At 41.8% G+C, this 288,358-nt stretch overlaps 1 protein-coding gene and 1 pseudogene across 2 annotated transcripts; one reads left to right on the top strand and one right to left on the bottom strand.

Moving 5' to 3' along the window:
- Positions 1 to 36,981: 36,981 nt before the first annotated feature.
- On the top strand, positions 36,982 to 37,797 carry LOC137756230 (transcription initiation factor TFIID subunit 9-like; annotated as a pseudogene).
- A 21,848-nt stretch (positions 37,798 to 59,645) lies between these two features.
- REPS2 (RALBP1 associated Eps domain containing 2) lies at positions 59,646 to 283,874 on the bottom strand. Of its 2 annotated transcripts, none has more exons than XM_068533341.1 (18): positions 283,641 to 283,874; positions 217,484 to 217,607; positions 206,699 to 206,847; positions 203,948 to 204,074; positions 194,177 to 194,274; positions 175,582 to 175,720; positions 170,234 to 170,297; positions 168,083 to 168,225; positions 164,631 to 164,725; positions 159,618 to 159,687; positions 158,104 to 158,157; positions 153,621 to 153,666; positions 150,337 to 150,473; positions 117,709 to 117,770; positions 87,491 to 87,574; positions 86,287 to 86,432; positions 78,080 to 78,185; positions 59,646 to 59,881 (listed from the first exon to the last, which is right to left on the bottom strand). In XM_068533341.1, exons 1-18 carry the CDS (start codon positions 283,872 to 283,874, stop codon positions 59,813 to 59,815), a joined length of 1,947 nt encoding a protein of 648 aa, XP_068389442.1. In that variant the 3' UTR covers positions 59,646 to 59,812. The 2 variants fall into 2 exon arrangements, with proteins under 2 accessions (XP_068389442.1, XP_068389443.1); XM_068533342.1 differs by having other exon boundaries at positions 203,948 to 204,071; positions 283,641 to 283,731.
- Positions 283,875 to 288,358: the final 4,484 nt, after the last annotated feature.

Genomic DNA, 288,358 nt, shown 5'->3' with positions numbered 1-288,358 from the left:
CACTTTGCTGTATAGCAGAAGTTAACACAACATTGTAAATACTTCAATTTAGAAAAAACATTAATAAAGAAATAAATAAAAGGAATCCAAACTGGTAAAAAAGTAAAATTGTCACTGTTTGCAGATGACATGGTACTATACATAGAAAATCCTAAAGATGCTACCAGAATGCTGCTAGAGCTCATCAATGAATTTGGTAAAGTTGTGGAATACAAAATTAATATACAGAAATATGTTGCATTTATATACACAAACAATGAACTAGCAGAAAGGGAAATTAAAGCAATAATCCCATTTATCACTGCATGAAAAAGAATAAAATACCTAGGAATAAACCTACCTAAGGAGGCAAAAGAGCTGTACTCAGAAAACTGTAAGATACTGATGAAAGAAACTGAAGACAACACAAACAGATGGAAAGATACACCATGTTCTTGGATTGGAAGAATTAATATTGTTAAAATGACCATACTACCCAAGGCAATCTACAGATTCAATGAATCTCTATCAAAATACCAAAGGCATTTTTCATAGAACTAGAACAAATAATGTTAAAATATGTATGGAAATACAAAAGACCCTGAATAGCCAAAACAATCCTGAGAAAAAAGAATCCCTGACTTCAGACTATACTACAAAGCTACAGTCGTCAAAACAGTATGGTACTGGCACAAAAATAAACACATACATCAGTGGAACAGGATAGAGAGCCCAGAAATAAACTCATGCACTTATGGTCAATTAATGTACAACAAAGGAGGCAAGAATATACAATGGAGAAAAGGCAGTCTCTTCAACAAGTGGTGCTGGGAAAAGTGGACAGCTACATGTAAAAGAATGAAATTAGAACATTCTCTAACACCATATAAAAAATAAACTCAAAATTGATTCGAGATCTAAATGTAAGACTGGATACTATAAAACTCCTAGAGGAAAATACAGGCAGAACACTCTTTGACATAAATCGCAGCAATACTTTTTTTGGATCCACTTCCTAAAGTAAAGGAAGTAAAAGCAAAAGTAAACAAATTAAACTTATAACCTTTTGCATAGCAAAGGAAACCATAAACATAATGAAAAGACAACCTACTGAATGGGAGAAAACATTTGCTTGCAATCTCTGATGTTCCTTGGCTTGTAGATGCATCACCCTGATTTCTGCCTTCGTGTTCATATGGTTGTTCTCCCTGTGTGTGTGCATGTGTCTGTGCCAAAATTTCCCCTTTTTGTAAGGACACAGTCATATCAGATGAGCACCCACCCTAATGAGCTCATCTTAATTTGATCATCTGCAAAGACCCTATCTCCAAATAAGGTCACATTCACAGGTACTGGGGTTAGGACTTCAACCTATTTGGGGGAGACATAATTCAACACACAACAGATGTCTATGTACTAATCCCTGGAACCCATGAATATGTTACATTACATGGCAAAAGGAACTTTGCAGATGTGATTAAGGTTACTCAAAGGATTTTGAGATGGGAAGATTATCCTGAATTGTCCAAGTGAGCCCTATAGCATCACATGAGTCCTTAAAAGTAGAAAATCTTTTCCAACTATGGAGAGACAGATATGTGAGGATGGAAGAATGGTCAGAGAGATGTGATGCTGAAGGTGACAGAAGAGGGCCCCAAGCCAAGGAATGTGGCAGCCTCTAGAAGCTAAAAAAAAAAAAAAATCAAAGAAATTGATTTTTTCCTAGAGCTTTCAGAAAGGAATGCAGCCCTGCCAACACCTTGATTTTAGCCCATGGAAACTTATGTCAGACTTCTGACCTACAGAACTGTAAGTTACTAAAATTGTCTTGTTTAAGTCACCAAGTTTGTGGTAATTTTTAAGGCAGCAATAGAAAATTGGTCTTAGGTCATGTTCCCTAGAAGTAGAGCCTGAGATGAGGATTTCTGTGCAAGTGATTGGGTGGGGGGAGCAGGACAGGATGGGGAGGAGGGAAGCTAAGCAACGATGTGGTCTCTACTGGAGATGGGCTTCAGCCTGATCCTATGAGGAGCTCTGGATCACAAATAGCACCACCAAGTAGGTCAGAATTCCAGAAGGCTTTTCTACCCCCATGCCAGTCAGTGATTGATCAAGGTCGTGGGGGTTTGGGGGAGAGGTTTAAGTAAGGGAGGGGCAGAGCTTGCAGAGACAGGAGCAGCTATGAGTTATCAGCCAAAGCTCCCAGTAGCTGGGAAATGAGGGTCCTAAAGATAACCTTTATGACCTTCAGCTGCCTCTCGTATAGACCACCAGGACAGTTTTTTTCCCACAATCTTAGGGCACATTTTTTCCTGTGCCTCTTCAAGGACATGACCTTGCCCTGGTCAGGCCAAGGCCTCTATCTACTGGGAGATAGGGTGGGGCAGGGTGAGAGATTATTTTCCTATAGAGGGAATGTGGTGAGAAAGACCAAAGTAATATTTGGCTTTTGACATTCAAAATTGAAATATGCAGCAGGCAAGGGGCTTGCAAGCCAAGAGATGGTCTTCAGGAAGGATTTTCCAGAATCCTTTGTCACCTCTTGGAGCCAGTCAGCAAATGAACTTGGACGACTCCGCTTCTGGGTTTTTACTACGGTGGAAAAGGGGAGACCTTTGTCTGCCATGAAGGCATAGCTGGAGTCAGGAAGAAGGAAACATGACAAAAGGGAAATAAAAGCCCACCCCTTTCCCAGCCTACGAATTTGTGAAAAGTAGAAGAGTGTGAGGTGAGCAGGCAGTCACAGGGGTGTGTCCTGAGCACCCCTTTCCGGAACGTGCAGTAGCCACACTGAGAAACAAGAGGGCCTCAGACAAACCTCAAACAGTCACCTTAAAGTCAACTGGGAGGTAATGGCATTGAGCACAGGGGTCTCTGGTCTCCCCAAGCTGCCTTCGTTCCCGGGAGGGCATGACACCTAAGTTAAGAGCAAGAGGGCCCACCACGAGCCTACCTTGGCAGGACAAGGTCACCCTGCAGGGGGCTGCACAGATGCGTCCACAGGTACCCAGGGGGCTGCAGCCAGCAGGAGCCCCGGGGACGCCTAGTCATCCCGGGAGGGCCACAGGCCTTGACCACCCCCAGAGAATGGTCCGAGCCCAAGCTGCACCAGCAAAAAAGACATCGGTCTAGTGTCCACAAGAGGTCTAGTGTCCACAAGAGGCTAAGGAACCTGCCCAAGTCCCTTTCCTCCTGGAGTTGGGAAAGCGCTCTGAGAAACAAAGTTTTCACCAATTCAAAGTCTGAATATCTCCTCAAAGGCCCACTTACATGATCACAACTGACTACATCAAAACCAGATTGGACATTTCGTGTACGTTCTTCCCCACCAACAAGCAGGTGGGGCCTTAGCAGACTCATTAAGGATCAAATAATAACTTTTCGGCACAGCCCGGCGCAGGTGTTTGATTCTGCCATGCGCACCGTGAGGAGGGTGAGCCAAATGGTCTTCCACGTGCTTCCTAAGCTTAACATTTTGGGATTGTGACCTGACGCAGCGGGAGGCCACGGGAGCGGAGAACAACTGGAGAAGAGGACCACCCTGGCTCTCCACGGCCGGAGGCAGCCCTCTAGCCCGACCCCTCGTCCCGGCTTCTGGGGCGGAGCTGAGGGCCCTCGCTTCCATGCTGCAGCCTCAGGCCCGGGCCCTCCAGCTCGCCCTGCTCCTCTACTATTCGCCCCGCCCCACATCAGGAACCTTGTGCGTTTCAGGGCTCATTAGCACCTCTGTCATCGGAGAGAGGGCAAAGGGCAGAGAGCTAGCCTCTTCTGGTAGTTCTCAGGGAAGGTCTGGTGGAGGGAAGGCGAGGAACCCCGCTGAGGTTACCACGAGGTTCAGAGATGGTGAGTTCCAGCGGCTCAACCGACACCAACTGAACTCGACATTCTAGAACATGCCAGTTCTGCCCCCATGATCATGGCCTCACCTGCTTTTCCTTTCACTTCGACTGCTTTTCTTCAGGTGCATGGTTTCTCCTTCAAGCCCCACTCAAATGCCACCTCCTCAAGGGAGCAATCCCTGACCACCCCAGGAAGAGATGCCTCCCTCCTCTGGGCTACATTTTGCCCTGGCTGCTAATACAGAATTAAGTCCCTTTCGAGGGTTTCTGCCTCCCCATTCATTCATTAATTCATTTATTTACTTACTTATTTATTTTTGGCTGCGTTGGGTCTTCGTTGCTGCGCGCAGGCTTTCTCTAGTTGTGGTGAGTGGGGGCTACTCCTCCTTGCGCCACATGGGCTTCTCATTGCGGTGGCTTCTCTTGTTGTGGAGCACGGGCTCCAGGCGCACAGGCTTCCACGCAGGCTCAGTAGTTGTGGCTCACGGGCCCAGCCGCTCCGGGGCCTGTGGGATCCTCCCGGGTCAGGGCTCGAACCCGTGTCCCCTGCATTGGCAGGCGGATTCCCAACAACTGCGCCACCAGGGAAGCCCCTCTGCCTCCCCTTTTAGACGAAATTTCCAAACTCAGGTGCTGCCTTGGTCTCAGTTCTGTGTCCCCAGGGCCTGGCACATTGAAGACACTCAACAAATGTTTCTGGAATGAAGGAGAGCCAGGAGGTGTGTCCCTGGACCAGGGGCGTCATCATCACCTGGGAGCTTGTTAGAAATGCAGAAGCACAGGCCCCGCCCCCGGGTAATTCCTGTATACGGTAATGCTTGAGCACCGCCGCCTCACACACCGTGGACTCAGGGACCCGCTGCCTGCAATGTGGGCAGTGTTCTTCCTCAACGGCCTGACAGTAAATACTTTCAGCTTTGTGGGCCATGTACGGTCTCTGTGGCAACTACTCAATACTGTCATTGCAGCACGAAAGCAGCCATAGACCATGTGTAAATGGGTGAGTAGGGCTGTGTTTCAATAACACTTTACCTACAGGAACAGGTGGCTGGCAGGACTTGGCCTGCAGGCCAGTTTGCCAACCCATGGTTTACTAGAAGGAAAGGTGAATGTGCTCATGGAAACAATACTGTTCTGTCCCAATCTCCCCTCCCACCCATGCTTCCACACTGAGCTTCTAAAAGGGGAGAAATTCCCAGTAACTCTTAGAGAAATGAGTAGTTTGACTTCTTAGCAGCTGAGCGCTCTTGTAGAATATCCCTTGCTTTTCATGGTGCCATCCGTAATTTGGAAGTGTTTCTTTTTGTGTGAAATTTTTGAGAGGAGAGATGCTTCAGAACTCTCTTTTATTTTTTTTTTAAATAAAATATCAATAAAAATGTACACGTACAAAAGAATGTATAAAACATATGTACAGTCCACAGAGGAGCAATGAACTGATCACCTATGTACCATCACACGGCCTAAGAATTCAAACTTTATCTTCCCCCAGAAGCCCCTGCACCCCCATGTCCATCTATAATTGAACTATCCTGTCCACCCCCACCAGAGGTAACTGTTATCCTTAATTGTGTATTAATCTCCCCCTTGGTTTGCTTTCTATTTTTTTTATCATCTGTGCAGTTATTCTTAATTTTTTCATTTCCCCTTTGTTGAACTTCAGGCAAATGGAATCATTCTGCATGACTCCCTCTGTGACTTACTTCTTCCCAGCAACATCCACTTTTTGAGATTCAGCCATGTTGATGTAGGTAGCTGTAGTTTCCTCATTTTCACTGCTGTATAGTATGCCATTATATGCGCTATGCTATCACAACTCATTCATCCATTCTGTTGTTGACAGACACATGGGTTTTTTCCAGTTTGGAGCTATTATGCGTCCATGAACGTTCTTGCACACACCTCCTAGTGCATGTGTGCAGGAATTTCTCTAGGGCATACGCTGTGGGACGGGACTGCTGCTTTGTACGGTGTGCACATGGGCAGGTCTACTTGGTAATACTAAAGTCTAGATTCAGCCATTCTCCCACAAGCAGTGGGTGAGGCTTCCTATTGTTCCACATCCTGGTCTCATGGATTTACTGATTCCAGTTCTTGCCATCCTTTTGTCTCCCTTTCAGTCATGGTTCTGGCCTCATGACCTTGGCTTTTTCCTTGGGTAACTCTTCAGTTCTCCCACACAATTCATTCATTCAGCACCTACCCTACATCCAGACATCAAGTTGGGGGCTAGAGCTTGGACAAATATAAGATGTGGACTCTGTCCTCAAGGAGCTCAGCCTGATTACGACAGACATGTAAGAGTTGCCATATGATCCAGCAACCCCACTCCTGGGCACATATCTAGACAAAACTATAACTCAAAAAGATACATACACTCTTATGTTCATAGCAGCACTATTTACAATAGCCAAGACGTGGAAACAACCTAAATGTCCATTGACAGATGACTGGATAAAGATGTGGTACATATATACAGTGGAATACTACTCAGCCATAAGTAAAAACGAAATAATACCATCTTCAGCAACATGGATAGACCTAGAGGTTTTCATACCAACCGAAGTAAGTCAGAAAGAGAAAGACAAATACCGTATGGTATCACTTATATGTGGAATCTAAAATATGACACAAATGAACTTATTTACGAAACAGAAACAGTCTTGCAGACAGAGAGGACAGACTTGTGGTTGCCAAGGGGGAGGGGATTGGGGGAGGGATGGAGTGGGAGTTTGGGATTAGCAGATGTAAGCTATTCTATATAAAATAGATAAACAACAAGGTCCTACTGTATACCACAGAGAACTATATTCAATACCCTGTGATAAACCATAATGGAAAAGAATACAAAAGAGAATGTATATATATATATATATATATATATATATACGTATAACTGAATCATTTTGCTGTACTGCAGAAATTAACATGACATTGTAAATCAACTACTCTTCATTTAAAAAAAACACAGACATATAAACAAATCTTTGTAAAATAATGTGGTTCAGGCAATGACAGAAATGCTTGCAAGGCATTACGAGAGTTCTGAGGAGGGACACTGCAGGGCTTGGGTCCAAGAGGCGGCGAATGGCTCTGCAGACGGGGTTGGGTGGAGAGGAGTGCCAGCTCAGACACCCTCAGCGTGGATTACTGATGCGTACGCGTGCGCCCACGCACACATACACACACACAGATTCCCACCCCCAGAGAGCCAGCTCAGCTTAAAAGACTGTGAAGTGTCAGATCTGAGATTCCAGTCCCTTTCCCACAGTGAAAGGAATGTGAATTAAGTTGAAGTTTCCTTTGAAAATGCTTCTAAGTTCCTAATGGCCTGGCTCCACGTGCCGGGCCACTGCCCTATACAGAGAGGGGCTTGGGAAGCCCCACACCTACAACAAAGCATCTCCCCAACCCAGGCCAAACTCACCCTGTGCTCTTAGGCTAAAGTGGCTATTAATGGCTGTTCCACAAGGGAAAAGCAGCCTCCAACTGGGCACAAAGTCGGTGATGTCAGTCATCCACCCACACGCCCTCAGAGCTACTCCCCATTTTGGCACATGGCACCTGGTGCGCTTTCCCACCCAATCACCAGTACCTGTGTCTCGTTTGGCGGGCTGCTCTGATCATCGCCAATGAGCTGCCCAGAGACAGTGTATTGGTGACGTACTGACGGGTATAGTGTGTAAACACCTCTTGCCCCTTCACGCGGACACAAACTCCAGAGCACCGTTGCACGCATGAGTCAGTTACCCCCATGGGCTTTGCCAGTTGCCTCGCCCTTCCCGGGCCCCCTTCCCTCCCCAGCCCCACTTCCCACTCCCCTCCCAGTCTTTAAATACAGCGCCGTCCCATGAAGCCTCAGGCCAGGGTGTGCTTTAGGGAACCCATCCTAAGACAAAAGGCGAGTATGACTGGGGTTGGCTGCCGTTCCCACGGGCTTGATTTCGGTGAGGGGCGGGCAGGGGGAGCTGACTGCTTAAAGCCTCCGACCTTTGTTCGCACCACCTGGTGACAGGCACCCGGCCAACACTGCTCCTTCTCCAGGCTGCAAGCCACAGCGTGACAGGGCCTGGCTCCCCTCACCAACGGCCCTGTCTCTCCACAACCTTGGCGAGGTATTGCGAGCTCACCAAACTTTCTGGGCCAAGACCTTCTCTGCTCAAACGCTAACAGGTCTCCTAGAAGCCATCGAAAGTAGCTTCCTCGGTCAACTTTGCTTGGGCTAGCCCGAGTGGTTCTGCCAGGTGTCAGGGTGACAGCACAAAGGTTTGAGTGCTAAGCACTCATCCTGGGGTTACAGTGGGAAAGGGTGTGGGAGCACTTCTCCCGCGGAGGGGAGACGACCAAAGAACCCTCACTCCACATGGAGCCTTTCCTGCCCATGCTTGTTCTGAAGGAAATTCTGTTAAGAGGCGTCCTTGACCACAGAGGATCATGAACACACTATGGGAGCATTTCTCATCTGAATGGAGCGCCTCTAAATCATGTATCTTGGCTGCACAGATCCTGCTGACTTGGGACGTCAGAACTGGCAGGTGAGAAAAATCCCTACCGTCCATCACTGCAAAACTCATCTTCCCCCTGGGGTCCGAAGCTAGCAGAGCTGAGGAAAAAGAAAACACATCGAGGAGGAGACCCTGCAGGAAAACCAGCCAGGGCTTTCGGATTCAGAGACGCCGACATTCATCATCATTAGACAAATGAAGAGTTAAGCCAAGGGTCGGCAACCTACATTACTGGCTCCCTCCTCGGAAGGGGTGGCAGGAAGGCGAGCCACGTAGCTGGTGAGAGGCCCACGGGCTGTGGCCCAGGTGCCTCGTGAAGACCTTCAGCAAAGCCGTGGCCAGGAACCCTTGATGCTCCGGCCCCAATCTCTGCATCCTAGGCAGAAACTCGGTAGAAGGTCCTTGTCAACCAGAGGAGAGCGGACACAAAGCACAAGATGGGGTTCTGGAGATGGCGTGGGGAGGCTCAAGAGGGAGAGGGCTCAGGGAGGAGAGGTCCCCAGGGGCATGTAGGGCTATGGCCAAGGCTGTGATGTGTTCACTAACTCCCTTTCCTGTCTTCACTGGCACACAGCAGGATACATATCCCAGCCTCCCTTGCATTAGGCACTGACAAGTGACTGAGTTCTGGCTAACGGAATGTGGACAGAAATGTGGACGACTCGTCCTCGTCTGGCCCACAGAACCTCCTCCAGGAGCCCCTGCGCTCCCCTCCCCCGCCTGCCTTCCAAAGGCAGAGGATCTCGCAGGCAACAGCGAAGCCCGGGAGGGCAGAGCCACAGGTGGAATGGATCTGGGGCCCTGCGTGACGCGTGGAGCCGAACTCCCTCCCCACATGGCCAGCTGGGCTTTGTGTGAGCCACACACCAATGTCGCCTGTGTTAAGCCCTTGAGATCGATGGGTTTCTTTGTTACAGCAGCTGACATTACCTCCATTAATTCAGCAGGGAAGCTGAACCATGAGAAAAGCAACCTTTGATGTTTCACAACTGGGCCAAGGATGGGCCCCACGGACAACAATCCTCACAAGAAGCAAACAAACCAACAGAAAACTAGCTACCTGGATCCAAAAGTCCCCTTCCCGGTCTGAGAAATCGTGTACACAGACCAAGTGCTATGCAGGCTGACAAGACAAGGCGTGAATGTGGCTTGGTCACTGGCTAGTTGTGTGACCTCGCAAGGACACTTCACCTGGGCGGCACAATCTCCTCACCTGTAGGCTACAGGGAACCACAGCCCGTTTCTGTGGTGGTTGTAATGCTCAGATTCAATGAGACGACACGCCTACTGTCCACCTCCCTTAAACATGAGTTTCCATTCTCTTGTCTTTCTCTGGAAACTTCTCAACACTACCAAGTGTTGGTGGTGGTGTCTGACCTCGGTGAAATCGCCGAAACACATACCTCTTGCAATTTATCAGGTGCGGGAGAAAGACAGGGCCTGGTACTGGTCTGCTCTGTCACGCTGGGGCAACCGGACCAAGGCTTTCATTCCACTGATGCATCACGTTCATTTCAAGCTGCGTTTGGCTGCTCAGAGAAATTCATCCCCAGTCCTCACAGTGAGCTGGAAGGCTGGCCTGGCCCCAAAGACACCTCAGCAAATCTGCTACCCAGCTCCAGTGGCAGACAGCCAGGCGTCTGGTCCCTCGGCCTCAGTCGGGCAGCTGTGAGTGACAGGCAGCAGGGCGCTGAAGATCTGCTCTGGCTTCTAGAAAAACAGCAGCAGCAGCAGCAAGCTCTACCGGAAAGCAGCCCTGCCAGCACCGCTGATGCAGACGCCCTGCTGCCCAGGGACCCACACCGGAGGGTAAAACAGCAGGTAATTGATGGCTTCCCAAACTAACTTAGCAGACTGAGTTGACTCTGAAGTTTAAGACAGAGGTTTGACTCCAGCCGGACCCTGGCGGGCCATTTCCTGACGGCTCGGAGCAGCGAGCAGGAGCTGACTGTTGCTTCCTCGGCTGCAGACACAAATAACTGCCGTGCAAGTGGCGGCGGCTCCAGTCGCGGGTCTCGGCCCCGGCCGCATAGTGGAATCACCTGGGAGCTTTAAAAAAACGCCCGCTGCCCACGCCGCTGACGTCAGCGTTTCCGGGGCTGGGGCCCAGGCATCGGGGGCTTGTTAAAGCTCCCCAGGTGATTCCACTATGCAGCCAAGGGCGAGAATCACTGGGCTACAGCCTCCAAGTTCTCGCCCAGGCATTAGCTCCCTTGAGGTTGGCCCCATTTGACAGAGCAGACAATAAACTCAGACAGGAAAAATCATTGGCTTAAAGTCATATGCTTGGTAGGTAAGTGAAGGAGCTGGGACACGGCCCAGGCCTTTGGGTATTTAATTCAGTCATCTTTCTCTTCAACCCTTCTGGCCTCATCTTCCTCTTCTATAAAATGAACATATCATTAACCTACCTCACAGGGTTGTTGTGAGGATGAAACAACTCGATTTTCTTTATTTATTTTACTTTATATCTACATATGGCCTTCCGCTGTGCCCAGCACGATTCTAGCACTTTACAAATAATATGAACTCGGCTAAGTTCACTAAAATAGCCTCCTGCACCTTCCTACACCCCTGCGGGAAACTGCTCTGGGGAGCAATTTAGCAGCCCTAGCAATTGCCTTTAAAATGCGTGAACTTTTTGACCAAGCAAAGTCTCATAAGTCATGCAAAGGAAATAATTAAGGATGTCTTTGAAAAAACTCAACCACAAGGGTGATCACTGCAGTTTTTATAATGACAAAATGGAAACACTGATGTTCGAATATAATGGATTCGTTAAATAAATGATAGCACATCAAAAAAACTAAACTCGCATGGCTGTTTTAAATGGTGTGTGGCACGCCCTTCCATGTTATCTGACTCTGATTCCACGGGAGCTATTTTACAACTCTTTAAATTGTATAACTGATAGCGATGGAAAATATCTCTTGCTCAGAGACATGCAAATCCTGCCCTGTCCTGTCCCACAGAGGTTCAACTGGCTGACCTCCCCCACTGTGGAAGAGGCTGGTTTTGTCTCCACTGGCACATTCATGCCAATATTCTTGATCTATAAATGTCTGTTCTTTGGATTTTCTTTTGAACTGGTTATACCATATCCCTGGTTATTCCATATTCACTGATTAATGAGTTAAAAAATCTTTAACAAGGGTAAAATAAAATAAAATTTAACCAAAAAAAGAAAGGTGTGCAGCAAACAGATTCTAGGGTAGTTTCATGTTCACACCCTGCATAATCCCCTCCCCTTGACTGTGGGCAGGACCTGCAAATTCTAACCAACAGAATATGGCAAAGGTAGACTTCCCCGGTGGCGCAGTGGTTGAGAATCCACCTGCCAATGCAGGGGACACGGGTTCGATCCCTGGTCCAGGAAGATCCCACATGCCGCGGAAAAACTAAGCCCGTGCACCACAACTACTGAGCCTGTGCTCTAGAGCCCGTGAGCCACAACTACTGAGCCCGCATGCCACAACTACTGAAGTGTGCACATCCTAGAGCCTGCACGCCACAACTACTGAAGCCCACACGCTCTAGGGCCAGCATGCCACAACTACCGAGCCCACGTGCTGCAACTACTGAAGGCCGCGCGCCTAGAGCCCATGCTCCGCAACAAGAGAAGCCACAGCAATGAGAAGCCCGCGCACTGCAATGAAGAGTTGCCCCCGTTTGCCTCAACTAGAGAAAGCCTGCACGCAGCAAGGAAGACCCAATGCAGCCCAATCAATCAATCAATCAATCAATCAATCAATCAATAAAATGGCAAAGGTGATGAGATGTCACTGGTGTGGTTAGATTATAATAGTGATACAGAGAGAGAGAGATGTAGATGTGGATATAGACATAGATAGAATACTGATCTTGCTAGCACACACTGGAGAGACTCTTGCTGGCCTGGAAGAAACAACCGCCATGTTGTGAGCTGCCTAAGGAGAGAGCCACATGGCGGGGAACCACGGGTGGCCTCTAGGACCTAAGAGCAGCCCCTAGCCAATAGCCAGAAAGAAGCAGGGCCCTCAGACATACAGCCTCAAGAGAATGAAATCTGCCGCCAACCTGAATGAGCTGGGATGTGGATTCTTCCTCATCAAGCCTCCAGATGAGAATACAGCCTGGCCTACACCATGACTGTAGCCTTGTGAGACCTCAAGCAGAGGCTCAAGCTAAGCCAGGCCTGGACTCTTGACCCATGGAAACTGTGAGATAATAAATGTGTGTTATTTTAAGCCACTCAATATGTAGTAATTTGTTACACTGAAATAGAGACTAATAGAGGTGTCATGGAAGAACATTCTCTTACATGAAAGACATCTACAAAATATTACTAAATTATAAACTCAGATTATAAAGCAATATGATCCAATACCCTCCCACACACACACAGAATCTGGGAAGCAAATATAGTAGAACTTGGGGTGACTTTTATTTCCTTCTTTTCGATTCTCTGTTTCTTCTAAAGTTACTTGCATTACTAGTATAACACTAGAATACACTGAAAATAAAAATATTGAATAAAATATTCAAGTGTTAACAGTGGTTATGTCAGGGTGGTAAAACTGTGGTTGAATTTTATATTCCAGAATTCTAGAAAGTTATTTTAATTTTTCTACTTTGAAGAGTTGACATTTCTTGGTGTAATTAAACAAAATATCAATCAATAAATAACTCCCAATTATTTTTTTCAATTATTGAAAAAAAATTCCACCATCATTGCTTCCAGATTGAATGAACAGAGGAAAACTAGCCACATAGAGTCTGTCTGCCACACATAGAGATGCAGGATAACCGAGAGCTAACAGCACTAATTCTAGTACCACATAACCTGGATTCCAAGCCTGACTACCCAATTGCTGTGTTTTCTGAAGTTGGGCAAATTATTTCGCCTCATCTATAAAATGAGAGAATAATAATGTCTACCTCATAAGGTAAGGATATCATGGAGATTCTATAAGACAGTGTATATAATTTATTTTTAAATGAGCCTGGTATATAGTAAGTGCTCAATAAATGTTTGTTAGTGTTTACCATCATCATTATTATTATTAACCAACCTGCCACTGTAGGGGTGGCCAATATTTCAGTCCTCGTGTTGTTCTTAGGTTCAGCTTTTAAAACAAGTGCAAAAGATGAACACAGGAATTATAATGATGGCATATTAATTCAGATATTAAAAGGACTATCACAACCCTTGAAAGACCTAAAGTAGATGCTATGTTGTGGGTTGCTGAAGACACATTTTGCCCACTTCAATGGTAGAAAGAGGTTCTTAAATACAATTAGCGTTACGTTCTGCTGGGTGACATGGGGTGAACTGGCCCTTTAAGAATCTGAGTCAAGCTGGTTTGAGGTTGATTGCATGCTGCATTAAACTGGTTAGTTATGGTGTGAGGTGAGCCAACTCTAGGTCAACGCTCTCTCTCAACATTCCAGGGGCCTCTGGGCGCTGGGTGGGAGGTGGAAGCACTCCAAGGCCACCATGAAGCACAGCTGAAGAGCTACAGCTGCCCTTGGGATAGTGTCAAAATCTGGGTTGGCTGGGGCAGACCAGGCCAAGGAGACTTGACAAACAGGCTGGAGCAGGGGAGGGGCCAACATCACGGACCTACAGGCCAGGTGTCTGGTTGTGCGGCCACAGGCAATAGGCAAATGGCCAGCCAGCCAGGCAGATGGAGTCAGGGATGTCCTACAAAGTCTTCATTGCCTGGGACAGACCTGGCCTTGGGTGTCTGGCAGAGACTGGTGGGCAGAGGCTAGGCCAAGCCACTGACAGCACAAGGGAGCCAAGCTGCTGGTAGCAGTGCCACAGCTAGGAGATGCTAAGGATGGCTTGTGGTCCCAAGGAGCAATTCTAAGGGATGAGTGTCCCTCAGAAGCATGTGGCTCCAAAACACTTCCAGGGACAGGCATGGAACCACTCCCAGGGGGAACAGGGTAAAAAATGAGATCCATCGAAATCTTCCCCAGGAAAACTGCTAAAGGATCCTCACATTTCCTCAGGAGGACCTGTCTCCACACTCACAAGGAACTAAGCAGTGAAACAGTGGCATCCATCTTGTTTAGATCAGGAGCGCAGTAGCACATGGGGAGGAAGGTGCCACTTATCCCCAGGCTTAGAGGAAGAATAGTGCCTCTCTGGTGGGTCAAGCTTTATTATCATCATCATCAACATCATCCTTTAAAAAAAACCTTCAGATGTGTTTACTTTTGAAAAACTGGCCTTTTCAGATTCCAATCCTAAAATACCAGGACCCATTTTCTAATTCACAACCAAACAGGTGGAAACCAATTTAGGCATAAGTATTTTCCTGTGTATGTGGGAATGTCCACGATTTAACTAGTTTCCTCCCCTGGAAGGAAGGTGTCTAACTTGAAAGGACTATCTACTTTGGTGCTATGCTTTTTGCTCTTATGGCTAAGGCCACATCCAGATAATTGTCTCCTTAGACCCAGAATACTGCAGGAGCCTTTTTACCCTGCATTTGGCTGCTAAAGCCAGCATCCCCAAATCACTCCTTTGAGGGTTCCAATACCCCCACTCAAAAGCTTGCAATGGTGCCTACATTAGTCTGGGTGAGTAATGCCAGATGCTGTAACAAACAACCCTCAAATCTCAATGACCTAAAAGTTTAACGTGATAAAGTAAAGTAGAACATGATAAAAGTTTATTTCTTGCTCATGCAAGGTCCACTCTGCTGAGTGGTTCTCCTCTAAGGGGAGACTCAGGAATCCAGGTTGTATCCATCTTGAGGTTCTACCATCCTGTGTGTTCGAGGCTGAGCTGATATCACCAGCTGCCAGGTGGGGCACAGAGAGAGCATGGAGGATCTCATACTTAATACCTAGCCATCTCAGCCTAGAGGTAACACATACCCCTACCACTCACATCCCACTGGAGAGAACTAGTCATGTGAAAAGAGAGCTGGGAAAACATGGTTCCTGGCTGGGCAGTCTGTTCCCAGCGACAACTCTACACTGTGCAATGCGGAACACAAATGTTTGGTCATCAGCCAACCATCTATTCCACAGCACCTCTCTGCCCAGTGAATTACTTTCAAACTCTTTAGGGTGGCATTCAAAGCCTACCCCAGGGACTTCCCTGGTGGCACAGTGGTTGAGAATCTGCCTGCCAATGCAGGGGACACGGGTTCGATCCCCTGGTCCGGGAAGATCCCACATGCCGCGGAGCAACTAAGCCTGCGTGCCACAACTATTGAAGCCCGCACGCCTAGAGCCTGTGCTCTGCAACAAGAGAAGCCACCGCGACGAGAAGCCCGCTCACCGCAATGAAGAGTAGCCCCCGCTAGCCGCAACTAGAGAAAGCCTGCACTCAGCAACAAAGACCCAACGCAGCAAAAACAAGTCAAAAAAAATTTTTTTAAAAGCCTACCCCAACTTGGCTCCAATTCAAGTCATGAAGACCATCTTCTAGCCAATCAGGATAACCCAATTTTCTGCCAGACATACCGGTTAGCTTGTGTTGCAAAGCAAACCGTTCAAAACTTAGTGGCTTAAAACAACCACCATTTATTTAGCTCACAATTCCTCAGACTGGCCATTTGGGTTGAGCTCAGCTGAGAGATTCTTCTGGTCCAGAGATGTTCACTCATGTGTCTGTGGTCAGCTGCCAGGTTGGCTGGGACTTTGGGTCCAGAGGGTTTCTCAGCTGAGCCGGCTTGCTTCATGTGGTCTCTCATCCTCCTGCAGCCTAGTCCAGGCTTGTAGACACAGCAGCGGCGGGCTTGGAAGAATGAGAGCAGACTGGGCAGAGCCAACTAAGGCCCACACTCCCAAGTCACTCACTTTTGCAGCACTTTATTGGACAAAGCCAGTCACAAGGCCAGTGCAGATTCGAAGAGTGGACAATAGATTCCACCTCTTGATCGAAGAAACTTCAAAACGACTCCACCAGATATGTACTGTACTCTCCATGCCTTCCACACAATGTGCCATCTACCTAAAACCTCCCCCTCCTCTTTGTCTTTGCCTGTGGACCATCCCAGCTCAAATGCCTCCTATTCCATGGTGGCTTCTGCCTTAGTTTAGGCTCTCCCCAAAACAGAGTCTGAGACAAGGGCTTGAGTACAGATATTGAGTGAAGAAGTGTGAGGCGTAGAACAGAGATGCGGGAAAAGCCAATACAAGGATGCTTTACTGAGATCACTGCTATGGGCATGGGAGCTGATTCCACAGGGATCCGCTCAGCTACAGAATGCCTCTCAGAACTGTCCATCCTTCAGAGAAGTGGAGGTGGAGCCTTTATCCACCAGCTCCCATTTTTATTGGTTGAGGGTGACCCCCCCCGGACAGTAGTATCTTCTCTGCACTTTCAGGCTGCTCTTGCATGCGGACTGAGCCAGCTCCACAGCAGGAGAGGAAAGACCCGAGGCAGAAAGATACAGGTGCAGGCTCCAAGTGCGATGCTGTCAGCCTGAGCCCCTGAGCTTGCCTGGAACAATCCACTACAGCTGTGTCTGAAATCAGAGACCAGGGAGTGTTCTGTGAGGTACCAAAGAGGTTAGGTATGATTTCTCTAATGTCTGCTTGGAGGGGATTTCTCCCTCCTCAGGGATCCTGTGCTCTGAAATTCCCATCATCCTACGGCACCAATTATACACTGTTGTTTGTTTTTGTTTTTGTTTTTAATTAATTTATTTATTTATTTTTGGCTGTGTTGGGTCTTCGCCTCTGCGCGAGGGCTTTCTCCAACTGTGGCGAGCGGGGGCCACTCTTCATCGCGGTGAGCGGGCCTCTCACCGTCACGGCCTCTCTTGTTGCGGAGCACAGGCTCCAGACGCGCAGGCTCAGCAGCCGTGGCTCGCGGGCCCAGTCGCTCCGCGGCATGTGGGATCCTCCCAGACCAGGGCTCGAACCCGTTTCCCCTGCACCGGCAGGCAGACCCTCAACCACTGTGCCACCAGGGAAGCCCTATACACTGTTTTTAATTGCAGACATTCACATATGTGTATAATCTCTCCTGCTGGACTACAAGCTCCTAACGACAGGGGCCACATTGGATAGAACTTTTTAGACCCCTGTGCTGGCCCCTAGCACAAAGCCCTATCAGTTTTGCTGGCTGAGTAAGAGAAGAAACTTCCTAGATCCAAGACATTGTCATCTTTCACTCAAACACTCCTTCAACAAGTAACCGTAGGTACCTACCACGTGCAGTGCTACAAGGGTTGTAAAAAAAAAACAAAACCCAGCAGAAGACCCACAGTCCCCAATATTGAAAAAACTTTAATTGGGTATATAAACCACACATACACCATAAAGTCTAAAAGTAAGCATGTCTAAGGCAGTGCCATGGGCGTAATCTGGGGAGACGACGGTTATGCAGGGAAGCCTCAGTGGAGGTGGTGTATTGGTCTGGAGGCCATAACGGAGGCTGAGCTGAAGAAGGAGATGACGCAATAAAAGGAGGCGCCATTTTCACCAAATTGTTCAATATCTCTACAACGCCCTTCTGACCATAAATATGATACATGCACATTACAGAAGGGTTAGAAGAGCCAAAAAAAACCCCCCAAAGAATAGAGCTACCACCCCTTCACAATCCTACCACCCAAAGGTATCCGCTAAAAACATTTTGATGTAGTTCCTTCTCACCTTCCTCCTACACGCTCATGTTACATGACTGAAGTCATTCCTGATTTATTTAGCATGAGAGCCAGAAGAGACAAAGAAAATTGAGCTCAACTTCTTCACTATATAAATGAGAAACAGGGGGCTTCCCTGGCGGTCCAGTGGTTAAGACTCCACGCTTCCACTGCAGGGGGCACGGGTTCGATCCCTAGTCAGGGAACTAAGATCCCGTAAAACACACAGCCAAAAAGAAGAAGAAGAAGAAGAAGAAGAAAGAAAGAAATGAGAAACAGGAGGCCCAAAGAAATCAAGGGACGTAGGAAGGCCCTAGAGCTTGAGACCAGAATGGAGGTCCCCCATTCCCAATCCAGGGCTCCTTCTTCATGCTGCTGCCTCTATTTAACTCTTCTTCCTCCCCACACGATTGTGAGTACAGACAAGAAACTTATGCTCGGGGCTTGCGGTTTCCCAAATCAGTATGTGTTCTTAAAATTGTCTGTCTACATATGTAAACATTGCTGGGGAGAGAGATCGCGGCTGCCGACAGAGGCACTGTGAGAGGTTAAGGCGACAACACAAATGAGAAAGCGCCCCGCGTGCAGCAGGGGCCCCGGAAGTGTGGCTGGGTGGACACGTGACTGGGGCGGGGTGGGGCCGGGGGACCCCGTCTTCTTCCACACGTCCTCAGGGACGGGCTCCCAGCGTTCTGCTGCCCGTGCCCCAAGACAAAATAACCAGCTTCTCAGCCAGAAAGGTGGCTCTGCCAGGTCCCCTCCGTGTCTGGGTGGATTCATTTTTCTATAAACTTCATGGTCGTTTGCAAAGAATGACAACAAGGCCTGCAGATGTTGCAGGCTCCTGTGAGCAGATGATCATGCCTGTAAAGATCTCAGGGAAATTATACCTCAGCCTTTTAAGTTAATGAGCTAAAACCCAACAGAACATTCTGGGCTCATTTATTATTTCCCCCCCAGTACAGCAGGCTGTGGATTAGTAGCCAGGAAACAAATACGCTTCCTGGGGAGTAGCCCATGGTCACTGGGGTCACAGAGAAGACCAAGCTCTCTGTGTCTTAGCCACTCTGGTTATCTCTCTTCTGGGCTTTGCTGACGACACAAACCCTCTGGTATCAGAGGAGAAATACATTCAGGGACGCTGTGGGCGGCAAAGAAAACAACACCTCCCCCACCTCTCTTCCCACCAGCCACTTCCAAATCCTCCACTGCCATTATCACCCATGCCAGGGGCGAGAATCAGAGCGGCAACAGAGAGCTTGGCAATTATTTAACCTTCCTCCTGCGCTGGAAGCCGGTGCGGTCTTGGAAAACAACATGTGTAACAATCAGGAAGGCTTAAAGGAATTTTAGAAATAGAGCACTAGATGAAGTCACAGCTTGCTTGCTCTCTGTCTTTCTTTCTTTTAGTAAATGTAAGAACATCTCTTTTGGAGTGGATATATGTATACGTATAACTGAATCACTTTGCTGTACAGCAGGAACTAACACAATATTGTAAAGCAACTATACTTCAGTAAAATTTTTAAAAAATCAAAATGAAAAAAAAGAATCAGTGGAGCATATGGGAGAAAAGAAAAGAACATCTCTTTTGTTCACCTATACCTCAGCGTCTAAACACACTTTTGCAGGGAGGGATCAGGTTACCTGCGTAAAGCAATGCATCATTTCTCTTGGAGAAGAAGGCCAGGGCATAACCTTCTCACCACCATGAGCAAACAAGCACCCAGGCTGCTCTCTTTCCTCCCTTCCACCCAACCTCGCCTCCCTCCATACCGGCCCCCTGCCCAAGCATGGAGGTCAGTGAGTGATGGGTAACAGTCTCCCTAGCATGACGTTCTGACATGAGGCCAGGGCATTGCAAACGGCAGACTCCAAGGAACTTTCCAAAGCAGAGTCTGCTCGAAAACCCACTCCACTCCTCCCTCAGGCAACTCAAAAGGGTGCAGGTTGGGTCACAACCAGAATCCCCTCAGGGGTAGAGAGAGAGCGACATCCCTTGAAACAGAACTTGGGGAGGAAGAGCCACATGAAAATGTTGGGCTCACTTTAAATGCACAAGGGGAGAACAAGATTCCCAGGCGTCGAGAACAATTTCTAACCAGCAAACAAATAGGCACTTCATCGCTGAGCCCGTCCTAAGCGAGGCAGCCGGGATCCAATCTGGTTCTGTTGGTGGCAGTGGGCAAAGGCCCAGGTTCCCTTAGTTTCTCCCACTGGTTTGTCCATCTCTCACTTAAATGTGCAGAGTTTGTTTGTAAAAGGCATTGCCAAAGGCTTCTTCTCTCACAGTCTGACTGACTCACCGGATCTGTCTTCGGGTGGAGTAAATCAGGGCTGTTAGTAAGTTTGGTGGTCAGAAGCTGAGGAAGTTCCCATCTGATGCCTTCTGTTTTCTCTAGGAAAATGATGACAAGTTTATTTCCTGCAAATTCAATGCAGGTGGTGTGTGCGTGTGCGTGTGCGTGTGCGTGTGCGTGTCTTGGTGGAGGGCAGTGCTGAAGAAAATGGAGAAGTTTGAAAATAACTCTGGCAGAAAATGGGAGAGAGATCTAAGGACACAGAGAATGACTATATAACAGTTTTGAGGCCCCAGTTAACTTGGACAATCTAACTTTGTATATGCCATTGTCTGAACTTTTTCCCATGGGCGCAGCTACAGATTGAATGAGTCTGAGCGCCAGTCTGACCCAGGGTGGGGTTCTGTCAGACGAGTACAATTAAAGGACAATGAGGACATGGAGTTGAGGATATTTTCAAGAGAGTGAAGAGTAGCTAGAGGGAAAATCAGGAACAAGAGGACCTAGAACTCATACAAGGCAGGATACAGCACCCATTCCCACCAACCAGAGTGGAAAGTCTCAGAATTCACGGGGCATCAGGTACAGTACTCAGAAGCCTGTTGACTCAAAAGTGGGAAATAATGAGCCTTAAACTAAATGCTGCCCAGTCCTGCCTAGCAAATCTTAAAAGCAAGACCCAAAAGAATCAAACTGTTTCTAAGTAATTTAACCACATCCCAGAAAAAAGGAAAGCAATTTAGAAGAAAGCAAAAAAATATCCAACACCCAACAAGGTAAAATTCACAATGTCTGGAATCTACTTTTAAAAAATACCAGGAAAGCAAAGAAGCAGGAAAATCCATCAATTGAAACTGACCGAGAAGGGAGAAATGATTGAATTAGTAGACAAACTCATTAAAACAGTTATTGTAACTGTATTCCATACGTTCAAGAAGCTAGACGAAAGAGCACAAGTTAACTAGAGACAAAAATGGTAAAAATATAGGCAAATCATAGTTCTTTAAAGCATGCGTGACGGTTGAAAGCAAACTACATAACACTGTATGATGGGGATCTCAATATATGTAGATGTAATACATAAAACTATAGTATAAGGGGGAAGGAGAGAGGGATCCATGTGGTCGTAAGGTTTCTACATTTTCATCGAAGTAGGAAAACACTGATTCTAAATAAACTGTGAAAACTTAAGCATGCATTTTGCAATCCCTAAAGCAACTACTAAAAGATAGTCAACTGTTTAGAACATACATTGCACTGACCCGATGAAGGAAATACTACCTCTGCTGCAACAAAAAAGCTAATAAAATAGCATAAAACTACCATCACCACAATTATTGCTCTAGGACAGGGGGTGAGCAAACTATGGCCCATGGGCCAAATTTTTGTAAATAAAGTTTTATTGGAAAACTGCCATGCTCATTCATTTATGTATTGTATATGCTGGTTTTCATGCTACAATGGCAGAGTTGAATAGTTGCAGCAGAGACCACATGGCCCTCAAAGCCACAAGTATTTACTATCTGGCATTCTATAGAAAAAGTTTATTCAAATATCTTATGATATCGCTTATACGTGGAATGTAAAAAAATGATAAAAACGAACTTATTTACAAAACAGAAACAGACTCACAGATTTAGAAAATATACTTATGGTTACCAAAGGGGAAAGGTGGGGGGGAGGGATAAAACGGGGGTTTGGGATTGACATATACACATTACTGTACTTAGAATAGATGGTCAACGGGCACCCACTATATAGTGTGGGGAACTCTACTCAGTATTCTGTAATAACTTAAATGGGAAAAGAATTTGAAAAAGAATAGATATAGGTACATGTATAACTGAATCACTTTGCTGTACACCTGAAACTAACACAACATTGTAAATCAACTATACTCTAATATAAAATAAAAATTTAAAAAAAGGAAAAAGTTTGTTACCTCCTGCTCAATTACCATACAGCCTCAACAAAACAAAAGCCCCATGATCTGTCCCTCAACACCCATGAAGGGAGGGCTTCATACAGGGACCACTGTAAATGCTGCTGCAGAGAAAAAAACCTCTACAACTGTGTGTGCCATGAGAAGCATGGTGTCCACCTCATTTCCACTTAACAAATCTCTCAGGGAGGTTATCTTCACGGCAAGACCTAGGACACATATGGAATCCAAGCTATAAGAGAAAATGAGAAATGACTTTAGCTTTCAAATCCCCAGCATGCAGTTAGGCACGCTATAGAGGGTTGGAATGGAAGTGAGTGGGCAATTTGTACTATCTGTCAAACCGTCCACCCTGGTGGTCATTCAAAATAAGGAATCCACAATCAAGCCAACAGAAGGGGGACCAGGAGAAGGTTTAAAGCGGAGAATAAAAGGCACGTTACTTTTATTATTTAATTTTTATTGAGATATAACTCACATACCATAAAATTCACCGTTTTAAAGTGTATGATTTAGTGATTTTTAGTAATGTTCACAAAGTTCTGCAACCATCACTACTATCTAATTCCAGAATATTTTATCACCCCAAAGAGAAACCCCATACCCGTTAATAGTCACTCCCTATTTGCCTCTCCTTCCAACCCCTGGCAACCGCTAATCTACATTCTGCCTCTATGGATTTGCCTACTGTGTACCTTTCATATAAAGAGACTCATGCAATATGTGGCATCTTGATTTGCAGCAACATGGATGGACCTAGAGATTATCATACTAAGTGAAGCAAGTCAGACAGAGAAAGACAAATACCATATGATATCACTTACATGTGGAATCTAAAATACGACACAAATGAACTTATCTATGAAACAGAAACAGACTCACAGACATAGAGAACAAACTTATGGTTACCAAAGTGGAAAGGGGGTGGGGAGGGATAAATTAGGAGTTTGGGATTAGTAGATACAAACTATTACATATAAATAGATAAACAACAAGGTCCTACTGTATAGCACAGGGAACTATATTTAATATCCTGTAATAAACCATAATGGAAAAGAATATGAAAAAGGATATATATATTCTTTTTACATATATAACTCAATCACTTTGCTGTATACCAGAAACTAACACAACATTGTAAATCAACTATACTTCAATTTAAAAAAATATGTGGCATTTTGTGTCTGACTCCTTTTACTTAGCATAATGTTGCAAGGTTCATCCATGTTGTAGCCTGTTTGTCAATACTTCATTCCTTTTATGGATATGTATAGACACACCATATTTTGTTTATCTATTCTTTGATTGATGGATATTTGGGGTGGTTCCACTTTGGGGCTACTAGAAATAATGGTGCTATGAACATTTGTGTACAAGTTTTTGCATGGACATATATTTTCAATTCTCTCGGGTGTATGTGTAGAAGTGGAATTGCTAGGTCACATGGTAACTCTCTGTTTAACTTTTTGAGGAACTGCCAAATTGTTTTCCAAAGGAGCTGCACCATTTTACAATCTTAACAGCTTTGTATAAGGGTTCTAATTTCTCCACATTACTGCAAAATTTGTTATTTTTTGCTTTTTCTTTCCTATTACCAACCTAGTGTGTATGAAGTGGTATCTCATTATGGTTTTGACTTGTATTTCCCTGATGACTAATGGTGTCGAACATTTTTTCATGTGTTTGTTGGCCATTTGTATATCTTATTTAGAGAAAAATCTATTCAAAGACTTCACCCATTTAAAAAATTGGGTTATTTGATTTTTATTGTTGAGTTGTAAGAGCTCTTTACATATTCTGGTTACTGGTCCATTATCAGATATATGATTTGTAAATATTTTGCCCTATTTTGTGAGTTGTCTTTTCACTTTCTTGATAGTATCCTTTGAAGCCCAAAAGTTTTTAGTTTGATGAAGTCAAAATTATCTATTTTTTTTCTTTCATCACTTCTATTTTTGCTATCATAGCTAAGAAACTATTGTCTAATTCAAGAATATGAAGATTTATTTATGTGTATACTTTAAGAGTTTTATAGTTTTAGCTTTTGCATTCAGGTTTTTGGTCCATTTTTAGGTTAAATTTGGCATATGATGTGAGGTAGTGGTCCAACTTCATTCTTTTGCATATGGATATCTAGTTGTCCCGTCACCATTTATTAGAAAGGCTATTCATACCTTATCGAATTGTCTTGGCATCCTTGCAGAAAATCAATGGATCATAAATGTAAGGGTTTATTTTTGGAATCTCAGTTCTACTCCATTGATCTATATGTCTATTCTCATACCAGTACCACACCATCTTGATTACTGTTGCTCTGAAGTATTATAAGTTTGCAACTGGAAATTGTGAGTCTTCCAACTTTTTCTTTTTCAACATTGTTTTAGCTGTTCTAGGTATTTTGAGTTTCCATGTGAATTTTAGGAGAAGCTTGTCAATTTTAGCTTTAAAAACAAAGCAGCTAAGATTTTTATAGGGACTGTGCTGAATCTATAGATCAACGTTGTAATCTTAACAACATTAAGTCTTTCAATCAATGAACATGAGATGCCCTTCCATTTATTTAAGTCTTCTTTAACTTCTTTCAGTGATGTTTTGTACTTCCTAGGGTACAAGTCTTACACATCTTTTGTTCAATTTACTCCTAAGCATTTTATTCTTTTTATTTCTTTTGTAAATGGAATTATTTTGTTTTATTTTATTTTATTTTTGGATTCTTCATTGCTAGTGTATAGAAATACAATTGATTTTTTAATATTGATCTTGTGTCCTGCAACTTTGCTGACCTGTTGATTAGCCCTAATTGTGTGCATGTGTGTGTGTGTGTGTGTGTGTGTGTGTGTGTCTGTGAGAATTCCTCAGAATTTTCTATATACAAGATCATGTCATCTGCAAATAGAGATAGTTTTACTTCTTCTTTTCCAATCTAGATACCTTTTATTTCTTTTACTTGCCTGAATGCCCTGGCAATAACGTCCAGTTAAGTGTTGAATAGAAGAAGCAAGAAGGGGACACCCATCTTGTTCCTGTTCTTAGGGAGAAAGCTTTCAGTCACAAGTACGGTGTTAGCTGTGGGCTTCTCATAGATGCCCTATACCAAGTTAAGGAAGTTCCCTTCTATTCCTAGTTTGTTGAGTGTTTTTTTTAATAATGAAAAGGTCTTGGATTTTGTCAAATGCTTTTTCTTTGTCTATTGAAGTAATTATGGGGTTCTTGTTCTTTATTGATATGATGTATTACATTGATTGATTTTCATACACTGACACCATCTTGCATACATGGAATAAATATCACTTGGTCATAGTGTAAAATCCTTTCTATATTTGGATTTGGTTTCCCAGCGTTTTGGAGAGTACTTATGCACCTATAATCATAATGGATATTGGTCTATAGTTTCTTTTCTTGTAATGTCTTTGGTTTTCGTATGAGGGTAATACTGACCACATGGAATGAGTTGTTAAGTATTCCCTCCTTTCTATTTTTTGGAAGAGTTTGCGACAGCTTGGTGTTACCTCCTCCTTAAACACTTAGTAGAATTCATGAGCAAAGTCATCTGGTCACGGGACTTACATTGCAGGAAGTTTTTTGATTACTGATTCAATGTCTTACTTATATTTAGATTTTCTATTTCTGCTTGAAACAGTTTCAGTACTTGTATCTTTCTGGGAATTTACCCATGTCATCTAGGTTATCCAATTTTTGGCATATAATTGTTCATATAATTCCCTTCTAATCCTTCTTATTTTCATAGGGTCAGTAGTAATGTCCTCACATTCATTACTCACTTTAGTAATTTGAGTCTTCTCTTTTTTTCTTGCTCAATCTAGATAAAGGTTGGTCAATTTTGTTGATCTTTTCAAAGACCCAGCTTTTGGTTTCATTGATATTTCTCTATTGTTTTTCTATGTCCTATTTCATTAATTTCCACTCTAATCTTTGTCATTTCCTCCCTTCTGCTTGCTTTGTGTTTAGTTAGTTCTTCTTTTCCTTATTTCTTAAGGTAGAAAATTAGGTTATTTATTTGAGATCATTCTTTTTTTCATATAGGCATTTATACCTATAAAATTCTCTGTAAGCACTGCTTGAGTTGCATTCCAGAAGTTTTGTCTATTTCTCCCTTCAATCCAGTCAGCTTTTGTTTCATGATTTTTGGGAGTCTGTTCTTACATGCACATATATTTATAATTGTTCTATTTTCCTGATGAATTGAATCTTTTATCATTATAAAATATCCTTTTTTGTCTCTAGTACCAATGTTTGCAATAAAGTGTATTTTGTCTGATATTAGTATAGACACTCTAACGCTTTTTGCTTACATTTCATGTTATCTTTTTCTTTTACTTTCAGCCAATTTGTGTCTTTGGATCTAAAGTGTGCCTCTTGAAATAAAAGCAAAAATAAACAAATGGGACCTAATTAAACTTGAAAGCTTTTGCACAATAAAGGAAACTATAAACAAAACAAAAAGACAACCTACTGAATGGGAGAAAATATTTGCAAAGGATATGATCGATAAGCAAAATATATAAGCAGCTCATACAACACAACATCAAAAAAAAAAACAAAAACAAACAACCCGAATAAAAAATGGGCAGAAGACCTGAACAGACATTCTTTGAAGGAAGACATACAGATGGCCAACAGGCACATGAAAAGAGGCTCATCATCGTTCATCATCAGAGAAATGCAAATTAAAACTACAATGAGATATCACCTCACATCTGTCAAAATGGCTACCATCAAAAAGACCACAAATTACAAATGTTGGCAAGGATGTGGAGAAAAGGGAACCCTCCTACACTGTTGGTGGGAATGGAAATTGCTGCATCCACACTGGAAAACAGTATGGAGATTTCTCAAAAAACTAAAAACAGAACTACCATATGACCCAGCAAATCCACTCCTGGGTATTTTTCCAACAAAAAATAATAATAATAATTCAAAAAGATACATGCACCCCAATGTTCACAGCAGTGAGTGTCCATCAAGAGATGAATGAATAGGTGTGTTCCTTCCCCATAAATACAGCCCATCCTGAACTCTCCACAGACTGACCTGTAACCTGCAACAATGAGCCTTCCAGAATTGCAGTTCCTCTGCTATTCCCCAGTAAACTCATGTTCAGAAACCCCATTAAAGGCTCTGGCCTAGAGTTTCCTCTTGCTCCTGTCTTTGCCACCTGACCAAAACCTGGACCTTCCTCTGTAGCCCTACATGGCATGCAGTGACTCCCCTCTGGGATCTCTGTGTGGCTGACAGGGTCTTCCTCTTCCGGCTGGGTGTCACGCGTGAGCCTCTGAGGTGGGAGAGCCAAGTTCAGGACACTGGACCACCAGAGACCTCCTGGCCCCAAGTAATATCAATTGGTGAGAGGTCTCCCAGAGATCTGCGTCTCAATGCTAAGACCCAGCTCCACTCAACGACCAGCAAGCTCCACTGCTGGATGCCCCATGCCAAACAACCAGCAAGACAGGAACACAACCCCACCCACTAGCAGAGAGGCTGCCTAAAATCATAATAAGGTCACAGGCACCCCAAAACACACTACCGGATGTGGTCCTGCCCACCAGAAAGACAAGATGAAGCCTCATCCACCAGAACACAGGCACCAGACCCCTCCACCAGGAAGCCTACACAATCCACTGAACAAACCTTACCCACTGGCGGCAGACACCAAAAACAATGGGAACTATGAACCTGCAGACTGCGAAAAGGAGACCCCAAACACAGTAAGTTAAGCAAAATGAGAAGACAGAGAAACACACAGCAGATGAAAGAGCAAAGTACAAACCCACCACACCAAACAAATGAGGAAAACATAGGCAGTCTACCTGAAAAAGAATTCAGAGTAATGATAGTAAAGATGATGCAAAATCTTGGAAATAAAATGGAGAATATACAAGAAATGTTTAACAAGGACCCAGAAGAACTAAAGAGCAAACAAACAATGATGAACAACACAATAAATGAAATTAAAAATTCTCTAGAAGGAATCAATAGCAGAATAACTGAGGCAGAAGAACGGATAAGTGACCTGGAAGATAAAATAGTGGAAATAACTACCGCAGAGCAGAATAAAGAAAAAAGAATGAAAAGAATTGAGGACAGTCTCAGAGACATCTGGGACAACATTAAACGCACCAACATTCGAATTACAGGGGTCCCAGAAGAAGAAGAGAAAAAAAAGGGACTGAGAAAATATTTGAAGAGATTATAGTTGAAAATTTCCCTAAGATGAGAAAGGAAATAGTCAATCAATTCCAGGAAGCGCAGAGAGTCCCATACAGGATAAACCCAAGGAGAAACACGCCAAGACACATATAAATCAAACTATCAAAAATTAAATACAAAGAAAAAATATTAAAAGCAGCAAGGGAAAAGCAACAAATAACATACAAGGGAATCCCCATAAGGTTAACAGCTGATCTTTCAGCAGAAACTCTGCAAGCCAGAAGGGAGTGCCAGGACATACTTAAAGTGATGAAAGGGGAAAACCTACAACCAAGATTACTCTACCCAGCAAGGATCTCATTCAGATTCGACGGAGAAATTAAAACCTTTACAGATAAGCAAAAGCTAGGAGAATTCAGCACCAACAAACCAGCTTTACAACAAATGCTAAAGGAACTTCTCTAGGCAGGAAACACAAGAGAAGGAAAAGACCTACAATAACAAACCCCAAACAATTAAGAAAATGGTAATAGGAACATACATATCAATAATTACCTTAAATGTAAACGGATTCAATGCTCCAACCAAAAGACATAGACTGGCTGAATGCATACAAAAACAAGACCTGTATATATGCTGTCTACAAGACACCCACTTCAGATCTAGGGACACATACAGACTGAAAGTGAGGGGATGGAAAAAGATATTCCATGCAAATGGAAATCAAAAGAAATCTGGAGTAGCAATACTCATACCAGACAAAACAGACTTTAAAATAAAGACTGTCACAAGAGACAAAGGACACTACATAATGATCAAGGGACCAATCCAAGAAGAAGATACAGCAATTGTAAATATTTATGCACCCAACATAGGAGCACCTCAATACATAAGGCAAATGCTAAAAGCCATAAAAGGGGAAATCGACAGTAACACAATCATAGTAGGGGACTTTAACACCCCACTTTCACCAATGGACAGATCATCCAAAATGAAAATAAATAAGGAAACACAAGCTTTAAATGACACATTAAACAAGATGGACTTAATTGATATTTATAGGACAATCCATCCAAAAACAACAGAATACACTTTCTTCTCAAGTGCTCATGGAACATTCTCCAGGACAGATCATATCTTGGGTCACAAATTAAGCCTTGGTAAATTTAAGAAAATTGAAATCCTATCAAGTATCTTTTCTGACCACAATGCTGTGAGACTAGATATCAATTACAGGAAAAAATCTTTAAAAAATGCAAAGACATGGAGGCTAAACAATACACTGCTAAATAACCAAGAGATCACTGAAGAAATCAAAGAGGAAATCAAAAAATACCTAGAAACAAATGGCAATGAAAACACGACGACGCAAAAACTATGGGATGCAGCATAAGCGGTTCTAAGAGGGAACTTTATAGCAATACAAGCCTACCTCAAGAAACAAGAAACATCTCAAATAAACAACCTAACCTTACACCTAAAGCAATTAGAGAAAGAAGAACAAAAAAACCCCAAAGTTAGCAGAAGGAAAGAAATCATAAAAATCAGATCAGAAATAAATGAAAAAGAAATGAAGGAAACGATAGCAAAGATCAATAAAACTAAAAGCTGGTTCTTTGAGAAGATAAACAAAATTGATAAACCATAAGCCAGACTCATCAAGAAAAAAAGGGAGAAGACTCAAGTCAACAGAATTAGAAATAAAAAAGGAGAAGTATGGGCTTCCCTGGTGGCGCAGTGGTTGAGAATCTGCCTACCAATGCAGGGGACACGGGTTCGACCCCTGGTCCGGGAAGATCCCACATGCCACGGAGCGGCTGGGCCCGTGAGCCACAATTACTGAGCCTGCGCATCTGGAGCCTGTACTCCGCAACAGGAGAGGCCGCGATAGTGAGAGGCCCGTGCACCGCGATGAAGAGCGGCCCCCAGTTGCCACGACTGGAAAAAGCCCTCGCACAGAAACGAAGACCCAACACAGCCATAAATAAAAATAAATAAATAAATAATTTTTTTTAAAAAAGGAGAAGTAACAACTGACACTGCAAAAATACAAAGGATCATGAGAGCTTACTACAACTATATGCCAATAAAATGGAAAACCTGGAAGAAATGGACAAATTCTTAGAAAACCACAATCTTCCGAGACTGAACTAGGAAGAAACAGAAAATATAAACAGACCAATCACAAGCACTGAAGTTGAAACTGTGACTAAAAATCTTCCAACAAACAAAAGCCCAGGACCAGATGGCTTCACAGGCAAATTCTATCAAACATTTAGAGAAGAGCTAACACCTATCCTTCTCAAACTCTTCCAAAATACAGCAGAGGGAGGGACACTCCCAAACTCATTCTATGAGGCCACCATCACCCTGATACCAAAACCAGACAAAGACGCCACAAAGAAAGAAAACTACAGGCCAATATCACTGATGAACATAGATGCAAAAATCCTCAACAAAATACTAGCAAACAGAATCCAACAGCACGTTAAAAGGATCATACACCATGATCAAGTGGGGTTTATCCCAGGAATGCAAGGATTCTTCAATATACGCAAATCAATCAATGTGAAAAACCATATTAACAAATTGAAGGATGAAAACCATATGATCATCTCAATAGATGCAGAAAAAGCTTTTGACAAAATTCAACACCCATTTATGATAAAAACCCTCCCGAAATTAGGCACAGAGGGAACTTACCTCAACATAATAAAGGCCATATATGACAAACCCACAGCCAACAAAATTCTCAATGGTGAGAAACTGAAACCATTTCCACTAAGATCAGGAACAAGACAAGGTTGCCCACTGTCACCACTATTATTCAACATAGTTTTGGAAGTTTTAGCCACAGCCATCAGTGAAGAAAAAGAAATAAAAGGAATGTAAATCAGAAAAGAAGAAGTAAAACTGTCACTGTTTGCAGATGACATGATACTAGACATAGAGAATCCTAAAGATGCTAACAGAAAACTACTAGAGCTAATCAATGAATTTGGTAAAGTCACAGGATACAAAATTAATGCACAGAAATCTCTTGCATTTCTGTACACTAATGATGAAAAATCTGAAAGAGAAATTAAGGAAACACTCCCCTTTACCAGTGCAACAAAAAGAATAAAATACCTAGGAATAAACCTACCTAAGGAGACAAAAGACCTCTATGCAGAAAACTATAAGATACTGATGAAAGACATTAAAGACAATACAAACAGATGGAGAGACATACCATGTTCTCGGATTGGAAGAATCAACATTGTGAAAATGACTATACTACCCAAAGCAATCTACAGATTCAGTGCAGTTCCTATCAAACTACCAGTGGCATTTTTCACAGAACTAGAACAGAAAATTTCACAATTTGTATGGAAACACAAAAGACCCCGAATAGCCAAAGTAATCTTGAGAAAGAAAAACAGAGCTGGAGGAATCAGGCTCCCTGACTTCAGACTATACTACAAAGCTACAGTAATCAAGACAGTATGGTACTGGCACAAAAACAGAAATATAGATCAATGGAACAGGATAGAAAGGCCAGAGATAAACCCACGCACATATGGTCACCTTATTTTTGGTAAAGGAGGCAAGAATATACAATGGAGAAAAGACAGTCTCTTCAGTAAGTGGTGCTGGGAAAACTGGACAACTACATGTAAAAGAATGAAATTAGAACACTCCTTAACACCATCCACAAAAATAAACTCAAAATGGATTAAAGACCTAAATGTAAGGCCAGACACTATCAAACTCTCAGAGGAAAACATAGGAAGAACACTCTATGACATAAATCACAGCAAGATCCTTTTTGACCCACCTCCTAGAGAAATGCAAATAAAAACAAAAATAAACAAATGGGACCTAATGAAACGTAAAAGCTTTTGCACAGCAAAGGAAACCATAAACAAGACCAAAAGACAACCCTCAGGATGGGAGAAAGTATTTGCAAACGAAGCAATTGACAAAGGATTAATCTCCAAAATATACAAGCAGCTCATGCAGCTCAATATCAAAAAAAACAAACAACCCAATCCAAAAATGGGCAGAAGACCTAAATAGACATTTCCCCAAAGAAGATATACAGATTGCCAACAAACACATGAAAGGATGCTCAACATCACTAATCATTAGAGAAATGCAAATCAAAACTACAATGAGGTATCACCTCACACCAGTCAGAAGGGCCATCATCAAAAAATCTACAAACATTAAATGCTGGAGAGGGTGTGAAGAAAAGGGAACCCTCTTGCACTGTTGGTGGGAATGTAAATTGATACAACCACTATGGAGAACAGTATGGAGGTTCCTTAAAAAACTAAAAAATAGAACTACCATACGACCCAGCAATCCCACTACTGGGCATATACCCTGAGAAAACCAAAATTCAAAAAGAATCATGTACCACAATGTTCATTGCAGCACCTTTTACAATAACCAGGACATGGAAGCAACCTAAGTGTCCATCGACAGATGAATGGATAAAGAAGATGTGGCACATATATACAATGGAATATTACTCAGCCATAAAAAGAAATGAAATTGAGTTATCTGTAGTGAGCTGGATGGACCTAGATTCTGTCATACAGAGTGAAGTCAGTCAGAAAGAGAAAATTAAATACCGTATGTTAACACATATATATGGAATCTAAAAACAAAAAACAAAAAACAAAAAAACGTTCTGAAGAACCTAGGGGCAGGACAGGAATAAAGATGCAGACGTAGAGAATGGACTTGAGGACACAGGGATGGGGAAGGGTAAGCTGGGACGAAGTGAGAGAGTGGCATGGACATATATACACTACCAAATGTAAAATAGATAGCTAGTGGGAAGCAGCCACATAGCCCAGGGAGATCAGCTCAGTACTTTGTGACCACAAAGCAAAGGGGTGGGATAGGGAGGGTTGGAGGGAGAAGCAAGAGGGAGGGGATATGGGGATATATGTATATGTATAGCTGACTCACTTTGTTATACAGCAGAAACTAACACACCATTGTAAAGCAATTATACTCCAATAAAGATGTTAAAAAATTTTTTTTTCAAAGTTTAAAAAAAAGAAGAGATGAATGAATAAAGAAGATGTGGTATATATATATATACAATGGAATACTACTCAGCCATAAAAAAGAATGAAATTTTGCCATTTGCAACAACATGGATGGGCTTGGAGGATATTATGCTAAGTGAAATAAGTCAGACAGAGAAAGACAAATACTATATAATATCACTTATATATGGAACCAAAAAAATAAAACAAACTAGTGAACTTAACAAAAAAGAGGCAGACTCACATATATAGAGAACAAATAGTGGTTACCAGTGGGGAGAGGGAAGAGGGGAGGGACAAGATAGAGGTAGGGGATTAATAGGTGTAATCTACTAAGGGGTATAAGATAAATAAGTTACGAGGATATATTGTACAGCACAGGGAATATAGCCAGTATTTTATAATAACTATAAATGGAATATACCCTCTAAAAATTGTGAGCCACTATGTTGTACACCTGAAACTTAAATAATATTGTAAATGAACTATACCTCAATAAAAAAAGAAAAATTACATATGTGAAATGGAAAACCAAGCTTTGCAGATTGATAAGGTGATAGATGGCAATACCAGCTGTTAAATCAACTGAAAGTTGACTCAGATAAACATGACACACACACAAAAATATATTCTGCTCTATTCGAAGTTCTGTTGTCTCCACTAAATAGCTGTGATGTTGCACAAGTTGCTAAAATTGGGAAAAGTAGTGATATCAATTATAGCAGCAGTAAAATTATTATTAGTTTACTAATAATATTAATGTTTAATAAAAATATTTGCCTCAAAAAGATGAAGTGTGCCTGTTGTAGACAGCATATCATGGATCATTTTTCAAATATCCATTCTGCCAGTCTCTGCCTTTTGATTGTTTAATCCACTTACATTTTATAATATAGGATCTACATCTACCATTTTGTTATTTGTTTTCTAAATACATGAATTATGTCATTTTTCTTCCTATATTCCTCCATTACTGCCTTCTCTTGTGTTAAATACATATATTTAGTGTACCACTTTAATTCTCTTTTTATTTCTTTTATTATATTTTTTAGCTATTTTCTTTTTTTTTTTTTTTTAAGACTTCCCAGCTTCTTGTTCTCTCTCACCTCTCTTGCTCTGCATTTTTTTGTTTTTCTCCATGGCATTTGCCATCACATGACATGCTATTTTTTTTTAACATCTTTATTGGAGTATAATTGCTTTACAATGGTGTGTTAGTTTCTGCTATATAACAAAGTGAATCAGCTATACAGATACATATATCCCCATATCTCCTCCCTCTTGCTTCTCCCTCCCATCCTCCCTATCCCACCCCTCCAGGTGGACACAAAGCACCGAGCTGATCTCCCTGTGCTATGTGGCTGCTTCCCACTAGCTATCCATTTTACGCTTGGTAGTGTATATATGTCCATGCCACTCTCTCACTTTGTCCCAGCTTATCCTTCCCCCTCCCCGTGTCCTCAAGTCCATTTTCCACATCTAGCTATTTTCTTAGCAACTGCCCTGGGGATTATAATTAACATCTTAACTTCCAATTGCCAAAGATAAAACAATTTGAACAACAAAGTAACTAATGATAGCATTGGATTTTAACCCAATAAATAATATCCATGAGCCCATACTGAAATAAATAAATGATTGATTTGCATTTCGCTAATAATTAGTGATGTTGAGCATCTTTTCATGTGTTTGCTGGCCATCTGTATGTCTTCTTTGGAGAAATGTCTATTTAGTTCTTCTGCCCATTTTTGCATTGGGTTGTTTGTTTTTTTGATATTGAGCTGCATGAGCTGTTTGTATATTTTGGAGATTAAGCCCTTGTCAGTTGCTTCATTTGCAAATATTTTCTCCCATTCTGAGGGTTGTCTTTTCATCTTGTTTATGGTTTCCTTTGCTGTGCAAAAGCTTTTAAGTTTCATTAGGTCCCATTTGCTTATTTTTGTTTTTATTTTCATTACTCTAGGAGGTGGGTCAAAAAAGATCTTGCTGCGATTTATGTCAAGAAGTGTTCTATGTTTTCCTCTAAGACTTTTATAGTGTCTGGGCTTACATTTAGGTCTTTAATCCATTTTGAGTTTATTTTTGTGCATGGTGTCAGGGAGTGTTCTAATTTTATTCTTTTACATGTAGCTGTCCAGTTTTCCCAGCACCACTTACTGAAGAGACTGTCTTTTCTCCATTGTATATTCTTGCCTCCTTTATCAAAGATAAGGTGACCATATGTGCGTGGGTTTATCTCTGGGCTTTCTGTCCTGTTCCATTGATCTATATTTCTGTTTTTGTGCCAGTACCATACTGTCTTGATTACTTTAGCTTTGTAGTATAGTCTGAAGTCCAGAAGCCTGATTCCTCCAGCTCCGTTTTTCCTTCTCAAGATTGCTTTGACTATTCGGGGTCTTAACACAACATTGTAAAGCAACTATACTCCAATAAAAGTTAATTTTAAAAAATGAATAAAGGGAGAAAAAATGATTGAATAATAAATGGGGATGAAGAAGCAAATATTCCATACAGAAGAATTTCAATTAATTTCATATGCAGAAAGAACAAGAGAAAGAGAAAATCACCCTTAGAACACCACAGCAATACCTGCTCCAGGCAAGATTCATTGATGTGTATGCATATGTCAAATTCATCCAATTGTACACTTTACATATGTGCAGTTTCTTGTATGTCAATTATACCTTAATACCACTGGAAAATGTATTAATCTAATGCATGTTATTCTCCAGTGAAAAGTTAATTTGGTGTTTCACTCAACTAGAGAAGGTAACCTTCTGTAGGCAGAGGAAGTGTTCCAATACCTATAGCTCAGGTACCAGAGCATATCCAGGCTCTGTTGGTCGTCTGCCCTTATACCCACACCCTTACCACTTCCCACTTCCAACAGCCAGCAACTGTGTTTGCCTGATGGATTTCTCTAGCTACTGAAGCCTAGTTTGCCTGCCATATGTCAGGCCAGAAGTGCCAGGAAATTAATGGCCCCAGAGGAACTGCCTTCAACCAGTGACTGCTGGGAACTGATTGGTATAGAAATATCCCAGCTTCCTCATCCCTTGGGTGGAGTAACTGAAATGCGTGTTCCACGCCATTTTCCAGAGTTCCACAACAAGATTATGCTCTCCAATTGCCTACAGAAGTACCTGACTTGATAATGTATCCTTTATTGGCTTCCTTCCCATACTTGTCTCACTTCCTCACTTCCCTACTGGCATTTGCTTTACTTCCAAATAAACTACTTGCACTTGAATCCTTGTCTCAGGACTGGCTTCTGGGGGTACCCAAACTAAGACAAATATGTAGTGGGCACCTTTAGTGAATAATGAGCATCTCTTAGAAATCTTGCTAACGAACATACTCCTCTTGAATAGAAAAGCTACCAAGAACTTCAAGAGCCTAAAATTTGGTCCCTCCCTGTCACGTGCAGGGTGCATGTGCAGAGGCGTCCTGAGCAAGCGCAGTGAGGACCATGTTGCTTCGGAACATCCTGCTCACCGGTACAACAGGGATTGGGAAAACCGCACTAGGCAAAGAACTTCCATCAAGATCAGGACTGAAATATGTTACTGTGGGTGATTTAGTTCGAGAAGTCTGACCACCGTATATCATGGAGTCTGGCAAGATGGCTTCTCCCAAGAGCATGCCAAAAGATACACAGATGATGGCACAAATCCTAAAGGATATGGGGATTACAGAATATGAGCCAAGAGTTATAAATCAGATGTTGGAGTTTGCCTTCCGATATGTAACCACAATTCTATATGATGCAAAAATTTATTCACCTCATGCTAAGAAAGCTACTGTTGATGCAGATGATGTGCGACTGGCAATCCAGTGTCGTGCTGACCAGTCTTTTACCTCTCCTCCCCACGAGAGATTTTTTATTAGATATTGCAAGGCAAAGAAATCAAATCCCTTTGCCATTGATGAAGCTATATTCAGGCCCTAGACTGCCACCTGATAGATATTGTTTGACTGCTCCAAATTATAGATTTAAGTAAGTCTTTACCACAAAAAGTACCTACTTCTGCGGGAAGAATAACAGTTCTGCAGTTAAGTGTTGGTTCAGTTACTAGCAGACCAAGTACTCCCCCACTTGGCCCACCAACCCAACAAACCACATCTGTGTCAACTAAAGTAGGGACTCCAGTGAACCTCAAAGGTTTACAGTACAGATGCCCACTTCAAAATCTCCAGCTGTAAAAGCATCAATTCCTGCAACATCAGTAGTTCAGAATGTTCTAATTACTCCTTCATGAAATTAGGTTCAAAATCATTTTCATTACAACTAACATGGTGTCATCACAAATACTGCCAATGAATCATCAAACACATTGAAAAGAAAATGTGAAGAAGATTATGACATGACTATGATAATTTGCAATCTAGCCTTGATGCATGTAATATGTATAGTTGGTTTTGAATCCATTGCACTGAGATTAAACATGCGTGCTGGCTGTTTCCAAGTTGTGTTTTAAAAAAACAGTATTTAATGAGTAAATATGGTTACCATATTTTTCATCTGAGATGTTGTGTTGGACTTTAATAGGATTAGAAATGGTTTTTCGTCACCTTTAAGTGTAAAAAATAAGTTGTAATTCATCAGTTTGGGGTAAAAAAGAAAAAGAAAAAAGAACCTAAAACTTTTGGGTTTTTAAAATTTATTTACTTATTTTATTTATTTTTATTTTTGGCTGTGTTGTGTCTTCGTTGCTGCGCACGGGCTTTCTCTTGCTGTGGCACGCGGGGATCTACTCTCCATTGCGGTGCACGGGCTTCTCATTGTGGTGGCTTCTCTTGTTGCGGAGCACGGGCTCCAGGCGCGCGGGCTTCAGTAGTTGTGTCACGCGGGCTCAGTAGTTGTGGCTCGCAGGCTCTAGAGCACAGGCTCAGTAGTTGTGGCGCATGGGCTTAGTTGCTCCACGGCATGTGGGATCTTCCCGGACCAGGACTCGAACCTGTGCCCCCTGCATTGGCAGGCAGATTCTTAACCACTGCGCCACCAGGGAAGCCCCAAATTTGTGGTTTTTTTCAGCCTATAATATGTTTATAATTACTGTCTATAAAACCAGTGTGATTAAAAATAAGCAATAATATATGCAGCTGACTTAGAGTTGATTTGCTCCTCACCATTTCTGACGGAGAACTCAGGCAATGTTGGCCATCACTCAGTTTATTCTCAGCCTAACAGTATATATTTGTCTATTTGTCAGCAACTCTTCACCCCTGGAGTTTTTGTTTCTGTGATCCCTTACTCATTTGTTTTCATAAGATACCTGAGAAGAAAAGACGAAAGCAAGCTCATTGCACAAAACTGCAGCTTTTTAAGGTGATTACTTATCCTAATGAGAGGGGGTGCTGAGCTCAAGGCTTGAACACAGTGGTTTTGACAGTGAACAATTTGCATCACGCATTAACATGGCAATTACAAGCCTTGAGAAATCTAGATACTGGAAATGAAATGGTTCTGGAAATGGCAGCAGCTGACATGGTTACTTAACACCTCTGAGGGGAGAATGTTGGTAATTGTGATAGACTGCAAAAATTGCCCCAATTCTTTACCCTTCCCTGTATCAGTATTCTCTTTGCAAAGTAACTTTGCAGTGTTCTGCTGTGCCTTGGGGCTCAGCCATGTGGCTTACTTTAGGACAACCAGATAGAGATGAACAAGACACAAGCAGAGGCTTGAAAAGAGCTTCCATGATTGGACTGGCTCGCTCCTGCATTCTGCCAACACCATGAGAAAATGCGCAGGATGGCCTGCTGGTAGATAAGAGATGTGTGGAGCAGAGCCGAGTAACCTCACTCATTTTAGCCAAGGCCATCATGGACCAGCTGACAGTCAGCCAATCGCCAGATAATGTGAGTGAGCCCAGGCAAGACCAGAGATACTGCCCAGCTGAGCCCAGCTTAAATCACCAACCCTCAGACACATTAAATTTTTAGTTAATATTTTAAGCCACTGAGTTTCACAGTGATTTGTTACACAGCATTTTGATGGAGATAGATAATTAATACAGTAAGGATGGAGACTGAGGAGTATATCCTTTCTTGGGCAATAAACCCCCAAATTCACATAAAATGGATAAATTCAGCACGTCATCTGAATACTCATAAATACCTAGAGAAGTGATGGATGGATTCTAAAACACCCAGATCAGTGGGTGCAAACCAGTGGCCCACCATCCATATCCAATCTAGAGATGCGATCCTATGCCATGATGAAACCACGATTTCTTGTCTTCTTTTAAGCCAGCAAGAATAACTGAGTCTATATTAGAGAGCTTACCTCCATTCGTTTAAACTTCTTTCACTGCTACGAATAGGATGTAAAAGCTAAAGTTAAAACCTGGGATCAGGAAAACTTGGCTCTGTGTATCAGACAGGGTTCAGTCAGAGAAACAGAACCATGAGGAGTGACGCAGAGTAGGAATTTATTATAGGGATTTGACCTTGAGCAATTACGGGAAGAGGTGAAATGGTCTCGATTTGGTTGCTTCTTCTGTGTCTGGTACAGAGCCTGGGGTCAGGTAGGTATGAGGTAGGAGAGAATAGGGGCCACTGGAACTGGCAAGGAACAAACTGGAACTTGCATTGATCTCCAAGCCTCCAGCCACGCTGCTTTGGGTGACGAGCAGGAGAAGCTGGTGCTCTTGCCAGGAAGCCACACTGACATCTGACCCAGGACCTGGAGAAGCTGAGGAAAGAGATCCCGTGGTAACTGAATTGTGAGCCTGACTGCTGCTCTGGAAACCAGAGCAGGAGATCCAGGAAAATGTGCACTCACTGTTAACAGGGCCTGACCCATGCTGAGCTTCTGAAAGCGAACACGGCAACTGCTTCACTTCCCCTTTGCAAACCTCCTGCAAATGTCTCCTGTGACCAACTCTAACTAGAAACATACAAGGAAGGGAACTCTGAGAAATGTAGTACCAGCTTTTAGCCAAGTCGACGCATCACAAAGCCACCACATCTAGACACTTATTTGAACAAGTGAAAACTTGGCTGGAAATCAGGAGGCCAGCTATTATATTCTAAGCTTTCAATTTCTGGATGAAAACTGGAGAGACAAGAGCCATCCAGTTCATACTGTGTGTCTCAGGAAGCTTTTGACTGCGAGTCAAACTAGCTTAAACGTAGGGAGACTTCTTGTCTCACATGAGAAGTTCAAAGGTAGCGTGGTTTCAGAGAAGGCTAATTAATGGCTCAATGATTCCATCAGCATCCTTCCCATCTTCTTGTTCACCGTCCTTAGCATGTTGGGTTTGTCCTCAGGTTTGTCTCTTCATGGTCGCAAGGTGTCTGAAGCAGTTACAACCATCACATCCTCACACACTAACATTCAAAAGTGTCTGTTTTTGACTTGTGAGGAAACCTTTCCAAGAAGTCTCCCTAGCAGACCTGTCTTGACATCCCACTGGACGGACTGGCCGTATGTCCACCCTAAACCAATCATTGGCAAGGGGGATGGGATTATAAAAAGTTCGCTTCTTAGACTATGATTATCTCCATGCCACTTTTTCTCTCATTTTGGTTATCTGCTTATGATATATGCTTCAAAGTACAATTATTAGGTCAAAAGGTATGACAGTACTTTTTTATTTTAAGAATGTAAAGCTAAACCAGCCCTGTTATTGACTTCATTCTTCCTCCCTGAGTTCATCATTGGAGTGTTTATATACTGAGCCAACCAGTGTCTCAATGCTTTAGCCTCCCGTGAATCACATGGCTACCCATTACCTGAACCAAACTGGGCTTCTATCAGGAAAGAATAACAGGAGAGACGGGTGGGCAGTGGCTTTTTGTGTGTCTATCCATTCAGCCGGCATTTACTTTACACCTGCAACCGTGTCAGGGGCACCAGATATGAACGCTCCACAAATAACATACAGGAAAGGGGGAAGAATCTCTTCTTGGCCCAGAGAAATAAAATGTGAGCATCATGTGAGTTCTGGAGGGAAGCTTTAAAATAGGCAAATGAAATGGCCAACAAACCTCTAAAAAAGATGCTCAATATAATTAGTTATTAGGGAGATGTAAATCAAAACCACAATGAGGTACCACTTTATATGCACTAGGCTTTCCCAAAAAACAGGGTAAATAAGTGTTGGTAAGGTTGTGGAGAAACTGAAACCCTCATACACTGCCGGAGGGAATGAAAATGGTACAGTTGCTGTGGAAAACCGTTTGGCAGGCCCTCAAAAAGTGAAACAGAATTATCATGACCTAGCAACTCTACTCCTAAGCATGTACCCCCCTGCCACCAAATACAAATACTTGTCCACACAAAAACTCATTCACAAATAATTCATATCAGCAGTATTGATAATATGCAAAATATGGAAACAACCCAAATGCCCATCAATGAATGACTAGATAAACAAATTGTGGTCTACCCATACAATGGAATATTACTCAGCCATAAAAAAGAACGAAGTCCTGATACATGCTACAGTACAGATGAACCTTGAAAACATTGTGTTAAGTGAAAGAAAGGTCACATACTGTATGATTCCATCTACATGAAATGTCCAGAATAGGCAAATCCACAGAGGCAGAAAGCAGCGTAGTGGTTGCCTGGGGTTGGGGGGAGGGGGAATGGGCTATGACTGCTCAATTAAACCCCATTTAAAGTATGGGGTTTCCTTTTGGGGTGACGAGAATGTTTTGTAACTAGATAAAGGTGGTGGTTGGAGAACACTGTGAACGTACTGCCACTGAATTCTTCACTTTAAAATGGTGAATTTTATGTTATGTGAACTTTATGTCAATTTTTTAAAATCTAAAAAGTAATAGACACATGAGAGAAAATAGCTTTTCCCACCTTATTGTTAAGAATAAAGTGGCTGGGACTGGTAAAGCCACCCTGTGGTCAGGAAGAGACAAGTCTGAGGAATTACAACCTTCTAAAGATGGCAGAGCAAAAAGATGGAAGGAACCTGAGTTCTGGATAGGCTGTCAAGCCATTTAATTGATCTGCCACAAAACCACTCTTGCTTAGGACTTTTTATTTTGTAAGATAATAAATTCCACTATTAAGACGTCCTAGGGATGGGATATTTGCCAAATGCTTTCATTTTTTTCTCTTTTCTTTATATTTGCTGCCTGGAAGCTGTCAGGCTTCTGGAAATTTCCCTGAATGATTCCAGATACTCCCATAATCATTTTCTGGCAACTCAGCTTTTAAAAACACTCCTTTTCTATTTACCTGCAGAAAGCAGACATGTACCATTCCTGCTGTTATAAAAGTCAAGCCCTGTGAACGTAACCACTTACAGAACCTAACCATTCTAGCCCTCCCAGAAAAAGAGACCAAGGTAGGACAGAACACAGGTGCATCACGTCCAGATCATATCTGCAGTCCACAGGCACTTGAGATTCCCCAATCAGGAGGAACCTGACCTTCAACAGAATGGCTCTCTCTCTTTTTAGTCCCAGTCTCACGTCAGTTAATTTCAGTGTTTCCGTATACGCTGTGGGGGCCTCTTCCCAGTCCCACCACTATACGTGTACACGCATGCACAGGTGCAGAGCTCCTCATACCATGCTCCTGGAGAAATGGTTTTTACCTGAAAAATCACTCAGAAATCAAAATGCCACAAATCCCTCAACGTAGTACTACCTCAGCTTCCCCCAGCCCTCCCAAGAAAACCACCTTGGGTGGAAGTGGAAAAGAGGTAGGAGGCAGCTTTCCACTTCCTGCCTCTGTCCCACACTGGAGCCATGAAGAAGGTAGCGATCCTCTGGGATACTGGAGAGACGGCTCTTGGGGGGGTCCCATGTCGGCAGCCACATCTGCCATCAGCAGGAGCCATGGCAGGGTCTCTTTTGTACTCTCCAAGACGTTTTGTATGAAGAACTCAACTGATGTCTGTTGACTTAAGTTTTGTCTCAGTATCACAGTTGTCACAAATCCCAACCGTGACTTATGGGATGCTGTACAGCTGACAAAATGCTTCCACGTGCATCATGTTATTTAATTGGGGCTACAGTTCCTTAAGGTGGGTCTTCTCGTCTCCACTTTATGATAGGAAGCCAAGGAGAAGTTAGGAGAAGTGAATGTCACACAGCCACAGCCCGGAAGTGATCATCGAACCTCCGGCCCAGGCCTTCTGATCCCAGATCTCTTGCTCTTTCTGTTCTGTGTTGTGGACATCTGGGGCCCAGGAGCCAGTACTTGGCCCTAGGGTCCTCCTCTGGAAGACGTGGGAGTCTCCAGGGACTCCTAACTCCCACCCCACACAGTCCAGCTATCTGATGCTCACTTTCCTAACGTCATTGTTAAAGCATCTATTTATAACTGTGCTAAGAAATGCTGCTTTCGTGGCCAGGCTCATGAACTGGAGAGTAAATAATAACCCTGCAGGACTGACGTAGATAGGAACAGAATCTCCTCTAGAAACCCACTAGAAGAACCCACTGTACCTCTATGACCTTTTTTTAAACTTTTCAAGACAGTCTCATAAAAACTATGATTGCTGGGAGAGGTCAGAAAGGGCTTTTTATGTTTTGGCCTCTCCCCTATCCCTTCCTACTCCAAACCCAGGAAATTCTTGGTAGAATAAGGACTTTGTATTAGTTTCCTATCATTGCTGTAACAAATTCTGACAAATTTAGTGTTTTCAAACAACATAAGTTTATTATATTACACTTCTGGAGATCAGACATCTGGGTACAGCATGGCTCAAGTGAGTCCTGCTTAGAGTTTCTCAAAAACAAAATCAAGGTGTTGGCAGGGCTGTATTCCTTTCTGGAGGCTCTGGGGACGAATCTGCTTCCATGCACATTCAAGGTGTTGGCAGAATCAGTTCCCTGTGACTACAGGGCTGAGGTCCTTGTTTCCTTGCTGGCTGTCGGCTAGAAGCCTCTCTCAATTTCTTTGGCCGCCTGCATTCCTCATCACATTGCCCCTTCCACCTGCAAGTCCTTCTCATGCTTCACATCTCTCTGTCCTCCTCTTCTGTTGCATCTCTTCTGCCTTCCTCTTCTGCATTTAAGAGCTTATGTGACCATATTGGGCCTGTTGGATAATTCCCCTACTCTAAAGTCAGCTGATTAGTTGGGGCTTCCCGGGTGGCGCAGTGGTTGAGAATCCGCCTGCCAATGCAGGGGACATGGGTTCAAGCCCTGGTCTGGGAAGATCCCACATGCCGCAGAGCAACTAGGCCCGTGAGCCACAACTACTGAGCCTGCGCGTCTGGAGCCTGTGCTCCGCAACAGGAGAGACCGCGACAGTGAGAGGCCCGCGCACCGCGATGAAGAGTGGCCCCCACTTGCTGCAACTAGAGGAAGCCCTCGCACAGAAACGAAGACCCAACACAGCCATAAATAAATAAACCCCCCCAAAAAAAAAGTTAAAAAAAAAAGTCAGCTGATTAGCAACCATAATTACATCAGCAAAGTCCGCTTTACCATGTAACATAACTACAGGAGTAATACCAGAGGGCTAAGATCCTTGGGGCCAAAATTCTACTCAGCACAATCCGCCCTCTGGTGGCCCCCATGACTCCCATCCATTCCTCATGGCCTCCCAGTCCAGATTTCTACTAAGTTTCTCCATGGTATTTAGGCTTTCTCTAAGGTGATTTAGGATTTCTCTGTAATTGTCCTTAATCCTTCTGAGCCCCCACCAGCACCCTTTAATATCCGTATTTCTACTAACAGTCTGTTCAAGGAAATCTAGGCTTTTCTCTATCGTGCTGCCATGTCCTAAGTAAGTTACTTCACTTCTCAGGGTTAAAAACTTCCTCATCTGCATAATAATTCTAGTTTTAAATTTTAGGAGAGAGAATACTCCACAGAATGACCTTAATCGTCATCTGATTGGCGTTGGATTTCAGCCATTACCAGGCTCCACAAGAAGAATGTCATCAAATGACCCAGTGGTCACATTTTGGCCAGTTTGAAGAAGGGGGGAGCAGTTTGGCCAAGCTGTTTGCCTATCTTGAAACCAGGGCTTTGGGGCTCTGAGATGATCTCTGAGATAGGAGCTCCTGTGTCTTCTACTTCCCAACACTGGACACAATGCCAAGGCCTGACAACCACCAACTGTCAATTTTTAATTTAACAAACACATGTCTAATGCTTACTAGGCACTATTCTAAGTGCTTTATAGTCATATTAACATATAGGCACTATTATTGGTAACTTATGGATGAGGAAGTGAGGCACAGAGAAGCAAGTAACTTACTTAAGATCACACAGTTATTAAGAGACAGAGCCAGACATGAAAAGATGCTCAACACTGCTAATCATTAGAGAAATGCAAATCAAAACTACAATGAGGGCTTCCCTGGTAGCGCAGTGGTTAAGAATCCGCCTGCCAATGCAGGGGACACGGGTTCGAGCCCTGGTACAGGAAGATCCCACATGCCGCGGAGCCACTAACCGAGTGCACCAGAACTACTGAGCCCGTGCTCCAGAACCCACGAGCCACAACTATTGAGCCCAAAGTGCTGCAACTACTGAAGTCTCGCACCTAGAGCCCAGGCTCCGCAACAACAGAAGCCACTGCAATGAGAAGCCTGAGCACCGCAATGAAGAGTAGCCCCCGCTTGCCACAACTAGAGAAAGCCCGCGCGCAGCAACGAAGACCCAGCGCAGCCAAAACTAAATAAATAAATAAATATTTTTTTAAAAAAACAAAAACCTACAATGAGGTACCACCTCACACCAGTCAGAATGGCCATCATTAAAAAGTCTACAATGGTATAGAAACTTGTATTTCTCATCTGGCAAAACTATAAATTATTGGCAGAAAGGTGGAAGTATAGGAATTTTCATGCATTGCAGGTAGGAATATAGACTGGAAATTAATTTGGTACTAATGTAGACAATCAAGTATACATATAGCTTATGATCCAAGATTTCCACTTCTGGGTCTGTGCAACAAAGGTAGTCTCACAAGGTCCATAAGGCAATATGGACAAGGATGTGCACTGCTGGTGTTTTGCCTTGTTGGGAATTGACAGCGACCTGGGTGTCCATTACAGGGAAAGTGCATAGGTAAATTGGTAGATGCACTCAATGGAGTACTATGCAATGATCAGAAACCTGAGTTAGATGTATGTATAGCAATGTGATGAATCTTAAAAATACAAGCTTAGTGAAAATAACAAAAATAATGACATACCTTTTATATAAATTGAAAATACATGACAAACACAGAATACATATTTTGTAAGAACTCTTGTAAGCCAAAAGATATTTACATAACAAGGCCAGTTCCGATGGGAGGACAGGAATGAGGATGGGATATGGGAATGAAATTTTAAAAAGAGAGGCCATGAACCTAGGAGTATACTTAACCAACCCTTGGCAGCTGAAGTTAAAAAAATTTTTTTAACTTTATCTTGGCATAGAAACTGCGTATTAATTCTATTCTTTCACTCTGCTTCTAGAAGGATTTGTTATGACTAGATTGGAGGTTCAAACAGGTACTTTAGGCAGAAACTAGAACACAATGAAAAGCTTGAGAATTCTCTCTTCAAGCTCATTAACTAACGTTTTATGTTTGATCAGTCTGGCTGAGGTCACTTTTTAATTAATGTCACAAAGAAATTTTTATGGTTTCATATTAGAAAGGATGTGCTTCTTGTTTAAAAAAAACATGAAAAATTAAAAAGAAAAAATGTATAATCCCATAATCTTAAAATAATCTGCTAATATTTAATTTTGTTCCAGTCATATAAATACATGTAAATATTATATCTTGCTTTTTACCTCTTAGCATATAATGAAATTTATCCTTGGGTTCCAAGATACTGCTTTTGACTGTTGTTTCTCTCCATATATGTGTGATTGTGAAGAGTGATACGAAATTAGCCTGTTTGATAAAAATGTAAGAAACACTGGTAAGCTAATTAAATATTACTAAAGCTCTCAAAAAAACAAAAGTCTACAAATAACAAATGCTGGAGAGGGTGTGGAGAAAAGGGAACCCTCTTGCCCTGTTGGCGGGAACGTACATTGGTGCAGTCACTGTGGTAAACAGTATGGAAGTTCCTCAGAAAACAAAAAATAGAACTACCATACAATCCAGCAATCCCACTCCTGGGCATATATCCAGACAAACTATAATTCAAAAAGATACATGCACCCCTATGTTCATAGCAGCACTATTCACAATAGCCAAGACATGGAAACAACCTAAATGTCCATTGACAGACGAATGGATAAAGAAGATGTGGTACGTACATACAATGGAATACTATTCAGCCATAAAAAAGAATGAAATAATGCCATTTGCAGCAACATGGATGGACCTAGAGATTATCATACTAAGTGAAGTAAGTCAGAAAGAGAAAGACAAATACCATATGATATCACTTATATGCAGAATCTAAAATATGACACAAATGAACCTATCTATGAAACAGAAACAGACTCACAGACATAGAGGACAGACTTGTGGTTGCCAAGGGGGAGGGGGTTGGGGTTGGAGGAGGGACAGAGTGGGAGGTTGGGGTTAGCAGATGGAAGCTTTTATATACGGAAGGGATAAACAACAAGGGCCTACCATATAGCACAGAGAACTATACTCAGTATCCTATGGTAGGGACTTCCCTGGTGGTTCAGTGGTTAAGAATCCGCCTGCCAGTGCAGGGGACGTGGGTTCAAGCCCTGGTCCGGGAAGATCCCACGTGCCGCGGAGCAACTAAGCCCATGTGCCACAACTACTGAGCCCGTGCTCCAGGGCCTGCAAGCCACAACTACTAAAGCTCGCACACCACAACTACTGAAGCCCACGCGCCTAGAGCCCGTGCTCCACAACAAAAGAGAAGCCACTGCAATGAGAAGCCTGTGCACTGAAACGAAGAGTAGCCCCCGCTCACCACAACTAGAGAAAGCCCGCACGCAGCAATGAAGACCCAATGCAGCCAAAAATAAATAAAATTTTAAAATAAAAGAAAAATTTAAAGCAAATATCCTATGATAAACCATAATGGAAAAGAATATTTTTTTAAAAAGAATGTAAATGAATAAATAAAAGAGATGGAGCCAGGATTTGAGTCCAGGCAAACTCCCGATCTCATGCTTTTAACCACTATGCTATGCTGCCAGAATGCCATCCTTCAGGCTACCTCTTCTTATTCATTCTAACAGTGGGATCAGAAGAGGTGACAATAGGAAATTATCCTCCCACCCGATGCCACTGCCTCCAACTGGACCATCAGAGAATTAAGGAAGAGTGGTGCTTGGGAGAAGAATAAAAAGAGGAGGCTGAAACCAGAGTTAGGGAAGGAGGTCGAAAGTAAGGAAGGTGGACATCAGTGAGCTCAAAATGTTAAAAGTTTAAGCTCTATTTCTCCACGTCTTCTGCCTCACTGCAGCTTGAAGCTGACTTCCAGGGATGCTGAGAAAATTTAGAGTTAGAGAGCAGAGTGAAAAATGGATCAGCTGTGGACTTCACAGAGCCCAGCAGGCTGAACACACAGTGGGGGCCAATTAAAAATACTTGATCAAACTTACAGCTACCAAAGGGAAGGGGAAGGAGGGATAAATTAGACGTTTGAGAATAACAGATACACATTACTATATATAAAATAAACAACAAGATCCTACTGTATAGCACAGGGAACTATGTTCAATACCTCGTAATAATCTATAATGGAAAGGAATCTGAAACAGAAAAAAAAATATATATATATATATATACATATATATATCTGAATCACTTTGCTGTACACCTGAAACTAACACAACATTGTAAGTCAACTATAATTTTTAAAAGAACTTGATCAAATCATATTTTAAATATTTTTTTAAATTATTGTGTCTATCAGAGGGAGGGAAGTGCTACTTAGAAGCTAAATTCATTATCAGCCATTCTGCCATCAAGGGAAAAATTCTTATTATTGAGAAGTAGATCTCTACATTGTTTCTTCCCCTTACAGAGGCTGGCAAGGAAAGAATGAGAAAATACGGAAATGTGAAAGCTTCTATCATTCTCCTATGCCGCTAAAGGTGAGGTTGCAAACTGGCCACGCAGGGGCCGAGCTGGCTCGCAGACATGTTTTGTTTGGCCTGCAGAATGTTAGCCTGCACAGTGGGGTTTTTTTCCCCCTCAGTGTTTTAAATTGGAAATAGTGGCCAACATATTAAAAAAAAAAATAGGCAAGAATCCTTTGACAGATGTATTGCAAATAAGTTCTACTGTTCTGCAGTGTGCCAAAACTCTCTTAGTTGTGAATTTTGATAAACAGAAGTTCCTAATTTCAATGAAATCCAATTTATCAGTCTTTTCCTTCATGGCGACTGCTTTGTATGCCCTGTTTAAAAAAAAAAAAACTCTTTATGAAATTCATGAAGATATTATCCTATGCTTTCTTCTAGCAGCTTTATTGTTTTACCTCTCACATTTAGATCTAAGACCCATACTGAAATAATTTGGGGGCATGGTAGGGATCCAGGTTCATTTTTTGCCACGTGGATATCCAATTGCTCCAGCGCCATTTATTGAAAAGACCATTTCCCCACCACCCCCTACTGGATTATGATGGTGTCTTTATTGTAAATCAAGGGATCATATATGTGTGGATGTTTCTGGCCTCTCTATTCCGTACCATTGATCTATTTGTCTAACATGTGCAACAATGCCACATTCTCAATTACTGTGACTTTCTAGTAAGTCTTGAAATCTAGTACTGTAAGTCTTCCAATCTGTTCTTCTTCAAGATTATCTTGACTATTCATTGAGATGGACACTTAACATTGGTGCATGTATGTATGTATCAATGTTAAGCCTCAATGAAAAATAACACAAAAGGGACTTTCTGGGGGTTAAGGGAGATGAGATATTGAGCCTCTCTCAAGGAATCAGAAATCTAGCAACACAGAAGCCTGTATGGCAGTAGTCTAGAGCTGCCTCTCTAGACACGGTGTGCAAGCTCCAACCTATGACAGGCCCCACCTACCGCTCCCCACCACTGAGGCAGATGGGCCAGTGCCATCTCTCATCTTACTCTGGACTTGCTTCACTCATTTACCTTGCTGCTTGGATCCTGGGCGTATTTGAACGAATGGACTAGTTTAGCAGAGCCTGTTGCCGTAGCTCTGGCCATGTGAAGAGGTGTTCCTGGTGATGGTGAGAAGGCTGCATAGCTCTGGATAATTGAGGGAGACGGAAGGACGGCCGAGGGGCTCCTCCAGAGCAGGTTTCTCAATATGGACACTACTGACACTGCGGGCCAGATCATTCTTGGTGGTGGGGCTGTCCTGGGCACTGAAGGATGTTCAGCAGCATCCCTGGATCCCACTAGATGCTCTCCCAAGTTGTGACAACCAAAAACGTTTCTAGACATCGCCAAACGTTCCCTGGGAGCAAAGGCAGAATCGCACTCAGTTGAGAAGTGCTGGCCTAGACCCAGAGCAGAAACAGGAAAAAGGAAGGGAGATGTGTAGGGGGTACGGGCCCTGGGTTAGGAACACAGGCAGGACCCCCGCAGTTCCCATCTACCCACCTTCCCTCAACAAGCAGAACAAGAGATCTACAGAGAGGGAGAGGAAGACTGACAGAGAAAGAGTGGATGGTGCCACGGGGAGCTGTGAGTGGGGCAGCGGCTTCACAAACTCCAAGGGGCATCTTCTGTGTAAAATATAAGAACAATGTCCCCTAGACTTGTGCAATGTGTGGCCCTAGATATAAACTATTTAAAAGCTCCCATCTCTCTAAATAGTCTATAAATTCTGCCCCTTTCCCATTCCGAGTGACTAGGACAAAAACATCAGCTCCTCCACCATTACCTCTGCCTCTCAGAATCCCCAGAAAGATAAAGATGCAGGCTCTCAGCACACGTGGGTTGAGGTTCAAGCCAATTTCATTTGCATTTCAAAGGTCCTGCATCACAATTCTCTGTATCTGTCTTTAATTTGCTTTGCTGTCCCTTTATTTCATTCCCCAGGCATTATCTTTCTTCCCCTTGGCTTTCCTTCAGCCTCATAGCTTTGATGAAGTCTAATGCAGGGGTGGAGGCCTGTACCCTGTTCCCCAGTGATGTACCAAGGATGAGAGTGGTCCACGCAGGTACAAGAATAAGGGGTACATTTTCGGTAGAAAATTTTAAAACATTAATAAATTTGACTGAAAGTCAGTCTGCTTTTATTAATCAGCGTGCACCAGCACTTCCAAAATTGTTTAGACATTTGTCAGTGATAAAACACCCCTCCCCCGACCCCCGATTCTCTTGGTCTATGTTCTAAATGATTACTGTCGTTATTCTTTTTTAATATACATATTTATATTTATATATCATAAGCATAAGCAACATCAGCAGAGAACATAAATATTTTACACACACACACACACACACACACACACACACACACATACATACAGTACTTATGTCCTCTGCTGATGTTGCTTTTGCTTACAATGCTACAGGATACTCACAGGTGAACCTTGAAAATTTTATACAGCTTCTGTGCCAATTCCTTTTTCCTGCCAAATCTGCTAAGAGGATTTCAGGGCAAATAAAGGAATGTATATCTGGGTTACAATCTTATTCTCAAAGATACTTTTTATTCAGTGTTTGAAAGAAAAATGCAGGGAGGGGAAAACCACTCCAATACCCGCAAACACTAAAGTTGGCTCTTCCAGGACACCTTATAATTACAAAACAATATGGCAGGGCTCTCTGAAGTTGCATTTTGCCATTGAGATGCTAAACTTGGAGCATTTCCCCCTCAGGCTCAGGGATTTTTCAAAATTGTTAAATAAACTCAACTCAGAATTCTTATTCAAATGGAATTGGATATTTCAGCTTCATTTTCAAACTCTTCATTTCTGTACTTTGATAAGCCTTCTTGCCAAAGAAAAGGGGCAGAGGGGGACCTTGCACCTCTCGGTCACCTCAGAGCCCCTGATATCTCCCCCTGCCCCCAAAGAAAGAGTTGAGGATGGATACAGTCTCATGTCATCCGGGAGGACTCCTGCCTACCAGGGCTGAGGCCCTTGTGTTCTGGGCTTTGGCCCTTTGTCCAAACACATGCCAGAAATGTAACAAATCAAACTAGCGGGCTTGGTTCATGCCAGAAACACTAGTCTACAATCTTCCAGTGAAGCATTTCAGGAGGAGGTTGGGGGAAAAAAATTGGGAGAACACAAACCACTCCTTGAATATCAGTGAAGTGACTTCATTCACTGTGCTTAAATCTGAAAGGGGGCTGCAATGGCTGGGTGCTTTATGCCTTCCTGGGACGTGCAAGGCCTTCTCTTCTGGCCTTGTGCCTGACTCTGGCCACTTCCTCCCCTCATTCCATCCAGAGGAGACTCTTTTGCAGTTCCCAGAAGGTGGCATGCTCTTTTCCAGCCTTGCCTTAGCACACACAGCTCCCTCTTCCTGGAACACCCTCTTTTTCTTGCTTAACGCTCCCTCTTTTAAGACTTCCGTGAAGCCTTCCTGGATCGCCACAGTCTGAATTAGATGCCCCTCCTGTGTGTTCTCAGAGCCACCTGGCTTTGTGCCTTCTGGCGGATGCTGTGTTCACCGCAACTTACTCCTCCTGAGCTCACAGCTAGACTACATGTCCCAGTCACCCTTGCAGTTAACTCTTGTCACATGACCGAGTTCCAGGAAATGAAATATGCATAGAAGTGATGTGTGAAGAGAAACTGTATCCTCTCTACAGTTCTTTCTTCCACACACTGGCTAAAAGGAGAAAACTCTCTAGCCCTAGAGGAAGATGGAAGCACACATAGAAGGGGTCTGGGTTCCTACATAACCACAAAGAAAAATGGCACAACTATGAACATCCACTCTGGACTATACATTGAGTGAGAAACTTTCATTGCGTCAAGCCACTGAACTCTCAGGGCTCTTCGTTATAGATAGCAGTTAGCTGGCACTGACTAATACATCATAGCGCCTACCCCACACTGCCTTGCAAGTCATCTGGTCTCTGTGAGTTCCTTGAGGGAAGGGATTCTGTCCTATAGGTCTCATCTCGAGCTCTTAACATAGTGTTTGATACAGAGTAGGGCCACAGTTAAGTATCTGTGGAAGGAAGGTCAGGAGAGGGAACAAACTTATGAATGGACACTGTAGCACAGCAGAAAGCCGGCCCCTGGGAACATTTTTACCCTTTGCTCAGAATTAGCTGAGACCCTAGATGAGTCACTTTTGCCTCTCTGCACCAGTGTCCCTGACTGTAAAATGTGGTTAGCAAGATCAGGAGTTCAATTTTAGTGAGCAATCACTGTCCCCTAGAGGGCTTGTTAACAGGAAGATTGCCGGGCTCATTCCCAGGGTTCCTAATTCAGTTGGTCTGGGGTGGGTACCAAGAATTTGCATTTCGAGTAAGTTCCCTGATGATGGTCTGGGGACCAGACTTGGGAACCACTTGCCTAGATGATCTCAGATCCCTGGGAACGGTCAGGGCCTGGTGGTCTCCAGTGGCCAAGCTTATGAGCCAAATCATGGACGATTCTTCCAGAGTTAGTTTGGCATTTGAAACTACCAGATTGGAAATATCCTATGTGTGGCCAATTTGCATTCACAGTACGGAATAAAACTCCCACCTGATAGGAGACTGGTGGCTCCTAAAATTACCCAAGTTTTAAAGATAAGAAACTGCAACTGGGGTGCCAGGTTACTTGGTTGGGATTTAAAGCCAACCCTTCCTGATCCCTCCCCTTCCCTTGCATGCTAGGTAAGGACATTATGATGGAAACATTTCTGAACACAAAGAATGCCAAGAAGATGAGGCAAAAAACTTGACCCTAGATTAATCCAAGTTTTCAGTTCGGTGGATCTTTAAAATGCACTGTGAGCTGGCCATGATACCCCATGAAGGCCGACTGTCAACTGTGCACAGATATTTAAGGACCCAGCTCAGATCACTAGGAGGTGAAAATAACCAGGTCTCAGACTTTGATTTAACTGGGAAGACCTCCAACTCCTTTTCACGTCACTTGCATTAAATGCACGAGACCAAATGCGGACCACAATATACTGACTGACACCAAGGCTCCACCAGAGCCACACTTCGTTATCAGACATTTATTTTTTCACATAGCACCCCAGTTTCACAGCATGTATATTTTCCAGAGTTGGAGATTCTTAACCTACTATGTTCTCCACAGACTTTCCAACAAGTGTGAAAGAGAGGCAGTAAGGTTAGCTTGAGTCGACAAGTCACAATCCAAATATAGGACACCCTGTATTTATTTATGTTTAAGATCAATATACATACAGTTCCCAATGCTTAGCACATGAATGAGACTCTGGCTGAGTAAAATACTAACACAACTTGTTAGCACATTATCATGAAAAGACAGAAGGCATCAAATACATACTTTGCTGTTCCTCATTCTACTGTTCAATGTAACTGTAGTGAAAAAATATACATTTTTACTTTCGAGGTTAAAATAGACCATCAGCTCATTATCTCTCCAGGCCCACAGCTACAAGGAGTAAAATGGCTCTTCCCACCTCTGGCTCACTTGAACATCGGATTTGTGCTGAAGACAAAAAGAATGGCTAAAGGTAAGGGTACACCCCAGCTCCCAGGGTGGCTGCAGCTGAAGCCCTCACACAAGTTACCTTAAAACAAAATAAAACCCACACAACTCAGCTGATCCAATCTCCATACAAGGGGGTCCCTGCGTCACCTGCTCCATTCCCAGGTCAGGGCTCCCTGAAGGAGCTTTAGGATCCAGTCCTGACATCCGACATAGTGCTTTATGACAGAACTGGGACCAGAAGTTTCCCTACTGCAGCCCTCAAATTCCAGTTCTGGCCTGCTTAAGTTCCAGTCTCCTCTGGTCTTCAGAATCGTAAACCACTTTCTCCAACCTCCCACAGTCATGAACATAGCTTAGAGCAGGACAGTAGAACCCCCAAAACACAAAAACTAAACACTCCTCAAGTGCTGAGAGCAGAGCAAGACTTCTGTCACTAGAACAAATCCTGTCGTCGATTGAACCGCTGGCTGTAATGCCTTTCGGAAAAGGTTCCTTTATCAATCACATGTAGAAAATAACGAGACAAGCCTGAACGTGACCGTGCACCTGGGATGTCTCCCCACATTCACAGACTGGCTGTTTCAGGGAACACTTAGTAAGGCAACCTCTGAAAGTCTATTTTGGGGAGAATCGGTTTGTGTTGCTCTTCATGTCTGGCCCTCTTGGTCTGCTGTTCTTACAGTTGCTCTTGGGAGGGTCACATAACCAGCTACATTTCTCACTGCAAACAGCAAAGTGGGGAGGCTCCTAGAGTAAGACTCTCATAAATTGCCGTCGATGACTAATCTGTGGGCATCGGTGGGCCGCCTCCCTTAGCCTGGGCTGAAGGGGAAGCAGAATATGCCACTTCAGGACTGCAAAAGCCCACATCCCCCCACTTCTCACTAGGAATTTGAACTACACTGAGTCAAAAAACTATAACAAAGCACCCATAACTAAAGTGTAAATTCAAGTGATCCTTTGAAATCAGTTTCAAAAGAGTACACTTGAAACAGAGTAAACCAGTCGGAAAGAGAAACCAAAGTTACTAGAATGTTCTCTTTAACTAGAGGAGAAAAAGACCTCTCAACAGAGATTTCATTTTGTTCACATTCATAATGTTCAAACCACAACCTACTGAGTCCTACTTCTCAACAATATGGGAAGATCTGGGTGCTATGATATCTGTAATTCTTTTTTTTAATATTTTAAAAATCAAATTCCCTTAGTGATATCTTGTCAGGAGGTGTGATTCTAGCCTGTGCTGAACAAATGTTTTTAGCTCTAAGGTGTTATAATGAAACTGAAATCTTTCCAACTACTACATCTGCAAATGTCTGTCTTAATTTCAAGAAAAACATCCATTCCAGATTATTTTCTTATTGATCTTCTAAGAGCACATCTGTCATTACCATGGTTGTGAGCTCATCTAAGAAATGGACAAATATCATTTAGAAACAGATTAGAATCAAGTCACATATGAAGAGAAGAATGCTTTACGATAGTTCAGACATTACTAGGAAATCAAAGAAAAATCCATGTTTTTGATTACTCACCCTAAACTGTGCTGAAACTGAACATTTGCAACCCAAGTAACCCAAGATATATTGAAGAAAACTATAACTTACTACATATTGAGTTCATTTCAATCACAGTAGTCTATTTTAAAAACAAACTCCCATAAGGAATACAGGAATGGAATCCATTCAAAGCAACAGCTGTCAAAAGTTCTGCCAAGAAACTCAGGGTAATTTACTGCATCATGAAAGACGAGGTGTTCTGAAGAACAGATACTTCAATCATATTCTTTCTCTTCAGATTTTATCTTTTGCTTCAATCCAAGAGAATTATCTAGACCTAAAACTCACTAAGACATGTTTTCATATTTTAAGACTGATTAGTTAAGTAAATAAGATTCAACATGGTACATAGAAAAAACCCTTCTAATCTATTTTTAGTAATGTTAGTGGCGAGAGGACTCAACTGAGAATCCATAAAATCCCAACTCTGCCACCAGCTCCCTCCTCCTATGGATTCTTGGACTAGGAACTGTGGTTTCTTAGGGCCTTGGTCTCCCCACAAGCAAATGCAGGATATGGGAAGGGGTCCTCTCATCTCTGACATCCTACTGTGCAATGAGAAGAAAATGGGCACAGCTCCCAACTAAGCTGCCTCTTTCTCCCAACCAGACCCAAAGCACTCCTCTAATATTTATAAAGCAGTCAGATCCCTCCAACTAAGGCAAATGTCTGCCTTGATTCCAACACACTCCTGCATTCCAGAAATCTACCTTTTGGGTTTGCTTCATGGCTGCTGGATAGGGAGGTGGCCAAAGCAATAAGCCACATACCAGAGACACTGAGGTACCCAATAAGCTGGTGATCTACTCCCACCGTGTTTTCACCCTTGGGACTATGGGACTCCCATGGAGGAAGACCACTTAACAATAAGGTTACTAAACCCCCGGGGATGGGGGCAACATCAACATTCTGCCCAGAGACTTCTGCCCAACAAGGTCTTATGCTTGAGTAGTTTTATAGAAGAGGTATAATGGTGATATCAATAACCCAGCCTCCCTATAAATCATATCAAAGGCTCACAGAGACATTATCAGGAGTTATAATCCTAAATTAAATAAAAGTATACATCCTATGAAAACAGAGAAACAGAGGATGAGCATTAGTTAGGTAATATCACGTTCTGTGTGTGTGTGGGGGTGGGGGGCGTAATTGTTTTTTTAAAAATCCACTTCTAGGCAACTAAGAAACTGTGGTCACTCTTAAGTCCAGTCAAGAAGGTGGGGTGGAGATATTATTGGTGTGGGCTTTAATGATGCCTATGTTAAATTACTGGTTAGACTGTGCAACGCATGAGGCTTTGATTGTCCAATGCAAGTATTTTCCTTCAATGAAAACCAAGCTAACTAAACAAAACCCCAACCTCCTAATTTGGCTCACTCTGGCCTTGGCTTGATGGGAGAAAAACATGTCAATATTTTAAAAATGCATAACATAGACTAACATTCTTTAGTTTATTTGTCTTTTTAATGGATATGAAGTGCTATCTGGAGTGTGTGCATATGTCCTGGAAGATTATGAGATAAAGTGCATATGCTAGTCTTTCCTGGATTGAATGGAACAAAAGGCAAACATGATATGAAACGTCTGTGACAAGGACACTGTTGATAAAATGTGTTGCAGCCCCCAGATCTCAGAACAAGTGAAAAGAGGTTACCTAAAAAATGTGCACTCACCCATTCATAATCTTAGGAAGGGTTTAAACTGACTCTGAACCCCTCCCACGGGGACAAAAAAGGCAGCCAAAAGGGAAGGAAAGGGGGACTAGAGAAATAGTTCAAGTCCTGTGATTTTCAAAATCCAAGCAATTCAGAATCCTTTAATATGCGCAGAACAGAATCAACAATTTGGGTTTTTTTGGAAAAACATCATCTGTTTGAGCGTTTCTCTTCTGCCATTAAGCTATTGATGCAGCTTAATGGAGTAAGAAAGCATTAAAAATAAAAGCCTACTTCTTCCAAAAGCAGTCAACTCGATTGAAATCAAAGGCTTAGTCCCGCGTACCGCAAACCTATCCTAAACCACTTCAGAAAGAACCCTAGCACACCCCACCCCGCTATCCTAAGAATCAGTAAATTAGCAAAATGCACAAGAGACCGCATGTCTTGCCATCCGTCTCCTGAAGTGATGTTAAAGCTGGCGAGGCCGCATACCTGGGAGGGTCGATCAATTCCCACTTTCAACTTGAGCTCACAGGAGAAGCAGAGGCTATGTAAATGTCTATAGAGTACTGGCTTCTGCAATTTGAGCTTACTGTTGTACATCACTTACACTGGAGTCGGTTGGGCGCCTCTGAACTGCACATAAACCAATCCCTTCCCAAGGGTACACTTCACAGAGAACAAAATAGTCATATATCCAGTGTGAGGATCGGCTTTCTTTCATTATTTCTTCATACCCAATACACTCACGATCCGGGTTAAAATAACAAAGACAAAAATAACTACCAGAGATTGCTGGATTACTGGTAACAACCATTGCCCCTTCTTCCCTAGTTTGAATACCTGCGTTCAAACAACAAATACTTATCAGTCCAAACAGTCTCGTCAGCCGTTCACATTTGATGGGTGGTTTCCAAATTCATGCATTTACAGATATGTTAACCCATGCAGGATAAAAGTAGAGATCTGGCAACTATTTATTTAATTTGATCGGGCAAGGCAGTTCAGGCAGATTGCTCTTGCCCAAAAATCGACATGAAAGGGCTGAGTTGTCTGGGTTGACGGCTTAGCTGGGCCAAGTTAAATAGATCATGGACAAAACTACTACTTTACAGAGGTGTAAAGACTGAATAAGTCTTTGCCATTCAATAGAAAACAATAGTCATGTATTATTTATAGCTAGATATAATATCAAGATGGCACTAGAGAAGCAATTTTTGGCATATAGTGGTGGAGGGCACAGCGCCAGTCTAAAGCTAATGCTTTTGCTTTCTTCTACTTTTTGTTTTTATTATCATCATGCCAAAGACTATCCAGTTGGAATCACAATTATTCAGGAAACCAATCTACTGTATGTGATATACATACGAAAATAAAACCTGAAGGTACTGGATTACAAGGATTACAAGGTTTTGTACAAGTCATAAATTCTTTAAGTACGTAATGCTCTAAATTGTTTTTATTTGCTAGAAGATTGGTTTTGGGTAAGGAGCAACATCTAACACCTTGAGGAAGTACTTAAGAATGGGAGGTAAATTCCACTGATAGTTACAATTTCAAGTGTGATAATCAGTTGTATTTTTTCCACCACAGTAAAACGTACACGTGAAGCACAAGAGAAAAGGTGATATGGATTATATTCCGCCGCTAAGAGCTTTTGACACAGTCTCAGACATCTATGACAAGTAGTTGCGTTGAAACATTCAAAGGAAAGATCTTGGCAGGAAAGGTCACCCACTGTTACTTGAATCTTGGGGGTCACAACACAGTGACTGGACGAAGTTGTTCCAGTTGGTTTTCCAACGCAATCCGTTCTTGATGAACCTCCTGAGTTGTACAAAACAAAGAGAAGAGAGGGGTCATTTCCTGGGTTCATCCCTACTTCATCAGATACTGAAAAGAAACTTATGACTGGACCCACAAGCATTTAGGTGCCATATGACTCAAGGACAAGTGGACTGGGAGGCATCACATTTAAAGCTGGTGACCGGACACAGGAGGCTTCACAATTTGCAGTCTCTCGACTCCTTTCTTAAGATGATGAAAGGAAACTGATTGACCAACCCTCCCCACCCCCCACGCCTAAATCTCACCCTCAGTTTTAACAGTGGCTGGCACAGAATGATGTTAAAAATAAAAAAACGGATTGGAAGGGAGCAGAAAAGCAAAAGCAGACTCCTAATACTGAGAGGCGAGCCATCAGGACTACATCTCTAGTTGCAATCTCTTGTTTCCACTCCAGCGCCATACTGGATCAGGACTGAGGGATGAGAAAGGGCACTGGTCGTCCTTCCACCAAAGTGTCATCCAGGTTCCTGCACAAAATATGGCTGAAGGTGTGACTTCTCGGCTAAAGGTAGAAAACAGGATCTACAATCTGCTATTTGGGAATTCAAACTTTGAGCCCTAAAACAGACCTACTGGCAGGGAGAGACGGGGATACGTAAAGGCATTCTGAAGTTGAATCAGTCAAGGTGGGAAAGAATTCTGTATAAAGGCTCAATTCTGAGACGTCCCAGAAGAAACAACATACTAATAGTAGCGTGGAACTCAACCAACGTTTATTCACCCACCCTCCTACCTACCATCCAACAGTCTTTGAGTATCTATCTACTATGGGCCCGATTCTGCTCTGGGTGTGATGATACCACCAAGGAACAAGATAGATCAAACCAATGCCCTCACAGGGCTCATACTCAAATGGCTAGAGAAAGACAAGAAAGTCAGAAGAAAAAAAAAAAAAAAACAACCAAGATACTTTCAGAAGGAAATAAATAAGATGATGTAATAGAGAGTAATGGGGGATCTGGGAGAAAGGTGGAGAGGGTGGCCCGGGAAGGCTTCTCAAAGCGGATGCTACTGAGCAGAGACTTGAATGAAGTGAGAGGTGAGCCACATGAAAATACAGGCGAAGGATATTCAGGGGGATAAAATGGCAACCGCTAAGGCCCCAAAGGAGGGAACAAGCTTGGTGTGTTTGATGAACCAAAAGGCCTGTGTGACCAGAGCAGAGGGGACAATGAAGACCTTGGCAGGAGCTAAAGTCAAAGAGTTAGGCAGGCACCTTGTGGACAGAATAAGGAGTGTGGATGCCACTCAAAGTGTACAGCAACGAGGACTTTGAATCAGGAAAGGCATTCGGCCTAACTTAGAATTCAGAATTTTCACTCTGGCTACTGCGTAGACAATGGATTGTAGCAGGACAAGAGTGGAAGCAGGGAGCAGTTGGGAGGTTACTGCATGGAACCAGGTGAGAAATGAAAATGGCTTAGATGAGGTAGCAGCCATAAAGATAGAGAGAAGGAGATGGATTCTGGACATAATTTAAATCTAGAACTAATAGGAGATGTTGATGAAGGTGATATAGGAAAGAAGGAAAGGGATTTGGGATTGAGCAAGTGGGCGGCTGATAGTGTGGTATTAATTGAGAACAAGAAGATTGGATGAGAAATGGGAATTTCAAGGAGAGGGTTGGGAATGAAGCATCTGAGATGTGTATCAGATATATTAGGAGAAAAGTTGAATAAGCAGTTGTAAATACATGTGTAGAGCTTAGAAGAAAGAGAAGTAGGGCTTGAGGCATAAATTTATGAGATTGGATGGCCTTCAAAGCCATAAGATTAGGTAACATCACCCAGCAAAATAATATATTGGGTTGGCCAAAAAGTTCGTTCTATTTTTTTCCACAGCATCTTTCAGAAAAACCCGAACTTTTTGGCCAACCCAATAGATGGAGGCTGCAGGTAAAGACAGAACTGAACATATGTACCAAACTCATTCCCTACTGCAACTCTACTAAAACAATTTTTTTAACTGGGGGGGGGGGGTGCACATGGTCATAGACACACAAGGACAGGGAAGACAAAAGGGAAGAGGTGATAGCAATACAATTGGTAAGCTGGAAGGCAAACTGATGAATGCTGAATGAATTAGCAAATCCAAGAAAAATAAATGTGGGGATTCTCCTAGCTGCTGAATACGTCTCTTCCAATTACGCATCATGGAACTGGAGAAAATAACCACAGGGTGGATTCGGGGATAAACTGAACCCACTGTGACATGGACCTGAGCTACAACTCCACTGATCACCTGACCTCCATAAGCTCCTACTCTAACTGGTGGATCACAGTGATGTTTTGGGTCTCCTGGAATAAGTATCAGTTCAGAGCCTGTGTCCAGTAATCCCCCCTAAATCTGATGAGTCCCTTTTCCCCAGTGCACAGTCACACACTTTGGGAAAGGCTGGGAGAAAGATTAACAATATAAACTTTTGGCTGCCGAGTAGGGTCCTTCCTCAAGGTGACTCAGAGGCCCCTTTATTCAAGGGTTCTGTATCCGTACTGACTTAGTCTGGGAACTGACTGAGAAGCCATGACTAGAGCTCTGCTTGATGATTCTTCAGACTTCTGTTCACTAGACCTAGAACTTTTTCACTTCTACAGATCAAGTAAAGAAAAGTGAACTGCAAGCCAAGCATGGGGATAAAACAAGAACCAATCTGATTTTACAAAGATGAATCCCTGAAAGACTCAAATTGGCAGCACCAGATACCTATGAAAGTGGGAGTGAAAGAGGGGAGGACGATTGGCTTAAATAAGTTTTGCCTGAAAGTCTGCTTCAGAAGTAATTAGATCCCCGAATCCTTCCTGCCACTATGGTAGAACACTGAGGATTTATTCCTTTGAAAGGTAAAACAGATGGCCTCTGGATTAGCAATACAGAGATACAATTAAGGACTAGAAATTGGACTGGAAATAGGGAGATTAAATGAATGCCCTGAATGCTGAGAACCAGAGCCCTCTCCTCCACTGAACCAGGTCTTCCCTCCACGCAGGAGACCACAAGAGTCTCCTCCCTGAGGACTCCAACCAGACCAAGAGGAAACAGCAAATGACACTGTCTTTGGGGGTTCCCCAACTCTACAGCTCAGCCAAACTGGGGGAGAATGAAGCTCAAAGTTGACAAGCCCCACAACAGGCTATGAACTTGCAATATGCATTCTCATCCTCCTCCTAAATATAAGCAGAGAAGGACCATCAGCTACTGAAGGAAAGTATCTAATTAGAAGTATATACAACAACAAAAAAAGCAAGTATTGAGAAAGAAGAAAAACTACCATTAAGAGAAGATATTACAACAATGAAACAAGAATAGGATGCCACTGAAAAGAATCAGAGAACAACAAAAAAAATGAACTCTTGGTTATTAAACACAGGAGATTTAGAGTTTAAAAATAAGTATGTCTCCACATATAGACGAAAGAAAGAAGAAAAAGAAAGAAGAGAAAAGAGAGAAACTAGAAAAGAAAAATTAGAAAACCAAACTAAGAAGTCCAGTGTCTGAAAAATATCAGGAAGGGAGAACAGAGAAAATGGGGGGAGGGAGGTCAACAAAAATCAAGAAAACTCCAGGAATTGAGAAATATGGGCTTCCCAATTAAAAGGGCCTACCAAATATAGAGACCAATGGATAACAGTGACCTACGCCAAAGCAAAGGTGGGGGCAGGGGGAGGCAAAAGCAAAATGCAAAACAAAAACGAGATCACATACAAGGATCCATAAAACAGAAAGAAGTGTGACATTTTACAAAATTTTATTTTTTATTATCATATGGTAAAATTGACTTTTTTTCTTTTATTGTACAGTTCTACAAATGTTAACACATATAGATTTGTGAAACTACCACCACAAAGAGGGTACAGTACAGTTCCAACAACCAAAAAGCTCCCTGGTACTACTCATTGATATACAAACCTTCACCTCATGCATAACCCTTGACAACCAGTGGTCTGTTTTCCAGCACTATAGTTTTGCCTTTTCAAGAATGTCAAATAAAAGGAATCATGCAGTACATAACCTTTTGACACTGGCTTGTCTCACACAGCATAACACCTTTGAGTTTCATTCCAATTGCTGCGTGTATCATTCCTTTTGCCTGATGAGTACTATTTCATCGTACTCCGTTTATCCATTCATCCTTGGAAGGACATTTGAGTTTTTTCCACGTTTCCACTATCATATAAAACTGCTATGAACATTTGTGTACAGGTTTTTGAGTGAACATAAATTTTTCATTTCACTAAGGTGGAGTGGAACTGCTGGGTCACAAGGTTAAATGTATATATAACTTCATAAGAAAATGCCAAACAGTTTCTCAGAGTTGGGTATCATTCAGCATTCTCACCACCAATTCACGAGGGTTCCAGTTGCCAGCACTTGATGCTGTCACGATTTTCTGTTTTAGCAATTCTGTCACTGTGTATACTGGTCTGTGATCATGGTTTCAATTTGCATTTGCCTAACGGCTAACAATGCTGAATATCTTCTCACATGTTTACTTGCCATCCTTATATCCTCTTTGGTGAAGTGTCTGTTCACGTCCTTTGCCCATTTTTAAATTGAGTTGGTTGAGCTTTGAGAGTTCTTATTGCTGAGTTTTGAGTTCTTTATATAATCTGGACACTAGTCCTTTGTCAAATACGTGGGTTGCAAATATTTTCTCCTAGTCTGTAGCTTGTCTCTTAATTCTCTTGACAGTGTTTTTGGCAGAGTAAAAGTTTTAATTTTGATGAAGTCCAATTTATTGATTTTTTTTGTTATAGATTGTGCTTTTGGCATCATTTCTAACCCCAGGTCACAATAACTTTTTCCTATGTTTTCTTCTACAGGTTTTATACCTTTATGTTTTACATTTGCATCTATGATCCATTTCAAGTTAATCTTTGTATCAGGAGTGAGGTGTTCGATCAAGGTTCATTTTTTTACAGATGGATGACCAACTGTTACAAAACAATTTCTTGAAAAGACCATCCTTTCCTCAATGAATTGATTTTGTACCTTTGTCAAAGATCAAATGCCTATATTCATGTGGTCTACTTCAGGACTCCCGATCCCTCTCCACTGATCTATCATCGATCCCACACTATCTTGATTACTGAAGCTTGATACTAAAAGTGATTCCTCTACCTTTGTTCTTCTTTTGCAAATTTGTTTTAGCTATTCTAGTTCCTTGGCCCTTACATATAAATTACAGGATAGGCTGGTCTATATCTACAAAACATCCTGTTGGGATTTTGATCGGTTGCAATGAATCTATAGATCACTTTGGAGAAAAATAGTATCACTACTATGTGGAGTCTTTCAATCCACAAACAGCATATGTCTCTCCCTTTATTTAGGTCTTCTTGGATTTCTTTTAGCACCATTTTGTAGTTTTCAGTATACAGATCCTGTGTTTTATGATGAATTTATACTTAGGTATTTCATTTGGGGGAGGGGGTGAGCTATTATGAATGGTATTGTTTTTCAAATTTCTGTGATCAGTTGTTCATTGCTTGTATATAGGAATATAATTGCTTTCTGTATGACCTTATATTCTGTGGCCTTCATAAACTCAATTAGAAAATGAAATTTTAAGAAACAGTTCAATTTGCAATAGTGTCACCAAAACAATGGGAACAAATTTAACAAAAGACACATAGCACTTACACACTCAGAACCACTGAGAGGAGTGTTTTCTAAAACCTAACCAATTAGACAGAGAATCTTGAAAAATTTGTACTACCTGATTTCAAGACTTACAGAAATCAAGACCGTGTAGTACCAATATAAAGATCAACAAATAGGGGTCAGACTGAAGCTGAACTGGGCCCAGCGTGAGGCGTCAGGTGAATAAATTTTGTTTTAAGACGGAACAAGCGGGTTAACCTTACGCAAGATAACCGTGAATTACAGCAGCCACAGCAAGAACTTTTAACCCGGATAAGCTTTTCCATTTACAAGGTGCCCTAGAAAAAAAACGGTTCTCGGCCAAGCACTCACTAAAAAAAGAAGAGGGCAAACTATTTTTCCACCTCTTCATGAGCTTCTGGTGGCCAGGATAAGACCAGCTGGGACATCCCACTCGATCCAGAGCCTACAGAATCCTGGGGAAAACTGGCAGAATAAAGCAAAGGCTGTGTGGCTGACAGGGTCCTGGTGCTCCGGCCGAGTGTCAGGCCTGTGCCTCTGAGGTCGGAGAGCCGAGTTCAGGACACTGGTCCACCAGAGACCTCCTGGCTCCACGTAATATCAAACAGCAAAAGCTCTCCCAGAGAGCTCCATCTCAACGCTAAGACCCAGCTCCACTCAACGACGAGCAAGCTGCAGTGTTGGACACCCTATGCCAAACAACTAGCAAGACAGGAACACAAACCCACCCATTAGCAGAGTGGCTGCCCAAAATCATAATAAGGTCACAGACGCCCCAAAACACACCACCAATGCAGTCCTGCCCACCAGAAAGACAAGATCCAGCCTCATCCACCAGAACACAGGCACTAGTCCCCTCCACCAGGAAGCCTACACAACCCACTGAACCAACCTGAGCTACAGGGGGCAGACACCAAAAACAACAGGAACTACAAGCCTACAGCCTGCGAAAAGGAGACCCCAAACACAGTAACTTAATCAAAATGAGAAGACAGAGAAACACACAGCAGATGAAGGAGCAAGGTAAAAACCCAGCAGACCAAACGAATGAAGAGGAAATAGGCAGTCTACCTGAAAAAGAATTCAGAGTAATGATAGTAAAGATGATCCAAAATCTTGGAAATAGAGTGGAGAAAATACAAGAAACGTTTAACAAGGACCCAGAAGAACTAAAGAGCAAACAAACAATGATGACCAACACAATAAATGAAATTAAAAATTCTCTAGAAGGAATCAACAGCAGAATAACTGAGGCAGAAGAACAGAGAAGTGACCTAGAAGATAAAATAGTGGAAATAACTACCGCAGAGCAGAATAAAGAAAAAAGAATGAAAAGAATTGAGGACAGTCTCAGAGACCTCTGGGACAACATTAAACGCACCAACATTCGAATTACAGGTGTCCCAGAAGACGAAGAGAAAAAGAAAGGGACTGAGAAAATATTTGAAGAGATTATAGTTGAAAACTTCCCTAATATGGGAAAGGAAATAGTCAATCAAGTCCAGGAAACACAGAGACTCCCATACAGGATAAACCCAAGGAGAAACACGCCAAGACACAGAATAATCAAACTATCAAAAATTAAATACATAGAAAAAATAATAAAAGCAGCAAGGGAAAAACAACAAATAACATACAAGGGAATCCCCATAAGGTACACAGCTGATCTTTCAGCAGAAACTCTGCAAGCCAGAAGGGACTGGCAGGACATATTTAAAGTGATGAAAGGAAAAAACCTACAACCAAGATTACTCTACCCAGCAAGGATCTCATTCAGATTCGATGGAGAAATTAAAACCTTTACAGACAAGCAAGAGCTAAGAGAATTCAGCACCAACAAACCAGCTTTACAACAAATGCTAAAGGAACTTCTCTAGGCAGGAAACACAAGAGAAGGAAAAGACCTACAATAACTAACCAAAAACAATTAAGAAAATGGTAATAGGAACACACATACCAATAATTACCTTAAGTGTAAATGGATTAAATGCTCCAACCAAAAGACATAGACTGGCTGAATGGATACAAAAACAAGACCTGTATATATGCTGTCTACAAGACACCCACTTCAGACCTAGGGACACATACAGACTGAAAGTGAGGGGATGGAAAAAGATATTCCATGCAAACAGAAATCAAAAGAAAACTGGAGTAGCAATACTCATATCAGACAAAACAGACTTTAAAATAAAGACTATTACAAGAGACAAAGAAGGACACTACATAATGACCAAGGGATCAATCCAAGAAGAAGATATAACAATTGTAAATATTTATGCACCCAACATAGGAGCACCTCAATATATAAGGCAAACGTTAACAGCCATAAAAGGGGAAACCAACAATAACACAATCACAGTAGGGGACTTTAACACCCCACTTCCACCAATGGGCAGATCATCCAAAATGAAAATAAACATGGCAACAACACAAGCTTTAAATGATACATTAAACAAGATGGACTTAACTGATATTTATAGGACATTCCATCCAAAAACAACAGAATACACTTTCTTCTCAAGTGCTCATGGAACATTCTCCAGGATAGATCATATCTTGGGTCACAAATCAAGCCCTGGTAAATTTAAGAAAATTGAAATCCTATCAAGTATCTTTTCTGACCACAACACTATGAGACTAGATATCAATTACAGGAAAAAATCTGTAAAAAATACAAACACATGGAGGCTAAACAATACACTGCTAAATAACCAAGAGATCACAGAAGAAATCAAAGAGGAAATCAAAAAATACCTAGAGACCAATGACAATGAAAACACGACGATCCAAAACCTATGGGATGCAGCAAAAGCAGTTCTAAGAGGGAAGTTTAGAGCAATACAATCCTACCTCAAGAAACAATGAACATCTCAAATAAACAATCTAACTTTACACCTAAAAGAACTAGAAAAAGAAGAACAAACAAAACCCGAAGTTAGTAGAAGGAAAGAAATCATAAAGATCAGAGCAGAAATAAATGAATCAGAAACAAAGAAAACAATAGCAAAGATCAATAAAAGTAAAAGCTGGTTCGTTGAGAAGATAAACAAAATTGATAAACCATTAGCCAGACTCATCAAGAAAAAGAGGGAGAGGACTCAGATCAATAGAATTAGAAATGAAAAAGGAGAAGTTACAACAGACACCGCAGAAATACAAAGCATCCTAAGAGACTACTACAAGCAACTCTATGCCAATAAAATGGACAACCTGGAAGAAATGGACAAATTCTTAGAAAAGCACAACCTTCGGAGACTGAACCAGGAAGAAATAGAAAATATAAAAAGACCAATCACAAGCACTTAAGTTGAAACTGTGATTAAAAATCTTCCAGCAAACAAAAGCCCAGGACCAGATGGCTTCACAGGCGAATTCTATCAAACATTTAGAGAAGAGCTCACACCTATCCTTCTCAAACTCTTCCAAAATATAGCAGAGGGAGGAACACTCCCAAACTCACTCTACGAGGCCACCATCACCCTGATACCAAAACCAGACAAAGATGTCACAAAGAAAGAAAACTACAGGCCAATATCACTGATGAACATAGATGCAAAAATCCTCAACAAACTACTAGCAAACAGAATCCAACAGCACATTAAAGGGATCATACACCATGATCAAGTGGGGTTTATCCCAGGAAGGCAAGGAGTCTTCAATATACACAAATCAATCAATGTGATACACCATATTAACAAACTGAAGGATAAAAACCACATGATAATCTGAATAGATGCCGAAAAAACTTCTGACAAAATTCAACACCCATTTATGATAAAAACCCTCCAGAAAGTAGGCATAGAGGGAACTTACCTCAACATAATAAAGGCCATATATGACAAACCCACAGCCAACATCATTGTCAATGGTGAGAAACTGAAACCATTTCCACTAAGATCAGGAACAAGACAAGGTTGCCCACTGTCACCACTATTATTCAACGTAGTTTTGGAATTTTTAGCTAAAGCAATCAGAGAAGAAAAAGAAATAAAAGGAATCTAAATTGGAAAAGAAGAAGTAAAACTGTCACTGTTTGCAGATGGCATGACACTTATACATAAAGAATCCTAAAGATGCTACCAGAAAACTACTAGAGCTAATCAATGAATTTGGTAAAGTCACAGGATACAAAATTAATACACAGAAATCTCTTTCATTCCTATACACTAATGATGAAAAATCTGAAAGAGAAATTAAGGAAACACTCCCCTTTACCAGTGCAACAAAAAGAATAAAATACCTAGGAATAAACCTACCTAAGGAGACAAAAGACCTCTATGCAGAAAACTATAACACACTGATGAAAAGACATTAAAGACAATACAAACAGATGGAGAGATATACCATGTTCTCAGATTTGAAGAATCAACATTGTGCAAATGACTATACTACCCAAAGCAATCTATAGATTCAATGCAGTCCCTATCAAACTACCAGTGGCATTTTTCACAGAACGAGAACAAAAAATTTCACGATTTGTATGGAAACACAAAAGACCCCGAATAGCCAAAGCAGTCTTGAGAAAGAAAAACGGAGCTGGAGGAATCAGGCTCCCGGACTTCAGACTATACGACAAAGCTACAGTAATCAAGACAGTATGGTACTGGCACAAAAACAGAAGTACAGATCAGTGGAACAGGATAGAAAGCCCAGAAATAAACCCACGCACATATGGTCACCTTATCTTTGATAAAGGAGGCAAGAATATACAATGGAGAAAAGACAGCCTCTTCAATAAGTGGTGCTGGGAAAACTGAACAGCTACATGTAAAAGAATGAAATTAGAACACTTCCTAAAACCATATACAAAAATAAACTCGAAGTGGATTAAAGACCTAAATGTAAGGCCAGACACTCTAAAACTCTCAGAGGAAAACATAGGCAGAACACTCTATGACATAAATCACAGCAAGGTTCTTTTTGACCCACCTCCTAGAGAAATGGAAATAAAAACAAAAATAAACAATGGCACCTAATGAAACTTAAAAGCTTTTATACAGCCAAGGAAACCATAAACAAGACGAAAAGACAACACTCAGAATGGGAGAAAATATTTGCAAATGAAGCAACTGACAAAGGATTAATCTCCAAAATATACAAGCAGCTCATGCAGCTCAATATCAAAAAAACAAACAACCCAATCCAAAAATGGGCAGAAGACCTAAAGAGACATTTCCCCAAAGAAGATATACAGATTGCCAACAAACACATGAAAGGATGCTCAACATCACTACTCATTAGAGAAATGCAAATCAAAACTACAATGAGGTATCACCTCACACCAGTCAGAATGGCCATCATCAACAAATCTACAAACAATAAATGCTGGAGAGGGTGTGGAGAAAAGGGAACCCTCTTGCACTGTTGGTGGCAATGTAAAATGATACAGTCACTACGGAGAAGAGTATGGAGGTTCCTTATAAAACTAAAAATATAACTACCATACGACCCAGGAATCCCACTACTGGGCATATATCCTGAGAAAAGCATAATTCAAAAAGAGTCACGTACCACAATGTTCATTGCAGCTCTATTTACAATAGCCAGGACATGGAAGCAACCTAAGTGCCCATCGACAGATGAATGGATAAAGAAGATGTGGCACGTGTATACAATGGAATATTACTCAGCCATAAAAAGAAACGAAATTGAGTTAGTTGTAGTGAAGTGGATGGATGGAGAGACTGTCATACAGAGTGAAGTAAGTCAGAAAGAGGAAAATAAATACCGTATGCTAACACATATATATAAAATCTAAAAAAAAAAAATGGTTCTGAAGAACCTAGGGGCAGGACAGGAATAAAGACGCAGACATAGAGAATGGACGTGAGGACACAGGGAGGGGGAAGGGTAAGCTGGGACGAAGTGAGAGAGTGGCATGGACTTATACATACTACCAAATGTAAAATAGATAACTAGTGGGAAGCAGCTGCATAGCACAGGGAGATCAGCTCAGTGCTTTGTGACCACCTAGAGGGGTGGGACAGGGAGGGTGGGAGGGAGACGCAAGAGGGAGGAGATATGGGGATATATGTAAATGTATAGCTGATTCGCTTTGTTATAAAGCAGAAACTGACACACCATTGTAAAACAATTATACTCCAATAAAGACGTTTTAAAAAAAAGATCAACAAATAGGTTAATAGAATGGAATAAGAACCCATAAATAAATCACACTTATATAGTCATTAGATTTTTGACAAAGGCACCAGAGTAATCCAAGGAGGAAAAGAAACTCTTTTCTTCTAATGGTTCTAGATTAATGAGATACTGGTATGGAAAAAAATGAACCTTGACCCTAATCTCACAGCATATATAAAACGTAATTCAAAATGTATCATAGATATTGGTGCAGCCACTATGGAAAACAGTATGGAAGTTCATTTAAAAAATTAAAAATAGAACTACCAGGAGTGATGTCATCAGCACGGCTGAGTAAGACATCCTTCGTCCATATCCCCCTGCCAATAACAATTTGGCCTCTATTCACAGACAAAGGGCCTTTTTGGGAGCTTTGGGATCCAGCACCATACACCAAGGGACCCAGGAGGAGTCTCGTCCAGCCATGCATCAGGTAATAGGCACACAGACCTCAGTTCCAGCTCTGGACCAAGCAGGGGCCCATGAAGCAGCTCTAGCCCCTCTCAGCCACAGTCCAGGAGACCCTCGAAAACACTGTTTTAGACAATCACCCACAGATGAAACAGCCTTTGTGGAAGTTCAAGTTTCAAGCAGAGAAGTTCCAGCACAATGCTAAAGAAAAATAATACAAGTCTAGATGCACTGCGGAGGGCAAGAAGAACTGTTTGACTACTCACATCACCTTCTCACAAAGCAGCACAGCTTAGGACTAAAAAAGATCTTGGCCTATGATTTCTCCCATAGGGGAAGGAAGAGCGCATACGTGAGCACCCAGTTTCCCTGGGTGTGTGGGACACTGTCAAAGAGGCTCATTCCTGTCTCGCCCCATCCAGAGCACTGAACTGTGAACTGCATGACTTGGGGGTGGGGAGGGGGAAGAGGCTGGAGAGTGGCGAACAGGACTCTCAAAAGAGGATTAAAGGAACATGGATCCTACTAAATGTGTCCAGGGACTCCATCAAGAAGCCCACCCATAAGCCCCTGGGGATCTTCCAACTGGCCATGGGGCACTCTCAGCATTCCATGGGACTTACACACACCACCAACTTGTGGCAAGCTTCCTGTTCACATTCTTGATGACAGCAGCATGAATGACTGAGCACATACAGAAAGCCTTGCTGGCCCAAATCTGTGGACCATGAGAGACCACAAATTTGAGCTGTAGTGCCATCTTTGGGAAGCAAAAGGGAGGCTGTTAGCAGTTGGCCTGGTGTTGTGCAGGATCAGAATAAGGCATACAAGCTTAAGAATTCTGCCACAAGAAGGAACAAGAAATGCTGAGCAAGTGTACCCATAGAAGATCTGAGAAATTCTCAGAATCTCTAATGGGCTGATAGAAAGTATTTCTCTCCTGAAGGCAGCTAGTAAAGACTGGAGGAGGTGACTGCTACTTCAAATGTGAAGACAGCAACACAAAACTTCAAGGAAACGTGACACCACCAAAGAATTACAATAATCTTCCAGTAACCAATCCCAAAGACATGGAGATCTATGATTTTCCCAATAAAGAATTTTAAATGGCTATTTTAAGGAAACTCAATGTGCTGCAAGAAAACACAGAAAGAGAAGTCAATTAAATCAGGAAAACTACACTACACGAATAAAATGAGAAGTTTAACAAAGAGATAGAAATCATAAAAAAGAACTACACAGAAATTCTGGAGCTGAAGAATGCAATGAATGTAATTAAAAATATAATACAGAACATCGACATCTAAATGGATCAAGCAGAAGAAAGAATCTGAGATAGAAGACAGGGATTTTGAAACTATCCAGTCAGAGAAGAACAAAGAAAAAAGAATTTAAAAGAATGAAGAAAGGTACGTGATCTATGGGATGTCATCAAAAGAAATAGTTTGTGAATTATGAGAGTTCCTGAAGTTGAAGAGAGAGAGAAGAGGGCAGAAAGCTTATTTGAAGAAATAATGGCTGAGAACTTCCCAAATCTCGGGAGACGTATGGATATCCAAGTTCATGAAGCTCACAGATCATTAAACAAACTCACCTTAAGAGCTCCTCTTGGGCTTCCCTGGTGGCGCAGCGGCTGAGAATCCGCCTGCCAATGCAGGGGACATGGGTTCGAGCCCTAGTCCAGGAAGATCCCACATGCCGCGGAGCAGCTAAGCTCATGAGCCACAACTACTGAGCCTGTGCTCTAGAGCCCGTGCCCCACAACAAGAGAAGCCACCGCAATGAGAAGCCCGTGGGCACTGCAACGAAGAGTAGCCTCTGATCGCCGAAACTAGAGAAAGCCCGTGCACAGTAACGAAGACTCAATGCAGCCAAAAATAAATAAATAAAATAATAAATAAATTTATTTTTTTAAAAAAGAGTTCCTCTTTAAGACTCATTATAATAAACTTGTCAAAAATCAAAGACAAAGAGAAAAATCTTAAAAGTAGCAAGAGAAAAGAAGCTTGTAACTTAAAAGGGAACTCTCATAAGGCTATCAGTGGATTTCTCAGCAGGCACCTTTTGAGCGAGTGGGATGATAATCCAAAGTGCTAAAAGAAAAAGAAAAAAACTGCCAACCAAGAATATGCTATTCAGCCAAGTTATCCTTCAGAAATGAAGGAGAGATAAAGACTTTCCCAGGCAAACAGAAGCTGAGGGAGTTCATCACCACTAGACCTGCCTTACAAGAAATGTAGAAAGGAGTTCTTCAAGCTAAATGAAAGGACACTAATTAGTAACATGAAAACATACAATATACTGGGGTAAAGTTAAGTATATAGTCAAATTCAGAATACTCTATTACTGTAATATGGTAGTGTGTTAACCACTTAAATGTAGTATAAAGGTTAAAGGAGAAGAATATTAAAAATAACTATAGCTACAATAAATTGTTAATGAATACAAAATATGAAAAGAAGTAAATGGTGACATCAAAAACAAAAAGGGGGAAGTAAAAGGGTAGTTTTTATACACAGTCCAAGTTAAGTTGTTATCAGAATATAATAGACTGTTATATCTACAAGATATTTTATGTAAGCCTCATGATAACAACAAAGCAAATACAAAAACCTAGAGTAGATTCACAAAAGATAAAGAGAAGACAACAAAAGAGAAGACAACAAAAAAGGAAGCAGACGCACAGATATAAAGAACAAACTAATGGTTACCAGTGGGGAGAGAAAAGGGGAAAGGGGCATTATAGGGGTAGGAGATTAAGAGGTACAAATTAATAGGTATAAAATAAGCTACAAGGATATATTGTACAACACAGGGAATACAGCCAATATTTTATAATGACTATGAATGGAGTACAACCTTTAAAAATCATGAATCACTATATTGTACACCTATAACTTACATAACATTGTACAGCAACTATAGGAACAACACTTCAATAAAAATAAATAATAATAATGAGGGTGAGAGGGAATTTTTAGAGGTGATGGGCAGTTTTATGGCATAAACTGTGACAGACTCATGGATGTATAATTATCTCCAAACTCATCATGTTGCATACATTAAATATGTACAGCTTTACTGAGGTATGTACAATCATATCTCAATAAAGTAGTTTAAAAAAACCAAATGTTATCATAGATCTAAATGTAAAAGTTATAACAATAAAGGCTTTAGAAGAAAACATAGGAGAATATCTTCATAATTTAGATGTAGGCAAAGTTTCCCTATATAGGAAGAAAGTTAATAAACCATAAGAGGAAAAAATGATAAATCAGACTTTATCAAAATTAAAAAGTTCTGTTCATGAAAAGATTCAGTTAAAAAAATTAATAGGCAAAACAAAGACTAGAAGAAAACATTCATAAAATATATACCTTGACAAAGGACTGGTAACCAAGATATATAAAAAGCATCTACCTACAACTCCACAAAAAAGGCTGAAAATGATTTTTAAATGGCCAAATATTTGGAAAAGACACTTCATAAAGTAAAATATATGAAAAGTAAATAATCACATAGAAAAGTGCTAAGGACATGTAAAATAAAAACTATCTCACCACAGGACTAGCTAAAAATTACAACAATAACACCAAGTGTTGGCGAGGATGAGGAACAACCAGAACTCTCACACAGTAGTGGTGGGAGTACTAAACGCTACAACCACTTTGGGAAAAGCTCTATCAGTTTCTATTAAAACTAATCACACACAGTCACCATATTACCTACTAATCCTAATCCTAGAAATTTACCCAAGAGAAATGAGAACATATTCCCACACAAAGACTTATCCCAGAATGTAGAATGTAGTTTTATTCAAAATAGCAAAAACTAGAACCATCCCAGGTGTCCACTAATAGGAAAATTGATAACCAAATTGCAGCATATTCACTCAATAGAATACCACTCAGCAATAAAAAGGAACAGATTACTGAGACATACAACAATGAAAATGAATCTCAAAAACATAATACTAAGTGAAAGAAGCTTTCCATAAAAGTACATGTCAGAGGACACCATTTACATAAAGTTACAGAATAGGCAACAGTATGGCCTAAGAAGTTTAGAATAGTGGTTACCTCTATGTGAGTGGGGCAGAAATTAACTGGGAAGGAGCATGAGGGAGCTTTCCGGGGAGATGGTAATGTGCTATATCTTGATAGGGGGTTGAGATCCATAAGTAGATGCATTTGTTAAAAAGTCAGCAAGTGTACACTTAAGATTTGTACACTCATTGTATGTAAAATTTACAACATGAGAAAAACTTGTAAAAATATTGAACTCTAGTTAATGATATGCATGTTAAAATATTTAGGGGATGCATACAGATGTCTGCAATTTACTTGAAAACATGTTAAAAATAAGATGGACTGAAGGATAGATAAGAGGGATAGAAAAACATGTGATAAAACAAGTACAACGAGATGTGAATGGCAGAACCAAAGTTGTGGCTATGAAAATATTCACTGTATGATTCTTTCAACTTTCTTGTATGCTTGAAAATGTTCATAATAAAATATTAGGGGGAGCTCCCTGGTGGCCTAGTGGTTAGGATTCCGGGCTTTGACTGTCATGGCCTGGGTTCAATCCCTGATTGGGGAACTGAGATCCCACAAGCCACATGGCTCAGCCAAAAAAAATAAAACAACAAAAAAAATTAGGGCAAAGTGGGGTAGTAACGAAACAGAAAATAAAAAAGGAAGGGACAGCAGAGATTGCTAAAGAGGAATCACCAGTGAAGTAGAAGGACAACAAGGAAAGTATGATATTCCAAAAACCAGTTAGAAAAGACATTTCAGAAGAAGGAATGGTCAACGGTCAATGGCATAGATTTTTCTGAAAATCCAAATAATGTTAAAACAGGCCCACTGAATTTGGCTGGAAGAGGGGTGTAAGTGGAGGAGAATGAAAGCCACAACGAAGTGGAGGGAGAGAAAACTGCTGGTGAGGAATGAGAGACAGTAAATGAAAACAACTCTTAAGAAACCTGGCTGTGAAAAGGAGACCAGAGAGACGGGGCGGCAGCAGCAGGAGGATGTGGCGTCAGTACACTGGACAACAGCAGAGAATCAGGGGCTGTCGTGGGTGCCCCGAAAATACATGTTTAACTCCCAACCCCCCGTACCTGTAAATGTGACCTTCTATGGAAACAGGGTCTTTGTGGATATAATCTAGTTAGAAATGAGACTGTGCTAGATTAGGGTGAGCCCTAACCCAATGACTGGTATCCTTATAAAAAGAGGGCATGATAAAAAGAGGAATTTGGACACAGACACAGAGAGACACAGACAAAACACCATGTGACAGCAGAGGCAGAAACTGGAGTGATGCATCTACCAGCCAAGGACTGCCAGCCACCACCAGAAACCAGAAGAAGAAAGGAAGAATTCCCCCCTAGAGCCTTCAGAGATAGCATAGCTCTGCTGACACCGTGATTCAGACTTCTAGCCTCCAAAGCTGGGAGAGAATAAGTTGCTACTATTTTAAGCCACCAAGTTTGTAGCACTTTGTTAGGACAGCCCTGGGAAACTAATACAGGGGAGATTAATGGTGAAGAGAAACAGGCGATGAGGAGGGGGTGATGTCCTTGAGAAGCTGATATGGAACCATTTCCAAGATCCCAGGGCAGGAGTTAGCCTTCAAGAGGATCAGGGCTACCCTCTTCCATTGAAATAAGTATAGCATCATTCATGGAGGATCTAAACAAATGAAGGGTTTACCCAGAAGGCTTCGACAATAAAGAATGCTTCAAAGAGCCTTTGTAATAGCTTCTGTGTCTTTTTAACTAGCACACAATATGCAGCCTGCATATTAAAGCTACGAGTCATCCTCTAAGCATACAAGAACCAAACTTAAATACAGCAACTCTGCCTTCCAAAAGGAGTTTGAGAACAAAGAGCAAGTCCTACCAACAGGAATGGAACCAGATGCTCAGCCCATGTTGGTCAAAACAAAACACAACAGACACAAAGCCTGGTAATCCAAATCCAGGAAGCTGCTTACCTTGAGCTGCTGCTGGAGTTCACTGTTCAGCCGGGCCAGCACTGCATTGGCCTCTTTATTTTTGCGGATAGCAGTTTGAATAGCCTTCTTCTGTTTGGAAGACTGTCTACAAAAAAGTACAAACAGTTCACTGAAACAGAACTTAGAGGTCTGGATCCTTGTGGGTCAGAACTCTCCGATTCACAGTAAGTGCTAAACTAACAAGGGGCTAATGTCACAGGGCTCCAAAAATAAAATCAGATATTCACACAGGCAGGCAGGCAGGCACACACCAAAGGAAACAAATTTGTTGGGATGAATTATTTACACCTGAAGTAATTTCCATTTTATAACTTGAAGAAAAGCTGTGAATTAATTGGGCCTTTTCAAACACTCTTCGTTCCATTTATCCAAAGACATTTTTTTTTTTTAAAGAAATTCACGTTCTTTTATTTATTTATTTATTTATTTATGACTGTGTTGAGTCTTCGTTTCTGTGCGAGGGCTTTCTCTAGTTGCGGCAAGTGGGGACCACTCTTCATCGCGGTGCGCGGGCCTCTCACCATCGCGGCCTCTCTTGTTGCGGAGCACAGGCTCCAGACGCGCAGGCTCAGTAATTGTGGCTCACGGGCCCAGTTGCTCCGTGCCATGTGGGATCTTCCCAGACCAGGGCCCGAACCCGTGTCCCCTGCATTGGCAGGCAGACTCTCAACCACTGCGCCACCAGGGAAGCCCAATCCAAAGACATTTTAATAACTATTTCTTCCTGACAAACGACATTAACTGGAATGCCCTTTTTGCGCAATCATTAATGGTGTTTAAAAGAACTGCAAGTGGCCCCGTGGACAAGTGTGAGGAAAAAGAATAGAAGAATATTCCCTTTAGCAAAAAATCCTACATTAACTTAGCCAGCCTACATACCTCTCTTTTATTTATTATTTGGCATGAATGCCTGAGTGTGTATGTGTGTGAGTGCGTGTGTGCATGTGCATACACCAACATACATTCTGTGGCACTTGAGAAAAACACAAAAATGTTTTAATACCAGTCTTCCCAAATTAAGTCAAGAGTAAATTCACAGTACAGGTATAACTAAAGGGACCACACATCCCACCCGGCCCATTACTGTCTCTGCTTACACTGCCTGTCTGGCCCTAATTTTTCTTAGCACCCTCTTTCCCCCTCAAAACTGTCAATGTGGTTGTAGAACCTACATCCTTATATCCCACAGCAAGAAATTCTGAATTCTCAGAGCAAAAGGGCAATCTAAGTTCCCCTAGAAAAACAAACATATTTGTAATCACTGGGAGAAGGGTTCTAGGCCAGAGCGACTGAACTAGAATGCATTGTGACCACTAGAGAGATCTGGTGACTGATCACTACTAATATACACTATGTTAGCCACTCTGCTCACCTGTAGAAGGCATGTCCCCTCCCCAACAAGTTGAAAGATTAATTTTTTTTTACCCATAAATAGGAAGGGAAGAAGCTTCAAAATCTATTCTTTACAAGATACAGATTGGATTTCTGGTTTCAGGATGAGACGGAGTAGGCACACTTCTCTCTATTCCTTCCACTAAATACAGTTAAAACCCTGGACATAATATATAGAATAATATAAGATGACTCTGCAAAGTGGAGTGAAGAAGGCAAACCAGCTAGGGAACTCAGTATCCAGGGAAAGAATAGCCATGAATTCCCTAGGTTTTCTTTTTCATTTCATGCATCCCATAAATGCCAATGAGAGCAGACAATATAAAGCCTCCCCATAATTCTGCTCTCTCTAGCCAAAGGACTTGGAAAGGGGCAGCCTAACAAGACAGAAAATTAGACACAATATCCCTCCTGAATATAGATGTAAAATCTTTAATAAAATATTAGCAAATAGAATTCAGCAATATAAAAAAGAATTATATATCATGACCAAGAGGAGTTTATTCCAGGGATACAAGACTGATTCAATATTCAAAAAACAATCAATATAATTCACCATCTTAACAGGTGAAAGAAAAAATCACATGATCATATCAACTAATGTAGAAAAAGCACCTGATAAAATGCAACACCAATTTATAATAAAAACTCTCAGAAAGCTATTAATAGAGGTGAACTTCCTCAACTTGATAAAGAACCTCTACCAAAAAAACTATAGCTAACATCATACTTAATGAAAAACTGAATGGTTCCCCCTAAGCTTAGGAACAAGGCAAAAATTTCTACTCTCATCACTATTTTCAACATAGTGCTGGAAGTCCTAGCCAGCCCAATTATACAAGAAAAGGAAACAAAAGGTACACATATTGAAAAGAAAGAAACGAAACTGTCCCTATTTGTAGATGACACGACGGTCCATGTAGAAAATTCCAAGGAATCTATAAAAGCCTCCTAGAACTAACAAGTGATTTCAGTAAGGACAGAAGTGAATTTGAAAGATAGATTAATCTACAAAAATCAATAGTATTTTGATATACGAACAAACAATGAACACCTGAAAATCAAAATCAAAACTACAACTTCATTTATAAAGACTCAAGCTGAAATTCTTAGATATATCACAACATATACGTAATTTACATGCTCAGAACTATACAACACTGATGAAAAAAATAACATAGGATCTAAATAAATAGAGAAATAAATGTTCATGGATTGGAAAACTCAACATAGTAAAAGATGTCAACTCTCCCCAGATTGACATGAAGGTTTAACATAATTCCTATAGAAATCCCAGTAGGATTTTTGTAGCTCAAGACAAAATTATTCTAAAATCAAATGGAAAGTCAAAGGAATCAGAATAGCTAAACAATTTTGAAAAATAATTATAAGTGGGAAAAACAGAAGACTTATATAGCTATAGTATCAAGTGGTGAAGTAATGAAGATACTAATCTTCGTTACTATCTTGTGTGGTATTGGCAGAGGGAAAGACACATAGATCAATGGAACAGAATAAAGAACCCAGAAATAGACTCACACTAGTACAACCAACTTATTTTTGACAGACGTGCAAAAGCAAGTCAATGGAGAAAGAACAGCCTTATCAACAAAAGTGCTGAAGCAATTCAATATCCATAGGCCAAAGAATGAACCTTGACCCAAATCTCACACCTTATATAAAAATTAACACAAAACGGATCACCAACTTAAATGTAAAGTGTAAAATTATAAAACTTTTAGAAGAAAACGTAAGAGAAAAAATCTTCAGGACCTAGAGCTTAGTGAAGAGATTTTAGAGGTGACAAGAAAAGCACAATCCATAAAAGGAAAAGAAATAAGTAAGTTGGACTTCCTTAAAATTTTTAAACTTTTGCTCTGCAAAAGACTCTTTTAAGAGGATGAAAAAACAAGCATTGAGAGAAAACATTGCAAACCACATTGATTTGTATTTAGAATATATAAAGAACTCTCAAAACTCAACATTAAAAAACAACTCAATTAGAAAATGGGCAAAGGAGATGAAGAGACATGTCACCAAAGAGGACACATGATGGCAAATACGCACATGAAAAGATGTTCTAGCCATTAGGGAAATGCAAATTAATACCACAGTGGGATACCACTACACATGTATTAGAACAGCTAAATTTAAAAAACAGTCACAATACCAAATGCTGGTGAGGATGTGGAGACACTGAACCTCATACAGTGCTGGTGGGAAGATAAAATGGTACAGCCATTTTGGAAAACAACTTGGCAGTTTCTTTAAAAACTAAATATACACTTAGCACACAACCCAACAATCACACTCTTGGACATTTAGCCCAGAGAAATGAAAACTTAGGTATACACAAGAACCCGTACACAGATGCTCACAGCAGCTTTATCTGTAATACTCGACAACTAGACACAAACAAAATGTCTCTCAATAGGTGAATGGCTAAACAAACTGCGGTACACCCATAGCATAGAATACTGCTTAGTAGTATTGATTTATACAACAACTTGGACAGATGTCAAGGGCATTATGCTGAGTGAAAACAAGCCAAACTCAGGTCACATGCTGTGTGATTCTATGAATATGACATTCAGAAAATGACAAAGTTATAGAGATGGGAAACTGATCAATGGTTACCACGGGTAAGGAGTAAAGAAGAAGATGGGGGAAGGGTGACTCCTGTACCTTGATTACAGTGGTGGTTACAAGACACACACATGTGATAAAATGGCAAAGAACTATACATATACACTGTCCCAACGTCAATTTCCTGGTTTTGATATTATACTAGTTAGGTAAAATGCAATCGTTGAGAGAAACTAGGTGAAAGATACACAGGACTTCTTTGTACTATTTTTGAATTTCCTATGAATCTATAATTATTACAAAACAAAAAGGTTTTTTTTAAATAAATTTATTTATTTATATTTTATTTTTGGCTGCGTTGGGTCTTCATTGCTGCACGCGGGCCTTCTCTAGTTGCGGCGAGCGGGGGCTACTCTTCGTTGTGGCGTGCGGGCTTCTCATTGCAGTGGCTTCTCTTGTTGTGGAGCACGGGCTCTAGGAGCCCGGGCTTCAGTAGTTGCGGCACGTGGGCTCAGAAGTTGTGGCACACGGCCTTAGTTGCTCCGAGGCATGTGGGATCTTCCCAGACCAGGTCTCGAACCTGTATCCCCTGCAGTGGCAGGCGGATTCTTAACCACTGCACCACCAGGGAAGTCCAAAAGTTTTATGAAAATACATGTTGATCAGAACTGGATGCCCCTACTTAAACGAATACCACGCTAAGTGTGTCAGCTTATAACAGTTTCCCCTTCTCTGGGAACTGTCTCCATCCCCTTCCCCCTCCCTCCACAGGGATGGGCCCCAGGCAGACAGTCCTATTTGTCTTAAGAAACGCTCAGCTCTGTTTTCACACTTGAACGGATGCTGGCCTGTGCTAAGCTGACCAGATTCTCTCTCCCAGGGATGTATGGGTCCTGGTTAAGAGTTTGGTTTAGCCTGGGCCCTGCACAGTGAGAATGTAACATCTGGAGCTGAAGGTGGTTGAGAAGTCTTCACAGATAAAAATGACAGAAAATAGAGAAGAATCAGGAGGAGAGCCAACAGGTATACAGTCCTCTCTCCCAATCCATCCCTGCCCCTGGTTTCCATGAGTCACCCCTGTATTCTTATAATAATGAACAGGGTTTTGCTAGCTCAAGTTGCTCTTTTATGTTTTACAACCAAATGAGCCCTAAGTAACACAAAGACAGGATCCGGCCCCAAAAACCTCTCAAGGGTTCAGTAAAGGTGTCTAACTTGCCTCACCTCTTAAGACTTGCTTCTAGAGTTTGTCTCTCCAGGTTCTCCTAACTTTGTTACTCACTGTTCCAAGGTGGGCTCTAAGTGGCCTGGTTTCCAAGGAGGAAGATAAGGGAGTAACAGCAAGGTGTTTATTTCGCCTACCGCTGTTGTGCATCAGGCGATCTCTCAGTTTAGAACTGCGTACTGTGAGGCTCATCCACTGAAAGTTCTGTGGCAGACTGTCCTCCAATCCTATTCTCATGCCTTCCTGTTTTCAGTAGCATCTCCTCAGGTTGAGCTAGGCACATGGCCATGCAACTAGAAACTAGTTGCATTCCCATGTCTCCCTTGCAAGTAGATGAGGCCACATGACTAAGTCTGGGTGAAAGGGATCCGAGAGAAGTGATGTATGCCGCTTCTGAGTCATCTCCTTAAAAGTAATCTGTTTTCTCTCCATTTGTTCCTTCCCCCTTCCTGGGACCTGGAACACGAACATGTTAGAGGTGAGCCACCTCCGACCCTATGGATAAAGGCAACCCTCACAGGGATCTAAAACAAGACGACAGAAGGTACCTGGGTTCTGGGCAGGTACTCTTCTGGACCACTCACCAACTCAGACTTTTACATAAGAAATTAGTTAATTTCTATGTTACGTGAGTGACTGTTACCTGGTTTATGTTCAAGCAGCTGAACCAATGTTTGAAGGAATATAAACTGGGGTCTCTAGATGAGAAAAATCTTCTTAGCCTTCACCCTGGGCCCTGATTTCTCCCACGGAATTCTCAGTACAGCTTTTAAGAAGTGAGTTTATACTGCCTTTTCTCTTCTTGGAAATGGTAGGTTTTCATTAGAGATGCCAATCATCAACCCCACAGATATTCCAGTGTTGCCAAACATGAGGAGGGAAGGGAAATAGAATCCCAACCACACTGAGAACGTCATACAGACAAGCAGACACTGCCACGCAAGCTCCTTGGAATGCCCTGGGGCGGCCCAGGACAATTCCTGGGGTTCCAGAGAAGAGCAAAGGCCACAGAGGCTGGCACAGGTTCAGTCACAGTACTGCCACACAACATCTCTAGTTCTAAACTGTTCAAACAATTCTATTTTCCCAAAATCCATCCTTAGCAGATACATTAGATATGGGGAAAAAAAATCAAGCTAAATTATTTCTAAGAAAAACCCACTTCTGTCCTTACGGGTAGCTCATTAATGATGACACAATTGGAGAGCTGTTTATTACTTATAACCTGGACTCAGCAGCTCATTTGGAGAGAATATTTTATTAGTTCCTCTCCCCTAAATGGAGCAGATTTGTTATTTTTAAACTACCAATAGGACATATCATGTTAGTTTAAGGTCTGCAAATGAAAGATTGCAATATCTTGATAATATTTGTGTGTATAGTACTTTTTTTTCTCTGAAGTGTGCACTCAAGATGTAATTTTAATGCTTAGGAAATCATTTTGCTTGAGAACTTTAAAAATAATGAACTCAGATTTCCCTGGTGGCGCAGTGGTTAAGAATCCGCCTGCCAATGCAGGGGACATGGGCTCGAGCCCTGGTCGGGGAAGATCCCACATGCCGCGGAGCAACTAAGCCCACGCGCCACAACTACTAAGCCCGCGTGCCACAACTACTGAAGCCCACACGCCTAGAGCCCGTGCTCCGCAACAAGAGAAGCCACTGCAATGAGAAGCCCGCGCACCACAACGGAGAGTAGCCCCCGCTCGCCGCAACTAGAGAAAGCCCGCGTGCAGCAACGAAGACCCAATGCAGCCAAAACTGAATAGATAAATTTATATATTTAAAAATAAAAGATGAAAAAAAAGATCTCTGCGTGAACTCCACCAGCGGCCCTGCCATCCACTTTGGAGGATGTCGTAGCCACCACTGAGTGACTAGCGTTGATGTGAAGTGCAGATTACAGTGGAAAGCTGGGGAGAACATGGAAGCAAGTTTAGCTGTCTGTGTCCCTGATAGAGATCCATCCTCTAGGCTGGAAGGTGGCTGGAAGATGGCCAAAGCTCTCAGTGACTATTAAGGACAAAATATACTTCCTTTATGCACTAATACTACCAGGGAACTGTCTATTTGGAAAAAACAAAAGCCATTACCTGAAGAAGAGTGCTGCACAGATTCAGAATGGGGATTGGCTTCAAAGGCAAGCTGCACCCACAGAACCTGTTGCTTTTCTTCCCATAACAGTGTAAGCAGGAGTAACTCCGAAGCAGCCCCTGAGACCCACAAGGCCCCTGGAGTGGTGCCATGACATATCCCAAGCATTTGTGTTAGTGACTAGTGAGGCTCACTTGAAGTAACACGCAGCAGCAGTTTTCTGCCCTGGACACCTGGCTCAATTTCACTGAGGCAAGGGATGGCTCTTCTTAAAGCCAAAGCCTGGAGAAGGATGGTCTTCTCGGTCCCGGGCCATGTCCACAGGTGTCTCCACCCTCCATCCAGCTGATCATACAGACAGATATCTTAGCAGCTCTGCATGTGACCGTTCTGTGCTGAGATGCTCAACAACAGAACCTCTTCATGGGGATGAAAAGGAATCACACACCACATCTACTCAAAGTCGGGTCTGAGGGTCTTGAAGCTGGCCACGTGCACCGGGGAACATGAGATAAGACAGGCAAAGAGGGAAACTGCCATTTATATTACTGTCTTCTTCCCAGGAAAACACAGGCCAGAACAAAGAAGAGGGGTAGGAAGGAAAGGCAGAGGAGGGGAGGAGGGGAAGGAAATCAAACCAACCGAAAGCACATCCCAGCCTGGGACTTGCTCGTCCCTGGGGTCAAGTTAAGCCCTATCACTTAGAAAGCCTCTTTCTATGTGACCGGGAGACTGTAATCCCATCATAGAAATGAGTAAGGTAAGACTATAACCATTAAAATCACACCTGTCCACGGGGATGAGTGTAAATGTAAGTTTACATTTACATATGTATATGCAGATTTAAAATGAAGTTTCCGACCTTTCGCTCATTTATCTGTTCTACTTACTTTTGGACTGTTGGATGGGGTTTCATGGTTGCTACAGAAGCTGGCCCGCCTACAGCAGTAGTAGGCTCTTGATTTTCTGTAGCTTGATTTTCAGGTCGGAATTTTCTACGGATGGGCTTTGATGGGGGCTGAGAATACGGTACGTCCTGTGGATTTAAAAAAAAAAAAAACCCAAAAGTTAAACAATTAAATGCCACCCATCATGTCAATGCCCCATGTTCCTCTCGGCCCAGCCCCAAGGTCAGTCGTGTGCTCTATTCAAACTCCACACCTCAGGACAAGTGGCTGATTCGTGGCTTGGCAGGACCTGGAGAGACCTGGGCATCAGATTCCAGGGGCCTTTCCTTCTTTCTTTTGCTTGTTTTTTTCATGCTTGCAGCCTATTACCTCTTTTGTCACCTGGAAGGACACAGGACTCAGATGCCCTCTCTCCCTCCCCTTCTTTCTTGTTTAAATGCTGTGTGCATCTCACACCACGGGGCCTTTCCTTACTGAAGACAAAATTCACTCTTGCCTCACTTTGGGGCTTTTGGGAATATGTTCTGAATCTGTTCTAAGTTTTAAAGTTTGTAGAGGTCTTCGTCATATGCTCATCATTCTCCTACCCCCAGCTCCTACATCAAGCCAAGCTGACGAGCCACTGTGTCTTCTGGAAGGAGACAGTTGGCCTGCTTCCTTGGAGGCCCTGCCTCACCTGTGCTCCCGAGCCCAGGCCCCCGTGCTCTGTGATGGGAGGAGGGCCTGAGAAAATGGGGAAGGAGAAAGGAGGGGGAGAAGACGACTGGGAGAGCACGGTGAGTGAGCGAGCAAATGGCCCAGGACTTGGTGACATGGGTGGGCAAGGGGAGACCGTGGCAAAAAGACTAGGAAGGGGAGACCACCCCAGCCCCCAGGGTGCTCCTCAAGGCTTAGCAGGGTGCAGGGCTCCCCACTGCACCTCTTGGTCTTGCTAAAAGCAAGGCCACCATATTTAGCTGGGAGGTTGAAGAGGGAAGTACAAACTGTCAGAAACATCAAGGTGGAGCCCAGGAATCATCAGGACCCTAATCTTCACAAAGAACCCAGATTCTAGGAAATCTGGATCGTAAACATTCATGTCAGGGCATGAAAACTTTAAAACGGTATGTCTGCTAACAGAGGCAAGCAGCCCAGGGGAGGGAGGGGTCACAAGGCCATCACAGTAACACCCTCACGCTGGCCTTACCTTCTTTGTTGGACTACTTTCCGCAGCTTGGGAGGGGGCTCTGTTCAGCTGAGGGTGTAACTCGGCCTCAGATCCTTGTTCAGACTGTAGCAAAAGATCACAGAAAGGAAAAAAATGCAAAAACATAACCACCTAAATATGTAATGAAGAGAGCTTAGGAAAAGAGTTACTAAGGAGAAAGAGCCAAGGATGGTCGGGTCTGCCGATCCTTGAGAAAAGCTTCTGTAGACCCTGCTGTTCCCTCCCATCCCTCCTCCCAGCATTGTTCAATCTTAGGAAAAGAAGTCACAGGAATGTCTTCTATAATTGGATGTATATATTGCTAAAAACTAATGCTTCAAAAGCACAAACTAAGAATAACAAAGCTTATCAGAAAAATAGGGTGGGGAAAGAAGTTAAAATTTCAACCCGAGCACTAACAAAAACAATAATTATAACAAAATGCACTGAAAGTTTTTTAAATATTAAATTTCTCATAAACACTGTAGTAGATATGACTCTTTACCTTAAAAAAAGGTGAGGGGTAAGCATGATGGAAGGGGTAAACAGAGGGATTCTGGCTGCTGAGTGGTATGGAGTCCGTGAATAAAAGCACAAAGACGGGGGAGGAACGGCCCCAAAGGCCTGCAAGACAGCGGGGCCACACAGCCCGGCGCAGAGCCCAGGGAGCGCGGGTGTCCTGCTCAGCTCCCTAACTCCCGGGCTTGCTACATTCAGCGCTGCTAGAGTCCTTGGCTTTCAGCCACTATTAGCCAGTGATGCAAAATGTTAACATGTGAACCAACAGTGACCTCCACATTATCAGTCCTCTATTGACCGACAAACTAATCTGCATCACAGAAACACACACTGCAGCGTACAACCTACGGGCCTGAGGGCACCTACTTCGTTGCTAGCTAAGCAGCCCTCTGCAAACACTTGCGGGGCCTGGCTTCTTCCTTACTCTGACCCTACTCCTCCCCGCCCACCGCCCCACCCATCACGTTCCAGCTGCCTCTGGTCTTCAGAGACCAGCAGCCCAGCTCGGCACCCTCAGCTATGTTTGTAAAGCTCCTGTCCCTGGCATCTGATGAGTCGCAGTCTCCTACTTGGAATCATTCTCTCTTCCTGTTCTGGCTCCTCTTAGCCCTCACGTGTGGGGTTTTTCAAGGTTCTCTTCTGGGTTCTCCTGCTCCACGTTCCCCTCCCTGCCCACTCTTTCCCACAGGAAGCCCGTGTGCTCCTACACTTCCACTGCCCGCGCTGGAGTCCTTGGTGCCCAACCAACTCCCCGCCTCTTTGAAACCCACGCTGCAGGCACTCAACACGCGCGGATTTCTAGTTCCAAGTTTTTCTTATAGCCTTCTCCTTTCCATTAAGGGCAACTGTATTATTATTGTTGTTGTTGTTAGTGTTATTAAGAGATGTGTACTATGAACCACCGAACACTTGCTATGTGTCACATGTTGCTCTAGGTGTTTTGCATGGATTATTGCATTTCATCATCACAGTCCTAGGCAGTAGGGAAGAAACTAAGGACCCAGAAGGTAAGGGACTCACCCAAGATCACACAAATAGCAGAGTCCAAACCCAGGCCTCAGGTTCCAAAGCTGGGCTGTGACCACTATGCTATACAGCCTCCAGCACTCTTGGGCCTGAGTGTTATTCACTCAAGAAATATCTATCCAACAGCCACGACAGGCAGCCCCTGTACCAGCACCAGTGTTCAAGGATGAACAAGCCCTGGACCTTGCAGTCTAGCGGGAAAGGCAGAGAATGAGCAGGCAAACAGGCTTCAGGGGAATAAGGACTACGGCGAGGGTGTGCGGGGGCTACAACAGCAGCCGGCCTTGTGGGTCGCCAAGACTCAGGCAAAGGTGACATCCCGTCTGCGAGCTGGGTGCAGAGGGGCCCTGCACAGGGGTGGCGAGAAAGGAGGATCGAGGGGCCTCCCAGGCTCTGACACCCGGGAGGGCATGCTGGGGTACCACGAGAGCACGGAGGCCAATCCCCGCAACAGGAACCGAGGGAGAAGCAGGTGGGAAGGGGAGCCCGCTCTGGGATACACTGAGTTTGAAGTACCCGGAACCATCCAAATGAAGTCGGTCAAGAGCCATTCACGGTCAGGCTCCCCCGCCTTCTCGGGGGTTCGGACAGATGGCATCACACTCCAAGATGCGTGAGTCCAATGTCAGCTTTCTGCATGGCTGAGCAAGGACCTGACAAGCACCTAGTGCAGGGCTGCCCGTGACCTGTGCTGATGAACAGGACCTGGACCTGAGGCCCGCACTCGCCTTCCACTGCCAATCCACTGCCTGCCCTGCTACGGCCCGCCCGGTCTCCACAGGGACCACAGGTGTGCGCCCACATGGCCCAGCGGCCGGGCAGAGAGGAAAGAAGTGATGGACCAGTCACCCCACCTTTCAGTTGGTCAGTTCCCCTCCATATCATCAGGCAGGTGGAGAGAGGTGTCCATCCTAACGCTCCCTTTCCTGGGGAGATGAGTGAAGTCTCCTTCTTGTGGAAATATTGAGGGAAATGATAAAATTTCATCCTCTTTTCAACAAAAATGAGGATTCTGAGCACAGCAAAAGCAGTAGAGTGTCTTTATCACTGACTTCCTTTTCTTGTAAACATCTCTAAATCACCAACAACAATGGGGTGGGGCTTGGGAAGGATGAGGAGCAGTTGTGAAGCCTGAAAACTGTTTTCCATTTTAAAATTTACCTTCCTGAAATTGTATTCAAGGGCCTGGGTTTTCTAGCTCTATGACTAATAACAAACAACTCCACAGTGTTAAGTCAGGCTGATCTAACCATCAGTCTCCTTAGGAGGAAACTCAAGACCTCCCCACCACTTTCTACTGCTCCAGGATCCATTCTAAATGGGTCCACCTATTAACATTCAAAAGAGCAAATCTCAGGAGGGGCCTAGAACACAAGAATTAGGAAGGACCTGGAAAGGCAGAGCCTCACCCCAGCCAGAACTTACCCCAGGAAAAGAGATGGAAAAAGAAAACTAGCTTTGTGTTTAAAAAAAAAAAGAAATTTAAAAAACCTAAAGATGAGACATAGACATGCAAAAGCCCCTCTTCCCAATAAACTATTTCACTTCCCTTCATGAAAATAGTATGAAGCTTACATAAGACTTAGCAGCTGGCAAGCAGAACAAACTGGGAGATTTCGTTGCTATTTCTTCAGACTTTTCTAAGTTAACAACTCTGGGAGAATGAAAACCCATGAAAACAGGGGGACCTCAGTGGCTCCCTTTCTTCACTGTGTATTAGAGAAATGGGGGAACAACTCTGCTATCAATATGGACAATACGTCCTTGTCCAAAAGTTCTGGTTGTCTGAAGCGAAATCCAATGCCTGAACTTTATGAAAGAAATAAATATGTGGATTACAATTAATATTGGAATATCAGTCCTACCCTCATGGCTCCATGTGTAACAACACATACCTAGCCGGGATGTGACAAGCCAGGAAAAAGCACTTTTAGCCAAGAGCTCATTGAAACTTGAGCTAAGGTCCCTTTTAAAAATATAACTGTCATTTTAATATTAATACTCTCCTATCCAGAAATGAGAAACATATTTTCATTCTAATTTTGCAACGAAAAACCTGGACAGGTCACATGGACTTGGAAGGTGCTGCCACTCAGGATGCTGAGAACTGCTGTGGGGTTTTGATGGGACAACATGGGCTCTGCTCAGTTGGCTCCCCAGAAAGGGACATAGGCCCAGGGAGGCTAAGCATCTGGATTCTCCACCAGAAGAAGGGATCATTCAGTTATTCAATTATACAGATAATTATATTATACATCTGATGTGCCACTTTCCAAGAATCCTCAGCTCAGGTTCTGCTTCTAGGCAACCGGACCCGAGACACCAGATAATGTGCTCCCAGAAGAGGGGAGTTAAAGCACTCTAGTATGTTTCTCCTTGGGCTGTCTCTTGAATCACTTGTTCTGGGGGAAGCCAGCTGCCATGTCCTGAAGCCACTCAGACAGCCTTGTGGAGAGGCCTACACAAGAAGGAACTGAGGCCTCCTGCCAACAGCCATGTGAACGCACCATCTTAGAGGTGGATCCTTCAGCCCCCGTCCAGCCTTCAGATGACACGGGTCCCAGCTGATGTCTTGACTGTGGCCTAATGAGAGACCCTGAGCCAGAACCACCCAGATTAGTTGCTCCTGAATCTCTAACTCACAGAAATTATGAGATAATAAATGTTTGTAGTTTTAGGCCTCTTAAAAAATACACTCTAGTAAGTCTGGAACTCGGGGTCTAGTAGGGTGGAATAAGTGTGAACAGTGGAGAACAATGGGAGAGCTGAAGTTGGAGAAGGGCAGTGGATTGGACCACACATGGTCTTACAGATGGTCGTCCTGGACTATTTATCAGCCACTCAGTACCATTCCCCAAGTCTATGCTCTTCCCTACACTGCAGTGGGTCAGAACCTGGGAACTACATTTATAGAATCTCCTTTCAACACAGTTCCTTACTGCCACTGAGAGTCACTCACATGAAACCAAGGAGGTGAGAGAAAACAAGCTATATTACTGCTCCTCTGGCAGCGGTGGGCAGAAAAGCATGGGCTTCAGCAGTCAGAAGATCTTGCTGTGGCCTTGGACATTTCCCTGCAAATCATGACTTCCATGCTGCAGGCAGCCTGAGCATCTCCAGCTGTTTCCTTTAGTTCTTGGAATATCTGCACTTCCAGTAAGTTGTGGTAAACCTGCTAGCGGTGGCCTTCACTCACCTCTGCTCCTCTAGCACATCTAACTCTTTCTGTAAGCACCTAATTCCACGAATGAAATCTCTTCTAGTGTGAAACACCTAGAGCAGTTTCTGTTTTCCTGACTACAGTTCGGTTGGTACATCCATACTGAGGATTTGGAGCTTATCCCGAGGGCCACAGGGGCCAGTGAAGGATTTCAGGTAGGGAAGTGAGCTGACTAGATTTGTGTTTTAGAAGGATCATTCTGGATCCAATGAGTAAAACAAATCGGAAGCAACCCATACTGGAGGAAGGGAACTCAATTAGAAGGCTAAAGAAGTAAACAAGACAAGAGACGATGGTCATTCCAACCAGTCTGGTGAGAGTGAGGTTAGGCAGATTTGAGAGCTATTTAGACTGGAAACTGGATACCTCCTTGGAGATTGGTGGAGTGTGGGAAGTGAAAGAACAGTGATACACGGAGTCCTGGCTTCCATCTTAGACAATGGGCAAATGGTTGAGACAGGAAATAGTTTAAAGCAAGAGCAAAGAAACATGGCAGCACAGTAGCTGAATAAAATTAAGCAGACTCATCACAAACCAGTGCTAGAACAACCCATCCAATAAGGGTTCCAAGGGAACACCAGTTCCACGAATTTCTTAGAGGAGGGACTGGCAAACTTTTTCTGGAAAGAGCCAGATAGTAAATACTTTCAGTTGTCCCCGTCATTCGGTCTCTGGGTCTCCAGGTCTCTGCTGCCAACCTGCAACTCTGCTGCTGAGTGCAAAACCAGGTGCAGACAATACAAGGAACGGGCGTGGCTACATCCCAATAAACTTCATTTACAGAAACAGGTGGCAGGATAGATTCGGTGTGTGGGTCATAGTTTGCCAGTCCCTGACCTGGAGGGGAAAAGATTCTACACATAAGCTTAGGAAACACTGCAGAGTCTCTCCCTCTTAGAAATCCAGAGAGCGCACAGCACGCCACACACCCTGAACTCCTGTGAGGTAAAGGAAGCCACTGCCTTTGTTTAACCCAGCAGTTCACAAACGTATTTGGCTTCGACTCCTTATTCTCATGTAATTCACATTACCATCCAGCAAAACTAATGTTCTGTGGAACACACTTGGGGAAACACTGACCTACAGACTGGGTTCTAGAGGAATAAAGGAAAACCATTCCATTTGATTTGAATGGCAAACTCCATTCAAGTCAAACGTACATCCCTCTGCCTCTAGCCTTGGCCAAGCGTGTGAGGCAGGGTGAGGACAGGTTGTTGCTGGGCAAGAAGGGCTCCCTCCCTGCCTCTCCGCTTCCCTGCAGTAGCAGCTCTTGCTGCTGCCGCCAACTACTTCTCTGCAAGAATTTATTTACTGCACTCCTCTAAAACCTCCTGGACACAAACACAATAAAAATCATTCCTTATGGTAGTTAAAACACATGAACAGAACACTGATAACTTATGGATTTTTTTCTGAAGTAGCTTAAAAACAACACGTCTCAGGTTCCAGTTCCACCCAGGCAGGCGAGCTCACAAAGGCCCCGCGGCTCCCATCTGAGCCCAGGTGCTCATCACACCCCCCACCCCAAACTGGGCCACTGCAGAAACTTCAGTGGGTCTTTCTCCAGCCTTCGGTTTTTCCCCTGGTCTAATCCACCCTGCATACCACTGAGGAACTCATCTTGTAAAGCGCCTTCTCATCAAAACACTTTTTCTCAAGGCCCCTCGATGGGTCCCTAAGGCCTGTGGCACACAACACAATCTCTCAGCCAGTTAAAGATCTTCCATCGGGCTTCCCTGGTGGCACAGTGGTTAAGAATCCACTTGCCAATGCAGGGGACACGGGTTCAATCCCTGGCCCGGGAAGATCCCACATGCCGCGGAGCAACTAAGGCCGTGCGCCACAACTACCCAGCCTGCGCTCTGGAGCCTGCGAGCCCCAACTACTGAGCCCGCATGCGACAACTACTGAAGCCCGCGCCTAGAGCCCGTGCTCCGCAACAAGAGAAGCCATGCAATGAGAAGCTCGCGCACCACAACGAAGAAGAGTAGCCCCCGCTCCCCGCAACGAGAGAAAGCCTGCGTGCAGCAACGAAGACCCAACACAGCCAAAAATCAATAAATTAATTAATTAAATAAAATAAAGGAATAGGAAAACAAATTAAAAAAAAAAAAAGATCTTCCATCATTTGGCTCCAATTTACCTCTGCATCATAACTGCGTTAGTTTGCTGATCGGGAACCCGCTCCAGGCACATAAGCATTACCTGAGTTTCTTCTCAACTCAATTCTGTTTATTTATTCTAGAACTTCTAGCCCAGTGGTTCCCAAATATAGCTGCACAAGAGAATTATCTGGGGAATTTTTATAAATTTCAGACTTTTAGATACTACCCCCAGACTTCTCTAATTAGAATCTCCTAGGGCTGGGACATTAGAACTTCTATTTTAACAAGCTCCCTGGGTGATTTTTATGTAGCTAGCCCAGACCAGCTAGGGACGACTGATGGCCCAAACTCTTCATTTAAGAAATGAGAAAACCAAGTCTCCAAGGTCCTAGTCTGGAAAAGGCCACAGGTGCTCCAGCAAAAACTAACTAGGCTTCTTGTTTTCTTCTCCATTTACCATGGAGGCAATAGGTGGTATATGCAATATGGTTTCATAAATAAATAAATACATATTTGAAGCTGTGCAAAATTTTTTACCAGTAAGACTTTTATTTAAAAGTCGAGGGACTTCCCTGGCAGTCCAGTGGTTGGGACTTCACCTTCTAATGCAGGGGGGTGTGGGTTCAATCCCTGGTCGGGGGAGCTGGGATCCCACATGCCTCACAGCCAAAGAAACAAAACATAAAACAGAAGCAATATTGTAACAAATTCAATAAAGACTTTAAAAATGGTCAACATTGGGCTTCCCTGGTGGTGCAGTGGTTAGGAATCCACCTGCCAATGCACGGGACACAGGTTCGAGCCCTGGTCCAGGAAGATCCCACAGGCCGCAGAGCAACGAAGCCCGTGCGCCACAACTACTGAGCCCGCATGCGCCACAACTACTGAAGCCCAAGTGCCTAGAGCCCGTGCTCCTCCACAAGAGAAGCCACCACAATGAGAAGCCCACTCACTGCAACGAAAGTAGCCCCCGCTCGCCGCAACTAGAGAAAGCCGGCGCGCAGCAACGAAGACCCAATGCAGCCAAAAGTAAATAAGTAAAATAAACAAATTTATTTTTTAAAAAAATGGTCAACATCAAAAAAATCTTTAAAAAAAAGAAACATGAATGTGTTTTTAAAAAATAAATAAAAGTCGAATTTGCAACAAGCAAAGAATCACATATTCATGCTACTGACAGATTAGAAAAAGAAACTCAAGCTTCATTTACCTCCCAAGAATCCAGGTAGATCCCAAGACAGGATCACAAAGGGCAAGGCTAATTTCTAGGCAGGTGAGCAGATAATTCTGCTACTGTATCTAGGGGATCTCCAGCATCTTAGTGGTAGTCTCAGTGTCATTTGGTGCTTGACTTTAACCTGACCCCAATCTCTGCTGGTTAAGGACACACCAGAAAGCCCTGTGGTCAAACCCAGGCATAGAAGATGCAGAACCAACGGCCAGCAGCACAGTGGCCACAACAAACCCCATCATTCCACAGTCAGTCTCAGAGAGAAAATCCAGAGGACTGAGTTCTCTGCAAGGACAATTACCAAAATCCATGACCCAAGTCACTTATGAGAGACAGAAACGGAGCTGAAGTATAAGCACCTGGAGGGCAGGAGCTGGGTCTTGTTTCACTCTCGCTTTCCCAGTGCCGAAGCTGAAGACCAGCAGACAGCAGGTCCTCTGATCAATGTATGCAATGAACTAGTAATGAATCCAACACTGTTTCATTTTCCAGTGGACAAGTCAAAAACTTCATCCCATGGTAGCTGGGGCCGCAGAGCACAGCAGGTACAGGGCACAGGCTTTGGAGTCAAATCCAGGCTTGGCACTTGCTTGGGCATGGGCTTAACCTCTCTGAGCCACAATTTCATCATCTGCAAAAGGGGATAATCCATCTAACTCCTAGCATTGTGAAGATTAAGTGAAACATCTGTCTAGGGTGCTAAGCACAATAACACAGTAGCTATTCACTAATGGCAGCTACTATCATAATCGGGAGTAAAATTACAATTGGTTTCCCAGGCACAGGATCTATTTCTGCAAGTAGAAGCTAACTCAACATAAGGGACTTTTCCCCTCTTGCCAAAAGATGAAAACCTTGACTGGGAGAGTGCTGACTCTAGTTTAGATAATAAGCAGATCCCATAGAGCAGGCTGCCCACAATCCAAATTTGTGCCACTGGATATTACTGCTACCAATACTGGAGGGAAGACATTTTTACAAATAAAAGCAGATTTCATGGCTGCCTCAGTACAAACATCTCAGGCAGCTTGCACTGAGTATATCTCTGGTGGCCCTTACAGCAGGCCAATCCAACATCAGGGACACCCGGGGGAACACTGACAGAGGAGCTCAGGGACAGTTTCAATGGAAGTGGATAATCAGCAACTATAATGGACAACTAGCCCCTGGATACAAAAGTCACAAAGCATAACCACTCAGGGATTCCTGGAACCTACTGGATTATGGACAACATCCATGAAACAGACTTGCTGTTACAACTAGAGGACTATGGGCACTGCATTCTGGTCTAAAAGAAACATATTTGACCATAACTAGATTTTGGTTCTTTTCTAGTAATAGAACCAAGTCTGAGCCCCACCCTCTATTCATCCCATATGTAAAGCCATATTACAACACCGCCCTAAGAGTCAACAACATAGGCCTCACAGATAAGGTGATATACGGCAAGATTCTCTTGAGACCCATTTTCCCCACTGTAAGGTTGAAGAAAGATGCTATATGAACGCCCCTTGCCACACCAAACAGACTCTTACTAAAACAGGTACCCACCACCATCAAAATTCAAAGGTATCTGGTTATGAGGCCTTTAAAAATCTTTTGCTGGTCCCTCACACCTGACATACACAGACTGGCAACAATAAAATATAAAAATTTCAAAGCGCCTCAAAGTCCTAGCTTCACTCGATGTTTTACCGCACTTATAATTTTGAATTCCTTTCCCATTCCCATTGCTCTGTGTTAGTGATGGAGTGTTTCAATAACATTTCTTCTAACTGCTGATAGCTCATACTTAGACTGTGATAAATGTCCCCTTTTGGGATGACATGGCCCTTCCTGCATGAGCCAGGTCCATCAGAGAAAAGTGGCTTTAGAAGAAACTCAATTAGAAATAGCTGGCTAGAGAGGGAGCTGTAAAAATTATGTAAGAGTTAGGAACCAGCCATAAAATAAATTCAGTATTGATGAGGATGTGGAAGTGAAATGAGAACACTGTTGATGGAGTATAAATCAGTACACTTTATAAAACCATTTGGCATCATCCACTAAAGCTGAACAGATGCTTACCGTATAACGCAGAAATTCTACTCCTAGGGATAGACCCAAGAGAAATGAAAACATACATCCACTCAGAAACTCGTACATGAATATGCATAGCAGCATTATTTCTAACTGCCAAAATTCGAAAACTACCCAAATATCCATCAACAGTAGAAAACAGTGATATAGAACTTCCCTGGTGGCTCAGTGGTTAAGAATCCACCTGCCAATGCAGGGGACACGGGTTCGAGCCCTGGTCCAGGAAGATCCCACAGGCCCCGGAGCAATTAAGCCCATGCGCCACAACTACTGAAGCCCACGCGCCTTGAGCCCATGGCTCCACAACAACAGAAGCCACCACAATGAGAAGCCCACGCACTGCAATGAAGAGAAGCCCCCGCTCGCCACAACTAGAGAAAGCCTGGCACAGCAACGAAGACCCGACACAGACCAAAAAAAAAAAAAGAGAGAAAGAAAGAAAGAAAACAGTGATATATTTGCATACACAACGGAATACTATACAGCAATGATCTACAACTACATACAACAATCTGGATGGATCACACAAACAGCGTGTAAGCAAGCAAAAGAGGCCAGACACAAGAGTATATATACTACATGGTTCCACTTATATAAGGCAGGAAACAAGTAAAACTCACCTATGCTGCTGTGAGTCAGAATAGTGAGAACCTTAAGATTAAGGGATAGGAACTGAAAAATAGCATAAGAGGGGCTTTCTAGGCACCAATAATATTCTGCTTCTTGATTTGAGTGCCAATAACACACGTGTGTTGAGCTTGTGATAATTCGTTGAGTTGAACACTCAATATGTACTCTTCAATACACATATTGTACTTGAATAAAAAGTTAAAAAATAAATCCAGTAAAGCCAATTTCCTGTAATGTCCTTAAAGTGCCACCTAGTGGCACAAGTTAAATGTAAACAAGAAGGAAGATTCATTTCAAGTTGACTTGAAAAACATGGCCCCATTTCTATCAGCACATTTTGGGACTGGGCTGGAACAGTGCCCTAGATTTAAAAACAAACGGAAAAAAACCCCACCAAAAAAAAAAAACCTTTCCCCTGGCACAGAGAATACTGACACAAAGATTCAGTGGCAAAATAAAGCTGTCTACCACAGGGCACGCTGGTACCAATGAGCCAATGATGATGCACATTCCTTCCCAACTGCACCTGCGATCAACCATGGTGGGAATATTTACAACCAGAGGTTGGCAACAGCTACAAATAGGGGCTTTTTCTTTTTTCAGAGAGAAGATTTACCAGCACACAAGTAAGGGATACCTACAGAACTTGCTGAGCAGAGCAGGGTATTCAGGAGGGAGACGGGAAGAAACAACTCCTTTATCCTGTTTTCCCAGGACAGGCTTCTTTCCCTCTTCCTCACCGTAAAGGCAAGGCCTTAGTTGGTTTCTTCTAATTATGCTTGAGAAACACAGAGTTGAGAAGGACCACCCACAGCAAGCCTTGGAAGCTGCCAGGTGAATAAATGATATTTGCTCAAGGTTTTACTAGTAAAGTCGGAAAGACAGAGCATCTTGATCAGAAAAGGGTCCTCAAGGCAAAGCCGCAAACTATAGACACAGGCATCGCAATCCTTGTGTTAGGAGATGGTGGGTTAAAAGGCTGATGGGGGGACTGTCTTTCTGTTGATTCTTTTCGTTTTCATTTCCACTATCTACAGAAACAGGTGACATGTGGATTTGGCCTATAGATTGTAGTTTGTTGACCCCTGATGTAGGCAGAAGGCCAGCCGTGAAAGGTCACAGAAGTGGGAAAGAAGGTGGTTCAAACACAAGTAGCTTAGTAAGCCAGTCCGGCACTCATTCTGGGCTCGTGATCATGAAGTTCTGGCTGTCCTGAGTCTGTTCTTCTGTTTGCCAACTAGACTCCACCTCTGCTTCGCTGGGCCTGTACTGATAATTATAATAGCTCATTGTCGGTGAGAGCTGACCATATGCCAGGCACCATCCTAAGTGCTTTACAGATATTAACTTGCTTAATTATCACAACCCTATGAGAGTAGACACTACAACTATCCTCATTTCACAGATGATGAAACTGAGACACGGAGAGGCTAAGTTAAATGTGCCCAAAGACACACAGCCAGTAAGAGGCAGAGAGAGGATTTGCACCCCGAGCGCATGTCCTTAGCGACTCTGTCAGGCTGCCTCCCTGGGCCCACGCTCTGGGCATCCTCCACCATCCTCTCCTAGTGACACCACAGCACAAGGCGGCACCCTCCCATCCCATCCCGCTTCTCCCCTGACACTTAGGGGCGCTTCCTGGTTTCTGTCACTGTGTGTGGGGGGGGTGCTCAGAGAAGAGAAATAAGGGTTCCTTTGTTCAGGAACCTAGAAATCAGCTGTAGTTGACTCCCAGGGGAAACACCGGGCTATATGTTAGTTATAGGAAACATGGTGTCCAGCTATCGCCTATGATCCTTGACCACAGAGCATGAGAAAATGGGTTTAGATGAGACACATGGAAAATGACACAGTTACATACGTACACCATGAGAGACTATAGGATGGAAGGTGTTAGGCGTGACTGCTTTCAGAGGGTGGGGGAGGAGAAAGGAGCTGTAGGAGAAGGAGCACATCACAACCTTTGTGCTCCCATAGTTGTCAGCAAAGTGTGGGCCTCTCATAAGCACATTTCATTAACACCTGATGAATTGATTAGATGAACTTAAGGCATCTTCCAGAGGAGTGATGCTAGCACAGTAAGCTTTACACAGTAACATTACAAGCGAAATGTAATAAGGAGGGGGAAACCTAGGAAAGAAAACAAGTTACCAGTGGTAGGATAAAGCTAATTTATTAAGAGGTTTCAGAACATAAAATGTATTGGTGATAATGTGTCAACTCCGTTGTTAAGAAGAAAGAGGTGGACTTCCCTGGTGGCGCAGTGGTTAAGAATCCGCCTGCCAATGCAGGGGACAAGGGTTCGTGTCCTGGTCCAGGAAGATCCTACATGCCACAGAGCAACTAAGCCCGTGCACCACAACTACTGAGCCTGCACTCTAGAACCCGCAAGCCACAACTACTGAGCCCACGTGCTGCAACTACTGAAGCCCACACATGCATGCACAAATAAATAAATATATAAAAGAAGAGAAAGGTTAAGAAAATAACTGTGAGACGTGGTTGCATAGCAGAGCGTGGTAAGTGGAGCCGGCACTCTGAGCCTAGATAGTCAGGGTCAGAATTGCAGCTTTAACTTGCTGTGGGTGACTCTGGGCAAATTTCTAGTTCTCTGTGCCTCAGTTTGCTTATCTGCAAAGTGAGGATAGCAAGAGAACCTACTGCACATGGTTGCTAGGATTAAATAAGTTAATATTTACAAAGGACTTAGAAGAGCATCTGGCACATAAACACTATAATTAAGTACATGATAAATTTATAAAATAAATAATCACAAAGCCTCAATGGTTTGTATACTTTTAAAATCAATTTTGAAATGCATAAATAATAATTATTTATGATGTAAAACTTCTGCCTTTTTTTCCCTTTTTGAAAGCAGGATATGGATTACACTTGGCCTTCTGCTACACCAAATATGGTCCAGTGACCAAACTGTGCAACCTATTTTGGCAAAGCTGAACGTTAAGTCTGCACTGGGGAAGGCACTTTAAAAAATAAACGTTTTAGCTTAATATTAGGAAATATCGATACTTCATATTTAGAAAATGGGCACAGAGACTGAAAATCCTTATTAACTTGTGCTTAGCAGATCTATAGTTAATTTTTATGATGTGCGATGAATGATTTCTCTCTCTCTCTCTCTCTCTCTCTCTCGAGGTTTATCATTAAATTTCTAGCACCATCCCAGAAACCTTTCCCAGCTCTCCTGTTCTACAAAAGTTGGTTCTGTCACTTACTAACGATGAGGTCCCAAGTAGTTCACTTCCGCTTTCTGAACTTCAACTTCCTGTTCTGTAAAATGCTATGCAATGACAAAGGAGAGCATGAGCACAAAAGTGTTAAAATTCGAAAGACTGAGACACAGTCAGCAGCAAGACAAAGATCCCTGTGGGGCCAAATCACAAAGTGGCAGGCACATGCATAAAATAGATAACTAATAAGCACCTGTTGTATAAAAGCAATAAAATCCAAAACCACAAAAAAAAACCCCAAGTGGTAGGCCAGGCTGAGGGTTCAGCAGTAGGTGGAGGCAGCTGAGAGCTCATACCCAGCAGAATAACAGGGATTTAAACGCCCCACGTGAGGCAGGGGTCCCGCACCAAGCTCATTCCCTAAAGCCAGAGGCTAAGGTGACACTTCACTACCTATAAACCTGCAAAGCCAGGAAGAAGCCTGTGAAGGTGCTCGGGGCTGCCTCCTGAGGAAAGGAAGCAGAAGCAGATACAACACTGTAGCCTGGTCTTAGGCTCAGCCACCATCTGGTGACATCTGCATGGTCACTAAGATCTGTACCAGACGGAAGTGCTGAACCTCAAGGAGAAGAACTGGCCCCAGACTAGAGGCCCATGGGCACAGGGCGGTGGGGTATGGTTGGCAGAGACACCACTGAACTGCTAGGAAGAGAGGAGCTCAGAGAACTGAGAATGAAATTGAAACTCCGATGCCAAATAAAACTGCTAAGCAAATTTCCAAAAAGCATGGAAGGAAAAAAGCCAGCGATAAGAACAGCCTCCCCAAAATAAGAAGAATTTACTCCTGACAAAAATGAAGACAGAACAAGTTGAAAATAACTTGAAAATAATTTTGTTTAGAACCCACAAAGTTAAAAGTAGGGAAGGCATCCTGAAAAAGAACAGAGAAGTACGAAACAGAAATTGGGAAAAGTGAAACAAGAACAGATTGACATAAAAAAGAATGGACTATAAAACCTGGAATCATAAACAGTTATAAACTTGGAAGTCAAAGATTTCATCCACAGCCAACCCAGAGAGATCATGACATAAAAAGATGAAAGTGCCATTATTAGAAATAAAAGATGTGTTGACAGACACAGAAGCATAGCTAATGAGTTTGAGAAGAAAATAGAAGAAATAAGTAGAGAATCAAAACCTGCACAGATATGACTAAGGGTGTTCTAAAATTAAAGACATGATTTTCCAGATGGAAAGTGCATACCAATCATCGTCTAGAATAAAGAAATTTAAATCTATGCCTAGACACATCACAGTGAAATCGCAACAGAACATCGAAAATAAAGTTTTAAAAGCCACCACAGAGAAAAAGATAGTCACTCCAAAGGAACCCAAAATAGATTCACAGAATACTCAGCAGCAACAAAAATAAATGCCAGAAGAGAAGGAGGTAATACATTCAAAATGCTGAGGGAAAATAATCTTCAACCTAGAATTCTATTCATACATGCAGCAAAATTACCACTTAAGAGAAAGGGCAATAAGTTTACCATCCAGAGAACATGGATGAAAAAAAACTACTAGGTGATGTATTTCAATAAAAGGTTTCTGTGAAGCTCACAATTGCTGGAGTTACCCTAACTATACGATTATGCAACATTATATGCCTCATCACAAGTTCTGAGAGCATGGTCTCTTAAAAGTAGCTTCCAAAGGCCATTTTATTCTGATAGAGCTTTGACTTTCTTTTATTCTAGTTGTCATAACAGAGAGCATTTTTTCCCTTTCTCCCAATCTTTAATTGAAAGAGGAAATCTTTAAAAGAAAAACTGCCTAATTTCCCCACCAAAACAGCTATTTAAATTTCTACCAATTACCGCAGTCCACTTCCAAATGCTCAACAGTAGATATGTGACATTTATGATTGAAACGTATAGAGACCTTCAAGGATACCCAAGTTCACAAACCTACCTCTCACAAAGAGTCTCCCCAAAATAGAGAATGTACTTATATAAACAATTTATCATAAGATGAGATAGCTAAATTATAGATGAATTACTTAAGTGACCCCTTTAGACCCCTAAAAAGAGTTAGTGGAAATTCACTGAGGAGTTAACTTCGAAGTTCAAAGGCCCAATGAGGAGCGAACAGTGGCCAGCAACAAAGGAAAAGGAATTTAAACTCTGACCACAGCAAAGGGGCCAATCAGTGTGTTCTATGGACCCTCAAGATCACTCTCAGAGAGTAGAATATCTTACTATCAAAGGCCTACTGAATACTTTCATGTGGTACAATCAGTAAACATTTCTGTATTTGGATCTTTTCTACTATTTTCCCTGTAAACATTCTAATGGATGTCTAATACTCTACTGGGTGGATATACATACAATACTCTTAACCAGAGCCTTCTTCTTGGACATTTGTGTTGTCTGTATTGTTTTAATTTTTATCAATAATACTAAAATAAATGTCATCATAGAACTTTTCCTTTCTTTTGAACAAGCTCTTGGGGAAAATTCTAATGGCATTTGTTGATAGCTGGCAAACTCTGAGTGCTCCTTTTAAAAGGAGGGGATTTATACTTAATCTTTCCTCCTCTATTCCAATGCCAGTATTTCATCACTCTCTCTTCTCCTTGAACTTCTCACTACGGCCATTTCCTTTGCCTTTTGAATTTCTCATTCAGTGCCAGCTGTATGAAAATAGTACTTTTCAAATTCCTTTAATAAATCCTTATAAAAGGACTTGGAGAGCTCTCAAAATTCTATCAACAAAGATTGGTCTAAACCACAACTGTTTCTTCATGCTACACCAACCTGGAAATATGATTAGCTTTTTGAGTAAACTATGAAACAATTCTACACCTAGGTACCATAGAGTAAAATGTACTGCCAAAATCAATATATGAAAAAAGGTCTTACACAAAGCAGAATAATCTACTTGAATCTTCAGCCTTGATAAATTCAAAACAATGTTATCTACAGTGAGAGATAAATTTATCAGAATCTAATTTTAATTTAAAATACAGCCTTTTATTTTAACTAGAGGACAACACAAGAGGAGTTGTGTCAGTCAAGCTACAGGTTTGTCAATTTTGTTGATCATCTAAGAAACCCAACTTTTGGTTTCAATGATTTCCCTCTTGTTTTCCGATTCTCTATTTATCTCCACTCTATTCTTTATTATTTCCTTCCTTCTGCTAGCTTTGGGTTTAGCTTGCTCCTCCTCTTTTTTTTTAATTGAAGTATAGTTGATTTACAATATTATATTAGTTTAAGGTGTACAGCACAGTGATTCAGCATTTTTACAGACTATACTCCATTTAAAGTTGTTATAAAATAATGGCTATAATTCCCTGTGCTGTACCCTAACCCTAACCCTTGTTGTTAATCTATTTTATACATAGTAGTTTGTACCTATTAATCCCATATGCCTATCTTGCCCCTCCCCACTGGTATCCACTAGTTTGTTTTCTTTATCTGTGAATCTATTTCTATTTTACTATATACATTCGTTTACCTTTCAGATTCCACACGTAAGTCATAACACACAGTATTTGTCTTTGCCTGACTTATTTCACTAAGCATAATATTCTCTAAGTCCATCCATATTGCTATAAATGGCAGAATTTCATTCCTTTTTATGGCTGAGTAATATTCCATTTTTTATATATACACCACTTCTTTATCCATTCATTGTTGATGGATACTTAGGTTGCTTTCACACCTTGGAAATTATAAATAATGCTGCTATGAACATTGGGTGCATGTATCTTTCCAAATTAGTGCTCTCATTTTTTTTTGGATGTATACCCAGGAGTGGAATTGCTGGATCATAAGGTAGTTCTATTTTTAGTTTTTTGAGGAACCTCCATATTGTTTTTCACAGTACCTGCACCAATTTACATGCCCACTGACAATGTACAAGAGCCCCCTTTTCTCCACATCCTAGCCAACATTTGTTATTTGTGGTCATTTTGATGACAGCAATTCTGACAGGTATGAAGTGATGTCTCATCATGGTTTTGATTTGCATTTCTCTAATAATTAGCAACACTGACCATCTCTTCACGTGCCTGTTGGCCATCTGCAGGTCTTCTTTGGAAAAATGTCTATTCAAGTCTTCTATCCATTTTTTTAGCCAGGTTGCTTTTTTAAAAATATTGAGTTGTATGAGCTGTTTACTTATCTTGGATATTAGTCTCTTGTTGGTCATATCATTTGTAAATTATTTTCTCCCATTCATTAGGTTGTCTTTTTGTTTTGCAGATGATTTCTTTTGCTGTGCAAAAGCTTTTAACTTTAATTAGGTCCCGTTTGTTTATTTTTGCTTTTATTTCTTTTGTCTTAGTAGACAGATCCAAAAATGTATTGCTTCTACTTTTGTCAAAGTGTTCTAGTTTTACGGTTTCAGGTCTTGCAGCTAGGTCTTTAATCCATTTTAAGTTTATTTTTGTACATGGTGTGAGAAAACGTTCTAATTTCATTCTTTTACATGTAACTGTCCAGTTCTCCCAACACCACTTACTGAAGAGACTGCCTTTTCTCCACTGTATATTCTTGCCTCCTTTGATGTAAATTAATTGGCCATAAGTGCATGGGTTTATTTCTGGGTTCTCTGCTCTGTTCCACTGATCTATGTGTCTGTTTGTGTGCCAGTACCATGCTGTTCTGCTTACTGTAGCTTTGTAGTATAGTCTAAAGTTAGGGAGAGTGATACCTCCAGCTTTGTTCTTTTTTTCTCAAAATCGCTTTAGCAATTTGAGGTCTTTTGTGGTTCCATATGAATTTTAGGATTCTTTGTTCTACTGTGGAAAATGTCATGGGTATTTTAATAGGAATTGCATTAAATCTGTAGATTGGGGCTTCCCTGGTGGCGCAGTGGATAAGAATCCTCCTGCCAATGCCGGGGACATGGGTTCAAGACCTGGTCCAGGAAGATCCCACATGCTGTAGAGCAACTAAGCCCGTGTGCCACAACTACTGAGCCTGCGCTCTAGAGCCCGCGAGCCACAACTACTGAGCCCACGTGCCACAGCTATTGAAGTCTGTGTGCCTAGAGCCCGTACTCTGCAACGAGAAGCCACTGCAATGAGAAGTCCACGCACCACAACGAAGAGTAGCCCCCGCTTGCCCCAACTAGAGAAAGCCCGCGCACAGCAACGAAGACCCAACGCAGCCAAAAATAAATAAATAAAATAAAAATTTTTTTAAAAATCTGTAGATTGCTTGGGGTAGTATAGACATTTTAACAATATTAATTCTAACAATACAAGAATATAGGATATCTTTCCATTTCTTTGTATCATCTTCAATTTCCTTCATCAATGTTTTATAGTTTTCAGGGTATAGGTCTTTCACTTTCTAGGTTAAATTGATTCCTAGGTATTTTGTTCTTTTTGGGGCAACTGCTTTTTGGTTTTGTTTTTTGGTGTTTTTTTTTTCTTTGCTCTCGCTTTCCGATAGTTCATTATTAGTGTACAGAAAACCAACAGATTTCTGTATATTAATCTTGTATCCTGCAACTTTACTGAATTCATTAATTAGTTCTAATAGTTTTGAGGTGGAGACTTCAGGGTTTTCTATGTATAGTATCATGTCATCTTCAAATAGTGAGTTTTACTTCTTCCCTTCTAATTTGAATGCTTTTTATTGATATTTCTTTTTCTTCTCTGATTGTTGCTGTCAGAACTTCCAATACATTGTTAAATAGAAGTGGTGGAAAGCGGGCATCCTTGTCTTGTTCCTTATCTTAGAGGAAATGCTTTCAGCTTTTCACCACTGAGTATGATGTTAGCTCTGGGTTTGTCATAAAGAGCCTTTATTACGTTGAGATACGTTCCCTCTATACCAACTATGATGACAGTTTTTTTTTTTTTATCATGAATGGGTATTGAATTCTGTCAAAGGTTTTTTATGCATCTATCGAGATGATTACATGATAGTCATCCTTCCTTTTGTTAAGATGGTGTATATTACATTGATTTGTGAATACTGAACCATCCTTGCATCCCTAGAATAAATCCCAGTTGATCATGGTGTATGATCCTTTTTATGTATTATTGGATTGAGTTTGCTAATATTTTGTTGAGAATTTTTGCATCTATATTTATCAAAGATGTTGGTCTGTAATTTTCTTTTTTTGTAGTGTCTTTGTTCTGGTTTTGGTATCAGGGTAATGGTTCCCTCATAGAATGAATTTGGGAGTGTTGTTCTGTCCTCTTAAATTTTTTGGAATACTTTGAGGATAGGCAGTAGCTCTTCTTATGTTTGGGAGAATTCTCCTTTGAAGCCATCTGGTCCTGGGCTTTTGTTTGCTGGGAGCTTTTCTTATTACAAATTCAATTTCACTGCTAGCGATAGGTCTGTTCAAATTGTCTGTCTCTTCCTGATTCATTTTTGGCAAGTTTTATGTTTCTAGAAATTTGTTCATTTCTTCTAGGTTGTCCAATTTGTTGGCATTTAACTGTCTATAGTATTCTCTTATGATTTTTTGTATTTCTGTGGTATTGGTTGTTATTTCTCCTCTTTCATCTCTTATGTTGTTCATTTGGGTCCTCTCTCTTTCCTTCTTGATGAGCCTGGCTAAAGGCTTATCAATTTTGTTTATCTTTTCCGAAAAAACAGGTCTTGGTTTCATCTTTTCTATTTTCTTTTTTTTTGGTCTATTTATTTCCTCTCTGATCATTATTATTTCCTTCCTTCTGCTCATTTTGGGCTTTGTTATTCTTTTTCTAATTCCTTTAGAACGCTTAGGTTAAGTTGTTTGAGATTCTTCTTGTTTCTTGAGGAAGGCATGTATCCCTATAACGTCCCTTCTAGAACTACTTTTGCTGCTTCCCACAGACTTTAGAAAGCTGTGTTTCTAGTTTCATTTGTCTCATGGTATTTTCTCATTTCCTCTTTGATTTCCTCATTGTCCCACTGGTTTTTTAGGAGTGTGTTGTTTACTCTCCACGTGTTTGTGCTTTTCCTGTTTTTTTCTGTAACTGATTTCTAGTTTCATACCACTGTGGTTGGAAAAAATGCTTGATATAATTTCTATCCTCTTAAATTTGTTGAAACTTCCTTTGTGCCCTAGCTTGTGATCTATCCTGGAGAACATTCCATGTGCACTTGAAAAGAATGTGTATTCTGCTCTTTTCAGATGCAGTGTCCTTACTATTAAGTCCAACTGGTCTATTATGTCATTTAAGACCACTGTTGCCTTAATGATTTTCCATCTGATCTGTCCATTGATATACGTGGGGTGTTAAGGTCTCATACTATTATTGTATTATTGTCAGTTTCTCTCTTTATGTCTGTTAATATTTCCTTTATATATTTAGGTGCTCCTGTATTGGGTACATATATATTAACAAGTATAATATCCTCCTCTTGTATTGATCCATTTGTCATATAAAATGCCCTTCTTTGTCTTTTTTTATAGCCTTTCTTTTAAAGTCTATTTTGTCTGATATGAGTGTTGCTACCCCTGCTTTCTTGTCATTTTCATTTGCATGAAATATCTTTTTCCATCCCCTCCTTTTCAGTCTGTGTGTGTCTTTAGCTCTACAGTGCGTATCTTGTAGACAGCATGTACGTGGGTCTTGTTTCTATACCCAATCAGGTACACTATGTCTTTTGATTGGAGCATTTAGTCCATTCACGTTTAAGGTAATTATTCATATGTATATTCTTATTGTTATTTTGTTAATTGTTTGGTGTTTTTTTAGGTCTTTTTTGTTCCTTTCTTCTTCTTTTGTTCTCTTGTGATTTGATGACTATATTTAGTGTTATATTTGGATTCCTTTTTCTTTTATGTGTGTACATCTATTATAGATTTTTGGTTTGTGGTTACCATGAAGTTTTTATATAGCAATATATAAAATATGCTATAAATATCATATAATATATATGAGTTTTAAGTTGCCCATCTCTTAATTTCAAATGCATTTTAACAACTCTGCATTTGTACATCTAGTTGTTTTGTGTATCCCTTAAGGCCACTTGGTTTTTTAAGAGTATGTCATCTAATTTCCACATATTACTGAATCTTCCAGTTTTACTTCTGTTATTGATTTCTAGTTTCATTCCACTGTGGTCAGAGAAGATACTTTGTATGATTTCAGTCTTTTTAAATGTACTGAGACTTGTTTTGTGGCCTAACAAACATATTTTCTATCCTGGAGAATGTTCCATGTGCACTTGAGAAAAAATGTGTAGGCTGCTGTTGTTGAGTAGAGTGTTCTATAGATGTCTATTAGGTATCTATTTCCTTATTGGTCTTCTCTCTAGTTGTCAATCCATTAATGAAAGTGATATATTAAAGCCTCTATTATTGTAGAACTGGCTATTATTCCCTTCAGTTCTGTTGGTTTTGCGTCATATATTTTGGGGCTCTGTTGTTTGGGTTGACCCATTTATCAACACATAATGTCATTCTAAGTCTCCTGTAACAATTCTTGTCTTTAAGTTTATTTTGGTCTGATATTAGTGTAGCCACCCCAGCTCTCTTTTGGTTACTATTTGCATGTAATATCTTTTTCCATCCTTCCACTTTCGATCTATTTGTATCACTGGATCTAAAGTGAAGTCTATTGTAGACAGCACATATTTGGATAGTTTTTAATGCATTCTGTCTGTCTCTGCCCTTTTTTTAATATATATATTTTCTTTTAATGTATTTTTATTGAATTTGTTACAATATTGCTTCTGTTTTTTATGTTTTGGTTTTGGGCCATGAGGCATATGGGATCTTAGCTCCCTGACCAGGGATCGAACCCACACCCCCTGCAGTGGAAGGTGAAGTCTTAACCACTGGACCCCCAGGGAAGTCCCTGTCTCTGCCTTTTAATTGGAGATTTTAATCCATATAATTTAAAGTAATTACTAATAAGGAAAGATTTACTTTTGCCATTTGCTGTTTGTTTTCCAGGTCTTATACCTGTTTTCTTCTCAATTCCTCCATCACTATCTTCTTTTGTGATTAACTGATTTTTTTTTTTTAGTGTAACATTTTTATTACCTTCTCATTTTTTCCACATTTTTTTAAGTTTTTTCCTTAGTAGTTACCCTAGGAATTACAGTTAACTTTGCTTAACTTTATAACAAGTTTGAATTAATACCAACTTCATATCAATAGTATACAAACCTCTGCTCCTACACAGCCCTGCTGCCTCCTTATATTACTATTGTCACAAATTACATCTCTATGCATGTGTGCCCATTAACACAGATTTTAAATTATTGTTTTAAGCAATTCCCTTTTAAATCATATAGAAAAAAAAAGGAGTTACAAACTAACAATGCAACACTACTGGCTTGTATACTTACCTATGTAGCTACCTTTACCTTTCTTCATTTCTTTTTAGAGCCTCAAGGCACTGTCTAATATCCTTTCATTTCAGCCTGGAGGACATCCTTTAGCACTTCTTATAGGGCAAGTCTACTAATGACAAATTCCTTGAGGTTTTGCTCATCTGGGAATGTTTCAGTCTCCAGTGACACTGTCTGTGGGAGTGTGAAGTGCCCCCCCAGGCCATCTGCTGCCATCAGTCACAGTTGAGAGACTAGATTCCCCCTTTGGTCTCTGCTGAAGCCATGTTTGCTGACTAGGAAAGCAACACTCTGGGCTGTCTACTGCTACCACATGAGGAGCAAAATACCAGCCTCTCCAGTAGGTCTCCGCTCACATCAGAGGGGGGAGCATCCATGGTGTTTGGGTGGGGTACAGCAAGTACTGTTAAAGAGGTTTATATCCAGCTTAGCTACCTCCTTCCCAGTGCTTTGGCTGGGGAGTATATTTTTTTGTTTGCATCTGTCAGTGGTTCTGGGTTGCAGGCTTCTCCAGTGCCCAGTCCAGGATATATGAAAGATTTGTTAAAACTCAGGGGACTCACTACCATGCTATTCCTCAAGTTCTGAGGCCCTAGTCAGCCCTTTCCTCTTTACATCTTTTGAAATCCTCTTTCTGCCATATTATGCCTAGGGTTTTTAGTTGTACTTAGCAGTGGGAGAGCAGGGAGAAATTAATCTAAGCCATCTTGTCCTCAATTGTGTTTTGTGATGTTTCATCTATATTTGCAACAAAATTTTTCTTGGACAGAGGAGTACAACACATAATCAGAAACCTTAAGCACTAAAAGGATCTATCTAGTCTAATCTTCTCACTTTCTAGAAGAGATAGTAGGTCTGTCAGATGAATCTGCTTACTTCCCACAAAGCCATAGAGCTTCATAATAGTAAGGTTAAGAATAAGACCACAGACAGACACATTTGTATAATGCTGTACAGCTTTCATTACGTCCTTTCATCATCACAGATGAAGATAAATCCTGGACCTAGATCTTCTTTCCTTAATCACTGAAACACTCACTAACATACTGTGATTTTCAGCTAATCTTCAGCATGCACTGTAGGACAGAAGAGAGTAACACTTTGGAAGAAAATGAAGATGGCATCTTAGGTGATATATGTTTGTAAATTCTCTTCAAAATAATTACTGAGTTTCTAATACATAAATACATAGAAGACTACCTCTTGACATATACTCATTTTGATGAGTGAAAATCAGGATGCTGTATATACCTTGGAAAGCTTACAAATATGCTTCATCTACATAAGCAATATATTAAGGTGATTTGGTAACTAATGTACATTACATGAGATCATCTGAATACATTATAGCAAAAGATCTCATGATATGTGATATATGCCCACTGGGTTTTAATTTGATAAAGAAAAAAGCCACAAAGTTTTAGAAGCAGTAACATTTCTATATTGTTTACATTTCAAGAATGTTTCTTGCTGTTTTCTTATAGATATTAGAAAATTGCCAGTGAGATAATACTTCATTTTACTCTCCTAAAAATGGATTTAGTATGCATTTAAAATGGATTCAGTATGCATGCTATACTTTAATCAAATTTACATTTTAAACACATTATTACATAACCTTACATAATCACTAGTAATGCCAAAAAAAGAGAGAGCTCTAAAACCCTTAATTTCTCCCAGGAGAATTTACTATTTTGTATCACCAACTATATTAACTTAAGGAAAGCAGTCTTGAAATGAAAAGATATTCATTTACAAGGACAATGTATTTTTTTTTAAAAAAGCATGGAGTATCAAATATTTCAGAACTTCAGGGCCTACAAACTGCCATTTGAGTTTAAGTGAGCTTCGTCTTCCCTTCCAAATTAAATGAAGAGAGTATTTTATATCAAGTTGTATCTAAGAAATCTGGCTTTGAAGTAAAGCAGCATGCCCAGCATATTCCTACTGGATTCAGTATTGCCTTAGAGACCTGATCCTAGCCAGATGGCAAAGTCAGACGACAGATTAGCTGAATGGACTATGGATTCCTTTCAAGGCCATCTGTGTTCATGGCCAGTCCTTCACAACAGTACACACAGGACTGGAGGCACACAGCGACTAGTCATTCCAGCAAGACCTTCCCATCATGCCCCCTGACCCTGCTGAAATCAGTTATCACCAGAAGCCCGGGACCCCCAGGCCACTCCTTGTGATCGGGGTCCCTGTCCCCACAGGGTCTGGATATATCCCCTAACCAGACACCATGTCTCCCACCCTCCCCAGTTTGAGAAAGCCTCCCACCGTGCCCTTTAAGAACTCGGGGTGGAGCATCAACAGGTCCCCTATATTCTCAACTTCTTCGTTGAACACTCCTTCCTCTCACCTTAATCCAGTGCTTCTCAATCCTGACTGCACTTCAGAATCACCTGGGGAGCTTCTACAAACTCCCATCGCCCAGGCCTCAGTCGGTTGCAAGCTCCCCCAAACGATGCTGGTGTCCACAAGGGTGAGTGCTGCTGGGCTGAGTGACACCCTGTGCTGTCCCCTCAGCAGCTGCTCCCCAGACAGAACTCTCTCATCGGGGGGCCTTTCCTCTCCCACAGCTCTGGCACCACCGGGACTCAAGTGAGCAGGCCGGCTGCTCCTCACTGCCGCCTCCAAACATGAAATCTCTCTCCTCTAAAATCTCCTAGCTTTCCAAATTGCGGGCAGTTCCTCCGACACACAGGGATCTCTTGTACACCTGTTTCTTTGCATTTGCTTTTTCTCTTCAGTAATGTTCTGAACCCCTCAGCCATTAAAAAGAAAAGTTCTCTTGTTTCTGTAAAACTCAGTTCACTGGTAACCTCAGCCCTTGCACGAAGCCCTCTTGGTCTCTCTGAGCTTAGAAGTATTGCTAAAATGCTTCCTCCATAGCGCTTTCATCCCCCAGTGCTATTGTAGCGCTCACTGCATTGCTCGCAAAGAGCACTTGCCGTTATAAAGTGAGAAATTAGTGGTATAAGTAGGAAAATTCGGAGCACATGAGTCTACAGGGAGCCGCAATTCATCAAGTGTAGTGCTAATACAAAACTGAAAAGATTATCCTTTGGACCAAAAAAAAAAAAATCTTCTCTTTATTAAAGATAATTACACTGAAGCTGTGGCTCTATCACAATTGCTATAAGAAATCTGGCCCGAGATCAACACTATTAAAGGGATTTGGCTATTGAAGTACCACACAGGCCCCGAGCAGAAAACAGGACAAGCACCAACCCTGTGAATGGCATTTTACTCAGTTCATATGCACACAAACAATGAGCTAATAAGTTTAACTAACTCTCATTTTAACACTGCTCCATATGAAACAGTTTTAACTCTAACTGCTTTTTAATCATTTACACTATGAATCAGTCTTGTTTTAAAAAAAAAAAAAAAGTGTCACCTCTGGCCTCCAGCCTGAGCCAAAATACTACACCCTGCTCTCTGGCCTGTCCACAGGAGAACGTGGGACCAAAACATTTGATTCTTTATGTACTCACTTGGTCCTTCTTGATCTTACCTATATAGCACGAAAAATAAGATCAGTTTCTTTGAATTTATTCCTTTTCCTAACTCCAGGGCCCCATTTGTATAACTTAATCCAGATGTTCATATCATGGTGGTGTCTGGTCTAAGTAAGGGCCAGTGAGGCTGCATTTTATGCTGAAAACCTAAACCTCATCTCTCACCTGATAAAAGTAGAGACAGACTTCTGGTGTATGTATGTATGTATGTATGTATGTATGTATGTATGTATGTATGTATGTATGTATGTATCTATCTATATATAAACATATATATATATATATATATATATATATCTATCTTTGTGCACGTATCTGCAAATGTACAAACTCTCTTACATACTTAAAAACTGATAGTGCATTACTGATTGGCCACATAGTTTTTTAAATAGTGTTCCTCTTGGGGGAATAAAATGTTTTCTTTATTATAATCTAGTCTTGCCCGTTTATCAAGTTATATAATATGAAAATGTTAAATCCAAAAACTTTTTATCTTAATCTCTTCTCAAAGCTACTAATAAATACAATGATTTTAATTATACCAGGCTTCCTGGTTTCTCCCCTAAGTACTACAGTTTAAGCCCTACAAAAGAAGTCTCTGTAGTTAAGTATATATATATATTTTTCCAAAGTCACCTTGATTGTCCATATATACCAAGGAACAGTCAAAAAAACTTTAACATAGCAGATGAATAACTCAGAGTATTTAAGTTCTCTATAATAAAATTTGTTGCTTTTCTGTTCCTTCTTCCTCTCTCATGAGGAAGCAACAAAGAAAACACAACAAACCGAAAACACAACAATTTGAAATCCCAAGCTAATGTGTGGTAAACTTTCTTTTTCATTTTCACCTCTTCTAGGGAAACCTATTGGCATAAGATATAAAAATTTAACTTTAATCACATAATATACAGATGAGGTGACAGATTAAAGATATTTGGAAATGTTCTTACCAGTACCTTAAGGCTGGTGTATAATCATGTGTCCTAACTGCTACGCCCTCAGGATATTAACAGTATTTTATAAATAAAGGGACGAATGGTCACAAGCTAGAAAACTGCCAGCTTTAACAAAATTGACCAGGTTGCTTTACTGTAGGACTTCAAAGCCCTTAATGAGCTGGCGTGCACTGCAAATCTCCCAGAGCAGGTGTAGAGGCAGCAAATCTGTCTTACCACACAGCCCTATTAATATCTCCCAGGAGAATGCTTCATCACAGGTAGTTTGGGAAAGACTGAAACATATAGGTGCCCCATACAGGTGGTTAGGTGACTTTCTCCTGGGGCCAACAGTAGGAATTTGACATGGCACAAAGACTAACCACCACCGTGTGTGGATCAGCCAGGACTTCCTCTGTTGACCGTGTGTGTCCCACGTACAGTGGGCGAGGGGGAGAGTGTAGGGGAGCGAAGGGGTGGAGGGCTCTTCTGCCTGCTTTTCATACACACCTGTTTCTATAGTCTGAAAACTCCATAGTTAGGCAGCTGAGCTGGAGGCTTGGGCTGAGCGCTAGGCTCACTGTTTACACTGTGATGGGAAATCTGATAGACAAAAAAGCAGTCTCTTTCGTTAACAGTGACTTCAGAATTCCCAGGCCCCCATCAGCTCCTCAGTCACCAAGCCCCAGAGCAGGCAGGAAGCCCACCTAGAGCAGCTCAGATGAGGACTGCTGATAGCGGCAGCACGGTTCACAACCAGGAACTAACTACTGTCACTTGTGCAGCAGGAGAAACGTAAGGAGGTTGGTCACAAAAGCCCTTTCAGACAAGTCTTCCAAGTATTCATCCAGGTGGCTCCCAAGTCCTGGTCTGAAACCAGCAGCTCGTAGATAAGCACCTCCGGAATGCCCACTAATGTTGTGACAGGCTTGCTGTTGGTGCAAATCAGGAGCATCAGCTCATCTAGGTCCTCCTGGGGGACGTGGTGAAAGCCTCAATTGCCAGTGCAATGGAGCCCTGTCTTCCTGTACACACGGATACTTTGACTCCAACAATGGGAAGGGGGAGGAACCTTCAGGAGATGGACCTTGGCTCTACTGTTTACTAGCTATGTCACCTTGGGTAACTTGCTTAACCCCTGTATGCTTCAACTTCCTCATCTGTTTTTGGGGGGTTTTTTTTTAAGGTTAGTATTTATACCTACTTCATAGGGTTTTTGTGAAGATTAAATAATGCATTGAAAGCACTTAGCACAAATGCGTGCTCTATTATAGATGCTCAGTAAAACACAGCTAATAATTTAAATGAGTAGAAATCACAGGCAAGGAAGGGCAAGGATGGAACTAAAGCTTGGCAGTAGTAAATAGCAGGGACTCAATAAACACTTGTTGACTGGTTAACTAATCTCTCGTAAAGCTAACGCTGGAATATTGAAAAAACGGTTCTCACTTATTTATATGTGGGTCAGGAAGAAGAGGGCTTTTAATTACCCTTCAAACTGAAGGAGGAAGCCCATGTCTCATGGTATTTGCATCTCGAGGTTGAGGGGACACTAAAGACCATCTAATCCTCTAAAAGAAGGACAAGCCAACGTTTAAAGTGGTTGCAGTGACTCAGCGAGTCCTGAGATGCACCATATGGAAACGTATGCTCTGAACTACCCAGAGCAATGAGGTAGAAACTGGGTCTGTTTATAGAGAAATTTCTCAACATTTCCTGCCCAAAGTCAGAGAGGGTCTTTAAAGATAGTTTCTTCAGCGGCAATTAATGAAAGGAAGGATCTGTAGCACTCTTTACCACACTCCACGGATTTGCTGTTTGCTTCTCATTTTCAACTCTACAAAGAGTGTTCATGTATAAGGCCATAGTAGCACATGTCAGTAAGGCGGAATTCATTCACAGGTGAAACAGATTCGGGTGATACAGTCTCCCAACGCTGCTGATTCAGCTTTTTGTCCCAAAGGAAAATACCATCCTAAAAAAAGCACTGTGGGCGCACTAACTCCATGCTGATGACCATTTATTTTTAGTTTATGCAGAATTAACACAGCTCCTAAAACACTGAGGAAAATACAGGCACTCAGACTGCACATAATGCACAGAAAAGCCACGTTCCCCAGCGCCAATCGGAGAGGCACCCCTTCTGCTCCTCTCTCTGTAATGAAAACCACATGCAACCCTCTACAGCCAAGACTGAACTGTTTCACGCATTTGCTTGGTTGCTTATTGAGGAAACTGTCCCTTTTCCACATGAGGCTGGGGGCTGGCTGGATAGGAAGAAACTCAACCCCGCTCTGCTCTCCCAGTCCAGTCCAGACATCATCTTGGGAACCTGACCTGCCAGTTCTGTGGTGATCAACCCTCGCAAAGGAACCACAGTGGGAGGACAACTGCCTACTGACAGACAGTTCACAGAAATCAATGTCGTCTCCTACCTGCGATGGACAAGGTCTCGGAGGAAGCGCAGGTGGTGGAGGTAACAATCCTGACCTAGAAGCTGAAAAGAAAAATACACACAGTTAAGGACCACCGAAAACAACACACAGCACTCTTCCACTTGTTAACTGGGAAGAGCTATCGCATTTAACATGTTTAACTTTTTAAAATCTATCTGAGGGCTTTCCTTTTTCTTAAAAAAAAAAGAGCACATGCTATTTCCAATCCCTTTTTCATTTTCCTCCTATCCAAAATCCAAATATTTATATAGGCTGTTGTGATTAAGACAGTGTAAAACAGTAAGGAAATGACACCCTTTGATCAAAAGACTGGAACGCAGCACGGGAAGGACAGTCAATCCCCAATTAATCTGATGTTAATTATTTAGTTTCAAATACTCTAGGCCCTTTGGCTCCTCTCCTATTTCTCCCAAGATCTCAGCCATTACACTGCTCATTAGCTTGAGTTGGGAGCCAGAAATCCAGAATCCCAACAAGGCAGTGCTGCTGCCCTGTAAGTGAGTGGGTCTGATAGCAGTAAGAGAGGCTGAAAATGATGGACTAAAATGATATTTGGGGATTCTTCAAAGATCTCAATTTCCTTTTCTCCCACTGATCCTTATTATCAGGGATAATTAAATCTGTTTCTAAAATAATCTGGCCCCATTTGAAGCATCTTCCGAAAGAAAGTTTCATTCTAACTTTTTAAAAAAATTTTGTGAGATACAGAGAGAGCTGGAGTTAAGCCAAGAACGTCTGAGTTGTAACTTAACAATGAAAACAAACATCTGCTATCGAATTATAAATAAGGCTCATGATCACATGCAAGAAATAAGTTTATCATCACACACTGGCCAAGTTAAACCACATTCTTTACAAACTCCTTAGAAAAGCACACCGTGCTCTATATAACTATATGCAGTTTATTTCCAAATCTGTAATATGTGGGCTAATATTTGGACAACTTTCTATGCCTTAAAAATAAATCATACCCTTTCTCCTGCTGCCAGGATAGGAGCTCAGCTCTGCGTTTCCTTGGCGGATCGCGATTCCACTGGCCACGTAGATCTTGGGCTGCGGTTCACAGCGCACCCACTACACTCCAGGTGCCCAGGCAGGGCTCCTTAAACCATCCACTATGTGGCTGACATGGTCTTGGTGCTCCAGCCTGGTGTGAGGCTTGAGGCTCCGAGGTAGGAGAGCCGAGTCCAGGACACTGGTCCACCAGACCTCCCAGCCCCACGTAATATCAATCAGCAAGAGCTCTCCCAGAGGTCTCCGTCTCAACGCTAAGACCCAGCTCCACCCAATGGCCAGCAAGCTCCAGTGCTGGACGCCCCATGCCAAACAACTAGCAAGACAGGAACACAACCCCACCCATTAGCAGAGAGGCTGCCTAAAATCGTACTAAGTTCACAGACACCACAAAACACACCACCGGATGTGGCCCTGCCCACCAGAAAGACAAGATCCAGCCCCACCCACCAGAACACAGGCACCATTCCCCTCCACCAGGAAGCCTGCACAACCCACTGAACCAACCTCAACCACTGGGGGCAGACACCGAAAACAACAGGAACTACGAACCTGCAGCCTGCAAAAAGGAGACCCCAAACACAGAACGTTAAGCAAAATGAGAAGACAGAGAAACACACAGCAGATGAAGGAGCAAAGTAAAAAACCTCCAGACCAAACAAATGAAGAGGAAATAGGCAGTCTACCTGAAAAAGAATTCAGAGTAATGAGAGTAAAGATGATCCAAAATCTTGGAAATAGAATGGAGAAAATAGAAGAAACATTTAACAAGGAACTAGAAGAACTAAAGAGCAAACAAACAATGATGAACAACACAATAAATGAAATTAAAAATTCTCTAGAAGGAATCAATAGCAGAATAACTGAGGCAGAAGAACGGAGAAGTGACCTAGAAGATAAAATAGTGGAAAAAACCACCACAGAGCAGAATAAAGAAAAAAGAATGAAAAGAATTGAGGACAGTCTCAGAGACCTCTGGGACAATATTCAACGCACCAACATTCAAATTATAGGGGTCCCAGAAGACGAACAGAAAAAGGAAGGGACTGAGAAAATATCTGAAGAGATTATAGTTGAAAACTTCCCTAATATGGGAAAGGAAATGGCCAATCAAATCCAGGAAGCACAGAGAGTCCCATACAGGATAAATCTAAGGAGAAACACGCCAAGACACATATTAATCACACTATCAAAAATTAAATACATGGGCTCCCCGGGTGGCGCAGTGGTTAAGAATCTGCCTGCCAATGCAAGGAACACGGGTTCGAGCCCTGGCCCAGGAAGATCCCACATGCCGCGGAGCAAGTAAGCCCATGCACAACTACTGAAGACTGTGTGCCTAGAGCCCGTGCTCTGCAAAAAGAGAAGCCACGACACTGAGAAACCCACACACCGCAAAGAAGAGTAGCCCCTGCACACCACAACTAGAGGAAGCCCACACACAGCAACAAGGACCCAACAGAGCCAAAAATAAATAAATAAATAACTTTTTAAAAAAATTAACTACAAAGAAAAAACATTAAAAGCAGCAAGAGAAAAACAACAAATAAAATACAAGGGAATCCCCTTAAGGTTAACAGCTGATCTTTCATCAGAAACTCTGCAAGCCAGGAGGGAGTGGCAGGACATATTTAAAGTGATGAAAGGGAAAAACCTACAACCAAGATTACTCTACCCAGCAAGGTTCTCATTCAGATTCCACAGAGAAATTAAAACCTTTACAGACAAGCAAAAGCTAAGAGAATTCAGCACCACCAAACCAGCTTTACAACAAATGCTAAAGGAACTTCTCTAGGCAGGAAACACAACCTACAGGAAAAGACCTACAATTACAAACCCAAAACAATTAAGAAAATCGTAACAGAAACATACATATCAATAATTACCTTAAATGTAAACGGATTCAATGCTCCAACCAAAAGACATAGACTGGTTGAATGGATACAAAAACAAGACCTGTATATATGCTGTCTACAAGAGACCCACTTCAGACCTAGGGACACATACAGACTGAAAGTGAGGGAATGGAAAAAGATATTCCATGCAAATGGAAATCAAAAGAAAGCTGGAGTAGCCATACTCATATCAGACAAAATAGACTTTAAAATAAAGAGTATTACAAGAGACAAAGAAGGACACTACATAATGATCAAGGGACCAATCCAAGAAGAAGATATAACAATTGTAAATACTCATGCACCCAACATAGGAGCACCTCAATACACAAGGCAAATGCTAACAGCCATAAAAGGGGAAATTGACAGTAACACAATCATAGTAGGGGACTTCAACACCCCACTTTCACCAATGGACAGATCATCCAAAACGAAAATAAATAAGGAAACACAAGCTTTAAATGACACAATAGACCAGATAGATTTAATTGATATTTATAGGACATTCCATCCAAAAACAACGAAATACACTTTCTTCTCCACTGCTCATGGAACATTCTCCAGGACAGATCATATCTTGGGTCACAAATCAAGCCTTGGTAAATTTAAGAAAATTGAAATCCTATCAAGTATCTTTTCTGACCACAACGCTATGAGACTAGATATCAATTACAGGAAAAAATCTGTAAAAACACAAACACATGGAGGCTAAACAATACACTACTAAATAACCAAGAGATCACTGAAGAAATCAAAGAGGAAATCAAAAAAACCTAGAAACAAATGACAATGATAACATGACGACCCAAAACCTATGGGATGCAACAAAAGCAGTTCTAAGAGGGAAGTTTCGAGCAATACAATCCTACCTCAAGAAACAAGAAACATCTCAAATAAACAACCTAACCTTACACCTAAAGCAACTAGAGAAAGAAGAAAAAACCCCAAAGTTAGCAGAAGGAAAGAAATCATAAAGATCAGATCAGAAATAAATGAAAAAGAAATGAAGAAAACAATAGCAAAGATCAATAAAACTAAAAGCTGGTTCTTTGAGAAGATAAACAAAATTCATAAACCATTAGCCAGACTCATCAAGACAAAAAGGGAGAAGACTCAAATCAACAGAGTTAGAAATGAAAAAGGAGAAGTAACAACTGACACTGCAAAAATACAAAGGATCATGAGAGATTACTACAAGCAACAATATGCCAATAAAAAGGACAACGAGGAAGAAATGGACAAGTTCTTAGAAAAGCACAATCTTCCAAGACTGAACCAGCAAGAAAGAGAAAAAAAAAAAACTGACTAATCACAATCACTGAAGTTGAAACTGTGATTAAAAATCTTCCAGCAAACAAAAGCCCAGGCTCAGATGGCTTCACAGGCGAATTCTATCAAACATTTAGAGAAGAGCTCACACCTATCCTTCTCAAACTCTTCCAAAATATAGCAGAGGGAGGAACACTCCCAAACTCATTCTATGAGGCCACCATCACCCTGATACCAAAACCAGATAAAGACGTCACAAAGAAAGAAGACTACAGGCCAATATCACTGATGAACATAGATGCAAAAATCCTCAACAAAATACTAGCAAACAGAATCCAACAGCACATTAAAAGGATCATACACCATGATCAAGTGGGGTTTATCCCAGGAATGCAAGGACTCTTCAATATACGCAAATCAATCAATGATACACCATATTAACAAATTGAAGGATAAAACCATATGATCATCTCAGTAGACGCAGAAAAAATTTTTGACAAAATTCAACACCCATTTATGATTAAAATGTTCCAGAAAGTAGACATAGAGGGAACTTACCACAACATAATAAAGGCCAATAATGACAAACCCACAGCCAACATCATTCTCAATGGGGAGAAACTGAAACCATTTCCACTAAGATCAGGAACAAGACAAGGTTGCCCACTGTCACCACTATTATTCAACGTAGTTTCGGAAGTTTTAGCCACAGCAATCAGAGAAGAAAAAGAAATAAAAGGAATCCAAATCAGAGAAGAAGTAAAACTGTCACTGTCTGCATATGACATGATACTTATACATAGCGAATCCTAAAGATGCTAACAGAAAACTACTAGAGCTAATCAACGAATTTGGTAATGTAGCAGGATACAAAATTAATGCACAGAAATCTCTTGCATTCCTATACACTAATGACGAAAAATCTGAAAGAGAAATTAAGGAAACAGTCCCCTTTACCACTGCAACAAAAAGGATAAAATATCTAGGAATAAACCTACCTAAGGAGACAAAAGACCTGTATGCAGAAAAGTATAAGACACTGATGAAAGACATTAAAGACGATACAAACAGATGGAGAGACATACCATGTTCTTGGACTGGAAGAATCAACATTGAGAAAATGACTATACTACCCAAAGCAATCTACAGATTCAATGCAATCCCTATCAAACTACCACTGGCATTTTTCACAGAACTAGAACAAAAAATTTCACAATTTGTATGGAAACACAAAAGACCCCGAATAGCCAAAGCAATCTTGAGAAAGAAAAACGGAGCTGGAGGAATCAGGCTCCCTGACTTCAGACTATACGACAAAGCTACAGTAATCAAGACAGTATGGTATTGGCACAAAAACAGAAATACAGATCAATGGAACAGGACAGAAAGCCCAGAGATAAACACACGTACATATGGTCACCTTATCTTTGATAAAGGAGGCAAGAATATACAATGGAGAAAAGACAGCCTCTTCAATAGGTGGTGCTGGGAAAACTGGACAGCTACATGTAAAAGAATGAAATTAGAACACTCCCTAACACCGTATACAAAAATAAACTCAAAATGGATTAAAGACCTAAATGTAAGGCCAGACACTATAAAACTCTTAGAGGAAAACATAGGCAGAACACTCTATGACATAAATCACAGCATGATCCTTTTTGACCCACCTCCTAGAGAAATAGAAATAAAAACAAAAATAAACCATGGGGCCTAATGAAACTTAAAAGCTTTTGCACAGCAAAGGAAACCATAATCAAGACGAAAAGACAACCCTCAGGATGGGAGAAAGTATTTGCAAACGAAGCAACTGACAAAGGATTAATCTCCAAAATATACAAGCAGCTCATGCAGCTCAATATCAAAAAAAACAAACAACCCAATCCAAAAATGGGCAGAAGACCTAAATAGACATTTCCCCAAAGAAGATACACAGATTGCCAACAAACACATGAAAGGATGCTCAGCATCACTAATCATTAGAGAAATGCAAATCAAAACAACAATGAGGTATCACCTCACACCGGTCAGAATGGCCATCATCAAAAAATCTAGAAACAATAAATGCTGGAGAGGATGTGGAGGAAAGGGAACACTCTTGCACTGTTGGTGGGAATGTAAATTGATACAGCCACTATGGAGAACAGTATGGAGATTCCTTAAAAAACTAAAAATAAGGGACTTCCCTGGTGGCACAGTGGTTAAGAATCTGCCTGCCAATGCAGGGGACACAAGTTCAAGCCCTGGTCAGGAAGATCCCACATGCCGGGGAGCAACTAAGCCCATGCGCCACAACTACTGAGCCTGTGCTCTAGGGCCCATGAGCCACAACTACTGAGCCCGTGCACCAAAAGTACTGAAGGCCACGCACCTAGAGCCCGTGCTCCACAACAAGAGAAGCTACCGCACTGAGAAGCCCGTGCACCACAACTAAGGGTAGCCTCCGCTCACTGCAACTAGAGAAAGCCCACGCACAGCAACGAAGACCCCATGCAGCCAAAAATAAATTAATTAAAAAACAAAACAAACAAACAAAAAAACCTAAAAATAGAACTACCATATGATCCAGCAATCCCACTACTGGGCATATACCCTGAGAAAGCCATAATTCAAAAAGAGTCATGTACCACAATGTTCATTGCAGCTCTATTTACAATAGGCAGGACACGGTAGCAACCTAACTGTCCATCGACAGATGAATGGATAAAGAAGACGTGCCACATATATACAACGGAATATTACTCAGCCATAAAAAGAAATGAAATTGAGTTATTTGTAGTGAGGTGGATGGACCTAGAGTCTGTCATACAGAGTGAAGTAAGTCAGAAAGAGAAAAACAAACACCATATGCTAACACATATATATGGAATCTAAAAAAAAAAAATGGTTCTGAAGAACCTAGGGGCAGGACAGGAATAAAGACGCAGACATAGAGAATGGACGTGAGGACACAGGGAGGGGGAAGGGTAAGCTGGGACGAAGTGAGAGAGTGGCATGGACATATACACACTACCAAATGTACAATAGATAGCTAGTGGGAAGCAGCTGCATCACAGAGGGAGATCAGCTCAGTGCTTTGTGACCACCTAGAGGGGTGGGATAGGGAGGGTGGGAGGGAGATGCAAGAGGGAGGGGATATGATTGTTATACAGCAGAAACTAACACAGCATTGTAAAGCAATTATTCTCCAATAAAGATGTTAAGAAAATAATTATTCAGATAACAAAAAAATAAAATAAAATAAATCATAGCAATGTGCCAAGAACATAAAGGTTTTTGTATATCACTTTTGATTTGACCCAGCTAGATCAGACAAGCTAGAAGGTGGAGTTTGGGGCTTTCCACAAAGGTAACTCAGTAATTTCATAGAGATTTTCCTCCTGAGCCAGTGCATGGATGTGGTACAACCATGTGGGCCCATCAGTGATTTCTCTCAATCTGTCTTTCATTAACATTTATGAAACACATCAGTGAGTCAAAACTCCAGAGGTGGTGAGACCTTGAACAGCCTTCGGTAACAAAGCATGTAGCAACAGAGAATGACAAAGGCCTCAGGAATTATCCACCTCAGGGCCCCCACTCTATAGGTCCTCATGGATTGGGCCTTTAAATTACGAGTTACTTTAAAAATAAAATGAAAAAACCAACAAAACACAAAATCTATGCTTGCTTTTAAAGGAGAGGTCTTGCACCATAATGAAGTGTATGTTAAAACAACCCTTCATTAACAAAAGAGGACTAAGAAGCAATAAGCCACTTAATTAAATGACTTCTGATTCCAGCCAAGATGGAGTAACACAGGCCACATTCACCCTCCCCTTTTTAACAGCCAGAAACAAACATATAGATGTTTTTTATATAAAACAAACAGTTCTTTAGACACCAGAAAATCAGGCAACAAAAGACAGTGATCCCTGAGAGACAGGAAACAAACCAGGTGAGCTCCGTGACTCACTGTCCCTGCTGACAGCCCTGCAAGTTACTAGAAACAGAACCTGCCTCCAGATTCATGTCTGATTAATTTCATTTTTACTATTATGTAATTTTTCAAAACAAATGTGCTATTTTTGTAAAAGATGATGTAAGGGTATGTTGTGAATATACTTTTGGATAAAATTACATCATAAATATTAACAGCAGTTTTCTTTCCTCTTTTCAGTACCTTTATCTATTTCTTCCTTACCTGGCTACAACACCTACTATAGAGTCAAATAATGGTGACATGAGCATTCTTGTCTTCTCTTGATCTCAAAGCTAAGGCTTCCACTATTTCACCATTAAGTATGGCATTTGCTGTAGGTTTGTTGTAGATACCCCTTAATGGATTACAAAAATTCCCATTTATTTTGAGACTTTTTTTCATGATAATTCATTGTCAAATTTTAACTAAAGCCACATCTCCATCTGTTGAGGTGATGGTATGATTTTTTTCCTTATGATTTATTAATATGGTAAATTACACTATGAATTTCTTAATATTAAAACACTCTTGCAGACCTAGGATAATCCCAGCTTGGTCAGGTTTTTCTATCTGCTAGATTTAGTTGGCTAATACTTTGTTTAGGATTTTTGCAACTATATTCATGGGTTCGACTGACAAGTCAGTTTCCTTTCTCATATGGTCCTCTGATACGCTTGACTCGGCTGGAGAGTGTTCCCCCTGTCTATGCTCTGGAATAGGTTGTATGAGATCGAAAATTGTTGTTGTTGTTGTTGTTGAATGTGAGGTAAAACATGACAGCAGAACCATCCGGGCCTCAGTTTTCTTTGAAACGAGATTTTTAATGATTTCACTTCTTTAACTGTTGTAGGATTATTCAGACTTTCTAATTCTTAAGTCAGTTTTGATAAATGATATTTTTCTAGACATTTATTCATTTTGTCTAATAAATTTTCATATTTACTGCCATAAAGGTGTTCAAACCCCCCTTATCATCTTAATCTCTGCATATGTAATTTTCTTTTTCCATTCCTAATACCATTTGTGCCATCACTCTAGTTTTCCTTCATCAATCTCACCTGACATTTGTCAAGTTTTAGTACTCTTTTCAAAAAGCCAACTTTTAACTTTTTTGAGCCTCTAAATTATATGCTTGTCTTCTGTTCAATTCATGTCTGCTCATCTCCTTCCATTTACTTTCTTTGGGCTTATCCTATTGTTCTTTTTCTAGCTTAAATTGGTTGCTTGGCTCATTAACTTCCAGCTTTTCTTCTTTTCTAATGTGAACATTTAGGGTTATAAACTTTCTTCCAAGTATCTCTTTAATATACTCCCATAGGTTTTGATATGTGACACCATTCAGTTTTTAAATTTTCCTGATTTCCATTACAATTTCTTTTATGATAATACCTTCTGTCTGAAGTTCATCCTTTAGAATTTCCTTTATTGAGCGCCTATTAGTAGCAAGCTTAGTCATTTTAACTAAAAACTCTTTATTTTGCCCTCATTCTTGAAAGATGATTTCTCTGAGTACAGAATTCTAGACTGATAGCTATTTTCTCCCAGCACATTGAAAATAACATTTCACTGTCTTCTGGCTTCCATTATTGCTGTTGAGAAGTCAGATGTCAATAGAATCATTGTTTTTTGGTAGGTGGCCTGTCTTCTCTCTGGTTGCTTTTAAGATCTACTCTTTGTTTTTGGTACCCTGCAATACCAATCTTACCTTGCATCTGCATGTGTACTTCCTCACCTTCTTTTTCTTTCATAAGCTGCTAAGTGTTGTCGGAATTTCTGAACCATGTGGCATCCCATTAACTTTGGGAAACTGTAAGTGATTCTTCAAATAGTCTTTCCACCATTTTCTCTCACCTCTCCTTCTGAAGCTCTTTGTCTAACTGTGAGGTACCCTGGATAATTTTCTATTATCTGCTGTCCAATTAACCAGTTCCCTCTTCAACTATACTTAATGTCCTGTTAAGCCAGTCTTTCATTTTATTTCAGTTACTAAATTTTTCATTTCTAGGAGTTCTATTTGGTCTTTTTTCAAAATGGCTTTTCCATTTTTATAATTGATTGGCTACTTACTCATTTTCTTCATCTCCTTTTCTTTCAATATACTAAACATATTAGCTAACAATCTGTGTCTGATAATTCCAAAATCTGAGGGGTCTGTATTTCCTACTGTTTTGTTGCTTCTGTGGGCTCTCTGCCATTGTGTTCCACTTCCTAGAGTGCTTGGCAACCTTTAACTTTGAATGCAACCTTTAATTCTAAATGTTACCTACAGGAATACTTCGGGGCCTAAGAGGGAAGTGGGTTCCTCTTCTATTACTTCTGCCAGAAACCTAAAGGCACTATCAACCTGGGACCACTTTAAACTAAAATCTTGGTTTGATAATGTGTAGGATTCCTAGTTTCTGCTGTCCTGATATTTTGTTAAATGTCCTATAAGTATGACTTTTGAGTAAAGATAGTAGTTTGAATGTTTGCAACTAATCTCACTCTTACCTCATCAACAGAACAGTAATGAGAACTGTTAAAATTTTCTTGTTTAAATTGTTTAAATTTGGAATTGGGAAAAAGGATGAGTGACTGATAGCTGAATGAGCAGTAGAGAAGGCAGAGAGTAACCAATTTGGACCAGAGAAGCCCCCAGTTCTCAAGAACTGGTGACACCAAACTCTTCAAGAAGTAGGGGTAAAATGAGGAAAGTAATGAAAAGTAAAGAAAGTTAACTGATAGGGGATCCTATTTCCCATCCTTCAGGAGAAGGGCGTACCTCGGCAAGACCCCTGAAGTTCTGGTTCCAGCTACACCTCATGCTGTTTTGGACTTCAGGATCCCTGTTCCTGTGGTCCCTTCTGCCTCTAATTCACCTGGATAACTCAGAATATAGTAAATGACCAACAAATATTTGTTTGAACTAACATAAGAAAGAACTATACTATTATGTTCCATTCCTACATTTTTAAAAAGCTGATTGAAGGAGTTTAGGAGCAGTTAGATTCTGAGATTTTTCTCACACATTCTGCACAGTTTCAGCCTTTCTCCCACTCCAGAAAAATGCTAGAAATATTTTCTTCTCCAGGGAGGACACAAGGCCCAGATGAAGGCACAGGGGCCACACTGAAAACAGTAAATGTAGGACTCTGGACGCTGAGACACTTCCAGCCCTCTCCCTATCTGCTCCCAGACTATTTTACCCAGAGCCTAGAAGACTGTGCTCCAGGCAATTGGACCAGCCAAGATGGAAGATCTAGATATCAACATCAAGAGATCTCCAAGAAGATGGTCCAGCCAGATCATTCTACCATGAAGCCGACACATGGCAAGTCCCATCCATTTACTCATGAATTCCAATCAGCTTTTTAGCCCCCATTCTTAAATATAAGCAGGTGATGAACTACTGCCAGATATCTGCAGAAAATTTTCTAACCTAAGACAGAGCAATAAAAAAAGAAAACAACTGGCCTCAAAGAAACAATTAGATCTATACAAGGAGAAAAAATTTTAATGTTATTAATATCATCAGAATGATTATTCGGTTTAATCCAGAAATATTTAGACATTTACTATGTCCCAGGCACTGTTTAAGGTGTTGGGAAAATATCAGTGGGAAAAAAATAAACAGGAAAAAAAGCCTTATCCTCATGAAGCTTATATTTCATTGATAAGACAGATAATAGGGTAGGAGTGAGGGATGAAATTTTTAATACAGTCAACAGGGAAAGCCTCAATAAGAGATAAAAAATGTTATTTGCAAAGATGAAATAATGGGATGTTACTGAAAACAGAATATTCAAAAAATTAAAAAGAGCACCTGGAAATTAAAAACATGACAGCAGAAGAGGAAAAGCTTAATAGAAAGGTTCAAAGTCTAAGGAAATCTCAAAGAAAGTAGGGTAATATCCAAACAAAAGTTCCACAAAAAGAAATAGAGAAAATAGTAATAAATCAATTAACTAGTTCAAGAAAATTTCCCAGAAATGAAGAATATGAGTTTCTAAATTAAAAGAGCTCACGGAGGGACTTCCCAGGTGGCGCAGTGGTTAAGAATCTGCCTGCCAATGCAGGGGACATGGGTTTGAGCCCTGGTCCGGGAAGATCCCACATGCTGCAGAGCACCTAAGCCCGTGCGCCACAACTACTGAGCCTGTGCTCTAGAGCCTGTGAGCCACAACTACTGAGCCCGCGAGCCACAACAACTGAAGCCCACATGCCTAGAGCCCTTGTTAGAGAAGCCACTGCAATGAGAAGCCCGTGCACCGCAACAAAGAGTAGCCCCCACTCGCCACAACTAGAGAAAGCCCATGCACAGCAACGAAGACCAAACGCAGCCAAAAGTTAATTAATTAATTTTTTAAAAAAAAGAGTCACTGTTTTTGAAAAAATAAAATAAAATAAAAGAGCCCACTGAGTACCCAGGATGGTGGAAGAAAACAGACCCATGGCATGGTACATCAACATGAAATTTCAAAAAACTGGAGTTAGAAGATTCTACTATTTTCCACCAGGGGGTGGGAGAGGAGGGAAGGCTACATACAAAGGATCAGATGTCCAAATGGTTTTAGATTTCTTATTATACCACTGGAAGCTAGAATTCATTGGAGCAATACCATCAAAATTCTGAAGAAATCTGATTTCCAACCTATGATTATATACCCAAACTAGCAGCCTGCATGATGGTTCAACTAAAGATATTTTTAGACATCCAAGGTCTCAAATTGAGCACCATGTACCCTTTCCAAGAAAGCTGCTCAAGGACGTGCTTTACCAAAACAAAAGAGTAAACCAAGAAAGAGTAAGACATGAGGTACAGGATAAAGGAGATCCAACATGGGAGAAATAGGAAGGGAATCCTTGGATGACAGTATAAGGAGAAGCCATGATGAAAACTACATACCAGGCACAGAACACAATCATTTTAGATATCCTCAAAAAGATGAAACTAATACCTGATGTTTCAGAATTTCGTAAGAGTAACCTTAGAAAACTGAGGGAGTCTACAGTTGATTCAGGGGCAAGTACACTAAAAAGAAACAAGATGATTATTCACTCCAAAGCAAACAAAAATCTGTGCAGTAGGAAAAGTGAAAAATTTACTCTATGACTACATAGCCATAGTAATAATATAAACACTTAATATTAATCTAACCAAAATGATAATAATACTATATTGGTGGGGTGGAAGAGGGGAAAGGTGACAGGGGAGGGAAGACAGTAAATGATGACTAAAATTGTAAAGTCAACAAGAGGTTATACAAATATCTTATTTTGAAATATGAAGGACATACCAAAATAAGCAACATTAAAAACTCTGTAGCAGAGCGCATTCTCCCAAGTCTTGAGGTAAATCAATGGCCTCGGAGGAACTTCCCAGACTTCAGTTTGTCCCGTCAGTTCACCATGGAGCCCTGGCCTTCAACTCCATGGTATCAGGATATCAGCTGTGATTACTCACTTTTGCAGCTTCTTCCCTCTCTTTCCAGAAGTCATGTCCACTGACCCTCAATCAAGAGAAGGGAAAACTAAGAGTTCCCACTCATTCCACTTCACTTCAGATTTGGAGCATCAGTAAGAAATCTCAAGACTAAAAGATCCCACATGCCGTAACGAAGATCCCACACACGGCAACAAAGGTCCCGCGTGGGGCTTCCCTGGTGGCGCAGTGGTTGAGAATCTGCCTGCCAATGCAGGGCACACGGGTTCGAGCCCTGGTCTGGGAAGATCCCACATGCCGCGGAGCAACTGGGCCCGTGAGCCACAATTACTGCCACACCTGCACATCTGGAGCCTGTGCTCCGCAACAAAGAGAGGCCGCGATAGTGAGAGGCCCGCGCACCGTGATGAAGAGTGGCCCCCGCTTGCCACAACTAGAGAAAGCCCTCGCATAGAAACGAAGACCCAACACAGCCATAAAATAAAAAATAAATTAATTAATTAATTAAAAAAAATTAAAAAAAAAAAAGAATCAGAAGGAAAAAAAAAAAAAAAAAAGGTCCCGCGTGCTGCAACTAAGACCTGGCGCAGCTAAATAAATAAATAAATATTTTAAAAGAAAGAAATCTTAAGATCTGCCTACTCACACACACGTCTCCTGGAAGGAGGCAGGCAGAGCCAAGAGTGCACCCCCAAGCCTCCGTTTTTCCCTTAGCTGCTACTCTTTCCCCCGAAAATGGCATTAGCTCATGCATCTTTCCTTGTTTGGTTGTTGCTGAGAAATTTCTTCCATGTGTTTATGATTCTGTGTTCATTTCCTTTAATGGCAGGAGATATTAATCTAGCTTCATTCTACCAATTTTATGTCTAATTCATCTTTTGGTCTCCCATGGCGCCTAAGCACACTACCTTGTGTTTAGTAAGTACACAGTCGGTGAATAACTGGCATTTAATTTAGTGAAAAATCTTTCCTATAATATTTTCAGTCCATTCATGACCTTAAATTAGATTCAAATATTTTATCCAGCATGCTCTAATCAATTTTTTTAAAAAGTACACCTTCATGCAAAGTGAAATTGCAAATGTACTTCAGCTGAATAATCTCGTGTACACATGCAAAAGATGACAATGTACCTGTTAATAGTACCACCTGCTTTCCCAGAAAGGAAGAGAAGGAGAGAAAAGAGGGGAGGAGAACACATTTTCTGCATACATTAAAAGCAACCATACCCGTGAAGCAATTACAGGTTTATTCCTAAAGTCTTACAGTTAATAAGGTGGGACACCAGATATCAGTCAGGCTTTGTCAAGTAAGTGTCTACCAACAGATAAACGGATAAAGAAGATGTGGTATGTATATGTACAAAATGGAATAGTACTCAGCCATAAAAAAGAACGAAATGTTGCCATTTGCAGCACCATGGATGAACCTGGAGGGTACTATGCTCAGTTAAGTCAGAGAAAGGCCAGTACTGCATGTTTTCACTTGTATGTGGAATCTAAACAATGAAATAAGTGAATGACTATAACAAAACAGAAACAGAATCATAGATACAGAGAACAAATTAGTGGTTACCAGTGGGGAGAGGGGCTGAAGGGAAGGGCATGATAGGGGAAGGGGATTAAGAGATATAGACTACTAGGTATAAAATAAATAAGACACAAGGATGTAACATACAGCACAGGGAATACAACCAATATTTTATAATGACTTTAAGTGGAGTATAGTCTACAAAAATATCGAATCACTATGTTGTACACCTGAAAGTAATACAACACTGTGAATCAACTATACTCGATTTAAAAATTTTTTGTAAGTATTATCAGGGAAAAAGTAATAAATACCCATATCTTGAAAAATTGATTAAAAACTTCATGAAAGAAACTACCATGTAATCCTAAATTCAGAAAACACAGTAATAATTTCCAGTGTTTATTAAATTTATTGAAAGATATGCATTTTCTGACACTGATCTACTGAATCTCAGCTTCTTAGTATCTTTACCCAAAACACTTACCTCTAAAATTTTTTATCCTCTTACTTCATTATGCTTAGAAATTTCCCAACAAAATATTATTCATTTATTTTACTGCCTATTTACTAATTTCCTTCAGATTTTTACAAAGCCCCAAATCAGTGACTAAATGAAAACATGTTCCAATTTACTGAGTGGAAATAAAGCAGCAGAAGTAGCAACCGAAAGCTTCAAGGAACAGAAAGCCGATTCTTTGGGGGAATAAAACTTGGAATAACTTCAGCTGTGGAAAAGGGCTCCCATTCCCCCAAACTAGGAATATTTTATGAAAAAAATAAAAGCATTCAAATGCCAAAGGAAAAAAAAAAAACCCTTAAAGGATGGAAAATGTTGAAAGAAGCCTGCCTGTGGGACCTACACTTTTAAGTATCAATCAAGTAGAGAGTTGGCCATATGCAAAGCTTCAAGGATTTCATCAGTAAGGATCATTCTTCTTCTCGGCAAGTTTATAAAAATGGCTATTTCTTTGTAAAAGAAATTGTTCTTTCTTTCTCTCCTTTCTAATCACAAAAGCATGTGTGAGCCTATGCCTGCCCCCTGATCACCCAGTTACACATAGTGATGGGTTCACTATGTCATATACACCTATATATATATGATGAAGTGTGTGCCAGGAGTACCTTTCCAACAATACCTGCCTTGATCCCCTGATAATGACCAACTTACTCTAAAAAAAATAAAAGATCATTAAATTCTCTGTTAAGCGGAATAATTTTTTCACCAGTTAAAAGAGATGTACTTACATATGCCTTGGAACTGTTCAAGAAGGAAAATACTAATGATTGCGTTTGGAAAAGTAATGAGATCAAATTCCATTCTTTCATTTTACAGATGAGAAAATTAAAGCCTGGGGCAGTAAAATGACATCATCAAGGTCACAAGGCTACTGTGATGCAGCAATCAGTATCACATTTTGAACCTATAGGACAGGTAGTGGTAAACAGCAGAAGAGGGCACTGAGATGGGAAATAAGCAGCTGCAAAGGGGTTATTCTATATCCAGAGAATAAGTATGTCAGAAGGCTATAAAGCAAGAATACTGAAACTAAAGGATGCTTCTGCATATGCTACACACCACAAACTCATTTAAGTAAGATGCTAAACACTACCTAAAAATGTGCCACTGCAGCAAATATTTAGCCTTCTGATTCATGTGAATGCCTCCTCACAAGCCTACATGTAACTCCCCTGCTTTAGAAAATATTCAGTGTAGTAATGGCATACAGACATACAGATCAATGAAACAGAATGGAGGGTTGCAAAATAAACCCTTATATTTACAATCAAGTGATTTTCGACCAAGATGCCAAGGCAATTCAATAGGGAAAGGAGAGTATTTTTCCAACAAATAGCGCTGGGACAAGTGGATATCTACATATAAACAGAGGAACTTAGACCCTTACCTCACACTATACACAAAAATTAAATCGAAATGGATTAGAGATGTGAATGTAAGAGCTAAAATTATAACACCTTTAGAAGCAAACAGGAGAAGATCTTCAAGACCTTGCGTTGAGCAAAGATTTCTTAGCTGTGACACCAAAAGCACAATCCAATCAGGAAAGAATTCATAACTTGCATTTCATCAAAATTCAAAACTTTTCTGCTTCAAAAGACACGGTTAAGAAAATGAAAAGACAAGGCACAGACTGGGGGGAAATGTTTGCAAGTCACATGTCTGATAAAAGACTTGTATCCAGAATATACAAAGAACTCCAGAATATACAACTCAACAATAAAAAGACAAACACCCAATTTAAAAGTGAGCAAATGATTTGAGTAGATATTTCACCAAAGATATAGGAATCACTAATAAGCACATGAAAAGATACTCAATATCATTAGTCATCAAGGAAATGCAAATAAAAACCACAATGAAATACCACGTCATACTTACTAGGATAGCTATAACAAAAAAGATAATAATAAGTGTTGGTGAATATGTTAAGAAATAGTAAGCATTGCTGGTGGGAGTGTAAAATGGTACATGAACTTTAGAAACTAGTTTGGCAGTTTCTTTAAAAGTTAAATTTAGGGACTTCCCTGGCGGTCCAGTGGTTAAGACTCTGCGCTTCCAATACAGGGGGCGTGGGTTCGATCCCTGGTCGGGGAACTAAGATCCCACATGCTACTCGGAGAGGTCACAAAAAAAAAAAGTTAAAAATAAATGTACCATACACCCAGCAATTCCACTCCTAGGTATCTTGCCAAAAGAAATGACAACATATGTTCACACAAAGATTTTCATGCATTTAAGTCCTGACATCATTACTCATAATAGGCAAAAAGGAAAATCAACTCAGATCTCCACTGAACTGAAGAATGGATAGACAAAATGGTGTAGCCATACAATGGAATACTATTCAGCAATAAAAAGAAATGAAATACTGATACATGCTACAACATGGATGAACCTCAAAAACATTATACAAAGTAAAGGAAGCCAGACACAAAAAAATCCCATATTGTATGATTCTATTTATTATGAAATGTCCAGAAAAGGCAAATCTACAGAAACAGAAAGTAGATTAGTAGTTGTCTGGGGCTGGGCATTGAGATTAACTCTAAGGCATGAAGGGATGTTACTGGGGTGCTGAAAATGTTCTAAAACTGGAATATGGTGACAGTAGCAAAATTTCATAAATTTACTAGAGATCATTGGGTTGTTCACTTAAAATGGATGAACTTTATGGTCTGCAAATTATACCTCAATAGTTGTTTTCTTTAAATTGAAGTTGATTTACAATGTTGTGTTAGTTCCCAGTGTACAGCAAAGTGATTCACTTTTTTTTATAGATATAGATTCTTTTTCAGATTCTTTCCCATTATAGGTTATTACAAGATATTGAATATAGTTCCCTGTGCTATGCAGTAGGATCTTGTTGTTTATTCAATATATTTTTTTAAAGCTACACATGGAGAAAAAGTATAATTAATCATATGGGAATACAGGTGAAACAAGATGGGTGAAACATAGTGATAATTATTGAAGCTACGGGTTCAGTATTCTATTCCTTTTCTCTCTCTCACACACACACATAAGGTTTTTGATAATAACTTAATTTTTTAATCATTAAAAGAACAGATATATTCCTAACATCTCCAAGTACTTATGAAGGCGAAACTTCCTTTCTTGTCTCCCTGAAGTACCTCAGGGAAATCTGTCCAACACTGTAAATCACGTAGAAGGAAACACAGGAAAATGATATTAGTTTCTTGCATATAGAGGGCAACAAATTTATTCTTTAATATATTATTTAACTTTAGATATTAATTAGTGTTATTACCCATAGAAAAATAGTAAGGCATGCCCCCCAAATTAAATTAATATAGATTGCTTTCTCTGATACCAAATCTGCTGCAACAAAGATCTGAACAAAGATTTCCCATCTTCAAAGGATTCTGATGGAGAACAAAACAATTACATTCTCTGGATCTCAGTCTTCTAGCCTGTAATACGTGAGAGTTGGCCAAGATGACAAGAGAGCTCAAGTTCTCTTTTAGCACTGACTTTCTATGATTCTAGAATTTATTTGCCAGTGTTTACCAATAACTCCTTGTTCCTGCACCATGGGATATGTGACAAGGGTTAGTTAGCTCTCAAATGGAGACACAGACAGAGTTAAATGACAAAAACACATAAGAGTTAACTTCAGTGAAAGACAAGTTTCATTTCTCGTATTACATTTACATAAATGTATTTCTCCTAATCATTTTACTATTAAACTCCTTAAATCACCAGCTCTGTGTGTGTGCACACGTGCGCGGGCACACACATGCACACGTGAGCGTGTGCACGCACGCACAGGCGTTGTGTGTTGGAAGGAAGGAAGGTAGGCAGGAAGGAAGGCAGGCAGACAGGCAACCTGGAGAAAGATTCTATTGGAATTGTCTCTTTTCCATGATGAATTTTTAAAATATGACATATAGTCAAACCAACTTTTAGTCTTAAACATTTCAAAATGAATCTGTGATAACTACTTCACACCAAAGTTTCTTAATCACTCCACAACCTTTCGCGATCCGTATTAACCCTACCATGCCAAAGGACTGCTCTGACTTCCTACAAACTCCTTCTCCCCTAGTCTCCATTCTCCTTGGCCAGTCAGCAGACTTTAGACTTCCAGTCTCCACTTATTCCTGAAATACACTCCTCCCTGGGTATGCCAGGTCATGGTACTATGTCCCTTACTGAATTCATGTACTCTAATGGCTTCAGGTCCAGTTGTCAAGACAAAGGAATCTAGTGTTTACACAGAAGGTCCTGAAGGGTTTTGAGGAGGGAGGTGACACAACATAGTTGTGCTCAAAACAATTAATCCTGTTGCTCTATGAAGTAAAGAACGAAGCAAGCAAACCAGACTGGAGATTACTTAAGTAGCCTCCCAGGCAAGTGGTAATAACAGGGAGATCAGCTCGGTGCTTTGTGACCACCTAGAGGGGTAGGATAGGGAGGGTGGGAGGGAGGGAGATGCAAGAGGGAAGAGATATGGGAACATATGTATATGTATAACTGATTCACTTTGTTATAAAGCAGAAACTAACACACCATTGTAAAGCAATTATACTCCAATAAAGATGTTAAAAAAAAAACAAAAAAACTGAACCAAGGCAGATACCAAAGAAAGACGAACAGAATTTGACTCCAAAAATCATATCCACCCTTCAGAGATTAGCTTAACAGTGTGCACACCTCTCCCCAACACATCCACAGATCATCCTAGTTAGAAACCACCCAGACTCAGCACCCTTCTCACATGTAACTGCAATACTGATTGGCAGGATGTGGCCATATCCATATTCCTCTTGGAATTCTCCATAGTACCAAGGATACAGTTAAGTGCTAAGTAAGTACTGGTTAAATGAATAAGACACCTTTTCCTGGTCACCAGTACTGAAGTCTATTTCAGTTTTCATACAATTCTATAAACTCAAATGCATATAAGGAATTTAGTGATCTATTGACAATTAAGTTATATTGCGGTACTCTTCAGCTCATTAGCATTATATGGGTCATAGGAAAATGTCCAACAATAGGAAAATGGTTAAATAAGCCATGGTCCAAGTTAATAAAGGTAAAAGAAATAAAATAGAGTATCGCCATTTTGCAACTTCCAATGAAGTCATGGATCTAAGCAGTGGTTTGCTAGAAACAGCTCATACCAGCTTGTGAGAGCCGACTGTGCAGATCTGTCCAAACCCCACATTCAGCGACCCATCAGTAAGAGTGAAATTGGCCATGGCAGGAATGTTTACACCATAAAAACTGATAATGGCCAGTTGTTAAATATTTACTAACACGCTGCTAGATGCAGGCAATGGTGATCAATACCTGAAAAAACCATTATTTGAAAGGCTGTTGGGGATCTTTATCATAATGGATGAATCAGGCAAATACTACGTGAACCCACCGATCAATCAAACATGACAAAAACAGAGGCATTAGACATTAAGAACGTCCTAACGTGATGCAGTACGAAGTACACAGTTATCACGTGGACGTCTTCTTGCCGAAAATAGAATCTGATTCTAATCAAGTCTAGATCTATCTACTCGTTTATAGGAAATACAGGAGATGGAAGAACAGAGAACAAGTCAAATACAGAACGTGGAAATGTCTACGGGGTGGATGATTTTCTTATGAATGAATGAATAGCAAGGGAGGGGTTTAAAAAGGACCCTATCAATAAAAAGAGACTTAACAGATGGCAAAACAAGTACAATATGCATGTTGCCCTTGTTTGGATCCTGACTGGAACAAGCCACTATAAAAAAGACATACTTGAGGCAATTCAGGGAATCTGAACGCTGGCTAGATATTAGATGATATTGAGGGATTATTGCTAATTTTGTTACATATGATAAAGGCTTAGTCATTTTTTTAAAAGGCCTTATCTGTTAGAGATAATATGAAGTATTTATGTATAAAACTATACACTATCTGGGATTTGCTTCAAAATAACCCGGGGATAGGGGTTCTCTACTTTTACACACATTTGATATTTTCCACAATACAGTTTTTAACAGAGTAGCCAGTGTATAGAACACATATAAAAAGAATGACAAAATTACCAGTACTGATATGGATATATCTCCAAGAAATAATATAGTATGAAAAAGCATGGGGGAAACATGCGCAGCGTGACGCCAATTATTTTAAATACAAAAAACAAAAATGATGTCATAGGTACACATATACATTAATAAGTGCACTAGAAAATGTCAGAGAAATACATTCCCAGGGGAGGACACTGGGCTTGGTGGGGATGAGGTTAAGGGACACATCTGTAATGTATGAATTTTATACACGAGAAAGTATTTTTCTATTACTCAAACGAGTTTTACAAACATTTTAAAAATAAAGGTTATACTAGTATTTCCCACCCCATCCTCCAGAGATTCCAGTCCTGTTCCTCCCCACACTCCCTAGTTAAAGCACTCAGCCAGCAGGGAGGGCTGTAAAACTGGACGGTGGATCTAAAAGAGAAAGCACCCTGCCCAACGGCAGGACCAGCTGTACCCTCACCTCAGTAGGCCTCTGTAAACCTCCAGCTTTTTGTCTTTTACAGATACAAAGCATACACTGTGCTACTATAGAAACTCTCACATAACTTACTGGAAAAGAAGAAACCTCTATAAGTAGAGAAAGGAACGGGGAAAAGGCAAAAAGAAGCCAAAGACAGACAGTACACTGCAACCACAGCTTCGAAAGGCTGAGACTGGCCTGAGTCTGGATGAACACACTGAACACTGGCACAGACAAACCTGAAGCACCTGGACTGTATTTTTACCTCCAAAAATGTTCACCGAGCCCAACAGCCCAGTCACATCTACTTCTCTATGTTTAAATGAACTTCCAGACTTCAAATCTCATGACAAAGTGACACTATACCTTTTATAAAAGCCAACACCTTTTATCTATCAACCACTGAGAAGCCCAAGGGGAAAACTTAATGAATTCTGAGTGTGTTACTTCTCACGATAGACCCCTGCACAAACAAGACCAGGCCTGAAAGCAAGGATTCAGGTCTAGAAAATTGGAAGGCATTCCCTGGCCCTTCAAAGACAAATGACTGCAGTAGCGGCCAATTGCCCAGGTCTGGAGATGAATCCCAGTCCTCAGCTGGCTGGTGAAGCAGGGTGAGGCCTGCAACCAACAGGAATAATAGCATTCTGCCTTCTACCCTCTCTTAAGAACTCAATCTGCAGCAGAGGCAGCTGAACAGAGAGAGACGTGCCTAGTAAATATCTGGCCAAATAGACAAGTTGCGAGAGGCAAGTAGGGTAGAGAGAAGAGAAATACTTGCCCCTTCTTGAGGCAGCAGAGCATAGGCTCCAGCATTGGACTGCATGAGTTTAAGCGTTAGCTCCACCATCAACTAGCTCCATGACCTTGGCCAAATTAACTTCTGTACCTCAATTTCTGCATCTCTAAAATAAGGATAAAACAGCATCTACCTCATTAGGATTGTTGTCAGGATAAGAGATAATGCATATAAAGTACTTTAAATGTGTCCTTTGTACAAAGTAAGCCTCGAATTCATATCAGCCGTTATCACTATGATACCTAGTACTTGGTGTTAATGGAGTAGAGAGCCCAGAAACAACTCTTGCAAATAGGGAAACTTTGCTTAGGACAGAGTGGACATTGCATACTGATGGGTAAAGAATATACTATTCAATAAATGGGACTAGATCAATTGGTTTCACAAATGAGAGAAAAAGTAAAACTAGTTGCAAGCATTTAGTAATGATTCTTTCCATGTTTCCCAAACACTAAAAGGGATTTCCTCCCTGACTTGTGGAAAGATGCAGGATTAGATAAACAGTTAGAAGTCCAATAATGAGTGTGTTCCCTACCTCATTATCTAAGTTAAGGATAAGATGTGCCCAGACAACAAATAGACAGGTTCAACAAAGTTACAGCATATAAGATCAATATACAAAAAACAATTATATTTCTATACACTAGCAACGAAGATTGCAAAAATGTAATTAAGGAAACAATTTCCTGGGCGTCCCTGGTGGCGCAGTGGTTAAGAATCCGCCTGCGAATGCAGGAGACATGGGTTCGAGCCCTGGTCCGGGAAGATCCCACATGCCGCGGAGCAACTAAGCCCATGCGCCACAACTACTGAGCCTGCGCTCTAGAGCCCGCAAGCCACAACTACTGAGCCCACATGCCACAACTACTGAAGCCTGCGTGCCTAGAGCCCGTGCTCCACACCAAGAGAAGCCACAACAATGAGAAGCCCGCACACCGCAACAAAGAGTAGCCCCCGCTCGCCACAACTAGAGAAAGCCTGCTCGCAGCAACGAAGACCCAACGCAGCCAATAAATAAATTAATTTTAAAAAAAAAGAAAACAATTCCCTTTAGAATAAAATCAAAATAAATAAAATATAGTCGTTCTTCAGTATCCCTGGGGGATTGGGTCCAGGACCCCCTGTGGATACAAAAATCCAAGGATGCTCAAGTCCCTTACATAAAATGATGTAACACTTGCATATAACCTATGCACATCCTCCCATATACTTTAAATCAGCTCTACATTACTTATACTACCTAATACAAACAGTTGCTGGTGCACAACAAAGTCAAACTTTGTTGTTTGGAACTTTCTGGAATTTTTGTCCCTAATAGTTTCAATCCACAATTGGTTGAATCGGTGGATGCAGAAACTGAGGATACAGAGGGCTGACTGTAAGAATTTGAAGAAGTGCAAATTTGTATGCCGAAAGTTACAAAACATTGTTGAATGAAACTAAATACTTAAACAAATGAAAATACATTCTTCCATTAAGACTGGAAGACATAATATTGTTAAAATCAAAAACACCATGTGTACACCATAAATATATAAGATTTTTATTTGTCAATTAACCTCAATTAAGTCGGGGAAAAAATATTAAGATAGCAATGCTAATCAAACTGATCTACAGATTCAATACACTCCCTAACAACATCCCAGCTGGCTTTTTTTTTTTTAAATAAACAGAAATTGATGAGCTGATCCTAAATTTCATATGAAAATGCAAGGTACCCAGAATAACCAAAACAATCTTGAAAAAGAAGAATAAAGTGGGTAGTTATGCACTTTCCAATTTTAAAACTTACTACCGTTCTGTAATAATCAAGACAGTATGGTACTGGCATAAGGATAGACATATAGATCAATGGAATAGAAATGAGAGTCCAGAAATAAACCTTTATGTTGATGGTCAATTGATTTTCAACAAGGGTACCAGGAAAATTCAACAGGGAATCAATCATTTTCTCAACAAATGGTACTGGGACAACTGAGTAGTCACATGCAAAAAAATGAATCTGGACCCCTATCTCATACCATATACAAAAATCAACTCAAATGGATCACAGACCTAAATGTGAGAGCTAAAAATATAAAACTGTTAAAAGAAAAGGGGAGTAAATTTTTGTGACCTTGAGTTAGGCAATGGTATCTTCTTTTTTTGTTTAATTTATTTATTTTATTTATTATTTATTTTTGGTTGCATTGGGCCTTTGTTGCTATGCGTGGGCTTTCTCTAGTTGTGGCGGGCGGGGGCTACTCTTTGTTGTGGTGCGCAGGCTTCTCATGGCGGTGGCTTCTCTTGTTGTGGAGCACAGGCTCTAGGTGTGTGGGTTTTAGCAGCTGTGGCACACGGGTTCAGTAGTTGTGGCTCGCGGGCTCTAGAGCACAGGCTCAGTAGTTGTGGCGCACGGGCCCAGCTGCTCTGCGGCATGTGGGATCCTCCTGGGTCAGGGCTCGAACCCGTGTCCCCTGCATTGGCAGGTGGGTTCTTAACCACTGCACCACCAGGGAAGCCTTAGGCAATGGTTTCTTAGATATGACACCAAAAGCACAAATGACAAAAGAAAAAATAAATAAAGTGGACGTCATCAAAATTAAGAACTTTTGCACTTCAAAGGACACCATCAAAAAGCTTGAAAGAACAACCCACAAAATGAGAGAAAATATTTGTAAATCATATATCTGAAAAGGGACTTGTATCCAGAATATATAAGGAACCCTTACAACTCAACAACAACAAAAAAATAACCCAATTTAAAAATGGGCAAAGATTCTGAATAGACATTTCTCCAAAGATGACATAAATGTAGCCAATAAGCACAGGAAAAGATGTTCAACATCATTAGTCATTAGAAAATGCAAATGAAAACCATGATAAGATATCACTTCAGACCTACTAGGATGGCTAAAATAAAAACCACAGACGATAACAAAGGTTTCAAGGATATGAAGAAACTGCAATCCTCATACATAGCTACTGAGATGGTAAACTGGTGCAGCTGCTTTGGAAAACAGTTCAGTAGTTCCTCAAAATGTTCAACAAAGAGTTAACACATAACCCAGAAATTCCACTCGCGTATATGGCCAAGGAAAAGGAAAACATATGCTTGTTTACACAAAAACTTGTACATGAATGTTCACAGCCGTATTATTCATAATAGTCAAAAGGTAGCAACAACTGAAATGTTCATCAACTGATAAATGGATGAATAAAATGTGCCATATCCATAAAATGTAATATTATTTATTCATCCATAAAAGGAATGAAGTGCTGCTTCATTCTACAACATGGATAAACCTTGCGAACACGATGCTAAGTGAAAGAAAGCTCATCACAAAAGACTATATATATATATATTTGTCCAGAACAGACAAATTTATAGACACAGAAAGTAGGTTAGTGATTGCCCATGGCTCTGGGGAGAGGAGCGCGGGGTGGAGAATGACTGCTAACAGGTATGGGGTGTCTTTTGGGGGTGGTGGTGAGAATGTTCTGAAATTGGACAATACTGGTGGCTGTACAACACTGTGAATACACTAAAAGCCACTGAATTGTACATTTTAAAAGGGCGAATTTTATAGAATGTGGATTATATCTCAATAAAGCTTTCATTTAAAAAAAAAAAACTGTCTAGACTGACAAACTGAACCCTTGGCTGGCTATGTACTATGGACCCCAAAGTCTGGGCATGGGGCAGGAATCCCATAATTCCACTAGATTTCAAAATCCTACTAGATTTTAAAAGGGAACAAGTAGCTCTCACAGCAATGATACAAAAAGGAAATCTATAAGGTCACAGCCGTCTGTGTGGCCAAATTCATCCTTTAGAAAACTTGAAAGGCAAGTTTGGTCTTGAGACCATCTCTTATTCCCAAGGTGTTTACCTTTTCTAAAGTTACAGAAAGAGGGCTTCCCTGGTGGCGCAGTAGTTAAGAATCGGCCTGCGAATACAGGGGACATGGGTTCGAGCCCTGGCCCGGGAAGATCCCACATGCCGCGGAGCAACTAAGCCCGTGCGCCACAACTACTGAGCCTGCGCTCTAGAGCCTGAGGCCACAACTACTGAAGCCCATGTGCCCAGAGCCCATGCTCCACAACGAGAGAAGCCACCGCAATGAGAAGCCCACAAACCGCAACAAAGAGGAGCCCCTGCTCGCCGCAAGTAGAGAAAGCCTGCGCGCAGCAACGAAGACCCAAAGCAGCCCAAAAAATAAACAAATAAATAAAATAAAGTTGCAGAAAGAAATATTCACCTGTAGAAAACCCAGGACAGACTGTTCTCAGCTCATCACTCAATAAACACACCCCCACCACCACCAAATTAAGACAGAGCCCTTATCACAACCCTTTGCCCATCCGTACATCTCACAATGCAGGCTATGGGAAGTCCTCCAAAACTATTCCTCAGTGTTGGAGGGCCACTGAGGAGGAATCCGAAGAACATACCAGAGCCTTAAAGAACGCTCTGGAATGCTCTGTCATTTCAGCTCCATTCTAGGAGGTGGCAGCAGATTGGTTGTAAAAATACCCTGGATACAGATTGGTAGGCAGGTTTGAGACAGATAAACTCATCCGGGAAGGCCATCTCTGGTACTCTCAGGTGCCATCCGGTCACTGCAGCTATAGAGTGAAAAGTAAATTTTTTGTAGTCGGTAATATCTGTACGTGAGGCAAAACTGAAGAGATACAAATGGATATTCGATGAAAAGTAAGTTTCTCTCTTACTCCTGGGCCCCGGTCATCCTATTCTCTTCCCCACAGGCAACCACTGCTACCACTTTTTTAAGTATCCTTCCGGAAACTGTCTATACAATGAAGAACATACATATTCTGCACCAATGCCTTTCTCACTCGTCTCAGATAGCTCTCCACTTAGTACACGTACCTTATTCTTTTTAACAGCTTCATAAGATTCCATGATATGGATGTACCATAACTTCTTAACCATGGAGTGAACTTTTATTATCAGTGTGCCTAAAGCAGAGAGAGGACATTAGCTACCCATGGGCAGATACTACCCACGGATGTGTTTTGTTTGGCCATCGTAATGGTTTTAACATGTGGCTCTCAGCGTCCTCGGCCATACGGGATGTGGTGGAAAGAGCTGTCCACCAAAATGCACTCTCCTTTCTTAAAGTAAGCGGGGTGGCACTGGGAAGTGGCGGCCCTGCCAGGGACTTCCTTTCCCACTGCCTGGCAGCTAGCTCTATCCAAGGGACTAAGATGCCCCTGTTAGATGTGTGCGGACATGATGAAGATTCTTGGTCTGAATCTCTAAAGGGATGGCTACGTCTCCCCGCCGTAATCTCTGCCCCTTCTGCCAGGCGGAGGCTCAGTGGCTGGACAGGGCTGTGTGCAGCACTGAGGCAGCTGGCCGTCACTATGGAAACCTCGGGCTGCAAACCCATGGCTTTGGAGGAGGCAGGGCAGTGTCAAGAGTGGGAGGAGGGGAGTTCCCACCCCACACAGTGAAACAGAAGGAACCCTTTTACGAGGGGGGAGAAAAGCCTTATGAAAACAACCGTTTCAGTGAGGAAAAAGAGGTTAGGATCTAAAAAGTATCGTCTTCACTGTCTGATTTTTCTTACAGGAATCTCAGTAATAAAACATGTTACGTGGCTGTAAGTATAGAGCTATAAAATCTAAACCTCACTGAGCAAGTCCCAGCTTTGACTGCCTAGATTTTGTATGCTTGCATCATCACTGCCTTAGACCTTCTTGCACATTTTTTTCCCTCCAACAGAGCAGCCACATGGGACTGTGAAAGGGTGGCTCCACGGCCTGAATCAGCTATGACAAAGGTGAGCTCCCTTTTCTGCACAGCGATCCTATTATGTCAACTTCTCCCTATGAAAACACACGCTTTAGGTGTAATGCCAGCACCTACCTATCTCGAGCCCTGGGATAGTCTAGACTCCTGCAAATCACATGTTCACACCCTCTTTGCAGATATCAAGGTTAAAGCCAACTGTCCCACACTGCCAGAGTTGGCCTGGTTCACTTTTATAGATTTACAATCTAAAACAATCCTTCATTATTCTTCCCCATATTATGTTACCTATCATAAATTTGAAGGCATTAATGCCACCCACTTCTGAGCTATTCCTTCCTTCCCAAGAGTCCTTTGAATGCTATCTGAATCCTACACCGAGTCTGCGGGCTCTTCTCCACTTGGTCTCTTCAGGCTCTTATCCTATTTGCTTCTCTCTCTGTATAAACATCATCACCACTATATAACAACCATCTCACCTTTTCCTCCATTTCCCTCTTTCATTCTTGCTTCTTTGCATCTTCTCTCCATCCTACTTCTTCTCCACATTATCGCTCCACTTTAGGCTACTCTGACTCAGCAACTTAGCCTCATTCACTCTGTTTTTCACAATCCTATGATTCTCATTTTTAAAAGCATTAGCTTCACTTTATCCTTCCTTTTCAACTCAAGTTCATATCTTATTTCATCGCACATTATCTTTCCCTGTTTTCGTTACCTTTCCTCGTTCTTCTATTGTTATAAACAGGATGGCCTAGGTAGAGTCTGTCCTAAGTGATAAAGTTGGCCAAAAGATGGGGTACTGGGGGCTGGAAGAACATGGACCACATGAAGTAGCAGGCTAGCTTAGCTTCCCCAAGGCCACCTGCACATTCCCAAGTGCTTCAGATAAGACAGGTCCAGACCCTCACAGGAAAAACGAAGAGACAAGTGGTTTCTGTGGTTAGGCAAAGAGCAGGAGCCCCGGAAGCTAAGTGTGCCTCCACACGGGCAATTCACAAAAGAAGAAATATTAACGTCCAGTAACGACAGAGGAAAAGATGTTCAGGCTCACTAGGAATCAAGGAAATGCAAACATTTGTCTATCAGATAGGTAACGACTGAAAAGATGAACATTACCCAGTGCTGGTGAGGGTGTGAGGAAACACTCTCAGGCGACGTTACCAGTGGGATAAGTTCATAAGGCACAAGTTTCTGACAGCACAGTTTGGCAACCTGTATCTACACTGCAAAGGTATATGGCCTCTCACCCAGCATCTCCGACTTCAGCCCAAGAAAATAAGTAGACAAGGAAACAAAGATATAGATACGAAGTCATTAATAACCTCTACCTTGTTTATGACATGAGGGCAGAGAGAGGTTGGTGGCGGAGCCTGGGAAAGAGAGGTCCCTGCCTCTGTGGGGGCAGGCGGAGAGGAGAGAAGCAGAGAGGGAAGGGGAGGAGAGGGGAGCAGCATGTGAGCACGAGACGAGACCATGAGGAAGAGACAGGAGGAGGAGATGGGGGGAGACGGGGAGAGAGAAAGCCCCACAGGGCGCAATCAACCACATCACACAGGCACGAAGAAACGACACAACTCCATATTATGAAAGACGGTGAATCAGGAAGCTCAGGATATAGGACAGCAAGCACAGTGTGACCCAGCTTAGCTAGAGTGACACATAGAGACAAGTGTGGCAGAGGGGTGACTACGTGGGCACCACGGTTCTCACTGAGGGTGCTATGGTGACTGGTTTAGACTCTACCTCGTGCTTTCCTAGCTTGTCAGAATTTTAATAAGTAATTTCTAGCAATATGCAATACACTAAAATTCTACATAGTTTAGACAGACCCTTGGACTTTCCTGTGAGAATTAACCCACAGGCAAACAAATTAAGTAGATAAAATGGTACCACCTGCTTTTCATAATGCAGACATGCTCTGTTTCTCATGGGATCAATTTAAACTGCTCATTAAAATTTCATTTGTGTAAACCTGTACTGGAAAGACAATGGAATTAAGCTATGAATACAGATGTCACCCACCTAGCTATTCTTTGGCATTTATCAAATGAAAATACTTTTCCCTTGAAGTCCTATCAACATCGGAGACGCAAAGAGAAGCCGTCTGAATTCAGGCTCTCCTGAAAGCAGCCCCTACCGCTGGGACTTGGGAGCAGGCATTTGATTTGGGTGTGAGGCAAGCACGACAGGGCAGGAGGGCAGCGGGCCCAGACAAGGTGTGTTAATGAAGGAGCTACTGCCACAGGTGACCACGGCTCGGTCCCTCTGCGAGCCGTCCCGGGGACTGCAAGGAACGAGTCACAGAACTGTCCCACCGGGGGTCAGGGAGTCAGGGGCTTTCCTCAGACCCCCTCTCCCCGTCGGTCTTCCGTGGGAGTGAGTGCCTAGGGGCCAAACATGGCCCTACTTGAATGACATCTATTACCTCATCAACACCCTGTAATTCTCTGGAGGGTTGGGCCTGTTTTCGAGATTAGGAATCTGAGATGCAGAAAAGATTAAGCCACTTGCTGAAAATCAGATAGTTAATAAGCAGCTGAGCTGAACTCCAAATTCAGTCTTCTCTCTCCCACTCTAGGGTGCCACGTGGTAAAGGCCACGGCCCGTCCATTCTCCAGCATAGCTGGCGCTCCTTGTGGGGAGAGAGACACAGCCTGAGAGAGGGGGGCATGCTTCCAGCCTCTCTCCTTGCAAGGAAAACGTATGGAGATGGCTGCCCAGATTGTTTTAATCTTCTTGTGTCCACAGAAAAATCTTCTAGGTCATCATCCACCAGCCACGTGAAATTTTTATAGCATCATCATCCATGGCTACTCCCACCCCAAATACCAGTTACTATGAAATTACGCCAGAATTTGGATCAAAGTATGGGGGAAAATTCAAGACAAATTTTTATCTGATGAACTCATGGCAGAGAATCAAATTTCATAGACAGTTCCAGATTCTGGTATATTAAAAAACAATCTATAACTTTACTATGAGGAGAGTACTTTATTAGAACAAATAAAACATGCTGAGCTCTGCCGGGACACAGGGGTCATGCTCATGTGTGAGCCAAGGAGATTCTTTCCTTGCTTTAGTAAAAAAGATAATCATCTGCAAATCACTAGCATCTGAGGTTGGCTTGATTTACAATGCACAGAGATACAGAAAAAGTTCCAGGAAATCACTGTATTTAGAGCTTGCCTGCATTAGTCAGTGGAAAGGCCCTTGCGGCTCCCAAAATAACACTTGGGACAGCAGCTGTACGCTAGCACCTTCACTCATGTGAAGGCATGGCTCGCATCTGCGGTTCTGCAGGCTCCCGGGAGGACAGCTCCTCTTCACAGGGAGCCAGGGGAGCAGACAGGCCGCCCCACACTCCCCGCCTCCAGCCCAGCTGTACAGCAGCTGCCCTGAGCAAGTCCCATCCCCAGAAGCCCCAGAGCAGCCCAACTGAAGGAGCCCTTGACCCAGACGCCCACACTAAACACCTAACCATCAGTCAGATTTAGAAAGCAGAGCCCCCTTAAGCATTAAGCCTGGAGGACACAGGATCTTCACCAGAAGGATAAAATGCAGAGAATTCTGGCCAGGCATTGACCACCGAGACCTTTCACAGAAGACGGCATAAGCGTCTGAGGAAATCACAGATGGCAATCCTGGACACAAATTACCACGATGCAGAGAACAAGACCCTGGCCACGCACTCAGTGGACTGTCTGGGGAGGAAGCATTTTCATCCTCTGGGTACAGAATTTCACAATTCCTGGTCCACAGCAAGTGTGGGCAAGGCTCCAGACACACGTGATATCTATGTGCCAGCCACGTGAAGGCCGTCCGGGCCAGGTCTGCTCGTTCTCTGGACCCACAGAGGTCTCTGCAGTGACACCAATCCAATGACTCCAACAGGAAAGGGAAGGGCTGGGCGCAGAGGGGCACTTCACCTGGCACACTGGGCTGGAAGACTTTATTCAGATCCAAGGAGGAGGCTCTGGAATGGGTTTTCTGTGGCCGCGGTGGCGGGGTGGGAGGGTCCTCGCCCCTCTTCATGGCCTCTTCTATGGAGGTGCTAGAGTAGGATCTGCAGCAAAATAAGGGAAGGTCAGAAGGCACACAGCAAAGCTTTACTCTCTGAAATTGGGCCGAAACAGAAAATACCCACAAAAGGCAAAGCGACTGCCAAGGCTTGCTGAGTTCCCGGAGCGGCCAGGCACGCTGCTGCCCCCTGGATGCCACACCAGCTGCAACAAGCGCCCGACCCCCAACCCTGAGTCACAACCTTTTTTAACCTCTTTGCTCTTATTATACCTTAGACCTAAACTTACCCCAGAGGGAACGCTTTCTGTAAATTCAAATCCATTTCGATTGGAATTGTTAATAAGAATAACACGTAAACCCTTCCACTTGGGTACTTCCATACTTCAGTAGAAGGGCTTCATGGTATTAACTGACCGCAGAACTCTTCTGTTTACATGCAAACGTGATAACAGGCACATATAGAACTGGGACAGATAAGCTGAGAGTAAGTATCAAATGTTCAATGGAATATGCCACAAATGAAATTCAGGAGAGGAAAACACACATCAGTCAGGTTGAGGGGCCTTGGTTGTCTCACCATGAGAAATACAGGTTTGGGGAAATTTTCAAAGCAAAGGCCTCCTCTTAACCTTCTCTCTCAATCTGTAAGAAGGCAGGCGCTAACTAGGCAGTTTCAGAGATTATAACTCCAATTCACAGCATTTAATGAAAAAGGAACTAAGTAAGTTGCTAAAAGGTCACATAGCTAGAAGGTTACATAGGTTTCATTCAAATTCCAGTCTCAGTTTCTAAATTATATCTTTAAAATGTTCTGAGACTGCCTGCCTATGAGCCAGGGAAGAAAACTTGGGGCACAGTTAGACTATATAGTAGAGCCCTACTTATTTTCTAAATTAATTCAACTCAGTACATTACTCTATCGCTTAGGAATAAGTTTGCGGATGAATTCCCAATATGATTTTCTAAGAAGCTCATGTGTACATCTTATGTCTGTTCTATTCAGCTTCTGAGCTAACTTCCTGTCAAAGAAGAAAATGACCTTTGAGTCAGAGATGTGTCCTACAGATAAATTAACCTCAGAAAAGTGTCTTGGTATTTAGCTATTACAGTGGCGCTCAGGAAATTAGAATCTATCCATTACTATTAAGCAACTTCAGTTCTTGGTAAAGCTGGTTTTGACATAGCAAGTTCTTATTTTCCTGAATAACTTCCTCAAGGTTTCTTTGTGGTAGTCCAGAGTTTTTTTTTTGTCATGCAAGGTTGCAATCTTTAATAAAGCCACCATAATGGCATGTGAAATGCTCTGGGGTGGTCCCTGTAACACAACTGGCAAGACAGGCAAGGCAAAGGCAGGCAGGAACTAGCAGGAAGGGTGCTCTGATCCTTTCAACCAGAATAAAAGGGAATCCATAGAAAAGGACAACAAAGTTTTCAAATGGGAACTCTTGATTAAAAAAGGAAATTAGAGACCCTGGCTAGAAAGAACTTTCTATGCCAGATACAGCTCTAGTGACATTTTTCACTCAAGAAAGAGAAAATAATGTGTACGTGTATAGATCATGTGTGTGCGTGTGTATATATACACACATACATATACTTGAGCACACAATCTCATACTACATCTTATTCCATTTTACTTCCATATATAACCTGTGTATTTGTATTTTTATATGGAAAGTTAAATGAATATCCAATAAGTGATACAGTAAAACTATGACTGCAACCAATTAAAACATAAATGTGCAGGGAATCAACAAAATGATGAATGTAGCAGTGTTAGAAGGGTGATTTCCCTTTCCCTTACATTTCTACACGGCTTTATTATTCTAAAAAGGAGGATTAAAGTAATTTAATTCTCACGGTCTCAGTAAGGACCCAGTTGGGTGTAGCGAAAATAAAAACATCCAAATTAGACCAAGAGACCAATCCCTAAAAGAATGATATATAAAATTTAGCAGAGATATTAATAATAGAATATGTGACTGAGATTTTGTCATTTCACTCGCTTTGAGAGGAAGCCAGCAGAAGTAAGAACTGTGAGGTTCAATTTCTGCCATTCAGAGAAGGGTTTGCCTACTATGAAGGCAGATAAATGTTACTATTCCTACATCCTAATAAAGCCAGCACGGACTAACTTGTAAAAGATCCATTCATCCTTCAAAAACAGGATGAGTAAATGTGGTGGCCATAGAGAGAAACAGGAACTATAACTTCTTTTCCTACCAAAATGAATTAGTGTACCTATTGTTTTAAAAAATATGAACACAGATATCTGTACCTTCTACAAACAAGGAAACAAAACTCTAACTTGAAAAATCCAGACATAAAAGATAAACTGAGGGGTAACTCTCTGACTTACAAGGAGACGAGAGTTCCTTAAATTGGCAATATTGCAAGCATACAAAATATGATCAGATTTAAATTCACTTTCTCAGGAATACATCTAGCAGCCAAAGGAGGAAAAAAGTCACTAAGAGCCAAAGCAAAACTTGGCAAACACACACGTAGCATCCTGTCTCCCACTGCAGTCTACTGGTAAAGAGCGGTCTCAACACCATTTCCCCTCTTTGAGATTCTAGTATTTCTATGAGAGTCTGTATTTCTCTTCGTTCCTCCCTTCTGATGTCTGATGTCAACCACAGCACTGCCTTACTGGCTCTCCCTCTTCTACTAACCTCTACTGACTTAAAAACTGTGAAGCTGAGAAGAGGCTCTAAGAGGACGAAACAGTCCGCAAACACTGCTTACCTGAAGTTTCGAGCCACACTGAAATCGCCGAAGCATTTTAGTTCCCTACTCTAGATTTTATCCCCCAGACTTCCTATTTCTTGGTGTTCACCTTGTCATGATAGGACATCTCAGTGTTAGTTACCTTTTAACCACATTTCCCTCTTTCCAAAGCTACTTTCCCCCTATTCGTTATCATCCTGCAGCAACCGGGTCACATCACATCGCCCCTTCTTTGTGTCAGGTGGCCAGAGAGCAGCAGCCCCTCTCCCAGCACCAACAAACACAGAAACTAAGCGCCTCCCCAGCAGCACTGCGGGCTCCAGTCAGGCCCCTCATGACGAGTGAACTCACCCTCATCCTGAGCTTCAAATTGAAGGGAAAAGATTTTGGGTTGGGAGGTTTGTTTCTAGTCAGGGACATGGCACAAAGGGCATTCAAGCAGAAGTTAAACAAACACTACCTGGATCTTGGTCTTGCTTTGAGACTGTTGGAATCCTTAGGAGTGGCTGAAACAAAGATTAGTTGTTGTTTGCTTGGGTTTCATGTCTGCAGTTAAACAGGTTTTAAGCAGCACCTGGGCTAGTACAGAACACTTCAACAGGTAAACATGAGGTACAGGTATCCGTGTGGAAAACTTGACCGCTTCCACATTTTCGTGATTCCATAATTTTATTTCTAAAGCTAAAGGCACAATTAAGAAGAAAGAAAAACCAACATATTTTTCCTTTCATCAGAGCATTAGCCACGAAGTCATTCTCAAATCGAAGTTGATTAATGAACAAATTCCAGCCTAAAAGACAACTCTCTCAAGAGGTTATCTATTTATACAATGATGGGCTCAGACTTGAGGGTTTCTTGGTCTATCATGATAGCCTAGTAATAATAGATTTTGAACCAATCTCCCCTGAAGGCTAGGAAGAAATCTACTGGGCTACATATTTTAAGATTTTCTTAAAATACACCACCAGGACCGCATGACCACAAGAAATCAAAGTCCCACAGTTAAGTCGAAATGATCTATGCAGCTTTTCCTATAAGAAAATATTCTTGTGTCCCAAATCGTACAGAGAATATTATGGAGTGAAATCATTAAAATATTTTGTCAACCATATAACTTTTCCTTCTCCAATTTAAATCATGAACTAGCTTGCTCACTACCAACACACACGGAGCCGACTTTCCCATCATAAGTTGTTGGGAGTAATGAGAAATACTTACAAAAACATTAATCCTCTTTTTACGTTTTCAATCCTCTGCGGAAGACAACTTTAGAAACCACTAGCTGTGCTAAGGTTTTGCAAACATTGCAAATTTTTCATCATAAAATGTCATAAAAATTCAAAGAAAAAGTGCTACTAACTAGGAGCAAGGAGAATATAGTTTGTATACTGTTTGCACAAATTTTTCCGGAAAGAAAATGTCCCACTGCGTGATGCCATCCTCTTCTACATTACTCCAAAGATAAAACCCCTCCTTGGTATGAAGCATGCTGGATTTCTGACGGTCATTGAACTCCTTGGGTTAGATAAGCGGGGCAGAATGCGGAGCGGAGATGCTAACAAGGCCCAAAGCAAACTAGCAACACACGTCCCCTTAGCTTCAGTCAGCTATAGAAGACGTGCTTTTCTCCCAACTGAAGCGCTCTGGCTTCTTGGAGTGAGGACACAGGCACCTTTTAACTGCAAACCACTGAAAGGCTGCCGGAGCCCCGAGAAGCACGGGAGGCCCAAGCAGTGTGAGCCTGCCTCACCCGGTCTCGTGCGCCCGCACGAAGATGGACAACCACCTCCCCTCCTCCAGCCCCCCGGCGGCAAAAGATGGCGGCCCAAGAGAGCCTCTCCTCCAGCCCAGCAGGCTACCTGGGGGCTGGGCGGACGGTGCGAGGGCCACTCACCACGGGGCTGAGAGCCACCCTCCAAGCGGGCCGCCCACGGCTGGCTCCGGCCCGCTTCTCTCAGGCCCCACTGCTTCCCAGAAATATGTGGGCAGAAGTCTCAGCCATTTTAAAAGACTGTTCCCCAAACCAGACCGCGGTGACCATTACTTCCTTTGTCCACTGCCACTATCTTTGTCTTTGTGCCGGGGGGAGGGATGGGTGTGGAAGGAGGGGGGAGCCCTGCTGGTGAGAGATAGACAGGCAGGCAGATGGGGTGATGGGTGTGGCTGAGCCGTGGAGCCCAGGCCAGGAGTCCTGAGGTCCAGGGGCTACTCCTGGCCACGACCCTCTGTGGCTGTGACCTCCGTGAACCTCAGTCTCCTCAGCTACAGAATGAAGATAGTAAAAATGAGGCCCCCTTCTCACTCAGAGAGATAAGGAAGTGAAGGCGCTTTAAAAACTAAATGTATTCTAGAATTGCAACATATTACTGTTGTAGGGTGTTCCTAATTTTTCAAGCTTAGAAATCTGGTTATGAAATTTAGTTCCTTCTAGGACAGCACAGGAGGTGCAGGTGGCCGCAGGGAATGGAAGGAGAGACCAAGGGGTGGCAGCCGGCAACTGGGCAGCTGTGAGAATCACCAACGGCAGGCTGAAGACTACAGTGTGAGGGCGAGCAGGCCCAACGCCCTCGGCAGGACCTGGAGACACACAGAAGAAGATGGCCATGGTGCAGTATGGCCTTTTGAATTAGGCTAGAATGTGCCGTTAGCTAAGAAATCCATCAGATTCCACTAATATGTACATGTTCAGCACTTAAAAGGGTAAGGGTCTATGAGAAAAATATGTAACAAGGAATACCGCACTCCCTGATGACACAGTCCCATCCCATCTGTAAGCCACCACATTTTCTTCACCACCATTACTATTATCATGGCTATCACCACCCACTGTGGAAGGAAGAGCAAAAGCGGGAAATGAGATCCCAGGCAGGGCTGGTAAGCTTCCACAGGTCCAAGATCAGAAAAGGCTGGAGAACACGATTTTAGTTAAGTCTTCCATCAGCCTCCAAGCCCCTGAAAGTCAGACTCAGCATTTGGAGCATGTGAATATCCACAAAAATGGCAAGGGCAGGTTGGGTCAGAATCCAGGCAGAAGCCCACAGGCAGATCACAGCTTCTCACTGAGCTGGGCAGAGGGAAGAAGAATGAGAACTTCCTAGAACACTCCAGGCATGTCATCTTTCCAGGAAACAGAAACAGGATAGGAGGGCAAGCCTAAAGTTTAATTCTCCAGAAGGCGGCAACTCAACTGAGGTGAACTGCCCACATGGCATGGACAGCCTTCCAGAATTAGAAACTACCACCTTGAAACTCTCGTGTCTCCCGCTAGGAATCCAAGCATTCCCCGGAAAAGAGGGTATTAAATACGTTTTCAGATGAGGGATTCCCTCATATCCACTCCAGAAAGGGCAGCAAAGGGAAGAACGAATCAGAAACCACATAGCATGCTCCCAGGCAGAATGTGAAACAAATTCAGATATACTTCACATACTGTGGCACGCACACCCTGATAGGTTCTGTCTGGTGACGCCATGCCCTACTCAATGAAGGAATGTTGAAAATGACATATAAAGCTCATGCCCCAGAGAATACGTAATGCTCATGGAAAAAATAGGAAGAGTTATTAGCCTAAAAAGCTGTTGGAGAAGCACAATTTAGCTCTCCAAATTTAAATAATTTTTACTGATACCATAACATGAAGTTTACAAAAACTAGAATGTATCCACTTCATTTCCAGAAATTAGAGTTGTAAAGTACCTACCTCAGGCATCTGTCCTACGCAAATAGAGCATTTCTGCCTATGATGAAGGAACCTGAATCAGTTCCAAAAGCCAAAACTAGGTTTGAGAATTCCTACCACTTTTGGAGTCATAGTTGATCTACGATCTTAATTTTCTATTTCTTAACGTCACTTTCTAGAAGTAGTGATTCCCAAAATAGGCTGAACATTAGAACCCCTGGGGGGGAGGGGCTGCCTAAAAATACAGATTCTTAGGCCTCATCACTGCAATCAATCATATATTCTCGTTCACATTCATTCTCCCTCCCTCAGTCCCTCTCTCTCCCTCTACCCCTCTCTCTTTTAAACCTTAAATGAACTTAGTGTTTGGGAAATACTGTACTGTAGCATAAGCCTCGATGTATATTGATTCCTTTGTTCCAACTTTAAAAAAATAAAGCCTGGATGATAGCTAGTTAACCAAAACAAACATGATTTACTTATTAAATATTAAGAGAGAGAACAATAAAAGAGAAAGCAGCAACTTCTTTCATGTGCTCATAATCAGAGCTCCAAATAGTAATGCCATCCCTAGCCAGTTTGTTCTCAGCTAGGTTCATCTTGGTTCAGTGATGGCTCTGTCAAGAAAGCTGAGGCCACAGGCCCAACCATCTCCATGGTTCCCAGACACAGTTCTGACTCTCCAAGAACCTGGGCAAACACGACTTTTATTTCTCTCCTTGGAATCCACTCCATGTGTAAGCACATTTACCTGCCTTCCTGGTGGTGAAGCATAATGAAAGCGTTTGAGATTTATGCTTTGGAAATGGAAAGTTTCACCTGTGAGCCTCCCGTTAATCCACCCCATCAGTTTACTCTACACAGAAATCACAATGGCTTGTTGAAATCTTCCCAAATCCAAGTCTTCTCAATTTTATACTTAGTGACAATGAGACCCTCGACTCAAACTGAGAGATCCTTTCAGTGAAACCTGTATTCAGAACTTAAAAAGAAATCACCCTCTTCTCATACCTGAGAAGAGGGGAGGAGTAAAAAAGAAACCAAAAGGTTTCCTTAGAATAAAACACAAGACAAATATTTGGAGAGAAATATATATATATATATATATATATATATATGTATGTATATATATATATATATACATACACACACACACTATCACAGATGTACCAGTTTTCTCACTGAAACTACAGGGTTGTTTTGGTTTGTTTGTTTGTTTAAGAAATAATTACATTAAAAATATATTAAATTGGTTTTCTCCTACCTGAATCCTCGGACATATCTTTTGGTAAGGCTTCATCCGTAGCACTCTTCAAAGCTAGCAGTGTTTCGTTTTGTTTTTAAAGAACAAGAGAGAGAAAAGAAAAGAAAAAAAAAATTTTATGTATCAGGCACATTACATTAAAACAAAGAATCCCTAGTCATCACTTAATGAAAACGGTGTTACAAACGTCTATAAGTCGCTATAGCACTTACTAAAACAATAAAAGTCTCCTAAACTATGGTAACAGGTTCTCCTCCTACAGAGAACAGAGGTATTTTCAATGTTCCAGAGAGAGTGGCTGGGAGGAGTATTACCAGGAAGTAACAAATTTCCCCGTTTCTTTCCTGACATCCAGAGCAAAGACATAAGGATCCCTCTGAGAGTGAGAGCCAGGATTCAGGATTTTTAGAGCTCGCCAGGTTATTCCAACGGGTAGTCAAGGCTAAGACCCACTAGTAAAGACAGTAATCAGAGTACTTGCTGCGACAGACAACATCTAGGTCTGCCTGCCTCTCCTGAGCAAATACTGAAACAGAGAGCATGCAATTACTGTTTCCTAATGGGAAACATATTTTTCATGTTTAACTCCCATACAAAGCTACATCCATGGCAGGTCATGATAACAAAACCTGAAATAGCTTCACTGATTTTTAGTCCCTTCAGATAAGCCTTTCATTCATGGGCAGTGAATCAATATCAGATAATAGAAGGAATACTGGCTTGAGAATTCGAAAATCTTGGTTCGTATCCCTGCTCTTTTTCTTACTGAGCAAATAATTCATACTGCCTGAACTTAAGTTTACTCATCTCTGTATCTTAGGTTATAAAACATACCAGCCTCCATTGCATTTTGTGAGGACTGAATAATAGAGTGCATGAGGAAGGACCTGATAGATTATAAAGCATTATACAGAAGTACGGCAGGAGGTGGGGTGTTCCTCCTGCTCTTCTAGATAAGTCCCAGGCCAACTCAGCCCTGTGCTTGATGCTAGCTGTAACACGGAACACCGTGCTGCACTGCTCTCACCCGTCCAGCAAGATAAGCAAATCGTCACAACCCAACACCCACAAAGTCACAGAGAATAAAGCCCAGGGATAGAAACTCTCTCGAGAAGGTAACTTCCTCAAGGATTAGACCTGTGTACAAATGTGCATGTATATTGATATTCTGGGATCACATCTGCCAACACAAGATGTTATGCTCACAAACCGTTCAGCTTCTAGTCATTTCCTAATTAGTACGACCAGATTCCAAAAAAAGGTGTTGGAGTAGCTTGAGGGTCAGCAGTGAGTACGGGGTCATAACTGAAGGGCTTTGGACACTCAAGGGCTTGTTACCACTTTATGAACTACAGTTTCGTGACAGCAGCTGGAACTACTTAATCCATCCAAATGTGTTCATATACAGAGAACAGTCCTCAGATGCTCTAGAAGTCAGCCATTCCAAGAGAAGTAGATTAAAAATATATATAGGTAAAATGTCCCTAAAGGGAGAAAACTCATTCTTTTCATACCTTGTTTGTCATCACCAGTCACATCTTGGGTAGGGACAGGAAAGTCAGCCACGTCTTTAATAGATAGCTTCTTGGAAAAGAAAAGAAAATTAATAATATGGGTTGGAATGGAAATGAAGTGATGTGCACATCTGATGCAAATGTTGTTAAAAGCTACATATCTTGCCAATATTTCTGTCTCCCATAAACCCTGACATTTAATACTATTTTATTTTTTAGGTTTCTAGTGAGGTATAAGTTAATTTGTATTGAAAAATTTATATACACAGAGGAAAAAAATAATGACTTAGATTGAGGTACCTGTATAGACCACACATTATATCTTAATCTGGTGTGGGACTCAGCCAGAGTTGTGGAGCATTTGCCCACGACTCCAGTCAACAACAAACCTGTGCTCTAGGTACTTTCTCACGAGCAGAGAGAGGTTCTGACAAGTGGCCCCATCACATGGGTATTTGCCAGGATCTCTTATGTAGAGGGTGTTCAACCCTGATTCAAACAGCCTCCTTGTCATGGAATAAGAGAATTTTACTGATGAGCAGAACAAAATTTTCTGCTAACTCACTGAAGGGAGAAGTCCTCACTTACACTAAGAAGATGAATACCCAAATTGATCAAGTATTGATTAGTTTAAAATTCTACGTAAAATCTACTTACTATAATTTCTTGTACACTCTCAATTAACATGGACTCTGTCCTCTGATAAGATTAAAGGATAATACATATTCATAGTTGATATATATATACGTAAACACATTCTAGAAAGATACATAAAAATTGAAGGGTGATTGGGTAGGTGGGGATAGGGATAAGAGGAGAACTTGTCACTATATGCCTTTTGATATTCTTTTTATTTTAAACATATTCAAAAATTCAAATAAAGATAAATTTTAAAACTTAAAGAAGTAGGGTAAATTCCTGGAGTTAGCTGGTGCTCCAAAAGGTTAACTGGTTTACCTCTCAGAATCTGAACAGCCCAAGAGACATAAGCAATACTTCTGTTTTCAAACTGTTTCAAAGAATGGAGTTAGAATACTGCTTGGTGGTAACCTGATCTAGGGCTTAGCCATCCACAGGCAAGTCATTCTTGGCATTACAATGAAGCCTCCAGATGTAATTTAGAACAGAGAATGTATCTCAACGGTGCCCTTCCTTCATTTTCTTGTCCCACCTGGATTGTAAACCAGATCCTTAGCAGAATAAAATAATTTAGGAGTAGAAAATATAGATAAAAAGAAATCCAAAAGAACACTGTTGAAAGAAATTTTTTAAATCTAAATAAAAGGAAAGACACCCCGTGCTCATGGGTCAGAAAACTTAATATTGTTAAGATGGTAATTATTCCCTAAATCCATCTACAGATTTGAAGCAATCCTTCTTGGCTTTTTGCAGAATTTGACCAGCTGGTCGTAAATTTCATATAAAAACGTAAGGGACCCAGAATAGCAAAACTATTCTTGAAACAGAAGAACAACTTACCAAAAAGTTATAGTAATCAAGACACTGTAGTACTCACATAATGACAGACATACAGAGCAATGGAATACAATTGAGAATCCATAAATAAACCCTTAAATTTGTGGTCAACTGATTTTCAGTAAGGGTACAAAACAATTCAGTGGGAGAAAACTGTCTATTCAACAAATGATGTTGGGACAACTCGATATCCATATAAAAATAAAGAGTGAAGTTGGACCTCTTCTTCACGGCATATATAAAAATTAACTCAAAATGGATCACAGACCTAAATGTAAGACCTAAAACTATAAAACCCTTAGAAGAAAACATAGGAATAAACCTTCATGATCTTGTATTAGGCAATGGTTTCTTAGATATTACACCAAAAGCACAAGCAAAAAAAGAAAAAAATTAGATAAATCGAACTTCATCAAAATACAAAACATTTGTGTTACAAAGGATACTATCAAGAAAGGAGGGAAAAAGAAAGAAAAATACTTGCAAATTATACATTTAATAAAAGATTTATATCCAGAATATATAAAGAACACTTACAACTCAATAAACAACCCAGTTTATAAATGGACAAGGGATAGGAATAGATATTTCACCAAAGAAGACATACAAATGGCTAATTAGCACACAAAAAGATGCTCAATATCAGTAGTCATTAGGAAATTCAAATCAAAACCACGAGATACCACTTCACTCCCACTAGGGTGGCTAAAATCAAACAGACAGATAATAACCAATGTTAACAAGGATATGGGGAAACTGGAACCCTCATACACTGCTGGTGGAGGAATGTAAAATGGTGCAGCTGCTCTGTAAAGTAGTTTGTTAGTTCCTCAAAAGTTAAACACAAGGTACAATATGATCCAATTATTCCACTCCTCAATATACACTCAAGAGAATTGAAAACATGTGTGCACACAAAAACTTGTACATGGACATTCATAGCAGCATTTTTTCTAACAGCCCAAAAGGGGAAACAACCCAAATGTCCATCAGCTGAAGAATGGACAAACAAAAAAATGTGTTAGTATCCATACAACGGAATACTATTCAGCAATAAAAAGGAATGAAGCACTGATACATGCTACAATGTGAATGAACTTTAAAACATTACACAGTGATCTCATCACAAGAAAAAAATGTTTTTCCTAATTCTTTAATGGCGTATTTATGTGAGATGGTGGATGCTCACTAAACTTAACACAGTAATCATTTCAAGATGTATGTCAGTCAAATCATTTTGCTGTATATACACCTTAAACTTAGCCAGTGCTATATGTCAACTCTATCTCAATAAAACTGGAAGATCAAAAGCAAACATTATACTAAGTGAAAGAAGCCTGTCACAAAAGACCACATATTTTATGTTTCTATTTATATGAAATGTCCAGAATAGGCAAATTCAGAGACAGAAAATAGCTTAGTGATTACTAGAGGCTGGGGGAAGCGGGGAACAGTAGATGACTGCTAATGGGTACAGGCTTTCTTTTTGGAGTGATGAAGATGTTCTAAAATTCGACTAGAGTGATGGTTGCACAACTGTCAATATACAAAAAAACCACTGTATACTTTATACAAATTGTATACTTTAGATGAATATAGTATATGAATTATATCTCAATAAGCCTGTTTACAAAAGAAAGAAATCCAGTAATCTAAGAAGCATTGCTAAAGACAAGTGTCCGTGAAATTATAATCTTTAACTCTTGATGGAAATAAGTACATGGTACAGCTCTGCTGTCTTTAGAAAAAGTTGTACTGCTGAGCAAACTTCTCAAGACCTGACTCAGCTACAGCTCCATTCACAACAAACACCTTTATGGAGTCATCCTTCACAGGGCTGGTACCAAGATCTATCTAAACTCCAAGCATGGGGAATTCCCTGGCGGTCCAGTGGTTAGGACTCCACGCTTTCACTGCTGAGGGCCCAGGTTCAATCACTGGTTGGGGAACTAAGATCCCACAAGCTGCGTGGCGTGGCCAAAAAAAACAATAGTAAAATAAAATAAACTCCAAGCATGCATTCCTGTGTTTAAAATATCTCCATTTCCAGACTTCACAGCCACCTGTATATTTGCTCCTTTCCTTTTAGAGAGATGATAAGTGAGTACATGAAGAACAGCAACATGAGTCAGTAATTAATTTCTCCCAAAAAAACAGCATTATTTATCTCTGTTGGAAAAGCAAAGACCATCTGATACCATGGCAAGTTGGAACAAAACGTTTAACTAGAAAAAATGCGAATTATGACTTTTTTAGTAAATCACCTAACAACAACATAATTTTACACAAGCAGGAGTACCCATAGCAAAAAAATTTAAAACTTTAAAAATAAAACAAAAAAACAAAACAAAACAAACAAAAAATAAAACAGGGCAACTGCATAAGACAGTTGTAGAGGTGTCTGTCCCGGCCTGACAAACTTCTCCATACACTGTCAGCAACCCCAGAGTACACTGAGGGCCGGGAAAAGTGACTGACAATCATACTTGCTTCACCATCATACACATTCTACAGAAAAAGAAACTGAAAAAGCCAAAACTCTTTGAATGCACATCTATCACTCTACCTGAAATCACTTTATCTCCTTCCCAAGAGTAGAAATCTGCTGAGGAAAGGAACACGGAGGCTACAACTCAAAGAAAGAGCAGTAGAGAGGCCCAGAGAGACGTTATCAGAGGGGGCGCAGCAGAAGCAGGCTTGATTCGCTCAGAGGGGAGCAGAGGATGGCATCCACAACATGCACTACAGGCACGAGAGCCTTGTGGGAAAGAATAAATAATCACACACAATCACAAGAAATTTTTTAAATGGCCCTGTATCCTGCCTTTGACTTCTATCATCTTGCAACGTCGGAGCACTGTAATAGGAGCCTATGAACAAACCTCCATTTATGAAACATTTCCAGACTTTTTTCAGGGTGGGAACAGCCGATATCATAAGTTGTCATCACAGCAATCATAATGGTGGTGATGGTGACGAAAGTGCTGATATTAACAATAACCATAAGGACCCCTAAAGCACACAGTTAAGTCCCTGCATCAGTGGCCCAACGTTATAGGAATTCTTCGGGTTTCTCTTGAGGATCATCCAAATCAGGCAGCTTTCAATGTGATCTGGGGCCCTCATATACAGTTCTCAAACCTCCTCTCAAAACTGTTCTGATTCATTACACCTTGTTAATACTCAGCTGCTAAAAATACAGCTTTACAATGTTTACTTCAAAATTAAAGCTCGGTTAAAGTAAATAACCTGGCTTACATTTTTCTGGCTTAGTTTGGCTATACCTAAATTTCACCTCTAAAAGGTCAAGAGGCTACTTTGCTTTTTTCACCAAATCTAGTCTTAGGGAGAAGAGAAAAAAAGATAATTATAGATATATCTGGTGTCTAGATTTGAAATGCTGAGCTTCAAAGTAAGTACTAAGTATTAAGAGAAATCGTTATGAAAGCAAATTTTCCAGAGTTTGTAAAAGAACAATCAGCTAATGGATTTAATAGTACACACATCCTTATTTATTAACATATGAAGATCTTTTACCTCCATCCGATTCAAGTCACGGGGTTGTTGGTTTGCTGGCACTGGCTCAGAATAAGAATCAAATAACGCACACTCCCACTTGGGCTTAGGAAAGGCTAAGAAGAAACAAAAAGAATGCATAAGAATATGTACTACAGTCATGGTGGTCATAGCTTTTCTGTGCTTGGTAAATAGAACAACAAAAGCAGCCAGCTCCTATATACTAGAGATGGCACTAATCACGCTGAGGTAGTATTTCAAGTTCTTTACGTATACAAGCTAGTACTTCTACCATGCCCACTTTACATGCAATAAAACTAAGGAGCAGCGAAGGTAAGCACCTTAGTCAAGGTCAGAGAGCCAGTAAATGAAGAGCAGGGACTTGAACTGCCAGCACTCCTGCTGGAGGGTCCATGCTGTCAGCATTTCATGTTGTAACATAGAAGTCATTTTCCACCTTAACCATCACTATCACAATACTTCAGTTTTAACTAAGCTACTAGCAGCATTTTAAAATGGCAGTAACTATGTTGATAGCTTGAATACCATAAACATTAATTGAGGAAATACTTCATTTTAGCTATTACTATTGGAAGTAAATAGACAAGATCTTACAATGATATGTGCCGAAGAAAACTTTATGAAATACTCATTTCTTTTGGTTAGCAGGAATAACAAAAATAAGAGCACAAGTTCTTCCTGATTTATAACAATGAAATAAGAATCACATTATGGGTTTCTTCCAACATAGTACAGTGACAGCAGCTGTTAGCTGGGTAGCTGAGTGGATCAGCATAAGAAAAACCATGCTACCTGGTACGCTAACACTGAACACTCACACTATTTCTTAGAAACAGATTCTGTTTCACCACTTTTGTCACAAAGTAAGTAAAAAAGAAATGTCTCAACAACTAGGAAAATTGTCAATATTCCAAAGAGGAAAAGCAGACTGGGGTAGACAGTAAACAGAAGCTACAAATCAAATTTGTCAAGACCAGCTATTAAGAAATCAAAATTTTAATGCCATGTTTAAAAACATTTTTTTGAATCAAATGTTAAAAATGGATTGGCAGGGACTTCCCTGGTGGCACAGTGGTTAAGAATCACCTGCCAATGCAGGGGACATGGGTTCGAGCCCTGGTCCAGGAAGATCCCACATGCCGCAGAGCAACTAAGCCCTTGCGCCACAACTAGTGAGCCTGCGCGCTAGAGCCTGCGAGCCACAACTTCTGAGCCGGCGAGCCACAACTACTGAAGCCCGCGTGCCTAGAGCCCGTGCTCCGCAACAAGAGAAGCCACCACAATGAGAAGCCTGTTCGCCGCAACTAGAGAAAGCCCGCTCGCAGCAACAAAGACCCAACACAGCCAAAAATATAATACATAAATTTATTTTAAAAAATTAAAAAGCACAGAGAAGACCCAAAGAGTTCTGGCCATTTTCTTGAACCAAATACAAAAATAAACAAGGGTGATAAACCATTTAAAAGTTAACTACTAAACCCTTAGGGTTTGCCTAAAATACACTATCACTAAGTTTGATGGGGTTTTATGAGGTCTCTCATGATTTTTGTTAGAACTATTTAATTATTATTTAAGATTAATCCCACAAACTCTGGAAATGATGTGCGACTTCTGTTTAATTGAAGGGTATATGATGGATTCTTCTTCAGTTGTTTCTATATAAATGCATGCTCCATAAAAGGCCATTAAGAAATGGGGGGTGGGGGGGCTTCATTCAAAATGAAGGGAGATGCTCTTGACTGAGGCTCTATTTTTTAGACTCCCCTGTACTGCGTAAGCAAGGTAAAAGCAGCCATTTGCAGCAGTAAAGGAATCAAGAGGCTATTTCTCCTTTGTTAATACACTTTTTGCTCAGGGCTTTCAGACCTTTAAAAATTTCATCAGTGACTTTTGAAACAGTCCGTGAAACACCTGAACACCTACAAGGTGACTCCTCAAATAAGGAGTCATGACACCCAGCCTAGGTTCCATAGCCACACCGCATAAGAACAAGGAAACAGCATTCCTCAAGACCCCAAACAAGAAAGAGAGGGAGGAGAGAGAGCGAGACAGAGACAGGGACACAGAGAGAGACACTAAAGAGGAAACAGAGCAGTGTGTAATGCTGAACAACTGCAAACTAGTTCCTGGGGACCCCTGAGGGTCTCCCCCAAGTCTGTAAGGAAGGGGAACACGCCGGAGTTACGGCCCGCTGGAGTCAGAAAGCAGCTGCGATTAGCAAAGTCCAAGCTCTGAAACAAGTAATAGCTTTTGCTCTCTGAACCCTCCCCTTTGTACATTTTCTGAGGGCCTCTGGGCAAGATCCCGGAATGGGTCATGCTTCCCCCAACATGTTCACCGGTCCCTGGCACCAGCCACATACTTAGTCTCTTCCTTTTGGTTGAGCCTCCACCCCGTCACTACCTAACACAGAATGACAGACTTTTTATTAAAGAGTCAGAGACCCGAAGACTGACTTAGATAAGTCATTGGCTACTTTGAATCTAGTGCCGTTATGAGGAGGGGACAAGACAAGATAATCTAAGGCCTTTCCAGATCTAACCATGAAATTTATGATCTGTTCATGACTAATCACATTTTCTTTAGACACTGGTTCCCTCCTGCCAATAATCATCAATGACTAAGCTCTCATGTTTTAGAGGCCCTCTCTAAAAAGTGAGAAAGGCTGTTGAAAGCACCAGCTATTTCTGTACCCTTTCGATGGAGGCTATACTTCTGTGAATAATAGAATTCACCTCAGAAATCAGCCCACTGCCTTTGAAAGGGCAAGAGATACTATTAATTTTTTTCAATCTTCCAAAGAAGTTAATACAAAGGTTGGACTCACCATGACTCTTTCCTATCCAAAGGATTTGGGGGTAACTGTTTTATTAATGAGAAAGACAAAGAGAGCTCTATTCTAACTTTCTGGCGTGCTAGAATGTTCTATATCTTTATCTGATTGCAGTTACATGGGTGGATACACATTAAAAAAATCGAATGTACATTTAAGATCGGAGCCTTTCACACATTTCACTGCATGTAATTTTTAATCTTTTTCATTAGGTACAAGACTCCTAGCCCATTCCATTGCCCAAGGCCACTCGGGGACACCGGGATGGGCCTAAAGATGGCAAGTCAGCATTGGCTCTACAGGAAGATCTTCCTCTTAATCTTTTTATCAGCTGGGGATTCAGTAGTTGCCTGGTCTACAATTTTCATGAAAGGGTTAAGTGACTTTGGTTCAAATCCATCCAGACAGTACTAGAATGGAGATAAAAGATGACTCACATTTGCTAGATCATCCCTATGACTCCCATTATAAGTTGTGAGAGTCTAATATCAGTTAATGAACAGTAACTGCACATACAAAGGACTCCTCAAAGTATCTGGACAACATCTTAAGGAACAAAACTCTCTTCCAAGGTCTGGAAAGAAATGCCTAAGGTTTAGGATTTATGATGAGGCATCACCTGCTTGCAGGTACTCCGGCTGCAGAGTTGGAGGCAGGCCCTCAGGCAGTGGGTAGCCGTTCTTCCGAGCCACAATGAGATGAAACGCAGCACAGAACTCTGGCAGGCTCAGGGCTCCATCGCAGTCAGCATCGCTCAGTTCCCTAAGGATAGCAGATGTTATGAGCGCCTAACACGGGGCTCAGAGGGAAAGTTACTCAGCCTCAAACATGCAAACACGACTCCCAGGCTCTCTGGTGGAGGCCCTGCAGGGTCCCCAAACCCATATAAAATCTCAGGGGGCCACACGGAGGAAGAAAAATCGACACCACTAGCATGAGTGGCACTTTATAAATAAAAATTTAAATTCTTCAGATTCTCCAATAGATCTGTTTTACAACAGAGTACACAAGTAAAAAAACTATGGGAGGAAAAGGAAAACGATGCCCACAATTCACACTTAGTTGACACTCATTCAGTAAATGCGTTGTGTGAAGAGCCCCGGACTTGGTTCTCGAAACAGTCAGAGGAAGGGCTGGCCCTGCCCTTTCACGGTGTCCTGGCCGTTATTCAGTTACCCAAGCTCAGATACAAGCACTTCATTTTTCAGCTTTAAGGAAAAACCTTGAACTTTTCAAATCGCAAATGTTGTATCAAAACTTTGCTTGAGAATTCCCTCCTGGGAAAACACAAGTAAGCTCAGTAAATACTGGTTGAATTATGTTTTCAGATAAAACTAGCAACTAGGGAAGGCTGGAACCAGATGAGATAGAAAGGAAGAAAGGGAGAGGCTTGAAAAGGCTTATCTTTGCTTCAGCCGTTGTTTCCCACTGAAAAGCAGAGACCTATCTGCCAAAGTAACTAAGACCCCATAAGCTCAACCAGTCTCTTAGGTGTACAGAGACGAGTACGCTTGTGTTAGGACAAGCAGAGCGAGAAGGCATATACAATCATAGTAGAAAGGGGGTTACTATTTGAAAGAAAAACCATGGAAGGTAAGCTCCGGAACTTTCCTTTGGACCCTTCACATCCTTGTCCCCCTTGAATACTCAGAAAGCACCAGCTCCCCAAGGTGAGGAGCCAGGGAACTGTTTCAAACACTGGGTGGAGAGAATCCCACAAAGCTTACATGGGTATGTCTCAACAAAAAGATAGAAGCCCTCATGCCGATAATGTTAAGACTGGGAATTCTGCCAAAACAGACTGTATTCTTTACAAAATGATAGTTTCTCTTTTTTCCTAGCTTTAAAGCCTAATAAGGCTTGCCATTTTTTTTTTTTTTTATGCTAGAATATATTGCCGAAAAACCGAAATTCAGCTCAGGATCCCAGATACAGTGGCATTCACAAGTGTCAGTGGAATAGTTTTCCAATATGATGTACAATACATGACAAGCAATTTTAAACTCTATTATAATTTTTTTGCAAATCCTCATGAAAAAAAGTTTTACATAAATATTCCAATACTTTAATTATATAGTTATCACAGCGTGGTCTCCCACCCAGTCTTGAGGAAGAAGAGCCCACACGCAGCCGGGAGTTTACAGAGGTACAGAGCGTTTTCATAAACGCAAACAGAGCCATCTGGACCAACCAGCACAGCCCTTCTGGAGCCGGGGATGGAGCCGGCACAGCAGCAAAGCACCGGGCACGCCACATGTGCAAGTCTGAACCAGGGCCCAGCTGATAAACACCAGCCAAATTTACGAAGCTCAGAGGCAGCGAGAAGAGTCAAATTTAACTTAATTCCAAAATATTTGTGGAACTTCTGTTCACCTGGCCTCATAAAATATTATAAAGAATAGCTTTTCAAGGTTCTCTGGTCACTTACACCACATCAAGTAGAAAAATCTGAAAATAAAACACACAAGATGGAAATTCGCATACGCTCACACAACTGCTTAGACTGAAAAGGCATCTAGGTGAGGATAATAATTAGGAAATTGCTTTTTAAATAAGAGCTAAAACAGTGCGTAGTATGTGCCAGACACTATTCATTGTGCTTTTCATATAACTTACTTAATCTTCACAGCAACAATAATCTAAGTTCTTTTCATTCTCTTAGTCTGTTTTTTAAAAAATTCAAAAGATTAGATTTTTAAAATGCAAAAGTAGGAGCTAAGGGATGGCTATGGATAACAGTATGATACTATGAGGCATTAACTGTACTTACCATATATAGGAGAGTTCTGGAATGGAAAGCTTTGATTTGGTGAAGAAGTTCTTGGCCACAGAACCTGTCAAGAGCCATTGTTTAAATAAATCATGAATTACTTATCTAGAGCAGCTTTTATATTTACATGTAAATGAATCACCATTTTTTTCATTCAGCAATTCCTACCATATAACCACAAATATAACAATTATTCATCAAAGCAACTACGAATTGTGTGGCTAAAAGCAACATACAAACGGCTTTTAAAAGAGTATGTAAATTAGAATAGGGCACAAGAACTAACGACATAATACTTATTATGACGTGAAAATTATATGAATTCCTTCTTCGTATTTCCAAAAATCTGCAAAATTTACTAAAAATTCAAAAGATAACTATCAAAATTATCAAAGTAAAAATCTGTCGAGCACTTTTAATGAACGGATGCAAAAGTAATACACGATCATGGTAGGAAACAGCAAAAAGAAGAAAAACTAACACCATTAATCTCATCATACTAGAGATAAGACAGACATCTTGGGAAAGCGTTTCAGTGAGATTTAAGATCTCTTGGTGGCTCTTCAAGAATCGCATCCAGGAACCTCTTGCTACTTTCTTTATTCACTGCAAATTTACCAATATCAATGGAAATCAGGTAATCATTCCATTTTACATGTTACGTAGCTTCAAGTCCCAATTGCACTTAAAATGTTTAGACCCAGTCCTTATTGAGATTGAAATTTTTATGCTTTCTGCTCTCAAAACAGTTTCACAATTCAAAAGCCTCAAGTCTAATCCAAAGAACACTCAAATCAAAGCCCTAAACTCTATTCTAAACTGATAAAGTCAAAAGTCTTTCCTTAGCCATCACAGACTTCTAACTGGCCTTGAAACAAAGGATTATAGTGGACCCTAAGGCAGACTTATTTTCCTTTGATAGATGAAGGATCAAAGACAAAGCACCCTATAAACGAATGAGCCTTCTCCCCAAGAGCATCCTGGAAATAATGCTGACACAGGACCGCTGGCCATCCATGCAGCCTCCTTGTCTTGTCAAACATTTGTCAGAAATGTCTTGAAAGCCCATTTGCCAGCTATTTTATACATAGAAAGGCATTCTCCCCTAGTTTCATTCTTCTTTTTCCCTCCTGATCTCCTTTCTTCAAAGTATAATAGGCTCAAACCCACAGCTCGAGTGGCCTGGCCTTCACACAGTAGAGAGAGACTGTCGGCCCACGGTGTCCCAGAGTGGTTGGGTGGCGCCCACAGGGAAGATGGCGGCTAACAAGGTCAGAGAAGGAGCACTTGAGCAAGCCCGAGTGCTCCCTCCTTCGGTGCTGACAGAAGTTCAAACGGGGAGCTGGAACCCTCGCCCCAGCCCCACCCCCAAGCAACAGAGAAACCCCAAACAAGCCTCCTTTCCTTGCTCTCTCCAGCCATTTTCAGATCCACCTGAGAGCCACATGTGGGGCAGAAGAGGTAGAAGGGAGGCTTAAAAGCTGTCAGCAGTCAAAGATCAAAACCATGAATCCAGACTTTTTCTTACAAGGGGTCTCTCAGCCCAGTAAACTACAGCTACCCCCAGCATTGATCCATCAGTGACTGAATGTTAATACATCCAATACATACAGATCTTTAAAAAAAAAATAAAGACCAGTAACCCACTGTAAAAATTGATTGAGCTATGAGAGTTCAAAGAAATAGATGCAACTGACTCTTAATCATATTGAAAAAAAAAATGTTCAACCTTGTTCGTGAGACATCCGTAAGTTAAAACCACACAAAGACATGATTTCTTGCCTGTCAGATGGGAAAAATACAAAAGTTCAATAACGTGTTTTGATAACAAGGCTATGGGAAAACAGGCACCTCATACAACGCTGGTGGGGTGACAAAACGGCACAACCCCAAAGAAGGGGTGTTTTGCAAAATCACATTTGACCCGGTAATCCCACTTCCAAATTATCCAAGGATACACTAACAAAAATATAAAAAGACATATGCAGAAGGCTATTTACAAGAGAAATATTTGTAATAGCAAAGGACTAGAAGTAATCCCAATAAAGAACTGGCTGAATAAATGATTGCACATTCACACAATCTATAAAAGGAAACGAGAAATATCTCTACATACGACTACCGAGTAATCACCAGAATATATTGTTAAGTGAAAAAAGCAAGGTGGAGGAAAGAAGAAGTAGTATGCTACCACTTATCTAAGAAAATATGGAGATAAGAACACACACACACACATATATAGATATGCGCATACACGTATTTGCTTCTATTTTTAAAAACAGACAAATAAGCCATTACACAAGATGTTTACCTATAGGAACAAGGAAGGAACAGGGTAGAGGAGATAGGGACAGGAACTAGACTTCTTCGAATGCAGCCTGTTTTGTACAGTCAACTTTAGGACTGTGTTAATATTTTATATAAGTAAAAAATTAAATTTTAAGAACACAATCCCTAAAAATTGAAATCAAAACAAATAAAACTGAAAAGCACAAAGCTGGAGAACTCTCACTATCCAATTTCAAAAACTTACTATAATAATCAAGACAGTATGGTATTGGCATTAGGCTAGACATACAAATCAGTGAAATAGAATTGGTAAAGAAATAAACCCTCACACTTACAGTCAGTTGAATTTTGACAGGGAACCTAAAACAATTAAATGGGGGAAAGAATAGTTTTTTCAACAAATGGTGCTGGGACAACTAGATATTCACATGCGAAAGAATAAATTTGAACCCCTACCCCATATCATATGCAAATTGGACGAAAGACCTAAATGTAAGAAATAAAACTGTAACATAGGGAATTCCCTGGCAGTCCAGTGGTTAGGACTCTGCGCTTTCACTGCCAGGGCCCGGGTTCAATCCCTGATCTGAGAACTAAGATCCCACAAGCCACATGGTGCGGCCAATAATAATAATAATAAAACAAAACTAATATGACCTTGGATTAAGCAATGGTTTCTTAGATATGACACCAAAAGCACAAGCAACAAAAGAAAAAATAAACTGAACATCAAAATTAAACTTTTTTGCTTCGCAAGATACCATTAGGAAAATAAAAGGACAAGCCACAGATTGGGAAAAAAATATTTACAAATCATATGTCTGATAAGGAACCTGTGTCTAGAATACACAGAGAACTCTTTCCACTCAACGATTTTTTTTTAAAAATGGCAAAGTATCTGAATAGGCATTTCTCCAAAGAAGATACACAAATGGACAGTAAGAGCGTGAAAAGATGCTCAATGCCATTCTTCATCCAGGAAGAGATACCACTTCACATCCACTAGGACGGCTACAATCAAGAGATAAAAACAAGTGTTGGCAAGGATGTGGAGTAAGACACTACTGGTGGCAATGTAAAATGGTGCAGCCACTTTGGAAAACAGTCTGACTAGTCCTCAAATGGTTAAATACAGAGTTATCCTATGATCCAGCAATTCCACTCCTAGGTATACATCCAAGAGAAATAAAAACATACATCTACACAAAAACTTGTACACAAATGTTCACAGCAGCATTATTCTTAACAGCCAAAACAACTCAAAAGTCAATCAACTGATGAACAGATAAATAAAATGTGGTCTATCCATACAATGGAATGATATTCAGCCATAAAAAGGAATGAAGCTCTGGTACATACAGCAACATGGATGAACCTTAAAAACATTATGCTAAGTGAAAGAGGTCAGACACCAAAAAACACTTATTATACAATTTCATTTATATGAACAGCCCAGAACAGGCAACTCTATAGAGAGAGAAAGTAGTTTAATGGTATCCTAGGGCTGGGGGCTGGGGAGAGCAGGAATGGGGAATAAATGCTAATAAGTAGGTGGTTTACTGGGGGGAGGTGCTCTAAATCTAGATTGTGACTATACTACACTAAAAACATTGTACACTTTAAATGGGTGAATTTAGAGTATGTAAATTACATCTAAATAAAGATGCTTTCTAAAAAGGGACATCAACTAATTGCGATGTATGAACCTCTCCTGACCTTGATCAAACTAAACTTTTTAAAAAGGCATTTGTGAGACAATTGGGGAAATCTGAACAAGACTTGATATTAAGTAATTTGTGGGGTTTTTTTAATGTGCTAATGAGTTGCGGTTATGTTTTTAAAAGAGGCCTTATCTCTACAGATACATTCTGAAATATTTTCAAATGAAATAGCCTGGTAATTGCTTCAAAACCACCTAGGCTCAGAGAGGGTATAAATAAAACCAAATTGTGAGAGCTGAGTGATAGGTACATAGGAGTTTGTTATACTAGCCACTTGAGTTGTGTCTGTATTTGAAATTCTGCAAAATGAAAAGGTTAAAAGAAAATAAAAACATTCCTAACAGCTACCTACTTGTATTTGGCTAAATATCTGCATACATTGTGAAGAAACTCACTTAAGCAGTGGGTAAAGTTAGCAAGTGGTCAATAAATGCAATCTGGGTTTCTGCTTTTTTTTAAATCATGTCGTCAACGTTAATTTTTTGCATCTACAATATTCTGCCTTCAAATAAAGCCACTGCCACCAACCAGAAAATGATATCTGTGTTTATACAGGTATATTTCAACTACGCACCTTATTTCACGAGAGAAAATTAATCTTAGTCCACACTGCAATATGTCAGGTTACAATTATCAAGGACATATTGCTATTCTTCACAATTGAAGTATAAAAAGAAAGTTTTATGAATTTGTCTTCCAGACTCTACTATTTCACTGTCTAGTCTTCAGCCGGGTGAAATGTAGGCACGTGGGAATTAAATCAGTTCCTCTCAGCTTGAATTTTGCATGAGAACTCAATAGGAATATGTATTTCTGAAGATAACCCAGAAGAACTAACATGTGGACATAAAAATGCTGGCCAATTTTCCTCCCATATTTTCTCTCAGAAAAACCAAAGGAGAAAGAATGCAGCCAAAGAAAACGAACATGAACTTGAACTCTAAGGTGTATATAACATAAAGAGACCTGTGACAGCAACTCTTTGGGAGGCTACACTATGTCCTTGCTGTAACACCAACATAATGAGTACACAATTAAAGGTGCGACACTCATTTCAGGAACTGCTCCAGCTAATAAGGCACAGGATCTGAACCACGATGCTCCAAATTCCCATTTAACCCCCCCTTTGAAACGGAAACATAACTTTCCCAATATCATTGCCAAGTGTTTTTCTGCATGGTTTATAGTTGATGAGACATTCAACCTCAGAGAAAAACAAACTGAAATCACAGAAGGTTGTTGTACTCATTTTATGTGGACTATTTCTCAAGATGGGCGCTGTTATTTATGTGAGACAGTGAGCTGGGACCCGTGTTCTCACCGGCCAGACTTTGTTACCTGAAATGAAGGAACTCGGATCAGGCTGAAGGGACCGGAACTGGTTGACATAATACTCTCGCTGCTCTTCCGTTATCCTCCAGGGTTCGTCTGGGTAACTACTGTTGTTATCCTGCAGTTCTCTCTCCACTGAAAAGGACTTTAAAAAGAAATCAATAAGCAGATGCTCACAGAATCTGTCTTTTGTGAAACGAAGTAGAAATATTAAACCCAAGCATTATAATTATTTTTTTCCTCAAGGGAATGAATTTAAACACCTTGTGAGTAGAATTTAATGGGACTGTAAACTTCTGAAGGTCAGACATGATGCTTTATACCTTTCTTTTGTATTTCCCAAAGTTGTTAACAGGACTGAGCATGAAATACTGAACACCTGGGTGAGTGACGAAAGATTTTCCAATGTGATGAAGGGGGGAAAAAATACAATCGTGCTTTTCTTCAAATATTCACCACATTTTGATCCTTTCAAATTAGTTGAGTAGATAGTAAGATAATCTAGATTCTTTTTAAACCATTTTTTTAAAATCTAGAACAGCTATAACCACACCATCTTTTTTTCTGAGGCATTCCCGTTGTATAAATCTGGGAATCAAAAGCTCCGAATCAAGTCCCACGTCCCCAGGTCCTACTTGAGTGGCAAGTCAGGATCACCAAACCTCTCCTTCCACATTTGTGAACTGGGGGTTCTACTTAGTAATAGAGCTGAGTGCAAAGATGGGCTGTCATGGTACCACAACAAACAGGGTAACAAGGGGTGCATCCGACCTGCCACTAGGGGGCGTGCAAGCCAAATTTGAGAATTTAAGGATACAGAGAACCAGAGTAGTAGTGCAGGAGAAAACAGCTCTGCTAAGCAATGGGGAAAGAAGCAAAAATGGTGATTCTGGAAGGAGCAGCACAGGGCTTTGTTGCATCCCTCCCATCTACCCTAAGGCTAAGGTGCTACTTGCCAAGGGCCACCTTCATGGAACTAAAAGGTGAACACAAGGAGGGTGAGCCTTTAAGACAAAAGGAGACTAGGAAAGAAGGGGAGAGGTATTACTACTAATACCCATCAAGGTGCCTGCTTCTGAATGAACACACTACCAAGGAATTAATCATTAGGAGGGTATTCTACTCACTATCCCCGGAAAAGACAGCAGACCATCTCCGCCCCCTGCCTCAACCTCCCCAACACACACACACCACATTCTGGAAGTAACTCTTCCCAGGAACACTTGGCTCTCCTCTGATTCCATTCAGAGAAGAAACAACTCTGTAAAAAGTTTGAGCTGTGATATGACCTTGAGATGCCATCTTTGAAGTTTGCATACTAGATGAGTTTCCACTAAATCTAAATCAAACCGTTTTTAAATGCCCTGAAAGTCACTATCCAGTAGTTAATGCCTTAAATTCATAGAGTGTTTTGAAATTTACAAAGCATTTCATACACCCCTATCTCACCTGAGCACACCTCAAACATTTGAGAGGTAGGCACAGCAGGTATTAGTATCCTTTTCCCAGATGAGGAAACCGAGGCTCAGAGAGCTTAAGGGACATGCCCATATCCTTCACTGAACCCCTGCAGTCAGCAAATAAGTGCCCACTTTTTTTTAATCTGTTGCCAAAATCTCCATGCTAGGTATTGCCTGCTGCATTCCCTGGGGCTGACATGGAAGCTTCTACTCCCCTAAAATGCACTCTCCTTCCCACCTAGAACCGAAGCTGCCATACCCAGTCGCTGTTGGTAGTGTCATACCATAAACCATCTGCTCACCCTATTTCCTCTCCCACATTACTTGACCCCTAAGTGGCATCAGTGGTCTCTTAGCAGGTCTCAAGTCTAATCTGACAGCAGGAATCAGGAATGGAGAGGAGAAAGTGGCTGATTCCTCTGCTTAAAAGCTTTCAGGATGACCTATTGCCCAATAAAACAAATCCCCCTCCTCCACCTGGCTTTTAGGGCCCTTATAATCCAGCCTCCTCCCTGGTCACTCATAGCAGGCTTCTGATAGCCCACATGCTCTCTCCTCATGGGTCAGGTTTGCGTCTTCTTCCCAGACCACCCTTCCTCTGATCCCAGCCCACTCAAATCCTACCCATCCTCAAGTCCCACGGCCCCGAAGGACTCTCTGACATACCTGCCAGGCCCACAGCCACTGCAGAGGCGCTACCTGCCCCCAACCCCCAGCTTGGCTAAGAAGATGGGTCTGGAACCACATGTGCACAGCATGGCCCACCTCATGCCCGGTCTCCCCCAGCTGAGTCCAAGTAAGTGTGGGTGGGCTCACAGTTGCTGGCCTCTGGGATGCTCTGGCATAGAAAGCTTTTCTCTAGTGAGAACAAGCTGGGCCAGATGCTCATTCTTGGGGATGTGGATAAAAAGTAGAAAGATCAACAAGCAGAGAAAGCAGACCCTGAGCAGATGCATAGCAGGGCGGTGGTGTCAAGCAAAGGCCACCTGGGACCTGAAGTCACAAGGGAGCAAGAACTGAGCACAAGCAGAACCTGTGAGGAACGGAAGTACGAGAAAGAGTCCGGGGCGAGGGTGGCTGCTGGCAGCCAAAAGATAAGTGAACAGTGAAGCAAACTCAACTAGGGCCAAGTCTGTTCATGGCAGAACAAACGTGAATAACCAAGGACTCCCATTCCTGGGGACCACAGGGCCAATCCTTGTCTCTCATTTCTTGGATTCCCATGAGAACCCCAACCCCTTCCTCCTTCTCAAGAAAACTTAAGCTGACAAGGAGAGTTCTTGCTCCTTAAAACCAAAAGTGCCAGGACATCCCGGGTGGCGCAGTGGTTAAGAATCCACCTGCCAATGCAGGGGACGCGTGTTCGAGCCCTGGCCCAGGAAGATCCCACATGCCGCGGAGCAACTAAGCCCGTGTGCCGCAACCACTGAGCCTGCGCTCTAGAGCCCGCGAGCCACAACTACTGAGCCCACGAGCCACAACTACTGAAGCCCGAGCGCCTAGAGCCCATGCTCTGCACGCAACAAGAGAAGCCACCGCGATGAGAAGCCCGCGCACCACAACAAAGACTAGCCCCCACTCACCGCAACTAGAGAAAGCCCGCGCGCAGCAACGAAGACCCAACGCAGCCAAAAATAAATAAAATTTTTTTTTTAAAAGTGCCTTCCAACAATGAGAGAGGGCATGTGAACACCGGGCAATCTGTACCTGGTGTGGCCCTTCTACCAGCCTGCACGAAACATGTTAACCTACCCCCATCTCTTTCCCCTTGCTTCTCACTGCATGTTTTGAATTGGTTTGATAAACCAAGTGATTTGAGCATCTTAGAAAATATGAATCCTTATTATAAGTATGCTAAGTATCACACAGTTTGAACATTTAAAGTGCTGTTAAATATCTTCATTCAGGTTTCGACCTGGAGGGCAAGAACCATATCATCTAAGCCTTCATTCTGCACACAGCCCCTAGCAGGCTCAGCACAGACACTCTAAAAGTCGGGTGGGGGCCACTTATTGACGGGCTCTAACAACTTCAGGGGTATGTCTTATGTTGAAAGAGATGCAAAAACACTACTCTATGCTGCAGGTAATGAAAGAAAGCCTATGAGTCCATTTCATATTTTATTTTATTTTTTTTAAAGAACAACTTGATTTTTTTTTAATATTTATTTATTTGGTTGCACCAGGTCTTAGTTGCGGCAGGCAGGCTCCTTAGTTGCGGCATGCATGCGGGATCCAGTTCCCTGACCAGGGATCGAACCCAGGCCCCCTGCACTGGGAGAGCAGAGTCTTATCGACTGCACCACCAGGGAAGTCCCCATTTCGTATTTTAAAGTTTGAGATCTATCAACAGACGTCCCTGTCGGTCCCATGGTCTGATCTCTATGGAGAAGTTTCAAGTTCCTTATTCATTAAGTGAGTGATTTCAGAGACAGGTGGAAGGGGCGGATCACATTCCACATTCCCTGAAGCCGAAATATTCCAAAAGAAAGCTGATCTATACTACAAGAAGCCAAACGATGTGAACTTTGCTGCAGAAACACTGACCTGCTCATTCATTCATTCATTCATTTACAGACACTTATTCAACATCACCAACATCCCAGACACTAGACACTAGGGATACTCTGATGGTCAAACACATTCTTTTTCCCAGGAAGCCTAGAGTCCAGTGAGGGAGAAAGATGGGCAATCGCAAAACAGTGAGGTGTGAGCCGCGGTGAGATAGGGAACTCCGGAGCTCCGCGGCTGGGAGTTGGTCCACCGACCGCCCGCATCCGCATCACCTGGGGACTTGTCAGAAATACAGAAGCCCAGGCCCTACCCCACACCTAGTGAATCATCAAGTCTGGGAGTGAGGCTCAGGCATCTGCAATTTAACAAGCCCTCTAGATGATGCAAAGCACACTCAAGTCTGAGAAGCAATGCTACAAAACATGCAGGGCAAGGCAAGCAAAAGGAACAGCATTTGCAAAGACACCTTAAAATGCCAGAAAATAGCCATCTCCTGAAAGTAGCTTGGTTGAGCTACATACAGATAGAATGGGCTGCCAGTGCAGAGGAGATGCGAGTGGAGTTGCCTCAAGACGGTCCAGACCAGTGGTCCTCAACCTTTTTGGCACAGGGACCAGTTTCGTGGAAGACAGTTTTTCCGCGGACCGGGGGGTGGGGCGGGGGGGGATGGTTCAGGCGGCAATGCGAGCGATGGGGAGCGACGGGGCGCAGCAGATGAAGCTCCGCTCCCTCGCCCGCTGCTCACGTCCTGCTGTGCGGCCCGGTTCCTAACAGGCCTCGGACCGGTACCGGTCCACAGCTCAAGGGTTGGGGACCCCTGGTCCAGACCGTGAAGGTTCAGGTGCACCAGGTTAAGGGCTTTAAACTGTATCTAGAAGACAATCAGGAGCCACAGATAAGTATGACACAGGCCAATGAAACAATCAGATTTGAGCTGCAGAAAGATCACTTCAGTGAGGAGAATGGAAGGGAAGACTAAAGGTCGGAAGACCAATTAAGGCCATATCAGCAACCCCGGCCAGAGGTCACGGTGGCCCAGAGGTAGGGAGGGCTATGAGGGAAGTAAGAGAAAAAAGCCATAGGGCCCCCACCACATGAAGGCCCATTCCAGCAGTTTGGGACCTCTCTGGCAGCAGCTAGGGGGCCATCTCCTCGAAATGAACCCAAAAGGCAATCATAACAATCAAAGACCTGAAATCAGTCACCTAAGAGAGAAAGTCAAATTGCAAAGACTGGAGGCACTGAGAAACGGGGGCGGGGGAACGGTGGAGCCTTGGGCTTCCCAGGAGAAGCCGTAACCAGGGAGAGCCCCACCTCCGTGTGCACCCAAGAGGCGCCCCAGTTCCACTCCAGCTCTAGTGGTTTGGTTGGCTGGGTGGAGATTTTTGCTACTTGGTGCCAATTTTGAGCTCTACCAGCGTTTTTAAGAAAATATAAAAGGAGGGAGAGGGAGAGAGAAAAGGAGACAGAGAGAGAATCTTCCGCATCTGTGTGCTTAAGCCTCATACATATGGTTCATTATACAGTTCCTCTAGACACAGGAGAATTAGATTTGCTTATATTTAAAACATTCAAACCCTTGGTTTTGTTTCAAGTGAAATGCAAATATCTGGCACTGCAACTTGTTATCTCTGGGGAATACAGGCTGTTTATAATGAAAGAGACTTCAAAAGACTCATTAAAAAGTAATACTATTGGGCTTCCCTGGTGGCACAGTGGTTGAGAGTCTGCCTGCCAATGCAGGGGACACGGGTTCGAGCCCTGGTCTGGGAAGATCCCACATGCCGCGGAGCAACTAGGCCCGTGAGCCACAACTACTGAGCCTGCGCGTCTAGAGCCTGTGCTTCGCAACGGGAGAGGCCGCGACAGTGAGAGGCCCGCGCACCGCGATGAAGTGTGGCCCCCGCTCGCCGCAACTGGAGAAAGCCCTCGCACAGAAACGAAGACCTAACACAGCCAAAAATAAATAAATAAATAAAAGTTATTTTTAAAAAAATTAAAAAAAAAAAAAAGTAATACTATTAATAAAATCCCAAAAGGTGACATTTACCCCTGAAGTATCTTAAGATCAAACATAGCTGAAAAGTACGAATTGCAAGGAGGCATTGTCAGGGAGAACTTAAGAAGGGGGTGTGTACTGTTACAACCACAGAACATTTCTGTTTAGAATATAACCCCACCCTGGAGGCCTCCTGTCAATGCTGCCTTAGAGTCCAGCCATTTCACCTGAGGGTGCGATGATCTTTGTTAGAACAACGTCCTTTTGGTGCCTTAGCAAACAAACCGTCTGGGGGAGCAAAACCTCCTAGCAAGCCCACAGTGACTCTGTGAGGACACCTCCCCTGCCAACGACCTTTTGGAAATAAGAACACCATACTGCGACCACTGATCAAAGCATGATCTCATGAGCAAAGATATGAGAAGACTCAACCACCCTAAAGGGGAAGACTGGCTCACAGGCTGGTAAGACTAGACCATAGCCCACGTGACAATTAAGCTGCCTACAGAAAGATCCGGGGATTGATCCGTCACGGGGCAGAGAAAAAAGAAGAGTCAGGGAAGCAAATGATAGCCGTGCTTCTATGTGGGGTTATGGTGGTTGTCCTCTGACCACTCACGCCCTACATGCCTGGTGTACGGGTGTCACCGAGTGGCTGCCCAGCCAGTAATGACATTTTCCAGCCCTTCCTGCAATTAGCCACAGCCAAGCAACTGAGTTCTAGCCAGTGCAGTGGGAGCGCAAGCGACCTGCACCACTGCCAGGCAGGGCTAGCACCCCGTGGTCCTCCTCTATGCTTGTCCCCATCAGCCCACTGAGAAGGGGCGGCACAGCCACAGGACAGAAGCAGCCCTGTCGCCTGAATCACCATGTGGGGGAAAGCTGCCTGCCAATCTGTGAGATGAGTGAGAAGCAGACCTGCTGTGGGAAGTCATTAAAATGCGGGGCGTATTTGTTAGAGCGGCTGTTACTCTAACCAACCTACCCTTCAAGCGAGGCCCAAAGAAAAGGCACACCTGCCTAGCGCCAACAGCACAGCCACTCCTGCGTTGAAGACGAAGCATGAAGCCATCTTCCTTTTGTAATCTGACCACCTAATGACCTGAGACCGCTCTGAGCCCAAACAGCTTTCTAATTTGATTGCTCACAAAGACTATCTTCAGGGACAGCATGTGGATGCACCTTTACAGCCGTCTTTCTATGCTTGGTTAATATGAGTTTGATAGGAGATTCTCAGGGAGGAAGTACAGAGTAAAGAGAAAAGAGGGCTGTGGTAAAACTGGGAAAAACTGGGAAATGAGGAATGAAGAAAGGAGCTAAAGAAGGAGGTGGAGCTCTGCAATTTTGTTTTTCACATTCGACTGTTCCGTATCATACTCTATAGCCTCATTTATACTGTTTCCCACCTCACTCTCATTCTAACGTAAGGCCCATGAGGACAGGAAATTTTGTCTATTCTGATAACAGCTATACCCCAGAGCCTAGAAAAGTGCCTATCACATGGGAAACACTCAAAAGACGTTTGGCAAATGAGTGAACAAATAAACAAATGATGCGACAAGCTGCCAATTCTGACTCATAGACAGAACGGTTAACCTGAGCCCTCCTATCATGACTGGAGCTGAAGTTTAGATGCACTTACCAAACAACTGTCACCCAACAGTGTAAAGGCTGCGCCCTCTCCCTTACCTATGAAATCAGAGGGGGAAGAAAACTTTTTTTTTCTTTTTATTTTAAAATATTATAGAGTCGCTGGAAGTTGCAATAAATAACTTCTGTTTTTACCTGTAGCAAAGTTAGTTACAATTAAATCCTAACAAAGCAATTCAACTTTATCAGCTTCTTCATGGAAATAAATTTCACAAAGATGCCTTTAATCACATACTGCCAAACTTACTTAGGGATCTAATCTCAACAGCTTAGAAGGCTGAAGCCCAGACTATAGGAATCTCTGAGTCTAATGAGCAATGCACAGTTGCTGCTTATTATGATAAACTAAATTTTTTAGATGATCACCACAGACATCAGAGAATGTCAGATAACATGTATTCGTTACGTGCCAGACACTGTAAGCACCTAATACACAGGATCTACTTTCATCTTCACAACAACCCTGCAAAGTAGGTCCCATTAGTCCCATTTTGCAGAACAGGAAACTGAGGATTAGGGAAGGGAAGTGACTTACCGAGACCACACACCTAGTAAATGGTAGAGCCAGAACATGAACGGAGTCCAGAGTGTGTACTCACTCAGCGAGCTCTGTGGTTCCCCCCTCTCAACCATCCATCCATCCTTTAGCCATGTACCATTTCCTTTTAAGAACTAACGTCACTGTAATGCCTAAAATACTGTCGCAATTCTGCAGATTGAGGATCTGAGTTGAGGATACAAATATCCTATACTTCCACTTACCCCTCCATTACCTAGTTTAGTTGTAGATTTTGGCCAGTGAACTATTAAATCATACAGACAGAGCACCATCTTATTTCTCACATAACTTTTGCTTTTAAGCATCTGGCATGTTTTCGCATCAGCAAAGAATCCTGTAGAGAGCCATACAATACAGATATCCAATCACTGCGCTGTTATTTTAGTATGTGGCACTAACACTACTTTGATTAACAAAAGAAATGCTTATGAGTAATCACTGTCTCCAATTCTTCCACCAGGAGCCAAGATCTCCTGCTCAGAAGGGCATTTTTCCTTTACGATTGTCAGGATTTTGCTCTCTGCTTAGAGGGGAAGAGCAGGAGAAAGCAAGAAATCAGCAGTAAGAGGAGCCTTGGATGAGGCTGCGGGCTTCCGGTGCTATTACACTAACGTGCCAGCCCCATCCTTGCTGATGAGGTCAAGGCTGCCTGTCTCTTCCCCACTGTCCTCCCCTTAACACTCAAGGCAGCCTGAGGTCAGCTGGGAAACAGATGCACCAAGAACTCAGGCTGAATCCATGGAAGGCTTTAGAGAGTGAGGCTACAGACTGGAGGTGCAACAAGAGTGCAGGTTCTGGAGGCAGACAGGTTTGGGTTCAAATCTGGGATGGTCACTTACTTCACTTCTGAGCCAATAGTTCCCCACCTACCTCTCCGGCCTCACATCCCCACGACTCCAGGCTCCAGCCACACCAGCCCTCTTCCAGTACTCCATACTACACATGGCACAAGGGCTCGCTAGACATGGGCTCCACCCCCTCTTAGCATAACGCCCTGCACTGCAGACAACGGCTACGTAAAAACTACACCTTCTGAACACCTCTGCTGCTAGAATGCCACGCTGGAGTCAGGTTCCACTAAACACGCCCACGGAAGACAGATGAAGAACCGAGTCGCACGGTGAAAGAGGCAGGGAACAGAGCATTCACTTTGCCAGCCCTGGTCATGCAGGTGGGGCACCAGGGCGAAAGCTAGGGCAGCAGTCACCCCATTCCACAGCTCTGCTCGCGGCAGAGGCGAGGCTCCCTTAGTCACCAGTTCTGCTGTGGGGTTTGGGAATTGTTCCTGCAATCTCAGAACACAGTCTGAATTTTCAGTCCTTCCAAAGAGTTGGCAGGCTCTCCACACCCCTTATTATAAATCCCTATTTGCTTCAGCTAGTCAGAGTAGATTCTGGTGTCAACAGTGGAAGCATGCCCTTTGTCCAGACTTTTCCTGGGGCGTGAGACACCCCTCTCCTCACCTCCCAGCACCACCCCTCCCTGCCTGGTGAATTCCGAGTCCTCCTTCACAGCTCAGTCCGGCATCACTTCTTCAGGGAAGCCTCCCTTCACTTTCCAGCCCCAGGGCCAATTTCTCTGTTACATGCTATCCAACTGCTCTCTTGCCTTCAGGGCAATTGTCAGTTTTCCATTATACACGCAGAGGCAGGATCATGTGATTCCCATCCATCTCCCCCGCTCCACTGCTCCTCGACAGCAGGGACCATGTTTGTCATCCTCAGGGCACGCTGGCATGGCGGCTGACCCATAGAGGCCACTTAGTAAATACTTCCCAATGGATGAGTCGAGGACACAATCTGGCAGGCAGTCTACCCTGCAATCAAGACTGCTGGGAGGACGAAAGGGCACAGACTAGTGAAGAGGCCGGCACAGCACGGGGTCCAGAGAAGCACTCTGTCGGTAGTGCCTCTTGCTGGGACAGATGATCGGGAGCATGACACCGCCTGCTGCCCTGAGATCGGGGGATACTGATGCGTTTAGGGGTAAAATGGTGCCCCTGTAAGGGAGCCTTTCCTGTTCACACCACACTATCTACTGAGACCAAAGGGTCCTAGGAAACAAACACCACACTCCTTTCCAGCTTTACAAAGTACTCTCTGACACCAGGAGTTTAACTGGGTGTTTTCAGCTATATCCAAGAGGCTAATTCAGAGGCACCCTGTCTACCAAATCAGTGTGGGCCCTAGCTACTAGCAGGAAAGTTCTGGACACCATAAGCCTTTAATGAAATGCTCACAGCTGGGGTGGAAAAGCAACACTGACCCCACAAATAAAATGTGCTTATTTGCTTTCATCTAACCAACCTGTCTAACCACATGGATGCTAGAATCCTAATGTGTACCAGCCTACCATTCTTACGCTCCCCACCGCCTCTAAGCACGGAATCCAAAAGGCCTTAAGGCGGCACCCCAATCAGTCATGATATTTACTGAATCAATATCTTTGTCCCATAAACATCCTTCAATCTCTATCCCAGGCACCCTCCTCTTATATCCTAGAGTCACAGTTCTTTCAATGATCCAGTATCTCTTTACTATTCTCATCTCATAACACAGAACATTTTTGCCTTTCACGTAGAAGTGTCTCCCAGCGAAGAAACCAGGTGACTGCCATCACTTTAATCATTAAGAAGTGTGGGTACATGGGGAGCACCTGAGGAATACCATAAGCGACAGCTACAAAAGATTTAGGCTGAGAAAAGTAAATTTCAGTATAATTCAATAAAACGTTTCAAAAATAAGGGATAGAAAATCTGAATAAGAATTATAAGTAGATGAAGGAAATAAGTAGGAAAAAGAGGCTGGATACTATGAAAAATAGGACCTCTTTGTGGTAATAACAGTGACCACTGGGATATCTGTGTGTTCTAGGTAGATTCGGGGAAGTAGAACACATCAACCTTTCACCCCTTAGGAGATGACCAAACTCCATCTAGGGTTTCAAATCAAATAGGGAGTGAATCTGGTAAAACAAGATGTCAAACCGAGAACAAGTCACGTGCATTCCGATAAATTTCATCAAACCAGTTCTTCCTGTTACACACAAAGGCAAACACACATATACCCTCTCCCTCCCTCCCTGCTGTCCCTCCCTTCCTCCTCCTCCTCCCCCCTTTCCCCTCACCTTTCCATTTCAGTCAGAGGAAGAGAATTTAGTTGTCTGAGCAATGCTGAGAGGTACACACACACACACACACACACACACACACACACTGTGTTGACATTTACCATCCTTAAAAAAGAAAATTTTCCAAGCCCTAATCTCTAGCCATAAACTAATTCAACTTTACTGCCATAAAGGTAGAAACAAGAAGTCAGTGCCAGTGGGCCTGGGGCACTCCAGAACCAAAAGGAAGTGGGGTCCCTAACCTCCTCCAAGGGCATCAGGGGCCCAGGACCTCCTCTCGACCACACAAAAGAAGTGCTAATTAAAACTACACCAAGATTTCATTTTTCACCTATCAGATTGGCCAAGATCCCTAAGTTTCTTAGCACACTGCATTTGCATGGGTATGAGAAAATACACACTTTCATACATTGTTAGTAAGTGTGTAAATGGGCACCGCCTCCAATTTGAAAATCTCTACCAAAAATTTAAAATGTGTAGCCATTTCACCCAATTATTCCATTTCTAGGAACTATTCCTACATATATACAAACACTGTGATTGCAAGTTCTAGCTATTGATCAGAGGGGACTGGTTACATGATTTCTGGCAGATGTACACAAGGAAATACTATGCATTCGAAAAAACCAAAAAGATGAGGACATACACTATGTACTCTTACAGACTGTTGTTAAAGCTTATTGATAAGTAAAAAAATGCAAAGTGCACAACAGATGTACAGTATGCTACCACACATGTAAAAAAGTGGAACTATATATTTTGCATATATTATATATAATTACATATAAGAATACCTACATTAACTTGTCTATGCATAAAATAATCCTCTAATGATACAAAAGAAATGGGTCATGTCAAGTGCCTTGGGATGGGGAACTGGATGGCTGGGAGAAAGAGTGGGAAGGATAGGTCTCTCTCTGTACCCTTTTGTATCTTTTGAATTTTTTACATTTTTAAAAAATTTTTAATTGCTCTGAAGAACAAGAGTATTTGAAAGCTCACAGCCCATGATCCAATAAAATAACAGCATGGTGTTTACTGCAGAATCTGAAACAAGCAACCAAAATCTTGGAGCGCTTTGGCTGCCGCCTAGTGAGGAGGGAGATCATCACTAGGCGGTGTCTGGGCTCCACCCACTCGGGAGAACGGCACGTGGTCGGCCTGCAACCTGAGGACTAGTGGAAGTGGCCCGGTGCTGGAGGAGACGCGGGGAGCTTCACAGGGGGCAAAGTCAGAGCTCGCAGAAAAGGGGCGAGGGGAAAGATTCCAAAGTAAGGGGGAAAGGCCTGAGGCCCTACTGAAAAAAAAAAAACCAACCCACACACAGGCCAAATGATGCCTTGCTAGGGACGTCCCGGACCCTGAAAGAGCCGCCACGGGCTGGCTACCTCCTAGGTCATCTCCCTGGGCTGAGCATTAGGGAAGGGAACCACAGAGGCTGGGACAGGACCTGGTGTGCCCTACTTGCTTCCTGCTTCTTTCTGCTCCAAACTCGGAGCACCAGCTCCCTTATGACTCAACTCTCAGCCACCTCACTCCATCCCACCCCAATCCTTCGCCACAATAATCTCTAGTTTCTACTCTCCTTGTCCTCCTGGCATGCTGGTCCAGTCTACCTATAAAATAGCTTTCCCACCACAGAAAGTTCTCTCAGTGCGGTGTCAGCCTCCCAGAAAGACTGTTTCTCCCTGTTCCCTTCAAAACTCTTAGAATGAACAATTCACTTGTGGCGACTATCAGTTCTCTCCGGATTTATGCCAACACACCACTCCAACAGAGCGTGGGGGTATTCATTTCTTTCACCACCCATGACACGGTCTTTGCTATTTAGAACCACACCAAAAGGACCAAAGGAGCAGACAATACCCGTCTCTGGCCATAAGTACCTATGGGGCAGGGTAGGGGGGCATGGCAAGAAACTGAGATTGAGTGAGAATGAGGGGAAAAAGGAGACAACTAAGTTAAATACATGTTTTTCAAGTTGCAGACTCTTAGATTTATATAGTGGCTGGCTACCAATGTCTAACATCTCCTCCTATACCTGTTCATCAGCAAACTTTCACCGAAAACATAGCCAAACCCCCAGTTAGAATGGCACGGTGATAAAGTTCTCTAAATTCTGTTTGTCATTATTTTGTCTTTGAAATAAGAAGAGCAGCAAGTACTGAGAATTTGCCCCCAAAAGACTGTTAAGTTCATCCTTCCATAAAGAGAAAAAAAAAAAAAATCACAGCACGTATGCTTTGGGTTTAAAAAGTAAGTGTGAAAAAAAAAAAGTAAGTGTGTTTGGTTTAAAATAAAAGATATTTTTAAGTGGGATCTGGCTGGAAGGATATTTCATTTCCCAAACCAGTCTCCCTAAAGCCAGGTAAAGGTATACTGCATATATTAGATATATAAGAATACTTGTATTTGCTCATATACGCATAAAACATTCCCGGGATAATACAAAACAAACAGACCACACTGGCTGCCTCTGGGATGGAAAACCAAGAAAGATCAGACGCCCATCCCTCCAGCTGATCCTCACGGATAAATGAGCAGACGAGCAATGAACTGCTTTTTAAGAATGAAAAAACGGAAACCTCACACGTACAAGAAATATTAGAAAGTTCTCACACTTCGTGTTATCAATGGAGAAAAAGCATAGATGAATTGAGACAAAGGAGAAAACCCGGAAGGCAAGACCGAGGCTGCAGAGTAAGGTTCCCACGCAGAGAACACTGACTGTGTGGGAAACACTGGGCAGCTCTGCGGGGCCTGCTGTGGCTACGGGGGTGCGCAGGGGCCCGACACCAGCACCCCGAGAGCCGCGGGTGACCTGCCGGGAGCAGTGGGCAGAGAGGGACAGGCTTCAATCAAGGGAGCAGGAGGATCACATCGTGTTTTTTAAGGTGATTTTTGTCCAAGACGAGGATAACGGATTTGAAGAGGCCAGTGGGGGAAGCAGGAAGAAAGAGTCAGAGGCTGACAGATGAGATTAGGTGACAGAGGGCAGCATGAACTGAGGAAGTGCAGAGAAACGGACAATTGAGAGAGGTATTTAGAAAGTGATATGACTACTACTCGGTAGCCGATGGGCAGACGGGATGAGAGGGGCGTCAGAAACAGCGAGCCGTGTGCTGGCCCACGTGCCAGGGGCGTGGAGTCAGGGGCGGGAGGGTGAGAACTGCTTTGGTGGGAAAAGACGTGTTTAAAGTGACAGTGGGGGGACTTCCCTGGTGGTCCAGTGGCTGAGACTCCGCACTCCCAATTCAGGGAGCCCATTTCAATCCTTGGTCGGAGAACTAGATCCCACATGCATGCCGCAACCGGGAGTTCGCATGCCGCAACTATTACTTAAAAAAAAAAAAAAAAAACGATCCCACATGCCACAACGAAGATTCCGCACGCGGCAACAAAGATCCCACGTGCCGCAACTAAGACCTGGTGCAGCCAAATAAATAAATATTAAAAAACAAAAAAAGTGACAGTGGGACATTCGAGTGAAGACATCTGGCAGGTGGTGAGATGTGGCCATCAGGCTCCATGTAGCTAAATAGTAACAGAGTGAGAACTAGACCCAGGGATCCCCAACACGCAAGGGGCAGGTGAGGAGGGAAATTGAAATAAAAAGCTTAGGAAGAGGCAATCACAGAAGCAGGAGACAAACCAGGAGAGGACAGTGGGAGCAGGAGGGTCAATTCTAAACCCTACGCCAGCAAAATCACAAATGACTACGTGATCTAGATGGTTAGGATCACTTGTGAAAAGTAAACCACAAAATGACCTATCAACACACCACGACAGAGAAGCAGGAAAGAATATTTACCATTTCTTTACAAACTACTGTCAACCACCCACCAACATAGGATGTGCTCAGCATCTGAAATTTCAAGGGGAAAAACAACATCCAACGCCTGAACGAAAAAAATCAAAATTCCGAAAATATTAAGACTGTTCATTCCAATGTCTGGGACTGAATTCCACATAAGCACCTCTGAAATGCCAAGCCCATGAGCTGCAACAGTGCTGACCCAGAGTCCCTAAAAGCCTTCCCCCGTTCCCAGAGGCCACCCCTCTTCCAATCAGGCAGGAAGGACTTAAATACAAGGCCACAGAGGAAGCTAGGAGAGAGCGAGGCTTCCATCAGCCCATGTGCATGGCAACATGGGGAATGAGTGACCCCGGCCCAGCCTAGCCTCACACCCAATCCCTATTAATCCCCTACCACCAAAATCCTCCACTTTACATCCTCTCATCTACATGGCTAACTCAGGTTGGCATTTTGCTGTCTGGGACATGGAGTTCAGCCAAACCAAGTTCAAAGGAGTAAGAAGGAAACCTAAGAACTGAAGAAAGAAAAACACATCAGCCATGAAAACCACAGACTGCTGTCCCGAAAAAGGCCCCTTGCTCTCATCTTAAACAGAAGGCAATGCTCCAAACAGGAGGGGGGACCTCCACTGACACCAAACAAACATTAAGGGACTCAGACTGCTGCAGAGTATTACAATGGTCTGTTAAATCCATTCCAGCTCATTCGTGTTACAGAAAAGAGAAGGAACTTGCCCAAGGGCATGGAGAGTCTGCCTGGACCTGGGCGAGAACCTGTCTGGTTTTTCTGCACAATCCCATAAGTCCTTCTAATGGCCAATGGCTGCCAAATACTTCTATCCAGCCCCAGCTCTCCCCAAAGCTCCAGCCCCATATATCCTAGCAACTCCTTGACACCTCCTCTTGGCTGTCTCTAAGGCTCAAGTTCCAATATGCAACACTGATCTCAGGATCTTGCCTCAATACTCCCAACACTAGCTTTTCATTCAGGGCTTCTAGGCTTAACAGATGACATCACCATCCATGCGGTTCCTGAGACAAAGACCAGGAAATCGTGTCCAGTGTTTGAACTCTAGCCCTACCACTTCCTAGCTGTGACCTTAGGCAAACTAAGTAAGGTCTTTATACTTCAGGTTTTGTCATCTGAAAAATGGGATAATGACAGGAATTACCTCATAAGATAGCTCTGAGCACTGCAAGAGAAGTGTATAAAGTGCTAAGCTCATAGAAAACATCTTTGTACGCGCAGCTCCCTCTATCCTCTCACCTGCTCTCCCCCGCCCCACCCCCCCCCACCTGGTTAAGATGGTTCAATCCTTCCCCTTTCAACTCGAGTGTGACTCCCCTCTGCAAGCCTTCCTTGATCAGCCCCTGCCTGCCAAGGCTAGGACCTAACTTCCCGCCGCCATTTTTCATCCTCAAAGCACACTGTAATTTCCACTCACCACATATCATAATTATATATTTACTTTGTGATGGTCTGATCAATGGCCATCTCCTCCAATAGTCTATAAGCTCCATGAGGGCAGGGACTGGGTGTGTTATACCTCATTTTTGTATTCTCAACACAATACCTGGCACTTAATAGGTATTTAGTGAACATTAGTTGCTTGAAGCGCTCAAGAAGAAGCACGTTTACCAGCAGAAAAACGGACCTAGAGATTAGAAGAGAAGTCCCAGGACACCAATCCAAGTGAGAGCCCATGGCCATCTCAGCCAGGTGGCTACGCAGAAAGGGCCCAGTGAGCCCCATCCAACCATGGCGAGGTTCGGGATTTACTGCTTGTTTGCCCGTCATTCTAACAGTTCAGGATGTGGTCTCCACAGCACTAGAACAGACTCTGCAGAAACATGCATGGCCACACCTCACAGATTTTTTTACATGAATCCCAGTCCCGCCCATACCTTTCCTAATGTAACCATCACTCCACAGTGGGTGTGATTCTCATGTTTAAAAACACGTATTTTTGTACCACAGGACCTCTAAATGCAGCCAACTACTCCATCTGCGGCTCAGCTGAAGAAACAACTGTCTGTTCCAACTTGGGGGTAAAACTGAGCTCTACTGGACCTAGGAGGGAATGGCATCTTGGCTCCCCAATGTGGTACCAATAAGGGATTTTCCCGAATATTTTTACTACACCCAATGTTTATTTATACAGCAACTCTAGAACCTAGCCTCCTTATAACATGGGACTCTAACGTATATAGGAAAGTATTTGAAAGAGCAGGTTTTGACATTGGGCAGGCCTGGTTCAAATTCTGGCTCTGCCACTTACTAGTTATGAATGAAACCTTAGACCCATGACCTGACCTCTCTCCGCCACAGTTACCTCACCTATACTAAGAGATACAACAATACCTAGATCTGATAGTTGGAGGAAGAATTATACACAAATACACAGCATATGGCTCAATTATCTACCACCTTTAAGAAAATTCTTTGTACACAGAGTTCTACCTCAGAAGTTAAGTTCTGTACCACGCCTAACACAGAGACCCATCCCCAGAGGCTATAAAGTGAACACCTCAATCTCCCTTTGCCTTGTTTATTCTCTTCTAGAATACCAGCCCACTTCTTTATGGGACGATCTGACATCACCCGTCTATTGTGAGAACTCCCTGAGCATAAATGATCCTTCTTCCTAAGCTGGACAACTGAAATGTTATACAAACCACCCTACTTCCTCCTGTCTTTAGAGTCAAACAGCCAATCCAGTTTTCTCAGGGTTTTTCTCATGCTGACACACACACACACCCTTTTTTGGGACTATGACTTCACCAGCATAGGACTCAGAGGTACTACACAAGATAACGGTTGCAGACACGGGAAAAAATAAGAGCTCTTTATCCAAAGGAAACACTGGAGAAAGGGAAGCTGAAATTTGCTAAGTTGTGGTGTAGCCAGGAGAAACTGGGAGATCACTTGTGCTTCTGCCACATTGTATCGATTACAAACAGGAAACTAGTTGCTGCCACTTGTAAAATAACTGTTCTCCAAACAGCATTGAACTAGGCACTGAGAGAAAATACAGGAGAACCACCTCTGCCTTCCAAAGCTTGCAATGTAACTGGAGGTACAAAACAAAATGGGCAATAGCGAACTATGCACTGAATAAGTAATATTAAAGAATAAGGCAGAGATAAGATAGGCTGTTTTGGAAAAAGTAGAGGCCTCCTGAAGGAGGTGCCTACTGATTAAGCAGATAAAGGTGGAAGGGCATTTTAGACATACCAAAGATTAAGAACCAGCCCGGATTAGTCTAGAGACACTGAGAAGGGGAGAAACACACACAGTAGAAAAGATTTAGGAAAATACACAAGCAACAGAACAAGAAGTACAATATTTGCATTAGGGGGCAGTTTTATGTCCTCCTTACAAAAAGAAAACAAACAAACAAACAAAAACAGGGCCATCAAAAAGCCATACCCCCGAAGTCTCCCACTGGCATAACCCCACAGCGGTGTCACTTACCCGGATAAGGGAAGCCTGATGCCGAAGGGGTTTGGCTCCTGGGCCCCCCAACGAGGGTCCCTCAGGCTGGACAAGGGGCTGTCTAGCTTCATAAGGAGCTGAAACAGCAGGAGGGAAAGTCAGCATGGTAGACAAAGATTCCACCCAAAAATTATGATTTCACACACAAATTGCTACAGTGTCTGCTTTTCAGGGAAGAATTAGCAAAGGAATTAGAGTTTACAGGGATAGGGCCACCTAAGACAAACAAACCTTGGTGCCCCTGGGTACAATTTAACTGAACAATCTAAAGACAGTCGCCCAATTCATGATAAGGCAGGAAAATATTTATATCAGGTTAAGATTAGGAATAAATTAGAAAGGTGGAATGGTGTGAACCTAAACTGGGATATAAAATAATGAGAGTAGTTAGAAAAGTGCCATGTTTTAAGTGTTCAAATTCTAAATATAAGGTAAATTCTATATATACCCTGCTATTTAAAAGGCTTCCATTCATCATCCACACCCCCAAAGAAGCAAGAAAAGGAATATGCATTTTGAACATTAAGAATCAGTGTTGTCATTTATTTTGTTTTATTTTTTTTAAGTACTTTTTTTAAAAATTATTTTGATTTATTTATTTATTTGACTGCGTTGGGTCTTCGTTGCTGCGCGCAGGCTTTCTCTAGTTGCGGCGAGTGGGGGCTACTCTTTGTTGCGGTGCGCGGGCTTCTCATTGTGGTGGCTTCTCTTGTTGAGGAGCACGGGCTCTAGGCGCGTGGGCTTCAGTAGTTGTGGCATGCGGGCTCAGTAGTTGTGGCTCGTGGGCTCTAGAGTGCAGGCTCAGTATTTGTGGCACACGGGCTTAGTTGCTCCGCGGCATGTGGGATCTTCCCGGACCAAGGCTCAATCCCATGTCCCCTGCATTGGCAGGCGGATTCTTAACCACTGCGCCACTAGGGAAGCCCCTATTTTGTTTTATTTTTGAAAATAAATGCCACTGTCATCTTTTCCTTAACATTAAGAATGTAAAACCAAGTAGAGAAAACTACAAAAAGGAATAAATGCATTTTATATTTATTATTTTATCACTTAATAACCAAACTAAAAATAATTTTGCTACCTTTAAGAAAAGGTTTTAAGCCACCAAAATGAATGCATTTTTTTCATTCCTTTTATTTCCAGAACACTTAATAACGACCTTGCCAATATGGTAGGAAAACAGTTAAATGTAACCAGGTAGTATTCAGCTCCAACAGAAAGGAGAAATTATCACTTAAGATGAAACCATTTCTGATCTCTGTGGGTTAACAGTTCAGGTTTTTCGAAGTATATAAACAAGTAAAATGCCTTTTTTCTGTAGCTTCTTATAAATAAAATTAGGTAGAAACAGCAGAGCAGCCTATTATGGCATCACCTTCAGCATACTTTGAACTTTTTAAAATAAAGAAGGTATAACAGCACGTTAAGAACAACAAACCACCCTTGGGCTCACAACTGCTCTTTGTATTTCCTCCGAGGAACTGGAACACAGTATTATAACACATTAAATTACATTAAAACATCAAAATCACTGCCTGGCAAACCATGACGTGGATTTTTTGACCCTGCTAAGAATGTATTAAAAATACAAAACCTGCAAAAGAAACATACACAGAGAGCACATAGTCCAGATCTTAAATAAGTCTCACATGGTAGGCAGGTGTTGTCCTCAAAGAAGGATTTTTAAGATCATTCCATTTTGATGGAACATCAAATTTAACTCCTGTCGGAAGGTTTGAACCACAGCAAACTGTACTACGGTTGGGATACCAGTGGTCATGAGCTTCTCCTGGGAAGCTGACCTCACATGCCTCTGCCTCTGGCTCCCCTCAGAGGTAGGGAGCTTCTACTGCTCAGGAGGGACACGTGTGGAGGAAGGCCGCCTGGCCCATGGCTCCAGTCCCTCACCGACAAGGGTCTCCCTTCCCTTGGAAGAGACAAACACATCTTATCAATAAGGCTTGAACACTCAGCCACATGGTGGGTCATTTTTGGAGAAGCCTGGCCTCAATGGCAGATTTTCTCTTCCTACTCCTGTGGGAAGCCTGAGTTGTCCACACCTGCCTGTGACTGGAAAGATGAGTGCCTAAAGCCCTCTGGTCACAAATCTTAGACACGTGCTCCAATCAGCTCTACTGGTACCACAGCTGATATTCAGGCCACCATTGGTCTACTCCTGCCTCGCTCCTCAACTGAAACTGAACTCAGGAGGTAAAAAGGTAAAAGGCTCGTTGCCTCTACTCTCCTTCCTCCCAAATAAAGCCTGAAACATGCAACTCAATGCAAAATAAACAATTCTTAGATCCCCTTATAAGAGGTTGAATAAGGAACTAGAAGTACCACCTTTCTCCAAGGGGAGGAGTATAAAATGAACCCTAAAGGTTTCATCACTCTGAGATTCAATGTCAAACTACAACAGAGACTACAACTAACTGCCCCATAAAGACTCTCCATCTGCAGTCACCCAATGAATGATATCCAGAAGATGACTTTCAAGAATACTTAAGAGCTTCAAAAATAAAACGGGTGCCAGATTCTAGAAACACAAAAGGAAATACAAGGGAATATCTGAGCACCTACAATGTGCCACGAATTGTGCTAGGAACAGATGTTTATATAACATTCCTCGTTTCCTCCACAGAGCAAACCTCTGAGGCAGAGATTATTCCATTTCACAGATAAGGGAAACTGAGGCTCAGAAAAGCAAAATACCCATAGTCACAGAGGCTAGAAATGGACAGAAATGAGAAATGTAGGCCCACTAAGTCTACCTTTAGGCCCAGGAGCCAGACATCACAGCCCATGCTCTTAAGTGAGAAGATACCTAGAATTGATACATCAGAATAAGATGTATAAGAAAAAGTAGAACAGACATTGATTTTAAGATATGACATTAGATATCAGAAGAAACAGGTAAAAAGAGTCAAAAGTAGTTGCCTCTGCCTAGAAGGAACATACCTCAACGTAATAAAGCCCATATACGACAAACCCACAGCTAACATCATACTCAATGGTGAAAAGCTGAAAGCATTTCCTCTAAGATCAGGAACAAGACAAGGATGCCCACTCTCACCACTTTTATTCAACATAGTTTTGGAAGTCCTAGCCATAGCAATCAGACAACAAAAAGAAATAAAAGAAATCCAAATTGGAAAGGAAGAAGTAAAACTGCCACTGTTTGCAGATGACATGATACTATACATAGAGAACCCTAAAGCTGCCACCAGAAAACTATTAGAGCACATTAGTGAATTCAGTAAAGTAGCAGGATACAAAATTAATATGAAGAAATCTGTTGCATATTACACTAACAACGAAGTATCAGAAAGAGAAATTAAGGAAACAATCCCATTTACCATCACATCAAAAAGAATAAAATACCTAGGAATAAGCCTACCTAAGGAGGCAAAAGACCTGTACTCAGAAAACTATAAGACACTGATGAAAGAAACGGAAGATGACACAAACAAATGGAAATATATACCATGTTCTTGCACTGGAAGAATCAATACTGTTAAGATCACTACACTACCCAAGGCAATCTACAAATTCAATGCAATCCCTATCAAATTACCAATGGATTTTTCACGGAACTAGAACAAAAATTTTTTTTAATTTGTATGGAAACACAAAAGACCCTGAACAGCCAAAACAATCTTGAGAAAGAAGAATGGAGCTGAAGAGCTTTCCTGGTGGCACAGTGGTTAAGAATCTGCCTGCCAATGCAGGGGACATGGATTCGAGCCCTGGTCCGGGAAGATCCCATATGCCGTGGAGCAACTAAGCCTGTGCGCCACGACTACTGAGCTTGCGCTCTAGAGCCCGCGAGCCACAGCTACTGAGCCCTCGTGCCACAACTACTGAGCCCGTGCACCTAGAGCCTGTTCTCTGCAACAAGGGAAGCCACTGCAATGAGAAGCCGACGCACCACAACGAAGAGTAGCCCCCACTCGCCGCAACTAGAGAAAGCCCGCGTGCAGCAATGAAGACCCAATGCAGCCAAAAATAAATAAATAAATGTATTTTTTTTAAAAAAGAATGGAGCTGGAGGAATCACATGCCCTCAGTTCAGACTATACTACAAAGCTACACTCATCAAAACAGCATGGTACTGGCACAAAAGCACACACATAGATCAATGGAACAGGATAGAGAGCCCAGAAGTAAACCCATGCACTTATGGTCAATTAATCTATGACAAAGGAGGCAAGAATATACAGTGGAGAAAAGACAGTCTCTTCAATAAGTGGCACTGGGGAAAGTAGACAGCTACCTGTTAAAGAATGAAATTAGAACATTCTCTAACACCATACACAAAAATAAACTCAAAATGGATTAAAGACCTAAATATAAGACCAGATACTATAAAACTCCTAGAGGAAAACATAGGCAGGACACTCTTTGACATAAATCACAGCAATATATTTTTGGATCCGTCTCCTAGAGTAATGGAAACAAAAACAAAAATTTAAAAATGGGACCTAATTAAACTCAAAAGCTTTTGCACAGCAAACAAAACCATAAACAAAATGAAAAGACAACCTGTGGAATGGGAGGAAATACCTGCAAACAATGTGACTGACAAGGGCTTAATTTCCAAAATATACAAATAGCTCCTACACCTCAATATCAAAAATACAAACAACCCAATAAAAAAAATGGGCAGAAGACCTAAATAGACATTTCTCCAAAGAAGACAAAGAGATGGCCAACAGGCACATGAAAAGATACTCAATATCACTAATTATTAGAGAAATTCAAGTCAAAACTACAATGAGGTATCACCACGCACTGGTCAGAATGGCCATCATCAGAAAGTCTACAAATAATAAATGCTGAAGAGGGTGTGGAGAAAAGGGAACCCTCCTACACTGTTGGTGGGAATGTAAATTGGTACAGCTACTATGGAGAACAGTATGGAAGTTCCTTAAAAAATTAAAAACAGAGTTGCCATATGCTCCGGCAATCCCACTCCTGGGCATATATCTGGACAAAAGTCTAATTCGAAAAAGATACATGCACCCCAATGTTCATAGCTGCACTATTCACAACAGCAAAGACATGGAAGCAACCTAAATGTCCATCAACAGATGACTGGATAAAAAAAGATGTGGTGTGTATATTTATATATATATATATACACACATATACATACAATGGAATATTATTTACCCATAAAAAAGAATGAAATAATGCCATTTGCAGCAACATGGATGGACCTAGAGATTATCATATTAAGTGAAGTAAGTCAGATAGAGAAAGAAAAATATATTACTTATATGTGGAATCTAAAAAAGTGATACAGGACTTCCCAGGCGGTACAGTGGTTAACACTCCGTGCTTCCACTGAAGGGGGCATGAGTTCAATCCCTGGTTGAGGAATTTAAGATCCCACATGCTGTGTGGAGAGGCCAAAAAGTAAATAAATAATAAATAAATAAGTAAATGTTCACAAAACAGAAATAGACTTAGAGACATAGAAAGCAAACTTATGGTTACCAAAGGGGAAAGGAGGGGAGGAATAAATTTGGAATTTGGGATTAACAGATACACACTACTGTATATAAAATAGGTAAACAACAAGGACCTACTGCATAGCACAGGGAACTATATTCAATGTCTTGTGATAACCTATAATGGAAAAGAATCTGAAAAAGAATATATATACATGTATGTATAACTGATTCACTTTGCTGTACACTGAAACATTGTGAATCAACTGTACTTCAGTTAAAAAAATAAAAATTTTTTAAAAAAGGAAAGAAGGTAGTTGCCTCTGGAGACCAGAAACAGGTTGAGTGGGAAGGAGAAGTATTACTGCGATTTAAACAACATCATCTTTTAAAATATAGATAAAATATAGATAGCAGTATCTGCCTCTGAGGGTTGTGGTAAGTAGAAAATAGTGCACATAAAGAACTCTGAACAATGCCTGACACGTAAGTCTTACCCAATGAGCATAAGCTACAGATACATCCAGCAAAGGAGACTAGCAGGAGCCCAGGAGAGAGGCAGAAGAGAGGCTCTGAATCACAGACTGGTCCAAAGATGCTCAGTCTGATTTAAAACATACACATACGCCCCATTAGCCAGGAATCATGGCAGAGACTTGGACAGAGAATGACCCCAGAAAAATGTATTCCTAGAAAATTGTCCTAGCAGCAAAGCTGCTTTCTGAAAATGCATAAATCCAAGTTTAAGGATCATGATGTAGGAAGGGGCAACAGAAACTTAGAAAACAAGAACAAAAGAGTGCCCACAAGGAGATGTCACTTCACATGTAATAGAATAGCTAAGATTAAAAACACTGAAGAAAGAAACTAGAGTACCAACTGCTGGCAAGGAGCACTGAACTCTCATATATTGCCAGTGGGAGTATGCAGCCACTTGGTGAAACTCTTTGGCAGTTTCTTATACACCTACCCTAAGGTGCAGTAATTCCACTCCTAGGTGCCAGGAAAATGACAACAATATCACAAAAAGACTCACACACGAATGTTCATAGCATCCTTATTCGTAACAGCCAAACCCTGGATATAACCTAAATGTCCATCAACAGAAGAACGGATCGTCACACCATGATACATTCATACAATGGAACAATACTGAGTAATAAAAAGGAACAAACTATTGAGACACAACACCATGGAGAATCTTAACCACTATGCTGAGGGAAAGACACCCGAGAGTACGGTCATTCAATATGATTCCATTTATATGAGGTTCCAGAAGAAGCAAAACTAGTCTACGATGATAAAAATCAGAACTATGCTTGCATTGGGGGGGGCAGGGGCGGGGAGGGAGTGACTGAAAGGGGCATCTCTGAGGTGATGGAAATGTTGGTTTTAATGTCAGGCAGACTACTTTTTTTATTGAACTATAGTTGATTTACAATATTAATTTCAGCATAGTGATTCAATATTTTTATAGATTATATTCCATTTAAAGTTATTATAAAATAATGGCTGTATTTCCCTGTGCTGTACAATATATCCTTGTAGCTTATGTATTTCCTACATAGTAGTTTGTACCTCTTAGTCCCCTACTCCCCCACCCTGCAACCACTAGTTTGTTCTCTATATCTGTGAGTAGGTTTCTGTTTTGTTATATTTATTCATCTATTTTATTTTTTAGATACCACATATAAGTGATAACACACAGTATTTGTCTTTCTCCGTCTGACTTATTTCACTAAGCGTAATTCCCTTTTTAGGTCCATCCACGTTGCTACAAATGGCAGAATTTCATTCTTTTCTATGGCTGAGTAATATTCCATTGTGTGTATGTATGTACGTGTATCTCCTTTCTTCATTCATCTGTTGATGGACACTTAGGTTGCTTCCATACCTTGGCTATTGTAAATAATGCTTCTATGAACACTGGGGTCCATGTATTTTTTCAAATCTGTGCTTTCATTTCCTTCAGATATATACTCAGGGGTGGAATTGCTGGATCATATGGCAGGGAAATATTTTATTCATGTGGTGGATACATGAGTATATCCATTTGTTAAAACTCAAATTGAAGATTTTATTTTATTTTAAAGACTTTTTTTTGATATGGACCTTTTTTTTTTTTTTTTTAAATTTTTGGCTGTGTTGGGTTTCTCTTGCTGCGCGCGGGCTTTCTCTAGTTGCGGCAGGCGGGGGCTACTCTTCGTTGCAGTGCGCAGGCTTCTCATTGTGGTGGCTTCTCTTGTTCTGGAGCATGGGCTCTAGGCATGCGGGCTTCAGTAGCTGTGGCCCGCAGGCTCAGTAGTTGTGGCTTGCAGGCCCTAGAGCGCAGGCTCAGTAGTTGTGGCACACGGGCTTAGTTGCTCCATGGCATGTGGGATCTTCCTGGACCAGGGCTTGAACCCGTGTCCCCTGCATTGGCAGGCGGATTCTTAACCACTGCGCCACCAGGGAAGTCCTGATGTGGACCATTTTTAAAGTCTTTATTGAATTTGTTACAATATTGCTTCTGTTTTATGTTTTGGGGTGGTTTTTTGTTTGCGTTTTTTTTTTTTTTTTGGCCCCAAGGCATGTGGGATCTTAGCTCCCTGACCAGGGATCAAACCCGCACCCCTGCACTGGAAGGCGAAGTCTTAACCACTGGACCGCCAGGGAAGTCCCTCAAATTGAAGATTTTAAATGTGTGCATTTTATCATATGTAAATTTTACCTCACTTTTTTTAAAAAAAGGCTAAGAAAGAATGAAAGCACGGACAACCTTGACACACACCGCTAAAAGAGTGAAGGAGAGAAGCAGGTCATTTCCTTGCCACTGGGGGAATGAAAGCCCAATTTGAATGGAATGAGGAGAAAATGGAGCATGAAGCAGAGAGAGCTGGTACAGACAGGTTTTTTAAGGAATACCAGAAAAAAAGAGTAGAACCCGGTGACTCGGTAGAACAAAAAACTACTCACCTGTGAACTAAAATCCAAAAACTAGGCACCATGCTAGGCATAGGACTCCAATTTCCAAACCCAGATGAAATTAAGAAAAAAAAACCCACTTCTAAAAATAGGGAAATTTGGCAGGAGAGACTATAAGGAAAATGAAGAATTCTCAACCCCGTTTTGTTTCAGACACCAATGGGACACTCAGGTTCCAGGGGAGTGATTTTTCGTTCCTATCCCCCAACAGCATTATCTTGCATTTGCATAGGATTCAATTTCCAATCAGATTTTATACTCATGCTCTCGCTTATCCTCACAACACCCCTATAGGATACTATGACTCCATTTAAAAAGAGGAGAGGAAAATCATGGTTCAGAGCAGTAAGTGGCTTGCCCAAGGTCACATAGCTAGTCACATAAACCCTCACCTTCTGATTCCAATCAAAAGATTTTTCCATCATGCTACACCTGCTTCTCTTGGCAGGATCATAGTTTCTCTTTAGTCCAGCCTAGCACACATTTTTTTTTAATCTGTGTCCCTCTAGAAGTCACCACTATTTTCAATGCAGCAAAAACCTGCAGAAACTGGGTCACTTTCAGTTACAGCTCACAGAATTTTAAAAAAAGGCGGGGAGGGAGGGAGTTACGGATATCCAATTCTAGAATACCTTTAATTGGTCATATCTTAAACTAGGAACCTGAGCCCCACAAGGACAAGATGCTGCAGTGAATTTATGGAGCTTTAAGCATTGCAGCCTAGGGAGCCAACTCTGCAAGTCATTCTCAGAACCAACTAACGTATTTTATCACTAACATGGCCAGCATAGTGCAAATGTGAGCAAGCAGGCAACCCCACAACTGGGCACTTCACACACCTGAGCACAATGCCTCCCCTGGCATTTCGCTTATTCTTATTCCCAAACACAAGAGCTAAATATTTTCATTTATGTGCTCAGTCTTTAAAGGTTGAATCAACTCTTCTGCAGAATTCTATTTTTTAAGTAGTTTCATAAGAGCAGTTATCATATGTTTGGTAGGTTTGCAGAAAGGAATAACAATTCCAAAACAATACAAATCCTTCATGTGCTATGTTCCTGTGTAACGAAATTTGTATATGAAGGATTAAATCATCTAAATCATTATCTACAAGTCTAAAGATGAACTAGTTTGTAGGACAGAAAACAGGGCATTACTAACATAGATTTCATTTTATATTTTTTTTGAACCTTGCTTGAGAGTATAAAATTAAATTGAGCCCTGTCTCCAAAGCCAGAGGTAATTAAAGTCAGGAGGCTCAGCAGCTGGTGGCGTTGCTGCCCGATAGATGAAGAAGCCTCTAAGGCACTGCCTGGGACAGCTGGCCTCTTACCTGGATGCATCTGCTCCGTGCTGCTCCGCAGTTTGCTGTAGCCATGGCTCAAGGGCACCCTCTGGTAATGAGGCGGGGAAGAAGGAGGGGAGGCGAGGGGTGACATCGTGGGAGACTGCGTTTCCTGCTTCAAAGAACCAGAGCAGAGTTCAGAGACGATCACTCAAGGAGCCCGGCGCTCTGAGCTGCAGTTATGAAGTATAACACAACTCTACTGCCAGTAAGCCGGCTGCTTTAATAAATGGAGGAGATGTTTTCTCAGAAACGCAGCTTGGTTAAAAAGCAGTGTCTGAGGATTCAAAAGTCTCCCAGAGAACAGTCTCGCCAGAGCTCAGTTACCTAAATTACTAAAACAAGCCTGAAACACTTGCAGTTACTCCAATAATATTTTCCTTGGGGAAACGAAAGACACTGATCACATGAAATAACATTCATACTCCCCAATTTTGATCTCTTCGTGAATAGATTCAATTTTCATTCATTGATAAAGGCTCCTATTTCCTGGATTTACACTTATCAAGTCTTCCAACAATGTGGATATTTTTTTAATATTTTAAATGGTTAATGCTAAATATTCTGGGAGCTGGCTAGCCAAAGTAAAATGCCAGCTTTGTTTTTTATACTGAGAAATTGCAAAACAATTCATTATGGGTAAACCACTCCAACTAGCCTATCCCTGAACACTAGGATGGAGCCTTAATAAACTACAATTCAAATCTCAACTCGAATGTGAACTTTATGTAGGACCCCAGGCAAGACAAGCAACCTTCTTACTCGGCTACTGGGCTTCCTCCTTTTTTTTTATTTCTTTTAATGCTACCAATAGACTGGTAACTTTGGAATACCCAAGTAATAAGGAAACAGTACTTTTCATCAATATAGAGACTATATAGGTGCTCTTAGTCAAAAATAATAATAATAATGCAATCTGAGATACTAATCAAGTACTCTTTTTCAAGTAAAAAAAAAGAATATTTGCTTTGAATTGTAAGCTCACACCCACAGACTGGGTGGGCCTAGCATAAACCCAGCCTGAAGTGAAAGGATGTGTCCTCAATCACGCAGCCAGGGGATGGGCCTGGAAAGTTCCCAGGGCATCCAACCATCCTGGGATAGTGGACCCTCATTCCTCTCCAAATGCTGGTGGGAAAACATGCCAAAGAGTATTGGCTGAAGATTCTGATACAGGCATACCTCATTTTATTGCGCTTCACAGATATTACTTTTTTTTTTTTTTTTAACAAATTGAAGGTTTGTGGTAACGTTGCATCAAGCAAGTCTATCAGCACCATTTTTCCAATAGCATTTGCTCACTTCACATCTCTGTGTCACATTTTGGTAATTCTTACAATATTTCAAACTTTTTCATTACTGTTGTATTTTTATGGTAATCTGTGATCAGTGATCTTTGATGCTACTACTACTTGCTAAAATGACAGCAGTTTTTAGCAATAAAGTATTTTTTAATTAAGGTATATACATAGGGGTTTTTTTTAGCCATAATGCTCTTGCACACTTAGTAGACTACAGTATAGTGTAAATGTAACTTCTGTATGCACTGGGAAACCAAAAAGTCGTGTGACTCGCTTTATTGTGGCGGTCTGGAACCGAACCCGCACTACCTCCAAGGTATGTGCCTGTACACCTTTTTATCTAAATCCCTAAAAAAAAATAAAATAATATCAATCAATCAATCAATCAATCCCTGAAGAACTAGTTTTAAAACGTATGAGAATTATGAAAGCAACAGAACATGCTACACCTACCTTAAATATGAAACTTCTGCAACAATACCTCAAATATCCAGCATTATCAGGGTGAGCCATATACATTAGTTTTCCGACTTAATCCTTTAATTGTCTTGCATTTGAAAAAATTTTGATTGGTCTTCCTAAACATAACAGATTTCTCTTCCTTATAGAAGATACTATAATTGAATATAATTTGACTTTTCTGCATAATTCAGTATCTTATCTTCATTGGAAGTATGAGATGTACCTTGATGCCCTGAGGGTTCACTAATGTGTAAGTCTATTTTACCTCTTCTTGATAGGCTCACTCATCTGGAATTTACACTTTGGTCTCTACCAGTCACTATCTGACTATTGCAAGTAGTGGTCTAATTTTAAAAGCCCGTCCACCCTATTCTTGTTCCGGCTACACATGTAATGGCAGCATTTCCCAACATGGCACTCCAAACATGCTCCCCAAGAAGGGATTCCCTGGTGAAAGAAGTTTAGTAGTGCCGATCTCCAGGTCTCTTTATTGCAGGACTTCTCGGGGCCTTTGCTGTGCTAATGTGCACTGTGAACATCTAAGACTGAGTATTTAGCCTTTCCCCCAAGAATAGGCCATGAAGCAGCATTCTCCAAACATATTTAACCAGAGAAACCTTTTCTCCAGGTTTTTTTGGAAGAAAGGACTTATTAAAAACTCCTAGAAGTTACATTTCGAAGAACCCATTTGGAAATGGTGATTAGAGACATCAAGTAAGTGTGTTAAATCAGTAGCCTTACTTGAGACACAATTCTACATTAAAGTAAGCTCTAAATGGCCCATAGGTGGCTCATGGTAATTTCTATGCATCAGCCTCTTCTTCTTGCTACAAGGAAACTTTACTGGCTCACTTCCAAGTCTATAATTGTAACCCAGATGGTGCAATTCACTGGAAGCTTGACAGCAGCTAAGGGGCACTGCTCTGTGAGGATTCATGGTCAAAAGCAAACAGACATGCCTGATCAGACTATTTACCTGTTTATCCTCATCATCCATTCTTTTGAAGGTATTTTTTTCTGTGATTAAATATGGAATCTGAACTTTAGTTCCATGCAGCTCAGCCATGTTCCCAAACCGGATCTCAGCATCAGTTTTTGACATCATAAAGCGAGGCAGCGGCAGTTCTTTAGGAGCAGAATCAGAGAAGCTCAAGTGAGACTTTATTTGAAAACTGCAAAAAAGGGAACTCAATGGCCAAAAGATGAGTCACTTTTGAGGAAAAATTCCAGAACACTAAATATAGATTAAATTTGATTTCAACACAATGAGGACTCCTATAATAATGTCATAATAGAAAAATGCTACAGTTTAACACTGTATCCTGGCTCAACATTTTTAAATGCTGTTGAATCAGCGCAGAACAAATTCAGGTTTTGGACAGATCTCCCACTTCAGCCTTCAGTTCGGCACCAAGAAAAAGGATGTGACATCGTAGAAATCAGTATCAAGTGACAAACAGTAGCAGGCAGAACTTATATAGTGCTTATTATATGCCAGACACTGTATTAAGATCTGCAAATATTAACTCATTTAATCCTCACAACTCACTACAGTAAGATGATCATTAGCCTCCTTTTACAGATGTGGAAACAGACCAGAAGGAGCTAAGAAGACACAGCTCATCTGTGGCAGAGCTGGCCCTTCACCAGCCACGGCTGCTGACCTACAGATAAGGCCCCTCATTCCCAGGACAAACTTACTGCATACAACACTTTCTCACCTTATGTCGTCGCTTAAAGAATTTTCACACTCAATCTCCAGTTGTCTTTTCATAATGGAATAAGGAAAATGGTATAAAGTTAGAGCAATCAGTCCAACGTTCAGTCAGATTCTACTGTCAAAACCATTAGCTACACTCTATGCCACAAAGAGCTGAAACCCAACTGTCTGGTATATTTACTTAGCTTTCAAATTTCTAACAAAACTATTCTGAAAACAGAAATGATACTTTGGCACACTTCGAGTTCTCAGCACAGCAAATCACACACAACACAGCACAAAGAATGCCAAAAATGGGTATAATATTCTGGATTAGGCATAATGATTTGCATCTGGATCCATTGTTCGGGATAATACTCATCAGTGTGCCTCTGCCTTCCCTTAGCTCCCTCTTCCAAAAACACAGCTGCACGTCCAATGATTGAAGCTGTGCTAAAGCCAGAAAACCTCTTAGCAACAGCAAGCAGTATCCCAGCTCCCCAGGCAAAGAAGGCCCCTGGTTCTCTAATATCCACATCATGTTTATTTTTAGTTGCTATGTCCACATTTGATTTAAAGAAGTAGGCAATATGACAAATCCCTGCGTGATCAATCAGCCAAGGGCCCAAGAGACATAAATAGAATAACCAATCTGGAAAATTAAACCAAGACTTTCCTCTAAAGACAGGATGGCCACCATTTTTAATGTTTTACTCTTCCCTAACCATGGCAGCTCTCCAACACTCAAGGCAGGAATGGACTTCAAAAGAAAAAAGGCAAGAAAAAAGAAAGTCTAGATTCTTAGTAAATCAAATATCAGCTAATCCTATGGTTCTCTTCTCAGAAAGGTATTTGTTTCAGCTCAGTCTGCAAAAAGGATCTAAAAAAAAATGGAACGAGATCACATAAAATAACTTGCACTCTAATCTGCCCATGAGAAGATGATGCTACTTCCAAGCCCTATTTGAGGGAGAAAAGAAGTAAATGCCTGGCATTTGTAAGCTCCCTGACCAGCGTTTCACTGGTGTTCAACAGATAACTCTGGGAACAATGGAGCACAAACCCGGCTGATGAATATCAACTATTACACTAGAGCCCCCAGCTGTCCTTTAGGACACCGTCACGTCACACATTCTCCTTCCCTGGCTATGGCATTTCTCCAGAATTGTTCACCTGGGAAAGAACCTCCCTCTCCCCAGAGAGCAAAAGACAAAATACAGCTGAATTTCTCTCCGTACCTTCTTTGTTTACGAGGTTTTAAACAACTCTCACTTAACAGAATTGTAACCATATATAATGATATCCCTATCATTGAAAAGTTTAATGAAGGTGCTATTTTTCTTAAGCTGCTGCAAGCTTTTTTTTTTTAATGCTGCAAGCTTTTAAAAAGTGAAAAGTAAAACTCTAGTTTGTTGATGTTCAGTCTGAATGTTGTTTCCTAGTCATGTGTACACCAAATTTAATAGTGCAACTTTATTAGAAAATTAATCAATAAAGTACCTGCTATCCAGTGATTTATGTCAAGTAATCACAAGAGAAGATTTATTTGTAGTAGTTGTTTAGAATCTTTTCTCCCAAACTGAATTAACACCAGGAAACACATCAAGAGTTCAAATGAAATACTGATAGGGGCCAAGGACACAATGAGCACAGCAATCATTTGTTTCATAATGGTATCTTACGCTGTATTCTTTGAACACAGAAATGCTTTGTATATTAAATAGAAATGACTATTTTTCCCTTCCACAAAGAAAACTATGCCTCTCCTTTTTTAAACATGTGACCCTCTAAGTGAAAAAATCCTTTGTTTTCCCATGTTTGATGGAGTCATGAATATAAGAAATACTTCAATCTCCTCAATCCATGAGAAGAAACATAAGCAGCATAAATGCAGTAACAAATGGCAAATTACAAAGTGGCAGCTGCCGTGCAGTGTCCTCCAACGCTGTCCAATGGAAATATAATGTCAGCCACATATATCACTGTAAATTGTGTAGTAGCTACATTACCAAAAAAAAATGTTAAGTGAAGAAGCCAGTGACAAAAATACAAATACTGCATCGTTTCACTTACATGAGGGATCAATCGTCAAACTCACAGAAACAGAAAGTACAATGGTGGGTGCCATGGGCTGGGGGTGAAGGGGAGTGGGGAGTTGTTTAATGGGGGCGGAGTTTCCATTTCGCAAGGTGGGGAGATTGGTCACACAACAACGTGAATATACTAAACACTACTGAACTGTACACTTAAAAATGGTGAAGATGGTAAATTTTATGTTCTATATATTTTGCCACAATTAAAATTTTTTAACGTTAAAAGAAGCACAAAAGATACAGGTGAAATTAATTTAGTATATTTTAACCCAATGTTCTAGATTACAGCATGTGATCAAGATAAAAATTAATATAATCGTTTACATTCTTTTTTCAGACTAATGCTTCAAACCCCCATGTGTACTTACCTGTACCACAGACCTCAATTCAGATACACCACACTTCAGGCACTCAGGCGCCGCAGTAGTGTGGCTACTGGCGACCCTACTGGAACAGCACAGTTTGGCTGATGGTTGCTATGAAGGAATACGGACCATTATGGCCAGAAATCTGGATTTGACTAAGAAATACTATAATGTTAAACGTTAACAACTAACTGATTTCTTCTTAAATTACGTAAGGAGTATTTTGTATGGAGGGATGATTCATATAAAGCTTAAGTGCACCACTTGAAGACTTTGAACAAATGTATATATAAGCTCATAGCAAACACCCAAATTAAGATACATTTCCATCATGTAGAACTTGCCTTCATATCCCTTTCTAGTTAATCCCCTCACCTTGTCCCACTTAGCAACCTATTCTAATTTCTGAATCCACAGATTACCTTTGCCATTATAGAACTTCACATAATAGAATCATATAATTTTAATCTTTGTGACCAGCTTCTCTGACCAAAACTTTGTCTGTGATAATCATCCAATGCACCACATAATCATCCAAAGACACAGTTCATTCTTTTTCATTGCTATGGAATAATCCATTTTTTATGAATATATTGAAATGTTTTAAATCCAGTCTCCTGTGATGAACATTTGGGTTGTTTCCAGTTTGGAGCCATTAGGAATATAGTTGCTGTGAACATTCTTATAAATGGTTTTTGACAGACATTAATTCATTTATCTTGGGGATATACCTATGGACCACATTCAACCTGCTGCCTATTATTATGTACAAAATAAGCTATAAGGATGTATTGTACAAGAGGGAATATAGCCAATGTTTTATAATAACTATAAATGGAGTATAACCTTAAAAAATTGTGAATCACTGTACCGTATACCTGTAACTTATATAATATTGTACATCAAGGTACACTTCAGTTTTAAAAAATAGCATTACCATTAAAAAAAGAATGGGTTTTACGTTTTTGAATGTTTGGAAAACATCAAAAGAAAAATATTTCAGGATGTGAAAATTATGAAATACAAATTTCAATGTCCATAAATAGTTTCACTGGAACACAGCCACACTCTCTTGTTTACATATTGTCCACTTCTGCTTTCACAGTTCTGGGGCAGAGTTGGATATTTGCAACAAAGGCCATATGGCTCACAAAGCCTAAAATATCCACTACCTAGCCCTTCACAGGAAAAGTTTGCTGACCCCTGTCTTACACAATACAGTGGTTCAAGTAAAATGTACTCTTACTAAAACAATACAGTTGCATTTAATGGAAAAATATTTTACATTACTTGAGTTTTTAATTTAAATTAATTATTAATTTAATTAAAAATTCAATTCCTCACTCACACTACACACATTTTTAATGCTCAATAGCCAGCCGCAGGTGGCTAGTGACTACCAAATGAGACAGCACAGCTTAGATGCTTGGCCAAAAAACACTACAAGGCAGCTACTACTGGTACACCCCTTCTCCAGGTGAGCCACTTAAGCTCAAAGAGATTAAGAAACTTGCTTGAGGGTACACAAATAAAGAGTGATGGAGCAGGGATTCAAAATCAGGTAGTCTACTGCTAGGGCCTACACTCTTAGCCACTAGGCTACACTGTCATCCTGAAAATTAAAATAGTCTTTGTATTGCAGGTTTGAACATTCAGGCTGAAACTGTGGCGTTTCAGAGGGGGAAATGGTCTAGAGAAAATCTACTGGAATTATCCACATCTTAAAGGTGAGGAACTAAGCCCAAGAAGGGGAGGGTGGGTCTTGTCTTACTCATGCAGCAAAATGGCGGCAGAGCTACAGCCTTAACAACACTCCTGGCCTCCTGGGGCTCCCTTCTCTTCCCACTACTCTTCGTCGCCTATTCATTTATACCAGTTACTTATAGGTTAACAAAAATTAATGACAACGATGTTCAGTAATTCCAAAGTGAAGCCGAACCCACACATTTTCCTTAAGTTACTTTGGAAAAACATCAGGTTGGTCTTACTAACCCAAACCTGGGTTGATCAAAGCCTTATAATCGCCTACCTGCACTATCCACCTGTTAATTTGGAAAAACTTGTTGCTAATTTGGAAATGGGAAGCTAGATAGCTAGATGAGCAGGTGAAGGCTGGTGTGGGAAGGCTGATCTTATAATTTTTTGGAGGGGTGATGGTGAGTAAGTTACAATTATCCATTATCAATTTCATAAAAGAGCATTTAACAAAAGGAAACCAAACAAACCATCTTAAAATAGAACACATTTCCTTTTATAAATAACTCACTCCTTTGTCCTAATTCTTTCTCCTTTCCCTATAGACTGTGCCAGACTACCAACCAGGTCAGGAATGAGGAACACAGCCCTAGAAGCCACATGAATCACATTATTGCACTACTGGGGTTCAGAGACTCCCCTTTAAAGGGGCTGTGGAAAAAAATCAAGGGGTCTGTCATGTTGGATAAGAAAGTAAATTACATCTTTATTCTCCCTACCCTAACCATAAGTTAGCATTTCTTTCAATTATGAATGTAAGCAATGAACTGCTGTAATATCGTTAGCAGTGCTTGCAACTTTGTCACCCGCCGAAATCAGATATTTTTATATCACATTACAGTTGCTGTGGACATCCTGAAGTACTGTTTATGTTCAACACTACTCTGAAAGTATGCTAGTTATTTGGATCACAGATCTTTTATTTAATACATTAATAAAGAAGCATGTATATTGCTATATGACAACTTTTTTAAATATCTCAGTTTTAATTTCAAAATACAGTTGACCCTTGAACAACGCAGCTTTGAACGCTGTGAGTCCACTTATACGCGGATATTTTTCAAGAGTAAATACTACAGAACTACACGGTCTGCGGTTGGCTGGGTCCATGGATGTGGAAGAACCGTGGATATGGAGGGCCGACTATAAATCATACATGGATTAACCCTCCAGTTGTTCAAGGGTCAGTTTTAATTGCTTTCCTTTATTATCCCACATCGTTGTACGCATTTAAAATATTACTCCAAAACAGAGACACAGATGTAGAGAAAAAAAATGTATGGCTACCAAGGGGGGAAGTGGGGGGGGGGGTACGAATTGGTGGATTGGGATTGACATAGATACAGTACTATGCATAAAATAGAGAACTAATGAGAACCTGCTGTATAGCACAGGGAACTCAGTGCTCTGTGGTGACCTAAATGGGAAGGAAATCCAAAAATGAGGGGATATATGTATAAATATACCTGATTCACTTTGCTGTACAGCAGAACTAACATAACATTGTAAAGCAACTATAATCCAGTAAGATTTTAAAAGAAAAAACAAAAACATTATCCCAAAAAGGGGTCCACAAGCTTCACACTGCCAAAGGGGCCCATAGCACCAAAAAGCTTCAAAACCCTACTCTTGACCCTGCTACACCTTCCCTCAGTCCTCACACCCACTCTTGGCCTGTCTTCGGAAAGGAGGAAGGTACAGGAGCTCCCAGGGCAAATGTTCGCACGTGGTTTCCTCTGCAGGAATTCTCTGCTGGCCCTGAACTTCACACCCGCCGTCCGCCCTTCTAAGTCAGCTTTCACCAAACGTGTCGCCCCAGCTCCCACTAGGGTGAGGCCAGAGAGAAGCCTGGGGCCAGCGCTCTCAGGGCCCTGGAAAGGCAGTGTCAGCACCTGCAGGGCCCGGGGAGCGAGCGCCCCCTACAGTTATACGCCCTGGGCGCCTCTTGCCTACCCCCAGTTCAGGCCCTGATGTGACCAAATCTGTACTCAGAGCTTAAGCAAAGCTCCTGAAAATACTCCACCCAGCTGTCTTTAGAAGTCACCCTCAACCCTGGCTCCACAGAAGAATCACCTGGGGAGCTCTGAAAACACCCCCCCCCTCCCCCGCGCTCAGGCCACACCCCAGACTAATTTAATGATAATTTCTGCAGGTGGCCCCAGGTACTTGTATTTTTTATTTTGCATTTAAAGTTACCCAGATGATTCTCAAGTGCAGACGAGGGTGGGAACCAAAGCCTGAGAAAGATGACTTCTGTAGGCATCCCTCAGGAGGTCCAGGTGAACCTGAATTCCAAATGTTTGAGTTTAAAGAGTGGCAGCTGATTAAGACTCGCTCCCCATGCATAGGCATTTATGTCTTCATTCATTCATTCAGTCAGTCAGTCAGTCACTCATTCAACAAACATGCTCTGAGTACCCACAAGGCCCCTCAGTGCAGGGATTACCAGATGCTCCTCCTTTCCCCTTGGACTTGCAAACTGCTGAGGAAGACAGACAAAAAACTTGTCAAACCTGTAAAGGAGTATTTACAAACTCTGATAAAAGTGCTAGGAAGGAGCAGGCGGTGAGAGAGAATAAAGTAGGGAGGGGACTGCCACATTATCTAGCATTATCTAACAGGCCCATCCAAGGATTACCTAATTCCCTAGGGATGTGTGCTTTTTAAGTTACTATTTACTCTTGATTAGGCATTTTACAATTCTGAAAGGGTAGATATTAACTTGTAGAAAACTGTTAGCTAACAAATACTTCTTGTCTGACAGCAATGCAAATGAATTTTATCTCAGAAAAGAGTATAATAACCCAGTTACAGTTTTATTGTGCTGTAGGGCATTAATCAATTTTATATGTAATTTAGCAATCTTATTCCAGCATTCTTTCTTTCCATGACTATAAATACCTCTGACGTTCTTGAACCAGCTTTACTACATGCTGGTTCCTTTGTTAATGAATTAATTTGACAGGACATACTTTAGATAGGATGGTGGGGACAGCCTCGGAATCCTGAAGAATAAGGAGGAGGAGCCGGCATGGGAAGGAGAGGGGGAAGAACAGACCGCTAGCAACCCAACACCTTGACATAACATATGGTCTTTCCTACAGCAGGAAAAGAGGTGGCCCAGAAATGGCTAGAAAGCCAGTGAGGCTGGGGGACAGACTGCAAGCAAGAAGAAGAGTTTTGAGATGAGGATGGAGAAGTAGGCAGAGACTAGGTTATGCAGGGCCTTACAGATCAGTGTAGGGACTTTGAACTTAGCACTGCGCACAACAAGCAACCACTGGGAGGGTTTCAAGAAGCTGGATAAAATGAACTGGTGGCTATTTTGAAAAGACCACTCTTACGGCTGTGTGGGAAAAGAGACTGGAGTAGAGAAGAGAGAAGGCCAAGAAACCAATGACAAAATCATCGTGGTGCTCAGGTGTGGCTGCAGGTGGCCTGGTCTAGCAGAGGCAGAGAGATGGAGGGAATGCGCAGTGGATTTTGATGGATTATATTGTGAATGAGGGAAAGGGGGGAATCAAGAAGGGCTTCTACCCACATGCTGTGCAGTGCAGCCAAAAAATAAGAAAAAATAAAAAATAAATATCAAAAAAAAAAAAGAATGGCTTCTAAGTTCCTGGCTTAAGCAACTGCATATGGTAGGGGTATTCAGCAAAATGGGAATGGCTAGGGGTTAGAGGTTAACACACACATACACACAGGCACATGTCATTCATGAAATAAGGGTATGACTCTTAGAAAAGGAAGGGTAGACTCACAACTCCTTGGGTGTGATAGGGCCTTTTAGAGACAGTAGCTTTTCAGGTTAGGTTCTCAGAGAGCATTCTCTTTGGCCTTCAAGGTTTGTGTCACAAACATTAAGCTAATGTATTTCAAGCAACAAATCAGAAAATGCTAAGTAGCAGCTCAAAGTTTGGCCCAGTCTTGCCCTCATCCTTACTCAACATATGCTGACTGCAAATAACTATCATTTAATAAATCTTTAAATGAAGGAAGAAAATTCAGAATTAACTCTGAGTATAATTAAACCCTCAGAGGCAAAAGGCAGCATCAGGATTTATAAAATACAATGGAGAAAGCCTTGTATTTGGGAAAAGGGTTAATCCTTTACACAAGTGATAACTTAGTCCATCCCTTTCACCCCCTCCCCCCAGGAAATTAAGCTGTAGATCCGAGCACAAATCAGGTAAAAGACTTCAGTCTAACCGAACATAAGCAACAAAGGTGTCAGAAGTTTATTCTTTTATACAACAAAGCAGCTCTTAACTCTTCCAGAAGATGAAGTTGGGGGATACTACAATAAAGCTTAATGACCATTTACAATGGAATGGAAACTATCAGTGCCTACCACAAATCGAAATTCAGTGAGCTGTAACTTTGAACTAATCACAGCAAGTGAATGATAGCAGTGACCGTTAGACACCAAACCAGCCACTGAAATAATACCTCATCATGAAACCTATTTCAAGGAACCAAATTTTGTAATACTGAGGGATGCTTTGGGGGTCAGATTTTTTTTCCCATTTGGAAAACATCCAGGATTACAGATTCGAGTCAGCACCTTACTAAACAGAAAGAATCATCCAGAAGAGGCTACTCTGCATAGCAATGAAGAGCACGGGAACTGGAGGCTGAGCTCCTGGCTAGAGTTGGTTAGAACCTTACAATCCTTAGGCAAGTTACTCAACCTGACCCACCGCAAAGCAGGAAGCGAGCCTTTATTCCATTGAGGCACTGAGATTTCAATGGTACTTGTTACCACAGCTTATCGAAGGCAATGCAAACTGACACAATTATCTAATTTAGGTAGATGTCATGAGGACTAAATGAGACAGTGTCTGGCACCCACTAAGCCTTTAATAAAGATTAGCAAGATGATTGCGGCCTACTGATGGTTAGTGTAAAAAGGCTTCACTTCCCATAGTCAAGCTATCAGAATCTTCTCTGCTATTTGCAGCTGTCCTACAAGGTTGTCATGGACTAACCATAAATCCTCAACCCACGTTGAGGTCCACCAGGGACTTCACAGAACAGGTAGGAACAGTTGAGTGATTTTTATCTCAAAATGAGGAAAAGGACAAAGTTCCTGCATAGCTGTGTGGCCATAGGAAAGTAATTCACATCAGAGTGAACTAAAAAAGGACCTCAGCACATCCACTGAATAATCACCTTCTTTAAACAGCCTGGTAAAACCAGGACTGAAGCACTGCAGATGATGCTAAGGGTTTGGGGCTTTACTTTTGGTTTAAGTGCTCAAGTATGTCGCGGGTTGGGGGCAGGGATAGCAGGGTAAGAAAATGGTAAATCAAAACTTTGAGAAGATAAATTCATTCTGCAAAAACTTTGGTAGCCCCCGAGTACTTAACAATCATGAAAATAGTGCTTTGAGAATTGGGAGATTAAAAGATGATCATACCTGATGTGCCTGGCAGGGAAAGAAGAGAGACAGAAGGGGCAGTTCCACTCAAATTCTCCCAGTTACTCAGCCCTAACAGAGCCTTAAATGACATTATAGATTCCTCGAGTGGAAAATTAAACGGTCTTATTATTTTGCCACAGGCTCTAGAATCCTGTCCCAATCTTTTCCGGCTAAAGAACGAAATCTATTTTTAACTGCAAGTGAGTTAAAAGGAACTAATCTCAGGTCACTATCTGAATTTTTCTCATTAAAAAAAAAACAACACTAAGATACCTGGTAAGTTTTATTTTACTTTAAAGAAGAGTTGGAAGAAGAAAGGAAAAATTCCACAAATGCTTATAGAACAGGCCTTAAACCCACTAAAAATGGTTCTCATAAACAGGAAACCTGTCATGGATAATAAAATGTATCAATGGGAGATACTTACCACATTTAATACTCTCTATCCGCACGGGGAGGCCAGACTGTGCTGCAGCAATTAATTTCAGGGCAACGTAAAACTGTGTTGGACCAAAATAACCAACCCGCTTTGCACCACAGAGTTCTGTGATCTGAAAACAGACAAGAGAAAGGATGCTGAAAACTCCATTTCATAACAGCAAAATGAGACAAAATAGATTATGAACTCTCACGGATTTCATGGGGTAACTAACCAAAAAGTCCCTGGAGAACCTACGGGTACAGGCTGGTCGCATTCTTTTTCATCCAGTTTGCAGGGAGGTTTTCAATTTGGATAATTCAATTCTACCTACGCGTGATGTTTCAGGACTGGGTGATTATTCCTCCTCTTTCAAAGATAAAAATAAAGGTGACAAAGGATGGCTGTTAAGCTTCTTACAAAAGAGTGACTTTTTCAGGGGGTGGATTGTAATATACAAAGGCTAAAGTCTAGAAAGTCACCGGGGTGAAAAGAGAACAGATTTGTCATCACCACTACTTGTGGATTATCCTAGTTGATCAAAATTAAAAATGAGTTCATTATTTTTTTTAATGATTTTTAAAAATTTATTTATTTATTTTATTTATTTATTTTTGGCTGCATTGGGTCTTTGTTGCTACGCGCGGGCTTTCTCTAGTTGCAGTGAGCGGGGGCTACTCTTCGTCGTGGTGCGCGGGCTTCTCACTGCGGTGGCTTCTCTTGTTGCGGAGCATGGGCTCTAGGCACGCAGCTTCAGTAGCTGTGGCACGCGGGCTCAGTAGTTGTGGCTCGCAGGCTCCAGAGCGCAGGCTGAGTAGTTGTGGCGCACGGGCTTAGTTGCTCCGCGGCATGTGGGATCTTCCCGGACCAGGGCTCGAACCCGTGTCCCCTGCATTGGCAGGCAGATTCTTAACCACTGCGCCACCAGGGAAATCTGAGTTCATTATTTTTTAAGTTCTCAAGCAAAATGATTTCCTAAGCATTAAAATTACATCTTGAGTGCACGCTTCAGAGAAAAAAAAGTACTATACACACAAATATTATCAAGATATTGCAATCTTTCATTTGCAGACCTTAAACTAACATGATATGTCCTATTGGTAGTTTAAAAATAACAAATTAAATATTCAATGACTTTTTTTTTTTTTTTGGCTGCGTTGGGTCTTTGTTGCTTTGCTCGGGCTTTCTCTAGTTGCGGTGCGCGGTCTTCTCCTTGCGGTGGCTTCTCTTGCTGCGGAGCACGGGCTCTAGACGCGTGGGCTTCAGTAGTTGTGGCTCGCAGGCTCTACAGTGCAGGCTCAGTAGTTGTGGTGCACGGGCTTAGTTGCTCCGTGGCATGTGGGATCAGGGCTCGAACCCGTGTCCCCTGCATTGGCAGGCGGATTCTTAACCACCGCGCCACCAGGGAAGTCCCTTCAATGACTTCTTTAAAGTTACTTCAAAGTAAGAGATACTCAAAAGTTCAAATGATAGTAAGTGGGGGTGAAGAAGTAAGAAGCACCCCCACTCCCTGTGCCCCAGAGGAAAACACTATACATTTCTTCTAGAAATGTTCTCGGCATATATACATAGCACACACCAGTTTTCCTCAATGCTTATTCAAACTTTATGAAAATAGAATACCACATACTATTTTGCAACTTGCTTTTCATTTAGCATCATCCCCTGAATATTTTTCTCTAGCGCACAGTTAAAATTACCATTTTATTTTAACAACTGCATAATATTCTGCTATAAAGATACACTGTGCATTTTTTATTATTTTTCTTAGTTGGTCCTATGGATAGAGTTTTAGATCTCCAATAATTAACCTCACAAACACTTTCAGAACAAACTATAAACAGACACTAAGTAATCTGAAGAAAATTCCTATTAAAATTCAACTGGGATGTCAACAAAAAAAGGCAGAATAAGCCTCTCCAAAAATTATCTCCTCCATCAGAGCAATGAGAAACCAACTAAAATGGACAGAACTCTGGAAATTAACCAAAAGTCTGCAGCAATCCGGGCAGTGTTTATTCAAGAAAAACAGCTGAATCTCAGGAAGAACAGCGAGCTTTGTGGCATTTTAACTGGCCTTACTTCCATTCTCTCCCACCCGCATTCCAGGTATTTTCACTGTATTGCAGGCATCCCCAGCCTGCAGTCACAGTGAGACTGGCGGCCACAGGAGTCAGGACAGAGCTGGGCTTCTTGGATGTGAAGACTAGTGTTTGTCATCAAACTCGGGTAGTTTTCGGCTATTATTTCTTCAAATATTTTTCTGGCCCTCTCTCTCTTTCTCCTGCTGGTACTTCTGGTACTTCCAGTAGCCCACAGTCCACCTCTCCTAGCCCTAGACTATGAGCTGGGGTTGTGGGGAGTGAGTCCTGTCTTCTCGGCTAGACCCACTGAAAACAGAGCCTCCACCATGTGGAACTGGTGGGGGTGGGGAGAGGAAGAGGTCGTGGCTCAAAGGCTGCTGGCTCACTGTTCTTACTAAGATTTCGGAGATTTTCTTGAATAAATGTTTCTACGTTTGCTGTATGTCTTCAGGTCAATTTCCAGAGACTTTAAATGATTATCCTTTACAATTTTTACCAGTTAAGAGGCTGTTTCACTGGAAAGAGGATCTGCTGAGTTTCTCACACTGCCATTCCAAAAGTCTCAACCCTCCCAGATTCATTCTTGAGTGGAGAAGCAATAGGGTGTTATGGTAAAGAGAACAGTTCTTGGAGTAAATGACTTAGGTGTGAATCCTGGCCCTAGCACCAACCGGCTACCTGTATAACCTAAGGCAAGTTACTTACCTCTTGTGCCTCAGTCTCCCCTTAAGTGTAAACAGGTACTTACCTCATGAAGGCTAAAGTAGTAGTGCCCACAATAGTGTCCATTCAATAAACATGCCATTGTCCAATTTTTTGGTCTACTTGTTTATTTTGTTCCCATTCTAGCTGCATATTAGGATAACCTGAGGAGCTTTTGAAAAATAAAGAGACCTAGCCTCCATCCCCAAAGATTCTGCTTTAATTGGTCAGTGGTGTGGCCCAGGCATGGGTATTCATGTAAAGCTCTCAAGGTAATTCTAATGTGCAGCCAAGGTTGAGAATCACTGCTCTTTGGTAATCTCATTCTTTCCCCAGGCTTCAGTGACCATCCAAATGCTAATGATCACCAAACCACTCTCTCCAAACCTAACAACTCAGATACTTCATGCACTTTTCCAAAACCCTACTGGACATCTCTACGTGGATACCCTAAGCCATCTCAGACATAACATAAATTAAATAAGCCCTACTCATTTGCCCCTCCCCACATATGCTTGAACCTGCAGATCTTCCAGCAGCCCTCGCCTCAGTTGCTGGCATCAACAATTCCATATCCCAAATCAGAAACTTATCTTCGATGCTAACCACAACCACATCCACATCTATCACAGAACCATCTGCCAAATCAAGGCTATCTTCTCCTTTGCCATGCCTTAATCCTTCCTAATATCTCACCTGGCCATCGTGACATATTTTATTTTTTAATAGAATTCACACAAATTACTGTGCAGGGACAGGTTTCTTTTTTAAAGCGTGACTTTCATATAATAGTGTGTCAGTTTTCCTCAGGTGTGCAAGGAGGCAACAATACTTATTATCAGAATTTGTTTCTAGAAGAAATGTTGCTCTTGAAACTTAAACTTTTTTCCAATAATTTATACATTTAGCTTTTTATTGAAGTATATTCCTATAGAAAAGCATAATATACAAACAGAAAAGCGTACAAATAAGTGTATAGTACGTAGTTAGATGCGTTTTCACAAATTGAATACAACTACATAACGAGCACCCAGATCAAGAAATAGGGACTTTCCTGGTGGTCCAGTGGTTAAGACTCCACGCTCCCAATGCAGCGGGCCTGGATTTAATCCCTGGTCAGGGAACTAGATCCCACGTGTCGCAACGAAGATCCCGCATGCCACAGCTATGACCCGGCACAGCCAAATAAATAAATAATTTTTTTAAAAAAAAGAAAGAAATCAAAACTTACAAGCCTCTAGAGGCCCCCCTTCGAAGCTCCTTTCAGTCACTACCCACCCGTGAGTTTCCTAACTTCTAATACTACAGATTAGTCTTGCTTGTTTCTAAACTTGTTTGTGACATTCTTCCAAGTTGTTGAGTGAAACTGTGGTTCACTCATTTTTGTTGTTACTCAGTATTATTTTTCCTCTGCCACTGGACATCTGTACGGTTTCCAGTTTGGGTGGGGCTTGGGGGGGAGTACTGAAAGTTCCAACCCTCTAATCATCTGGTCCCCTGGAAGCAGCCTCCAACCTTGTTACCTAGGGACTTTTCCAAAAGTCACCTCGTTAACATAACAAGACACCTTTATTGCTCTTATCACAGGAAATCTCAAGGGTTTTGGAGCTCTGTGCCAGGAACTGGGTTGAAGACCAAATATATATTTCTTATTATAAAATCACATCACGATAGGCCATTTGCATGTAACTGATTCTCTGCTAGGCTAAGCTCCATGAAATAGGGAGATGTATGTCTTGCTCACCAGTTCCTTTCCCTGCCACGTTGATTATGCTTAATAAATAGTGGTTGAACAAATAATTTTCTCGAACCAGTCTCTCCTCAGCTCATCTTCCAACTCCAGTTCATCCTCCATAGTGCCTGCATAACTGCCTTTTAAAAGCTAACAATACTGTTCTCATGCTTAAAGGCATCTCAGCCCGGATCCCCACCACCTCAGGACAAAATCCTATCTTCTTAGCGCAGCATTAAAGTTCCTTCACAACCTGGCCCTGAGCAGCTTCTCTAGTTTCATCTCTGGACACACACACATGCACACAATTCTGTAGCTGCATTCAGCTTCTCCTGCTTTCCCAAGCACATCTTGACCTTTTACATTTCTGTGCCTAGGGTACACGGTGCAGAAGATGGGAAACTAAACAGCCTTGAAGTCAAGGTTGGTCAGGCTGAAATCTAGTTTCCGCGTATATACTGATAAAATAGAGATATTGTCTCTCCCATAAGACTATGAGGGAAAAAATTAAATAATGTACTAAATGAACCTGATATGATGCTTAGCAGTGTTCAATAATTGTTGGGTTCCATCCCATTCACCTGGACCTACAGCATCCTCACTCCCCACTAGATTAAACTCAAATGTTACTGCTCTGTAGCTCCTTCTCAAGTCACCAGGTATAGTCTCTTTTCCCAGTGTACTCTCTGACTATTCAAATGTCTATAAATGTCTATCACATGATACCTTATTGTCTTGGATTTGCTCCAAGATAAAAGGAGGAAAGGGAGTAACTGGAGAGTATGGGTGAAACAAGCATTACCAAGAGTTGAAAATGCCTGAAGTTGGGTGACGGGTTTGTGAGGGCTCATCCTCCTACTGTGTATATTTGTATACATTTTGAAATTCTCCATATTCAAGCTTTTTAATGTCTATTTCAGCACTTATCAAATATTATAATTATCTGTTTATCTCTGCCTCCCATTAAAATGTCTTCTCTCCAAGGGCAATGAGTAACTTCTATTTATCTCCTAGCGCAAGGATAGGCACACAGCATACAGTCCAAAAACTTCTCCATCAAGTGAATGAAGCAACCCTCACAAATAAAAAGTAATTGTTTTTTCTTTTTTTTTTTTTCTGGCTGCATTGGGTCTTCGTTGTTGTGTGCGGGCTTTCTCTAGTAGCCGCGAGCGGGGGCTACTCTTCGTTGCACTGTGCAGGGTTCTCACTGTCATGGCTTCTCTTGTTGCACAGCACAGGCTCTAGGTGTGCAGGCTTCAGTAGTTGTGGCTTGTGGGCTCTAGAGCGCAGGCTCAGTAGTTGTAGCGCACGGGCTTAGTTGATCCGTGGCATGTGGGATCTTCCCGGGCCAGGGCTCGAACCCGTGTCCCCTGCATTGGCAGGCAGATTCTTAACCACTGCACCACCATGGAAGCTCAAGTAATTGAGTTTTATAATACATTCCTTACTGTGAATAAATAAATTACACATCTTCAGATACAGGACTGCCTATACATGGAAAAAACTAACATCATCAATATAGTTGTCTTGCAGAGTAACTCCTAATATGAAGAAATTGTAATCCTTGCCATGTGAACAATTTAACAACTATATTTCAGTCAGTGTTAATTTATTATCAAGGTAACCTTCCTTTACCATAACTATCACATAGAACTAGAAAAGCTCTTAACTAAAGGTAACTGAAATTGCTGCTAAAATATTCACTATGGTACTTCAAGACTAACCCCCAAATCTGACATTAGTAAACCGCCTCATTTACCTTGGAATCTGTCCTTTGCTCCTATATACCAGTAGAATCACTGCTTTGTAGCCAACGTAGAATATACACACATAAGTGAGGTAAGCCCATAGGCCACTCTTCTTGCTCTTTGTACACCAAACCTCCATGAGACATGCCAAGAACTTTCTGAAATAGTCAAGCCGCAAAGATGATAAATTATAGGCCTTTGGAACTTACATATGGAATCTCGTAAGCTTGAGACTTCTCAGTCCAAAATGCAGGTTAATTTTGTAAGTTTTTTTTTCTTTTTTGAGGTTCAAAATGTTCTAAGTCTAAATTCTCCATGGAAAAGCTCTAAATTGTGGGTAGAAATGTTTTAATGCAATCTAAAGAAAAAATGGTGGTGCTTTATCCCAGATACTCAACTAGCAGGAGATATTTTATGTAACTGCTCCTTCAAACAGTCCAAGTTGCCAAGATTTTCTCAAAATAAAGAAAAAATGAAAAGACTCCACTCCTCTTCTTTAGTCTAAACTCCAAACCTGCAACCCTCTCAGCTGGACCCATCTTAGGTTACACACATTGTGCAAAGTTCTAACACATAACAAGAACCTATGGACTCATGTTTGTTTTCTCAGGTGGAAGGGAAGAGATGGGGGAAAAAAAAAAGGAATGGATGAAATCAACTTCCTCACAGCCTACAGATGTACACTCAACTGTCGGGGTGCTGGATACGCATCAGAAAAATTCACTGACCATTTGGGAGGAACCTGGACCAAGTTCTGGAAGAATATGGAAGGCCACTAAAATAGCTTCCCTCCTACCTAATTCTGAAAGATTAAGTGGCTGTGCTGAGTAATCAGTCCACACCCGTTCCAGTTTGCCTGAAATAATACTTTCTTTCCGAGCTGAAATGTAATAAATTTTCAAAACTGTTCAAAGGTTTGAATAAGCTTCCTCTTTCAAGTATTTTTAAAGACTTCCTCAGAGAGATTTAAAAATTCAAAGTCCTGGCATGAGGGGCTGGAAGACCCCTATTTTCTATTCTCCCTCCACCACAGCTGCCCAAGTTCAGAGTCTCTGCTCACAAACCTACTCCTTCAAGTCCGGCCCCCAGACTCCTGGGACCTCACACACCATCCTCCACATTCCGTCCATGATATCTTATTAAAACAAGACCATCCCCCCAACTCAAGCAGGCTTCCGGGGCTCCTCGTGCCCTTTCTTGTAAAACCCAGAGCCCTGAGCATGGTTTTGAGGCCCTCCCATCTGGCCCAAACTACCTTTCCAACAAGCCCGTCTCCTCCCCACCCTGCATCCAAGGCTTCAGCCACTCCAGATGCCAACCAGTCTCTCAACACAGGACAGCCATGCAGGCCTCTCGGCACCTGGCATGTCTCCCACCTGGAAGCTGGATGTCTCCCCACTTCTTTTTTGTTTGTTTGTTTTTAAATGTTTCTTTCCTTTCTTTCTTTTCTTTCCTCCCTCCCTTTCTTCCTTCCTTCTGGCTGCGCTGGGTCTTAGTGTGGCACATGGGATCTTCATTGCGGCATGTGGACTTCTGAGTTGCGGCACGCAGACTTCTTAGTTGCAGCATGCAGACTCTTAGTTGCGGCATGCATGTGGGATCTAGTTCCCCGACCAGGGATCAAACCCAGGCCCCTTCCATTGGGAGCGTGGAGTCTTACCCAATGGACCACCAGGAAAGTCCCCCCTCCCCACGTCTTTACCCATCTTTACCCACCAGACTCTTTCTTCAAATCACCTCAAGACCAACCTTATCTTTGAAACCACAGTCAATTCCATTCTGTATTCCCATAGTCCTTTTCACTATGCTTTTCTGTCACATCACTAGCCTTTTAATAGAGCAAAATCAGTATTCTGGTCATTGTCTCCCCTGTACCCCATCTCTTTCCCATACCCCTCAAGTGCCCAGCACAAGGCAAGAGTATATCTTTATCATTTGTATCCCCCAGGACTTATACTTTACGATGCTTACTACATATTCAGTTGCTCAAGAAATGTTTGTTGAATTAATTAGTTTTCACAGCCCATAGTACCAGAATGCTCTTCTTTCTCTCATCTTGTAATTACTTTTACAAGTGACCGCTAAATGGGGCTTTAGTCATCTCACACCACAGAGCCCGAAGAGTTCCTGCAGGAATATAACAGCGTATTAGCTGCTCTGTCCCCTCCCTGCTCAGCTAGGAGGGACCAGGCAGGGTCAGAGAATGAGGAGCAGACTGCACCACGCTCTGCCCTGGTCCTCGGCCCCTACCCCTGGCCCTCGGCCCCTACCCCTGGCCCTTGGCCTCGCAATCTAGAACACCGCAGTGGTGCTCCAGCCACTCAGTGCGCTAAAGATGCATCACGGCCTTCTGCCTCCAGCCTCCTTCTGCTTAGCATACCCCCAGGAGACGCCAGCCTCCACACGGGCCCCCTCAAAAACAGCAATAAAGAGGATTTAAAGTACATGCATATAAGTTGTACCTCAGCCTCTCGGGAAACAGCTGAAGAGTCAGGTCCACTGTCCTGGGTTTTCCTTTCCCACTCATGTAAACGTTCTAAATATCAAGAGGGACTTTCAGTCCAGAGGGACCTGGGTGAGCCACCCAAGAAAATATGAACCCCCAGATCTGATCACCCAACATGAGGTGCCACAGCACATGCCTAAGCCAAACCCCCATCCCGTTGAAGAGAAGACAGACATTCAGGGCTCAGGTGTGACTTCAGACACGGAAGCCCACTAATACCTTAAAGTACTTATTAAAGTATCCTGGGCACCTCCCCACTGAAAGCACCACACTCAGTGCCAAGACAGGAAGTAAGCCGTGCTGAACGAAACGACTTACTCTTTTCTCTCTCTCTCATCCTCCCCCAACTCCCTTTTCCTCCCTCCCTCTTTTTCCTCCCTCCCCCACCTCTAAATAGTTTACTATTCACCTACCAAAACAGGGCTATTCTCCTACACTATCCCCCCATCATCACCACATCTGAGGGAGTCAACATTAATATTATCACACAACATATGGTCCATACTCTCATGTCCTCAATCATCTTAAAAATGGCCTATAGAACTGAATTTCCCTTCTCCCATCTAGGATTTAATCAATGTTCGTGCATTACATTTCTACCTTATGTCTCCTTTGTCTTTCCCTAATCTAAAACAATCCCACCTCCGTTCTTCATTGACACTGAATCCTTTCAAGAGTTCAGGCCAGTTGTCCTGCAGAATGTTCCACATTTTGGATTTGTTTCCTTGGGATAACATTCAAGTCAAACATTTCTGGCAAGAACACCACACAGGTGGTACTGTGATATAGTAAGAGGTACACAACAGTGAGGGGTACATAATTTCAGAACATCCCACCACTAATTGCCAAGCTTGGCCATTTGGTTAAGAGGGTGACTGCTAGATCTCTCCACTGCAAAAACATATTTTCACACAGTACATTGAGACCATTTGAAAATTCTATCCCCTGACAAATCAGCTTTTGACTCTGCCCAATACTAATTCCAAGTAAGTCTAGCTAAATTACATCAGCATCTACAGAACTGGAATCTTAACACAAAAATCGTAACAAAGATGGGGATGATATTTATTCCATGAGGTGGCTGTCCTTACCTCCAGTTATGCACAAATAAATGCCACAACTCAGAAAGTTCAGTGAGATGTTCAAGATCACAGGTTCTGAGCCAGTACTCAGACCTACATGTGCCTGGGTCCAAATGTAAAGGTTTTTCCATTACATCAGGGGTTGGAAAACTGATGTTCACGAGCCAAATCTGGCCCACTGCCTGGTCTCATATGTGCTGAGAATGGTTTTTACAGATGAACATTTGCAGTCAATTTGGTAATAGGGAACACTAACTTTGAATTCTATGAGATAAAATGTTATCCCCAAAACAAGAATTCCATGCTTCTTACTAGTAGATCTGTATTAATCCCCACCCCCGCAAAAAAAAAACTTGTACTCAATTATCATATTTTGAATTTTGTCAATAAAAACTTTGTGGAAGTTTGCTTGCTCTCTTGTCATGTAAAGTACCTATACAATATCCTCAGTTTTGCCTCTTGGCCCTCAAAGCCTAATATTTACTACCGGGTCCTTTACAGAAAGGGTTAGCAAGCCCTGATAAGACACTGCCTCCCAGAGCAACGCATGACATCCTGCAGATACGCTCAAAGCCGGGCAGAAAGGTATTTTCCTAAACTAATCGGCTACATAAGTAAATGCCAACTTAAAGGGTGAACAGTTCCAGTAGAAGAAAAGAACACACATGTATCCCCCCCCCCCATTTTCCACCCATTTATATACATTTGTTTAAAATTTTCAGGAGCTTTTGAACTAGGGCTTCCTACATTACTATAAACTTCCACAGCAACCAACTGGAGCCATATTTCAGATATGAGCAAAACCTATGCAATAATTCACATGCTAAAAATGATATTTTGCTTTTTTCAGCCTTATTGAGGTAGTATAATTGACAAATAAAATTGCCATATATGTAAAGTATACAATGTGATGACTTAATGTACGTATAGACTGTGAAAGGATTCCTACCATCAAGTTAATTGACACATTCATCACCTCTCATATTTACCTTTCTTGTGTGTGTAAGAACACTTAAGTTCTACTCTCTAAACAAATTTCACTTACACAATACCATTATAAACTACAGTCACCATGTTATACAGTAGATCCTCGTATCTTATTCATCTTAGAGCTGAAAGTTTGTACCCTTTCACCAGTGACTCTCCCTATTTCCTGCACCCCACAACCCCTGGCAACCACCATTCCATTCTCTGTTTCTATAAGCTCAACATTTTTTTTTCTTTTTTCAGATTCCATATATAAGTGATACCATGCAGTATTTGTCTTCATCTGTCTTATTTCACTTATTTGCTTTTTAGTTTTAAAAGGAGAAGGTGTTATAAATCTTCATAACCATTCTTTGAAAACATCCCTATGCATCTGTGAACACATAATGATCCAAGATCTCCCAACATGTAAGCTACTCCCAAGTTGCAAATCAATTTTGGAAGCTCCATTATCTTTCAGATCCCCCAAGATGCCATTTAATTTAGGACCAGAGAGCCTATACTAAATTGCAGACTGAATCCAGCCAAGATAATTAATTGATAGATGAATGAATGAATGGCAGAGGTTATGACCCCAGATCCGGCTTGTCAACATTTGTGGCCCAAGGCCAAAACTCACCCCAGTAGTAGGGAAGACCCAACCTGCCACTCTGGCTCAGATGGAATCTGAACAGGGAAAAGACTCTGGGCAAAAAACTAGGAACTTATACACTGCCAATGGAAGCACAGAACAATATAGAGACCATTTGGCAACATCCATAAAAATTACAATTAAAAAAAGAATTATAATCAAACTTTGGATCTAGCGATTCTACCTCTAGGAATTTACATTCCACTTTATACAAGCAAAATGACATATGTACAAGTTCATTCAATATGTATCATCTAAGATACAGATTTGAAAACACCCAGAGGTCCATCATCTAAAATATTAATCAATCATGGTTCATCCACACAATAGAATTCTAGGCAGCTCTGGTAGAGATCTGTCATATCTGTGATTGCCCATCATCTCTTTAAAAGCCTTTCTCTACTGAGAAATTTCTCATATTACAAATCTCACCTCCCAGCTTGAAAGCTGAGAATCGAATTCCTAGGCTCCTCTGCAGCTAAACCGCAAACATGTGACCAGGTCTCCATTGATGGGAATATCCATACAAGACTTTGCTTGAGAAGTAAGAAGTGTAAGACAAGAGACTCTGCTCAGAGCTTCTACTTTTGCAGGGGAAGCTGCCTTCCTGGCTCAGGATGACGGTGGAGGCAACTGCAGTCCAGTCAAATCCCTGCTACCTGCTGCTCAGTACAGGCAGGAGCACGGGTGGCTCCCACCTAATGTTAGAACTATGCATGGCTTGGCCGTTGTTTCTGGAAAGTTAGATGCCCCCTGTTCTTCCAGCCCTCCAAACGATTCCATGAGTTACCTAAAAATCCTAATACCTTTTGGGCTTAACCATCTGGAGTGGATTCACTTGTATGCCACAAAAACCACCAACTAAAAAAGAATGAGGAAGCTCTTTGTGCACTCATATGGAAAGATCATTAGGTTAAACTGCTGAAAAGAAAAAAGCAAGACACACAATAGGGCATGGCCGGCATTTTTTTTAAAGGGGTTGAATCTAGATGCATTGACTTATATATTCATATGCTATCTCTGGAAATTGAAGCTAACAAGCTTGGCTGCAGCTGCTTCCAGGGAAGGGACTAGGTTGGCTAGGGTACAGGGCTAGGGAAGAGTTTACTGTATTTCATTTTGTACCTTTTGAATTTTGAATCATGTGAATGTATGATCTATTTTTTAAAATGAATTCAGAAAAGTTGTAAAGAGTAAGAGACAAAGCCTGGACTTCCCTGGTGGTGCAGTGGTTAAGAATCCACCTGCCAATGCAGCGGACACAGGTTTGAGCCCTGGTCCAGAAAGATCCCAGATGCCGCGGAGCAACTAAGCCCGTGCGCCACAACTACTCAGTCTGCGCTCTTGAGCCCACGAGCCGCAACTACTGAGACAGGGCACCTAAAGCCCGTGCTCCGCAACAAGAGAAGCCACCGCAATGAGAAGCCCGCACACAGCAACGAAGATTAGCCCCTGCTCGCTGCAACTAGACAAAGCCTGCGTACAGCAACAAAGACCCAACGCAGCCAAAAATAAAATAAATTAAAATAAATAATTTTTTTTAAAAAGAGACAAAGCCTAAACCCATGTCAGCAAGAACTATTATAGACATACCCCAAAACCATTCACCTGTCACCTGCTTGAAGGGCGATTTCAAAACAAAGTGCTCAGCTGGAGAAAGCTGCAAAAGTCCTCCCTCACCAAGCTCAGATTTCACACACACTAAGTGCTCTTTCCTCTAAGTTGTCAACATAGGACAAGGCAGCAGCTTGCTTTATCGTTTTTTTGATCTCTATTTTATTTATTTCCTCTCTGATCTTTATTATTTCCCTCCTTCTGACTTAAGGTTTTGTTTGTTGTTCTTTTTCTAATTCTTTTAGGTGGTAGGTTAGGTTGTTTATTTGAGATTTTTCTTGTTTCTTTGAGGAAGGTCTGTGTCGCTATGAAGTTCCCTCTTAGGACTGCTTTTGCTGCATCCCATAGATTTTGTACGGTTGTGTTTTCATTGTCATTTGTCTCAAGGTATTTTTTAATAGCAGCTCGCTTTATAAAAACTAGTCATCTTTGTCAAAGGTAGCTCTATCTAGCTGGGTGACCATGCAGAAGGCACCTGACCTCCCTCGGTCTTCCGTGTCATCTACTGGAATGAAGCAGTCAGACTATATAGAACACAAAGCTTTCTCTAGATCCAAAAATTCTAAAAAAAAGGAATTGTATGGGTGAAAGCTAAAACTATGGTTTGAACCTCTCCCTCTGGCACTTACCACTTCTACTTGTATTATGGTTCTGAGCATACCTGCTACATCCCCCTAAAACAAGGCTGTAAGTCTCTTGAGGGCAAGTCCTGGATTTTTTTTAAAAAACCATCCTTGCATTCCCCACAGCACACATCCCATTGATTTCTCGTTAGGAAGGCTTATGGAATGAATTAAATATGCCTACTTTGACTTAACTCTTCACTCACTAATAGAACCCCTATGCATGTTGCTTTGTACCTCTGAATTGTGACTTATAGGTGAATATATCAACCTATTCCCCCCCAAAATTTTTAAGTTTTAAAGGATAGCAAGAACCTGACGTGAGCTCAGGTAAATCATTTTGTAATCACAAAACTTCAAGCAAGCAAAGGCAAAGAGAAACACAGCTGACCCTTGAACACAGGTTTGAACTGCACAGGTCCACTTATAACGTGGATTTTTTTTTCAATAGTAAATACTACACGACCTGCAGCTGGTTGAATCCACATATGTGGAGGAACCGCATATATGGAGGGCAGACTCCAAGTTACATGTGGATTTTCGACTTTGGAGGATCAGCGCCCCTAATCTCCATGTTGTTCAAGGGCCAACTATACAACATATCTTCCCAGGCTTTGAATGTACTCTGTTTTGTTTTGGTTTGGTTCAGTTTTTTTTGGGGGGGGGGGGGACAGGGGAGGGAGAAGGAACATTTTTGTATTAAAAGACACAAATATGCTAAGGAGTCGAATATGATATTAATACGGCTCTTAAAGTCAAGAATTCAAAGAAATTCAACACTCAGGCTAGCTTCTTTGGTTTTTGCACAGTGGACTGGCATATATAGGTTTGACAGAGTGATTCTACAGATTTTTTTCATCATGCACCTAGACCGTCTTTTGGAATGAGGAAGGATTATAGGTAGTGAAGAGATTTGATGACAATGATTTCTCATTATGACTTTTGTTATCTAGGCCTTCTTCAGCAAGCCAGTGCCACAGCTCTGGAAGCTGCCCAAACCAGCTGCACACACGCAGGCACGCTCATCAGGGTCAGGAGTTCCTCGGGGCTGGCACCTGCCCAGGGAGAAACCGGGATCTAACAGCTCAAGGAGGAGGAGAGGGGAAGAGCGCACCGGGGGTGAACCGCCGAGGTACAAAGGAAACACCCCCCCACCACAAGAAGAGAGTCACTGTGATGGAGGAGAACAGTAGAATCCCCAGTAAGAACTAATGTTCACTGACAGCCGACTGTGTGCCAGGCACTCTCTTAAATGCCAGGAATTGCTGAGATGAAGGAAACATACACACACACAAAAGCAGTCTTAACACTAGAACTGAATTAAAATGCAATTACAGGTCAGATTACAAAAGAAACTTTGTTTGGGGATTCTGGCCCAGGTTTCTAGCCTCTGCACATCACAGTATTTCATACTGCTGGAGACAGCAAAATCTCAGGTGAACACACATGCTGCCAGGATCATACAAAGCTTTTACTGGTTCTGGCAACTCAGACTTACCTCAGCAGCCAAAGGGTTCGCTTTTCAATTTGTTTATTGATATTTTTAGTGCTTTTCATAAATAAAGTTACAGGTCGAGGTTATTTGGTATTTTTATAAGTTTGTTGATTTCGGTCCATTCTATATTTTATATCTTTTATTTTATACATACTTGTGCGCACACGCGCGTGCGCACACACACACTCAGACACACATTTCTTTTTTAAAGAAACTAATGCCAAAAAAACATGAGAGAGAGAAAAAGGAATAAAGAAACTAGTGCCTTAGCGAGACGAACAGAGCACGCCAGGACATCTCACGTAAGTGGAGCATCCGTTTATTATACACAGATCCTTGAAATGCTTCAGAGGGAATGAACAAGTGCAAGTTCAGTCTCAGATCACACCGGAGTTCTCAGTCTCCAGTATGAACCCAGACAGATTGGAACCTTCCAGCAGAGTTAAACTTATACCAGGAACAGCAGTTTCTGGTGGGGTAGGCAACCTGACTTCATTAACTGGGTTTCTTTGTCGAGTTCCTAGTGAAGACCCTATCCAACTGTTAAAATAACAAACGCCCCACTCACCTCCCCTCTGAGGAGGCTGACCCCGTCAAAGCAGGCTACTGCAGGGCACCAAAGCTGGAGACGGCCCCTCCCTGTTCAAGACAGCTCTCCTCCACCCAGCATGGCCTTGTGACAACCAGCACACTCAGTCCCCCGCTTCATCATGGCAAACCCAGATGGCTTTAAGGGGCTTCAGCCCAACTAGCTGGAACCCAGTCCCAAGCCTATCTTGCTATTGCTCCTACTGTGACCTAGTGGCTACATTATATTGACCAAACCCACCTCTTTCCATGACCAAATAAATCCCCTTTCTATGCCCCAGCTACACACGTCCATCCTCTTCCTCTCTAGCATGACAGACACCCATCACTGAAGGCCTGGCCCTGCTCTCACCTGTCTGTCCTTGTCCTGCACCTCACCCCCAGCTAGCTGCTGACACTTCCCTGATGCCCAAACTTTCCCTGCTCTTAGATCTCCTGCCAATGAGCTGTGCTTGCCAGCAGGGACATCCCTAGGACCCAGGTGGATCTGCTAGCTCCTCCCTTCAATCACATGGAGACACTAATTCATCAGCCGAGACAGACTGCATTGCCTGACCTGATACAATCCACCCATCCCCCTAAACAGATGCCCCCACCACAATGGATGAGCTGAGACCTAGGTCCTGATTCCTCCCAAGGTATTCTTTCCCAAGTCCGCTCCACTTTCACAAGTCATGCCTAGAGATTTGACAACTTAGAGATACTTGACGCAGAAAGAAGAGTCCCTGCCCTCAAAGGGTTTCTAATCTGTTATGGACTGACATCTGTGAACCCCCCAAATTCATATGTTAAAACCCTACCCGCCAGTGTGACGATATTAGGAGACGGAGCCTTTGAAAGGTGATTAAGGGGACTTCCCTGGCGGTCCAGTGGTTAAGACTCCGCGCTTGAACTGCAGGCGGCACAAGTTTGGTCCCTGGTCAGGGAACTAAGATCCCACAAGCCGTGCGGCAAAAAAAGAAAGGTGATTAGGATGAGATGAGGTCATGAAGGGGGAGCCCTCAAGAATGGAATTTGTACCCTTACACAGTCACAAGAGAGCTTGCTTCCTCTCTCTGCTCTCCACCATGTGAAGACACAGCCAGAAGTCGGCAGTCTGCAACCCAGAAGAGGGCCATCACCAGAACCCAGCCATGTTAGCACCCTGATCTCAGACTTCCAGCCTCTAGAAATGTGAGAAGTAAATTTCTGTTGTTTATAAGCCACTCAGTTTGTGGTATTTTGTTACAGCAGCCTGAGCTAAGTAAGACATAATCTGACTGGGGTGTGTGTATCTAAGAAGTCTGAGGAAAAAGGATGAACATTCCTCAAATACCCACTACCCACCCTCCAGGCAGTATACTTTTCTCTTTTATGTTTCATTTCTAACATTTAAACTAATCCTACATGAATGGTTTTTCAGATAAGTACTTCAGGGTTTAGAAAGGTTATTAGAGAAATTCTGGAAAATGAGAAACCACTTGAACTGAAAGATCTTGCCGCCCGACAATTTCTATTACAGATGTCATGTGAACCAAATTCACTGAGCGAATAGGCGACCCCTTATGTTCACTAAGATACCATCCATTCAGTCCTCTTAGGTAGCACACTATGGCAGTGAATGGAATCGGGCTCACCAACTGAAAGATACACACTATCTGCACCTTGGCAGCCACAGATAATACACATTAGGTCCCACGATTCCCTGGCCTTCCAAATGGCCATGGACACACATGTGTGAGAGAAGGAGCAGGTGTAAAGGGTACAGCCTCAGAACTCAGTATATTCTCTCAAATGAACCAAGGAATGAACCACAAAGCACACTCCATCCTAACTGCGATGTAACCAGCTGAGCTAACCAGAGTACAGAACAGAAACTGATTAACATTTGCCACTTTTCTTTTGCCGCCCAGCATCAGAACCCCTTGCCAATGTTTATGAAATTTTCCACCTGCCTCCAGCTCAATAAGCTAAAAATGTCAGATACCCACTTTCATGATTTCTTCTCAATCAGGGTATGGGCACAGCACCTAAGCTTGGCCAGACACAACACACAGGTGTTTGAATCAGTAATGAGTGATGTGAGGCAGCAGGAATAGATCGTTGTATTCTGGAAACAGCAGCAACCCCAGTGCCCAGGGGCGGCAAGGTGCCCAGCCCCACACCTGACGTCCAGGGCAGGCAATGTGTGGTGTGGCTGGAGGCATCCAATATTCAGTAGCTACAGTTCCAGCATCCTCACCAGACCAATTCTGTGCTGTAATGTGCCTGTTGTTCTGGCACTGTTGCCCCTTAGCTGTGCATTTTTCAAGATGTTTCTCCAGTTTTCTGAAAGAAAGACTGAGCTACCCAATATCCTGCCAATAAACTCCCTTTCTGCCTCAATTACCCACAGGTAATTTCTGTTACTAATGGGATAGTGTTACCAAGAATCCTGGGTGTTACAGAGGACAGGTCAAAGGGAAGCCTTGATTGGTCCAGAGCATCCAAACCTGGCTGTATCAATCATTTACTGCTGCAAAACAAACCACCCCAAAACTTTAAAACAACATTTATTTAGCTCATAATTCTGGGGATCAGCAATGTGGGCTGAGCTCAGCTGAGCAATGATACTGATCTAAGCCAGACTCTGCTGAACTCAGGTGGGACTCGCTTATGCTTCCGCAGTTAGCCTTGGGCTGACTGGGCGTCTCCATTCTCCTCCACACAGCCTCTCATCCTCCAGCTGGTGAGCCTGGGCTTTTTCACATGGTGGAAAAGTTCCCAAAGGAGCAAGAACTGAAGCTGAAATGCTTCTTCAGGCCTAGGTTCAGAACTTACCCAAGGTCTCTTCCACTGTATACTATGGTCAAACCAAGTCATAAGGCCGGCCAAGACCCTAAGGATGGAGACACAGGCTCCACCTCTTGATGGAAGGAGCTGCACAGTATGGGGGGAATTTTGAAATCTACCATACCTGACGGTTTCATACATAGCCCCATGGGGAAGCTGTCACAATAGGGATTCCGATTTATTAGAGCTGCTTATATCTAGAATCTGTGCTCTCACAACCATTCCCTTTGACCACCACCAATGCCAGCCACTGATTCAACCATACCTAACTAGAAGCAATAAACACACAGTGCTGAGCCTGCCAACTCTGCAGCCTGTGAACAGTCTTGTACGGGGCAGGCCCCTTGGGTCTCTCTTACTGTAGGGCATGCTGAAGATTATGGACTAGAATCATGTGGCATCAGACGACCAGATCTCTAGCTCTGGGCCTTTCTTTCTCTGAACCTCAGCTTTCCTCCCTGGCAAAGCTCAAAATCAACATTTTCTGCATATGAACAAATCGGTACTTTGATCACTTCAGGCAGAGGACTAGTTAATATGCCTAAGTTACAGAAAAACTTACTATAGCTTGAAGGGAATCTTAAAAAGCTCTGCTCTGAATTTATTTGAAAAGATTTAACTATATCCTTTTCCAAGAGCCACTCAAATTGGCAGACCCACAAACTGAAATTAGATGTTTCCCTGACAACTGTTGAACTGAGAAAGGGAGGGCTCTTGCAAGAAGTCTCCATGGAAACCACCCAATCCTTGCATCAACCATTTACCTTAGACTTTGGCTGGCATTCAAGCACATCAAATCAGCAATAAAAATGCAAGGAAGATGGGAGTTCCCTGGCAGTCCAGCGGTTAAGACCCTGTGCTCCCACTGCAGCGGACATGCAGTTCGATCCCTGATGGGGGTAAGATGCCAGATGCCGGGCAGCACGGCCAAAAAAAAAAAAAGTAAGGAAGATGGAAGGGCTTTGGAGCAATGAAGAATGTCAGTGTTTGGTACAGAGAGATTTTCCAGAAAAAAGAAGGCATAATCAGTCCAAACATCTCAGGACTCAGATTAAGAAGCCTATGCATACCCAACGCTATCTTTTTTTTTGGCTGTGCCACACGGCACGTGGGACCTTAGTTCCCAGACCAGGGATTGAACCCAGGTCCTCCGCAGTGAAAGCACGAAGTCCTAACCACTGGACTGCCAGGGAAGTCCCCAACCCATTTTTCTTAAATACACCAAAAAGAAGTTTTGAAACAACAGTGTCTGGTTTCCCTAGGGCTGCTGTGACAAAATACCACAAAGTGGGTGGCTTAAAACAACAGAAATTTGTTGCCTTACAGTTCTGGAGGCTGGAAGTCCAAAATCAAGGCGTCAGCAGGGTTCGTTCCTTCCAACGGTTCTGAGGAAAACTCTGTTCCATGCCGCTCTTCTAACCTCTGGCAGCCCCAGGAGGTTCCTTGGCTTGTAAATACATCACTCCAACCTTCATCGTCCCATGGCATTGTTCCTGGGTGAATTAGGAGTCCGCCCTTCTCCAGTATGATCTCATCTTAACTTCATTACATCTGCAGAGACCTACTTCCAAATCAGGTCACATTCCAAGGTACTGGGGGTTAGGACCTCAACGTATCTTTCTACGGGGACACAATTCCACCCAAAACACACAGCTTCTATATAAAGTATTTGATTTTACCTATTCACTAAGTGTTTGTTACAGCAAAATGGTAGCTCTATTTAATGTACAGCTAAATCAAAACAGAAGGCTTGTACTTGGTCACACAACCACACTGAGCTACAACGAAATCTGAGCAGTGCAACCTCTACTCTGGGCAGCCGCGTGCCCAGCTCAAAAATGGAGTTCCTACTACCAAAGAGAAGAAGGGGATAGGGATCAGGGAACAGCAAGAAATCTCTATCACATAGGCAAAGAGAAAAATCACTCAGGAAAACAAGTCAGTGTCTAGACACTCTGGTCCTTAGGTGAGCACCCACCGCAGGAACAAGATCATAAAAGTTAATGGTGATTGGAAATGACCTTCGAACTGAAATGAAAAAACCAGTTTGTGTACAACAGAAAACCAGAGGCAAAAGGTACTCAAAGGGCATACACTGAATAGCATCTCAAATTAGCAGCACTTGAGGAAACAAGTCAATCATACACCTTTGTACAGAGACTCACATGGACCCCTCCATGGCTCTATTTCAGAACAAAACTGGGCCAGGGCCTTACAACATCACCAAATATAAAAGTGCTACATTATTTAGTATTTATGATTTTTCTGACTCTGATCCTTTCAGATCCTTTTTTTCCTTAAATATTTTTAAAATTAAACTTTTTATTTTGAGATAATTATAGATTCACATGCAGTTGTAAGAAATTCTACACAGAGGCCCTGTGTAACCTTTACCCAGTTCCCCACAACGGTAACATCGTACAAAACTATAATGAAAGAACACAACCAGGATACTGACTTTGACACAGTTAAGATAGAGAACATTGCCATCACCACAAAGACCTTCATGTTACCCTTTTACAGCCAATCATTTCCTTCCCACCCCTGCCCCCTCAACCCCTGAGAACCACTAATCTGTTGTCCACGTCTATAATTTTGTCATTTAAAATAAGTTCTATAAATGGAATCACATAATATGTACCATTCAGGACTGGCTTTATTCATTCAGCATATATCTCTGGAGATCCATACAGGTTGTTGTGTACATCAGTAGTTCATTCCTTTATACTGCTGAGTAGTATTCCATGATACGGATGTACCAGTTTGTTTAACCATTCACCCAATGAAGGGCAACTGTATCATTTCCAGTTATGGACTATTAGGAATGAAGCTGCTATAAACATTTGTGTACATGCTTTTGTATGAACATAAATCTTCGTTTCTCTGGGATAAATGCCCAGGAGTATAATTACTGGGTCCCATATGGTAGTTGCATATTTAGTGTTTTTAAGAAACTGTCAAACTATTTTCCAGAGGGGCTGTATCATTGTACATTCCCATCAACAAGGGATGAGTGATCCCATTTCTCTGCAGCATTTAGTGAGGTCACTATTTTTTAATACATCTACTCTGATAGGTATGTAGTGATATCACATTTGGCTTTAATTTGCATTTCTCCAATGGCTCATGATGTTGAACATCTTTTCCTGTGCTTATTTATCATTTGTAGATCCTCTTGACTGAAATATATCTTCATGTCTTTTGGCCATTTTCTTTTTATTTTTTTTTCCATTTTCTAATTGGACTGTTTGCTTTTTTTAATGTTGAGTTTTGAGAATTTTTAGTATATTGCAGATAGTCCTTGTTAAGACATTTGCTTTGCAAATATTTTCTCCCACTCTGCAGCTTCTCTCTTTTTTTTTTTAACGTCTTTATTGGAGTATAATTGCTTTACAATGGTGTGTTAGTTTCTGCTTTATAACAAAGTTAATCAGCTATACATATACATATATCCCCACAGCTCCTTCCTCTTGAGTCTCCCTCCCACCCTCCCTATCCCACCCCTCTAGGTGGACACAAAGCACTGAGCTGATCTCTCTGTGCTATGCGGCTGCTTCCCACTAGCTATCTCTTGTACATTTGGTACTGAATATATGCCCATGCCACTCTCTCACTTCATCCCAGCTTACCATTGCGACTCCCCATGTCCGCAAGTCCATTCTCTACGTCTCCATCTTTATTCCTGTCCTGCCCCTAGGTTCTTCATAACCATTTATTTTTTTTACAATTCCATATATATGTGTTAGCATACGGTATTTGTTTTCCTCTTTCTGACTTACTTCACTCTGTATGACAGACTCTAGGTCCTTCCACCTCACTACGAATAACTCAATTTCGTTTCTTTTTATGGTTGAGTAATATTCCTTTGTATATCTGTGCCACATCTTCTTTATCCATTCATCTGTCAATGGATACTTAGGTTGCTTCCATGTCCTGGCTATTGGAAACAGATGTGCAACGAACATTGTGCTACATGACTCTTTCTGAATTATGGTTTTCTCAGGGTATATGCCCAGTAGTGGGATTGCTGGGTCGTATGGTAGTTCTAGTTTTAGTTTTTTAAGGAACTCCATACTGTTCTCCATAGTGGCTGTATCAATTTACATTCCCACCAACAGTGCAAGAGGGTTCTCCTTTCTCCACACCCTCTCCAGCATTTATTGTTTGCAAATTTTTGATGATGGCCATTCTGACCGGTGTGAGGTGATACCTCATTGTAGTTTTGATTTGCATTTCCCTAATGATTAGTGATGTCGAGCATCCTTTCATGCGTTTGTTGGCATTCTGTATATCGTCTTTGGAGAAATGTCTATTTAGGCCTCCTGGCCATTTTTGGACTGCGTTGTTTGTTTTTTTTGATATTGAGCTGCATGAGCTGCTTGTAAATTTTGGAGATTAGTCCTTTGTCAGGTGCTTCATTTGCAAATATTTTCTCCCATTCTGAGGGTTGTCTTTTCATCTTGTTTATGGTTTCCTTTGCTGTGCAAAAGCTTTGAAGTTTCATTAGGTCCCATTCGTTTATTTTTGGTTTTATTTCCATTTCTCTAGGAGGTGGGTCAAAAAGGACCTTGCTGTGATTTATGTCATACAGTGTTCTGCCTGTGTTTTCCTCTAAGAGTTTTATAGTGTCTGGCCTTACATTTAGGTCTTTAATCCACTTGGAGTTTAGTTTTGTGTATGGTGTGAGGGAGTGTTCTAATTTCATTCTTTTACATGTAGCTGTCCAGTTTTCCCAGCACCACTTATTGAAGAGGCTGTCTTTTCTCCACTGTATATGCTTGCCTCCTTTATCAAAGATAAGGTGACCATATGTGCATGGGTTTACCTCTGGGCTTTCTATCCTGTTCCATTAATCTATATTTCTATTTTTGTGCCAGTACGAAACTGTCTTGATTACTGTACCTTTGTAGTATAGTCTGAAGACTGGGAGCCTGATTCCTCCAGCTCCGTTTTTCTTTCTCAAGATTGCTTTGGCTATTCGGGGTCTTTTGTGTTTCCATACTAATTGTGAAATTTTTTGTTCTAGTTCTGTGAAAAATACCAGTGGTAGTTTGATAGGGATTGCACTGAATCTGTAGATTGCTTTGTGTAGTATAGTCATTTTCACAATGTTGATTCTTCCAGTCCAAGAACATGGTATATCTCTCCATCTGTATCATCTTTAATTTCTTTCATCAGTGTCTTACAGTTTTCTGCATACAGGTCTTTTGTCTCCTTAGGTAGGTTTATTCCTAGGTATGCTATTCTTTTTGTTGCAATGGTAAATGGGAGTGTTTCCTTAATTTCTCTTTCAGATTTTTCATCATTAGTGTATAGGAATGCAAGAGATTTCTGTGCATTAATTTTGTATCCTGCTACTTTACCAAATTCATTGATTAGCTCTAGTAGTGTTCTGGTAGCATCTTTATGATTCTCTATGTATAGTATCATGTCATCTGCAAACAGTGACAGCTTTACTTCTTCTTTTCCGATTTGGATTCCTCTTATTTCTTTTTCTTCTCTGATTCCTCTGGCTAAAACTTCCAAAACTATGTTGAATAACACTGCTGAGAGTGGGCAACCTTGTCTTGTTCCTGATCTTAGAGGAAATGGTTTCAGTTTTTCACCATTGAGAATGATGTTGGCTGTGGGTTTGTCATATATGGCCTTTATTATGTTGAGGTAAATTCCCTCTATGCCTACTGTCTGGAGGGTTTTTATCATAAATGGGTGTTGAATTTTGTCAAAAGCTTTTTCTGCATCTATTGAGATGATCATATGGTTTTTCTCCTTCAGTTTGTTAATATGGTTTATCACATTGATTGATTTGCGTATATTGAAGAATCCCTGCATTCCTGGGACAAACCCCACTTGATCATGGTGTATGATCCTTTTAATGTGCTGTTGGATTCCGTTTGCTAGTATTTTGTCGAGGATTTTTGCATCTATGTTCATCAGTAATATTGGCCTGTAGTTTTCTTTCTTTGTGACATCTTTGTCTGGTATTGGTATCAGGCTGATGGTGGCCTCGTAGAATGAGTTTAGGAGTGTTCCTCCCTCTGCTTTATTTCGGAAGAGTTTGAGAAGGATAGGTGTTAGATCTTCTCTAAATGTTTGACAGAATTCGCCTGTGAACCCATCTGGTCGTGGGCTTCTGTTTGTTGGAAGATTTTAATCACAGTTTCACCTTCAGTGCTTGTGGTTGGTCTGTTTATATTTTCTATTTCTTCCTGGTTCACTCTCGGAAAGTTGTGCTTTTCTAAGAATTTGCCCATTTCATCCAGGTTGTCCACTTTACTGGCATAGAGTTGCTTGTAGCAGTCTCTTAGGATGCTTTGTATTTCTGCAGTGTCAGTTGTTACTTCTCCTTTTTCATTTCTAATTCTATTTTGAGTCTTCTCCCTTTTTTTCTTGATGAGTCTGGCTAATGGTTTATCAATTTTGTTTATCTTCTCAAAGAACCAGCTTTTAGTTTTATTGATCTTTGCTATCATTTCCTTCATTTCTTTTTCATTTATTTCTGATCTGATCTTTATGATTTCTTTCCTTCTGCTAACTTTGGGGTTTTTTGTTCTTCTTTCTCTAATTGTTTTCGGTGTAAGGTTATGTTGTTTATTTGAGATGTTTCTTGTTTCTTAAGGTAGGATTGTATTGCTATAAACTTCCCTCTTGGAACTGCTTTTGCTGCATCCCATAGGTTTTGGGTCATCTTCTTTTCATTGTCATTTGTTTCTACATATATTTTAATTTCCACTTTGATTTCTTCAGTGATCTCTTAGTTATTTAGTAGTGTATTATTTAGCCTCCATGTGTTTGTATTTTTTACAGATTTTTCCCTGTTATTGATATGTAGTCTCAGAGCTCTGTGGTCGGAAAAGATATTTGATAGGATTTCAATTTTCTTAAATTTGCCAAGGCTTGATTTGTGACCCCAGATATGATCCATTCTGGAGAATGTTCCATGAGCATTTGAGAAGAAAGTGTATTCTGTTGTTTTTGGATGGAATGTCCTATAAATATCAATTAAGTCCATCTTGTTTAAAGTATCATTTAAAGCTTGTGTTGCCGTATTCATTTTCATTTTGCATGATCTGTCCATTGGTGAAAGTGGTGTGTTAAAGTTCCCTACTATGATTGTGTTACTGTCGATTTCCCCTTTTATGGCTGTTAGCATTTGCCTTATGTATTGAGGTGCTCCTGTGTTGGGTGCATAAATATTTACAATTGTTATGTCTTCTTCTTGGATTGATCCCTCGATCATTATGTAGTGTCCTTCTTTGTCTCTTTTAATAGTCTTTATTTTAAAGTCTATTTTATCTGATATGAGCAGTGCTACTCCAGCTTTCTTTTGATTTCCATTTGCATGGAATATCTTTTTCCATCCCCTCACTTTCAGTCTGTATGTGTCCCTAGGTCTGAAGTGGGTCTCTTGTAGACAGCACATATATGGGTCTCACTTTTGTATCCATTCAGCCAGTCTATGTCTTTTGGAGGGAGCAATGAATCCATTTACATTTAAGGTAATTATCAATACGTATGTTCCTGTAACCATTTTCTTAATTGTTTTGAGTGTGTTATTGTAGGTATTTTCTTTCTCTTGTGTTTCCTGCCTAGAGAAGTTCCTTTAGCATTTGTTGTAAAGCTGGTTTGGCGGTGCTGAATTCTCTTAGCTTTCGCTTGTCTGTAAAGGTTTTAATTTGTCCATGGAATCTGAATGAGATCCTTGCTGGGTCGAGTAATCTTGGTTGTAGGTTTTTCCCTTTCATCAGTTTAAATATGTCCTGGCACTCCCTTCTGGCTTGCAGAGTTTCTGCTGAAAGATCAGCTGCTAACCTTATGGGGATTCCCCTGTATATTATTTGTTGCTTTTCCCTTGCTGCTTTTAATATTTTTTCTTTGTATTTAATTTTTGATAGTTTGATTAATATGTGTCTTGGCGTTTTTCTCCTTGGATTTATCCTGTATGGGACTCTCTGCGCTTCCTGGACTGATTGACTATTTCCTTTTCCATATTAGGGAAGTTTTCAACTATAGTCTCTTCAAATATTACTTCTGAATCCCTTTCATTTTCTTTTCTTCTTCTGGGACCCCTATAATTCGAATGTTGGTGCGTTTAATGTTGTCCCAGAGGTCTCTGAGACTGTCCTCAATTCTTTTCATTCTTTTTTTTTTATTCTGCTCTGCAGTAGTTATTTCCACTATTTTATCTTCCAGGTCACTTATCCGTTCTTCTGCCTCAGTTATTCTGCTATTGATTCCTTCTAGAGAAATTTTAATTTCATTTATTGTGTTGTTCGTCATTGTTTGTTTGCTCTTTAGTTCTTCTAGGTCCTTGTTAAAGGTTTCTTGTATTTTCTCTATTCTATTTCCAAGATTTTGGATCATCTTTACTATCATTACTCTGAATTCTTTTCAGGTAGACTGCCTATTTCCTCTTCATTTGTTTGCTCTGGTGGGTTTTTACCTTGCTCCTTCATCTGCTGTGTGTTTCTCTGTCTTCTCATTTTGCTTAACCTACGGTGTTTGGGGTCTCCTTTCTGCAGGCTGCAGGTTTGTAGTTCCCGTTGCTTTTGGTGTCTGCCCCCAGTGGGTAAGGTTGGTTCAGTGGGTTGTGCAGGCTTCCTGGTGGAGGGGACTGGTGCCTGTGTCCTGGTGGATGAGGCTGGATCTTGTCTTTCTGGTGGGCAGGACCACATCCGGTGGTGTGTTTTGGGGTGTCTGTGAACTTATTATGATTTTAGGCAGCCTCTCTGCTAATGGGTGGGGTTGTGTTCCTATCTTGCTAGTTGTTTGGCATGGGGTGTCCAGCACTGTAGCCTGCTGATCATTGAGTGGAGCCGGGTCTTAGTGTTGAGATGGAGATCTCTGGGAGAGCATTCGCTGTTTGATATTACATGGAGCCGGGAGGTCTCTGGTGGACCAATGTCCTGAACTCAGCTCTCACACCTCAGAGGCACAGGCCTGACACCTGACCGGAGCACCAAGACCCTGTCAGCCACACGGCCCAGAAGAAAAGGGAGAAAGGAAGGGAGGAAGGGAGGGAGGGAGGGAGGGAGGAAGGGAGGGAGGAAGGAAGGGAGGGAGGGAGGGAGGGAGGAAGGAAGGAAAGGGCGGGAGAAAGAACGAAAGAAGGAAGGAAAGAAAGAAAGAAAGGAAGGAAGGAAGGAAGGAAGAGAGGAAGGAAGGAAGAGAGGAAGAAAGAAGAGAAAAAAAGTTATTAAAATAAAAAATAAAAAAATTATTAAAAATTAAAAAGTAATTTTAAAAAAGAAAAAAAAAGAAAGAGAGCAACCAAACCAAAAAACAAATCCACCAATGATAACAGTTGCTAAAAACTAGTTTAAAAAAGAAAAAAAAAAAAAAAGACAGACAGAACCCTAGGACAAATGCTAAAAGCAAAGTTATACAGACAAAATCACACAAAGAAGCATACACATACACATTCACAAAAAGAGAAAAAGAATATATATATATATCTATATAAAAAAAGGAAGACAGCAACTAAATCAATAAACAAATCTACCAATGATAATAAACTCTAAATACTAAACTAAGATAAACATAAAACCAGAAACAAATTAGATGCAGAAAGCAAACCCCAAGTCTACAGTTGCTCCCAAAGTCCACCGCCTCAGTTTTGGGATGATTCGTTGTCTATTCAGGTATTCCACAGGTGCAGGGTACATGAAGTTGATTGTGCAGATTTAATCCGCTGCTCCTGAGGCTGCTGGGAGAGATTTCCCTTTCTCTTCTTTGTTCGCACAGCTCCGGGGGTTCAGCTTTGGATGTGGCCCCGCCTCTGCGTGTAGGTCGCCTGAGGGCATCTGTTCTTCGCTCAGACAGGACGGAGTTAAAGGAGCAGCTGCTTCGGGGGCTCTGGCTCACTCAGGCCGGGGGGAGGGAGGGGTACAGATGTGGGGCGAGCCTGCGGCGGCAGAGGCCAGCATGACGTTGCAGCAGCCTGAGGCGTGCCGTGCGTTCTCCCGGGGAAGTTGTCCCTGGATCACGGGACCCTGGCAGTGGCGGGCTGCACAGGCTCCGGGAGGGGCGGTGTAGAGAATGACCTGTGCTCGCACACAGGCTTCTTGGTGGCGGCAGCAGCAGCCTTAGCGTCTCATGCCCGTCTCTGAGGTCCGCGCGGATCGCTGCGGCTCGCGCCCGTCTCTAGAGCTCCTTTAAGCGGTGCTCTTAATCCCCTCTCCTCGCGCACCAGGAAACAAAGAGGCAAGAAAAAGTCTCTTGCCCCTTAGGCAGCTCCAGACCTTTTCCTGGACTCCCTCCCGGCCAGCTGTGGTGCAGTAACCCCTTCAGGCTGTGTTCACACAGCCAACCCCAGTCCTCTCCCTGCGATCCGACCGAAGCCCGAGCCTCAGTTCCCAGCCCCCGCCCGCCCCGGCGGCTGAGCAGACAAGCCTCTCGGGCTGGTGAGTGCAGGTCGGCACCGATCCCCTGTGCGGGCATCTCTCCGCTTTGCCCTCCGCACCCCTGTTGCTGCGCTCTCCTCCGTGGCTCCGAAGCTTCCCCAGGCCACCCGCCGTCTCTGCCAGTGAAGGGGCTTCCTAGTGTGTGGAAACCTTTCCTCCTTCACAGCTCCCTCCCACTGGTGCAGGTCCCGTCCCTATTCTTTTGTCTCTGTTTTTTCTTTTGCCCTGCCCAGGTACATGGGGAGTTTCTTGCCTTTTGGGAGGTCTGAGGTCTTCTGCCAGAGTTCAGTAGGTGTTCTGTAGGAGTTGTTCCACATGTAGATGTATTTCTGATGTATTTGTTGTGAGGAAGGTATCTCCACGTCTTACTCCTCCACCATCTTGAAGGTCTCCCCTGCAGCTTGTCTCTTAACAAGATCTTTACCAGCGTAAGATGGATTTGATGGTATCAACTGTATCATGTTTTTTTCTTTTATGGATCATACTGTCAGTGTCAAGTCTAATAATTCTTTCCCTAGTCCTAGGTCCTGAAGATTTTCTATTTATTTTGAAAAATTTATAGCTTTAAGTCTTACATTTAACTTTGTGATCCATTTTGAGTTATTTTTTGTATAAGGTGTGAGATTTAGATAGAGGTTCTTTTTTTTCTTTTTTCTCTCTCTCTTTTTTTTTTTTTTTTTTGCCTACTGATGTTCAATTGATCCAGCACCATTTGTTGAAAAGGCAGTCTTTCCTCCTCCATTTAATTACTTTCACACTTTTGTCAAAATCAATTGGGCAAATTTCTGTGGGTCTATTTCTAGGTTCTTTGTTCTGTTCACTGATCTATGCATCTATTCCGCCACCAGTACCACGTAGTCTTGATTACTATAGCTATATAATATCAGGCAGATATTATATGATATCAGGCAGATTGATTCTTCCTACTTTTTTCTTCTTTTTCAAAATTGTTTTAGCTATTCTAGTTCCTTTGCCATTCCATATAAATTTTAGAATAACCATATCTGTATCTACAAAAAAACTTGCTGGGATTTTTATAGGAATTATGGTAAACCTATACATCAATTATGTTAAACCTATACATCAATTTGTCAACCTGACATCTTTACTACATTGAGTCTTCTAATCCATGAACATGGCATGTCTCTCCATTTATTTCGATCTTCTTTGACTTCTATCATCAGCACTGTGTACGTTTCAGGATACAAGTCCTGTGCATGCTTTGTTAGATTTACACTTTATTTTCTGAACGACTGTAACTGTTATTGTGATTTCAATGCTAATATACAGAAATACAATTGATTTGTATATGTTTTATCTTTATCGTGCAACCTTGCTGAACCCACTTATTAGTTCTACAAGTTATTTTGAAGATTTCTTGGGACTTATACACAGACAATAACATCCTCTACAAATAGGGGCAGTTTTATTTCCTCCTTTCTGATCGTATGCCTTTTATTTCCTTCTCTTGCCTAACTGCACTGGCTACAACTTCCAGTGCAATGTTGAAAACCAGAGGTAGGAGGAGACATCCTTGCCTTGAAAATGAACCCAAAAGAACCTCAGAGATGTAACAAGAAATGAAGAAAAATAAAGTAGTAAATATGTAGATAAATATAAATTAGTAGTTGGCAAACTAAGATCTGCAAGCCAAATCTGGCCCACTCCCTGTTTCTGTAAATAAAGTCTTATTGGAACATAGGCATGCACAATCATTTACATATTATCTATGGCTGCTTTGGCACTACAACAGTGGAGTTGAGTAGTTGTAACAGAGACCATATGGCCCACAGAAGCTAAAATATTACCATCTGGCCCTCTACAGAAGAAGATTGCTGAACAAACAATGCCTGCATAAAATAATCTCTTGTAGAGTTTAATATATAATACTAAAGAATATAAGACCTGAAACCATAAAACTCCTAGAAGAAAACATAGGCAGTATGCTCTTTGACTTCAGTCTTAGCGATATCTTTCTGGATATGTCTCTGCAGGCAAGGGAAACAAAAGCAAAAACAGACAAATGTGACTACATCAAACTAAAAAGCTTCTGCACAGCAAAGGAAACCATCAACAAAATGAAAATACAAGTTACTGAATGGAAGAAGATATAAGTCAGATATCAGATAAGGGGTTAATATCCAATATATATAAATACATGCACCCCTATGTTCATCACAGCATTATTTACATCATTACAATAGCCAAGATATGGAAACAACCTAAGTGTCCATCAACAGATGAATAAAGATGTGGTATATATATGCAATGGAATACTACTCAGCCATAAAAAATGATGAAATCTTGCCATTTGCAACAACACGGATGGACCTTGAGGGTATTATGCTAAGTGAAATAAGTCAGACGGAGAAAGGCAAATACCATATGATTTCACTCATATGTGAAATATTTTAAAAAAACTAACTAAGTAAATGAACAAACCAAACCAAACCAAAACAAATACACAGATACAGAGAACATAGTGGTTCCAAGAGGCGAAGGGAGGGGGGGAGTTAAATGAGTAAAAGGGGTCAACTGTATGGTGATGGATGGAAACTAAGCTTTTGGTGTGAATACGCTATAGAGTGTATATGATTAGAAACATAATATTGTACACATGAAGCTTATATGATGTTACAAACCAGTGTTACCTCAATTAAAAAATACATATATAATACTAAAATAATACAGTAAAAATACGTTGGGAGGTGGCAGAAGTAGAGTTAAAGAGCCTTGAATTGTCCAGGAAAAAAGATAAAGACAAATGTTAATAACATCCCCTAAACACATCCTCTTAGGTTCAGAAGGTAGAAGAACCTCCATCTACTCTCGTTTTATTGTTTTTCAGACAAATCAAAGCAGAATCACTCACCTGCTAACATCACTGAACAGCAAGATGCTATGTGTCTATAATAAATCCCTCTTTAAAATATCTACAAGCGGTACTCACCAGTGCCAAACCATCCATCGCCATGCTATTCACTGCTAGGATGACCAGACCAACCATCCTGGTTTGCCTAGGCCTGAGGGGTTCCCAGGATGTAGGATTTCCAGTGCTAAAACTGAGAAAGTCCGAGTTGGTCACCCTACTTCCAGCTCCAATGGCCCACACTAGTGAAATGGACTGAGCATGGCAAGACTAGTCCTTCTCTTTTCCATTCACTTCTAGTAGCCTAGTGAGCAGGTAAACAAGTGGAACTCATTAAAGTCAAGCACACCACCTCGCCTACAGGTGTCACTTACAATTGCTCCCCAAATGATGTCTCTGAGAGAACACAAACTCCTTGGCTCCTTAAAGGTGCAGTGTGTCAACAAGTTAACTGAAAGTGAAGAACTCATGGATACCTTGTCAGGCTCTGACTTCTCACTTTCTAGATCCCAGCGCCCTACTAAAGAATACCAATATGTAGCACAAAAACAAAATCTATTTTAATCTAAGAGAACTGGGAAACTTCCAAAGAGCACTGACCTGAAAAATCTTGACAGAGCAGAAGAAATTGATTTTCTACCAAAGCCATGCAGAAGATTAGACTCAGATTTAGGCCAATAAAAGATTTACATTCCATCCAAGTCCCAATATAACATGATGCACAGATGAAAACATGTTTGTGAACTGATATAGCTGACACACATTAGAAAGGCCAAAGTAAAAATCAGCTCTTAAGAATGCTAGTCCCAAAGGTAAAAACACAACATATAAGTTGCATAAAATGTCTGTGATGAATCACAGCATAATCGGTTTTTCAAATAGATTTTCATAATTAATTTTTATTCTCATTCTGGCCCCTTTTCAAAATGATTGCCCACAAAACCTCAGGATCAGAAAACAGTATCTGTCATGCATTTATAATAATCAGAAAATTCTTAAAATTAATAATGGATATCTTAAATTACTGAAACCTCCAGCTTTCCAACTTTCACATATTAGACAACTACTCCACCTCCCTGCTACCACCCATGCAGACAATTGTTGACATCTCATTTTTATTATAACCTCTATAATTATGGTAAGGTCCCGGCACTAAAAGTCAGTAGTAGTATTGGAGACCAGCCTAACCTTGATTGACCCAGGCACCTACCCTGGGCAGTGTGCAAAGAAAGGCAGGTCTGCCCATCAGGTGGCCACCTATTCTGGCTACAGTGAAAATTAAAATTAAAGCTGTCTCTCACAGCGCTCTTCACTTTTTCAAGTGTTCTTCAAATACTGATCTTTTTTTCAACCTTCCTATATCTAAAAAAGAAAATATGGTGCATAGGATGTCAAGTCAACAGATAAAGTCAAGAAAAGGCATCACTGTATAAATGAAGCATGACACTGGGACAGTAGGAATCAAAAACGAAGTGAGTGAGCCAGCCTCCATGTAGAACTGGTCACATCCAACTGAACACAATTTTAAAAGAAAAAGGAAAATACTTAAAGGAAGCAAGAAGCTCTAAGCCAATGCAATCAATAGTGGTTAAAAGTAATGGGTTGATTCCTGAGGTGGAAATGTCTTTGATTTCATGGTCACACAGTTAAATACAATAAATCCATATAGCTCTGTACCCAGTCAAGGCCCTTCCTTAATTCCCAAAGCTCAAACCAAGTGTAATAAACAAAAGTATAGTTAAACTGCTTCAGGAAGAGGACCCATCAACATCCTCAAGTTTCAGGAAAACCTATTTGAACCTTAAAGATATCTAGAAAAACTCAGTTCTGAATCTGTTTAAACAAACCCCCTTTCCAAGAGCCACTCGAATTGATGGGCACCACACATTAACTGGAAGGGGATACTTCCCAGCAATGGCTGGATGAAGAAAGGAAGAGCTCCTGCAAGAAGCCTCCACAGAAACCACCCAGTCTTTTTACCTACCATTTATCTTATACTTTGGCTGTCACTCAAGTATACCAAACCAGCAATGAGAACATAAGGATGTTGGAAGGACTTTGGAAAATGAAGAATTCAGTGTTTGGTAGAGGGTAATTTTCCAGGAAAGAAAAGAAAGCACCAGCAGCCCAAAGTTCTCAGGACTCAAGAGGCCTCTGCTAGTTCAGCCCACTGAAATACAAATCTCCCAAATAAAGTATCTGCAACATAGCTTTTATATTAAGTATTTGATTTTGCCCATTCACAGATGTTTATAAAGGCAAATTTATAAAGGCAAATTTATATTTTAATTTACGTTGTGAATGATTTGGGTATTTTAAAGTATGAAATTCTGGTTTGAAATTTTAGAATACGACAAGGAAATACAATTTATAATTTTGCAACTATGGGATATAAGGATCCTACGTATGTGGCAACCAGCCTCCAAGATGGCCCCCAATAATCTCCACCTACTAGCATTAATGATGCCTTTGTACAGCCCTTTCCCACATTGTATCAGGGTTGTCTGTGTGACCAACTGAAGTGATGATATGTGACTTCTGAGACAAGGACATAAAAGATGCTATGGCTTCTCTCTTGCTGTCTCCCTCAGACCCTCACTCTAGGGCAAGCCAGCTGCCATGTCCTGAAGACACTCAGGCAGCCCTAAGGAGAGGCCCATGTGGTGAGGAACTGAGGCCTCATGCCAACAGCCATGTGAATAAGCCATCATGGAAGCAGATGCTCCATCTCAAAATCAGGCCTTCAGATGATGGCAGCCCTGGATGACCACTTGACTGCAACCTCAAGAGAGATCCTGGGACTTCCCTGGTGGTGCAGTGGTTAAGAATCTGCCTGCCAATGCAGGGGACACGGGTTCAAGCCCTGGTCCGGGAAGATCCCACATGCTGCGGAGCAACTAAGCCCGTGCACCACAGCTACTGAGCCTACGCTCTACAGTCTGCGAGCCACAACTACTGAGCCCACGTGCCACAACTACTGAAGCCCGTGCACCTAGAGCCTGTGCTCCACGATAAGAGAAGCCACCACAATGAGAAGCCCGCACACCACAACAAAGAGGAGCCCCTGCTCGCCGCAACTAGAGAAAGCCTGCGCACAGCAACAAAGATCCAATGCAACCAAAAATAATTAATTAATTAATTAATTAATTTTCTACACAAAGAGAGATCCTGAACCAGAACCACAGAGCTTAGCTTCTCCTGGATTCCTGATTATCAGAAACTGTGTGAGATAATAAATGTCTATTGTTTCAAAGTGCTAAGATTTGAGGTAATTTGTTACACAGCAATAGATAACTAATACAACACATAATTGTTATCACTTGGGCATCGCCTTCCTTTCTTTAGGTTGAAGCCAATGCTAAACAGGTAGTATGGTAGTGTGGAAAGAACAGGGTTCTGCAGGCAAACATATCTGGGTCAAATTCTTAGGCCCACCACCTACAACCTGTGTATTCTTGGTCAAATTACTTAATTCCAATGCCTCAATATCTTCATCTAAAACAAAATGGAGATGAGAAAATAAATTTCATAGAGTATTTGTAAAAAATCGAAATACAGTGGCTCCTTGAACAACATACATTTGAACTGCACAGGTCCACTTACGCACAGACTTTTTTAATAGTAAATACTACAGTACTGCATGACCTGTGGTTGGTTGAATCTGTGGATGTGTAACCACAGATACAAGGGAACCACAGATTCAGCGGACTTCACACGTGATTTTCCACTGTGGGGAGGGTCAACACCCTGAACCCCACATTGCTCAAGGGTCAACTGTACATATAAAGAGCCTGGTACTAAACAAGCATTTAATGTTAGTTCCCTCGCTATTTTAAGGAGTAAATGATTCTGCTAAAACTGAGACAATTTATGAACAAAACTTCAATTAAACTAAACTACTAAACCCTTAGGAAAGCTGGAAAAGAACCCTTTTCCCAAGGATGCGAGGGAAGACTTTGAAGCCATCGCCAGGGCCTACCACGTAATTACAAAAACAAGGGGGCCACCCTGTGTGCTGAGTGTTTTATATAATTTAATCCATTTAATCTTTTCTCAACACCCCTGCATTAATCTGGGTAAACTAGGTTACACTAAAGCAAGGTTTCTCAGCCTCAGCGCTACTGACATCGTGGGCCAGATCATTCTTGGCTGTGGGGGCTGTCCTGTGCACTCAAGGGTGTTTGGCGGCATCTGCCCACTACATGCCAACAGCACCTTCCCCAGCTCTGACAACCAACCAATGTCGCCAGACACTGCCAAATGTCTCAGGGTGAGGAGTGCAAAAATGCCTCTTACTTGAGGACCTGTGTGCTAAAGTATCAAACAGTCACCAAATCTTAAAGGCTTAAATTGACATTTTTTTCCTTGCTCATGCTACAAAGTCTATTCAGTACTGGGACTCTCTCTGCCCAACGTTATTGTCATCCTGTGTCTACATCACCAGTCGTCATGGCAGAAGGTAAAAGAGACATGACAAACCACATGCTAGCTCTTAAAGCTTCTGCCTGGAAGAAGGCACACATCGCCTCCCCTCACAGGCCACTGGCCAAAGCAAATCCATGGCCAAAGATGGTATCAAGAAAGGGACACTGAACTTTTGTAAGCAATTATGCAGTCTATCAACCCCTAAAACATCCAGAGGTACTAACATTTTATACACGAAGAAAGGTATTCACAGGTAACTTGACAAAACTCACCACAGTCTACCAAGATTCAACCCATATTTACTCAACACGCATACAAAAAAATCAACATTCTCTCCACTTTAACACTGGTTTTCAAACTGTTCTCTATGGAAGTGAACAGTTTCTATAAGTGCTTCAGAGATTCTGTAACATCTAATTCGTTTTTCATTTTTTTTAAATACATGTTTTTTTAATTTATCTATTTTATTTTTATTTATTTTTGGCTGCATTGGGTCTTCCTTGCTGTGCGCGGGTTTTCTCTAGTTGCGGTGAGCGGGGGCTACTCTTCATTGCGGTGCACAGGCCTCTCATTGCAGTGGCTTCTCTTGTTGTGGAGCATGGGCTCTAGGCGTGCGGGCTTCAGTAGTTGTGGCTTGTGGGCTCTAGAGCTCAGGCTCAGTAGTTGTGGCGCACGGGCTCAGTTGCTCCGCGGCATGTGGGATCTTCCCGGACCAGGGCTCGATCCAGGGTCCCTGGCATTGGCAGGCGGATTCTTAACCACTGTGCCACCGGGGAAGCCCTAAAAATATATTTGATTCTACTCCTAAGTATATAGCCAAAAGAATTGAAGACAAAAGCCCACATATAAACCTATACATGAATGTTCAAAGCAGCATTATTCCTAAAAGCCAAAAAGTGGAAACAATTCACATACAGTAAGTCCCCTACATAAGAAAAAGTTCCATTCCAAGAGCACGTTCGTAAATCCAATTTATTCATAAATCCAACAAAGTTAGCCTAGGTACCCAACTAACACAATCAGCTGTATATCAATAGTACTGTACCATAATAGGTTTATAATACTTTTCACACAAATAATACATAAAAAACAAACACAAAAAATAAAGAAAACATTTTAAATCTTACAGTACAGTACCTTGAAAAGTACAGTAGTACAGTACAACAGCTGGCATACAGGGGCGGGCATCGAGTGAACAGGCAAGAAGAGTTACTGACTGGAGGAGGGAGAGGAGGTGGGAGACGGTAGAGCTGAAGGATTGTCAGCAATAGGAGACGGAGGGCAACCTGCAATTTCACCCATGCCTGACTGTGATGGCACAGGTTCTGGTTCCTTGCTGGATTCAATTCTATCTACCCTCTTGAAAAGACGATCCAGTGATGTCTGGGTAGCAGCTCTTTTTTTCTCATCATAGATGACACGGTAGCACTGGATTGCATTCTGAACGGCTGCTGCAACCTTTATGTACCGTTCTACGTTCGGATCCTGCGCCTCAAAAACTAACAATGCCTCCTCAAATAAAGAGAATCACTTGCTTCCGGACATCCTGGGCTTGAAATAAAGATACTGTACTACTGTACTCTATACAGTACTGTACAGTAAAGTGCACGAAAGCACAACCATTTCTAGAGGATGCATGCATGTAACAATGTATGCCAGACACGAGAACTAACTTAAGTGATTGGACATGCGGACGCACGTTCGAATCTTTGAAGGTTCGTATGTAGAGGACTTACCATATTCACCAATGGATGAATGGATAAGCAAAATGTGGTGTGTGTATATATATATATATATATATATATATATATATATATATATCCACAAAGTGGAATATTACTTGGCCAGAAAAAGAAATGAAATACTGATACATGCTGTAACATGGATGAACCTTAAAAACATTCTGTGAAGTCAAAGAAACCAGACACAAATGACCACATATTGTATGATTCCATTTATATGAAATGTCTACAGTGGACAAATCTATAAAGACAGAAAGTAGATTAGTGGTTGCCCAGGGCTAGGGTGGGAGGCTGCTAAAGGGTATGGGGTTTCTTTTTTTTTTTTTTTTTAAATAATGTTGTTTTTTTTTTTTAATTTATTTATTTATTTATTTATTTATTTTTGGCTGTGTTGGGTCTTCGTTTCTGTGCAAGGGCTTTCTCCAGTTGCGGCAAGCGGGGGCCACTCTTCATCGCAGTGCGCGGGCCTCTCACCGTCGCGGCCTCTCTTGTTGCGGAGCACAGGCTCCTGACGCGCAGGCTCAGTAGTTGTGGCTCACGGGTCCAGCTGCTCCGCGGCATGTGGGATCTTCCCAGACCAGGGCTCGAACCCGTGTCCCCTGCATTGGCAGGCGGATTCTTAACCACTGCGCCACCAGGGAAGCCCTGGGGTTTCTTACTGAGAGTAATGAAAATGATCTAAATTTGACTGTGGTAATGGTAGAACAATCCTATGCATATAGTAAAAACCACCGAATTGTACACTTTAAATGAGTGATTGGTGTGGTATGTGACTCATATGTAACAAAATTATTACCCCAAAAAAAGTCTGCCAGAATAGAAATGTTTGACTTTTTTTTTTTTTATCGTTGCCATCTCTTTTTTCCAGATCACTGTAAAATAAACATGATACAGTTTTTGCCAACAGGTGGGGATAATCAAGGTTCCCAGGTACAGTGCTTGATCCCACTCTGAAAACCTGCTTCCCTACAGGGAGAACGAGAAAATGTAATCTGGACACAAAAGGTGGAGGACCCAGATTCACAAACCTGATGGAGAATAAAACTGAATTTGAAATTTCACACACACAAAAAAATTTTCTTTTGGGATTCCCTGGTGGCTCAGTGGTTGAGAATCCACCTGTCAATGCAGGGGACACAGGTTCGATCCCTGGTCCGGGAAGATCCCACATGCCGCGGAGCAGCTAAGCCCATGCGCCACAACTACTGAGGCCACGTGCCACAACTACTGAAGCCCGCGCGCCTAGAGCCCGTGCTCCACAACGAGAGAAACCACCGCAATGAGAAGCCCGCGCACCGCAACAAAGAGTAGCCCCCGCTCACTGCAACTAGAGAAAGCCCGCGCGCAGCAACGAAGACCCAACACAGCCAAAAATAAATAAATTTAATAAATTTAAAAAAAATTTTTTTTCTTTTACAAGACAGCACTTGTCATACAATCCACAAGAAACTGAATCAGAAACTTTTCTCCCCTCCCATGGATTTAACAGTGTTCTACTGCACTGCAGCCCATCAAAGACCAGAAAACCTTTTCTTCTTAAACTTCTGTCCGTGGTAATAACTTATCCCCTGAAGACAAACCCTCAAATGAAAGTCAAAGGTGACTGCAAAGTACTTTGCAGGGCCTACACATGAGGCAACAGAAAACAATTCCCTCTTAACCTTTCATTTGTTTTAAAAGATTTTCGATGAAAAGCCCTTAAGTAGGAAGCTGCTTTCTTAAATTATGGTCAGAAAATAAGATATGATAACTCTTATAATCTGCACTCTATTAAGAAAGAGGTTCTTCATTTTTTGTGCCATGGACCCTTTGGCAGTCTGGTGAAGCCTTTTGGATCCATTTTAGGAATGATGTTTTTAGATGCAAAAAATAAAATATAGGACTACAAAGGAACCCAATTATATTAAGACAGTTATTAAAATATTATAGAAATTTGTAATATAGTAATATATATGCTCTTTTATTATGGCATCAAGTACCAAGAAGTAGCAGAAACTAATAACTGCCAAAATTTTGAAGTAGTGATCAGCATAAATGATATTTCAAGATATCTGCAACAGCTATGATGCAATATGGAACTGATTTGTTGATGACAAAGTCACAGGTGGGGCTAATAGTACTGTGATTTGTTGCCTGCATTCATTAATTCATGAAAATACTAAATATCCATTGTTCGTCAAAATAAAAATTTCCTTTTTCTCCATTCAAGGTCAGGGTCCCCTTGAATTCTATCCGCAGATCCCTTGGATATCTGAGAACCCAGGTAAAGAATCTATGTTTTAAAATGAGTATAATAACCTAAGATGTGAATTCTTCCCAGACAGGTGCAAATTCTAAGATGTCTGGAAACATCATTTAGAATGTTTTCTTTAGAAATGACATAGAAACAAAGGTTGTGATTTTTGTCATTTTTTTTTATACTGCCAATGCCTTGTACCCAGCATACAAGAAAGTGAACATTAATAAATAAATAAGTAAATAAATAGTATCGCCTGGGATAAAAGAAGCCAGCCATGTTCACTTTTATTCTGGACATTCTCTTGACATAAATCCTGTTGTTAGACTTGGCTGAATGCCTAGAATTTTATCTGGACTAGCCCTTAACCACAGGAGAGAAAGCAAATTTTATATATACTACCCCCAGAATTTATCCTCCACCTACCTCCTACACTCCTTGAGATTGTTCTCAGATTTCTTAATCAATATTGAAGCAAGTAAAATCTCCTGTGGCTATGAATTTTGGCAGTCTTAATGGTAACCATGGAAACGTCCTAATTGAAAACATTCAGTTCCCATTGGATCATCTTATCCCATGAAGCATTTAAGAGAATTCGTTTAAATCCTCCCACATATTTGACACCCTATAAAGAGTCTGGCAGTGCTAGGTAATACATATATGGTATGGGGGGAAATCTGCAATCTGTGCATTCAAAATCATTCTAGAGAATGGCTTATGGACACTCAAAACCCCGACTAGGATGTGCTCGCAACGCTTGGTAAAAATTTAGCATTTTGTATGCAATATAAACAGCACTCTGAAGCTTATCAGAAGTTTCCTTTTTTATTGCATTAAAAACTGACCATTTATTAACTTATGCCATAGAAGGTAAGGAGTCAGAAACCGGGAACCCCTGGCTTTCTCACCTTTCCTTATAATTTTCCCTCACATGTTATTTATTAAAAGGTCCAAAATTTCTAGATAGCATCAACATTGCTTTTCCTACTTTAAAGATCCAGTGCTACAAATAATAAACATAGCATCATAAAAAGATCCAGCTCTACTATTTTTCTCTTGTCCAAGGCACATCTGTTTTGTGTTATCCATCAGTACTAGTGTGAAGAGGGTAGAAAATCAGATGCTGCCAGTAAGAAAAGCCATTTTATCTTTTTATATACCTCATCTTCCTTATGCGTAAAATGGTGGCGAGGATGCCGTGCCCCTCTCTGACCAAAAACTGAGATGACTGCGACTGAACCCAGGCTTTATTGTCACCCATCCTACACCCCAGAGGCACCGCTCTTCCTCCTCATGCTCCAGTGCTCACTCAGCACGAGTGACTCACGAAAAAAAAGGAAACACAAGGGCACAGAGAGAGCATGGATACCAGCCAAGGCTGACAGAATTTCAATAACCTGGGATTAGAAAAGCTGTACAAATATATTTATTATCAAGATGTTTCAACTTGTCATTATTATCAGCTTACTTCTATTGAGTAAAAGGTTCTGTGCTCACGCCAGATGGCCAGGAGAGCATTAGGAAATCATTTCTGAAGGACGGTGCTCAGTAATCCAAAACAAGGCAAAAGTTGAACCCCCTGCTATTTGGACAACCCATCATCCACGGGAAGAGCAGAGGCAATGAAGTGTTCCTTCTTTCCTTCAGGTTTCTACCTTGATTGGGTTATGACAAAATAAAATGATAACTATCACAATCCCAGTACCAAATATGTTTTCCAATATTTAACTGAATTTAAAATAGAGAAAAAGAAAATAGAGGCTTTTGTTTCATCACCACCTATAAGAAGCACAAGTATCCAGGGCCCACTATGAGTGAAAAGCCTAAGTCGTGTGGTATTTCATCCCCGGATGATGAAATACCACAGGGAAAGAGATAGGCCACGGACACCGACAGGCCATTCCTAAGAGTAAAGAGGCCATGTTTAGAGGGGAACCCCCAGTCCCAGCCACCCAACCAACACCACCTAGAGCAGAAACGATCTTCCCAGCTGACACCTTCCAAAACCCCCAACCGACAAAACTGTGAGAATGGTTATCACTGTAAACCACTAAGTTCTGGGGTGGGTTTTTAGGTGGCAATACAGAACCACAACAGACGGACATCACTTCTTGCATGAGTTTTGGTACCAGCAGAGAAGTAATGGTGAGGTCACCTGACCATTCTTCAGATTAGGAGAAAGTGAACGAGGCTCCTTGTAGCTGGCTCAGGAGCGCAGAGTCGCTTATCCTCAATCCTCAGGCAAAAGTTCGTTTCAGCAGGAAGTGGGTCACCTGACTTCTGGTCAATTCATCCCAATAGGAATCGTTAAGGCCCAGGGGCACTAACGGTGAGGGGCTACCTCATTCAAGTGAATGTGAAGGTCTCCCAAGAGCAGGAAGCCTGGAGTCGCACTCTAGAGTAACTGCCGACTCTTCAGATGAATGACCTCTTGCCTCTAGGAATCCTCTCTGTGTGAAACCCCAGAAAAATCCTGTGCACGGTTTGGCAGGCACCTAACTAATAATGGGTTGTGCAGCCGATCAAGGTGCTAATCTCTCAAGAGCAGGACACTCACAGGCTAGCCCTGGAATCTCCCATCCATCTACAGCCCACCTGAACCAAGGAATCTGCCAACAGTCGCAAGGGCTTGTCAAATTTGCCAAGGAAACCAGGCCATTTGGCTGTGCTACCTATATTCTACGGTGCTATTAAAATTAGTTCTATAAATATTCCTAATACGGTTAGAAGAATGATTGGGAGTGGGTGAGCCCTCAAAGAACACTGACGACTGTTACTAAGAATAAGGACTCCTTTCTACTCTGCAAAGTGTGCTACAGTTTTGTCCCAAAGCACCCTTTGGAGAGAAGTTAATTTTGTTATGTTCACTTTACAGACCAGGGAATAGGGACACACAAAGACCACAGTGGGAAAGTGTCTTTATGAACCCTGGGCCTCTAACACTGCTAGAATTTATTCAAATTTATATGTATCTATATATACCAAGCCATGTACAAAAGCATGGATGATGAGAATGACTATATCCAATTGGTAGACACCCAAGAGGGAAAACATAAGAGGCAATGTAAACTCTGGTCTGCCACCCTGGAGGAGTAATTTTACCTCTCCTTGCCCTTATCCCATCTAAAATACCCAACCCCAGAGGCAAAGATTATCAAACTAATGACTATTTCTGTTAACTTTCACAATAAAACTGCTTCCCTTACCAGGTTTTGGAGTTACTATATAGTAACTCATGGCAAAATTCAGAAATTGCCCTACATTACATGGCAAGTAAATTTTTATCATAGTTCTGGTAGGGGAGCAAAAGTCGAGTGGCCTTATCCCAGGTAACACAGGAAGCTGGTGTTTACTCTAAAATACCATTATTATGGCATATAAAACAAGGTTACCAGGAGCTGGGGGAGAGGGGCAATGGAGAGTTATTGCTTAGTGAGTACACAGTTTCTGTTTGGGATGATGAAAAAGTTCTGGAAATGGATAGCAATGATGTTTACACAACTTTGCGAATATACTTCATGCACTGAAATGGACACTTAAAATGGTTTAAATGGTATATTTTGTATATATTTTACTATAGTACAAAAATTTTAAGGGAAAAAATGCCTGCGTATGAGAAAATCCAACAGTTGTGAATGGCTAAATCATGCATTAACATTTCAATGGTAGAAAATGAATCAAGCAAAAAAAGTTAAAACAGTTTGGATTTCATGTTAGGTATATGTCAATCTGAATGATTTTGAAAGACTTTTCAATCATTATTTTTCAGTCTAAACACTGTTGTGAGAGGCTCCACGGTACTGATCGCTCAGATACTTCATACCTAAAAACAATTTAGGCTTAGAAAATACTTTAAACAAATGATTAAAATTTAAATCACCAATGAAGGGCAATGAGACATCATGTGTCCCCAATGCATTCACTACCTGAGAAGGGCATGTCACTGGTGCAGTATCCAGACAAAAATGCACAATCTTCATCTAAACAAGAGAAGCCACCAGCCAAACCCAAATGTGCTACATTCTACAAGACAGAGTCATGAAATGTCATTGCTCAGAATGTCAATGTCACAAAGACAAAGAAAAGCTTATAGGAACTATTCCAGATAAAGGAGACTAAAGAGCCATGACGAATAAATTCAATTTGTGATCCTGGGTTGGATCCTGTATCAGGAAAAAACAGAAAGATTCCTACAAATAACATTTTGGGGACAAGTGATGAAACTGGAATATAGGCTTGAGACAAAAGTACTGTATCCATATTAAATTTCCTGGGACTTCCCTGGTGGTCCAGTAGTTAAGACTTCACCTTCCAATGCAGGGGGTGCAGGTTCGATCCCTAGTCGGGCAGCTAAGATCCCACATGCCTCGTGGCCAAAAAACCAAAACATAAAACAGAAGCAGTATTGTAACAAATTCAATAAAGACTTAAAAAAAAATGGTCCACATCAAAACAAAATCTTAAAAAAGAAATTAAATTTCCTAAATTTGAATAACTTATGTCCTTGTATACAGTTTTCAAATTTAATACTTCAGTGGAAAACTGCTGAAAACAATATCTTGACTAGATACTCACAGTAAGGCTAAAGAAAAAAGAACTGTCTTGCTATAATCTAGTTAGTGAACGTTGTTTCTCACAGGAATGTGAGTTAGCCATTATGAAACTTCTTTATGTGTATACTAGAACTAAACAAATAGATAAATATATGAGTTTAAAGTATTAAGGCATAAAAAGTATGATGTATGCAACCTAATCGCAAGTGGTTTAGAATAGGTAGATGATAGATAAATGGATGGATGAATGAATGGATAGATATAAAATACATATATGGAGAGAAAAAAATAAGGCACATGTGGCAAATGTTAAGTAAATCTAGGTAAAGAGTGTACAAGATTTCTAGGTACTATTTTTACAACTTTTCCGTCAATTTGAAATTACTTCAAAATAAAAAGTTTAGCCTGGGGCCCTTGCCACTTCGTGGCAGAAAACCACCTCCACAACCAGAAATGCTGACACCAGGAAGGAAAGCTTCTGTTGTGTTAAGCCCCTGAAAGTTGGGGTGCACAGATGCTAGCGTTACACTAACCAAGATGATAGACTTTTCTGTAACTGATCTTTGCTTCTTATAGGGCACATATCTACTTTCACTTAATCAAATGTTTATCACAAATACTCTAGAAAATGATATGAAATTAATGGATACAGATCAACCAATAAATGGTAAAAATAGGCAAAAGCCTGAGGAGATATAGGATATGTGCATAGCCTCAAAACACCTCCCGCAAGATGCTTTAAGTATAAGGGGAAACATATTCCCCTAAATTGGTGAAGATGCCAATTTAAACAAGGGATCTTGGTAAATGTCACCATGTAATAAGGCATATTAACATTAGGAAATCCATGATACAATGCGTCATCATGGAAAGGATGAAAAGGACGCATCACCATTTTTCTAGTAACCTTGCCAGAAATGTACAATCTTATTCAAAAAGACTGAGGGACAGTCTACAAAATAACTGATCAGTACTCTTCAAAAGTATCATGAAAGACAAGATTAAGAAACTGTTACAGACTAGATGAGACTTAAGGAGAAATAACAAGTAAATTCAACATGGGATCCTCGATAGTATCCTGGAATAGAAATAGACCACCAGTGGAAAAACTGATGAAATTTGAATTAAGGTCTGTAATTTGGTTAATCATACTGTAGCAATGTTAATTTCCTACTCTTGATAATTGTACTATGAAATATAAGATGTTAACATTAAAGGAGCAGGGGGAGGAATAGAGGGAACTCTGTACTATTTTTTTGCAACTTTTCTAAAAGTCATTTTCCGTAAGCTCATCTCTTGGGTGATTGAATGAATATCCCTACTGGATTGAACATACATGTTAACCTCCACTCTCACTCAAAACTCCACTAGAATAATAATACGAGGCTTTTTTAAAAAGAAAAAAAAAGGCTTAAACCTACAAGCCCAAGAGAAAGGGAAAGAAGAATAAAATCATAGTGGCTAGAAAACAGATGGACATATAGTGACTGCAGGAAGCGGAAAACAAAAAGGTCATTTCATAGAACTGACTCTGGGAAAGGATCCAACTCCCTCTGAGGTGGTAAATACAGCTAGAAGAAGGAATATAACAGTATTTCAAACCTAAGACACCAATATTTCAGGTAGCACTAATAAAACGCAGCCAAATAAGATATGATGCAATACTTTACCACTTAGCATTTATCTTAGACTTATTAAATGAGTTATTTTAGACTTAGATTTTTCATTTATTACTCATACATTCAGAAAAAGGAAAATAAGCAAAATTAATTGTTCAACGTTTCCCTAAAACTTCCTCACATTTAGAATAGGACTTCTGTCAATCGTTTTGACAAAGAGTGGTCAATGTCCCTATTTTTCCAGTGTTGTCCTCTGTGCCATCAATAGCATTCATGATGCAGTATTTCTTAAAAGAATCCACAAAAAGAAACTGGAACCATTAGTACTCAGCTTTGAAATTATGTAAAGCTAATTTTTTAATAAATTTATTTATTTATTTGTTTGTTTACTTATTTATTTTTGGCTGCTTTGGGTGTTCATTGCTGTGCGCAGGCTTTCTCTAGTTGTGGTGAGCAGGGGCTACTCTTCGTTGTGGTGCGCAGGCTTCTCATTGAGGTGGCTTCTCTTGCTGCGGAGCACGGGCTCTAGGTGCGCAGGCTTCAGTAGTTGTGGCATGCGGGCTCAGCAGTTGTGGCGCACGGGCTCAGTAGTTATGGCACACGGGCTCTAGAGCGCAGGCTCAGTAGTTGGGGCGCACGGGCTTAGTTGCTCCGCAGCATGTGGGATCTTCCCAGACGAGGGCTCGAACCCGTGTCCCCTGAACTGGCAGGTGGGTTCTTAACCACTGCGCCACCAGGGAAGTCCAAAGCTAGACTATTTTTTTTTTTTTTTTTAATATTTATTTATTTATTTTTGCTGTGTTAGGTCTTTGTTTCTGTGCGAGGGCTTTCTCTAGTTGCGGCGAGCGGGGGCCACTCTTCATCGCGGTGCGCGGGCCTCTCACTATCGCGGCCTCTCTTGTTGCGGAGCACAGGATTCAGACGCGCAGGCTCAGTAGTTGTGGCTCACGGGCCTAGTTGCTCCGCGGCATGTGGGATCTTCCCAGACCAGGGCTCGAACCCGTGTCCCCTGCATTAGCAGGCAGATTCTCAACCACTGCGCCACCAGGGAAGCCCAAAGCTAGACTATTTTTGACTCCTGCTTTCAGTTTGCTGCTAAACACTGAGGGAGCATCCAATTTACCACCTTTCTCACTATCCCCATCCCCATCTCCTACCCATTCAGTTCCTAAGAGTTAACAGTGCTCCAATCTAGACTCTAGTATCCTTTCCCAAGCCACTAACACACAGTATGCAAGTTTTGATGCAATTTAAGATACCACCAACTGTGAAATGTCCTAAGTTTAAGTGGTGGGGGAAAGGGGAACATGTGCCTCAGAAATGAATAAAACAAATCAACAAAGTGTGGTACTAGTATAATGACAGAAATACAGATCAATGGAATAGAATGGACGGTCCAAACATAAACCCTTATATTTATGGTCAACTGATTTTGGACATGGGTTCCAAAACCATTCCATGGGAAAAGAATGATGCTAGGACAACTATGCAACAAATGATACTAGGACAACTGGAGAGCCATATACAAAAGAATGGGAGTTGAACCCCTACCTCACACCACATACAAAAATTAACTCAAAAGGGATCAAAGATCTAAATAAAAGAACTAAAACTATAAAACTCTTAAAAGAAAACATAGGGGTAAATCTTTATGATCTTGGATTAGGCAATGGTTTCTTAAATAAGATACCAAAAACAGAAGTAACAAAAGCAAAAAGTAAATAACCTCATCAAAATTTTTGAATTTTATGCTTCAAAGGACACCATCAAGAAAGTAAAAAGACAACCCACAGAAAAAAAAAATAAAAATAAAAATAAAAAGACAACCCACAGAACGGGAGAAATGTTTAGCAAGTCACTTATCTGACAGGAGACTTGTATCTAGAATATATAAAATACTGAGTTGTAAGAGTTCTTTATAAAGACAAGTGACCTAATTTAAAAACGGAGGATTTCCCTGGTGGTGCAGTGGTTAACAATCCGCCTGCCAATGCAGGGGGACATAGGTTCAAGCCCTGAGCCGGGAAGATCCCACATGCCGCAGAGCAACTAAGCCCGTGCGTCCCAACTACTGAGCCTGTGCTGTAGAGCCCATGAGCCACGACTACTGAGCCCGTGTGTCACAGCTACTGAAGCCCGTGCACCTAGAGCCTGTTCTCCGCAACAAGAGAAGCCACCGCAATGAGAAGCCCGCACTTCACAACGAAGAGTAGCCCCCGCTCGTCACAACTAGAGAAAGCCCGTGCACAGCAATGGAGACCCAACATAGCCATAAATAAATAAATACACAAACAAACAAACAGTGGTGGTTTGAAAAAAAATAAAAATAAAAACAGGCAAAGGGCTTAAATAGACATTTTTCTAAAGAAGATGATATACAAATGGCCAATAAGCACCTGGTATCATCAACATCATTAGTCATCAGTAGAATGCAAATTAAAACCACAATGAAATCCCATTTCTCATCCACTAGGATGGCTATAATCAAAAAGGCAGACAATAACAAACGGTGGCAATGATGTAGAGAAATTGAAATCCCTGTATATTGCTGGTGGGAATGTAAAATGGTACAGCACTTTGGGAAAGAGTCTGGCAGTTTCTCAAAAGACTGAACATGGAGTTACTGCGTGACCTAGCAATTCCACTCCTAGGTAATTAACCAAGAGAAATGAAAACATACATCCACACAAAAACTTGTACCAAAATGTTCATAGCAGCATTATTCATAATAGCCAAACAGGAGAAATAACCCAAATGTCCATCAACTGATGAATGGATAAATAAAATGTGGTATGTCCATACAATAGAATATTACCGGGCCATAAAAAGTACTGGTACATGCTACAACATGGACGAACATTGAAAACACTGGTGGCCTAGATATATTGGGATTGGGGGTGACTGTTAGTGGGTACAGGGTTTCTTTTTGGGGTGGTGAAAACATTCTGGAAACAGGGTGTAGAGAAAAGGGAACCCTCTCGCACTGTTGGTGGTAATGTAAAAATTGGTACAGCCACTACGGAAAACAGTATGGAGGTTCCTTAAAAAACGAAAAATAGAGTTACCATATGATCCAGCAATCCCACTCCTGGGCATACATACAGAAAAGATGAAAACTCTAATTCAAAAAGATACATGCACCCCAATGTTCATAGCAGCACTACTTACAATAGCCAATACATGAAAGCAACCTAGGTGTCCATCAAAAGAGGAATAGAGGACTTCCCTGGTGGTCCAGTAGGGTTAAGACTCCACACTCCCAATGCAGGGGGCCCAGGTTCGATCCCTGGTCAGGGAACTAGATCCCACATGCATGCTGCAACTAAGAGTTCGCATGCCACAGCTAAGAAGTCTGCATGCCACAGCTAAGAAGTCTGCATGCCGCAACTAAGACCCGGCGCAGCCTAAATAAATAAATAACAAAACACTGACTCCTAGGTAAGATGAGGTATAGATCCAGATGTACAGAGCCTCCCACCAAATGAAATGGAATAAACAAAACTTTTAAAAAAAAAGAAAGAAAGAGGAATAGATAAAGAAGATGTGGTATATATATACAATGGAATATCACTCAACCATAAAAAAGAATGAAATAATGCCATTTGCAGCAATATGGATGGACCTAGAGATAATCATACTAAGGGAAGTAAGTCAGTCAGAGAAAGACAAATATCATATGACATCACTTATACGTGGAATCTAAAAAAATAATACAAATGAACTTATTTATGACATCACTTATATGTGGAATCTAAAAAAATAATACAAATGAACTTATGTACAAAACAGAAACGGATTCACAGACATAGAAAACAAACGTATGGTTACCAAAGGGGAAAGGGGATAGGGAGGGATAAATTAGGAGTTTGGAGTTAAAAGGTACACACTACTATATATAAAATAGATAGGGAATTCCCTGGCAGTCCAGTGGTTAGGACTCCACGCTCTCACTGCCAAGGGCCCAGGTTTAATCTCTGGTCGGGGAACTAAGATCCCACAACCTGCCCGACACGGCCAAAAAATAAAAGATAAAATAGATAAATAACAAGGATTTACTGTATAGCACAGGTAACTATATTCAGTATCTTCTAATAATCTATAATGGAAAAAATTTGAAAAAGTATATAAATATACGTATAACTGAATCACTTTGCTGTACACCTGAAACACACCATTGCAAAGCAACTATACTTCAACAACAACAAAAAATATTCTGGAACTAGACAGTGAATAGTCTAAAAACTGAATTGTATACTTTAAATGGGTAAGTTGTATGGTATGTGAATTATATCTCAATAAAGCTGTTATTTAAAAATTGGGGAAACAAGAGAAAAAGGAGAAAACATATTGCTTTAAAACAATTGCACGAATGTTCCAAAGTTGATTATGTTGAGTATGTTAAATCCAAAAGGATGAATGTAGAAGATACAATATCATACAGAGGATTTACTAAATTAAAATAGCACAATCAGCGCAGGTGGTTTAGTTAGGATTACTAAAGTATCAAATGTTTATATGTTGGCTGATAGCCCAAAAGTAGAAAGCAACATAGTTAGAAATAAATAGAGCTGGGGGAATTACAATTACTGACCTAGCGAAGGAAACATATTAACTAGTAAAATGATAAAATTCATTACGCTCCCTGATTTGGGAAGGGTTATGAATATCTGCTATGATAAAAACCAACATGGGTATAGATAGAAAGAGAGCTGAAATCGAGTATATTTGAGATATGCCATAGCACAGGAAACTAAGCTAGTAAAAACAGTAACAAGTGGAAGAGAGGGAAGTATAATACATACCAAAAGAGAACCTGTACATAAATCCCATCTGCTTTTATTATTCAGTACAATCTCCCATTCTAGATGTAGAAGAATAAACAGTAGGGGTTGGCAAACTTCTTCGGTAAATACTCTAGGTCCTATGGGCTATATAGTCTCTGTTACAACTACTCAGCCCTCCATTCTAGTGTGTATAGGCCACGGACAATATGTAAACATCTGAGTGTGGCTGTGTGCCAAGGAAACTTTGCTTACAGAAACTGAAATTTGAATTTCATGCAATTTGCATGTGCCATGAAACTTTATTTTTATTTTTTCCCAACCCTTTAAAAATTTACAAACCCTTCTTAGCTCATAAGCCATGCAAAAAAATATAGGCAACAGGATGGATTTGGCCCATGGGCTGTGTTTGGCCATCCCCTGGCAGAAGAATGCTTTCAGTATCAGAAACACTTCAACACACTGGTAAGCAAGAAGGAGCAATCAAGTCTTACACAGCACAGTATTTACTCACCAGAAACCAAAAGGCATACTAATAAGTACGCCACATCTGGAAAATAGTGACAAAAGCCTTCCAGAATGTTTATGGGAATTAAGTGAGTTAATACACAAAAAAAGTTCTAAGAATAGTACTGGGTACCCAGCAAGCCATTCACCAACTATTTCTGATATCATCAGCAAAAACATATTCATACTGACTCCAAGAGAAAATACAAAGGTAATGATTCCATTTCTGCAGTAGTACAATGCGTATCAGAATTAGAGCAATAACTTTCAAGGCTAAAACTCCAAGCCACGGTATTTCTCGAGAGTCTAAAATTCTCAAAACTAGAGTAAACTTTATTTCAGCACTAGGAAGCTGTTATTTACATATAAGACAAATTTCTAGAAGGAAGGTGAGAGGATGACAAATGTTTGAGAGTTACCACTAAGAAATTGCCCAAAGGATTTTTTTAAAGTAAAATTCAAGATTAGGGTCAAGAGTCCATCCTTGGCTACACATGAGACCAATGCTAAAACCAGCAGAGGAAACTGACTTTCATCAAGAATCTGTTCCATTTAAGAACCTGCAAGAAATGAGTATTTGATCAACAGCTCAGAACTCATCTAGTCCACCTGACCACGTGCGACATTTGGATTTATAAGGACAAGGCACTTAGGAAGAACCATTTGTTGAAGAATGAGAGAATTATACTACTTGCCCCCCACTCAATCCTGTGTTGCACACCCTGTAGCATCAACCGAAAGAATAGAGAAGCCATTTCCTTATCACCATGAGAGGTGGCTTCAATCATCATATTCACCTGACATGCAAAGAAAGACATAATTCACAATACAGAGCACCACTACCTGCCCTCTACAGATTAAACTGCATTTTGAGAGAGAAGAACAAATCAATACTCATTTCCATTTCACAACCTTAAACAATGGAATGCTGACAAAGCTCCCTGCTAAACATTCACCCAACCACCTGTCACCAACATCACCCTCGACACAAAGGGCTATTTTTATGTAGTACACTACTGAGATAGATAATATCCTATTGCCATGGCAACAAGTTTTCCAGAAGATATGCTAGCCCATGAAGAATGCAAAAAAAAAAAACCAAGCTATTTCTTTGCATTTGAGTTTACTTTGCAGTATATGAGGAGGATTCTATGTTTTTTAACAGCCTTGGTTTGCTCAACAGGGCCTCGGTGAGTTTGAGCAATGTACAAAGAAATCCTGAGTCCGTCCGTGCGCGCCCGCGCGCACACACACACACGCACACGCACGCACGCACACACACACACACACACACACACACACACACACACAGAGCTATTTTGGGATGAGGAAGAATCCCTACAGGAATCCTATCCTTCAGGGAAAGAAAAAAGCCAAACTAACACGAGGCCATATCCCTAAACGTTATAACACACTTTCTACTCCCCTGAGCTAACTCATCTCCAGTCCTAGGGTGCCGTTCCCACCATATGCAGCCAGTCCTCACAGAAGCTCCCAGAGGCTCCATGGCTGCATGTTTCCCCGTGCCCTGAGCAAGAACAAACACTGCAACCGGTGGAAATGCCTGCCCCACTCTGATCGAAAAGCACCCACTCGCACACACCCCCATAGCCTCAAGGCCTCCGGGAGAAGTGAGAAGAAGCCCTCTCAGCCCTCCTGGAGGGCAGGACAGTAGGCCGGCCCATCGCGAGTGGACTCCCACTCTCCCCGCACCGGCTGTGCCCGTTTCTCCCGAGGATCCAGGGCTCTGGGTCCCAGCCCAGCCGGCACCCTGAGCTGGCTCTTCCTCCATCCGTCCCCCAGAGCCACCTCCAGCCCCTCGGCCCACACTCTGCGCAGGAGGCCAGCCTCCGTGAGCTTCCACATGCAGGCTCCCCTGCCTCCGGCCTCCAGCACGGCAGCCAGCAGGGGACAGAGCCGGTCACTTGTCCCTCAGCTCCCACCCCACCCCCTCCTGGCCACGGGGCTGCCAATGACCGTGCTCTTCCAGGCCACTGTTCCTGCAGGCGAAGCACCCTTCGCAGCCCTGACAGCAACATTCCCGCCCCTGGCCCCTCAGAACCAGGGAGGCCGAGGCCGCCGCTCTACGCCTCAGCGCTCCCGCTCTCAGTAAACCCTCTGGGCACGCCACGCCTGAGGGACCCTGATAAGCCCAATTGCTGACAGCTTCCTTGGCCTCAAAGTTGAATCGGCCTGACCCCGAGACTGTCCCATGTTCTGCTTCACCCCACCACAGAAGCACCTCAGAAACGGTCCAAACCCTACTCAGACACGCGGCCACAGAATCACCGCTTCAAGCAAGAACTCCCACACCTACACACAACTGCCATGGAAGCACCAGCCTCTCCCCTGAGAGGTCATCAGGAAACCCCCCTTTCTTTCTTAGTTTGCCTCTTTAACAAAGACTGAATTCCATACCACGACACTGTAAATTAACTATATTTCAATAAAATGAACTTTTAAAACTTTTTTTTATTTAAAAATAAAAACAAAGACTGAATTCCAACCCAGATAATTCTTTAAAGGACTACCAGAAGTCACTTATCTGCGTGACTGTGGGCAAGTTACTGAACCTCTGCGCCTCTGTTTTGTTTTCTTCGAACTGAGGATGATAGTAGCTAACCTCGTGGCTTGGTTGCGTGAGTTACATGACATGAGCGCTCTACAAGTTATAGGACAAGGCCAAGTACATGGTAATCAGTTAATACATGGTAGCTGCTACCATGATTGTATACATGTAGACACCATATATCTACAACCAGAGTAGATTTTGCCCCAGGGACATTTGGCAATGTCTGGAAACATCTTTGTGGTTTATTTTTTAAAGGTTGCTTCTCTTTTTTTATTTTTATTTTTTTAATATTTATTTATTTATTTGGCTGCGCCGGGTCTTAACTGCGCACATGGGATCTCCGTCGCGGCATGCGGGATCTTTTTGTTGTTCTTGTTGTGGCATGCGGGCTCTTAGCCGCGACATGTGGGATCTGGTTCCCTGACCAGAGATCGAACCCCGGCCCCCTGCACTGGGAGCGTGGAGTCTTAGCCACTGGACCACCAGGGAAGTCCCTGGAAACATTTTGGTTGTAACAACTGGGGAAGGGACAGATACTAGCATGTAGTGAGTAGAGCCCAGGGATGCTGCTAGACATCCTACAATGCATAGGGCAGTGTCACTGTAAAGAATGATCTGGCCCAAAGTGTCAATAGTGCTGAGGTGGAGAAACCCTGATCTAGAACAAAGAATAAGTTAAAAGAAGCTAAACATCCACGTGCTAATTTCACGCGCTTCACTTCCATTGCCATCTCTCAGTAACAGGACCATAAAACCACCACAGCATATGCAAAGGACAGGAGTTAAAACATTTTTAAATAATTTTAAAGAGAGCCTAAAGAAAAAACTAACTCAAAAGGCAAGCACATCAAACATCTCCAGGGGCAAAAAGCTGTTTATGTATAATCATCTGTTTTTCACAAGGCTGACCCTGAACTAAGGGAGAAACAAAGAGATCACTGTATTAAATATGTTCTTTTGAAGGCATCAGGGGCAAACATTATGCATTTAAGAAAGCCTGCTTTGAAAAAAAACAAAAACAATTCTTAATTGCTGGCATTTATGGGATTTACTTCAATTAGTCAGTAAATTAACACAGGTGAAACACTTAATTACCCCCAGAAGGCTAAACAAAAATATTTTTCTGTAAACCGAGGGCAAAGTGTTACAAATGAATTAAGTCAAAGCAAACATTTACTACTAGCCTAATATTAATAGCCTCTCCTGGTCCTGAATTAAATTATGAGGATAGCTGAGTTTCTCCAGTCTGTAAAAATCACTTTTTCCTATAAGTCCACGTTCTAGCCAGCCTCTGAAGTAGAGATAATAGTGGTAAATAAAACAGGCCCAACAGCCAGCTGGCGCGTGCTCCAGAGGGGCTCTCTGGAGTGAAGTGAGATTGAGAGGGCCAGACAGAAAGGTCAAGAGCAGAGAGGGTTCAGAGCTGGAACTGCAGCAGGGACTTGAGGGTGAGGTCCTGGAGGAAGCAGCTGAGCATCCATTCACTCTGGGCTTCCTTCCCCCTTACAGGACAGACAGGGGAGGAGGGGGAACAAGAGCCTCATGGAATCTCATTCCTGACCCAGACTTGCCAGCACTGCTGCTACCATTCTGACTTTGGAAACAATTAGCTACGTACAACTGGAATTTCTAGACACCTCACAACTCTTCCAAGCAGGGCTTCTTAACCACTTTTGTGCTTTGGACCCCCCTTGGGCAGCCTGCATGGACCTCTTCTCAGAATAAATTTAAATGCGTAAAAGTAAACACTTAAAATACACAGGATTACTGTATAGCACAGGGAACTCTACTCAATGCTCTGTGGTGATCTAAATGGAAAGGAAATCCAAAAAAGAGGGGATATATGTATACGTATAGCTGATTCACTTTGCTGTACAGTAGAAACTAACACAATATTGTAAAGCAACTATACTCCAACAAAATTTTTTTTAAAAATATACACGACTATTGGGAATTCCCTGGCAGTCCAGTGGTTAGGACTCGGCACTCTCACTGACAGGGCCCAGGTTCGATCCCTGGTTGGGGAACTAAGATGCTGCAAGCCGAGCAGCGCGACCAAAAATAAAATACACAGGATTGTAAACAAAATATATTGAACTACAGCTATCAAATATTTAAAAAACAAGTTTGTGGTGGAAATACATGTGTTTATTAACACAATGATAAGATCAGCCAGTGTCTACAGCAGGGGTCCCCAACCCCCGGGTTCCTATTAGGAACCAGGCCGCACAGCAGGTGAGTGGCCAGCAAGCAAGCGAAGCTTCATCTGCCGCTCCCCGTCACTTGCACTACTGCCTGAACCATCCCCTCCCACCCCCGGAAAAACTGTCTTCCACAAAACCAGTCCCTGGTGCCAAAAAGGTTGGGGATCGCTGGTCTAAACCACTGTAAATTATCACTGAAATACCTGCAACAATTATAATATGATTTTAAAAATTCTATTTCTATAAGTGATCAAGTCACAGGAATTGCTAATGCTACTGTGGTTTGTTGCCTACAATGCATAATAGAAGGAAATGCTCAATATCAGTTAGGGGCCAGTAAAAAGAAAGCTGTTATTTTTTCCCCGCATCTAAATTCAAAGACCCCTGAGAGCCGGACCCAGGTTAAGAAGGCCCGCTTTACTCTGTGCAGGAGTGAGCATGCACAGCATTCACATCTGCTTTTCCACTTTTTTTTCCCGCCTCCTACTAGTTAAGAGGAAAAACAAACTGTCTAAAGACTAAAATTGAAAATAATGCCTAAGAAGATATTTGCCAGTCCTACTTGGCATAAGAAAATGAATTATGCATGAAAATTTTTTTTTAAAGATAAAGAAATTTGACATGAGTGGCTGAGCAAAAACATATCTATTCTGACCCCCCAAACCTAACCAGAATAATTTTCTGCTTCAGAAAACTCTGGAAGGCAAGTGTGGTAGAAAGATCCTAAGGTGACCCCCCTTCCAAAAATTCTCACTTCCTGGTATCTGTGCTTTTTGATAATCCTCTCCCCTTGAGTGCAGGCAGAACATGTGACTTGCTTCGAATCAATAGAATATGGCAAGGTGATGGGATGTCGCTCATCTAAGGCGACTGGAGAAAGTGAATCTCCTGCTGGCCTTAAAGAAGCAAACAGTTATGTTGTGAACTGCCTATGGAGAGGACCATGTGGCAGGGAACTGCGGGTGGCCTCTAGGAGCTGAGGGCTCCAGTCCTAAAATCACAAGGCACTGAATTCTACCAACAACCATGTGAGCTTAGAAGAGGTCCCCAGATGCAAAAAGGAGTGCCACCTGGCCAATGCCTTGATTTCAGCCTTGTGAAACCCTGAGCTGAAGACCCAGTTAAGCCATAGAAACAATTAGTAACAAATATGTGTTGTATTAAGCTGTAATTTACATTTCTGGAAATTCATTCCAGAGCAATAAATAACTAGTGCAGTAACCAAAAGATGGGGTGACCTACCATCCAAGTTTGCCTAGGACTGTCTTGGTTTGAAAACGGGAAGTCCCATGCCCTAAGAAACAACTCAGTTCTGAGCAACCCAGGTTGGTTGGTTGCTGCTATGGTCTGAATATGTATGTCCTCCCAAAATTCCTATGTTGAAATCCTAATGCTCAGTGTGACAGTATTAGAAAGTGGGGCCTTTGGGAAGCGCTTAGGCCATGAGGGTAGAGCCCTCATGAATGGGATTAGTGCCTTATAAAAGAGGCTCCAGAGAGATCCCTAGCCTTTCCCACCATGTGAGGACACAGTGAGAAGTCACGGGCTATGAACCGAGAAGGGAACCCTCACCAGAAGGCAACCACGCTGGCGCCTTAGTCTTGGACTTCCAGCCTCAAAAACTGTCAGAAATAATTGTCTGTTGTCTATCAGCCACCCAGTCTGTAGTATTTTGTTATAGCAGCCGGAATGGACTAAGACAGTTGCCCACTAATAGACGTGTACTGAAGAAAAGAATAATATAAATACAAAGTACTAGACACTTTGCCTATAGGAAACAAACAGAAAGTTTGAAAAAACCTGGAAAGGAACCAAACCCTCTTTTAAAAGTTACCAATAATTAGCAAAACAACTCAAGGGAATTCCCTGGCAGTCCAGTGGTTAGGACTCCACGCTTCCACTGCCGGGGAAGGGGGGGGGGGTGTCAATCCCCAGTTGGGAACTAAGATCTTGTAAGCCGTGTGGCACAGCCTTTAAAAAAAAAAACCTCAAGATTTCCTCAAAACTAATTTTGTACACCCTTAAAGTAGAGCATTCCCCAGTTATGTGTGGGAAACTAGGACAATGTTCAAATCCATCTTGTATTTCTAGTCTTCACTTTGTTTTTCAATCTCCCTATTGGTTTCCCCAGCTGATTTATTTTAAATCAGTACTCAAAAATCATTACCTTAAAGACTGGCAACGGCTCAATGATATGAATCCGTCATTCACTCTTGCCATTTAACCACAGGCCACAGGTATTAAACCCATGCATATTCCCATCCCCTCTGACCACCCCCAGGTTCCCTCCTTAAAGATAAACCCTATGGAATCATATGATGTCTGAGACTTGCTTCAGGATAAAAGAGGGGGCAAGGAACAAGGTAGGAATGCAGATGGAACGGAATTGACCGAGTATTGATGGTTGTTGAGCAGGGGTGGCAAGTGCAGAGTTTAATGTATTAGTCTGTTTGCTTGTTTCCATTTTTTAAAAAACTAGAAAAAAGCAAGCCTATGAAAGCCTAATCAATTAACTCAAAGGTCCTGTAACACTATCAAGAATATCAGTGTACTTTCTCTATCTATGAAGGCATTTTGAATGTTTGTACATGTTTAGAACAGTTCCCTAGTCATGTGACATTCTATATATTAAAAAAAAAAAAGTCACCTACTTTCCATAAGCATAAAGGTCTCTACAGCACCATAAAACAATGAGTCATTGGGACTTCCCTGGTGGCGCAGTGGTTAAGAATCTGCCTGCCAATGCAGGGAACACGGGTTCGAGCCCTGATCCGGGAAGATCCCACATGCCATGGAGAAACTAAGCCCGTGTGCCACAACTACTGAGCCTACGCTCTAGAGCCTGCGAGCCACAACTACTGAAGCCCACGTGCTGCAACTACTGAAGCCCGTGTGCCTAGAGCCCGTGCTCCGCAACAGAGAGGCCACCGCAATGAGAAGCCCGCTCACCGCAACGAGGAGTAGCCCCCGCTCGCCGCAACTAGAGAAAGCCCGCACGCAGCAACGAAGACCCAACGCAGCCAAAAAAAAATAAAAATAAAAATAAATAAATTTATAAATAAATAATGAGTCATTGTAAGAGTAGGTAACGAAGATTTTTTAAAAAGAAACATAAATGAACTACAGCTACATGTGTCAACAAGGACGAACCTCAAAAACAAAACAATGAGAGGAAAAGCAAGTTGCGGAAGGTTACAGAGTACTATACTCCTCCTTCTGAGTTGAAAAGCCATACAAAACAATTTATCATTTTAGTGACACATGTGTATATATATACATGTATGTACACACTATATATATACACACACATATAGCTATAATAAAAGTACAAAAAAATTTCAAATCATGCACACCAAATTCAGGACAGTAGTAACCTCTGGGGTGAGCAGGAAGGGGAATGGGACCAGAGAGGGGGTCCCAGGAAACTTTCACACTAACTGGGCTGTTTTACTTCTTATGCTGAGTAGTGGGTACACAGTTATTGTTGGGTAGTCCCTCTAGTTTTACACACCTGAAATTTTTTTTATAACAGTTAACAAGGTACTATTATGCAAATGTCCTCCTTTTAACCAGACAATGGTATGGCTCTGGAACTTCCTTTATCTGCTGGCATTCATTCTGTTTTACAAAAAAAGAACACCCTTTATCTCAAACAGCACATATTCCAAGTTACCGTTTTAGCATGCTGGCCTCTATCTCCCTAAAGCATATGCTACAAAGGGATATGATATAAAGATGTAAAAACAGAAAACTGTTTCATTTGCATTAAAAAAAAATAGTTCTGGCTAATAATCCAGCAACTGGAAAAAGTTCACAAGAATTTCGTCTTTTGCCTAGAGTTGTTTTTAATGATTAAACAGTTGCTTCAAAGAATTACAAGAAAACCTTTAAATATGACTTCTTCCCAAAGGTGAGTCCGTGCGCAGGAATTTTTAAAATATCCTCTACTTCTCGTAGCTTTGTTTTACTTCTTTTCCTCAATCAAAGCCACTCAAACAATCAGACATTACTTACTGGCTTTTTTCCCATTCAATGATTTCCCCTGACAATACGAAATCAACAGTGTTTTTATAACTATTTCCCTTAAAGTCTAAGAGTTAACTGTCAAGTCAGCGAAAGACAAATAACGTATGTATGATCTCACTTTTATATGGAATCTAAAAACAAACAAACCAACAAAAAAATGGAACTCGTAGATACAGAGAACAGACTGGTAGTTGCCAGAGGTGGGGGTGAGTGAAATGGGTGAAGGTGGTCAAAAGGCACAAACTTCCAGTTATGGGACTTCCCTGGTGGTCCAGTGGGTAAGACTCCGCCCTCCCAATGCAGGGGGCCCGGGTTCGATCCCTGGTCGGAGAACTAGATCCCACATGCATGCCGCAAATAAGAAGTCCACATGCCACAGCTGAAGATGCCACATGCTGCAACAAAGGATCCTGCATGCTGCAGTGAAGATCCCGCATGCCGAAACTAAGACCTGGCACAGCCAAAATAAATAAATATTTTTTTTAAAAAAAACTTCCAGTTATAAAATAAGTAAGTCCTGGGGATGTCATGTACAGCATGGTGACTAAAATTGATAATACTGTATTATGCATTTGAAAGATGTTGAAAGTAAATCATAAAAGTTCTCATCACAAGAATGAAATTTTTGTAACTATGTTTGCTGATAGGTATCAGCTAGACTTATTGTGATGATCATTTCGCAACACATACAAACAGTGAATCATTATGTTATATACCTGAAACTAATACATCATATGTCAATTATATCTCAATAAAAAATATCTGAAAACAGTTAACCATATAAAAATGAAAACTAGGGCTTCCCTGGTGGCGCAGTGGTTGAGAGTCTGCCTGCCGATGCAGGGGACACGGGTTCGAGCCCTGGTCTGGGAAGATCCCGCATGCCGCGGAGCAACTGGGCCCGTGAGCCACAATTACTGAGGCTGCGCGTCTGGAGCCTGTGTTCCGCAACAAGAGAGGCCGCGCTAGTGAGAGGCCCGCGCACCGCGATGAAGAGTGGCCCCGGCTCGCCACAACTAGAGAAAGCCCTCGCACAGAAACGAAGACCCAACACAGCCAAAAATAAATAAATAAATAAATAAAATTTTTTTTTTAAAAAATGAAAACTAATTATAATGACTACTTGAAATATGCACAGCATTCTCAAAGACTAAGACACCATCCTGAAAGACAGATATTATAAAGGAGTCTATATAGTTTGCTAATTCACTACATCAAGCAGAAAACTTGCCAGTTTAAGGTAGATACTTTTGTTCTAGCTGTTCTATTTTCTTACTCAAACCCTAAAAAATAAAAACATTTGCACTGCGGGACTTCCCTGGCAGTCCAGTGGTTAGGACTCAGCGCTTTCACTGCCAAGGGCCCGGGTTCGATCCCTGGTCAGGGAACTAAGATCCCACAAGCCCCGTGGCAAGCAAGCAAGAAAATAAATAAATAAAACATTTGCTTTGGAATGCAAGCTCTGTGAGGACAGGGATTTATGTTTGATTCACAGCTGTAACCTCAGCATCTACAACAGTGCCTGATGCACAAAAGAAACTCAAATACCTCAAATACACATCCAACCCAAGTCTATGCATTCTAGTAAAATGCTGGCCTTTCAATACCAATGAAATACTTCACAACCTGGGAGACCAATCACTCTAACATTTGTAGCTCTTTGTCTTGAAGTATTAAACAAAAACTATTTACCTGTTTCTCAGACATCCATATTTACTTTTTCTAATTTAAGGGTTTTACTCCAACATTTTTCTACCTAAATCACGACTTCCCTGGTGGCACAGTGGCTGGGAATCCGCCTGCCAATGCAGGGGACACGGGTTTGAGCCCTGGTCCGGAAAGATCCCCGCGCGCAGCAACGAAGACCCAACACAGCCATACATACATACATACATACATAAATAAAATTTATTAAAAAATAATAAAATAAAATACATCAATACCTCTCTATAAAGAGACCAAAAGCCCTTTCAAAATAAGCCATTATGATGCACTAAAATATAATCCAAGACAGAAAATAGGCATATGGAAAGATCCTAAACATCATATGTCTCTAGGGAATTGAAAATTACATCAACGAGATACCACTACATACCTATGAGAATGGTGAAGATCTAGAACACTGACAACACCACATGTTGATGAGGATATAGAGCAAGAAGACCTCTCATTCATTCCTGGGGGGATTGCAAATGGTACAGCCACTCTGGAAGACAGTTTGGCAGTTTCTTACAAAACTAAACTCACTCCTACCATATGATCCAACAATCACACTTACTGGTATCTACCCAGAGGGGTTGAAAACGTAAATGCACACAGATGCTTACAGCAACTGTATCCATAAACTGCCAAAACTTGAAAGCAACCAAAATGTCCTCCAATATGTGAATGGATAAACTGTGGTACATCCAGACAATGGAATATTATTCAGCACTAACAAGAAATAAGCCATCAAGCTATGAAAAGACATGGAGGAATCTTAAGTGCATATTACTAAATGAAAGAAGCCAATCTGAAAAGATTACATACTGTGTGATTCCAACTATACATTTTGGAAAAAGGCAAAACTCTGGAAACAGTAAAAAAGATCAGTGGTTGCCAGGGTTTGGGAGTAAGAACAAGGGATAAATAAGTAGGGCACAGAGGATTTTTAGGGCAGTCAAACTACTCTGTATGATACTACAACGGTGGATACACGTCATTATACATTTGTCCAAAACCAAAGAACGTACATCACCAAGAATGAACCATAATGTAAACTATGGACTCTGGGTGCTTACGATATACCAATGCAGGTTCATCAGTTGTAAAAGATGTACCCCTCTGATGGGGTGTTGATAATGGGGGAGGCTGGGCATGTGTGTGGCAGGGTATATATGGGAACTCTGTGTACCTTCCCCTCAATTTTGCTGTGAACCTAAAACTGCTCTGAAAAGATAAAGTCTATTAAAAAATATGTATGTATTTCAACTGAAAACAAAATCCCTAAGATAACTCACTTCCATAACAAAGTAACAGGTATAGTGGTTTATTTTTATTCCAAGGAGGAGACAAAGTTAAGTATTTTTATAGAACATTTGCTTCAGGTAAGATTTTCAACCTTCCTGGAACATTATGGTAATCTTAACTGTATGCTTATTAAAAAGAAAAAAAAATCTGTTACCATAGAAACTACCAGGGCTAATTAGTGCCTCCATGACTTGGGCAGTTATACCTGTTGGGTCACTTAATTAAACTTACAGGTTCCTGTTTAACAGAGAAAGGCTAAAAACATCTACATCTGTTTAAAGAAAGGCTAAAACACTCATGGGGTAGTGCAAATCAGGATAAATGGCGTGCACGTGTGTGTACCCACACCCAGACACACCACACCACACACCACCAAAGTGGTCGGTAAAAATTAGGTGGCTGCCGGCTGCTGGCTTTGTTTGACTCTCTTCTGATTACATTTCTCTGTCCAGGATGCATTTGATGTTCATGTTCACCTGTACGAAGAATACTGGGCTACTGCATTGTGTTAAGTTAATGGGGAAGGATATATTTTGTTTTGCTGGGCTGAATAAGGGAGCTTTAAAGCTCTGAGAGATTTACTACAAGCAATATTCTAGGGATGTCCCCTTTTGCCAGCATCTTTTGCAAACAGGTTTCGACTAGACATCAAGAATATAATCTCAGCCATACAATGGCACTGTGCCTTGAGTTCCTTTTAAATCTTAAACACCTCAAGGGAGCATGAGTTCTAACACCAGGAAAGCCCCCTTCCCAAGTCCTTAGGAGAAGTCAACCAACATAATTCATATTTAATATGCCCACCATCTCTTATCACACTCCATGTATTACTGACAACAAAATAAGCCTTAACAGGTGCCCAGCTGTCACTTACTTGCTCTGTGGCCTCAGTCACTTACTCCTCTTTCAGTTGAGAAACAGCAACAGCATTTAACAAATTTACTATGCTTGGGAGTATTCTGAGGGCCTCATGTAATAGCTATGGTTTGTGTTTTAAAATATTGACTTTTCCTCTACCTGGTCGAGCTTAACTGCTCAACAGCAGAGGCTGAACTGTCTCCATAGCAAGGACTTCTTAAGGGACAAACAGCCATGTTAAGGTCTGTGAATACTAATTATATTTTCAGAAATCTTGAATTCTGAAAAGTGAGAGATTACAGGGTGTCTAAAGTTATGCACACAAACAGACAGAGTGTATGCATGCCCCAGAAGTATAAAATGCAGTCTTAAGTGATTAAAAGAAAAAAAGTCTACACACACAATGATAGTATAAGTGAACCATAAAACCCTCAATACTCCTTTGGAACTGGATTTTAAAATACCACTCCCCACTTGAAATATACAACTGATGTTAACTTTCATACTGACTCCAGCTTTTAAGAAAAGGTTCATTTCACATTTGGGGCCTGATATTAAGAATCACCAGGCTTCCCTGGTAGTTCAGTAGTTAAGAATCCGCCTGCCAATGCAGGGGACACGGGTTCGAGCCCTGGTCCGGGAAGATCTCACATGCCGCGGAGCAACTAAGCCCGTGAGCCACAACTACTAAGCCCAGGCTCCACAACTACTGAAGCCCGAGTGCCTAGAGCCCGTGCTCTGCAACAAAGAGTAGCCCCCGCTCGCCGCAACTACAGAAAGCCCGCGTGCAGCAACGAAGACCCAACGCAGCCAAAAATAATTTTTTTTTAAATAGTCATTAATTCTAAAAAAAAAAAAAAAAAAAAAAAAAGGATCTTATCACCATGAAGTGCTAGTAACAGCAAAAGACAGACAAAGTGCTCACCAAGTAGTCCTTCTCCAGGCTCCAAGGAAAGCACAAAACAAAAACAGCATCTACTGCGCACCATCCGCCTCCTTCTTTTTCAGGTGTGGAGCAGCCAAAAGGATGTAGCTATGACACAATTACTTTGCAATTCTATTTCAAGTCCAAATAATGATAAGATGGGAAACTACAACTGTCCCCCACGGTGGACGTCTGGGGTCCACCTCTAGCCCTAAATAGGGAGCTTGGCTCTGCCTTGACAGACGTCCTCTCGCAGCCCTGTGTCCCTGTTCTGCAATTTGTCATTAGGCTTTCCAGTTTAACGCTAATATGCAGAAATATGTTAGTAGGCAAATATATATAGTAGATACGTATATATTACAAGTAGTATATAAAGCGGACAACATTCAGTGGTGGGGCTCCGGCCCTACAGACACACACACATCCTTCAAGTTCCAATCCTGCAAGCGCCCACCCACCCAGGAGAGGGAAGGGCAGGAGCCTCGAGCAGAGGTTAAACCAGACACCAGCCAAAACAAACACCACTTCCAGAACAAGGCAAACTTTGGGTCTGGGCGGCTGCAGAGCCCCAGAAACGGCCGGGGAGGGGAGGGAGTGTCCGTCCGTCTCAGGGGAGGAAGATGAGGAGCGCACCCAGCACTGCTGAGCTGCGGAGGAGGCTGGTGTCCCCTGGGGGACAAGGGCGTCGCCGCCATTCCCGGCTGCGAAGCCCCTCTCCGCGACCTGGCCAAGGCCTCCGGGTGCCTGTCGGCAGCCCTGTCGCCCCACCCCGCCCCCTTGTCCCCGTAGAAATGGTCCCCACAGACCCACAGGGGCAGGGGCGCGGGGACCTACCTGGTGCAGCGTCTCAGTGGGCAGCTGCGACGCCCGGAACAGGTCGGCCACGGGGCCCGAGGCTGCGGTGGCCGCGCCGGGGGCGGCCCTGGCGGCCTCAGGGGGCCCGGACCCGGGGCCCCCGCCTGCGGCGCCGGCGCAGCGCGCGAAGAGCTCAGAGTAGCACTGCTGCTCGCCCTCACTCAGCAGCAGCGGCGGTCCAGAGCCGCAGCCCCCGCCTGCTGCCGCCTCCATGGAGCCTGAAAGGGGGCCCAGCGGAGCACCGTCCCCGGTTGAGGCGCCGCCGCCTTCACCACAGCCTCCGCCGCTTCAGCCTCGGCCTTGGCCGCCGCCGCCCCCACGCCCCGCAGCTGCCGCGCGGCCGCTTCCTCCCGGCGCGCGCCGGCCCCGCCCCCGGACTTGAATGTTGTGCCTCCGCCGCGCGGCACATGGAGACAGGCGCGGCGCGGCCCAATCACGGCCTGGGATCGCACCCCGGCCCCGCCCCGCCCCGCCCCGCCCCGTGCGCGCCGGACCAGGTAAGTAACTCCGCGCGCTGCCCGCCTTACGGATGGCTACCTGCTCAGTCCGCGCGGCGGAGTCTAGAGGGTAGGAGCCAGCGCTGTTCCGCGTCCACCCTGCGCGAGAGGGGCATCTTTGGCCCTTCTCCCTGGCCGGGAAGGGGAACATCTAGACCCACCTGGAGAATGGCGCTTTTCATGGGGCGGGAAAGGCTGTGGTGTTTTCTCCCTAGGACGCTGGAGCAAGTGTAGTACCCACGACACGCCGTGCCTTTCCCAGAAAGGGACGAGGCATGGGAAATTAGGCTTCGCTTTTTCCATGACAGTACCCCTCATGTCCTGAAAAGCTGGAGGGCAGAGATCTCCATACGAACCAGGGTCCCATTGACTCCTATAGTGTTCTAGGTGGCGACGGGGTTAGGCCACTTTCTCAGGCAAGGCTCAAACCTGGAGTTGAGCCTTAAGAAGGAATAACATCGGTTATTGTTAAATACTAGAGTAATAGGAGTGAAAAGGGCCCTGGGAAGAATTGCACGTGTATATGCATTAAGCCTGGCTGGGAAACACTAACCCAAGCGAAAAAAATCAGTCCAGGGTTAAACACTAAACACTAGATAGATAGATGGATAGATAGATAGATAGAGATATATAGATATCTTTCACCCCAAATAGTGTTATTTTAATTAAAAAGAAAACAAAAACCATCTCAGGAAATAGCACTGATGATAACAAGTATACTTTGGTATTTTGATCAACTAAAATAAGGACCAAGGACAGGAAGAGAGGAAAAGAAAAAGGAAGGTAAAGATGGGGGAAAGGGGAAAAGTGAAGAGAGATACATAAGAAAAAAGAAAAATTATGTCAATTCATAAATGGTAGCCAGAGTAATATTTCCCATTTGGAATCTGAAAAAAATGAAATAGAGAAAGAGGATCCCCAAAATCACTAAGATTTCCTTATACCATTTTTTGCTTCAGACCTGCCAGGAGAGAATTAAGACAGCGGTAGGTTTGGAGAGAAGAGTACCAAAAGAATAGGTAAGTTAAGGAGCAGCAAAGACTAACTTAGTTGGGGAATTTCCACTTCAAAATCTCACCACCATTGTATTTTCCACAAGTGTAAAACCTTCTCAGGAAAACTGGAAGTCAAGAGATCATGTTTATTCCTTTCCTACCTTTCCCTTTGTGGTCAGACTTCCCTGAGCGTGGCCCACCATTCTAACAAAGGTGAGAAAGGGACCCGTTCCCCGTGATAAACGCCAAACCCCACTTTTCCCTGTGACTCCTGCAAAAAGAAATGTGAGATATAACAATCCCTAACATTCATATAGTTCATACTACGATGTTTATTTAAGCCTCATAGTGCCTCTCTGAGGTAGGCTGGTTTCCCATTTTAATCTCCATTTTGCAGATGAGAAAATGGATGCAAAGATGGTGTGATTTGCCCAGCTGAATACTAGATTCCGAGCTGATCTTTGTTACTCAAGTCAGTTTAATAAATTTGACAGATACTTATCAAGCACTGCAGAGATGGGTAGGAGGTCTCACATCTGTGCCTATCAATCCATCAGTCAACCCTTATGGGTAGACCAAGAAGTATTAACTCTGTTCCTACTGGAGCACTGTGAGAGATTTAAAACAAAAAAACAAAAACCAAACAAGACATGTTGCCGCCTCACTGGAAAAGACAAAACTAACACAACAAATAAAAACAAACAATAAAAGACAATATATAATTAAGTGCTAGACCGTGTACCCCAGGCTAAGTGCTGTGGGAGTTTAGAGAAAAGGGAAAATCTATGAGCCAGAGCTCAACCAGGAAGGCTTGACGGAGGGGCCTCAAGATGGTTGTTGACTAATGGCTGGGTTGGGGAGGTGAAAGGACAGGAGAGGGAGGAGTCCCAGAGACGTGGCGCCCAGGAAGTGAGGAGTGAGGGACGCAGGTGGGGGCAGGAGGGAGGGGCAGCCTCTGATGCGCTGTGAGAAGCCAGAAGAAAGCTGCTCCATGAAGGACAAGAAATGACCCAACAGCAGCAACGTTTTAACCCAGGACACAGGAGGAAAAAATGGCATTTGTGAAATGTTTTAGTATCTAAGGAATGCCAAGTACTCTTCTTTATTTCTACAACAGTTTTTTTGAATAGAGGAAATAGTTATCAAACTGCAAAATAAACACAGATAAGAATGTAGAAACTAGAAACACTCATAGCCCTTTAAGGCTGATGGTAAACAAGAACATTTTAGAAGAGAATTTCTTTATCTTTTTTGCAGTTCTAAACCTACACGGTAGGACTTCCCTCGTGGTCCAGTGGGTAAGACTCTGTGCTCCCAATGCAGGGGGCTGGGTTCGATCCCAGGTAGGGAGAATTCTATTTGGCTTCTCTGAGCTTCAGAATTGTCGTGTGAGCGATACTGAGATACTTTAGATTATATCTCAAAGATTGGTGAACTTTAAAAAGTACTTACTGAGGGACTGACCAGTGTAAACACTAAACAATCACTTGTTTGGCTGACTTTAACTTTTTTTGTCTAGAAGTGAAGAAAGTTAGATTTTTTTTTTTTTTAACATCTTTATTGGAGTAGAAAGGTAGATCTTTAACAGTGTTAGAGGGAATCCTATTCCCCTGGCCTCATTTTATTGTGAGAAAATTTCCTGTCTACTCCCCAGGAGGGAATATGGATGAAGTAACATTGGTGCTTCTCCCAGCTCCTCTCATTTACTCTTCTCCAAGGAAGAAGTGATGGAGGGAGAAGAAACTGATCATTCCCGGTTCCAACACTGTCTCTATCTTTTTCTGTCTCTGTCTCTCTGTGTGTGTGTGTGTGTGTGTGTGTGTGTGTGTATCTCTGTCCCTCTCTTACTATCTCTCTTGCTCTTTCAAGCTCTCTCTCAAGCTCTCTCCACCACCACCACCGCTGAATTGTGCTGCCCTCAGAGGAGACGCCACTCTACCCCTGATTCCACATGGCAAGCGCACCTATTTGGGGCCACTCACTGTTCTCACTTGAAAGACTTGATGGGAAAAGATAGCATCTTCCTTGCAACTTGCAAGGAGAGGGTCTGTTTTGTAGACACTCTGACATAGGGAAGAAAGGGGGTAGGGAGAGTAAGAAGAAGCCTGATTGTGGCCACAAACCCAATCGGAATCTCCAATCCAACTCCAGCAACAATGAAGCTGATGTTGGCCACATGAACCTCACCTAATTCTTTCTACAATCCTAGAGGAAGAGAGGGGTTTGAGTACTAATGATGATGGAATCTTACAAGTAACTGTCTCCCATAAAACCAGTTTTGAATATCTGTGAAATTATATCCTGTACACAACCGTGTGTGTGTGTGTGTGTGTGATAATTTGCCCGCTTCCTTCCTATACCAACTCCATCCTCTGAAACAAAAGCTTGACACACTGAGAAGGTGGCTCTTCTCAAGCAACAAACAGCTTGTTCTCAGCAGCCCGGCTGGCCTCTTACGTAAGGCATCAGACAGTTCACCTTTCTTCATGGAATGAAGCTTTTGGTAGCCCTGGGAATGGCCGAATGGCTGAGCAGAAATGTTAAAAAACTGTGCACTGGGAAAGTCCAACAGTTATGTCACACAAACTGGAGCCAACAGTTCTCACTCCTTGTTAACAATAGCAAGCTGTCTAACCTTGGGAAAGCAGCTTCCTGCTTTGTTTCCATGAACAGGATTTTGGATAATTATCTTAGCCATATATTTTCACAGTGCTTTTTTTTTAATCACCCATAATACTCAGACTGTCGGAGCTTTTTTCTATGTTTTAAAGGAATAAGACAAAAATTCTTCCTTTAGTTATCCAGCACTTCAGTCATCACAGATTTGAGCAAGGATTATTATTGATAGTAAGTTGACAGAATTCTGAAAATCAAATTTTCAGAAGCTATTCATGTTTCTTAAAAATGGAGGATTTAGGACTTCCCTGGTGGTCCAGTGGTTAAGACTCCACGCTCCCAGTGCAGGGGGCTTGGGTTCGATCCCTGGTAAGGGAACTAGATCCTGCATGCCACAACTAAGAGCCCGCATGCTACAACTAAAAGATCCTGCATGCCGCAACTAAAAAAAGATCCCGTGTACCACAACTAAGACCCGGCGCAGCCAAATAAATAAACATATTTTTTTAAATGGAGGGTTTGTGGGAATTCCCTGACGGTCTAGTGGTTAGGGCTCTGCGCTTCCACTGCAGGGGGCACGAGTTCAACC

The sequence above is a fragment of the Eschrichtius robustus genome, chromosome X, assembly GCF_028021215.1.
Source record: "Eschrichtius robustus isolate mEscRob2 chromosome X, mEscRob2.pri, whole genome shotgun sequence".
In the NCBI taxonomy this organism is placed as follows: domain Eukaryota; kingdom Metazoa; phylum Chordata; class Mammalia; order Artiodactyla; family Eschrichtiidae; genus Eschrichtius; species Eschrichtius robustus.
The sequence above is the reverse complement of the archived record's forward strand: the minus strand, read 5'-3'. Positions and strand labels throughout refer to the sequence as shown.

What these genes read in the sequence shown, in the direction of transcription:
- REPS2 (XM_068533341.1), bottom strand. Translation starts at nt 283,874, where the DNA reads ATGGAGGCGGCAGCAGGCGGGGGCTGCGGCTCTGGACCGCCGCTGCTG. An exon ending in TCCGAGTTCCTTCATTTCAG is followed by an intron (nt 170,298 to 175,581) that starts GTAACAAAGTCT and finishes GGCTCTTGACAG; the next exon opens with GTTCTGTGGCCAAGAACTTC. An exon ending in AAAGCAAGACCAAGATCCAG is followed by an intron (nt 150,474 to 153,620) that starts GTAGTGTTTGTT and finishes ATTTTGCTGCAG; the next exon opens with ATCCTACTCTAGCACCTCCA.